At 40.6% G+C, this 214,304-nt stretch overlaps 3 protein-coding genes across 14 annotated transcripts; 1 reads left to right on the forward strand and 2 right to left on the reverse strand.

Moving 5' to 3' along the window:
- Positions 1–3,675: 3,675 nt before the first annotated feature.
- MRPL48 (mitochondrial ribosomal protein L48) lies at positions 3,676–58,182 on the reverse strand. The gene is made up of 8 exons (XM_026518069.4): positions 58,042–58,182; positions 48,090–48,142; positions 44,406–44,443; positions 32,029–32,117; positions 17,256–17,425; positions 7,616–7,718; positions 4,968–5,057; positions 3,676–3,985 (listed from the first exon to the last, which is right to left on the reverse strand). Exons 1-8 carry the CDS (start codon positions 58,060–58,062, stop codon positions 3,911–3,913), a joined length of 639 nt encoding a protein of 212 aa, XP_026373854.2. The 5' UTR covers positions 58,063–58,182; the 3' UTR covers positions 3,676–3,910.
- A 12,473-nt stretch (positions 58,183–70,655) lies between these two features.
- Positions 70,656–166,918, forward strand: RAB6A (RAB6A, member RAS oncogene family). 6 transcript variants are annotated; one of them, XM_048217297.2, is made up of 9 exons: positions 70,656–70,832; positions 88,507–88,553; positions 132,051–132,109; positions 141,291–141,344; positions 142,753–142,858; positions 144,867–144,978; positions 150,842–150,935; positions 163,785–163,851; positions 164,855–166,918. In XM_048217297.2, exons 1-9 carry the CDS (start codon positions 70,786–70,788, stop codon positions 164,917–164,919), a joined length of 651 nt encoding a protein of 216 aa, XP_048073254.1. In that variant the 5' UTR covers positions 70,656–70,785; the 3' UTR covers positions 164,920–166,918. The 6 variants fall into 6 exon arrangements, with proteins under 6 accessions (XP_048073254.1, XP_048073253.1, XP_026373851.1 ...); XM_048217296.2 differs by lacking the exon at positions 142,753–142,858 and adding an exon at positions 142,925–143,030; XM_026518066.4 differs by lacking the exons at positions 70,656–70,832; positions 88,507–88,553 and adding an exon at positions 89,503–91,362.
- Positions 166,919–179,085: 12,167 nt separating this feature from the next.
- PLEKHB1 (pleckstrin homology domain containing B1) lies at positions 179,086–193,920 on the reverse strand. Of its 7 annotated transcripts, none has more exons than XM_026518065.4 (8): positions 193,079–193,920; positions 190,589–190,664; positions 189,443–189,595; positions 188,756–188,858; positions 187,648–187,687; positions 184,981–185,085; positions 180,996–181,095; positions 179,086–180,425 (listed from the first exon to the last, which is right to left on the reverse strand). In XM_026518065.4, the coding sequence occupies exons 1-8, from the start codon at positions 193,094–193,096 to the stop codon at positions 180,289–180,291; spliced, it is 732 nt and encodes a 243-aa protein (XP_026373850.1). In that variant the 5' UTR covers positions 193,097–193,920; the 3' UTR covers positions 179,086–180,288. The 7 variants fall into 7 exon arrangements, with proteins under 7 accessions (XP_026373850.1, XP_057172693.1, XP_057172692.1 ...); XM_057316710.1 differs by lacking the exon at positions 193,079–193,920 and adding an exon at positions 192,243–193,039; XM_057316709.1 differs by lacking the exon at positions 193,079–193,920 and adding an exon at positions 191,860–192,229.
- Positions 193,921–214,304: the final 20,384 nt, after the last annotated feature.

A 214,304-nucleotide genomic window follows, 5' to 3' on the forward strand; every position in this document is an offset into this window, starting at 1 on the left:
CAGACACAAAAGGGCACGTATCGTATGATATTTATATGCAGTACTAGGAGGGCAAAACTAATCTGTGGCACTAGAAATGAGATTAATGGCTGCTTCTAAGGGTGCCTGGGTGGCTCAGTCATTGAGCATCTGCCTTAGGCTCAGGGTGTGATCCCAGAGTCCTGGGATCGAGCCCCACGTCGGGCTCCTCCGCTGGGAGCCTGCTTCTTCCTCTCCCACTCCCCCTGCCTGTGTTCCCTCTCTCACTAGCTGTCTCTCTCTCTGTCAAATAAATAAATAAAATCTTTGGGGGAAAAAAAAAAGGTTGCTTCTGAAGAAGAATGACTGAAAGAATGTAAAGGAACTTTCTGGGGTTATGGAAGTATTATATTGATAGAAGTATAGGTTTCATGGGTGACTGCACTTTTTTTAAGATTTTATTTATTTATTTATTTATTTATTTATTTATTTATTTTAAGGGGTGGGGGTGGGAAGCAGAGGGAGAGGGACAAGCAGACCTGGGCTGAGTGCAGAGCCTGATGCGGGGCTCAATCCCAAGACCTGAGATCATGACCTGAGCAGAAATCAAGAGTTTGGACACTTGGGGTGCCTTGGTGGCTCAGTGGGTTAAGCGTCTGCCTACAGCTCAGGTCATGATCCCAGGGTCGTGGGATCAAGCCCCACATTGAGCCCCATATCGGGCTCCCTGCTTAGCAGGGAGCCTACTTCTCCCTTTCCCTCTGCCTGCAGCTCCCCTGGTTTGTACTCTCTGTCAAATAAATACAATCTAAAAAAAAAAAAAAAAAAGAGTTGGACATTTGACTGAGCCACCCAGGTGCCCTGAGCATTTTTAAAATTGATCAAATATACACTTAAGATCTGTTGTTTCACTATAAATATAAATTATATCTCAATTAAAAAAAACTTTTTAAGAAGTATGCTGAAGAAGTTTAGAAGGGAAGGTAATCCAACATTTACTGAACACCGGCTAGCCCATTTATATACATTATCTCCATCTCAAATTCCTAAAAAGGGATTATTCCCATTTTACAGATCAGAAAACTGAGGTTTATGAGGTTCAAATAACTCACCTGAAGCCTTAAGACCAGTAAGTGTAGAAACTAGGAATAGCCCAGTTTTGTCTGACTCTTTATAGTAAGTTGTCTCAGGGAGGGTGGAAAGTTATTTTCAACTTTGTGCAAGAAGACTTGCACTCCATTTGATTTCACTGCCATATGATTCTAGGAAAGTCCATTTCCTTCTGGATCTCACTCTAGAGAGTCAGATGAAGCTCATAATTGTTTTGTAACTCTGAGGTTCTAGCAATCAGAATATCTCCCATCCTTCTTGCCAGGATACGGCATTAGAGGCAATTTCCATTTATCTCAGGGCAGACTGAGGAGTAACAAAAGCTCCTTGACTCTGGCAAGAGGATAAATCATCAACTAGGTCAGTGACACAAGAGCTCCAAGGTGACAGAACCCAGCTGCCTCCTATTTAAGAGCTAAACCTGACTCATCCCACAGTGATGTAATGGAAAGGGATGGACTGGGAATCAAGAGATCTGAATCCTGCTCCCAGCTGCGCCAATGAGGTGTGCCGTGACCTTGGGTAAAAGCACTCCCTTTCCTGGGCCCTTAACCTATACTTGCTAAAAGAGAGGGTTAGGCTGGCTGGGTCTTAATGTCCTTCAGCTCTAGTGTCTTGTCAATTTATGAAATCCTGTGTCCTACTTCCACAAATCACTAACAAGGAGAAGTGAGAAATGAAAAGAATGTTATTTTCCCGGTTTCTAAATAGAGTCCATATGGTATGGGGGCCATGTATATGTATTTGTAAACATCTGTTTATTCATCTTTATCTGTCTGTCACTATACATGCCCCCAAATCACACACATCCATTAGCAACATCTCTTTTATCTTCCCCAAAGGAGACTCAGCAATGAGTAATTCTACAACCAAAATACCAGTCCTCACCTGAAAAATTCTGCCCACGCTCCCATTGGACTTCACTTGGAAGTAGTGGCCTGCTGAACCTTCCGTGTCAATTGAGAGAAGTATTTTAATTGAAGGTTCCTGCTATCTTGACAGCTCTCCCTTAGTGTTACACCTTAGAAGGAAATCTGATTTCTTGTTGCCTTTAGAGACTGAGGCAAAGAAACCAAAATAACTTCGGGACTGAAACTGCTGAGTTTTAGAAAAGCACATGCAATGCTAAGAATGCTCTGGGCTCCCACAGACCTCTAGGGGTACCCCACAGCAGCAGTGGAGTACAGGAGAGAAAGATCTGCCACTTATTAGTTATGTAACCGTTCGGGAGAAGGAAGTCATTTTATCTCTCCAAACCTCAGTTTTTCCATCATAAAACTGGGATAATACCATCAACCTCAAGGATAATTTTTATAAAGTACATAGCATAATGAGGGCTCAGTAAATGTGACATACATACTCCGATAACACACTCACACATAACCTTTTCACACACACAGATACCCATCCACAGGCACACTCATATATACACCCTAAAAGACTGGTGTAAAGATTAGAGCTCACATAGTACCTTGCACAGGGTCTCGCTCAATAAATGATCGCTATTACGTGCAAAAGTATGAACTCACCAATGCTTGAAATAGGAAAAACATTAGCGGTCACTTAGACTAGTGGTTCTCAAAGAGGTAACCTTGGACCAGTCGCATGAAATCAGCATCACCTGGGAACGTGTAAGAAACGCAAATTCTAGGCCCCCATTCAAGATCTACTAAATCAGAAAAAATGGGGGCAGAGTCCAACAATTTGTGTTTAAAAAGCTCCCCCAGGTGATTCTGATGCACACTTAAGCTGAGAACCAGTGACTTAGATCAGGGGTTTGACAAACTATTTTTATAAAGGATGCATAACGCATGTTTTGGTTTTACAGTCTGTGTCACAACTACTCCGCCAGTGTGAAAACAGCCACAGACCATATGTAAATGAACAACCATGGCTCTATTCCAATAAACAGGCAATGGGGTCTTAGAACTAAATATAGGTGGTAGTTGTATAACACTGTGAATGTATTAAATACCACTGAATTGTCTGCTTTAAAATGGTTACTTTTGTAGTTTGTGAATTTTACCCCAGTACATTACTTTTAAAAAAAACAAGCAGGCAGTCAGTGGGACTTGGCTCACAAGCAGGAGTTTTCTGACCTCTGGCCAAGATCAACCTTAATTCTTTGCTTAAACTCATTCCAGGTAACCCTAATTAGCAGTTATGTAACATCTGCCTCAATATGACGAGTCACTCACTACCCACAAAGCAATATTTTTTCACTATGGACAGACCCTGATTCTATCTGGAGTTTTTTTCATAATCAAAGCCAAAATCTCCATCCCTATGCCTTCTATCCAGAGGGGGTTTACTTATGTTATGATCCTCTGTTTCACTAAAAGACTCAATGCCAGATTGCTTGAAAGGATGGGATCACTCTAATTGGGGAAATACTGAAGGGAAACATGCTTCTGTGCTAAAGAGAAAATATAATCCCTTAAAGATACTCCACAGGGGTGCGTGGCTGACTCAGCTGGTGAAACATGACTCTTGATCTCGGGGTTGTGAGTTCAAGCCACACAATGGATGTAGAGATTACTCAAAAATAAAATCTTAAAATAAAAGACCTCCCACAGGATGGACTGACTTCTCACATACACACACATGCCCACCAGCTGCAGATTTTTATTAGATGGAGGATGTCTTAGGTTGGCTCGAAGGAAAGTGGTGACAATTGGCAAGCACTCCTCCATACAAGAGAGGAGGCATTCCTGGCTAATGGGGATGGGTAGTTATGAAGACCCTAAATAGGATCAGGGTCTTCTGCTTAACTTGACCACCCAAGATCTTCCCCTTGGCACTCAATTATCACCCATCCTGACATGAAAGGGTCTGCAATGAGCTAGTTCAACTTGGCCAACAGTTCTTCCAGTTCTGGCCGAGCTTTGAACCGTCCCTTGAAGTCTTCTTCGGTGTGCTGGGGAGAAGAAAAAGAAAGTAAGGGGGAATCACTGCAGAGCTTTCAGTTACTCAAACATACACAGCATAAAAAATTATTTTAAATAAATAAACAAATAAATAAAATCCAGACAGCTCTGCAGAGAATGATTCAGATTTGACTTCTATTGAGTATCTACTATACACCAGACTTGTAATAGGTACCAAGGATTCTGAATCGGACTTCCTCCCTGCCTTAAGTGAACTTAGAGTCTGGTGAGAGAACATGGACATATAAAGAACGAATGTCAAATGCTATGAGTATCTCATTAGAAGCACTTAAAGAGAGAGAACGCCCAAATTTTCCGTCTGCAATCGGAAATAACAGACCCAGGGTCTGGAATATTTAAGTCAGCATGACGAGCACATTTTCTCCTGTATACAGATCTACGTGAAACCCAAACAACAAGAAGAGGATTAATAAGCGTGGGCTCAGAACAAGGAGAGCCGGATGAAACAAATGGCGTCAGTCTAAAACGACCCGATGGATCTGTCATAACAAGGCTTACCTTAGCAAATGGACCCAAATACTCAGTATTTAGGCTGAGGTTCTTAATGTTTTCCAAGTTTTCTATGCCAAACTTCCTTCTGATTGGCATTCTTTTCTCAGTCAGGCTACAGTCAAGCCTTGAAAATCCGGGAAACTCCTCTTTAAAGTACATTTCCGTATTTGTGTTCTGATGAATTATACTGTATGTAATCTTAAATCATGTTCTTTCTATACACAATTATGAGCTCACCCCTAACATCAGGATACTGTGATGGAGTTCAGCTCCTGTGGTCCATACGGCATCAGCCATGATGCACTGGAAGGGCCAGGAAAATGATCACCGTAATACCGGTCTGCACAGCTTTCCTGTTTATTACCCACATTTCTGTCTTGTTTCTAAAGCCAGATGCTCTTATCCATATTTTGAGCACCGGTGGGCCACCAGAGGGCCTCTTCTCAAACTAGCACCTACCTCCTTCACTGACAATCTGACTCCTTCGGGAAGATTGCTTTGGATTATTTCCAAGAATATCTCTGCAAATGTAGCACTCAAACCGCTGATCTGCAAAAGGAAAGAAGATGCTCTGAGAGAGGGTACTGGAAACCAGGTGACTGGGCAGATTTGGCATGGGCTCAAACGTCAGCTTCCGCAGAGCTACAGGGCCTAACGTACAGAGCTGGCTTCAGGGCCCAGCCTCTACAGGATTCCTCTTGCCATCAGTCAAGGTGTCTGCATGCCGACATAGTCGTGGCCAATATCTGCCCCTGTAGACAATGGATGTCATAACTGGACCAAGAGGTTATCAAGTCCAGGATGACTTTCTGATTCAACTCGGATTTACCCACATAGACCTGACTAGTGTCAGACCCTGTGTGGAGAATCCAGAGGTGAATCAGATGTGTGGTAGAAGGGGGCATGCAGGGGGCTCTGCAGGAACCCACGAGAGAAATCACTACCTGGGGGGGTCAAAGACAGCCTCCAAAAAAGGTAACTTCTAGGTGGAGTCTTGAAGAAAAACAGGAGTAAACTGGGAGAATTCAGCTACTACATACTAAGTAGTATGGAGGGTTTTCAAGGCAGAGGAAACAATACTCAGTAAAATGTGGAAGCATAGCACCACACTAGGGAATTAAAACGAGTTCCATGTGTGGCTGCAATGAATGGGGTGAAAAAAGGAAAAGCAGGAAGAGAATCAGAAAGGTATTTAGGCACTAAAGAGCCCAAACTTTGTCCTATGGGCCTCAGTGGCAAGTTAGATCTTTAAAAGCTGTATCTCAAATAATTAATTTCTTTTTTTCAAGTAATTTATTTCTGATAATATTTTAAAAAAATAGATTGTTCGTTTGTTTGTTTGTATATTTATTTAAAGTAGGCTCCCCGCTCCAGGGTGCCTGAGTGGCTCAGTGGGTTAAGAGCCTGCCTTCAGCTCAGGTCATAATCTCAGGGTCCTGGGATCAAGACCCACCCCGGCGGGCGGGCTCCCTGCTCATTAGGGAGTTTGCTTCTCCCTCTCCCTCTGCCCCTCCCCCTACGTGCATGTGCATACACACTCTCTCTCTCAAATAAATAAATAAAATCTTAAAAAAAAAAAAAAAAGTAGGCTCCACACTCAGCGTAGAGCCAGATGCAGGGCTTAAACTCACAACCGCGAGATCATGACCCAAGCTGAGGTCAAGCGCTTAGCATTTAACCGACTGAGCCACCCAGGCACCCCAGTACTTATTTTTAAAGTTAGCATACATGTAAGGTGTACCACCCTAACATTCCTTTCATATCTTGCTGATACACTTCTTGAGTGGATCTAAAAGGGGTGATGTCCATATGTTAGAGCATTATTTGTCAATGAAAGAGAGTGAAGCACTGACACATGCTACAACATGGATAAACCCTGAAAACGTGCTAAGTGGAGGAAGTGAGACTTAAAAGGCCATATATTGTACAATTCCATTTAAATGTCCCGGAAAGGTAAAACCATGAGGCAGAAAGAGATTAGTGGTTATCAGGAGCTAGGGGAATGGGGAAAGAGGAGTGACTGTAAATGGGTAGTTTCTTTTTGGGGTGATGAAATTGTTCAAAAATTGATTGTGGTGATGGCTGCACAACTGTGAATATATTAAAACCCGTTTAATTGTACAATTTAAAAGGATAAATTGTATTTGAATAAAATTCTCAATAAAGCTGTTATAAAAAGGGGTCATATTAAGTGTGAATTTTTAATAACTCTGGGCACCCTCATGGTAGTGTGGTTGTCACCCATTCATCTCTGCAGTAAAACAACAGAAACCACGGCTAGACTTAAAGGGAAGCCACTGAGGGGTTTTGCTCTCAGCAGGAAAATGACATGATCACATTGGTAAGAGGGTAAAGCAAAGTGGATGGATCTGAAAGATTTTTAGGGGTGAAGCTATAGAATTTGGTGAATGAATGAATGAATGAATGAATACTAGAGGACAAAGAGGGTTCAACATTAGGCTCAAAGGTGGGAAGGATTATAGAAAAAGAAAAATGTCAGATCTACTACAATTAGTTTTTTTTTTTAAGATTTTATTTATTTGACGGAGAGAGAGATAGCCAGAGAGAGAGGGAACACAGGCAGGGGGAGTGGGAGAGGAAGAAGCAGGCTCCCAGCAGAGGAGCCTGATGTGGGGCTCGATCCCAGGACTCTGGGATCACGCCCTGAGCCAAAGGCAGACGCTTAACGACTGAGCCACCCAGGTGCCCCTACAATTAGTTTTGCATATGCTGAGTATAAGACACCTGTGGAATATGCCAGTGGAGAAGTCCAGTAAACAAGTGGATATCAGGTTTGAAGCTCGACGAAAAGGTCAGGACTGGAGATGTATAGCTAGAGGTTATCGGTATATAACCCATCAGGACTGGGAGATATGTGTCAGGGGGTTGTCAGAACATAATGATGGTCACTGAGGCCAGGGGAATGAATGAGACTGCCTAGAGGGAAGGTATTCCATAAGGAGAGATGGAGGGATCAAGAACTAAACCCTAAAGAACATCATCATTCAAGGGGCAGCCAAGAAGAAGAGAAGGACATGGTAGGAGAAAAAAGGGGAAGAAGAACCAGGAGAAGCAAATACGTTTCAAGGTTCTCCCACAGTACCTACCTGAACCACTCGTTCATGGATGGTAAGAACCGAGTCCAGGAGCATTTTGCGGCCTTGGTCCTGCAGCCGCAACACCTCCATGGTTTTGGTGGGCATAGCATAGCTGTGGGAAGGAAGCGTGGGCTGTGAAGAAGGCTCCCTTAGATCGGCAGCACCACTTCCATCAGGGGAGTCCCTGAGGAGCCACTGCTGCAATGCAGTAGTTCCTGGAATCTAGGGCTCTTCGTCTGCAGCTAGAGGGAGGTAACCAGCTCCTCCGAAACCTTCTCCAGAAGCCTCTAAGCTCCCTGAGGGGACAGGCCGTGTCCAATGCCTTTCTGCATCCCTAGTTCTTGCCTGACACAACACTGAATAAAATCTGGTGGTTAATAACTTATTTGCTGCTACTAAAGAAAAGCCAATTCTAAAAGAATCAATGTCATCACTTTGGAGGCTCACCTTGCGTGTTTCACCTCTTCTGGAGAAATGAGGCATGAAACCCAACTGTTCTCAAAGAGCAAGACTTCTCAACCTCAGCACTATTAACATTTTAGACCAAATAATTCTTTGTTGTGGGGGGCTGGCCTATGTATTCCTAATCTCTACCCACAAGATGCCAGTAGTACCCTCTGAAGTGGTAACTATACAAATTACCCCCAGGGGCGCCTGGGTGGCTCAGTCGGTTAAGTGTCTGACTCAGCTCAGGTCATGATCGCAGGGTCCTGGGGTTGGACCTGCCTCGGGTTATGCACTCAGTGGGGAGGCTGCTTCTCCCCCTCCCTCTGCCCCTTCCCCTGCTCTTGCTCTCTCTTGTCTCTCTCTCAAGTAAATAAATAAAATCTTTAAAAAAAATTGTCTCCAGACATTGTTAAATATCCCTAGCTTGAGAAATACTATTGTAGAGACTGTGCTTGCTATGATCAGCTTCCTAGCAGTGAAAAGAACACTGGATTGGAGGTCAAATCTTGGCCCTGTGGCTTATTAGCAATATTTACTAAGGCAAGTTACATGTCTCTCTGGGCCTCAGTTTCTTCCAGAATAAAGAGGACTACAATCTAGGTCTATATCAATAGACGTGTGAAGATCAGGCATGGTGATGAGATAGGACCGACGGCTACACAGAAATGTGGTACTAGTGCTGTGTTCGTCTTATCAAAAAGTTCACCAAAATGAAGATAAATGAAATAACGGCAGTAGAATTCCTGAATTTTCATGTCACACGAAGGTTCATCAATTGATAGCAAGGTGCATGGCCCTCTACAAAATGAATAATGGCAATAATGAAAACAGATCAGAGACACAACAGTCCGTCCTGGATTTAAATATTGTCTCTGCCACTTAACACCTATTTAACCCTGGACGAATTAATTCAACTTCTGAGTCTCAGATTCTTCAGCTACAAAATGGAGATAATAAGGATAATACCTAGTTCATAAGGTTGTTGCAATAAAAATGAGATTACATAAGCAATTTGCCTGGCATAATATGCCTACAGACGCCAGTTCCCTTGCTCTTTTTTTTTTTTTTTAAAGATTTTTATTTATTTATTCGACAGAGATAGAGACAGCCAGCGAGAGAGGGAACACAAGCAGGGGGAGTGGGAGAGGAAGAAGCAGGCTCATAGCGGAGGAGTCTGATGTGGGGCTCGATCCCACAACGCCGGGATCACGCCCTGAGCCGAAGGCAGACGCCCAACCGCTGTGCCACCCAGGCGCCCCAGTTCCCTTGCTCTTACAACCAGTAAATGTTAGGTATTACAAATTCTTCCAGGTAACCTCCCTACATAACATTCCTTCCCACTTTCCAGCACAATCTCTGACCTCCTCTTCCAATTCAAATTTGGTAATAACTTCCCTATATAAACAAGGACACATTCATAGACTTGTTATGGAAGAGCAAATAAAATAACTATGTAAAGCTTTCAGGAAAGGAAGAAGCACTCTAAAACACTATTTTTCCTTCTTGGCCTTCTGCAGATAAGACTGACTGACTAAAGTGGGAGTTGTCCATTCCTGTCACTGAGCATGCATTTTATTCTTCACCACTTACTTCAGCAAGACGTCATTGATTTGTTCGTTCACTCATTCATTCATTCAACAAACATTTACTGAAAGCCTGTTCTGTCCTAGGCAGGCTGGTGGGCAATATGCAGCCTATGCTTTAAAGGAGCTTGCTAAGAATGTTTCAGAGAGGCAAACATCTTCACCACAGTAAGACAAAGGCAGTAATAGGCATGTACTGAATATTACAGTGACAGGAGAGAGAAAAGGGGCTCAGAGAAGAGGGGCTCAGGGAAGACTTCACAGGTGAGATAGGCTTTTATCAAGATGTTAAGAATAAACACATAGGTGTTTGCCTGGAGAGCATTCCAAAAAGTGAAGTTCTCTACAAAGGCACGAGAGGCCCTCAAAGAGAACAGAAAAGCCAGACATAGTTTGATAAAGAAATACTGGGAACTCTGTTCACTTCAAGGTAGAATAGGCCTTTAAGTAGTTAAGAATATAGGTAATTTTTCTTTAGTGTCTACACTTTTCTGTACTTTACAAATTTTCTGCGATAAACATTACTTGGATGATCAGACAGGAAAAACAGAAGGGAAGAAATGAAATAACTTGATGTCAAAAATCAATAATAATAATGCTACCTCCAGGGAGTACTACCTGGGACAGGACACAAGGGTTCCTGCTGGGGTGCTAGGGAACTTAGAATCTGTGGACTTGGGACACCTGAGTGGCTCAGTCGGTTAAGCGTCTGCCTTTGGCTAAGGTCATGATCCCAGGGTCCTCGGATTGAGTCCCATATCTGGCTTCTTGCTCAGTGGGGAGCCTGCCACTCCCCTGCTTGTGTTTTCTCTCTCTCTCTCTGACAAATAAATAAAATCTTAAAAAAAAAAAAAAAGAATCTGTGGACTCTACTAAATATAAATTATAACTCCATTTTACTTTTTTAAAGATTTATTTATTTTTGAGAGAGACAGAGAGTGTGCACATGCATGGGGGGGTGGGGAAGGGCAGAGGGAGAGGGGGAGAGAGAGTGAGAGAGAGTCTCAAGCACACTCCCCCACTGAGTGCTAAGCATGGAGACCCATGCAGGGCTCCATCTCACAACCCCAGACCACAATCTGAGCCAAAATCAAGAGTTGGACGCTTAACCAACTGAGCCACCCAGGCGCCCCTGTACCTCCATTTTAAACAATGTAAGTGGACTTCAAGAAAAAGGAAAAAAAAAAAAAACAGAGAGAGAAAGAGTAGCCTTACAGAAAATGACGCTGAGCGATGCTTTTACTCTCCACAAAGCACAGGAGCCTAGATCAGCTTCAGGCTTGGAAGCTGCTCCCAGATGAGTAAGATTTCCATCTCCAGGCAGCTGCTCAGCAAGGGAGGCAGGCGAATTAAGAGACCTGCAGGCTAGGCTTCCTCCTCTGCCCTCCTGGGTGAGTTACAGCTGCAGCAGCGCAGACCATTTATAGAACAAAAGCCCGCACACCGCTCCCCTGCCCAATTCCATCTCAAGGTCAGAGCCCTACCTGGCACTCCCAGAGGAAAAATGGATCATGATGAAACGAAAATCAGAAGAAAAGGAAATCATTTCATCTCTGAAAAGCTGGGCAGTGAGAATGCCTAACAATACGATGGTCTGAAAACCTCAATCAATACAGGGCCGTGAGCAGCTGAAAACGAACATCTCTCATGCCCGGTGCTATTTGGAGCAGAGAGCAGAAAAGAGGCAAAAAGCAGCACATCATTCATTCCGCTGTTCTAGGAATCATGTCCATGACTACTGGAACTCAATCCAAGTCAGTGAATATTTATTCAGTGCTCACTATGTGTCAGGTACCGGGTAAGCTCTTAGGGTTAGACTGTTAATGAAGACAGAAACAATCCTTGCCTTACAGATCTTCGAGTCTAAGAAGGAAGACCAATAATAGTCAAGTAATTATGAGGGCAAGGAATGAGCGCTACGAAAGGCAAATTATATAATCTTTACTTCTCCTAAATATGTAACATAAAGACCTAATTTAATGAGGTTCTCTGAAGAAGTGACATCCAATATGAAGCCTAAGAAAGAAGTAGGGGTTAGTTACATAAAGGCGAAGAGTATTCTAAGCTTTAGAGAGCAAGCATATGTTTGAGATGGAAAGGGATAAAAACAAAGCCCACGTTAATTGAAGGGAGAGGAAGAGGAAAGGGGAAATATGAGTTAAGGCCAGAGAAGCAATCCCAGGCCATAGGGCACCTAGCAAGCCATGTGAGGAACGTTAATTTTGATCTTAAAGGAATGGGAAGCCATAGAAAGATTTTCAGCATGGTAGTAACATGATCATATCTCCATTCTAGAAAGATCACAGTGAAAGCTGTGTGGAGAACCAATTATGAAGAATTGAGAATTTGAAAAAAAGTGGATTCAAATCCAGACCTTGCCATTTATTAGATGTATGACCACAGGCAAGCTTCTATTATATTAATAATAATTAAAAATAATAATAGCAGCCAATTGTTGCTGGGAACAGTTGTAAGCACTTTAATATATTATCTCCCTTAATTTTTTTTTAAGATTTTATTTATTTATTTGACAGAGAGAGACAGCCAGCGAGAGAGGGAACACAAGCACGGGGAGTGGGAGAGGAAGAAGCAGGCTCCCAGCAGAGCAAGGAGCCCGATGTGGGGCTCGATGTGGGGCTTGATGTGGGGCTCGATCCCAGGACCCTGGGATCACGCCCTGAGCTGAAGGCAGACGCTTAATGACTGAGCCACTCAGGCGCCCCCTCCCTTAATTTTCACTATAGCCTTTGCAGGCAGGAACTTTTAGCAATTTCATTTTACAGATGAGGAAACCAAGATACAGAGTGTAAGTAAATTGCCCAATGCCACGCAAGAAGAATGCTACAGAACGAGAGAAAAACCCAGCAGTCTGGCTACAGAGTCAATGCTTTGATTTGTGAATGTGTGCAAGGTGCTTGTTTGAATTAAGCACATTATACAAAAAAAGCCAGAGTGGTTGGTTGATAGTAGGTGCTCGACAAATGCTACTGCCTTCCTGCCTTTACCTAAATGAAGCCAGAGCTTTCCACAGCCAGGTTTTAAAAACAGCACCTTTTAAGAAGTCCTTCTGAAAATTTACAGCACTATTCCAGGGAGCTGACCTACTGCAGATATGATAATATTCTGTAAATGACATTTAATGCTTCTTTGCCACCATAAAAGCTGCTCCTGATCCCTACCAGCTAAACAAAACAAAACAAAAAACCCCTTCTCATTAATTATTAATAACAATATTATTTACAGGGCATTTGCAATGTTCCAGTCTCTCTGCTACGTGCTATCATATACTGTCTTATTTAATTTTCAGAACTTAAAGGAATAAGAAAATTATCATCACCATTATACAGATGAGGAAACTGAGGTTCAGAATTTACCAAGGTCATGTCTCCACTAGCTGGTAGAACTAGAATTTGAACATAGGCAGTTTGATTCCAGAGCCTGTACTCATAACCATTTGTTACTCAAAGTATGGTCCACAGACACGCTGCTGGTGAACATACTGCTTGTTGTCAGTCCGTGACAAGGTAAGAAGCAGGCAACAGTCACTAAATGTACTATTTAATTCAGCAGACATTTTTTTTCAATAGTGAGATTTTTTTTGATGAAGGAAACAAAGCACTAATGTACATTTTGGCATAAGCTTCTGACATCTTTGCAGAGTGGCACTTTGAGGAAGCACTGCTCTAAATTTTTATGATATTCGGGCTCATTGAACTGACATTGCACTTTATCCTTCGTTTACCACCTTGCACATTATGCTGTATACACACACACACACACACACACACAGTCCCTGAAATCAGGGACATTCTCCTTAGTCTCCTCCAGGCACATGTCTAGCTAGTACATTATTTACCACATGGCGGGAAAAGGCTCCATCAGTAGTTTTTTAACTGATTTTAATTAAAGCACTTTCATTAAACTTTAGGAAATGTATACCATGTATACCACACAACTGGATTGTACAGTCATAGTCAAGAACCTGTCATTCTTTCAACGATGGCTTAATGTCTCCCATGTGGCAGGTCTTGCCTTAGATGTTAAAGAAATAAAAAAGAACACAGTTCCCAGTAGTCAGTGGGGAGGGGAGCTGACACATGAATAGATTATTACAGCCCAGAGCACTAAGTGACATGACAAAAGTGTGTGTCAAGTGCTGAAAGAGCAACCAACTCTCTGGGGCATCAGAAAAAGATAAAGCACATCTTTAGTCCTAAAACAATTGAAGTACTATCAGCTGTGCGAGCTACAGTCACAGCTTTTCATCCAGTCTTCTAGACGGCATGTTTAGCACAGTTACACTAAGTTATAAAGGTTTAAAAGTTCAAATTTAGCTTAAGGACTTAAAACAAGACCCCATATACTTAAAAATACTGGATTCAGGCAGAAATGGGTTAAATCTAGGCCACTTATTGGTTCTGTGACTTTGGGGCTTTCTGAGCCTTGATTTCCTCATCTGTAAAATGGGAATATACTGGTATCTAATGAGTAAGAAAGTGTAACTTTTGCCATATCCACATATTCTGCCATGTATTACCTTGCCACAGTGACAAACCACCCAAATGATTACTTATTAAATATTTTTCTTTAATCAATTCACTTAAAAAGTAAATTTAAAAAACAAACTTTCTGTACAGCAACTGGAATACATGTTGCTGATGTGAAAGAAAACAGTATATATAGCCACTTCAGAAAAACAATTTGGCAGTTTCTCATAAATTTAAAAAATCCACCGCACTTAACCATTCGACCCAGCAATCACACAGAGAAATGAAAACTTACATTCTCACAAAAACCTGTACATGTTTATTGTGGCTTTATTTATAACTGTCAAAAACCGGAAATAACACAAATGTCCTTCAACCATCGAACGGATAAACAAACATATATCCAATCAATGAAACGCTAATCAGCAACAAAACGGAACAAACTACTTGATACAGGCAACAACAGAAGTCAGTCTCAAGTACACTATCCTAAATGAAAGAAGCCAGACTCAAGAGGAAAAATACTGTATAATTCCACTTACATCGAATCCTGGAAAAGTCAAGACTACAGAAAACAGGTCAGTAGTTGTGAGGGGGTAAGGAGAGGGATTAACTACAAAGGCAGGAGGGAACTTCTTGGGATAATGTAAATGTTTTATATCTTGAGTATGATGATATTTACTGTGTGCATTTGTGAAAACTCATAGAAAACTGTTCACTAAAAAGGTGAACTTTACTAAATGTAAATTATATCTCAATAAGCCTGAGTTTATATCACTATTATAAATGGAAGGCCAGTATCAGCTGCCATCAAGATAAATTTTTTTTTTTTAAAGTACAATGGGGGTGGCTGGCTGGCTCAGTCGGTAGAACACACGACTTGATGTCAGGGTCGTGCGTTCAAGCCCCGCACTGGGCCTGGAGCTTACTTTAAAAAAAAGTACAACGAAAAGAAAAGAAAATATTGTAAAATTCTAGCTCGATACTATGCTAGCCAAAGACTCTGAGTCTGAGGTCCCTCCTCTGTTCATGAAGATTAGGAAATGCTAGAGTGGCGTTAAGGACGTACCAGAACCACGCAAAGAATTTCTCCTTGACATAATTAGGTTGAATGAGAGTTAAAAAGGGAAGAAATTTCTCACCATGTGATTCAATGTTATTTAAAGCAAACTACAGGGCATCCCACACTTTCTGAAACACTGAGATAAGATATGTAAAGTGCCTGGATTGGAGTAGGTAGCCAGTAAGTGTTAGTTCTCCTCCCCCACAGTTTTCCAGCAAATTCAAAGAGCAAATGAAAAGCAGAGCAGGCAAAGAAACCCTAAATAAATGGGAAGATATGCCTTTTTAATGGATCAGGGGAATCAAAAGCGATGTCAATTCTCTTCAAACTGACCTACAGATTCAACATAATCCCAATAAAATTCCATCAGGTTCCTTTATGTAGAAATCAAACTAATTCTAAAATTTTTATAGAAAGCCAAAGGACCTAGAATAGCCAAAATAATTTCAAAAAAAAAGAACAAAGTTGTAGTTTCAGTAATCAAGCTACAGTAATCGAGACAGTGTGGTATTGGTATAAGCGTAGATACATAAATCACCATAATAGAATCGAGTCCAGAAACAGACCCACATAAACATGGTTAGTTGACTTTCAAAAAGTGCTAAGACAATTTGATAAAGATAGAAAATCTTTTTAACAAATGGGGCTGGTGGGGCACCTGCATGGCTCAGTTGGTTAGGTGACTGCCTTCGGCTCAGGTCACGATCCTGGAGTCGTGGGATCCGAGTCCCAAATCGGGCTCCCTGCTCAGCAGGGGAGTCAGTCTGCTTCTTCCTCTGACCCTCCCCCCTCTCGTGTTCTCTCTCAAATAAATAAATAAAATCTTAAAAAAAAAATGGTGCTGGAACAACTGGATATTTATATGAAGAAGAAGAAAAAAAAAAGAACTTTGACCCATATCTCATACCATATACAAAAAAAAAAAAAGGGAAAAAACCTAAAAAAACTAAAACTGGATCATGGACCTAAATGTAAAACTTTAAACTATAAAACTTCTAGAGGAATATCTTTGTGATCTTGAGTTAGACAAAGTTGTCTTAGATATAACACCGAAAACATGAATGATAAAACTTAAAAGAAGTCTGCCCTCCAAAGGACTCAGCTAAGAAGATGACAAGATTAAGTCAAAGACAGGGAGAAAATATTTGTAAACACATACTGAAAAAAAACTGGTATCCAAAAATAGATAAAAGAATTTTCATAATTCAATAATAAGAGAACAAACAACGCAATTTTAAAAATGGACAAAAGATTTGGACATGTCATCAAAGCAGATACACAGAAGGCAAATAAGCATATGAAAAGATATTCAAAATCATTATTTACTAGGGATATGGAAATTAAAAACTATTAGATACCACTATATATCTATTAGAATAGCTTTAGAAAAAAAGTTGACAATACCAAGCGCTGACCAGGAAAAGGAATTACTGTTACTTTCATACATTGTCGGTGGGATAACAAAATGGTGCAGCCACTTTGGAAAACAGATGTCAGTTTTTTATAAAGTTAAACATACAGTCACCATACAACCCCCAAATCTCAGGCTTAGGAGGCTATCCAGAAGAAAAGATATATGCCCCACAAGACATACATGAGAATGCTTATGACAGCTTGATTCATAATCACCAATAAACCGGAAGCAATGGAAATGTACTTCAACTGGTGAACAGATAAGCCAATTAAGGTCCACCGCTTAATGGAGTACTACTCAGCAATAAAATAGTTCCAAAAACATGGAAGAATCTTAAACACATTATGCTAAGTGAAAGAGGCCAGACACAAAAAGCTACACACTGTATGATTCCATTTACATGATGTTCTGGAGACTTTAAACAACAGGACAGAAAAACAATTGTTGGTTGCCAGGGATATGACTACACCTGGGCATTGGGGAAATTTGGGGGTTAATGGAACTGTTCTATATTCTGATCATGGTAAACTATATGCCTAATAAGGGCAAATTTTACTAAATGTTAATTATGTCTCAAAACTTCATTTAACAACAATGACAAAGCAGAGCATGCTACTCACACCAAGAACACCCCATGCAAAGGCATCGTTCATACCTTTCCTCAACTTTAAGGGAGAGATGGTTGCAGAGGTTGTGAACATATTGGGCATAACTCTCTGCCAGGGCCATGTCGTATGCAGTCAGGTGAATATTTAAAACCCCATATTCATAATCTGTCCCCAAATTAATGGCTCTCAGTTCCACTTTTCCCTTCTTCTTCTTGGGCTGAACAGAAAACAAAAGGAGAAAGAAAATAAATCAAAGTATTATACAAAAAATTCTAAACATCCCATCTTGATGTCAAAGAAATCAATCTTTCAAATCAGTTTGTTTACCATTTTTCTCTTATGACCTTACTTTCTTTTTTTAATAATTTTTTATTATGTTATGTTAGTCACCATACAGTACATCCTTAGTTTTTGATGTAGTGTTCCATGATTCGTTATTTGCGTGTAACACCCAGTGTTCCATGCAATACGTGCCCTCCTTAATACCCATCACCAGACTATCCCAATCCCCCACCCCCCTCCCCTCTGAAGCCCCCAGTTTGTTTCCCAGAGTCCATAGTCTCTCATGGTTCATTCCCCCTTCTGTTTACCCCCCCTTCATTCTTCCCTTCCTTCTCCTACCGATCTTCCTGTTATTTATGTTTCATAAATGAGTGAAACCATATGATAATTGTCTTTCTCTGCTTGACTTATTTCACTTAGCATAATCTCCTCCAGTCCCATCCATGTTGCTGCCAATGTTGGGTAATCGTTCTTTCTGATGGCTGAGTAATATTCCATTGTATTTATGGACCACATCTTCTTAATCCATTCATCTGTTGAAGGGCATCTCCACTCCTTCCACAATTTAGCTATTGTGGACAATGCTGCTATGAACATCGGGGTGCATATGGCCCTTCTCTTCACTACATCGGTATCTTTGGGATAAATACCCAGTAGTGCAATTGCTAGATCATAGGGTAGCTCTATTTTTAGCTTTTTAAGGGACTTCCACACAGTTTTCCAAAGTGGCTGTACCAACTGGCATCCCCACCAACAGTGTAAGAGGGATTCTCTTTCACCACATCCTCTCCAACATTTGTTGTTTCTTGTCTTGTCATGACCTTACTTTCAAACTGAAGTTCCCCTGGGAAGGAATGGGTAGCTTCCCTTGCCAGTCTGGGCTGCTATCAGCCAACAAAAGGAGAGGGAATATTGCTGGCATTACTTTAATACAAATACAAGTGACTATCTTATGCAATTAACTTGTTAAGAGACTCACACCCTCCCTGGTCCTCAGCTTCCCAATTTTCTCAAATTGGTGGGGTTAGGCTAGATAAGAGATTCTTAATCTAGAGCCCACTGAGGGATTTTAAGTGGTCTATCAACCCCAAAATTTATATGCAAAATTTTACATGTGTGCATATTTTTCTGGAAGAATTCTCAGCTTTTATCAGTATCTTAAAGAAATCAATTGCAAGGAAATTCATCATTAGATCTCTTCCAGCCCTCCTAGCTTTGAAATTCTGCAATCATTTAGTCTTCCTTTTAAGAATTGAGAAGTAGAGGGAATGCACGTGAATATTATGTAGAAGTCAAGCCTAGACCTGGAATGAAAATCTGTATATTGACCAAAAATTATAGTTGTAACCAGTGATCCAGCTTATTCATTTGATGTTTTGAAAGTTCCAGTAATTATCTGCAGTGAATATGGATACTACATAGTACTTTGGTGTTACCTGCTTTTTTAAAAAAGTCTTTGGCTCACTCAGTGAACTATTTATCAAAAAAAAAAAAAAGTAAAAAGAACTGAGAGGTAGATGGGGCGCCTGGGTGGTGCAGTCAGTTGAGCATCCAACTCTTGATTTCGGCTCAGGTCCTGATCTCAGGATCATGAGATCGAGCCCTACTTTGGGCTCCATGGTCAGCGCACTCCGCTTGGTTTCTCTCTCCCTCTCCCTTCACCAACCCCCCACTCCCTCTGAGCACGAGAGCTCTTTCTCTGTCTCTCTCTCTCAAATAAATAAATAAATCTTAAAAAAAAAAAAAAGAATTGAAAGGTAGACAAATGACTTCTACTTTATCCTCTTGTATTACTTCCCTACATATCAACCTGTGCAGGCTGCAGTAAAAAGTTAAAATGAGGCCTGGGAACATAGATATTTAACCCGACATAGATCAGGATCTAGAAAGTTTCTCAACTGGAAATAATCTAACCTAAATCCCATTTAGAGGAGGGACTTGTTAAATACATCATGGAACACCCATACAATAGTACATTATGCAGTTCTAAGAAGGAATAGGCATTTCTTTATGTACTACTATATGGAAAGGTCTTTAAAATAAACGATAAAAGCAACTGTAGAATAACATGTTCAGAATATTGCCATACATTATTTAAAAAGTGTGTGTAATTATATAATATTTATTTGCTTGCATATTCAAAAAATATGTCTGAAAGGATGCACAAAAATACTAATATCATTGGCTGCTTGTGAGGGAACTGAATAGCTTGGGCATACAGGTAGGAAGAAGACTTTTTAACTATTTCCCTTCTTTATTTTTTTATTTTTAATACTGTGACTCTTTTGTCAGTTCAAAAGTAGAATCTTAAAATCTACTATTTTTTTATTTTTTATTTTTTTAAAGATTTTTTTAAATTATTTATTTATTTATTTATTTATTTATTTGAGAGAGAGAAAGAGAGAGCGGGGAGTGAGGGGAGCAGCAGAGGTAAAGGGAGAAGCAGGCTTCCCGATGAGCAGGCGGATCATGACCTGAGCTGAAGGCAGACAGTTAACTAACCGAGCCACCCAGGCACCCCTATTTTTTAAAGATTTATTTATGTATTTGGGGGGGAGGGTGCATGTGAGTGGGGGGAGGGGCAGAAGGAGAGAATCTTCAAGCAGACTCCCCAGTGAGTGTGCAGCCTGATGCGGAACTCGATCCCACAACCCATGAGATCATGACCCCAGCTGAAACCAAGAGTCAGATGCTTAACTGACTGAGTCACCCAGGCGTTCTTCTACTATTCTTTTTTAAAGATTTTATTTTTAAGTAATTTCTACACCCAACGTAGGGCTCAAGCTTACAACCCAGAGATCAAGAGTCACATGCCTACTGACTGAGCCAGCCAGGTGCCCCAAAAATCTACTATGTTCTTAAAAATTTAAAGGGCACCAGGGTGGCTCAGTCGGGAAGGTGGCTGCCTTCGGCTCAGGTCATGATCCCAGGATCTTGGGCTCAAGCCCCGTTTCAGGCTCTCTGCTCTGCAGGGAGTCTGCTTCTCCCTCTTCCTCTGACCCTCCCCCTGCTCGTGCTCTGGCTCTGACTCTCTCAAATGAATAAAAAAAAAATCTAAAAAACAATTAGTAAAAATTAATTGCAATACAATATTCACACTGAAAAAAATGCATAAATAAGTACACAGCTCAATAATTTTTCACAAAGTGAAAATATTTGTATAATCAGTATCCTGAATAAGAAATAGACCACTACCAGCACCCCAAAACTCCTGTCCCCCAAACTGATAACCACTTTTATTACTTCTAAAATCATTTGCCTGTTTTTAGAATTTATGAAAATGGAGTGATACGCTATGTTCTCTTTTATGTCTTGTTTCTTTCATTCATTATATTTGCAGGATTCATCATGTATTAGCTGAAACAACAGTTCTTTCTTTCTCATTGCTCTAGTAGTCTATTGTATGAATATTCCAGAATTTGATCTTTTTTTTACAGTTGATGAAAATTTGGGGTGTTGTTTCTAGTGTGGGGCCATAACAAATAGTACTGCTCCCCATGTTCTTGTCCGTATCTTTCAGTGAACACGTGTATGCATTGCTATTAGGGATATACCTAGAACCTGAACTACTGACTTAGAGAGCATGCATATATTCGTCTTTAATAAATACTCTAAAACAGTTTTACAGAGATGTTTCCAGTTTAGTCTCCCACCAGAATCAATGAGAGTTCTATGTGCTCTACATTCTTGCCAACTCAAAACTTAGTGTAGTCAGGTTTTTTGGTCTGTTTTAGCCCTACTGTTTGGTATGAAGTGATAATAAATTCGGGTTTCAACTTGCAGTTCCTTTAAGTCAGTTGTGCCTGAGCACCTTTCCATTTGGATACTCTCTTTTGTAACCTGCCTATTCAAGTATTTTGCCCATTTTTTAGATTGGGTTTCTGCCTTTCTCTAACTGATTTGTAGAGATTCTTTCTATATTCTAGATATGATCCTTTGTTAAATATATGTGCTGCAAATATCTTCTTCCTCCCTGTAGCTTCCCTCTTCGTTTTTTCATGGTGCATCCTGATAAGCAGAAGTTCTTATTTTTCATGTAGTTCAATTTATTCATTCTTGTACGATTATAGTGATTTTTGTGTCGTTTAAGAAATCTTCGTGATCTTAAGATATTCTCATGTTATCTTCTAGTAATATGACTATTTTAACACATTTAGATCTACAATCCATTTTTAAGTGATGTTGGTGTATGATGTGAAAGAATCATTTTTATTCACATGATCATCCAGTCCAGTTGACTTAGGACCATTAGCACCATTGCATGGCAGTGTCACCTTTGTCATATAAGTGCCCACAGATATGTGGATCAGTTTCTGTACTCTTTATTCTGTTCCTTTGGGCTCTTTGTCTATCCTTGAGCTAATAGCACATGCCCTGCTTACTGGAGATTTATAAGTCTTGTTATTTGGTAGAAATAGTTCTTTTAAGAAAAAGGGCAAAAAACCTATTTTTATTTATTTTTTTTAAGATTTTTTATTTATTAATTTGAAAGAGAGAGAGAGCGCACCAGCAGGGGGAGCACCAGGCAGAGGGAGAAACAGGCTCCCTGCCGAGCAAGAAGCCCAATGTGGGGCTTGATTTCAGGACCCTGGGATCATGACCTGAACTGAAGGCAGACGCTTAACCAACTGAGCCACCCAGGCACCTCTCTATTTACATGTCTTAAGTCACTCCTATCTAACAGCCAACATTCTAGTGGTTGCCACAGAAGAATGTTCCTGGCAGAGCACCTGAAATGGTTCTCTCCCATTGCTGCTCCTTAGGTCAGTCTAAGACAGCAGAGGCCCAGTCTAGGGGAGCAGGAGGAGGACCAAGAAATGGTCCTTTCACAAGACTGGTAATACCAACGACAGACCCGATCTCACAGGGATGTTCTGAGAACTGAACAAAACACTATGTAAAGTGGCTTATACAATCCGTGTCACATAATTACTCTATGTATTAACTTTTATTGCTATTTTCATTTTTTAAAAAGAAACATGTTCTTTTTTTTAAGACTGTATTTATTTATTTGACAGAGAGAAAGAGACAGAGCACAAGCAGGGGAAGTGGCAGGCAGAGGGAGAGGGAGAAGCAGGCTCCCTGCCAAGCAGGGAGCCCAGTGCAGGGCCCAACCCCAGGACCCCGGGATCACCACTTGAGCCAAAGGAAGACACCCAACCAACTGAGCCATCCAGGCACTCCTACTGCTATTTTCATTTTTATGTTCCTATCTAGCACAGGAACTGGCAAACAGAAAACATGCAATGAATCACAATTTTAGAATCTTAGAACTGGACAGCATTTAGAGATTATTTTGTCCCAGTTCTTCATCTTTGCCAGGGAAGAATATGAAACCCAGAAAGATCAAACATGTCCCCCAGAGTGACACAGCCAGACAAGACAGATCCTAGGAACTAAAACCCAGACCTTCCAACCCCCAACTGTAGCCTCTGCATTGCGAAACTGTTTATAGTCTTTATAGTTTCTGGATTTCTTATCTTTATGATGAAGATCTTCCCCACTCCTTTATTATGTTTATGGTCTCTTATAGTTTCTCATTGCTAAAGCTCTTAACAGTGGTGCCCCCCCCCCCCCCAAGGGTCCTAGACTTTGCTATGAGTGAGAAGCCAAACCTCCGGAGACCAACTATCAAAGAACAAGGGCTTGGCTCTCTCTTTTTCAGAGCCTACCATGCTCCGTGGCCAAATGCAGCAATCCAGACTTCTCATCAAGACATTCAGCACTGCAGTCAGAGCTGTGAAGAATGCTAACATTGGAATGCAATGGGGAGCTGCTAAAATTTTCCAGCAGAGAGGGGAGGAGCCTCTCTAAAGCCTTTAGGAGGCTTTTATAACCAGGGAAAATGCCAGGGCTCTTCAAAGGTGTTGCTTTAGAGGAACAAAACAAAGCAAAAAAAGCTGATTCCAGTATCCCTCTTGGCATCTCACTTGCTTTTCTGTGTTGGCCTAGATATGCCTGGACCTCTCCACATTATCAGGAGCCCATTGTGACATTGTATTTCGGTTCTGAGCCAGGGCCAGCATAGCCAGCAAGAGCTTGGCTGCTTATAATACCAGTCACCAGTTCCTATAATTTTACCTGTACAGTCTTTCTCATATCCCTTCCCTCCTTTCTATCCCTACTGCCTGAGTTCATGCCCTTATAACCACCATGGGGAGTTATTAAAGATGTCTGTGCAAAGCATGTATGTGACTAGAGCTGTGTTTGGGGAAGGCCACCCTGACTGCACATGGAGGAGAATTAGGCAGGAAAGGAAGGAAAGCTAGGAGAAAGGTGGCGGGGACTATGGACTACTGTCCACCATCAAACTTTGGCACTCCTGTGACTGACCTGGATTCAGTGTGTGATGGCCCAGAGTGGCCATTCTTAGATCCCTGTGGGACTGCGCTATGATCCTCCAAATAGGCCAGGGGATAAATTAATAAACCATTTTTGTAAAGAAATGTCCATATTATTATCCCTACTTTACAGAGAGAAAACTGAGGTCCTATGGAAGCACATTACTTGCCCAGGGTTACTGGGAAACTGCTGGGAAAGAGCAGAAAAAAGGATTAGACTCACAGCCTGCTACAACTGCAAGGGCTCCCAGAGATAATATAGTCTCTCCTTCTTTCCCTCCCTAATTTTACCCAAGGGGAAAGTTGAAACCCAGGAGGGGGAAGTGACTTGTTTGCGGTCACAATAGTAAAGAAATGGCAAAGGTAACCACTTTATGTCTAGCCATGGCTGGAAGCTGGGTCTGTGGCCCCAAGCCCAGGCTCTCTCCTCTAGATTCTGTAGAAGTGATAGTGTCTGCCTGTCACCATAGGTGGCATTCTCCACGGTGGGAAAATTGGGAAGGAACAGTATCATCCTAATCTTCAAATGAAAAGGCAAATATGCCTGCAGCATATGTAGCTTCCAGAACTTCTGGTGATGAAAATTTAAAAACTGACACCCGGGACCTGAATGATCTGATGATGGTACTCTGAAAAGTCCATAATGAGCTATTAGGTACACAGAAATCAAGTGCCTATGTTTATAACTCAGTGTGGTGCTCTCGGGAGACATCACCAGACAGAAGGCCTGGCCCTGACCGGCATGACCACGAGGCACAGCCTTGTACTGCACAGAGCACCATACTTAGATGGAAGCCAAAGGAAAGCTGGACTTAAAGCCTGTCTGCTTAGTCACTAAATGACATTGAATGACCTCTCTATGTGTCAGTTTCTTCCCCTGTAACACCTAACGTTCTTGTGAAGCTTGAAATAGTAAATTTATATGAAATGGAAAGAGCATAGACATCAGATGGACTCTGACCGCCCTTGGTTCAAATGTTGGCCCTGGAAATTACTAGCCATTTAGACAAGTCATTTAATCTCTCTGAGTCTTAGAGTCCTCAAACAGGGTCTTTAATAGCTAGGATATCTGAGGATTAAATAAAATATACTATTTATAATACTATAAATGGAATGTTTTTATTTTTTACTTTATTTTTTATTAAGTTTTTTTATTTCAATTCCAATATAGTCAACATACAGTGTTATATTAGTTTCAGGTGTACAATATAGTGATTCAACAATTCTAAACATTACCCAGTGCTCATTGTGATAAGTGTACTATAATACTTTAAAATGGAATAATGCTTTTAAAGCCTGGCACATAGTAGTTATGGCATTTGGTACATAGCAGTCACTCAATAAATGGTATCTTTAGAAAAGTCTGAGTAATGTACACAAATAGGACATTAGTATTACTATAAATTGGAGGTAATCATGCTCCTGGTATCCCATTGGCATGCTTTACAGAATGAAACACTTATGCGAAGTGCTGATTCAACCACTCTGGAAAGACACCAAAGAAACAGTCCCAGGCCCCAAGGAATTTACATTACAGTTCAGAGAAAGAGAGAGGAGACTCACATGAAAGAACAAATCTCAATTTAACCATAAAGAGCAGCCCACCTCCCATGGCCAAGTTCAACACAAGCTACCTTGTGGCACCACGCTGCTTAACTCCCCAGCGGGTAGCCAAGAGTGACCGCCTCAGGTGGGTGCAGCTGAAAGGGCAGTAAGCAGAGACACTTAAGGGTATATAGTCATTACTTCATAAATAGTATCTTTTAAAAAGGGTTGATCTAGACCTGCCTACTTCTCAGGTTTGATGGTCCCTCATCCCCTAGTACCAATCTTAAACTTCAGGATTAAAAAACTGCTAAAAGTTTCCCAATTGCATCTCCGGGGTCAGTGTCTCCCTACCTTCACCCAGAAGGTTCCCCCTCCTTGCAGAGCCAACTTTGACTCTTCACCCCACATGCTTAATGTGAGCAAATCCTATTTAGGACTCAGCTCATGCTCATCCAAGAAGCCTTCCCCAATTTCTCAGCCTGAGTTAGGTACCACTCTTCTGTGTTCCCATAGCAAACCCTACTCCAGATACATCACTCTCAATCACCTGAATGCGTTTATGCAACAAATACTGACTGCTAGTGATGCGCAAGTTCAGGGTTAGGATTAGGGATATGATAGGAAAGAAGACAGCCATTGTCTCTGGTACTAATGTTTACAGTCTCTCAGGAAAGGCATATAGAGAACAAGTAATTATAAAGAGATGCATGTTTTGAGGGAGGAAAATAGAATGCTATGGAACTGTGAAAAAAAAGACTATTGGCTATCATCACCATCAACACCACCTATGGGCTCTATGTTTCAGACACTGTGCTAAGTTCTTAAAATTCTCTTAATTTACTTCTCACAACAACACTGGGAAGTATAATTTCTATATAAAGTCAAGGGAAATACAATTTCTATATATGTGGCTTGGAAAAGTTAAGGAAGGTACCCAAGGACACACAGCTAGTAATCATCAGAGCTGAATCTTAAATCAGGTATGCCGAATTCCAAAATGTTTCTCTTAACCTCTGTCTTTCCTTTTAAGGAAAGTGTGCAGAGCCTGCCAATTTCCTCAATATCTATTCCCCTTTTCTCTTTTAATCACATAACTGCTGAAACACAACTGTGGATGGCAAACTTTACTCATGAAAGAATCATTAAAGAAATCAAGTAAAAAAAAAATAACAGAACTGCTGTGTTTTAGCTGGGTGTATGACCATTCATAATAAAACTTACATTTCCCAAACAATCTTGCAGCTAGGTATGGTTATATGACTAAGTTCTGGCCGGTGAGGTAAGAGCTTATGCACACTACCTTCCCTTTCCCCATCCTGCTCGATGGAATGTGGACAAGATGGCTGAAGAGGGAGCAGCCATCTCAAAACTGTGAAAGAGAAGCAAAGCCAAAAACTGGAATATCTACTTATACTTTTATGTGAAAGAGAAATAAGCTTCTATCTTGTTTACGCCCCTTGATTAAGCGGGCCTCTCTGATGGCAGCCAAACTACCATCTCAAGTCCTATAAGAAGGTACCGCAACTCATTCGTTTCTCTATTTCTCCACATTAAATGTTGAGTTGAACTGAACTGAACTCCAGCTCTGGTTCCATCATTCACTAGACACATGTCAGAGAGAAATCATTTATGCCCCTCAATCCATTTCCTTTTCTACCCTGTCTATCTCACAGGATGGTGGTGAATCAAATGGCATCGTTTTCAAATTTGTTGGTTGCAAAGGGTCTAACAAAATCATGTTTCTCTTTGTGAAACACCATAAAATACTCATCAATATACTTTCACTAGCAGAAAACATGGTTATATGATATAAATGGAGTTCTCTACATCTCAAAATATATGAAAACATATCGGAGTCTCTGTTAGTATTTGTTTTCATCAAGTAAAACTGATGGGAGAAAAACCTGAAACTTAGAAAAGTCTATCCATTAACTTAATATCTTTCTAAAATGTGGAAGATTGCCCTTAATAAACTTGAGGAGAGGGGCACCTGGGTGGCACAACGGTTAAGCGTCTGCCTTCGGCTCAGGGCGTGATCCCGGCGTTCTGGGATGGAGCCCCACATCAGGCTCCTTCGCTGGGAGCCTGCTTCTTCCTCTCCCACTCCCCCTGCTTGTGTTCCCTCTCTCACTGGCTGTCTCTCTCTCTGTCAAATAAATAAATAAAATTTTTAAAAAATACAATAAACTTGAGGAGAGGTTCAGCCCTAGGATCACCACTGTTCCAAGGGTATATGGCTTAAGAGGCACCGAGATAATGGATGTGAAAGCACTCTGAAAATGGAAAGGGGCCACTACTATTATTCTTATCAAACATGACTCCCTTTAAAACTCTGACATAGTTGTAACTCAGCAGAATGGGCAGAATGAGACTGGTGGGCTGGAGACGAGGGCGCTCTAATGGTATAGGCCGAATGAGGTCATCACAGGAATCACTGTCTGTGTCTGGAAAGGTTCTGGGGAACTCTTTTATGTTCTTACAGCCCCAGTGTTTCCCAGTGTACCCCAAGCAGCTGGATATTCCAAAGTCAGTTCACTTTACATATTCAGTGAATGCAGGCGACATTTTGGAAATGTTTGTTGAGGTGACCTCCACAATACCTTCCTCAACCCATTCAGGGAGAATGGCTTCCTTCACTTTGTTCTCTTGATATTTAAGTTCACTCCCCTAGTAAAGCACTTACCACATGTAGTTAGCTACATTTTTGAGCACTGTTTATCCTGGCCCACTGTATGCTTTTGGTAGGAAAAGACTGTGTCCCATTCACCTACGCATCATTTGTGCTCACACAGTGCCTGGCATATAGCAGATGCTCGATAACAGTTTTTTCTTTTCAGTGAGTTACAGGAGATAGACTTGAGGAAAAACATGGACGCTAATTTAAAACAACTTCACTAAGTCAGTCCTATAATCCATGTCTAGCCCTACCGTCACTGCAAAAACCCATCTTTCCGTTCCCAGGAAGCTAGGACTGTCACCAGAAAGTGATTTTGATTTGCTGATTTTTCTGGGAACGATGCCACGGTCTCCTCACAGACTTGTGGCTGTGGGAGCTAATCCATCTATGGGTGTTACAACAAACGAAACAGGTGTCATAAATGACAGACACCTCCTCTGTGTCAACAGTGCACACAGTTTCCAAGAGAAAAGACATCTCAACTCCTAGGGGGCCGTTCTATAAAGAGGAAGTAAATTGCCTACATTACAAAAGATACACATTACTCTCTTGCCCCAGGGCCTAGAAAATAGAACACAGAACAATTATAAACTGACAGCAATTTATGTTGCCTCCATTCCATCCTCCCACATCTTCCTCTTAGCAATTCTGTTTCTTGGATTGTTATTACCCCAAGATTGAAGGCAGGACAACAGCTGAGGACAAGAAAGTGGTCTGGGGAGAAATAACCTAGCTAGCACTCCACAAACACAAAGGACTACACATTTATTTCTATGAAATAAAAATCACTCCAAACAATCTGAAGCCTTTTAAATTCAACAGAGTGATTCAGGGCCCTTGAGGAAATAATGAGATCTATACACTGAGACACAGTGCTAGGTCTGGAGATGAGCTCTGAAACGTGATCCCTCACTGCCACAGTCAAGCTGTAAGCATGTAAGATCACACAAGCAGAAATGGGACAAGGTCTGGGCACTTGGTGCATGAGAATTAACTCTTTCCTAGGGATGTGGGGCTTAAGAGAGGAGAGGACCCAATCTGGGACCCAGAGAGGAAAAAAAGGAATATGGCTGCTTATTGTTTTTTCTAGGATCTAAGCTTAGGGAGAGAAAGGGGGCCACAGAATGCCTTCCAGCATTTCTAGTCCGGTTCGCCAGTGGGGAAGAAGAGACAGGGACCTGGGACAGAACCTCTGCAAGCTGGCAGATGAGAACTTTCATGTACTGTCCCATGCAGAAAGCAAGGAGCCTGCAGCAGCTTTCACTACTATCTGGGTAGCCACTCAGGGACAACGAATGACATCACAGAAAAGCCTACAACGCTAACCAAAGACAGCATCACTCCCTTCAAGCAACCAAGGTCATCCGGAGCCAGCTGTCTGCAAACAGTGGGTTGTGTTTGCCAGTTCTGATTTATAAAACCTTGCGGCAGCTCCAATAACCACGTATCAGTTCAGCTCGATCAATATTTACTGTCCTCTACTTGATATCAGGCTCTCTGCTGCAAACTGAGGATACAGAGACGTGGCTTCTACTCTTAGAGAGCTCACCGTCTAGAAGGGGAGACGGTCATCAAACAGACCATTAAAACAGAGCAGTAGTCCTAGCACAGAGGAAGCACAAGGAACTCTAGCAGCTCATGGTAGAACAAGTAATCCAGTGCTGGGAATCCAGGAAGGTTTCTCAGAAGGGGCACTTCATTTTCCCCCTCCTTACCCTGCTTCCTCACTAGAAGTTAAAGGTTGAGGATGTATTAACCAAGTGAAAAGAGGCAGAAGATATTTTAAGTAGACAGAACAGCCTTGAAACAGTATGTGTTTCACAGAGAGATTTGTGAGGCCTTGAAACAATATGATGATTTGGATAAAAAGCAAGAGGCTCAATGCAGTTAGAGCATGGTATCCCTGAGATGGGAGAAGATAATAGGGAGAAAGACAGGGACAGATGGCATTAATATGGCATTAAACTTCCTTTTATACCGCACTACGAGGCAGGTCAGAGCATGGCATACACAGAAAATTATCTTTTAAGAGAAAGGATCCCTGGATGCCTGGGTGGCTCAGTTGGTTGAGCAGCTGCCTTCGGCTCAGGTCATGACCCCAGGGTCCTGGGATCGAGCCCCACATCAGGCTCCCTGCTCAGTGGGAAGCCTGCTTCTCCCTCTGTGCGCTCTCTCTCTCTCTGACAAATAAATAAAATAAAATCTTTGAAAAATAAATAAAAGATGGAGGATCCCAAGAAATTAGCAAAAACCAAAGAACACACACCCAAACAAAATGAATTTATTTCCTACTAATTTATATGGGACTTTTAGAAGAGGGATAAAACAACTCCGACAACTACTCTAAGGTGTCACAACTCAGAAAGGGTGTAAATCACTCCTTTTGAATTTTAATAGCACTTTGTATCTTCCTTTTAGCACCTGTCACTTTCTGCTGAGGAGAATACTTATGTGTGTCTTACCTCTAAGAGTTTCCCAGCTCTCTGAGCATGAACCAGGTCTTGTTCATTCATCCTCCGAAATTTTATTACAACCCAGTCTGAACAGACGAGGCCTACCACATAATAGATGCTCAGTAAATGTTCCAGACCATCACAGAGTTACAGGATATCAGAGCTGAAAGACTCTTAAAGATATTCTAATCCAGTTTCTCAGCCTTTATGAAGATTTTAGTAAAGCTATGGACTCTCTCCCCAGAAAAAAAAAAAATCACACATAGAGAACATTTTACATGTAATTTCAGGGCCCACAATGCCCAGAGGGTTAAAGTTAATTATCCAAAGTCGTGAAGGTGTAATAAGTGGCATAACTAAGCCTACAAGTTTCCTGGTTCCCAATTCAGTCCTCCTCCCACCACAAACTACAAATGAACGATTTTAGTTGGGCTGTTTCCTGCTGGGAGGCTGCCTAATATAAGCCTAAGATGGGGCAATGGTCCTCTCATGAAATTCCTTGCTGTAAGGAAGGTGCTCAGGAGAACACGGCAAGTTCAGTGGCTTCTGAGACCCAAATACAATGGTACTGGACTTCTGCCAAGGAGAAAGAGGGGCAGTGGGAAACGTTCGTGGTTACATGGAACAATACAATAAACCAAAGAGCCAAAAGTGATGTTGAAGCCTCCCTAGGTAGAAGAGCAAAATCCTTCTCAACTGTACTGTTTACAGGACGTGATAGAATCATGACTCAAAACCACACTTTCTGACTTTCAGGCCGGTGTTGTGTCCACCTCACCACAAAATCCTCCACACATGCAGAGAAATCTAACCACCCCGGAAGCAATCCTGTAGCTCTGGGAATCCTAAGAAATGGGCTAAATAATCTTATAATGCTTAGAACTAACTCCCAGTTATCTGAGATAATGGATTCAAGGAACATAAACATCTTCGAAATCTGCAAATACTATAAAACTATTTGGCTGAAAATGCCAATCCACCTCCACTTGCCACAAACCATTCATTCAACTTCAGCGAATGTATCATTTATTGTGAGGTCCATGCTGAAGTAAGTACTAAGAAGATTTTTTTTTTTAAGATTTTTTATTTATTTATGTGACAGAGAGACAGCCAGCAAGAGAGGGAACACAGCAGGGGAGTGGGAGAGGAAGAAGCAGGCTCCCAGCGGAGGAGCCCGATGTGGGACTCGATCCCGGAACGCCGGAATCACGCCCTGAGCCGAAGGCAGTCGCTTAACGACTGCGCTACCCAGGCGCCCCTAGAAGATTTTTTTTTTTAAGTACCGCAAGTAATGAAACCAAATCATTGGCTTTTCGCTGCGATAACCTGGTGTAGGGACAAGATTGAGAGCTGGCAGAAACAGCTCACTGTAGATACCCCCAAACTAAATAACTGGAGAGGACTAAAGGGTGATCCCAGTATTATCTACTCCCAATGTCATCCGCCCTATGCAAATCTCATCTTCAGTCTTTGCAAAGCTGCACACTACCCTCTTCTAAAGGACCCTTGCTCCCTTTACCTCCTGTGCTTTCACTAGGTGCTTGTATCTTCCAATGCCATGGGTAGGCTTTGTCTTGTAGTGTCGACCGGGACTCAGCAGAATGCCACCTAAAAGACAGAAAATAAAACAAACCTGTTTCAACACTCCTGCAGGGCAGAGAGATCACACATGAGGAGATAAATCTCTACCACAACACTGGGAATATTTGGAATAGCAGGCCTCTTGCTGGTTTAAAGAACCAGAGCTATTTCTTGATCCTGGGCTGACTCTCAGTTTACCCCCTTTTTTCTCCTTTGACCCCCGGACTATACCCACTCCCCACTACCTATCTTTCTTTGAGAAATTCTCTCCTGCTATAGCCACTGGTGATAAGAGGACAAAATACATTCTCACAGTGTTCTTGTTTTCACTTCTTCCTCCAATGCCAATAATCCTTTTGAAGTTTTTTTTTTTTTTTTTTAAAGATTTTATTTATTTATTCGACAGAGATAGAGACAGCCAGCGAGAGAGGGAACACAAGCAGGGGGAGTAGGAGAGGAAGAAGCAGGCTCACAGCAGAGGAGCCTGATGTGGGGCTCGATCCCATAATGCCGGGATCACGCCCTGAGCCGAAGGCAGACGCTTTAACCGCTGTGCCACCCAGGCGCCCCCCTTTTGAAGTTTTCTAATGTGGATCACACAGAGAAAGAGATGAGTGGCAAATACAACCAGGTAAGAGGACAATCACAGATTTCCACAAAGTTTTACAAACCATCTATTTGATTTATTTGTGCTAATATGGAACAACCTCCAACATACATTGCTAAGTAAATAACAATAGAAACAAAAACCTAAGGTACGGAACAGTGCGTATGTATACTACCACCAAGTATAAACTAGGATCTCCATACACATAGTTATTGTAGTAAGCCCAGAGATGCACCACTGGGATCCACCTTCAAGGAAGGACTTTAATCTTCATTATTTTTATCCTTGTTTACAAATAAAGAAACTGTAGGTCGACACATGAAAAGATGCTCAACATCACTCATCGTCAGGGAAATGCAAATCAAAAACACAATAAGATATCACCTCACAGCTGTCAGAATGGCTAAAACAAAAAACACAAGAAACAGCAAGTGTTGGTGCGGATGTGGAGAGAAAGGAACTCTTGTGCACTGTTGGTGGGAATGCAAACTGGTGCAGCCCCTGTGGAAAACAGTATGGAGGTTCCTCTAAAAGTTAAAAATAGAACTACCTTATGACCCAGTAATTGCAGTGCTGGGTATCTATCCAAAAAATACAAAAACAGTAACTCAAAGAGATACATGCACCGCTATGCTTACAGTAGCATTATTTACAATAGCCAAATTATGGAAACAGCCCAAGCATCCATCGAATGATGAATAGATAAAGGACACGTGGAGTGTGTGTGTGTACACATATATGTGTATATACATATGTATATTATTACATATTAATATTAATCAGCAATAACGAAGAATGAAATCTTGCCATTTGCAGTAACATCACGAATCTAGAGAGTATTATGCTAAGTCAGAGAAAAATAAATACCACATGATTTCACTCCTATAGGGAATTTAAGAAACAAAACAAATGAGCAAAGATAAAAGAGAGAGAGAGAGAAACCGAGAAACAGACTCTTAACTATAGAGAACAAACTGCTGGTTATCAGAGGGGAGGTGAGTGGGGGCGTGGGTTAAAGAGGTGATGGGGATTAAAGGGTACACTTATCACGATGATCATCACCCAGTGATGATGTGTGGCACTGCTGAATCACAACACTGTACACCGGAAACTAATATAACACTGTATGTTAGCTATACTGGAATTAAAATTAAAAACTTAATTAAAAAAAAAAAAGAAACTGTAGCTCCAAAAATATGGTGAAATGGCCAAGGTCATCCAGCAAGTTAAAGGCAGAACTGCAATTTAAACCCAGGTCTATCTGGCTGAATGTGCTCAGGTGGAGTCTCATGTCATGTGAATTTCTGGAATATAAAATCTAGCTAGATATGATCTTTCCTAGCTCAGATCTCAGTTCCTTATCTCTACCCTTTCACTGGAACCAGCTCCACACAGTTCTTCTGTGTCTGTCTCTCTTGCTCACTCTCTACCTTCTGGAGAAGTAGTTGTCCTAGGTTCTGCTCCCTTTCCTCCCAGCTCCTATGGTCCTACCCTCATCTTCCCAGGGCCACCATTCTATGGGGAGGCTAAAGAGAAAATGGTGTGGAGAAGTGAAATGTTTCTTAGGCTTCTCTTTTCTAAAATGGGCTTTCAAGCAGGTCTGCTCTATGCCAGGCCAATCAGAGATTGGCTTCAGAGCCAATCCTGCATTTACAACCCACACTGTTTCATCAAGAACAATCCTGGCATCAGAGCCAATCCTACTATAATCCACACTATTTCATCAAGACAAACCCTGGATATCATGGCTCCCTTCCATGATATGCATTAGTCCACATTTACTACTATATGCCAACAACTGTAGAGACACTGGGACAAAGATGACTAGAATACGCCACTTTCCCTGGAGACACAAAATGTGTACTAGGGAAGGATGACAGGTGAGCACATAATTACCTTACGGTGCACAAATTCCTTTAACAGAGATGAGAGCAAAGTAGTGAGTGCCTGGAGGAAGGAACAATGAACCTGCCTTGGGGAGGGGAGGTGGTGGGAGTAAGGGAGGGTAAGGGGAATAGGTTCAGAAGAGGTAACAGATGCATTCTTGCAAGAGGAGTAAGAGTTTACCATGCAAGGAAGAAGGAGGTATTTTTGGCAGAGGTTCCAAAAGAGCACTGAACACAACTGAGGTGTCTCCTTGGCTGCTCTCCCAATTCTGTCTCTCTGAATCTAAGACCTGGGACCCCTTGAGCATTCAGGTTCCAGCTCTGCAGCATGGAGCTGACAGTCTAGTGGGAGGAGGGAATCATTAACAGAACAGTCACGAAATAAATATAAAATTACAAACTGTGATAAAGAAAAAGAAAAAGCACAGAAGGCTATGGCAATACAATTGGTGGATCTATTTTCGACTGGAGTATCGGAGAAGGCCTCTCCAAAAAAAAAAAAAAAAAAAAAAAGACGACATGTGAACCGAGACCAGAATTCAGAGGAAAACAGTGGTAATTCCCAGGGAGGGGAAGTGGCTAGAAGGCAGGAGGAGAGGGAAACTTACTGCTTATTTTATACTCTTTTGTATCATTAAAACTTGTTCCAAGTACATGTATTATTTATTCAAAAAAATAAATAAAACAAACCGAAACCTGAAAGGCAAACAGAAATTTATTAGGCAAAAAGATAGAGGATGAATGTTCCAGGCAGAGAGAACAGCAGTGCAAAGGCCACCACGTGGCATGTTCAAGGAAAAGAAAGGCTGTCAGTGTGGCTGAAGCAAAGTGAGAAGGGCACAGAGTACACCAGAGACCAGAGCAGTGAGTGGGAACACACCACCTAGGCCTTTTCAAGGGTTTGCATTTCAAGCTAAGCAGCCATAAGCAGGGAAAGTATATGCCTGATATGTTTTTAAAAGATCACTTTGGCTGGTGTATGGAAACAGGGTGAGGGGCGCCTGGGTGGCTCAGTCGTTAAGTGTCTGCCTTCGGCTCAGGCCGTGATCCCGGCGTTCTGGGATCGAGCCCCGCATCAGGCTCCTTGGCTGGGAGCCTGCTTCTTCCTCTCCCACTCCCCCTGCTTGTGTTCCCTCTTTCACTGGTTGTCTCTCTCTCTGTCAAATAAATAAATAAAACCTTTTAAAAAAATAACTAAAATAATATAAAGTGCTTCGTATGTGCCAGGCACTGTACCAGGCACTACAGAGACACCAATGAATGAGGCAGGCAAGGTCTTTGCCGTATTTCAACATGTTCACACTCCTTAGGTAAGCATTTAAGAAACCGGATTCTATAATCTAGTTCCAACGACTTCATCTCATTCCCCCACTCCTCCAGGCCTTTAAAACCTTGCTCCTCGGCCACAGAGCTACACTTGCCATTCTGTAAGAACCATGGAGTCGTCATGCCCCTGGGCCATGCTGGGTGGTACCCCCTGCGGTGACTGCACCTCTCTGACCAGGGAAATCCTAGCCAGCCTCCAGGGCCAGCTCAAATGTCACCGTCTCCGGGAAACTCTTCTCCTGCCCTCAACAGTCAAAGATCATTGAGTTTACTTCATGGTTATAGCTCTCCCATTCCTCCACTATTTAGCAGAACATTTTATATAAATAAAGAAAACTCAGATGCCAACCACCAACTTTAAGAACACAGAAACTCAATCACCCCCCAGTGGTCTCAAACAGCAGACCCAAAGGTGATCTTTGAGACGGTGACACATGTTAGGTGAAAGCACCAGACTACAAGCCTCAGCCTCTCCTCTCCCAGAACCCCTTGGCAAGGAAGCATTTTCAAGTTCAGTTTAGGGCAATTCCTATCATTAGAGCAGCTGGTTAATTAAGAAGCTGGTTCAAATTCCTGTTAAATTAACCATTTCCCCCCTTAAATGAAAGGTTTTGGTCAAATTACCAGTGTTTAAACTGCTTAATTAGCCAGCTGTTTACGTTATAAAATTTACCGGTTTGAAAGCCTCCGATTTCTACTAAATTCAACAGAATTCTTCCCCTGCTCCTTGTCATCAAACTGGGTTTCCTGCTGTCACATTAACATTGCAGCCTCCTTAGAGGAAAGGCAGCTCTTTTCACTGAAGACACAGAACCTCAGGGTTTCAAAAGGAGGCTCTGAAGATCTTTCGATTAGCACAATTATAGGATGTAATCACATATCGACTTCTCCCACATTACATCCCTTTACTTAATATATGCCAGAGCCAACGGTTCTTCAGTGTCCCTGTTTACTAAGCCAGGAACAAAACCCATCAATCCAGGCTGGGGGTAAACAACGTCACTTTAATTATTTCTCCTTCAAAATTAGACCAAGGATTTTTTAGCAGCGCTATGCTGGAGAAATAGGGGAAAACACTGGGGTAGCCCCAGTCAGAATTAATTACAGGATATCCTCTCCATTCAACAGACCGGAAATCCCTTACACAGCACAAGGGTAGGTACACCCCAGCACCTGGCAAATAGTATGTACTCAGAAATTGCCTTTATGGGCGCCTGGGTGGCTCAGTCAGTTGGGCATCTGGCTCTTGATCTCAGCCTGGGTCTTAAGCTCAGGGTTGTGAGTTCAGGCCCCACATTAGGCTCCACACTGAAAGATTCTTAAGACATTTTACCAAGACAACCTGCAAGGATTTGGCACTGGCAGCTACCCACTTTTTTCAAAATCTCTTTTCCAACTTCTTCCAGTTTTTCTTATAGTACACTGAACTACCTGGATTCGAATGTGCCATGTTTCTCTGATTCCACCTTTCTGCTCACGCTGTAATGAGAGGACTCTGAGTTCTCTTCATTTAACCTCTTCAGACCTCTTTATATATATTTACTTCTACCTTTCTATGTATGTTTAAAACAGTAAGAAAAGGCAGTCACTACAACCATACCCATCTTTTAGAGAGAGCAGGTAGGATGGTACCCATGCCCACAGAGAGTATGATGGGTGAAGGTTGGAACAGGGTACCGTTCTCCACTCTTCTTTTCTGAAAAGCAATACAATTCAATCTTGGAATTTCTTACTTTAAGGATATCTCAAAGAACCCAAAAAAATGCCAACAAAACTATGTCCTTTCAAGTAGAATTATCTTGGCATGCCAACACTGGTGAATCACCTTGGGCCTTCCAGGCACTGAGATTTCCTGACGACAAATGAAAAATGGGCAAAGGAGAAGATAAATGGCCAGTAAATGTATGAAAATATGGTCAACCAACTAGTAATCAAAAACATGCCAATTACAAATAAAAGGGATGGCATTTTTTAACTTATAACATTAACAAATATTAGAAAAATAATAACACTTAATGTTGATGAGTATATAAAAAGGTATTCTCAAATACCAAGGAGGAATAAAATAGTGCAATCTTTCTGGAGACCAATTTGGTAATACACATTAATAGCTTTAAAAATGTCCATTTCCTTTGACCCAACAGTTCGACTTTTTGAAATGTATGCTGAGTAAATAATCAGACAAGGGTACAAATACTGATATATAAGGATGTTTATCATAGTGCTGTTTACACTGAAAAATCTTGGCGACAGCTTAAATTTCTCCAAAGAGAAAACTGTTTGAGGGGCACCTGGGTGGCTCAGTTGGTTGAACATCCAACTCTTGGTTTCAGCTCAGGTCATTATTTCAGGGTCATGGATCGAGCCCCATGTTGGGCCCTGCACTCAGTGTGGAGCCTGCTTGAGATTCTTTCCCCCTTTCTTTCCCTACCTCTCCGCCCCCCCCCCAACCTGCTTGTTCTCTAAAATCTTTTTAAAAATTATAATAAAGCAGGGCGCCTGGGTAGCACAGTGGTTAAGCAACCGCCTTCAGCTCAGGGCATGATCCCAGCGTTCTGGGATCGAGCCCCACATCAGGCTCCTCCACTAAGAGTCTGCTTCCTCCTCTCCCACTCCCCCTGCTTGTGTTCCCTCTCTCGCTGGCCGTCTCTCTCTGTCACATAAATAAATAAAATCTTTAAAAAAAACAAAAAGAATTATAATAAAGAAAAAGAAAACTGTTTGGGTAAATTATATTATGATCCCCCCACCTCTCTTTTCAAAAGGACCCCTACTGGATTTCCTTCAACAGGTTTTAACATGCCCTATTTGATCTCAGCTTAAAAAAAAACAAAACCAAAACAACCCTCAGATTTAAGTAACTCTCAAATACTAAAATATACTACAAAATTATAGTAACCAATGGTATTAAAAAAGGTTAGTAATGGCATCAAATATACAGACAAACCAATGGAACAAAACAAAGCTAAAATAATCCCAGATCTATATGGAAACTTAGTATATTAGATAAAGGTGACTTTCTCAAACCTATGGGGAAAAGATGGATGTTTCAATAAATGCTAAAACACTTAACTACCCATTTAGGGGGAAAAACTGCATCCCTACTCACTTCTCATTCCAGATGCATCACATATATAAAGGAGAAAAAAATACCAGAAGGTAACATGAAGAGTTGTTTTTTTTTTTTTAAGATTTTATGTATTTATTTGACAGAGAGAGACACAGCAAGAGAGGGAACACAAGCAGGGGGAACAACAGGGAGAGGGACAGGGAGAGGGAGAAGCAGCCTTCCCGCTCAGCAGGGAGCCGAAAGCAGGGCTCAATCCCAGGACCTTGGGACCATGATCCTAGGCGAAGGCAGATGCTTAACAACAGAGCTACCCAGGCGCCCCAACATGAAGAATTTTTTAAACTAATCTTGGAATTAAGATCTTTCTAAGCAAGGAACAAAATCTAGAAATCAAAGACTAATAAACTTAGCTATATAAAAACGCAAAATTTTTTTCAACAAAATACACAGAAAGTCAAGAGACAGATGACTAGAAGCCATGTAAAGCAGAGATGACAGAAAAATGCTAATTTCCCTAATATATAAAAACTATATAATAATCCTGTAAATTAAAAATGAAGAAGCCAGCAACCCAATAGAAAAATGGGCAGAAAGTATAGACAGACAGTTCACAAGTAAAAAAATGAAAATAGCCAATAAAAATGTGAAAAGATGATAAATTCTCTCAAGAAATGCAAATTATGAGACATAATTTTCTTTTACTACTAAAAAAAAAAAAAAGATGTTTTATAAAACCCAGTTTTCACCAGAAAATAGAAATGTAAATTAATATAACTTTTCTGAAGGGCAATCAGAAAATACTTACCAAAATTTTGAATCATAATCCATTGACTCAGCAATTTCAATTCCAGGAATTTATCTTTTTTTTTTTTAAAGATTTTATTTATTTATCCGACAGAGATAGAGACAGCCAGCGAGACAGGGAACACAAGCAGGGGAAGTGGGAGAGGAAGAAGCAGGCTCATAGCAGAAGAGCCTGATGTGGGGCTCGATCCCATAACGCCGGGATCACGCCCTGAGCCGAAGGCAGATGCTTAACCGCTGTGCCACCCAGACGCCCCCCCAGGAATTTATCTTATAAATGTACAGGAACAAGTTCACAAAGATGTATAAAGATGGTTGCTGCAGCATTTTTTGAAATAGCAAAAACTCAGAACAACCTAAATGTCTAGCATTAAGAATAGTCGTACACACACAGAATATATATATGTTCACATATGCATAAAACTTTTATCTATCTATCTACCTATTTATTTATTTGTCAGAGAGAGACCACGCACAAAGAGGGGGAGCAGCAGGCAGAGGGAGAAGCAGGCTCCCAGCTGAGCAAGGAACGCAATGCGAAGCTCAATCCCAGGACCCCGGGACCATGACCTGAGCCAAAGGCAGATGCTTAACTGACTGAGCCACCCAGGTGTCCCTGCATAAAACTTCTTGAAAAATATACAAGAAATTGCTATCAGTGGATATCACTAGGGAGTAAGACTGGGAAATAGAAAATTCAACTTTCATCATATACCTTTTTGTACAGTTTATATTTATTTTTATCCTATGCATCCATATAAATACATTTACAATTCTTACAGTTGATAATTTTAATAATAATTAAAAAAAAAACTTTCCTCAGAATACATACCAGTTCAAAATGAACTTTGCCTCTGGTTGAGGGTAAAGGATGAGACCAAAGCTACAGAATAAGAGCACTTGAACATAATCTCTTTTTAAAACAAAACAGGGACACCTGGGTCGCTCAGGCAGTTAAGTGTCTGCCTTCGGCTCAGGTCATGATCCCGGGGTCCTGGGATTGAGTCCTACATTGGTCTCCCTGCTCAGCGGGGAGCCTGCTTCTCCCTCTGTCCCTCCTCCCCACTTGTGCTCTCTCTCGCTCCCCCCCCCCCCACAAAAATAAATAAATAAAATCTTAAAAAAAAAAAAAGAAGGTCTAGCAAAATGTTAGTAGTGGCCAAATCTGGGTTTATTTGACATATTATCTTTTTTCAGGCTTAGGTATCTTTTTATCTTTCAAAATAAAAGGTGTAATTAAGAGAAAAAAACTGTAAAAGAAAACCTTTCCTAGACCCCACAGTCCTCTCCACCTCCTGCCAATTCTCTTCTCTCCCACTCAAACTTCATAAAAACATTGTAACAGCTTTCCCTAGCTCCCAACTCCCATTCACTTGTCAATGCAAGATGACTTCCACAACTGACCCCACCCCACCTACACAAGACACAGCTTTCGTAAGGTCACCAGTGACCTCCACGTTGCTGAAACCAAAGAATGTTAGGTTCTCGTCTTTGGGAATCTCTCAGCAGCACACAGTTGTAGCTCCAACAGGGTTGACCACTCCTTCCTTCTTGAAACACTCTCCTTTTGACTGACATGAAATTGTACCATACTGGTTTTCTCCTACCATTTTGGCCTTCTTTTTTTCAACCTCATGAGCAATCTCTTTTACCCTCTACTCAGTTTTTTTTTTTAAACAAAGATTTATTTATTTATAAGAGAGCATGTGTGCGCTCTAGCAGGGGGAGGGGCAGAGGGAGAGGGAGAGAGAGAGAATCCAAGCAGACTCCCCACTGAGCACGGAGACCCACTTGGGGCTCAATCCCAGGACCGTGACATCATGACCTGAGCTGAAATCAAGAGTTGGGCACTTAACCCACGGAGCCACCAAGGTACCCCACCCTCCCCACCCTCTACCCAGTTTTTAAATGTCAGAGTTCCTAAGGGCCTGATCCTTGGACCTCTTCTCTACTGGTTCTTCTCACATGACCTCATTCACTGCCATGACTTCAATGAAAATCGACAATATAATGGCTTCCAAATTTACAGTTTCACCCCCGACTTATGTTTGAATTCAAGATCAGTACATCCAGTGGGCCACTTACTATATCCTCCCCACAGGCACTCCAATTCAATATATTCAAAGCCAGAATCAAAATCTTCTGCTTCAAACTGCTCCATTTAAGGCAGTACACTCAAAATAATTCTACAGATATTTATCTCTTCATTGTAGTAGAAACATATTCACCATGGATTAAGTAAAAAGAAAAAAAAAGATTATAAAACATTATATATCAGGGTGCCTGGGTGGCATAGTCAGTTAAGTGTCTGACTCTTGGTTTTGGCTCGGGTCGTGATCTCAGGGTCATGGGATCAAGCCCGCATTGGGCTCTGAGCTCAGAGAGGAGTCTGCCTGGGATTCTCTCTCTCCCTCTACCTCTGCCCCACCCACTTGAGCTCTCTCTCTCTCTCTCTCTAAAAAAGCTTAAAAAAAACACATTATGTATCATTTGTTCCCATTACCGCAAAACAAAAAGATCCACCTATGTATCTACCTACTTATCTATCTATCTATCTATCTATCTATCGATGGAGAAATATAAATGCCTAAAAAAAGACCTGTTAGGATACACAACAAAATGGTTTGTTTTTGGTTTTGTTTTTTTTTTTTTTAAAGATTTTATTTATTTATTTGACAGAGATAGAGACAGCCAGCGAGAGAGGGAACACAAGCAGGGGGAGTGGGAGAGGAAGAAGCAGGCTCACAGCAGAGGAGCCTGATGTGGGGCTCGATCCCGAAATGCTGAGATCACACCCTGAGCTGAAGGCAGACGCCTAACCGCTGTGCCACCCAGACGCCCCACACAACAAAATGTTAAACAATAATCTCTGGATGTTATGATTACAGGTGATTTTTATTTCCTGTCTTCTTCAGCTTCTTCTTCTGCGTGTGTATTTCCCATATTCTTAAAAATGAATGTTTTTCACTTTTATAATCAGATATTCATAGTTATTTTTTTTAATCTCCTGATAGGATGCCATATGAAGTTCAGGCCACCAGTTACAAAACTTTCTTGCTTAAATGGTTTAACGTAAGTCTACTCAAGCTTTTAGCTCTAACTTTCAGGTTCTACAACACCACTAGGAAATAATCAGACAATCAACAAGGAAGGACATTCTATAAGACAAATGGTCTGACCCAATCAAAAAGTCACTGTTAGAGGAAAAAACAAGTGGAACTGCTCTAGATTCAAGGCGACATAATAGCGAAATACAAAGGGTGAAACTTCATTGCATTTGGGTTATAAACAACACCCACAAAAGACATTTTGGGGGAAATTACAGAAATGGATAGAGTATTAGATGATATGGGAGCATTACTATTCATTTTCTTGAGTGAGATAATGGTATTGTGCTGCTTTAACAGAACATAGAGAAAGTCCTTATTTCTAGAAATGCATGCTGACGTATTTAAAGGTGAGTGTCATGATGCCCAATAGAGAAAGCAAATGTCAACAACAGCTGAATCTAAATGGTGGCTGTTCACGGTAGTGTTCTTGGGGAGAAAATTATTTTAAGACTATAAGCTTCCAAAAGGCATGGACTGAATCCTCTCAATTTTGTATCCCCAGCACCTAAAACACATTCTGGTATAATAAATGTTTGTTGGGAAAATGAATAAATAAAAAGAAGCTCATATTTTGAGATGCTGGGCTTTGGGGCTGGTAGAAATGGTGATGCTTTACATACTGCTGCCATCTTCTAAAAGAATTAACAGATGTGAAACCTCTTCTATACAGCCTGGCATATACGAGGCACTCAGTAAATGTTAAGTCCCTTCTTGTTTCCCATTCCTTTCCTCTGATACACTTTTTTTTTTTTTAAGATTTTATTTTTTATTTTAGAGAGAGAAAGAAAGCAAAAGTACAAATGGGGAGGAGGGGCAGAGGCAGAGGGAGAAGCAGAGCAAGAAGCCTGATGAGGGACTCAATCCCAGGACCCCAGAATCATGACCTGAGCGGAAGGCAGATGCTTAACCAACTGAGCCATCCAGGCGCCCCTCCTCTGATACTCTTTAGGCAAATGACAGGTGTCATTAAAATCAAACAACTATTTTGAAATTTCTCACATAATAGACAAAGCAGAAAGGGCAAGTAACTGGGCTGAAACAGACTGAAATTCATGGAGTTAATCAGATTGAATGGATATTCATTTTGGACAAAATACTACATGAAAAGCCCTTGCCTGGTAGATGATGGACATAAAAGAGAGGTCTGAAATAGTAGCAATTATAACTATAATAACTGACTTAATGTGTTTTACCTCACTGAATCTTTAAATTCACTGTAGTTTGTACTATAATTATCCTCATTGTTTTAAGTGAGGAAAGGAAGGTATGGAGAGGCAGCCAAAGGTCACAGAGTTAAGTATGTGGTAGAGCTGGGAACCAAACTTACTAAAGAGCTCTTGCTCTTAACCACCACTTTCTACTTTTGCCCTTGTCCTATTCCATGTGAGGGGTGGAATGTGGTCCCAGCCACTCTTCTCAAAGATATGTTAGGAATCTTTCTAGACAAAATTATTACAGAGTATTAGAGGGTCACTTAAAGCAAGCAGACCGTATCAGGAAATAACCACATACCTGCAGAACAGATGGGATTTTCTCCTGAAGTTCTGACCCTAAAAAGAGGGAAAGAGTATGTTGAATAAAATTAGAAACCCATATTTAATCTACATAGTTACCAAAACTTGTATGCTTCTGATTAAGGATAAGTCCATGCTAGATGTTTCCTTATTTCTTCCTACCCTTCTTTCCATAAACATTATTCAGTGCCTATTATGTGCCAGACATCCTGAGGATGCAAAAATAAGTAAAATGTCTCTACCTATGGTCTAGTTGGGAGGGAGATATGTAAACAAAGGTGATCCACAATGTAGTGCTGATCCAGAACAAAAACTTGTACGAGTTTGGTGGAACACAAAGTAAAGTGTGGTTATTTCCACTATGGGAGTAGAACCATTTGACCTGACTTTTAAAAATGCAGAACTGTTCTCGATTATTGAGCCTTAAGGAAGAGCATTCTAGGCAGAGGTATGAAAGTGGTACGGTCGGGGAACAGCAACCAGTTGGATGTGAGCGGGAGGTTGGTGAAAGAGGTAATCAAGGGCCAGGTTATGAAGAACTTCATACGCTGTGCTAAGGAGTTTGGTGTTTACTCTGTATAGGCAGTGGGAAGCGCCTAGCAGATTTTAAGCACAGGACTGCGATGATCAAGTTTAAGTTTTAGAAAGTTAACCCTGGCAGCAGGTGAGCAATGAATGGGAAGAGGTGAGACTGAGGCAAGAGAACCAGTGAGGTGGATCTTGCCAGGAGGGTAGAGAGGAAAGAAGAGCAATGACAGCAATGAGAGCAATGAGAGCCAGACTGAATACAGAAGTCGAAGAATATGGAGGAGAGTAATATGGCTCTGTTTGGCTCACTAGGTTATCGGAGTATTTTAGTTCAGCATCCTGTGAAGTTTTGAAACTAAACTGTGGCACAAGTTGGAGACAAGCAGATCTGTGATTAAATGCTGACTGTACCGTTTCCAAACTGTGACCTTCGGCAAGCTCTTTCATATCTCTGTAACTCAGTTATCTCATCTTTAAAATGCAGATAATAATAGTACGATCTCATGGGACCGAAAATCTATCTTGAACTCTCTGAGCCAGTTTCCTCTTTTGTAAAATGACGATATCTATATTTGCCCTGTAATATTTTTGTAAAAATCAGAGAGGACATGTAAAATGGTTCTATAGTAAGTAGGCAGGGTGCTATAGTAAGTACTTATTGAATAGCTGACTGATCAATGATGGGAAAATAGATTAAGACAGAAAGGAATAATAGGAGAGAGGCTTCAATAAATGTAAAGGATTAAAGAAATGCAGACTCACGAGTGCCATGCAGTCCAGGGAGATATACAATTCACTGTTTTATATCATATGGCTGCCACATGTAAGACACTGATTATCTGCTGAATCGAGAAATAAACTACCAAATGCCATTCATTACCATTGAGAGAAAAACAGTGGGGAGTAGCAACCTGTATATGCAAGGCAGTGGAAAAAAACTTGGGTTTGAATTCTAACTCCAACTCATATTAGTTATGTCATCTTAGAGCAATTGATTTACCTCTCTGGACCTCAGTTATTTATGTATAAAATTATACATGTATATTTATATATATATACATATACAATATATATGTATATTTGTGTATAAAATTAAGATGATATGCTCTGTTTCACCAGGTCACTTTAAGGATCTATTCACTCATTGAAAAAATAGTTATTAAATGCCTACTTTGTGCCAGGAACCATTCTAGGCTCTACGGATACAGCAATAAACTTGACTAACTAAAATCCTTAGCTGCATAACGCTTATATTCTAGGGGGCAGGTAGGGAAGACAATTTAAATAACTTTACATATACGTATGTCTATATAAAATGTGTGAGGTGGTGATACCTGCAGCAAAGAAAATAAAGGAAGGTAAAGTAATAAAGACTGATGGGGGGAGGCGGTACTATTTTACATAGAGTAGTCAGAGAAGACCTTTTTAATGAGGTGACATCTGGGCACAAACTTAAATGAAGTAAGGGGGGGTCAAGCCATATGGATATCTTTTTAAAATTTTTTTTTAAATTTATTTATTTATTTATTTTAGAGAGAGACAGTGCACATGCACAAACAAGCATGTGGGGGCAGGAGCAGAGGGAGAGAGACAAGCAGACTCCTTGCTAAGCATGGAACCCTGAGTGTGGAACCAGATTTGGGGCTCAATATCATGACCCTGAGATCATGACCTGAGCCGAAATCAAGAGTCTGATGTTCAACTGACTAAGCCACCCAGGCACCCCTAAATTTTTTTTAAGTAGGCTCCACCCCCAGTGTGGGCCTTGAACTCATGACCCTGAAATTAAGAGTTGCACACTCTACTGACTGAGCCAGCCAGGCAACCCAAGCCATATAGGTATCTGAGGGACGAATGGGCAAAGATCCTGGTATAGGAGAGTGCTTAGATCCTCAAGGACTAGAAAGGGAGCCAGTGTGCTAAAGCTGAGTAAGTAGGGAACAGATTGTGTAAAGCCTTGTAGGATATGGTGAGGAGTGTAGATTTTATTTATTTTTTTTAATTCGTTTCACAGGTAGAGTTCAGCGATTCATCAGTTGCATATAACACCCAGTGCTCATTACATCAAGTGCCCATCACCCAATTCCCCACGCCCCCCACCTCCCCTCCAGTAACCCTTAGTTTGTTTCCAAGAGTTCAGCATCTCTTATGGTTTGCCTCCCTCTCAATTTTCATCTTACTTTATTTCTCTTTCTGTAGATTTTATTTTATTTTTTTTAAGATTTTATTTATTTATTTGACAGAGAGAGAGACAGCGAGAAAGGGAACACAAGCAGGGGGACTGGGAAAGGGAGAAGCAGGCTTCCCGCTCAGCAGGAAGCCCGACAATACGGGACTTGATTCCAGGATCCTGGGATCATGGCCTGAGCTGAAGGCAGACACTTAACAACTGAGCCACAGAGGCGCCCTATAGATTTTATTCTGAGTAGGATGGGACACCATTGGAGAGTTCTGAGAGGGAAATGACATAAACTAACTTGGTTTTAAAAATAAACATTCCAGGGGTGCTTGGGTGGCTCAGTCAGTTAAGTGCTTGCTTTTGGCTCAAGTTGTGACCCAGGGTCCTGGGATTGAGCCCTGCATTGGGCTCCCTGCTCAGCGAGGAGTCTGCTTCTCCCTCTCCCTCTGCCCCTCCCCTGCTCGTGCTCTTGCTCTCTCTCCCTCTCTCTTTCTCTCTCTGTCTCAAATGAATAAGTAAAATCTTTTTTAAAAAATTTTTTTTAAATAAGGTTTTAGTGTGAAGGACAGAAGAGAAAAGTAAAAGCAGGGGCATCGGTTAGGAGGCAGAATGATTAGAAGGAGCTAGTCCCTAGTAGTTTAGCAAAACAGAAAACATGAGAGCTGAAACTAGAGCTGAGAAATGGTTTGATTCTGTATGTATTTCAAAAGTAGAGCTGAGAGGATTTGTTGAAGAATTGGATGTAGACAGAGAAATAACAGTGTTAAGGATGACTCCAGGGACTTTGGCCTGGGCAACTAGATGAATGGAGTTGTCATTTACTGAGAATGGAGAAAGAGCAAGATGGCCGGGGAGTTAATGCTTGAGATGCTTAGTAGACATGCAAGTGGAGATGATGAAAGAAAAATGCTGGGTGAACTACCTAGCAGAATGCAAATATTAGCTATATTTAACCATCGCTATTAATATGCTTACCTTAAGAGAGAAAAGGCTTGCTTAAAAATGATATCATTCCTCAGACACAGCACCTACAGCAAAATAGCCATGTTAGGACAATTTTAATTATTCATAGCCTTCCAACCACCTCTTCGAAAAGAGGCTAGAAACCCAAAGTACAAAAACCAAAAAAGACCCAAAGGCTCTTGCCCAGCAAAGAAGCCGTCCTTCAGTTAATACTGGACATGCAGGCAAACCAAGGTCATCTTTGTTCTTATTCCACCCACTACAGAAAATGCTAAAAAACAGAAGTCCCTCTTCCATGCTGCTTTTTTTGTTGTTTTTTTACCTTATCTTCCCTTTTGCACGTGATCTATTTGTTTCCTAATATCAACCAACAATTATGCATCTGCCAAGCACAGGCACCATGCAAGGGACTTTAACTCTTCCCTAATTCTCAAAACACTGCAAGACAATTTTACAGGTGAGACAACTGAGGCCCACAGAGTTTATATTCTGAGAAATTATAGCTAATTAGAGGCTAAGAGGACTGTTTTACTCCAAAGGCTCTCCCTCTGTTACAGAGCACTGTGTCTCAATAATAATAATGACACCAATATCAACAAAACAATAATGAGAGGAGGCAGTAGCAGTGGCACCTTCCCTTCCTAAGTTTCCCCCCTCCCGTTCTTTCAAACTCACTCTGCCTTTCTGGCACCCACTCGAAACATCAGTGGTGTAGCTTTACTAAGGGAGTGTTCAACATAGAGGTCTTTTTATAAAGCAACTAGATAATATATACTAAATGTCCTAAGGCCCCATAACATGATGAGAAAATCCTGTCCTCTCAGGGTAACAATTTAAATCCCTCAACACGTATCTGTTAAAATCCTATTACACGAAAACAAAAGAAAGTCTGAGGAACTGTCACAGACAACAGAAGCCTAAGGAGACATGATGACTAAATGTAATAGAATATCCTGGATGGAATCCTGGAACAGAAAAATGACATTAGATTTAAGAAAATGAAAGAAATATGAATAAAGTATGGGCTTTAATTAATAATAATATATCAATATCAGTTCATTAATTATGAAAAGTATACCATACTAATGTAAGATAATAATAGGGAAAACTAGATGTGAGGTATATGGGAATTCTCTGTACTATCTTTGCAACTTACCTGTAATTCTAAAACTATTCTAAAATAAATTTTATTTTTAAAAAGGCTATTATATGCCAACCGCTGTGCTGAATATTAAAGGGAGTATAAAAACAAAATGTTCAAGCAGAGAAAGACAACTATCATATGATTTCTCTCATCTATGGAACATAAGAACTAGGAAGATCGGTAGGGGAAGAAAGGGACAAAGAAAGGGGGGTAATCAGAAGGGGGAATGAAACATGAGAGACTATGGACTATGAGAAACAAACTGAGGGCCTCAGAGGGGAGGGGGGTGGGGGAATGGGATAGACCGGTGATGGGTAGTAAGGAGCGCACGTATTGCATGGTGCACTGGGTGTTATACACAACTAATGAATCATCGAGCCTTACATCGGAAACCACGGATGTACTGTATGGTGACTAACATAATAGAATAAAAAATCATTAAAAAAAAATAAGAAGAAGAAAAAAAAAAAACAAAAAAAAAAACCCAAAATGTAACAACATAGACAAACTTTGAAAATATTATGCTAAGTGAAAGAAGCCAGTTACAAAGAGCCAAATATTGTATGACTCCATTTATATGAAATACCCAGAACAGGCAAATCTATAGAGAAAGTAGATTAGTGGTTGCCTAGAGCTGGAGGGTGTGAGCTGGTGGGGATGACAACTAAGGGATATGGAGTTTCTTTTGGGGTGATGAAAATGTTCTAAAATTGACTGTAGTGATGGATGTACACTGAGTGTGTGTACATATATATATTATATACATATATTATATGTATATATGTATATATTATATGTATTATATATGTATATATAATATGTATATATGTATATATACATATATTATATGTATATAATATATATATATATGATATATATTATATATTTTTTAAGTAATCTCTAAGCCCAACGTGGGGCTCAAACACATGACCCTGAGATCTAGAGTCACATGCTCTCCCATACTTTATTGACTGAGCCAGCCAGGCACCCCATACTCTGACTATATTAAAAGTCATTGAATTGTATGCTTTAAATGGGTGAATTGTACGGTATATGAATTGTATCTCAATAAAGCTGTTAAAAAATACAAGCACAATCCCTGTCCTGCAGGAGTTTGAACGGCTGGAGAAACAGACACACATCTGTATTAAACAGCTAAGCAATTACCACAAGCATTATATGATTTAAGTCAAAATAGGTGGCATGAGTAACAAGCACCTCAGGAAATTCAGGTGGAGATGGCCAGAAGTTCTTAGCTTTTGGGGTGTTACAGAGAATCTGTTCAAAGCATGAACATTCTCCCCAGACAAAAACATATAAGCACAAATACACAAAAGTTTGCACTTAGGGAGATTCACTGAAACTCTTCACATCTCCCATACACCACTATGCTAAACTCCTCAGGGGCAAGGGTCGTGTTGTATTCCTCTCAGGCACATTGTAGACATTCAACTAACGTTTGTTTTTGTAAATAAATAAATGATTAGAAAGTGAATGAATGCTAACCATGGCTACCATTTATTAAGCACCCACACCTATTTTGTTGAGTACATACCATGTATCTAAATCATAATTCCCTTACAGAATAAGTATTATTATCCCATTTTACAGTTGAAGAAATGGAGATTAAAAATTTACCCAAAGTCAAACAGCCACTATCAAAACTAGCATAGGATCTTAGGATTCTCTGACTCCAGACTCCATAATTTTCCTACTATTCTACACCCTTTCTCAAATGTATTAGTGCTTAAGAAACCTGGGCAGGAGGCACCTGTGTGGCTCAAGTCAGTTAAGCAACCAATGCTTGGTTTTGGCTCAGGTCACAATCTCAGTGTCGTGAGATCAAGCGCTTCATCTGGCTCCGCACTCAGCACAGAATCTGCTTAAGATTCTTTCTTTCCCTCTCCCTCTGCCCCTCCCCCCACCACACACTCGCTTGCGCTCTCTCTCTAAAATAGATAAATAAATCTTTTAAAATATATATATACTCCGGGGCGCCTGGGTAGCGCAGTCGTTGGGTGTCTGCCTTCGGCTCAGGGCGTGATCCCGGCATTCCGGGATCGAGTCCCACATCGGGCTCCTCTGCTGGGAGCCTGCTTCTTCCTCTCCCTCTCCCCTGCTGTGTTCCCTCTCTCGCTGGCTGTCTCTCTGTCACATAAATAAATAAAATCTAGGGGCGCCTGGGTAGCGCAGTCGTTAAAGCGTCTGCCTTCGGCTCAGGGCGTGATCCCGGCGTTCCGGAATCGAGTCCCACATCGGGCTCCTCTGCTGGGAGCCTGCTTCTTCCTCTCTCACTCGCCTGCTCTGTTCCCTCTCTCGCTGGCTGTCTCTCTTTCACATAAATAAATAAAATCTTTAAAATAAATAAATAAATAAATAAATAAATAAATAAATAAATAAAATCTTTAAAAAAAAATATATATATATATATATACACTCCGTTCACTCATCTCTATTCTCTTTGTCATGTTTGATAGATCTTGATCCTGGAAGAACCTTAGACTCATCCCTCTAACTCCAGAGAAGGGAAGTACTGGCCAAGGTATGATAGCCAGTGGCTAGAATCCCGTCTCCCGGGGCTCCTTGTTGCCTTCACTGCCTTTTATGCTGGCATAGGTTAAGCATATCGCATACATAATTATAATGTCTTTTAGTATTTGATTTAATTGCAGTTTTTAGGATCGTCTATGCAGGTTGCCCTTCCTTCCATCTATTCATATCCTTTCCAATCTTCATGACCTCACATTCTCTGGGAGACTTTTCCTAAATTTGCTCAAACTGTTCCCTTCCCTTGCCCCGATTTTTAAAAAAAGATTTATTTATTTATCTGAGATAGAGTGTGCATGTGAGTGGGGGGCAGGGCAGAGGGAGAGGGTCTGAGCCAAAACCAACTCTGCCATCCAGGCACCCCCAGAATATATTCTTAAGTGGGTCACTTCATAAAGAAGAACTGAATAGGAAGAAAGATCTAGATGACACTAATTTTTTCCTCACTTTAATCACTCAGATTTCTGAGTCTCTACAAAAGCAAAGGATTTAATTATCTAAAAGCATGCTTAATGGTTGACAACTTTCTGGAAGACATTCAAATTGTGGTGCGAACTCTCCCTTTCAGCTCTGGGAAATGTGCTTCCTCTGCCCTGCAATGCTTGGCATTATTTATCAGAACAAAAGTAATCTATTTCGGGACTATATCCACAAATACCCGCTCCTCCCAGTCAGCAAATGAAGAGCAGCTACAGCTCTGCAGCAAATAGAAGAGGAGGGCGGGGATGCTAGTGAATGAATGAATGGATGAATGGGGACACAGCTGCTGCAGTGGGTTACAAAAATACTTGTGCCATGAGCTCGGGAGTCAAGAACAGGGGGACTGCACAGCTACCAAAGACTGAAGTCATGGGGCCAAATCTCTACTGTATGACTAGCTTCACACACCTGAGCCCCAGGTGAGTGGAGACAGTAGTGAGTCAGGGGCCCATGAGGCAGGCAACTGAAAGCTGTTTTGTAAGTATTGAGTACATTTGTGTGTTAACAAATATTTAAAATAGCAGTTACTATCACTGATTGAGGGCATCCTTTGTGCTAATCACTTTACACATACTATTTCAGTTCATCTTTACACCAATCCTCTGATAGAGGCAAAATTGAGATAATTGCCTCTATTTTATAGAGGAAAAAACAGAGGCTTAGGAAAACTGCCCAAAGTTATAGGTTTGATAAGAGGTGTCAAAAATTCAAACCCAAGGCTGACTGAACCCAAAGCCCATGTCTTCCATTCTAGCACACTACCTCTCAAAAGAGTAATACCAATTAGTGAAATTCATATGCTAATAATAATAGCATCAATAATCCTATCATTTGTTGAGTACCTGCTATCTGCCAAACATCATTTCCTTTAATCCTCACAACCATCCTGAGGTAGGTTTTTCTACCCCCATTTTACTGTGAGGAAACCAAAGCTCGGAAAGGTGAATTAATATGCCTAAGCACACAGTTGGCCAGTGGTGTTCTAGCTGACCTTTTCCTAAGTTCTTTCAAAACTGCTTTTGTTAATAGTTTTCCCTTTGGCCAAATCTCTTCTCAATATGTCTAATATGTTGACTGTCAAAGTGTGTCTTTGGACTGAGTCTTCATGGCACTTAGGAGCACAGGTTACAGACTCATACAAACCTGGGTTTGGATGTCAAAACTTCCATTTTAATAGTTGTATGATCTTTGGCAAGTCACTTAAGAAATACCTGCCCTCACAAACGTATCATTTAATTTACATACATGAAATGCAGAACAAACAGATCCATACAGACAAAAAGCAGATTAATGGTTACTGGGGATGGGCAGAGGGGTGAATGAGGAATGACTGCTTATGGGTACAGGGTTTCTTTTTGGAGTAAAGAAAATGTTCTGGAATTAGATAGTGAGGATAGCTGCACAACTTTGTGAATATACCAAAACCCACCAAACTGTCCATCTTCAAAGGGTAAATATGGTATGCAAATTATATCTCAAATTTTTAAAAAAGAAAGAAAAGAAAGAAATATCTGGCCTTCTAGCATAACTCCTGGATTACATTTCTGGACAACAGCTGAGCTTTGTTAAGCCCTATATCCTACCTTCCTCCAGGGCTAAATTGTTTCAAAATATCTGTGGTTACCTAAAATGTTAAGTCCAATAACCTACCATCTCCCCAAGTCTCATCCCCGTATTTCTCTGCACACTCTCCCTTGATCCAAGCCCCACCACTTCGTCTCCCTCCCAATTTCTTCTGGAACCTCTGGAACTTCAAATAAGTTCTCATTTCAGGGCCTTTGCACAAATTTTCCCTGTTTAAATTCTATCATTCTTTAAGTCTTAGTCATTTGTGTAACATCTTCAAGAAAACTTTCCTTACTGGGGCACGTGGGTGGCTCAGTCATTAAGGGTCTGCCTTCAGCTCAGGGCGTGATCCCAGGGTTCTGGGATCGAGCCCCACTTCAGGCTCTTCCACTGGGAGCCTGCTTCTTCCTCTCCCACTCCCCCTGCTCGTGTTCCCTCTCTCGCTGGCTGTCTCTCTCTCTGTCAAATAAATAAATAAAATCTTTAAAAAAAAAAAAAAGAAAAGAAAGAAAACTTTCCTTACGGCTCAGACTTACTTGGATCCTGCTGTTATATACTCACAAAGCACTCAGAATATTTCTTTTGTAGCATTCATCGCAATCAGTTAAGTAGTTATATATTTAATTAGCCTGTCTCTTTGGCTAAAAATACAAGCTCCATAAAGACAGGAAACTGCTACATCCCAACATCTACCATACTCTCTGGCACACTGTGGGTAGTCAGTAAGTATCTGCTGATTGAATTATCCCACCAAACCTCACTTCCTTATCTCTCTTTTCTTTTTTTTTTTTTTAAGATTTATTCATTTACTCTGGGTGGGGGCAGAGAGAGAGGGAGAGAATCCCAAGCTGACTCCCATGCCGAGTGTAGAGCCTGACGTGGGGCTCGATCCCACAACCCCGAGATCATGACCAGAGCCAAAACCAAGAGTCGGACACTCAACCAACTGAGCCAGCCAGGTGCCCCCCCTTATCTTTAAAGAGGTTATAAAAATATTTACCTCATAGAGTTGTTGATACAATTATATTAGTTAATATATGAAAAGGACTTAGCAAGTGCAAGGCACATCATTAATGATCAAATTGGTGGCAGTGATGATAATGGTGGTGATCATTCAGCTCCACATTTATTACACAATATATATCCTTGTGTGACAGGCGAAGATAAAACCATGAGCAAAATAGTAAACTATCCCTGTCCTGCAGAACCTACATCTAACAGTATCCAGGAACTAGCCAAGTTCTTGGACATTTTCCTAGGCTTTTGGACTCTCTGCCCTTTTAGGCACCCTCAAATTTGTGTCCTATTTCGCATCTTACATCTTCCTAATCCATGTCTGTTGGTCTGTCATTTGCTTCAGTCCTCACCGCTATTTGTTCATATGAACTCTGCTCTGTGTTAGCTTTCAATGTTTTCACTTGAAAACATCTTTCTGAGATCAGTGTCCAAGGTTGCTCCTTCTGGCATACCTTTTGTGATCTGCTCTAACTCCAGAGAGGGGAAGTACTGGCCAAGGTATGAAGGCTAGTGGCTGGAGCGCCTATCTCCTGGGGCTCCTTGTTGCCTTCCCTGCCTTTTATGCTGGCCAATATTAGGTTAAGTATATTGCACACACAATTACAAAGTCTTTTCGTATCTGATTTTATTGCAGATTAAATTGTATTTCTAAACCACAGTTGAGCTCCCCTCCCCTTAACTATATCCTGTGGTTCAGAGGTATGGTAATCCCCGAGGGAAGAACAGTAATCTCAGGGTGAGTGACATCCAGACCTAAGCTGGATACTCCAGGACCATCTATTTTCTGCGTTAAGTAACTCAGCAGGTGAGTCATTACTCATTCCCTGGTGCATTCTGACTTCCATAGACATCATCCTGCCATCGTGATTGATCGGTATGTTTTCTGGCGTGTGATGAATATCAGCGTTATGGTCTTAACACTGCTTCTACTTACTACTTCCACTGAGCCAAAGAAGTATGTGATTCCACCCAGTTTTATTCCAGTAAAGCTGGGCTTTTCACTCATCTGAAATGTGAGAGGACTGTAAGTAAAAACTTCTTGGGCTCCCAAGGAAAGAGTACTGAGCTAAGAGTTTGCAGTTCTAGTCCCAGCTCCAGTATGTACTTACATGTAATGTCAACTTTTGTTCAGTCACTTATTCACTCAATATTTATCAGGTACCTACTTTAGGCCAAGTACATTGCAGGCTGGGTACATATGCACATAAAGAAAATATAGTTGCCTACCCTCAAATCTTTATAGAGAAGACAGTCCATGTGGGAATTATTTATTACACTGCAATGTGAGATCAGTGTAATGGGCTGTACAGGGAAAGGAAGGATTGGCAACTTGGAAGGTCAACAAGGAAGGTTTTCATTCTTCATTTCACAGATGAGGAAAACCAAGATTACCAAATTAGGGAGATGTGAAATACTCAAAAAAGGAAAGGCAGTGGGGTCTTGGGAGAGGTAGAAACAATGGGCTCCAGTCTCAGCTCTATGGCTCATTTAAATGGCTGTTGACCTATTAAAAAAAGCATTCATTAATCCAGGCATTCAGTAGGACATCTGAGAACCTGTTATATACCAGGCACTGTGCCAGTGGCTTCCATTTCCTCATTTGTTGTGCCTGTGAAAATCAAATAAATTCTGAAAATGAAAGCAGTATATAAACTGTAGAATACTACCAATATTCCTGCATATATAGTCCTTCACACCTTACAAGTACTCTGATTTACATCATCTTCTATAATCTTTACAACGATTCTGTATGGTGGGCATTATTATCTGCATCTTACAGGTAAGAAATTGAAGCACAGAGAGGTCAAATAACCCACATAAAGTCATATACATAGCAAGATATAGAACCCAGACCTGATGCAAATCCCCTGGGTTTTTCTTATAAATGTTAAGTATTAACACTTCCAGACAGGCCGAGACAAAGAGGGTCACAAGACTACATATGATTAGATGCCAAGAGATAATACCAGCTAGGTCAGAAAATAAACAGTCATTTTAGCCAGAGTAGTCTTTCACGGAAAAGATGAGAACTGAGCGGGGTGTTAAAGGATGGAGCCTTTGGATAGGTGGTGAGAAGGGTGAGGGCATTCCAAGTGAGGCTCTGGCCAAAGCAGTAGGGCACAGTGGAAGAATAAAATCTGTAACAAAGGCATGTGGAAGGTAGCAGGGGCATCAGACTTGGAGATGCCCTATCTGCCCTTTTATATTTAGGTGATGCCCTAATGACAGGTTTACTCTCCTGTAGTACAGAATGGTAGGAAACAGTATTCCTTGAAAACTTATGCCTCCCTTTCAGCAGTCCTCAGAATCAAAGCAAATAGAGCAGGAGCATGGAGTCACCAGTCTGACCATCTTTAACAGTGGACTTTTGAAACTTTCTGATTTTTTTCTATTATCCTTTCACCAGATCTGGCCAAATTCTCACAATTAGCCTAAGGCGAGTATCAGTGAGTTATTTCATAAAGAAGTAAGGCTTGAGCCATTAAGGAAACAAGCCTAAAGACATTCAAGGACCACCCCAAGATAACTACTGGTGGATCCATGAGCAGCCAAGATCATGCTCATAAAATGGACATAAAATTTCTCCAAATAATGCCTAAAATAAAATGTTAACGTAAATTGCTAAAAGTCATCATTCTAAGCAGCATTATACAACTAAAAGAACACAACTGAAACCTGTTAAGAGGGCAAGGGAAGACTAAGGAATGCATTTATCGTGATTCAGACGGTTTTACTGTAGTCATTCAAATAAGGTTTTATAAGTAAAAATTTAGTTTATTACCCTTTTCCTATCGCTACGTAGCCTCACATCGCAGTCAGGTCACCAAGTCAAACGGTATACTTAGAAACACTATGGAAGTGCAAAAATAAAATGACCTGCTCAAGGTCACACAGATTATCGGAACTGATCCTGGTTCCGAAATTCCCACTGTGGGGCTCCTCTCTTTCCGGGCCAATGGGCGGCAAGGGTGGCTGGCCGGTAGAGGGGGCGTGGCCCACGGGTAAGCGCCTCCGAGCGCGCCGGGAAAGGAGTGGAGGGAACACAACCCTTTGACTACAAGGCGCCGCGTGTGCTGCCGGGAGAACCTTGTTCTCGCCGGTGTCTCATACCCGGATGTCTGCAGAGGCGGTGATGGCCCGGCCGCCACCTCCCAGCTCTACTCTCCCCACCACCTCCGCCGCGCCCAGCGTGCGTGAAACCTACGTTACCTTTCCCAGAGCTCCGTTCATCCTTTGCGGCTGTGGCCGGTAACTGCGTAAGCTGAAGACCCGCCCAAGCTGCAGCGATCCCCGGGCGTCTGAAAACACTGACGGAACGCCTCGACGTGTCCAGTAACAATATGCGACCGAGACTCACTCAGTCCCCGCAGCACCTTGGTTCCGGTAGCTTCTGAGACCCAGTAGCTCGAAAACTCTCCAGACTCCGCCCTCGCTACAGGTTAAATGTCACCTTCACTGCAGTTCTTCCAGGCAGAATTAATTGCCACCTCTGTGTTGTCCCAGTGCTTTGCACACGATTCTGCTTTGTCATCCACCATACTGTGTATTATTTGCTACTGTCTCTTTCACGTATTTGATTGTGAGTTGCTTAAAGACTGAGATCCTGATTAATTCATTCCAGTGGCTAACACAGGACATGGAGATCTGACTTCTAACCTTGATTTAAAAGCGGATTGGCCCTAAGTGAGCTTTTCTGACATTCAATTGCCTCATGATAATTGATAATAACTACTTTCTATTGACTGACCATTATGGGCAATGCATTATGCTCAGAGCATCACTTAATTTCTTCCTCACAAGTCTGTTAGTGAAATATGATCACTTGATTTTACATATAAAGATATTCGGAGAGGTTAAGAGACTGGTCTGGGGCCAACCAAAGCTGAGTTTCAAACTCAGTCTAGTTTACGCAAAGTGTTTTCCCTCTGACACACCCCTTCTCACATGAGATAATAATGTCACTGCACATTCATTTACTTACTTTACACACATTAACCATTTACTTAGCATGACTTTGTACCAGTCCTTTGATTGAATCTTGGGAATACAGAGATGAATAATACATGTCCCTGCCCTTAAGCAACTCATAGAGAATTTCATCAAACTAAAAAGGTTTTGTGCAGAAAAGGAAACAATCCACAGAAGAGACAACCTACAGAAAGGGAGAAAACAGTTGCAAACCATACATCTGTTAAGGGGTTAATATCCAAAGTATATAAGGAATTCAACTCGGTAGCAAGAAAACAAGTAACTCGATTTTAAAATGGGCAAAGGCATTTGCCACGATGTGGATGGACCTAGAGGATATTATGCTAAGTGAAATTAGTCAGAAAGAGAAACACAAATACCATATGATTTCACTTATATGTGGAATCTAAAAAACAAAACAGACTCTTAAATACGGAGAACAAATTGGTGGTCCAGAGGGGAGGTGGGTGGGGATGGGCAAAATAGGTGAAGGGAATTAAGAGGTAAAAATTTAAGTTATAAAATAAGTCACAGAAGGACACCTGGGTGGCTCAGTCGGTTAGGTGTCTGCCTTCCACTCAGGTCATGATCCCAGGGTCCTGGGACCTAGTCCTGTATCTGGTTCCTTGCTCAGCAGGGAGCCTGCTTCTCCCTCTGCCTGCCACCTCTCTCTTTCCCTCTGAAGAATAAAATCTTTAAAAAATAAATAAAATAAGGATCAGAGATGAAATGTACAGCATAGGGAACATAGTAATATTGTGATAACCTTGTGTGGTGACCGATGGTGATTACACTTACCATAATGAGCACTGAGTAATGTATAGAAGTGCCAAATCAATATGTTGTACACCTGAAACTAGTATATCATGGTATGTCAATTATAAGTCAGTAGCTTTTTAAAATGGGCAAAGTACCTGAATAGTCATTTCTCAAAAGAAGACACACAAATGGCCAGCAATGTATAAAAAGATGCTCAATATTACTAGTCATCAGGGAAATGGAAAACAAAACCACAATGAGATATCACCTCACACCTGTTAGAATGGCTATTATCAAAAAGACAAAAGCTAAGTTTTGGCAAGGATGCGGAGAAAAGGAAACCCTTGAACACTGTTGGTGGGAATATAAATTGGTATCACTGCAATGGAAAACAGCATAAATAGTAAATGTATAATAGAATATTATACCAGCCTTTTTTTTTTAAGTTTTTTTTTTTTTATTTATTTGATAGGGTTGGAGGAGCGCAGCAGGCAGAGGGAGAGGGAGAAGCAGGCTTCCCGCTGAGCAGGGAGCCCATCTCGGTGCTCGATCCCAGAAAGATCACGACCAGAGCCGAAGGTAGACGCTTAACCAACTGAGCCACCCAGGCACCCCTATACCAGCCTTTAAAAACAAGGAAATCCTGTCATTTGTGACACCATAGATGAAACTGGAGGACATTATGCGAAATGAAATAAGACAGGCACAGAGAAATAGATATTATATAGAGAGAGAGAGAAAGAGAAAGAATGAGGGCATGAGTTGGGGGGGAAGGGCAGAGGGAGAGGGAGAGAGATAATTTTAAGCAGGCTCCACGAGGGGCTCCATCTCACAACCCTGAGATCATGACCTGAGCCAAAATCAGACGCTTAACCAACTGAGCCACCCAGACACCTCACTTATACATGAAATTTAAAGTGGCTGGACTTAGGAGTACCTGGGTGGCTCGGTCCATTAAGTATCTACCTTCAGTTCAGGTCATGGTCTCAGGGTTCTGGGATCAAGTTCCGCATCGGGCTCCTTGCTCAGCAGGGAGGCTGCTTCTCCCTCTGCCTGCTGCTCCCCCTGCTTGCGCTCTCTCTTTCTGTCAAATAAATAAATAAAATCTTTAAAAATTTTTTTAATTTTTTAAATAAAATAAAATAGTTGGACTCATAGAAGCAGCGTATAGATTGGTGGTTACCAGGCATTTGAGTGGGAGTTGGGAGCAGAATGGGGAAGTGTTGGTCAAAGGGTAAAAAGTTCCAGTTATGCAGGATAAATTAAGCTTAGAGATCTATTGTACAGCATGATGACTACAGCTAATAATACTGTATTGAATATTGGAAATATGCTAAGAGAGTAAATTTAGGTGCTCTCATCACAAAAGATAACTGTATGAGGACATGATATGTTAACTAGCTTAACCATAATTAATCATTTCACTATGTATATGTATATCAAATCATCATATTGTACACCTTAAATATATAGAATTTTTAAATGGCTGATAGAGATCAGTAGGGAAGCCAAGTCATAAACACTTATAAAGCAATAATGAATTATAATTACAGAGATATACACATAAACTCTGTGTATGAAGGGAGTACCTGGTCACATAAAGTCAACATCAAATGAAATAACAAATATGCAGTTATTGTTATTGTTGCTGTTATTATTATTGCTGCTACTGTTTTGATGTTATTGTTGTTCTTAGCAAGGCAAAGATGTAAAACCTGGTAAATATAAATGGGGCTTCAGTGATAGGGAGTTTGCTTTGTTGTCAGAAACGCTGTCAAGATCCCTCATCCTATTGGGGCACCTGGGTGGCTCAGTAAGTTGAGCGTCTGACTCTTGATTTCAGCTCAGGTCATGATCTTGGGGTTGTAGGATCAGCACACATCAGGCTCCTTGCTCAGTGAGGGGTCTGCTGGAGATTCTCCCCCTCCCTCCCCTTCTGTCCCTCTCTCTCTCTCTCCCCCCTCCCCATGCTCTCACTCTCCCATACATCAATCAATCAATCAATCATTTTTTTAAAAATCCCTTATCCTATTGTTTTATCAATTTTTTTCCCATGACGAAATTCCAAGGAGCTACAAAGGACTATGTAGGTAAATCTATGTCCCCCAAAGGTAGCCCTTAACCTTTTGGGGCAGAGTCGTTAAGAGATCATCTAAACAGACAAATTCACATTTAAGTGATGCTCTGAGCATAATGCATTGCACATACTGGTGGGTCAATAGAAAGTAGTTATTATTAATTATTATGAGGCAGTTGAATGTCAGAAAGGCTCACTTAGAGTCAATCAGCTTTTTTTTTTTTAAGTTTACTTATTTCTTTTAGTAACCTCTACACCCAACGTGGGGCTCAAACTCACAACCCCAAGATCAAGAGTCGCATGCTCTATCGATTGAGCCAGCCGGGTGCCCCTCAATCAGCTTTTATATCAAGGTTAGAAGACAGATCTCCATGTCCTGTGCTAGCCACTGAAATAAATTAATCAGATAGGATCTCAGTCCTTGAGGAACTCACAATAAAATATGTGAAAGAGATACTAATAAATAATTAATACATAGTATTAGTAAATGAAATAGCAGAATTGTGTGCAAAGTATTGGGACAACAAAGAGATGGCAATTACTTCTGCCTGGACAAATAGCAGACAAGCCGTACCTCCTCCACCACAGTGACTTGTTTTTGCCTGCGTGGGTATCTAAGAGCTGTTGAGATTTTAGAAGTGAATTTTTAAATAGAAAAAAAAAAATCTGTCGAGTTCCTAGTTTGTGTCGGGTCAGGTCTTTTCAGGTATATAGGTTCATTCAACCCTCCCAATAACTGTGTGAAGCTGAGAATCACTCATTCATTTCATAGGTGAGGAACAGAGGCACGAAGAAGTTACCTAGTTAACGTAAGTAACCCTGCAAGTGATGACCTATCTGATTTCAGTGCCTGTGTTCCTTCTGTTACACGGGACTGCAACTGTAGGTTTCCCAAAGGGCAGACTGCCTAGGCCAGAGAGTTTCTTTCCTTGTCTAGTCCGGGTAAATGCAACCTGATACAAACCCATCTTTGTGTTGTTCATATACTCTGAAGATGGAGAAAGCTGAGGGGAAGAGGAATAAGAAGGAAGAAAAGGACAATTAATTCTGTTACAAAGCACAGGGATTCTCAAGACAACCAGAATACTTTCAAAGGTCAGGAATCTAGGACCCAGAAGAGAGGTGAAATCAGCATACATGGATGTAAAAACACCATAGCAATATCCTTTAATGTTTCAGAATGGATATTATTGTTGCCAAGCTCTGCTGATGATGTCATGTGTTACAAGGGAATATGAGCTTACTGAACTTCCCAGAAAGACACTTTTTTCAGATGTGGCCAGCAATCCTTGCATATCCATTATTCTATACTTTCTCTGGCTTATTTTGTCTCCAGCCTTTAAAAATTAAGCCTCCCATGGAGAAATCAAGACAGCTCAATACAGGGCACTTTCCAGGTACCAAGGCTCCTGCTTTCTTGCTTTATCTTTCTATATGAGCTGCCCAAGAGAAAGGATGTACCTTATTCATCTTTGTATCTCCAACATCTACTCCAGAGCCTGGCCCGTGGTAATACGCATCTGGTGAACTGAATTGAAAACTTCCTATTCTTCTTTCCCTTTTGTCTCCTACCTCTGTGATGGCATTCTTGTCTGCACATCCACTAGTGGCATAGTAGACACATAAGGATGGGAGAATGCGTATAGAATATGGGCTCGGATCCAGCCCTGCTTCCACCATTTACTCGCTGTGTGATTTCGAATGTTTGAGGAACTTCAAGTTTGACTGAAATGTATATATAGAGGGAAAAAAAGTGGTGAGAAAAGAGACTAGAGAGGCAGAATAGAGTCAAAGTGTTAAATTCCAGGCCATAGGGTTGGGGAGGCTTTGGCCAGTCAAGAATCAGTAAGGAGTAGAATAGTGGAGGAGAGAATGGAGCCAGGGAGTCTGCCAGAAGACCAGGGGAGCCATTTAAGTGAGAAAGAGGAGGGCCCAAGTTAAGGGCCTACCAGAGCTGAAGAATCAATGTTAAGGAGGTAGAATGGGCAGGATTTGGTTAAATGGTTAGGATTGATTAGACATGTATAGTAAAGAACATTTTGAGTTATAATCTGAGACAGGTCCTATAAATAGGTACATAGGCCAGTTTCCCATTCCCCCAGGCATGTGACCTGCTGCTGCCCCTCTCTTTATCTTCCTGGAAGCCCCTTGGGCCATCATCCTAGAGTGGGAAATAGATTGAGGCTCACCAACCCTCCTGACCTCCCCAGTGGAAGAAATAGAAGAAAAGGGGTAGAACATTTGAATGCCATCTGTAAACGGTGCCTGAAGCAAATCCTTTGTTATTTACGTTCTTCAGTTTTGCCGTGATGATGAGTGGATATTAGAAGAGAGGCAGCTAAGATAGTAGGGCTAAGGAAGAGAGAACTCAATAGTAAATTGTGATCACTTCACTTTGACAATGGTTGACAAATCCCTCTCTCCCTCTCCTCCAAAACATTCTTAATGTTGCCATGAGAGTAATGTTTCTAAATACACATATAACCATGTCACTTCCCTGCCCAAGAACATTTAATGCTCCCCGCACCCTGACTATTGCAGTGGTGTCCAACAAAACTTTCTACAAATTTGTAAATGTTCGATATCTGCTCTGTGCAATATGGTAGCTACTAACCACATGTGGCGTTTGAGCACTTGAACTTGAAATGTGACTAGCACAACGTACGAACTGGATTTTAATTTAATTTTTATTTAAATTGTATCTTAAATAGCCATTCATGGATAAGTGGCTCCCTACAGGATCAAGTCCAAACTCTTGAATAAGACCTACTGAGGGGCACCTGGCTGGCTCAGTCAAAGGAGCATGCAACTCTTGATCTCAGGGTCGTGGGCTTAAGCCCCACGTTGGGTGCTGAGATTACTTAAAATAAATAAATAAGATTAAAAAAAAAAAGACTAACAATGAGAAAAATCTTAAAAAAAAACAAAACAAAAACAAACCCATACTAGGATCTTTACTCCCTACTGCTACCTACCTATCCAGCTTCATTTCCCACTCTTTTCAACAGAAATATTAGTCCCAGTCAAAACAAATTTCTATAATTCTTTAATCCTGACATACTCTATCATATCTTCATATCTCCCTGCCTTTGTACCTCAATTCTTTCTGCTGAAATGACCTTTCTTTCCTTACTCGCCTGGCAAATCCCAGCTCTTCTTTCAAGATACAAGTCAAGTGTTACCTTTTTTATTTAGCCTCTTGCATCCACTTCACAGAAATGGTGTGGTCCCTGTGGTCCCTCCACTGTGCTTACACAGCCCCCTTTGCATGCCCTCAACACAGTGTGTTATAACTATTTGCTCACTTGTGTATCTTGCCCACTGGATTGTGAGCATTTTTAAAGGAGTGATTTTTTTTCACTTCAAAGACTGACCACAGATACTATTGTGTTTTGTTGTTTTGTGCCTTTCAAACAACTTACATGAACATTACGCAATTTTTTTAAAAAGATTTTATTTATTTATTTGACAGAGAGAGAGACAGCCAGCAAGAGAGGAAACACAAGCAGGGGGAGTGGGAGAGGAAGAAGCAGGCTTCCCAGTGGAGCAGGGAGCCCGATGTGGGGCTCCATCCCAGGACTCTGCGATCACACCCTGAGCCGAAGGCAGACGCTTAATGACGGAGCCACCCAGGCGTCCCGAACATTACCCAATTTTAGCAAAGTTACCATAGGTAAGTTTTCTCACTTTGTAGATAAAAAAACCAAAGGGAAGAAGATAGGTGGCTTGCCTAAGCTTAAACAATTTGTACATGGCAAAAAACAGAGTAATGTATCTTTCTAGCTCTGGATGTTCCTTCTTTTTTTTTTTTTTTTTTTTTTTTTTTTTAGGATTTTATTTATTTATTTGACAGAGAGAGAGAGAGACAGCCAGCGTGAGGGAACACAGGCAGGGGGAGTGGGAGAGGAAGAAGCAGGCTCCCAGTGGAGGAGTCTGATGTGGGGCTCGATCCCAGGGATCTGGAATCACGCCCTGAGCTGAAGGCAGACCCTTAACGACTGAGCCACCCAGGCACCCCCTGAACGTTCCTTCTGATGGTCAACAACACCAAATGCAAATTAGAAGTTCTGAGATCCTCCTACTGCCAACCCTAAGTCTCAAACCAACAGTCGGTGAACTGGCATTTACACAGTACACATGAATTTGGGCCATAAGCAACTTTCCTGAGAAACTAACAATGAAGTCAGTCTTTTCCCAGATAAGAATGGAAGCTAAATACAATGAAACACCAACGTTTTTCACCTTGTAAATTTCCCCTCCCCCTCCAGACAGATGTTTCTCAATATTATTCATCTTTTTTTTTTAAGGTTTAAAATTTTTTTTATTTTTTTAAAGACTTATTTATTTGACAGAGAGAGAGCACAAGCAGGCAGAGCAGCAGGCAGAGGGAGAGGGAGAAGCAGGCTCCCCACGGAGCCCAGAGTCTAATGTGGGACTCATCCCATCATGACCTGAGCCGAAGGCAGACACTTAACTGACTGAGCTACCCAGGCACCCCAAGATTTTTTTTTATTTTTAAGTAGTTTCTACACCCAATGTGGGGCTGGAACTCACAACCCTGAGATCAAGAGTCACAATGTTCTACCAACTGAGCCAGCCAGGTGCCCCAACTTCATCTTATACTTAGTCCTGAGCGACGTATTCTTGAAGGAGTATTCTTCATTTTTCTTTGTATCCCAATAATTTGGCACAGGTCATAGAACATAATGAGGCTACAATAAATATTGGATGAAGTAATGAATGAAAGAATATTTAAACGTTCTTAGAGGTAATTATGGAGTTTAGATTTCTCCAAGATCTTGCACCATCAAAAAAGCCTGGAGGAACTTTGCCTTTCTGGCTTTATTTTTACAAGTCAACCTTCTATAAAAGCTTTAAAAAAAAAAAAAACCTGATCCAGTCCACAGCACAACCACATCAGAGAAAGCCTTAGGGAAGAAGAGAGAATAAAGGGAGGCCCTTTTGAAGAACATGTTTGATCTCAGATTAAACTTCCTTTAAAGTAATAATTCTATGGTCCCCTGTCATAAAAAGTTACCCAAAGGTGCCAAATAGTTCTAGTTTATGACTAAAGTAAAAATATACGCAGTAAGCTGCCTTCAATTGAGAACTATTTTAGCTTCAGTAGAACTTTTCTGCTTCTATTTTTTGGTATGGTTTTGGTACAAAGAAAATCATACTTACAAGGAAAAAAAAAAGATAAAGGGCCAAAGGTGAAAGAGCAGGCTACCAAAGAAAAGCCAGAAAGGAATGATGCTGACGCCCCAGCCTATACTTTACAAGGAGTTCTCTGCTTGTGCAGGGTTGGGCCCAGAGAGCAGGGCTTGCCTAACCCTGGAGAAAGGGCGAATGGATGATGAAAGAGGCTGCAAGAGGGAAGCTCAAGTGGTTAGTGAGATCACAGAAGCTGTAAGAAGGGAGGTTACAAAGAACCACCTACCAGGCAGCTAGGTATGCAACTCAGTCAGTCTTTCCAGAAGCCCAGAACCTGTGTTCAGGTTGGTTCAACCCAGCCTCTAGCACAGGGATACTGGGAAAGCACCTGCCGCACAAAGCTCCTCCAGCACAGGGAGGATACTTGGACACTGGGAGGCTATCCTCCTCCCCTTCCTTCTATAGCTGGCACTATTACTTGCCATTAGAAAAACTTTTCTTAGGGTGTAGGAAGAATCTTTTGTGTTGCTGCTATCTGAGCCCCAGATACCGAATGTATACTGGGGAAAAAAAAAAACCAACAACAGAAAAAACATTATTTCACTCTAGTAAACTACTCAGAGCCTCTAGTATAATTCTCCTGCTTGACATCTTGGGATTAGGAGACACAGGTGCAGATTTTACAAGATCATGATGTTGGGGGGGGGATCGTGATGTGGAGGCAAATTTTGAAATAAATTCTTCAGAAGAGAGTACTACCTCCTTGACCTACTGGGATAGGAATTTCTAACTTTCATCTTCTCCAACTATCTTCTCTATGTCTTTTTTTCTTTTTAAGACTTTATTTATTTGAGAGCACGAGAGCAAGCGCGTGCACATGAGTGGGGGGCAGGTGGGCAGGCAGAGGGACAAGCAAACTCCCTGCTGAGCAGGGGGGTTCCATCCCAGGATACAGGGATCATGACCTGACACTTAACAGACTGAGCCACCCAGGCGCCCCTCTCCTCTATGTCTTTATTTGAATGCCTTATCCTTTTTACCTCTACTTTCACAGTCTTCTACCTGAACTACTGTGCTGGCTTTCTAATCTACAAACTTTCAGTCTCATCCCCATTCCAGTTCATTTCCAAAAGCACATAAGGATTATGATTTAACAAACAAAATAAATCAAATCAAACAACACCTTCCATAACTACTTACAGCCCTCTAATTTGACAACACATTCCTTACCTTGGCATTCATTGCTCTCACGATCCATCTCCAATTTACCATTCTAACCACTTTTATCACATACCCATTGCTCCTACTACACTGATAACTCTGTTCAACATATTTTCCTATACTGCAGATTATACTAAATGTTCATATTTAGGATTACTTTCCTATGGTAGCTATCATGAAAAGCAAAATTCATTCTTTATTTCAGAGGCACCAAATCCTGTTTTTGTCACCTCTTCACAAGCATTGAATATTGATATATTTGAAGAATTTCCAGATTTGGTAAGTAAAAAATTGTATATAAAAAATCTTTGTGAATGGATAAAGAAAATGTGAGAGAGATATATAATTATATTATATAAATATAATATTCAGCCATAAAAAAAAGAAGGAAATCCTGCCATTTGTGGTAACAGATTAACTGCTCAGTGAAATAAGTCAGACAGAGAAAGACAAATACTGTATGATCTCACTTATACAGAGAATCTTAAAAAAAAAAAACAAAACCTAAAAAATAAGCTCGTAAATACGGAGAACAGATTGGTGGTTTCCAGAGGCAGGGGTGGGTAGGGGGATGGACGAAATGGGTAAAAGTGGTGAAAAGGTACAAACTTCCAGTTACAAAGTAAGTCCTGGGGATGTAATGTATAACCCGGTGACTATAGTTAATATTACTGTCTGTATATTTGAAAGTTGCTAAGAGAGTGTATCTTAAAAGTTTTAATCATAAGGAAAAACATTTATAATTATGTGTGGTGATGGATGTTAACTAAACTTATTGTGGTGATCATTTCACAATATATACATATATTGAATCATTGTTATATACCTGAAACTAATGTTTTATATCAATTTTATCTCAAAAAAAATCTTTGAGACTTGGTAGTTCATAAATTCTGTTTTCTGTTTTGGTTTGTAGTATGGTTGAACCTTTCCCCCATGCTTTGTTATCCAATTGTATTTCCTTTGTGAATTGCCTGTTCATGTCTGTTACCTATTTATCCTTTGTGGTCTTAATACTTTTATTCCTGCAATCTCAGCCTTTTACACACACTCTTATATTTTAGGAAGCAGCTTATGTTCAGGGAAAGAGCACCATACTAGAGATCATGAAAAACTACCATTATTTGACACAGAGCAAGTCATTTCTATTTTATACACCTCAAATCTGTACCCAAATCTGTGTACCCAAATCTACAAAATGAGGATGATGCAACAGAAGCTCCAAGATCAAGGAAAAGTGTCAGTGAATGGGGCTACCCTCCAAAAATCCTGATTTCTGCTTTATCTAGAAGAGCTTCCTTTTTATCCGTTGTCATATATGTGTGTGTGTGTATATATATAAAATATAAATATATAATTATAAACAATATAATAAATATGTTAATTATATAAATGTATAACTATATATAGTATAATATATGTATAAATTACATATATATAATTTATATATGTATATATATATAAATTCCTAAAGCCCTTCCATCTCTAATGGCCATGGATTCCTTTATTCTGCCATAGATAGACTGTAACCAGTTAAAGATCAATTCCTGTGGTTGTTATTTCCGTCTTATAGATACAAAAACTAAGGTTCAGTCCAAGTGAATAAAGTATTCAAATCTGGCTAAAAGAACTTCCAACTCTGGATACTTTTACCTTTGGTGAAAGTTTGGATTTGTTTCTTCAGCATTCTTACCACTCCAAGATATAATGATTCTGAGTTTCTCAAGACTGTAGAACCTTAAGACTGTAAAGTCTCTGAAGGCTCTAAAATCTTCTAATTCTTGTGGAGTAACTAACAGAGGGAGGATGAAGTTGTGGAATAGTCAGCTCTTAGCTAGCTCCCCTCCACCTGCCCCACCTCCAACTGGCTATTCACTTAAATTCCAAATGTTTAAATGACCATGGGGGAAATATGAAAATTATAGCTCATTCATTCACCCATGGAATAGTTTATGCTATGCATATAATTAAAATGATAAAGAAAAATATTTAGTATGTAACAAACAATAGATAACTTTATGCAGCATTGTCCCAATTGTGTTAAAATAGATACACAGTGAAAAAAATAAAAGGGAAGAATGACAAACGATAATCTTGATTGATTCTGGTTGGTGGGATAAGTCATTTTTTAAAAATTTTATCCCAATCTTTTATATTATTTTTTATTTTTATAATCAGGAAAAAAATGTTTTAAGTTCAAACGTGTGAGGCCACACCTGGAGCCGTCAATTTGTCTCAGAGTTGGGATGTGGAGATGAGTCATCTTGAAAGGAGAGGGAGGGGACAGCTGGGCTTTGAATAGGGCTGCCTTTGAAGGGGAGGGACAAGCACTGGATAGGGTGAGGACTGATCAACCCAGCTGGAGTTCAAACCGGAAGCGCTGACGGTGGCACCCTACGGGGCAAAATCCTGCCGCAAGAGCCGGGAATAACGTGGCAGCTGCAACTCGCCCTCAAAGCCTGCCAGACCCAAGTCACCCCCACGGCCCTCCAGCCGACGCCCTGGCTACTTCCCGCCCCTTGCCTCTCCCCATTGGTCCGCTGAAGCTCTTTGGTTTCCGGGGCCCGCCCCTCTGGGGCCTGCGAGAGGCGGGACGCTCCCTCCCCCACTTCCACCGCTTCCGCGGGGGCAGCCATGCTGAGAGTGGCGGGCGGAAGAGGGTGGAGCCGTTGGTTCTTTGCACCACCGCTGCGGCCTCTCCCAGTGTTTCTCCGCCGCGCGCTATGGGAACCCAATGGAAAGAGTGATTTACCACTTGGGAGCTGGGCGTTTGTATGAAGTGCCGATGTTTCCTGCACTGTCTCCAGTTCCCTGGAGGCCGGTGGGTTTTAGTTTTCTAGAGGTGATGTCATCACAAAACCTTTCCAAGGTCCTAATGCCCGTGGTTAGGATCTCAGAGCCATTGAAAATCAGAGATCCTTAGAGATAGGATGACCATATAACTTATTGTCCAAACTAAATAGCTTTGAGACCCTAAGAGGATGCTATTAATAATTACGATTGGCACAACAGTCATAATTGTGGGCTATTCTGGAACTTAAATAGCCACCCTAGAGATCACCTGGTCCCAGGCCCAGCTCTTTTATTTTGTTAATTTGTGGTAAAAGGTATATAACATAAAATTTTCCATCTTAACCATTTTTAGGTGTACAATTCAGTGGCATTAATTTCATTCACAGTGTTGTGCAACCTTTTACCTATATCCAAAATTTTTCATCACCCTAAATGGAAACTAGTAAGTGATAACTACCCATTACCCACTCTTATTAGCCCCTGATACTCTTTATTCTGTTTTGTGTCTTCAATTCACCTATTCTTGATATTTCACATGTCCTAAGTGGAATTATGCACTTTCGTCCTTTTCTGTTTACCTTCTTTTAGCATGGTGTTTTCAAGGTTCATGCATATTGTAGCTTATATCAGTACTCCATTCTGAATTATGGTTGAGTAATACTACATTGTATGGATATTACACGTTTGTTTATTCATTCATTAGTTGATGGACACGAGTTGTTTCTACCTTTTGACTGTTATGAATGCAACTATAAATACCTTCATTCAAGTACTTGACTCTGCTTTCAATTCTTTTGAGTATACACTTAGGAGTGGAATTGTTGGATCATATGGTAATTCTGTGTTGTAACCTTTTGAGGAACTGCTTTACTGTTTTTCACTGTACCTGGACCATTTTATATTACCACCAGCGATGTATGAGGGTTCCAATTTCTCCACATCTTCACCAACACTTGTTACTTTCCATTTTTTTGTCTTTAGTTTTTATGGCTATCCTGGTAGGTGTAAAATATTACCTCATTGTAGTTTTGGTTTGCATTTACCTTATGACTAGTGATGTTGAGCACCTTTTCTTGTGCTTATTGGTCATTTTTATATCTTTTCTGGAGAAATTTTCATTCAAGTCTTTTGCGCGTTTTTGAACTGTTGAGTTGTAGGAGTTTTTTATTTTTTGATTTTTTAAAAATTTATTTGTTATTGTTATTAAAGTGTATGTAAGACTTCTTTATAAATTCTGGAGATTAAACCCTTCCTGGTTATATAGTTAGCAAATATTTTCTCTCATTTTGTGGCTTGTCTGTTCACTCATTTTATAGTGTCCTTTGATGCACAAAAGTTTTTAATTTTAGTCAAGTCCAATTTACCTATAATTTCTTTTGTTGTCTGTGCTTTTGGTGTCATATTTAAGAAACTATTGCCAAATGCAAAGTCATGTGGCCCATCTCATTTTACAGATGGAGAAAGTGAAGTGTACAGGGGGAAAAGCCTGAGCACTCAAGGTCACTGTAAGTTAATAACAGCTGGGACTAAAATCTGAGTTCTGTTCACAACCAGTGATAAATATAAGAAAACACACACTTAAAAAAAATCTTTGAGTAGAGTTTTACCTTCAATAATAAAATAATAGAATAGAATCTTTAGAACAACTTTGCTCCTAGACTAAATAGAAAAGGCTGTATATAGTTCAAATTATTATGATAGTAGATAACTCTGACTGGATAATTTGGGGGTCAGTATTAAACAAACAAACTAATGAAAATTGATGTCTTCGATAAAGAAACAAACAGGATCGTGGCTTACTTCAGGACATAACGTCTAGAGAATGGCACTTTAATTCATAGCCTAGGAAACTAGGATTTAGAAATCTAAATCTGGGGCACCTGGGTGGCTCAGTGGGTTAAGCATCTGCATTTAGTTCAGGTCATGATCCCAGGGTCCTGGGATTGAACCCCACATCGGGCTCCCTGCTCAGCGGGGAGTCTGCTTCTCCCTCTCACTCTGCCCCCTTACCCCTCTCATGCTTGCTCTTTCTCTCTCTCTCTCAAATAAATAAATAAAATCTTTTTTAAAAATCTAAGAAAGGAAGAAAGAAAGAAAGAGAAAGGAAGGAAGGAAGGAAGGAAGGAAGGAAGGAAGGAAGGAAGAAAGAAAAGAAAAGAAAAGAAAAGAAAAGAAATCAAATCTAAATCTTTCCTGGCTGAGTTACCTAAGGAACTTCCTACTGAAGCCAAGGGTCAAAATGTCAATTTCACTTTAATTTTTTTAACCAGTGTATATTAATAGAAATTCCTTTCCAAAAGTTGGCTTTTTTTTTTTTTTAAAGATTTTATTTATTTATTTGACAGAGATAGAGACAGCCAGCGAGAGAGGGAACACAAGCAGGGGGAGTGGGAGAGGAAGAAGCAGGCTCATAGTGAAGGATCCTGATGTGGGGCTCCATCCCATAACGCCGGGATCACGCCCTGAGCCGAAGGCAGACGCTTAACTGCTGTGCCACCCAGGCGCCCCCAAAAGCTGGCTTTTTAAAAATATTGGGCACACATGTCTGAAGTTTAAAATCCTCTTATTCAGCAAATTTCTATAGAGAACTTTAAGTCTTTTAGGGTCTTCTTGTATTTCCACTGATTTGTAAATACTGGGAATTTCTCTTTCTCTGACATTTACATGGTATACTCTGTTAGGACTTAAATAAGGCTAGTCCTCCTATCATGTATCCAACTCAGCACAAATGTGTTGTATATGTAATGACAATTCTTCCCCATCACATTCATTTCTGGACATTTAAAAAGAAATGTATTTATTTAATCTCTACACCTAATGTGGGACTCAAACTCATGACCTGGAGATCAAAAGTCGCATGCTCTTCTGACAGCCAGCCAGCTGCCACCATTTCTGGACATTTTTAAATAACATCATTTTTTCCCCTTCAAGACTATAAGGTTTGTGAGAGAGAACAATTAATTAGAAATCACAAGGTAGGAGAGAGGAATTCCCAGACTTTGTCCTAATCAAAGTAAGTGGTAATGGTGGTGGGGTCATTGATATATTATGTTGTGCTTTTAAAAAGAATATGGAAGCTTATACTTTTGGAAATTTAAAAAATATTTCTGTCCAAAACAGAAGCTGCATTCACTCAGCATTTAATTTTATAAGTAGAGAAATTGCCAATAATATCTTCCTCTTTTAAATCTTTCCACCAACTTTCCCACCCCTTGAGCCAATCTTCTATCAGAATCAGCTTTAAAAATAAACAAATCTGAAAGAAAAGTGGGTATAAATATGATTTTCGTACCTGCAGAGAATATCTCTTCTCAGGAACATAAAAAAGCATAATAATTATCTCCTTTGCTCCTTCCCAAAATTTCTGCAAAGAATTATAGTTAGTATTTTACTTTATTCTCCCCAAAAATGAGACCTTTATAGTACAACATGTTTTCTAGTTCAATCTCTCTGATGAGCATATGAAATCCCTTGGTTTTCGGACTAGAATAGTTTCACTCCAGTCGGTGGGGCTACAAGATCTGATATCTTACCAAAGGTTTGTTAAAAACAGGATAACAGGCCCCAGTGGAGTCACTTATCCTAAGCCCCATGCGACCAAACTTAAGTGTTGGCTCTCCCAGAAATCGAATCTTAAATCAGTCAGTCAGACATAGCTTAATCAGCAATAGTCGAGTCATCTACTTTGATAGACCCTTGCCATCCCCTAAGGGAAAATGATCTTGCCATAACCAGTCCTCTTTTTTGTCTAGTATAACTTCCTTGTTACCACTCCTATAAAAGTCTTTCACTTTGTACAGCTCCTCAGAGCTGCTCTCTGTCTGCTAGATTGGATGCTGCCTGATTAATGAATATTGAATAAAGTCAATAAGATCTTTACAATTTACTCAGTGGAATTTTGTTCCTTAACAAGTTACTCATACTTAGAGTTGCCAGAATTAGCAAAATAAAAATAAGGATACCCCGTTAAATCTGAATATAAAATTTTAAGTGAAATTTAATTTGGCATCCTAAATATTTTTTAAGGATTTTATTTACCTATTTATTTGAGAGAGAGAGAGAGAGAGAACGTGTGTGTGTGTGTGTGTGTGTGTGTGTGTATGTGTGTGTGTGTGAGTGGGGGGGGGGGTTGGGGCGGGAGCAGAGGGAGAGAGGAAAAAGGACAAGCAGATTCTGCACTGAGCATGGAGCCCAACATAGGGCTCAACCGGGAGCCCAGTCCCATGACCCTGAGATCATGACCTGAGCCCAAATCAAGAGTTGGAGGCCCAACTCACTGAGCCGCCCCGGCATCCTATATTTTATCTGGCAACCCAATCCGTTATACAACAATATTTTACATTTATTATTTCAATGTCTTTAGTGAGTGCCACTAGACTAAAACATTGGGCTAGGCTTTGTAGGTCAAATGAAGGTAAAATTTGTGTCCTCAAAAATTTATAATTATTGGCAGATACAAGGCAGGACACTGAAATCATATATGAGCAAATAAAAACTACACATATAATAATATTTCTACAAAGTGTTGTCATTCTGTGTGTAGTTTGTTTCTTTGAATTTTGAATATTGATCCCTTCCAGTATATTTGTATTCCTAAGAACAAGAGAGTACTTCCTGTATGGTAAAGCTCTGTCTTGAAATCAGCCATGGCTTTTGCCTGTTCCTTGCCACCAAAGCATAAATACATGGTATTGAACAGGACTGTCCATTATTTTAACTCCCTATATAGTAAAATGAAAAATTAGAGAACTAGACATTCAAATGCTCTTTTTTCATTAAATTTGCGAATGTGCTTTATCTTAATTTGTAATTGCTATTTAATTAATAGTAGTTTGTCGTACTTGAGCTTTTGGTAGGAATTTAATGTAATTTTATGGTCCCTAAACAATTACTTAAGAAGATGGTGCTTAAAGAAATCTTGTTAAAACATCTTTTAAAAAGGTGGAAGGGCATCTGGCTGGTTTAGCCCTTGGATCATGTGACTTAATCTCAGGGTTGTGAGTCTGAGCCCCATTTTGGGTGTAGAGATTACTTAAAAATAAAATCTTTAGGGGCACCTGGGTGGCTCAGTTAGTTAACTGTCTGCCTTCAGCTCAGGTCATGATCCCAGGGTGCTGGGATCAAGTCCCACACAGGCTGTCCGCTCAGCGGGGAGTCTGCTTCTTCCTTTCCTTCTGCCTGCTGCTCTCCCTGCTTGTGCTTTCTCTCTGTCAAATAAATAAATAAAATCTTTTAAAAAAATAAAATTAAAAAAAAAAGAAAGAAATCTTGTAACCCTTTTGCAACTGATAAACTGTTTTGCAGTGTAATTTCATTCCATATGAGTTTATAAGGAAAATGGCTTAGTAGTTCAGATACTAATGTTAAGTTTTTCATAAAATACTATATAAAAGGGGTGGTATTCAAGGGGGGGGAGAGAGTGACACCTCTAAAAATGATTTTCATTATTTTTTCATCTCTTTCCTTCCAAATGATAGTAACTATTGAGTTTTTTCTCTGTCTAGGCAATGTGCAAAATCCTCTACAGGCATTACTTAATTTAATTCTTATGGAGAAACCAAGGGTAAAGAAATTAGAGATGTGATTCAATATTTTTGGAGGATTGCTGGTGACCTTGTAAACACTGACAACAGAAAGCACAACAACATACTTTTTTTTTTCTTAGATGAACAGTTTTAAACCACTCAATTATGAAAGCAGAGATTTGGGTTAAATATTAGGAAAAACTTCCTGATACTGAGGAACTGAAATTTTCTTCACTATATATACTGAAGAATCAGTTGATATTTATATGCCCGCAAGCTGATAGAGATTAAAGAACCCTATAGATAGTCTCTCAGGTCAGTAATTCTGAGAAAAGGAGTTTGCCTAGAGACCAAGGAGGGGAACTTTACCTGCTTTGTGTGTTGCTTTCTCTATGGCTTCAGCCCCACCTCCACTTACCGTGGAACTTTGTACTAAGCCATCTGCTTCAATGCCTACTTCTAAGATAAACTGGTAATTATTTATCTCTAGCTATTTGCATTCTTACTTCAAATGGAATATGTCTACAGCTAAACTCACTGTCTTCCTCTTTTTCTTGACCTTGTATGCCTCTAGTTGCTACCTTTTTATTTTCTTTCCTTCTCTTAAAAAGCTTAAAATTCCTTAAATGAGTCTTCACTTCTTTCTTCTGTTACTTAATCTCCCAGTTCCTCCTAAATTCAAATCTCGCTTTTGTCTTCCTCACTCCATTGAAACTTTTCTGACTCAGGCCACTGGTGACCCTTAAAAAAAACCCCTTTTATTAAGGGATGGCTGGGTGGTTCAATTGGTTAAACGTCTACCTTCAGCTTGGGTCTTGATCCCAGAGTGCTGGGATCTAACCACCAACACCCACCCCTCTCCCCCCCCCCCCCCCCCCCCCCCGCCCCGCCAGGGCTCCATGCTCAACGGGGAGCCTGCTTCCCCCTCTGCCTGTTGCTCCCCTGCTTGTGTGCGTGCTGTCTGACAAATAAATATAACTTAAAAAAAATAAATTAAAAAACCCTTTAATTGAGATATGATTTACGTATGATAAAATCACTCATGTTAAGTGTACAGTAATTCACTGATTTTTAGTGAAATTTACAGAGTTGTACGGTCATCACCACAACCCAATTTTAGAACACTTCTCTCATCCCAAAAAGATCCCTGTGCCCATTTGCAGCCACTCACCTTTTGAGAACAGATTTAAAGAATGATTTATGATCATAACATATGTTTTTGCTCTGATGTTTTTGGTACTGCTGACCATACCGTTCCTTTTGAAACATTCTCTTCCCTTCTTTCTGACCACCACTCTCTCCTGGTTTTCCTCCTAACTTTCTGGTATTTCTTCACAGATTACTTTCTCTAACTTTTTATTTTATTTTATTTTATTTTATTTTATTTTATTTTATTTCTCTAACTTTAAATATTTCTATTTCATAGGATTCTGTCCTGACCTCTCAGCCTACATTCTAATTAGGTGATCACATCCGTCCTCATGACTACAATTGCCATTTGAACGTGAAGATTCCAAAATCTGTTTCTAGCTCAGACTTGGGTTCTAAACTCCCAACTAGTGGAGTATAGTAGTAAAAGACTTATCACCAACAGTGGGTCTTCTCTCGAGCTCTGGTTATAATAAAATGTAAATAGAAAACTCATCGGGGTGCCTGGGTGGTACAGTCAGTTGAGTGCCTGACTCGGTTTTGGCTCAGGTCGTGATCTCAGGGTCATGAGATTGAGCCCCAAGTCAGGCTCACGCTCAGCTTGGGGTCAGCTTGAGTTTCTCTCTCCCTCTCCTTCTGTCCCCTCCCCCCTCCAAACAAATGAGTAAATCTTAAAAAAGAAAAGAAAAGAAAACTCATTAAAATAGGACATAAATCCTGGGGCACCTGAGTGGCACAGCGGTTAAGCTGCTGCCTTCGGCTCAGGGCATGATCCCGGCATTGTGGGATCGAGCCCCACATCAGGCTCCTCCGCTATGAGCCTGCTTCTTCCTCTCCCACTCCCCCTGCTTGTGTTCCCTCTCTCTCTGGCTGTCTCTGTCTCTGTCGAATAAATAAATAAAATCTTTAAAAAAAAAATAGGACATAAATCCTGTTCTTCTTGGAGGAGGAAATTATGATTCACCCATATCTAATTAAATTTCAAAGTAGTGGAAGAAATAAGAAATATATATACGATCTCTAAAGTCTATATACCATAATATACTCTTCTTAGCAGATCTTGTAAGTTAGAGTTTTAATGTACCTGCATCTCTATTACTTACTTTATTCTAACTTATTTTTCTTTTTCTTTTTCTTACATAGCTGTGTCACCAGGAGATTGATGTAAACCCGAAAGCCAGGACCAAATCTTTTTTTGCTTTGTCCTTTCATTAGGAAAGCACAGTTCTTGGTACCAGTAGGCAAAAGTGTTTGTAGAATGAATAAATCAACAAATGAATGCATCAGGCAGAGCGTGCTTGAAACTGAACTGATGTGTTAATGTAGTGAACGTTGGTGGTGGGCTGCCAAATGTCGTTTTCAGTCTTTTCCTCCTTATAACAAAATTACAGTTTTATTACAATGATCCATCTCCCTCCACAGAGCCATATGCTTTTGTATTTGTCATAGGAATCCCATTTCTCTTTCCGGCGACAGACTTAGGGTAGGGATACGAAGAAATTCTGGCCAGTGAGCTGTAATAGGGAATCTGCTGGGGGAATTCCAGGGAAAGTTTTTCACTTATAAATAGAGATACATAGAACCATCTTCTCTCTTTGGACATCATAGTGTCTAGATGTGTCAACCTGAACTATGACAGCCATCTGGTCATTATCTGGTATCTAAAGAAAAAGTCAGTATGCTGAGGAAAGCAGAGTAAAAGGCAGAAGAACCTGGTCCTTGCAGACATTGCGAAGGGGAAATTAACCAACTCTGAAAGTGCCATAGCTTGGAACCTCTTCATGTGATTTGCCCTATTGTTGAAGCTTTTTAGAGTTGGGTTTTCTGTTTCAGGCGAAGGATTCCTACCAGATAATGTTAGTAAATGAATAACATAGCAAACAACCTATGTCTTTTTTTCTCTCTTTCTCATCTGACTCCAGAGGAGTGTGGACAAAGGGCACATGTCAGCCCTGTTTGTATTGGAATACAGCTACAATGTAGATGTTCTTGTGAGCCTTCTCTGGAAAGACTGTTTACTAAAGTTGGTAGTCTCAGATCTGGGCAACAAAAACAACAATGTAGGATCTTGCTTTTGCTGGTGAAAATAATGAGACTTTTCAGCCTGGCTCTACTACACAATGCTGGCATTTTCAGCACAAGGGGACAGTCCTAATAGTAATATTTTTCAGGAGACTTGAAGATATATATTGACACTGGTTCTTTGTAGTTATTATGTTTATACAAATTTCAGAACTTTTACCTTTTTCTCCTCTTCCATCTACTTAAATTCTACTAATATGCCAAGATGCAACTGAGATTTCATCCTTGTCATAAATATAATGCATCATGAGGTAACCTCTCCTCTAATCTGTTAATTGCCTTAGTAGTTTATTTGGCAGTTGGTCATGCAATGCTTGGTGAGATCTCAATTTATTGTTTTAAAATGTTGTTCAAACCTTTATTAAACTTTTATTTAAAAACACTTTTTATTTAAAAATTATTTTATTTTATTTTATTTTTATTCCAGTATAGTTAACATTTAAACTTTTCCTATGTCTTTCCTTTTCAACTACATTGTAAGCTCCCCTATGGCTGAATACATGTCAAGATATCCTCACACAAGCACCTCATCTACCGGATAATAAACTGTCAATTTACTAAATTATCAAATAAACAAATGATTATTGGGGCACCTGGATGGCTCAGTTGGTTAAGCATCTGCCTTCCACTCAGGTCATGATCCTGGAGTCCCAGGAGCGAGCCCCATGTCAGGGGCCTGCTTCTCCCTCTGCCCTCCCCACTCATGCTGTCGCGCTTACTCTCTCTCTCAAATAAATAAATAAAATCTTAAAACAATAAATAAACAAATGATTATTTATGTTTTATTGTAAATTTTTAATTTAAAATGTTAAGAATGTGTAGAGGGAAGAGATTTAGCAAAGGAGTTAGAAATCTCATTAGAAATTTTCTTTGTATTTTGTTGCTGAGAGCTGAACAGATTTTTTGGATTACAAAAATATCTTTCCTTTACCTCTTAAGTATATAATAATTCAGTGGTAATAGGTATGGAGAATCAAATAAGATAGGATTTGTTTTAGTGTTTATATGAAGTTGACCCTCATGCTTTGTTTTCTCTCCCATCTCCTCAGCACAAAGCATATTACACATTAAACAATGTGTAGAGACTTGGGACTAGGCTCATGAGTATTTATCATACTGTTATATTTTTAATAGACTTTATCTTTTAGAGGACTTTTATGTTCATAGCAAAATTAAGAGGAAGATACAAAGGTTTCTCAAATATCTCCTGCCCTGACACATGCATAGCTTCCCCCATTATCAGTATCCCCAACTAGAATGGTACATATGTTAGTACTGATGAACCCACATTGAACTATTATTGTCACCCAAAGACCACAGTTTACATTTTGTGGATTTGGGCAAATGTATAATCCACCATTATACAGTGTAGTATCATACTGAGTAGTTTCGCTGCCCTAAAAATCACCTATTCAACCCTCCCTCTCTCTTAACCCCTGACAGCCACTAATTCTTTTATTGTCTCCATCGTTTTGATTTTTCCGGAAACATGAACATTTAACATAAACATGCAGTTAACATGAACATTAAAACTCCATTTTGGGGGCACCTGGGTGGCATAGTCGGCTGAGCATCCAACTCTTGGTTTCAGTTCAGATTGTGATCTCAGGGTCATGGGATTGAGCCCCAGATTGGGCTCTGCACTCAGCGCGGAGTCTGTTTGGGACTCTCCCTGTCCCTGCCCCTCTTCTGTCTCTCTCTCAAATAAATGAATAAATTTAAAAAACAGAACAAAGCACTTTTTTATCCTACCATCAATCAGGATAAAATAGAGGTGCTTGGCTGGCTCAGTCAGTGGAGCATGTGATTCTTGATATTGGGGTTCCCTATGTTTACTTTTTTAAATGAAATATAATTCACATATCATAACATTCACCATTCTAAAGTGCATAGTTCAGTGGTTTGTATTGAATTCACAATGTTGTGCAACCATCACCACTATCTAATTCCAGATCATTTCATTGCCCCAAAAAGGAAGGGGCGTGTTAGCATACGCGGCCTTTTGCATTCAGCTTCTTAGCATAATGTTTTCAAGTTTCATCCATGTTATTCCATGTATCAGCACTTCATTTCTTTTTATGGCTAAATAATACTCCATTGTATGGATATACCTGCTTTTTTTTTTACCCATTCATCAGTGGATAGGAATTTGAGTTGTGGGTGCCTGGGTGGCTCAGTCAGTTAAGCATCTGCCTTCAGCTCAGGTCATGATCCCAGGGTCCTGGGATCAAGTCCTTAGTTGGGCTCGGTGCTCAGTGGGGAGCCTGCTTCTCCCTCTACCCCTCCCCCCTGCTCATGATCTCTCAAATAAATAAAATCTTAAAAAAAAAAAAAAGAAATTTGAGTTGTTTCTACTTTTTGGATATTAGTAATAATGCTCCTATGAACACTCAGGAGCCCCTTGTACACACAGGTTTTTGTGTGGACATATGTTTTCAATTCTCTTGAATGTATACCTAGAAGTAGAATTGCTGAGTCACACGGTAACCATATGTTTAAAATTGTGAGGAAGTACCACACTGATTTCCAAAGTGGTTGCACCCTTTTATATTCCCAACAGCAATGTATGAAGGTTCAAATTCTCTATGTCCATTCTAATACTTGTTATTTTCTGGTTGTTTTTTTTTTTTAATTCTAGTCACTTATGAAGTGGTATCTCGTGTTTTTTATTCATATTTCTCCAATAGTTCATTATATTGAGCATATTTTCATCTGGTTATTGGCCATTTATGTATCATCTTTGACAGTGTTCAATTCTTTGTCCATTTTTAATTGGATTGTCTTTCGATTGTTGAGTATAAAAGTCCTTTATATATTCTGGATACTAGACCTTTATCAGATTTATGATTTGTAAATACTTTCTTCATTCTGAGTGTTGTCTTTTCACTTTCTTGGTAGTATCCTTTGGTGCATAAAAGTTTTTTTTTTTTTTAAAGATTTTATTTATTTATTCGACAGAGATAGAGACAGCCAGCGAGAGAGGGAACACAAGCAGGGGGAGTGGGAGAGGAAGAAGCAGGCTCCCAGTGGACGAGCCCGATGTGGGACTCGATCCCATAACGCCGGGATCACGCCCTGAGCCGAAGGCGGACACCTAACGACTGTGCTACCCAGGCGCCCCTCTCTTCTCTTTTTTTTAGGAGGAGGGGAGGGGCTGAGGAAGAGGGAGAGAGAGACTCTTAAACAGACTCCACACCCACCTTGGAGCCCAACATGGGGCTTGACCTCACAACCCTGAGATCATGACCTGAGCTGAAATCAAGAGTCAGATGCTTAACAGACTGTGCCATCCAGGGGCCCCTGTTCTTTCAGTTTCTTAAGGTGGAAGTTTAGGTTAGTGATTTGTGGTCCTCCTTTTTAATATAGGCATTTATAGTTATGTTTTTCTTTAAGTACTGCATTTGCTGCCTCCCAAAAGGCTTTGTGTGTTGGGGTTTTCTTTAGTTCATTTCAAAGTGTTTTCTTTCTTTCTTTCTTTCTTTCTTTCTTTCTTTCTTTCTTCTTTCTTTCAGTTTTTTTTAAAGATTTCATTTATTTATTTATCGGAGAGAGAGCACAAGCAGAGGGAGGGGCAGAGGGAGAGGGAGAAGTAGGCTCCCTGACGAGTAAGGAGCCCGATGCGAGACTCTATCTTAGGACCCTGGGATCATGACGTGGACCAAAGGCAGATGTTTAATTGACTGAGCCACCCAGGTGTCCCTCATTTCAAAGTATTTTCTGATTTCCCTTGTGCTTTCTTCTTTGACCTATTGATTACTTAGGAGTATGTTGTTTAATTTCTACATATGTGTGGATTTCCCAAATTTCTTTCTGGTATTGATTTTTTTAAGTTTAAGTTAATTTATTTATTTAAGCAATCTCTACGCCCAATGTGGGGCTCAAACTCATGACCAAGAGATCGAGTCACATGCTCTTTGGACTGAGCTAGCCAGGCGCCCCTGTTATTGATTTTTAATTTCATTCCATTGTAGTTAAAGAACATATTTTGTATGATTTTAATATTTTTCAATTTATTGAGACTTGTTTTATGGCCTAAGATATGGTCTATCATCAAGAATATTCTACGTGCACTTGAGTTATTGTACACTTTGCTGTTATTAGATTGAGTGTTGTATATATGTCTGTTAGGTCTAGTTGGTACACAGTATTGTTAAAGTCTTCTATTTCTTTGTTGAACTTCTGTGTATTTGTTGTATCCATGATGACAGCAAGATATTAAAGTCTCCAACTATTATTGTTGAATTGTCTATTTCTCCCTTCAATTCTGTCAGTTTTTGCTTCACGTATTTTTAAGTCTTCATGTATCATTAGGTCCATATATTCATATTAGTGTTGTATCTTCTTGATGGGTTGATGCTTTTACCATTATAAAATATGCTTCTTTGTCTCTAGTAACAATTTTGGTCTTAATTAGTAATAATCTATGTAAATATTTAATATTGGCTCGACTCCTCATTTAAATGTATGCTGTCTTAATATAGGGGTAAATGATGTGGTCAAGTAAAGACTATAAAAGTTCCAGAGATTGTTGATGATATTTACTTAACTTATGTTATGTATATTGCCATGCACATAGATTCAATATTCCATTCTTAGCATATTTTTCTGAGCACCAAATACATATAAGACCCAGGAAGTACATTATATGCATAAGGCACACTCTTACCTTGAATAGCTTATGAAATCTAATTGACAAACAAGGACATAAAGTGTGGAGTAAAAGACTGATTCGCAAACTCAGGTGCATAAAATTCTTGTTAGACCCGTTAAAAATTAGTTTCCGAAGTCATACCTTCAAAGATTTTGACTCAGTAGTTTCAGCTTGGGGCTCTATAATCTTAATTTTTTAAAAAAATTTTTATTATTTATTTATTTATTTTCTAAACATTTTTTAATTCGTTAAAAAAAATTTTTTTAAGATTTTATTTTTATTTATTTGACACAGAGAGCGCACACGCAGGGGGAACAGGCAGAGGGAGAGGGAGAAGCAGGCTCACTGGGCAGGGAGTCCGATGAGGGGCTCGATCCCAGGACCCTGGGATCATGACCTGAGCCAAAGACAGATGCTTAACGACTGAGCCACCCAGGCACCCCTAAACATTTTTTTAAAAGATTTTATTTATTTATTTGACAGAGAGGGAGTGAACAAGCAGCACCTCACCCTAGTACTCCACTATGCCTGGTTATTGAGTCTAGAGCTTCTTGTGTTTATTTCCTCCATAGAGATGGATGGGTTTATAACTACTATTTATACAGTCTTTGATTCAATTCTCCTTGTTTTTGGCCCCTTTCTTTACCTCTGCCTTCTGTAGTACCTGTTACTTCACATTCCAGAGCCTTTCTGGGGTTCTGTTTGGCTTGCTTCTTGTTACTTTCCCCTTCAGTGAACACTTTCTGTGCTCTGTTTCGTCAGTTACCACTACTCTGTCTTTGTCTCCCAACTTAAAATATGATGGCTCTGGGTTAGAGATGTCAAAACCAGAGCTTGCGCTTTTATTTTTTATTTTTGTTTTGCAAAATTTCAGAAAAGGAAGGAAGCAGAAACATCTTTAATCTATCATCCCGTAACTGGAAATTTGTTTAATTTTCGCAAATGATGTGGCTTATTATCTCACTGGATAGTTTTGGCTACACGCTACTGTAATGACTTTAATATCTTTTGATTTTTATATAAAATAAAGTCCTAATCTCTATGTACTATTAAAAAATCTGAAGAAATTTTCACAAAAAGCTGGTTTCTCTTGGCACTTTAGGCAACTTACAATTTGGCTGTACAGTCTGTTGGCATTTCGGTGCAAACAGTATTGGTCCCACTTTTCTGTCCTAAGATGCTCTGTTCTTTACATAAACAGCAGGAGAAGCAGTTGTTCTCTTCTACTCTGAGGGTGATTATCTCTTAGTGGCAAGTGTGATTCATTCTCCTGTACATCTTGGAGGAGACTTTATTACTTGTGGGGGATACAGTGCTGGGGAGAGGAGAGCTCCAGCAATGTGTCAGGTATTACACATTCTGGACTGGAATAAAAAGAAGCAACCTCTTCCCCCACTGCAATTTCAAAGCCTGGAAGTAACATCCCACATCTAAGGCTCTGTGAAATCACATTATTCATAACAAGGACCATGATTCATATGAATGGAACAAAATGGAATTATCAAAAATAGATTCTGTAGATTAATCGGTAGCAAAAATATCTTCTGACTTAGCTTATGAATTGGCTATAATCACAGGAAGGACGATTCCATTGAGGTTTTACCATCTTCTCCTCCACCTTGATTGAATAACCTTTATACTTCTCCCATGATACATCTTTGTAGGTCAGGGTATTTGGAAAACTGGTTTTGACATGATGCCTCCCTCTTTTTTTTTTTTTTTTCTCGTTGTCTTTTAAAAATGAGACTTGCTTAAACATACCTTCTGTTAATTGTGTTCATTTAATTGGTCACCTTGAATTACTGAGCATTTGTCATTTCTATGCTTTCTATATTGACCCACTATTATTTTTAGCAATGATGATTATAATAGCCTGCAGAGTGGATTAGAAGGGCTTCACATCTGATGGAGCTTGAATTCCTGCCAGAGCTATTATTTCCTTCAAATATGAGCAATATGATTCCAGTCCTTTTACCTGGGCAGTTTTCTCCTTCTATTGATTTCCTGCCTCTCTAAGAGTAATAAATCCTTTTTAGGGAGTAGTAAACAGAAAAAGGCAGTTCCAGTTTGATAACTAGCACTGTATTATGTATACACGCACAGTTTTGAGTAACTAACATTCAGGGAATTGTGTGAGATGTTTTAAGAGATCTAAAGATGAGAATGTCAGATGCTTTCAGCTGCAAGTAACAATGACAGAGGCATAGGAAGACATTATTAAATACAAAGACATTTATTATTTTGCTAAAAAAAAGTCCACAGGAAGGCCCGTTCCAGGATTGGTACAGTGGCTCAATAATGCCTTTCAGCTTAGCCATCATCAATGGATTGGCTTTCTCTTAAGGATTATATGTCAATGTTCATATGATGCCTTAGCTCTAGATATCATGTCCTTTTATAATCACATCTAATGGCAGAAGAATGGCAGCTTTCCTTCATTTACCTCTTTTCATCAGGGAAGAAACTTTATCTCAGAAGTCTGTGGCACATTTCCTTCTGGCTCAGATCAAGTTACGTGTCTTTAGCTTAGCTGAAGGGAAGCTAGAAAATTATCTGTCACTTCCAGTATATATTGTGGAGGCGTGTGTGTGTTGTGTGTGTGTATCATTAGATAGGCAACCAACAGTGTCTGACACAAGGAATAAGATGAAATCTCAGTCCTCCCTAAAGAAGTGTGTGTCTCTCTGGGTGGAACAACAAGCTATAACCCTATTACGATTTCTGTGTGGTACTTCCTGGAAACACTCATGGGCTTCAAATTAACAATCCCTTTCAAACTGGTTAAAGAAAACTGTTCTAGAAACTTTTGATTTGGAGTTGCCAAAGCTGTCCTCTTTCAATTGTTAGTCACAAGTCTGTTCTGAGCATCTTTTTCATAAGTGGTGTTAAGAAATGTAGTATCAGTTTACATAATGTGATTATAAGTGATGTTCTCTTTCTCCAAAATGCTCTTGCCCTTCTACCTTCACATGCCCACATCTCATTCATCCTTTGATGAAAGCTAAAAAACCATGCCTCCCATTTATTTCATTTGTTCAGCAAATATCTGTTGCGTGCTTACTATGTCAAGCACCCCACTATTGTTGGGGATACAAAACAGGAGCTCTGACCTCATGGAGCTTACAGTCAGGTGAGGGGAACACTGACAATTAATAATCACAAATGCTGAGGAAGAATAACGTACAAGCAGAGGACAGGCAGGGGTATTTACACTGTTGGTGGGGATAGAAGCAGAGAAGTCTATGTGAAGACTTTTTAAAGATGATACCTTACAGGATGAGTAGGAATTGGAGAGAAAAAGGGAGGGGAAAGTGTTCAAGGTAAAGAGAATAGTGTATAGGAAACCATGGAAGTGAAAGTGTTAATGAAAGGGCTCTTGAAAAAGGCCTCTTTAACTCCTCCTTCCCCTAAGTAATTTCTGCATTTGATGAACCCCATAGCACTTAATGTACAATTTTTAGACCACAAGATCCGTGAAGGCAAAACATCTGACTTACACAGAGTACTGGGTAAGTAGTGCAGCTTCAGAGGAGAGCGAGGCTGTATCTGTATCGATGAAAAATGCTAGCTTAAAACATTAAAATATCGGAGGTAAGAGGTGGATTATACCACACTTCTCTTCAAAATGATAGGAAAAGCATCACCTGTCTAGGTGACTACAGAGACCAAAGCAACAGGGAGGAATTGATTCATAAAGTTCTGGAGGAAGTACAAAGTAATTATAGCTCCAATCCTCAGATGTTACTTTAAAAGCTATTTTAGGAAATATAATGAAAACCTGGTATACAACAGAAAGAAAAAAGAGCCACTCACTTATGTTTACAAGAGGTTTTCTTTTTCTTTTTTTTAAAGAGGTTTTCTTTTTAAATATTCTCTTAGTATGGGCTGCTCTTTGTGTGTGGCAGGGTTTTAGATTACTGGTGGGGAGGGCCTAACCAGACCTGACAAGCTACTTTTAAAATCAAATATTAAGGGACGCCTGGGTGGCTCAGTCAGTTAAGCAACTGCCTTCAGCTTGGGTCACCATCCCAGGGTGCTGGAATCAAGTCCTACCTCGGGCTCCCTGCTCAGCGGGGAGCCTGCTTCTTCCTCTGCCTGCTGCTTCCCCTGCTTGTGCTCTCTTTCTCTGTCAAATAAATAAATAAAATCTTTTAAAAATGTATTTAAAAAAACACACATACACACAAATGTCCATGTCATGACTCAGGTTTTTACCGTTTCATTTCTTATTTTTTCTTTTTTCTTCTTTCATTTTATTTATTTTTTTTCTCTTTTTTTTTCTTCTTTCATTTTAGATTCATATTCCAAAATCCTTTTGCCATTTGGTTGAGAAGAACCAAAAGTGAGTAAATTTTGATAGAGAAGGAGGTTTGGGGATATAGCTATTGTCTCGATAGGCCAGAATACACAGTATTTTAAGCTTTCATGAGAAAGCTCCCTTTAATTTATTCCTCTCCTTAATTCTAGTTTAGCAATTCATCACTGGGTTTGAGAAGGCACTTGTTTGATCCTGCCATTTCTATAGCTAAGTAAATAATAATTCCCAAATAATGAGCAAATGTATATAAATGTGTTGTGTGAACAGTAAGACACTATATACAAATGTAAGGATTTATTTTATCATTAACTTGGGAAGTTTTGTTTTTTGTTTTTTGAGAGAGAGAGATAAAGGGAGCTCGGGATCTGGGGGGGGCGGTGGGGGAGGGCAGAAGGAGAGGGAGAAAGAATCCCAAGCAGGCCCCACGCCCACTGCAGAGCCTGAAGCTGGCTGATCCCACAACCCTAAGATCATGAACGGAACTGAAATCAAGTCAGATGTCTAACCAACTGCCACCCAGGCACCCCAGAAGTATTTTTGACAGTTATTATTATTATTTTTAAGTAATCTCTACTCCCAACATGGGGCTTTAACTCACAACGCCGAGATCAAGAGTCACATGCTCTACTGACTGAGCCAGCCAGGTTGTCACCCCCCACTTTTTTTTGATACTCGTTTTTTGAAGTGACCTCCTCAAGGACAGAGATTACTTTTTTGGATGCTGTCCCATAGTATGGTGAGGTGTGGATGCCAAATTCTCTAATTTGGTCATTCTTACTCTTTTATTAATATACTTTATTTTTTAAAAGTTTTAAATTTACAGAAAAATTGAGCAGACAGTACAGAAAGTCCCCATATAACCTCTCCTTCCCCAGTTACCTTTATTATTGTTAGTATGATACAACATTTGTTACAATTAATGAACTAATATTGATACACTGTAATTACTAAAGTCCATATTCATTTAGTTTTTGGTTTTTTTTTTTAGTTTTTGCCTAAAGTCTTTTTTTCTCTTCCAGGATCCCATTCAGCTTAAAACCTACACTGAGTTGTCATGTTGTATCTATGCGACACTTAGTTGCCATGTCTCCTTAGGTTCCTCTTGGCTCTGACATTAACCTTCATTTCTGGGGTCATAAACTGGGTTGAAATCTGATAAAAGTTATGGATCCTTTCCACAGAAAAGTGCACATGCTTCAGATATCTAATGTAAGGGAGGTCCACCCATAACAGAGTCAGAAGCCCAGCTCTAGGAGGAAAAGGTGATCTTTAAAAATATTCCCTCTCCCACATTTGGGCTCAAGGTCAGGCTCTACCTCCAGTTTGTTGGGTGACCTTTTTGCATAGCTGTCCTACTTGGGCCTCAGTTTCACCATCTGTGAAATGAAGGGTTTGGTTTACACGATGTCCAAATCCTTTTCTATCACAGTAGATGGTGGGCGTCACCTACAGTTGTCTACATCAGCGAAACAAAGGCTAATAACAGACCAAGCCAGGTCAGGTCGGGGAAGTGGATGGGCTTTATCAATAGAGAGGTTGCAGAGGTTCAATGGGGAAAAGGCAAAACCTAGGTTCCACTTTATGGCTTTGTGGATTTTCTAAGTCATTTCCTTCCTCTGAGCTTCAATTTCCTCATCTGCAAAAATGTAGAGGCTCTGCTTCTGGTAGTTATGAAACTCCTGGAAGCAACAGTGGACAATATACCTAGTAAGATATTGTGTGAGGAATTACGATAAGAAAAAAGATGGAGTAGGTGGGTGAGAGCACGGGTGAAGGGCGGATTTAAGGAATGCGAGGCAGGGCTGAGGGCTCTGGAGAAGAGGAACTTAGTACACACCTTAGGGCTATCGGACCACACCCTCAGAGAGCTGGGGTCAATTCAACCTACGTGCCCGCCCCGCCTCCTCTCTCCCCTTCCTTCCCTTCCCCTCCTCTCAGGCTGCAGCGCGCCACACTACTCATGGCAGTCACAGTGCGACGTTTTCCACCGCGCAAGGGCCGCGCGCGCTCTCGCGCCGCCACCTCACTGCCATCCCTGCCTGCCCTTGACTTCCTTCGATTGGTTCTCACGTCAGTGACGTAAGCGCTCCTTATTCCACCCACATCACTTCCCAGGGTTCCGCCCCACCTCCTCCTTGCTTCTCCCGACTCGCGTGGCAACCTAACCTGCCTCGTCTCTGTTGCGCTGGAGGAGCCGGGAAAGCAAGCTAAACCAGGAAGGCGCCGTCTTGTGGCGCGCACGCGCACGCACGCACGCACGCCGGCGGCCGGCGGGGCGGCACGCTCGCGCCCGGGCTCGCCGCGCGCCGCGCCAGAGGCTCGCGCACTCAGCAGGTTGGGCTGCGGCGGCGGCAGCTGTGGGAGCTGAGGCGCTGCGCGTGAGAGGTCCCAGACGCGTCTGCGGCTCCAGTTCCGCCACCCTCCGCTTCTCTCACCCCAGTCTCGGTGCCGGGTGCTGAGAAGGGAACGGCGCTAACCTTGGGAACCTCTAGCACACCCCTGGCTGCTTCCGACACCGCCATCCTTCTTTTCCCAGCCGCGGGCCTCGCTCGGTGCTAGGCGACTCTGCGGGGAGGCGGCGGCTACCGCTGCCTGTCTGTGGGGAGGAGTCCTGCCCTGCAGCCTTGCTCCGCCGCGGGGCCATAAAGGGTCCGAGAGTGCTCGGCGCCGATCCTTCCTCTCGCCTTTTTCGTCAGCCGCTTGGAGCAGCGTCGGTCCGAGAGGTCTCTGGGCTGAGGCGGCGGCAGCTCCTCCGGCTCCATCATGTCCGCGGGCGGAGACTTCGGGAATCCGCTGAGGAAATTCAAGCTGGTGTTCCTGGGGGAGCAGAGCGGTGAGTGCGCGGCTCCCCCACTCCTGGCAGCCGGCCGCGGCTTACCCGCACCGCCCCCAGTGCGGCCCTTCTGTCCGCGAAGGCTCTACCGGCCTCGCGTTCGCGCTCGGTGCTAGCCCACAGCCCTGCCTGGTGTTTGCCGACCCCTCTTAGCCACCAGCTCCTCTTCGTCTTGATTTGTCGGTCAGATTTTGATCCTTCCGTCCCCGGCTCCGACGTCTCTTTCCCCCGCAGCCCGGGCCTTTCCCGTCGATCTGCCACCCCCCGCCCCCGCCAGTCTTCACCCCGCCCAGCCCCAGCCTGCTGTCCATGTCCATCCTTTTCTTCCTCCGGTCTCCGTCGTCTCACCAACCGTGCCCCCCTTCCTTGAGCCCCACCCTTATTCTTGGCTTTTATCCCAGTTCGTCAGCTCTGTGAAGGCCCACCCCGGGAAGCCCCACTCCGGGGAACCGACCCCCTTCAACCTTGGACAAGGAGGGTGGGGGGATTAGGGCGTTGTTTTCCCTGGAGGCTTGGCCCTGGGAAGTGCGGATCTTGTGGGAGGTGGGAAGTGGGGGGGGATCGTAGAAATTTTGGATTGTTTTCACTTGGGTGGGGAATTAGTTTGGGTTATGGAGGATATATGTCTGAATTGGAGGCGACTTGAGGATGAAGTGGTTGGGGAGTAAAAGGGGAGGCGGCGGCAGTGGCGATTTTTGCTTCTTGGCTTAGGCTGTAGCTTATTGGAAAACCTCATTTTCTTCTCATGACTTTGATCCCTGACAATTCTTTTGGCACTGTTGATGCTTTCCCGATCTCTGCCAGATGCTATGTCATGATCGTTTTACTTGGAATTTTTCACATCTCACCTCTCCTTTCTCCTTTCAACATGAAGCAGTGTCTGATTCTCTTTATGGTGGTGCAAACAGGAATTACCGGAGAAATGGTAATTATTCTGAGTGTTTTCCAGTTGTATATTCAGGATTCCTGTGAGAGAAGGCCTGAGAATAACGAACATCTTTGTTTTGTAGGATTTCCTTTGGGGCTAGAGAGTAATGGAGTAGAGTAGAATAGATTTATCATCTAGTTACCTAAATTAGATTTCAATATGTAATACCGTTTTGGCTAAATGACCCTTTTTGCTTAATATTCCATAGTATGTGATGAGTGGAATGATCTTACCTGCTCAGGCTTCTGCTGTTGCTTACTTTGTATTATATCCAAGATCCTAGTTTTATGATGGCTTTCTCTAAAGTTACTTCTAGTGATGATTCCAATTTTATGCTCATTTATGCCAGTTGACACTGGACAATGTAGAGATTATTGTCCTCCTTTGTTTTTCTCACATTTTTCATGACCGTCTTTAAAATTCAGACATTGAGAGGTTAGTTCCTCCCAAGTCATCAGACATTGAGTTAACTGCTAGGTACCTTAGGTTAGGCTGTGGAGAAGACAATTTTTGATTGGAAAGCAGATAACTGTTAGAAATTCAGAGCTTTTACCACTACCTTGAACTGTTTATACTAATGTATATGGCATTAAAATAGATTAGTATTAGTTGCAAAATTGCTTCCACTTGGAGCTGAGAAATCATTTTTCTCTTTTCAGTATATAATCTTTACCTCCTCCCTCCCTACCAAGGAAAAATACAGTCTTCTTTTTGCTTATGAATTTTCCTGAAGCAAGTATAAGCTTGTTTCTTGAAGTAACTTGGTAAGACCTATGAGGGTGATCCAACCCTAGGTATTTTATGGCAATTTCAGGACAATGCCATCCATAAAATATAGTGTATTGGTCATTATTGATAAATACGATCTAAAGTGCTTATTGTGCACTCTAGGGATGTTATTGCTGGCCTTATGTTGTGATGCAGAGCTATTTAGTTTGCATGAAAAAATCCATTAATCTCTGTCCTAGGAAGATTTTAGTATGAGTGGTGATCATAACTTAAGTACTGCAGGTTTCCTTTGAATTTGAGTATTTATATTCTAATTCACATTGCAGAGTTTGGTGGCTTCTCATTTAAGTAGTGACAACAACCCACCCCCCATAGTTCCTGAAGTCATGTTAGATTTTTTTTTTTAAATGGAGTTTATTTTTCAGAATGGTTTTAGGTTTACAGAAAATTGAGAAGATCGTGCAGAGGGTTCCCACATAGCCCCACCCAGTTTTCCTAGTATTCCTCAGTATTCTTAACATCTTACATTAGTATGGTACATTTGTTATCATGAGTGAACCACTATTGATACTAACTAAAGTCTATAGTTTATTCGGATTTCCTTAGTTTTTATCTTTTTTTTTTTTTTATGTTTTAGCATTCAATTCAGGATACCACATTACAGTTAGTGGTTGTGTCTCTTTAGGCTTCTCTTAGATTTTTTTTTAAGGATTGTGTTTACATGCTTTTTAACTCTGTGAAACTGTGAGGTCAGTTATCTTTTAAGGCTACTGTATTGCCAGGTAATGCCATCTGAGCTTTGACAATGAAAGATTGATCTTTGTTTTCATGGGCAGTGTGTGTGTAGTTCTCTTATGCATTAGTAAAGGTCTGTAGAACCCATGTCATCTTGATGTAACTCTTCATGAATTATTTATTTTTAGGTTTTAAAATTCCACAATTCAGCTTTCAAAAATTAATCTGCGGCAAAGCATTTACCACATTTATAATTCTTACTTGTATGTGTGTGTTTGTCTTATCCACAGCAGAATGCAAGTCCCATGAAGATTAAAACTTATTTTTTTGTTCATTGTATCCCCAGTGCCTAGCATACCAGGCTCATAGTAGGTACTCAGAAATATTTGGTAAATGAGTGGTGGTTGAATCTACTAGGGACCAAAGCTGGTAGTCTTTATCAGTCTTTGCTATGGTGGAATCTATGTTCTTACCCTTATGCTATTAATAGTTTAGCAATAACATTTTATACTTACATTATTTGATTGTATACAGGGGTACTCTAAATGCTGGAGGGAGCAGGGAACCCAGTAATTTATAGCTCTCTTCATTTTGCTTAAAAAAATAGAACCAGGATTTTGCACTTTTTTTTTTTGAGTTGAGCAAAATTAGTTTTGTTTAAAGATATTGTTAAATTATTTTCTATTAGTATAGCACCGAAAAGTGTGTCAAATGACATTAAAGACATGTTCAAGGAACTGATTTGGAGTTTAATAGACTTCTGTTTAGCTTATCAAAAATTAAGGGTCTGTTTCTGTTACAAAGATGAGTTGTTTCAGTATGTGAAGCTTCAGATTGAGTTAATGACATTAGTGTTGGTACATTTTACAAACTCTTCGGGTTTCTTTATATTTCAGTAGTATATCTGGTTTAATAAAGGGATGTTGAAGTATACAGTTTAAATATGAAGTTTCCTTGAGAAATCTCTTTTGTTGCTACCTCTGGCTACTGTCTTGAAATGCAGACGCACTTTTAGGAATGCCGTCCATGGTTTATCGTAGAAGATATTACTACAAACAAATGTTACAAAATAGGGTTACAAATTTGGAAATGTAATCTCAGGTAGAAGCACATACCTGGCCTAGTACTGCTTATTTTTTCACTTTATGTTACCCTTTTTATATCAGTTCTTTTGAATTAAAACATGGTAGGTAGGGAAAATGTGTCTTACCATCAGAGATCAGGAGTATTGAACAGTTTACATGGGCTAGATCAGCGATCTTAAGATTTTTCTTCTCAAGATGCCGTTACCTGTTAACTCTTTTACAAATTGTTGAGGCCTTTTACAATTGTTGATCATGGTTTATACCAGTATTTACTGTATTGAAAGTTAACATTTAAAAATAATTTAATTCATTTAAAAATAATAGTATTAAATCCATTACATCAAAGAACCATTTTCCAAACAAAAAATTTAGTGAGAGAGGCATTGTTTTACATATTTGCGAATCTCTCTCTCTTTTTTAATGATTTTATTTATTAGAGAGAGAGTACAAGTAGGGGGAACAGCAGGGAGAGGGAGAAGCAGGCTCCCGCTGAGCAGAGAGCCCAACTCAGGTCTTGACCCTGGGGCCCCGGGACCATTACCCAAACCAAAGGCAGGCGCTTAACTGACTGAGCCACCTAGGCGCCCCTGCAAATCTCTGTAATGTCTTTGACTTACTAGAAGGCATCCAGATTCTCATAGATCCTTCTGCATTCCATCTGTTGTAATATCACCTATCATATAGACTCTGGGAAACTCCACTGTACACTCACGAAAGAATGAGAGTGAAAAAACCCAAATGACATCTTAATATTATGAAAATGGTTTGACTCCCAGAGTGTAGTGGACCCCCTGCTGAAGGGTCCTGGGAATCCTGGCAGTCCATGGGCCACACTTTAAGAACTGTTGTTAGATGGTATTAAGCCGTTTGTACCATGAAGCTTCATATTGCAAGTTAGGGCAATCAAGAAGAATGTTTTCCATACCTGGTTTTGGAGCCTTAAAACTAAACAGTAGAGCTAGTGGTTAAGAGCACCTAGTCTGGGTTTTATATTTTAGCATTGACAGCTGACTTTGGACAAATTATTTGACCTCTTTATGCTTCAGTTTCCTTATTTACAAAATAAAATTGGAACTATCATATAGAGTTATTGTGAAGATTAACCATTTAGAAGAGTGCCTGGCACATGGAAAGTTTTTGGTAACTATTTTAGTTTAACAAAATTTTTTAAAAATAAAATATTTTTTTCCTTTGATTTTATTTATTAATTTGTCAGAGAGAGAGAGAGCGAGCATGCGCACAAGCAGGAGGAGCGGCAGGTAGAAGGAGGCTCCCCACTGAGCAAGGAGCCCGATGTGGGACTCGATTTCTGGGATCCTGGGATCATGACCTGAGCCGAAGGCAGGTGCTTAACCAACTCAACCACCCAGGTGTCCCTGGTTTAACAGATGTTTATAAAAAACTGCTATGCCCTCAAGTGATTTGGTAGAACATAAGCGTAAGACATTTACATTTTATAGGGAACGAAATATATAATACCTAAAACAGTGTAGTGTGATAAATGCAGTTGCTTAGAAAAATAGAGTTAAAAGGTATAAAGAAGTGACGAGAGCATGGAGTTCCAGGGAAGACATATTATAAATCATTATAAATGACTATTCGACTTTTAGCTGAAATTCTTGAAGGAGAGCATTCCAGAGTTGGAGGAGACTTTGAGAAGTCATCTAAACCATTTCTCTTAGGGCTTTAAAACTGGATCACTCCCCCCAGCTTTATTTATTTATTTGAAAGATTTATTTATTTACTTGAGAGAGAGCAAGTGAGCACACAAGGACACAGCGGGAGGGGCAGAGGGAAAGTGAGAGAAGGGGACTCCCAGCTGAGGGGGAGCCTCTCGCAGGGCTTGATTCCATGATCCTGAGATCATGACCCCACCTGAAATCAAGAGTTGGATGCTCAAAACGACTGAGTCACCCAGGTGCCACTCTAATCTTATTTCTAGCATTCATTTTTACCCTTTATTGTTAGGCTTCATTATGCTGTGTTATAAAAAAAGTGTTTTTAATCATCATTAAGGTGTTACATGCTATGGGGAATGCACATCTTCCATTCTGGGAATCATAGAACCTTAAAGATCATTTAACAGATGCTCATTGTGTGTCAGGCATGGAGTTAGGTCCTGGGGGGGACAGAGTTTTTAATAAATCACATATTATCTCTATTCTCTTCTTGCTTACAGTCTAGCAGTAGATTAGGTTTTAAATCTTTTACATTGCTCTGTACCTTCCAACCGCTGTTCTTGGACCTCTCCTCCAGTCCATCCTTTACATTATCAGAATAAACTTTATAAAAATGTAAATCAGAATAACTTCCTTAAAAACATTGTAAATGTACTTATTTCCACTGAATTGTATTATAAATAGCAAATTTTATGACATGTATAGCTTATCACAGTAAAAATTTTAATTTTCAAAAAACTCAAACGCACTTTTGTTAGGCTTATTTATTTGGTCACTTTTAGAATAAACTCAGCCTTGAAAATAAAACAGCCAGTTAGGGGCGCCTGGGTGGCTCAGGTCATGATCCCAGCATTCTGGGATTGAGTCCCGTGTTGGGTTCCCTGCTCAGCGGGAAGCCTGCTTCCCCCTCTCCCACTCCCCGTGCTTGTGTTCCCTCTCTCGCTGCCCCTCTCTCTGTCAAATAAATAAATAAAATCTTAAAAAAAATAAAATAAAACAGCCAGTTATTTCACCAGCCAAAATGGGCTTATTCCGAATAGCAGATCGGGACAGGCAAGCCATCATGAACCAGGCAAGTCTGGAGAACAAATGAAAGAAATGCTCTTTTAGAGAGGAAGGGAAGTTGGGGAGAGGCTGTTTCAAACAAAAAGTCCATTGGAGTAAACTGGGAGTTAGAAGCCTTGTGACTTTTTGTGACAGGTTTTTATTGGCTGGGGTGTTGCTATACAAGGAGGAAATCTTCCTTCTGGGGTAGTAAAGTATGTTTCTCCGTGTTGGAAATGCAAGGTAAGTTTCTTCCTGGTGGGTATGTAAAGGACTACGGTGAATGGTATGGCATGAGAGCACCCCCTTCCGGCCTCCTGACTCCATTTTAAATGAGGTTTCTGTTATTTTTTCCCCTTTACATTAAGATCTTTCTCTGAAAACCAGGAGCCCAAACCTGAAGGTAACCAGCTAAATAGGTCAAAAGACCAGGGGTCATTAGGTGAAACTTGTTGTAACTAATGGGCTTGTTTCCTGATCTTATGTAATTGAATTTCTACCTCTCCAGAGGCATTTATCCATGTGCAGCAGGTGGTATTTGCTATTGCACAGATGCCTCCTTGTTCAGCAAGTAGGTAATCAGGGGCTATGTCGTTAACTCTCCTAAAGTTAGGGAGAGATTTCTGATGATGCATTCCTTGGCTCTTACTCCAACCCGAGGAGAAAGCTCTCCCTATGTAGGCAAAGCTGGAGTCGTATAGTCCTCCTGCAATTTCCTTTTTGAGGCAGCTGTGGAGGTTTTATGGGGTGAATCAATGGCAGGTTTATGATTTATTATGGATGTTAACAGGGACAGTTAAAAGTCCCAATAAGCACTGACGTCCAGTTTGCCAGCTATGTAAACATTTGTATGCCCATGGTAAATGCCATCTACTGGAGGCAAAAATGAAACCAGGTGGAATGCAGAGGACTCCAGCTACAGTATGGTTGTTGGTAGATCCATTAGTTGGAATATCCTGATTGACCTTTTCAAGCCAGGGATCAGAAGAATTGGGATGACATTCTGTGAGCTACCATCCCATACTAAAAGGGTCTTTTCTAAAAGTCTTGGAAAAAGGAATTAGCCCATTTGTATTTCTCTTGAGTGCAGAGGAACGGATCATTGGAGAGATTGCCTACAGATAAGACCAAGGTATCTCTGACATCATGAACAGATTGGAGTTTCTGGTGATGGATCCAGCAGTCAGAAAGTTTTCCCCCTTTTGCAGTAGATTGAGAAATGTTGGTAAGACCATTGTCCTTCCAAAAAAAGAGAGGGAGAAATGAGGTAAGCAGCAGCAGCAAGAAAAAAGTGTATAGGCCTGGTTCAGTCATCTTGGAAAAGCTGTCTCCTTCATCTGTCTTGTGCTTCAACTCCTGGAAGTCTTTCAGGACACCAGTTAGTGTGCAGGTCCAGTCAGGCTTTGGTGCTTTCTTTAAATGTGATACATGAATCCAAGAATCGGTGCTTGGAGTTTGATGGCACAAGGTGGTACAAGGGTTGGTTAACAGTGTCTGATAAGGGCCTTTTCAGTGGAGTTGAAGAGAGTCTCTTTGGAGATGTCTTTACCATTAGATGAGATCTCCAGGCTGTAGATTATGACATCTGATGCTTTCATCATCCAGGACTGCACTGTGGAAAGATTTTCCTACCAAAGTATGATTGTTTTTTATGGATTTGATTAGGTTTTTGCAAAACTGAAGTATATTCCCTTTTATCAGCTGTGGATCAAAGGAAGTAGGGGCTAGGTGCATAGGGCATGCTGCTGCAAGGAGAACAAATTCTCATTGAACTTACATGACAATATATATATTGTCATGAAAATCTAGAATACTAAGAGATTCAGAATTCTGGAGGGATCAAGTAAGGGAAAAAAGATAAATGCTTCAATCTTTGTTGCAAAGATACACATTACGAGATTGCTCTAAGTTATAGATTACTTAAACAAGAGGAGGGGGACAAGGGGGTCCTTTAAATCTGGAAACAAAAACATTAAAGTAATCATTGTTCCATTCGAGTTTTAGAAATTTTCATTCAGTGCAGTGTTAGATCTTGGTTACCAAAAACCTATATTCTAGAGTACTTATCGAATTCCTTTTTCATGAATCTCTTTGAGGATGAACATTTTTTGTAAAACTATCAGAGTAAAACAGTAATTGTAAATGATGAAAAACTAAAATGGCCACAAAGATCTGATAAGAGTTTACATACACATTACCCCCCCAAATTGATGCAATTAACAAGTAAATGTGGTTATTTTTGGGATGTACATTTTATTTTATTTATTTATTTTTTAAGATTTTATTTATTTGTCAGAGAGAGAGAAAGGAGGAGCAGCAGGCAGAGGGAGAAGCAGGCTGAGCAGGGAGCCTGATGTGGGACTCGATCCCTGGACCCTGGGATCATGACCTGAGCTGAAGGCAGCTGCTTAACCGACTGAGGCACCCAGGAGTCCCTGTTTTACTTTTTTGAAGGATTTTATTTATTTGTCAGAGAGAGAGAGAGTGAGAGCACAAGCAGGGGGAGCTGCCAGCAAAGGGAGCCTGATGTGCGACTCATTCTCAGGACCCCGGGATCACGACCTGAGCCAAAGGCAGATGCTTGCTTAACTGAGTGAGCCACTCAGGTGTCCCTGGGATGTACATTTTAAAATGATGAGTGGTAACATTATACTGGAACATATCAGAATTTTAAGAAGTCCATTATTTTTTTTTAAACACTTTCCTTTTTTTTTTTTTTAAAGATTTTATTTATTTATTTGACAGAGATAGAGACAGTCAGCGAGAGAGGGAACACAAGCAGGGGGAGTGGGAGAGGAAGAAGCAGGCTCATAGCGGAGGAGCCTGATGTGGGGCTCGATCCCGTAATGCCAGGATCACACCCTGAGCCGAAGGCAGACGCTTAACCGCTGTGCCACCCAGGAGCCCCAAGAAGTCCATTATTTTTGAAACATGTTAACATATGCCTATACAAATACAGTGAAAGGCTCAGTATTATTTTTTTTGCTTTTTTTATTTTATTTAAATTCAATTAATTAACATATAGTTATTATTAGTTTCAAAGGTGGAGTTCAGCGATTCATTGGTTGTATATAACACCCATTGCTCATTACGTCCTGTGCCCTCCTTAATGTCCATCACCCAATTAACCCATTCTTAAATTCCACATATGAGTGAAATCATGATAATTGTCTTTTCTCTGATTGACTTATTTCACTTACCATAATAATCTCCAGTTCCATCCACATTGCAGATGGCAAGATTTCATTTTTTTGGATGGCTGAGTAATATACCATTGTGTATATATATATACCACATCTTTATCTGTTCATCTGTCGGTGGACATCTGGGCTCTTTGCATAGTTTGGCTATTGTAGACATTGCTGCTATAAACATTGAGGTGAAGGTGCCCCTTTGGATCACTACATTTGTATTTTGGGGGTAAATACTTAGTAGTGCAGTTGCTGGGTTGTAGGGTAGCTCTATTTTTAACTTTTTGAGGAACCTCCATACTGTTTTCCAGAGTGGCTGTACCAGCTTGCATTCCCACCAGCCGTGTTAAGAGGGTTCCCCTTTCTCCACATTCTCGCCAACATCTGTAGTTCCCGACTTGTTAGTTTTAGCCATTCTGACTAGTGTGAAGTGGTATCTCACTGTGGTTTTGATTTTGTATTTCCCTGATGCTGAGTGATGTTGAGCATTTTTTCATGCGTCTCTTGGCCATTTGTGGATGTCTTTGGAGAAATGTCTATTCATGTCTTCTGCCTATTTCTTTACTGTATTTGTTCTTTGGGTGTTGAGTTTGATAAGTTCTTTATAGATTTTGGAGACTATCCCTTTATCTGATATGTCATTTGCAAATATCTTCTCCCATTCTGTTGGTTGTCTTTTGGTTTTGTCAACTGTTTCCTTTGCTGTGCAAAAGCTTTTTATCTTGATGAAGTCCCAATAGTTCATTTTTGCCTTTGTTTCCCTTGCCTTTGGAGACGTGTCTAGCAAGAAGTAGTTGCGGCCAAGTTTACAGAGATTGCTGCCTGTGTTCTTCTCTAGGATTTTGATGGATTCCTGTCTCACATTTAGATCTTCGATCCATTTTGATTTTATTTTTGTGTATGATGTAGGGAAGTGGTCCAGTTTCATTCTTCTGCATGTGGCTGTCCAATTTTCCCAACACCATTTGTGAAAGAGACTCTTTTTTTTTTCCATTGGATAATCTTTCCTGCTTTGTCAAAGATGAGTTGAACATAGAGTTGAGGATCCATCCATTTTTAAAGCTCACATACCATAAAACAGTTATTTTACCTAAAAACTCTTTTTCCATTTTCACTCATCTATCTGAAAAATTTCATAACTAACAATTAGATTTAGGTTACAGAAACTTCATGAGACATTAGAGTCAGCCATCAAATTTCACAGCAGAGATAACATGACCTTATTTGACTAATAAACCCAGGTGGAATAAAAGTTGCATATTTGTATTATATTCAGTGTTGATAACTCTGAGACATGTCTGTCTTAATTAAACCAACAGGCTTGTCAAAAACAACAAAAAGCCCCCAACAAACTTAAACTAGATTTTATTTATCAGAGATTATCCCAGATTATGTGAACTTGAAACACATTTGGGTTAGTTTACTTCATTTTTATAAGCATTTATTTTTTTTAAGCCAGTTAATTTTGGCAATATCATCCAGAGGTAGAAAAGTGTCATGTGTATATATAGATACACATAAACATACAGATACAAAAATCTTATACAGCTTTTATTTTAAAAAAAGATCTTAGCCTTGGGTTGCCTGGGTGATACATTTGGTTGAGTGCCCAACTCATGGTTTCCACTGGGATCATGATCTCTGGGTTGTGGGATAGAGCCCTGCGTAGAGCTCCGCATTCAGCCCTGAGTCTGCTTTTCCTCCTCCCTCCCCCTCTGCTCTTCCTGCTGCCTCCCCATGCTTGGGGTGCGCGTGTTCTCTCTCTCTCTCTCTCTCTCAAATAAATAAATAAATAAATAAAATCTTAAAAAAAAAATCTTATCCTTTCAAGAAACTAAAAAGAATACAGAATACACAACTAAAAAGAATAGCTGGATCTAAATTGTGTTTCTGGCAGATGGACTAATAATCTAAGTTAACCTGTTCAGGTGGGCAAAGTGTTTTTTTTTAATGAAATACTTTTATTTGCATGCTGTAAGGATCCTTTTAGAGCTGGTTTTGAAGTCATTTTGTCTTTTAGATGCTTCTGCATACCAAAGAAAGGATGCAATCCATTGTCTCTGAGAGATTTGGGATCTGCTTTCTTAACATGGATTTATTTAAGTCAGAGCTTCCCCCAAATGGCCATTACAATTCCAAATTACCCAAAAATTTGCCTATTTTTTCAGAAAGGCATAAGGTGCTGGTCCAAGGACCATGTGGAATCTGTCTTGTCTTTGGATATTTTAACTACGAGGAGTGCTGTTTCCCAACAGCTGTTCTAAAACACTGGAATCACGTCTTCCCCCTTTTGAACAGGATGCGTTTCTTACATGAAGCTTCAGCAAACAGAAATGAAACAGAAATAGAAAAGAGTACTCACTAGGGTAATCCCTTCATAAAAACAAAAAGGAAAAAGCTTAAAGGATTTGTAGCCAGAGAGCTTAAATGCGAAGATAGCAGAGCTTGGATCCAGGAGAGACCCGCAGACTTTGGGGTCATTGAGAAAGCAGTGAACTCCTTGGGTTCTGTGGGTACCAACACTTGTTTGCTCACCAGCCTTGGAGTTGTTGGGGGCTTCTCTGGATCGTACTTCTGATCATCAAGTAATGTTGACTCAAAATAAAACAGCCAGTTATTTTATCAGCAAAACCGGTTTATTTGGGAATAGTAGAGGAATTGCAATTCAGGACAAGCTAGTCATGGTAAACGATAGGCAAGTCTGGAGAGCAGAGGGGAGGGGAACATTCTTTTATAGAGGTAAGGAAGGAGTTTGGGACGGCTGCTATAAACAAAAAGTCTGTTGTAATAAATTGTGAGTTGAAAGTGTAGTGGCTTTTCATTGGCTGAGTTGACAGTCTCTTATTGGCTGGGCTGTTGCTCTTGCCATCATCCTGCTGGGGTAGTAAAGTAGGCTTCTTGTTGGGAATGCAATGTTTAAGTCTGTTCCTGTTGGGTCTGCTGCAAAGGCTTGCAATGAATGGTATTGTGTAAGAGCTCCCCCTTCTGGCCTCCTGACTCCATTTTAAGTGAGGTTTCTTTTATTTGGTTTCAAAAAATCTAAAATCTTTCTAAATGATTTACATGGCCCACATTGCATAATATGGCTCCTCTCCATCTGTCCATTCTTACTTTGAGCATATCTCCCACCATCTCTCTCTGTTTCAGTCACACTGGCCTTTTTTCAGTTGTTGTAACTCTTCGCTGATCTCTGTCTTGTTACAGACTCCCCCTTCCCCATTGCCTGGTTAACTCCATTGTATCCTTAAAGTTTTCACTTCAGGTCACTTCTTCAAAGAAGTCTTTGCTGACTTCCTCAGAATAGGTTTCCATTCCTTATACAGGACCGTTAAAATTTCTGTTCTACATTTGTTCTGTAAGTTCTACAAGGGTAGTAATCATGGATTTCTTGTTCCTTACTGTATTCTAAGCACATTGCAATGTTTGACATGTAGCAGAAGCTCACTAAATATATTTAAATAAGTAAATCATTTATGATTTTTTTCCCTACTTAGTTTCAGAAAAGCCTTAAGGTTACTTACAGTAATAAATACACATAAAAGAAGATGATTAAAGATTTATTTATTTGAGAGTAGTGGGGAGGGGCAGAGGGAGAGAGGATATTAACTCTGCACTGAGCATGGAGCCCATTGTGGGGCTCTGTCTCATGCCCCTGAGATCATGACCTGAGCTGAAACCCCCGAGTGGAATGCTTAACCAACTGCACCATCCAGGCGCCCCAAAAGAAGATAATTAAGAGAAAAATGAAACAAAACGAAAGATCTAACTTAGGAGGAGAAAAGTTTGATATGCCAAGTATCTGGTATGAAACTGGAGTCAGTCAGTGGCTTAAGTTGAGGAAAATGATGACTTGGAAAAAGCCATTGGATTTATCAGGAGCTAACTGGTATTTTTAGAAAGTAGTTTCAGGGCACCTGGCTGGTGCAGTAGGTGGTGCGTATGACTCTTGATCTTGGGGTTGTGAGTTTAAGCCCCACATTGGGTATAGAGATTAGTTAACAATAAAACCTTAAAAAAAAGTAACAAAATGAAAAGTAGTTTCAGTAAGGTTTTGAAGGGTCAAGAAGAATTCAGAAGTAAGCAGTAGATATAAATAACATTTGAAAAGTGAATTTGTGATTTAGCCAGATACGTGTCTGGGTTCTTAAAATATTACTTTTAACTTATTATTTTGGAAAATTTAATTTACTTAATTTGTTGTATAGTAAACTGCCCAACATGGGGTGTGAACTCACGCCCCTGAGTCCCAGATTATGTGAACTTGAAACACATTTGGGTTAGTTTACTTCATTTTTATAAGCACTTATTTTTTTTAAGCCAGTTAATTTTGGCAGTATCATGCCATGCTGTACCTGACTGGGCATGCTCTACCGACTGAGCCAGCCAGTTGCCCCTATGGAAAATTTTAAACATACAAAGAAGCAGAGAAAATACGGTCAAGAGCCCATAAACTATTACTCAGCTTCAATAATTATTGACTCATGACTTATTCATTTATAGCACTTATTGCCTCCTCCACACCAAAGTGGGTTGAAGTAAATCCCGTATATCTTGTCATTGTAAATATTTTGGTATGACTGCTTAAGGATGAGAACCTTCTTATTGGTACGTTTTTAACATTAATGGATACAGTTTCCCACAGAAGCCTTTACTTCTAGGATTCTTCTTTCTTTTTTTGAGAGAGAGAATATGCGCATGCAAGCTGGGTGGGGTGGTTGGCAGAGAGGAAGAGAGAATTCTTTTTTTTTTTTTTTTTTTTTTTTTTTAAAGATTTTATTTATTTATTCAACAGAGATAGAGACAGCCAGCGAGAGAGGGAACACAAGCAGGGGGAGTGGGAGAGGAAGAAGCAGGCTAATAGCGGAGGAGCCTGATGTGGGGCTCGATCCCAGATTGCCGGGATCACGCCCTGAGCCAAAGGCAGACGCTTAACCGCTGTGCCACCCAGGCGCCCCAGGAAGAGAGAATTCTAAGCAGCGCTGGGCGTGGAGCCTGACTCGGTGGCTCAGTCTCATGACCCTGAGATCATGACCTGAGCCAAAGGCAGATGCTTAACTGATTGAGCCACCCAGGTGCCCCTGCTTTCCTTTCTGTTACATGTTTTTTGAGACTTAATATTTCAGGATCTCTAGATCATCACTATCCAATTGAACTTTTGCAGTGATGGCACTGTTCTGTATTTGTGCTGTTTAATATGGTTTGGTAGTTCAACTGAGAAACTGATTTCTAAATTTAATTTCATTTTGATTCATTTTATTGTAAGTAGCCTCATGTGACTAATTCATCCTGGATCTAGACTTAACCATTCTCTTAAAACTGAAGCATATTCCTTCAGAAATGTATGCATGTACACTTCAAATTATCTGCATATTTAAGGTTAATTAAATTGATTATAATAGGGAAATAGAGAATGTGATGATGCTTAGATTTAGACAGATTATAGGGCACTTCTGGACTAAAGATATTTTAATCTGTAGTATTTAAGCCTGCATAAAATCTGCTGTTAGGTCTTTTAGATCTCTGTCCTTGGTATTTAGCATAATGTCCTTCATATAGGTGACCATAAAATAATGAATCTCTCCAGTCATTAGGAAGCTGAATACGTGAGTCTTTCTTCTTTTTTTTGTTTTTGTTTTGTTTTGTGTCTGTTTGGTTTTTTGGTGCTCTAGGTAAGGAGGTCTTTCTTTAAGGTGACAGAAGCATCATCACATTGACATTGAGTAAATAGGAAAAAACTAGATGACTACTAAATTCACTACTCATTTGTAAAAACTTTCTTTATCAAGTTGTATAATATGAAACATTTCTTTCTTTAGGCCTGTGAAACTTTTTTTTTTTTTTTTAAAGATTTTATTTATTTATGTGACAGAGAGACAGCCAGCGAGAGAGGGAACAGAGCAGGCGAGTGAGAGAGGAAGAAGCAGGCTCCCAGCAGAGGAGCCCGATGTGGGACTCGATCCGGAACGCCGGGATCACGCCCTGAGCGGAAGGCAGACGCTTTAACGACTGCGCTACCCAGGCGCCCCCGGCCTGTGAAACTTTTATACCTAATATGATATGGGGGAAATGTCTTAGAGCAGGAGTTGGGAGAACTGAACTGTGTGGTCTTTGCTCTGCCACCTTAAAAATTATGTGTTTTTAAAGAGTTCACTTTAACTTCTCTATGCCTCATTCCTTACATGTAAAATGAGAAGAATCTCTCCATCCCCGTATATAGTATGGACTGCATAGATGGTCCTTGACTGTTTCCACCCACCACCTTACTGTTAGCGCTCTCATTTATTTCTACATACTGAATATTCACAAAGCTTCCAGAAATTGAAAGTAGTTAACTTCCCACAAAAAAATTGAGTACATTTAGTTTTAAATGAAGCATTCCTTTTGTACTCTCAAAATTCTTTAGTTGAACTTATTCTCTCCAAAACTTTGTACATTTGTTTTTAAAACCTGTGATAGTGAAATAATTACTCTTCTATGTAAACAGACTAAATAGTTACTTCAGCCTCAATCTGATCGATCAACCTCTCTGTTTTTTTTTTTTTTTTTTAAGAGAAGGGGGGTCAGAGGGAAAGGGAGAGAGAAAATGTCAGGCAGGCGCCATGCCCAGTGCAGAGCCTGATGAGGGGCTCAGTCTCACAATGAGATCATGACCTGAGTCAAAACCAAGAGTTGGATGCTTAACCAGCTGAGCCACTCAGGTGTCCCTGATCAATATTATTTTAAATACTATGATAATTTAGTTTTATTTTTCAGAATTTTTGGGTTTATAGCCTCCAATAAATTTCTGTTGTTTAAGGCATTCAGTTTGTGGTGCTTTGTTACAGCAGCCCTAGCAAAGTAATACGGTGCTCAGTATCCCTTTGCAACCGAATATAGAACTCCATATAACACCTCCTCACAACTGTACTGAAAAATGTATTTCTTGTCAAACCACTAAATTTTTTTGAATAGTCAAGACTACCTTAATTTTGTGAGTAAATCCGTGTTTTATGGTAATATATTTGTTTGCATACAAAATAATGTCAACTGACATTTGATTACTGACTACATACCAGGCCCTGTTTTAAGTACCCTACAATCCTAACTAATTTAATCCCTAAAACCAGCCCTATAAGCTCCTGGAGAAATGGTTGATTTCAGGCCTGGGGCAGGGAAAATACAAAATGAGCCTGGAGTGTCTTCTGGTGCCACAAAGTAGGGAAGTGTTTAAGAAAGAATGGGCGCTTATTGAAAGGGCACAGGAACCAATGTGAAAGAGCACCCAAAAGAGAAAGTTGGGATAATTTGAGCAAAATAAATAATAATGATATTACATTATAACCCACAGAATTAAGCATCCATGAATCCATAGTTAAATAAATAAATAAATAAGAACCACTCTTCCTTATAGAAGAATTCTAGTTAATAAATGTAGATGGAATGAGGGAAATACAAAATCACCGTTAGAATACCACAGTAATAATTGTTGTAAGCAAGATCTTTTTTTTTTTTTAAGTAAGCGGTACATCCAACGTGGTGCTTGAACTCATGTCCCCAAGATCAAGAGTTGTGCGCTCTACCGTTTGAGCCAGCTAGGCGCCCCTGGCAAGATCCATTTTTGAATGCTAAAATTAGTGAGCCAAAGTTTGAGAAAACATAGGACATTTGTATAGTCTCAAAGTATCTCCCCCAAGATACTTATTATTTACAAGAGGAAAAATAGTAACTTTATGGTAGAGAAATTATGTAGAGATCACCATAACCCAGTGATCAAGGTTAACTTCAGAATATGACATCACGTTCCCTTTGTTATGATGCAGTGAGAAAGGCTTATCAGTTCCGTGGTAGTCTTGTCAAAGATTGCATGACCTCAATCTACTGAAAACATTAGACAAATCTAAATTGAGGGACATAAAATAACTGACCAGTATTCTTCAAAAGTGGCAAGGAAAACAAGGAAAGACAGGAAATGTCACAGATGAGAGGAGACTAGGGGTAGATAATATTGCAGCTAAGTGCAGTGTGAGATCCTGGGTTGGATCTTGGAACAGAAGAGGGACATTAGTAGAAAAGCTGGTGGAACTCAAATAAGTTCTGTAGTTTGGTTAATAGCATTGTATCACTGTTAATTTCACAGTTTTGATAATTGTGCTATTTAAGAGTTCTCATTAGGAGAACCCAAGTGAAGGTATACTGGAATTCTCTGTACCATTTTTATAACTTTTCTGTAAGCTTAAAGTTATTTCCAAATAAAAAGTTAAAATAGTCCTATAAAATAGGTGCTACTGTTGTTCCCATTTTACTTTGAGGAAATTGAGGCACAGAGAGGGTTAAGGAATTGACCCGATTGTGTAAGTTTAGTAAATGGCCAAGTTGGGATTTCAACCCAGCAGTTTGGTTCTAGAGCTCCAGCAATAAAGTACTAAACTTTTAAAAAATATTATTACCTTTCCTTGATAATTTTTTAAAAACATTTTACTTATTTATTCATGAGAGACTCAGAGGCAGAGGCAGAGGGAGAAGCAGGCTCCCCACTGAGCAGGGAGCCCGATATGGGAGTTGATCCCGGGACGCTGGGACCATGACCTGAGCCGAAGGCAGACACTTAACTGACTGAGCCACCCAGGCACCCTCCTTGATAAATTTTATATAGGTGAAATATGTGCAGAAAATACAGGATGCTTAGATGTTCCCCAAACCACAGGTGGTGAAAAAACTAATCATCTCTGGAAAGTTGAGCTATATGAACTACATCTGTTAGATAAAGTTAAGTGTTTCTCAGGTATTTTGCAGACCTGGACTTTTGTAATTTATGTGGCAATTTTTTTTCTTGAGATTGATTTATTTACTTTAGAGAGAGTATGTGCCCCAGCATGAAGGGGGGGAGGGGCAGAGGGAAAGAATCCTCAAGCAGACTCCCCTCTGAGCACAGAGCCCAGGACCCTGAGATCATGACCTGACCCGAAATCAAGAGTTGGATGCTCAACCGACTGAGCCACCCAGGTGCCCCTGTATGACAGTTATTTATTTATTTATTTTTAAGATTTATTTATTTATAAGACAGCAAGAGAGCACAAGCAGGGGAAGCAGGAGAGGGAGAAGCAGGCTCTCCACTGAGCAGGGAGCCCGATGCTGGGCTTGAATCCAGGACCCTTGGGGTCATGATCTGAGCCAAAGGCAGACAGTTGTGACCTACTGAGCCACCCAAGCGCCCCCATATGACAATTCTAAATGCATGTAACTTAGAGTTGAGAGTACGATGAGAAACTTTCATTTTTAGTAAAGTTCAGTGGCTTTGATAAAATTTGCTTTGTTAATGATCATATTACTGAGTTATCAGAATCATTTCGAAATGCTGTTTATACAAAAGGAAATCACAAATTTATTTAATCATGGAATCAAAACGTTGTGATATTTAAATGGCAGTTGTTCAGTCTCATCAAGAAGGCAAAAGCACAACAAAAAAAGTTCTGTTTTGGTTTTTTTTTTTTTAAGATTTTAGTTTTTTGAGAGAGAGCCGGAGTGGGGGGGAAGGTGGGGAGAGTGGAGGGAGAGGGACAAGCAAATTCTTCTGAGCATGGACCCTGACTCAGCTTGCTGAGTAAGCTCCCAGGACCTTGAGATCTTGACCTGAGCTGAAATCAAGAGTCAGATGCTTAATTGACTGAGCCACCCAGGCGCCCCTGAAAAGTCTTTAGGTTTGCAGTGATACTACACAAAAAAGATAATAGCTAGCTATTTTGCATTTCTAAGATCCGAACCAGAAGAGAAAAACTGAAAAAGTTGTAGAAATATTGGACTAATTTTGTGTATTTGGTTGCACAGGAGTTTTAGGTACAAATGTTAAAATAATGTTGAACAAAAAAATGAATAGCCACAGTATTCTGGATGAGATTAGTTAGGCTCTGATTGAAATTGTCATATAAAACTGCTTTATATAGAAGGATATAATGAATGCACTATTAGGGATTTTGAAAAGTGTTTTGGAGAAGAACATAAGCTTAGCTTAAAGAGCTTTGAATGAGTATAGAAGAAATGCAAATACAGTAGAAATGCTGTCTTAAAATTAAATATGTCTAATCTTTATATGAAAAGGAGCTATCTTAATTTCTGGAAGTCTTGTGTTCATGAATGGGTAGGAATATATGAAAGGGGGCTAAAATATATCTTTGGACAATGTAAAGGAGCCACCTAAGTGGACTCTACTCCCTTACTCTGGAATTTTGGGGTAACTTCAATATAAAAAGGATGCAACAAGTTGAATGATTGCTGACCCCATGAGAGATTGAGATCCTGATCTATTTGGAGATTCCTTCTTTAAAACAAAACAAAACTAACTTGAACTATAATATAAAAAAAAGTATTTTCTATACCTAAATGTTATATAACCTATGTATATTTTTTTTAAAGATTTTATTTATTTATTTGACAGAGAGAGACAGCTAGCGAGAGAGGGAACACAAGCAGGGGGAGTGGGAGAGGAAGAAGCAGGCTCATAACAGAGGAGCCTGATGTGGGGCTCGATCGCATAAAGCCGGGATCACGCCCTGAGCCGAAGGCAGACACTTAACTGCTGTGCCACCTAGGCACCCCTATATAACCTATATTTTAAGGTGTATTTATTGCTAGTTTAAACTCCATGCGAGCAGGGGCATCTGGGTGGCTCAGTTGTTAAACGTCTGCCTTCTGCTCAGGTCATGATCCCCAGCGTCCTCGGATCAAGCCCCTCATTGGGCTCCCTGCTCAATGGGAGGCCTGCTTCTCCCTCTCCCACTCTGACTGCTTGTGTTCTCTCTTGCTGTATCTCTCTCTGTCAAATAAATAAAATCTTAAAAAAAAACAAACAAGCAAACTCCATGTGAGCAAAGACTTTCATTTCCTTATTTCTTGGGACTTAAAAAAATTGGTGTGCTGTAAAATTTGTTTTATCAGAGTTGAAAGGAGAATGTTTGCAAGCTTTTTCTTTGTTGGGGTTTTAGTTTTGATTATTATCGCAATATCCAGAAATATTTTTCCAAAGTCAAACATTATTGCTTAAATTTTGTCACAGGGAGAAAAGTTAAGATATACGTAAGAGAGGGGCCCCTTGGTGGCGCAGTCGTTAAGCGTCTGCCTCGGCTCAGGGCGTGATCCTAGCGTTATGGGATTGAGCCCCACATCAGGCTCCTCTGCTATGAGCCTGCTTCTTCCTCTCCCACTCCCGCTGTGTGTATTCCCTCTCTCGCTGGCTGTCTCTCTCTCTCTGTCAAATAAATAAATAAAATCTTAAAAAAAAAAAAGATATACGTAAGAGAGATTGTAGTAGTTTAGAGACTTAACCCATGATACAGATACTGTGTGGTAGAATCTTAAACTGTTGTTTCATCCTCCTACAAAGTGTGTGTTGTTTATTGTCCATAAAGCAAAACAAAAGGTATGATTTTTTATCTTTTGAACAGACCATCCTATGCTTACTTTCTTTTTTTACTCAATGACAACTTTTTCTTGGGGAGAAAATAATAGTTTTAGTGTAGGTAGATGTGTCTTACAGAAGTTTTTCCATTGCCTGAGTAATGAAGATAGGCTCTTGTTATTATATGGCATTGTCCAGAAAGGTAAAGAAATCCATGAACTGTAGACTTTTGTGTTTTGAGGTTTTTTTTTTTTATTAAAGACAATACGGCTTTTGTTTTGTTTTTTGTTTTTTTTAGATTTTATTTATTTATTGGACAGAGAGACACAGCGAGAGAGGGAACACCAGGGGGAGTGGGAGAGGAGGAAGCAGGCTTCCCGCTGAGCAGGGAGCCCGATGCAGGGGGGCTCCATCATGACCTGAGCCAAAGGCAGACGCTGAACGACTGAGCCACCCAGGTGCCCCTGTTTTGAGGTTTTTTGTTCTTTGTTTATTTGCTTTGCCTTTCATATTTAGGTTAATAATCTATCCGAAATTGATTTTGATGTGTACCGTGATGTAGATGTCAGGTTTAAATTTTTTCAGCATGGGTACATATTTATCCAAACATAATGTATTAAAAAACAGTGCTTTTCTTCATTGCTTTGCTGTGTCGGTTTTGTAATAATCACCTGTCTATAAATTAATTGGTCTGTTTCTGGAATTTCTGTTTTGTCAGTTGGTTTGTCTATCCTTGTAACATTACCAAACTTATAACTCATATAAAAATGGCTGATTTCCCAGAGAGCAAATCCTCCCTCTTTATTCTTTTTATTTAAGAGTGGCGTGGCTTGCCAATTCTAGAACTTTTGTAACCATGGGGGAGGTTTTTAAAATAGAACTTCAGTATGGTGACTAACATAACATAATAAAAAATTATTATTAAAAAAATAAAATAAAATAGAACTTCAATTTTTTTTTTTAAAGATTTTATGTATTTATTTGGCTGAGAGAGACAGCCAGCAAGAGAGGGAACACAAGCAGGGGGAGTGGGAGAGGAAGAAGCAGGCTTCTAGTGGGGAAGCCTGATGTGGGGCTCGATCCCAGAACGACGGGATCACGCCCTGATCCAAAGGCAGACTCTTAATGACGGCGCCACCCAGGTGCCCCAAGAACTTCAATTTCTTTAGTAGTCATAAAACTATTAACATTTTTTCCTTATTTTCTTGTTTTTGTAGGATTTTGAACATTTCATCTAAGATTTCAAATTTATTAGCACAGATTATTCATATTGCTCTTATGTTTGCAGGATCTGTAATTATGGTTCATTAATTTCTTTTTTTTTTTAATTTCTAATACTCATCTGTATCTTCTCTCTTAATAAGACTTGGTAGTGGTTTATAAATTTAATAATTTTTTTCAGAGAACTACTGATCAGCCTTCTCAGTCCCCTCAGTTGTGTGTTTTCTATTTCATTTCTGCTCTTTAATTCCTGTTTTACGGTTTCTTTGGCTTTATTTTGCTGGTTTTTTCCAACTTTTTGAGCGATATATATACAGCTTACTGATTTTTTTTTAGCTAATGCATGCTGCATGTAAGTGTGCCTATTGTATAAATTTCCCTTATGTCTTTGTTATTCAGTACAAAATACTTCTAATTTCTTTTGGGATTTCTCTTTTGATCTATTGGTTATTTAAAAGTACGTTATTTCCAAAAAGGCGGGGGGGAGAAAAAAAGGGGCACCTGGGTGGCTCAGTTGGTTAAGTGTCCGACTCTTGATTTTGGCTCAGGTCATGATCTCAGGATTGTGAGATTGAGTTCTGCCTTGGGCTCCATGCTGGGTGTGAAGCCTGCTTAAGATCTTTTTCTTCTGGGACACTTGGGTGGCTCGGTCGGTTAAATGCCTGCGTTCAGCTCAGGTCGTGATCCCAGGGTCCTGGGATCGAGTCCTGCATCAGGCTCCTTGCTAAGCTGGGAGCCTGCTTCTCCCTCTGCCTGCCTCTCCCCCTGCTGTGCACTCTCTTCCTCTCTCTCTCTGACAAATAAATAAAATCTTTAAACAAAACAAAAAGATCCTTTTCCCCCTTCAAAAGTTTTATTTATTTGAGAGAGAAAGTGCGAAGTGGGGGAGGAGCAGAGGGAGAGAGACAGGCAGACTCTGTGCTGAATGTGGAGCCACTCATGGGGCTTGATCCCACGACCCTGAGATTGTGACCTAAGCTGAAACCCTGAGTCAGATGCTCAACTGACTGAGCCACCTACTTGTCCTGAGCCTGCTTAAGACCTTAAGATTCTCTTTCTCCCTTTCCCTCAGCCCCTCCTCTCTTTGTGTGTCTCTCTCCCCACTCTAAAAATAAATAGAAATATATTATTTCCAAACACTTACGGTTTTTCTGGATTTTTTAATATTTTTCTTTTTAACCCTAATTGTACTCTAATCAGAATATATTTTCACTATTTTAAATTTTCTTGAGACTTTTCTTTATGGTCCATATGTCATCAATTTTAATAAATATTCCACATTTTCCTGAAAAGAATGTATTTTCTGGTTGTTAGGTGCTGAATTCTGTGTAAGATTACTAAGTCAGTTTTGTTAATCATGTGGTTCAGATATTCTGTGTCCTTATTGAATTTTTGTCTGTTCTTTTAATGAAAGAGGTATGTTGAAATCTCCCACAGTGGTTATGGCTTTGTGTATTTATTCTTCTAGTTCTTTTCATTTTTATGTGTTTTTGAGACTTTAAAATTAGGTATATACAAATTTGGAATTGTTGTATGTTCTTGGTGAATTGAACCTTTTATCATCTTCATTCAGGTGTTTCATTTCTAATAATGCTTTTGGCCCTAAAGTTTACTATGATGTTAATATAGGTATACCATTTTTCTTTTGGCTAATGTTTTTATAGTATTTGTTTTTTCTCTTTTTACTCTTCAACCTTTTTATGTTCTTAGGTTTCAGATGTGTTTTTGTGGTCATCTAGTTAGGTTTTGTGTTTGTCCAGTCTGATAATCTGTTTTTTAAATTGGAGCATTAGTACATTTACATTTAATATAATTACTTACATATTTGGATTTAAAGTAAATCTATCTTAATGTACCTTCTTGTCCTTGGTATTTCTTTTACTCTTGTGTTATTTGAATTTATAGTCTTTTAAAACTATTTCATATTCTTTATGTTATTAATTGTGAAGTTATACATTTTTTGCCCTTTATTGGTTACCGTAGAAATTGTGGCATGTTGCCATAACTTATAAAAGTCTACAGTCATTGATTTCTTTACCTTTCTGGACAATGCAAGGACCTTAGAACTCTAACTCTACTTACCAGTCCTCCTGACTTTACTTACTGTGTGTATTTTAAGTGTGTGTGTGTGTGTGTGTGTGTGTGTGTGTGTGTGTATATATATATGTTATAGACTGAGACATCCTTTTAGCAGACACCAGTCTTTGAAACCTAGGTTTGCTTTTTTTTTTTTTTTTTATTAAAGCATTTATTTATTAGAGTACAAGCAGGGGGAACAGCAGGCAGAGGGAGAAGCAGGCTCCCCACTGAGCAGGGAGCCTGAGGTGGGGCTTGATCCCAGGCCCCTGATATCATGACCTGAGCTGAAGGCAGACACCCAACTGACTGAGCCACTCAGGCACACCTGAAACCTAAGATTCTTGGAGTGTATTATGTTAGGAATTACTTTATCACTTCTAAAATTCTGTCCTAAATTAGTGTACTTTGGTCTTCTAGAGGCCCAGTAATTAGTTTCTTTAACCTTTAATAATAGCCTTTTTTAAAGCATTCTTTTTATCTTTGATGTTCCAATATTAATCTTTTTTTTTTTTTTTTTTTTTGCTGGTGAGAGGGTTTTTTAATGTGGTAAAATATATTCTAGTCCCCTCTTACCCACGGGGTATATGTTCCGGGACTCTCAGTGGATGCCTAAAACCCCAGATAGTACCAAACCCTATATATACTACATGTTTTTTCCTTTACATATGTACCTATGATAAGGTTTAATTTATAAAGTAGACACAGTAAAAGATTAACAACAGGGGCGCCTGGGTGGCACAGCGGTTGAGTGTCTGCCTTCGGCTCAGGGCGTGATCCCGACGTTGTGGGATCGAGCCCCACATCAGGCTCTTCCGCTATGAGCCTGCTTCTTCCTCTCCCACTCCCCCTGCTTGTGTTCCCTCTCTCGCTGGCTGTCTCTATCTCTGTCGAATGAATAAATAAATTAAAAAAAAAAGATTAACAACAATAACTAATAATAAAATAGAACAATTATAACAGTATATTCTAATAAAAGTTACATGAATGTGATCTCTCTTTCAGAATACCTTATTGTACTGTACTAACCCTTCCTGTGATGAAGTGAGATGATAAAATGCATATGTGGTGAAGTGAAGTGAGGTGAATGATGTAGTCATTGTAATGGAGCATTAAGCTACTATTGACCTCCTGATGATATATGTAAGGAGGATCATCTGCTTCCAGAATGCAGTTGACTTCTGGTAACTGAAATGGCAGAAAGTGAAACCATAGATGAAGTGGTACTACTGGACATAACAAAATTTAGCATTTTAACTATTTCTAAATATGTATTTCAGTGGCATTAAGTATATTCACAGAGTTGTGTAACCATCACCACAATTTTAGAACATTTTCATGACCTCCAAAACAAACTCCATATCCCTTAGCCATCACCACCCAATTCCCCTACTCTCCCCTTATCCTTAAGCAACCACTGATCTCTCTGTCTCAATGTAATTGCCTGTTCTAGACACTTCATATAAATGGAATCCTATCTTATGTGGTCTTTTGTGACTGGCTTCTTTGACTTCGTATAGTATTTTGAAGATTTGTCCTTGTTGTGACATGTAACAGTACTTCGTTCCTTTTTATGGCTGAATGATACACCATTGTTTGGATATGCTGTGTTTTGTTTCATTCATCAGATGATGGACATTTGGCTTGCTTCTGCTTTTTGGCTATTGTGAATGTTGTATCCCATATATTATAATATTTTAATTATCATTCAGTCAGATTATTTTAAAATTTCCTTTGTGATTTCTTTTTGAACCCCTAGGTTGTAAGTACATTACTTTATTTCCAAACATTTTGGGACTTTCTAGATATCTTTTAGCTAAAATTTCTTGTTCAGTTTCACTGAGGGCAGAAAACATATATCCTGTATGATTTCACACCTTTAAATTTGTTGGTCTTGTTTTATGACCCAGCACTTGTTTTCAGTTAGGGAATACCTAAATTCTAGGTTCATGGAGAATTAGCTTCACTCGTCAGTGAAATCTTAAGATTGTTACAAAGAAGACTGCCTTCTAAAATGCTTTCTAAGAATTGTTTATGTTCACTAAGCCTATCCAGTCATATTAACCAATTTATATTTATTAACCATTCAGTGATATAGGATTATTATTATACTTCTTTAGATGAAACTGGGGCACAGAAAGATTAATTAAACTACAAGTTACATAGATGGTAAAAGGTGGATTGGAAAACAGGCAAATCCATAGGAGTAGGAAGTAGATTAATGGTTGCCAGGGACTAGGGTTATAGGGATTGACTGCTAATGGATATGGGATTTTTTTGGAGTAATGAAAATGTTTTGGAATTAGGGTAATGGTTGCATAACTTTGTGAATATACTAAAAACCACTACATTTTGCTCTGTAGAGGGGTGAATTTTATGGTATGTGAATGATATCTCAATTTTTTTTTTTAAGATTTTATTTATTTATTCGACAGGATAGAGACAGCCAGCGAGAGAGGGAAGACAAGCAGGGGGAGTGGGATTGGAAGAAGCAGGCTCCCAGTGGAGGAGCCCAATGTGGGGCTGGATCCCACAACGCCAGGATCACGCCCTGAGCCAGAGGCAGACACCCAACAACTGAGCCACCCAGGCGCCCCTCAATTTTTTAAAAAAGGAATAATTGGGATTCCAATCCAGAAATTGCTTTTTCAAATACTGTTTATTCACTCAGTAGTAGACTTTTTTTGGTGGGATAGGTTCAGTATTAGAAGTAAAATCTCATCAGAAAGACTATAATTTAGAGTTAATTCTTTTATGGCTTATTGCAAATGTTCTTTTCTGGTTTGTTCTTAAAGAATTCAGGAACCCCATGTATAAATGGAGTTACACACACACACATATTTATTATTTATTTTTAATTAAAATTTTTTTTTCTTTTTTTAAATTTTATTAGTTATGTTAGTCACCATACAGTACATCATTAGTTTTTGATGTAGTGTTCCATGATTTATTGTTTGCGTGTAACACCCAGTGCTCCATGCAATGCGTGCCCTCCTTAATACCCATTACCGGAGTTATAGATTTACATTTATTTCATTTTAGCTGTATTCTAGATAAGATTTAAAAAATAAATAAAGCTCTGCAAGTAGGCCCTCTCATATAGCATAGCTCATGGTGCTTGTTACAGACTTGTGATACCATCTACTCTCTCTCCTATAGCTAGCTAACCTCAACTTCCAACCTCAGCTTTGAAGTCATTTTTTTCTGGGAAGTTTTCCCTGACCTTCCAGCCATATAGAAGACTGTTCCCACCCACAACATTCTGTGCATACTTCTACTGACTTTTTCTTTTCTTTCTTTTCTTTCTTTCTTTTTTTTTTTTGTAAGTAACCTCCATCCCCAGTGTGGGGCTCAAACTCATGACCTCAAAACTGAGAGCCTCATGCTCTACTGACTGAGCCAGCCAGGTGCCCCAGGTGCCCCACTTCTGTTTGTTTGTTTGTTTGTTTTTATCACACTGCAGTAATTTTTTCTGCCCCCCCCCCCCACTTAAACTGAACAGAGACTATGTTTTTGTTTTTGTTTTTTAATCTCAGCATTTGCATCATCCCTGGCATTTCTGTGTGCTCATTAAAATGAAGAAATAGGAATATGATCTTTTCTTATATTTGCTTTGGGCTACAAATCTTTAAAAGATTGAGCCCTACCATTTGGATTAGATTTCATCCCTAAATTGTTTGCCAGTGGTTGTCAGTAGAGTAAAATGGAATAGGAATCCCACTGAGATCATTATCATCCCTGGTCTTTAGAGAATTAGAGTATATAGTATTTTGCAGATGGTCTCATTTTAGAAATGTTTTTATAAAATGTTGGGAATGGGCTGGAATTTCTGTTTTGTTTCTGGAGGGGCATTAAGGCAGCATTGTAAGTGACATTGTAATTTTTAGAAATTACTTATAAATATATGCATCAGAATGGGATATTTGAACATTTCATTGTAGTCTGCTAATCCAAAGTAAGCTATTTAGAGAGTTATCTTTTGAGTGAATATATACCTTTTTGTATTTAAAACTACTTTTTTTTTTTTTTTTTTTTAAGATTCATTTATTTATTTGATGGGTGCCTGGGTGGCTCAGTTGGTTGTCTGCCTTCAGCTCAGGTCATGATCCCAGGGTCCTGGGATCGAGTTCTGCATTGGGCTCCTTGCTCAGTGGGGAGCCTGCATCTTCTCCCTCTCCCTCTATTGTTCCCCCTGCTTGTGCTCTGTCTCTGTCAAATAAATAAAATCTTAAGATTTATTTGAGAGAGCAAGCATGCATGTGTGTATTCGCGTGCATGTAGGGAGGGACACATGGGGAGGGAGAAGAAGAGGGAAAGAATCCCAAGGAGACTCTGAGCTGGAACCCGACCTGGGGCTTGATCTCAGGACTGTGACCTGAGTGAAATCAAGAGTCTGAAGCTCAGGGCGCCTGGGTGGCACAGCGGTTAAGTGTCTGCCTTCGGCTCAGGGCATGATCCCGGCGTTATGGGATCGAGCCCCACATCAGGCTCCTCCGCTGTGAGCCTGCTTCTTCCTCTCCCACTCCCCCTGCTTGTGTTCCCTCTCTCGCTGGCTGTCTCTATCCTGTCGAATAAATAAATAAAATCTTAAAAAAAAAAAAAAAGTCTGAAGCTCAAACCAACTGAGTCAGCCACCCAGGTACCCCTAAACTGTTTCTTTATAAAGAAATTCAGGAGACATTAGTGTTAGTATGGATTAACCAAAAGTCATATAATATGGAATAATGAAAAATGATACATAGACATTGTAATTTAAAACATTTAAATTGGCATGTATTTGCTATTCTGATATAGGGACAAAATTTTGTTTCTTCTTGGGTCTGTGATTATATTTCAGAGTCTTAGTTGCACAAACCGTATCAGTTTAATTTCTTTTAAGGAGAGTGCATATTTAAGAGTTGAGAAGAGGGGTGCCTAGGTGGCTCAGTCGGCTTAGTGACCAACTCTTGGTTTTGGCTGTGGTCATGATATTGGGGTTCAGCAATCGAGTCTCATATTGGGCTCCTCTCAGTGCAGAGTCTTCTTGTCCCTCTCCCTCTACTACAAATTGGGTGGCTTAACAGAAATTTATTATCACAGTTCTGGAGGCTAGAAGTCCCAAGTCAAGTTGATCTCAGGGTCATGAATTCAAGGCCCACATTGGGCATGGAGCCTACCTAAAAAAAAAAAAAAGTCCCAAATCAAGTTGTTAGGAGGGTCATTCTCTGTCTGAAGGCTCTGTGGAAAAAACCGTCCCATGCTTCTGTCCTGGCTCATGGTTTTCCTTGGGTTGTGGCAGTATAATTCCAATTTCTGCCTCTGATTTTACATGGCCGCCTTCTCTTTGTGTGCTTCCTCTGTGTCCCCATGTCCAGATTTCCCTCTTCTCTCTTTCTTTTTTTTTTTTTTTTTTAAGATTTATATATTTATTTGAGAGAGAGAGAGAGAGAACGTGCATATGCACGGAGGGAGGGGCAGAGGGAGAGGAAGAGATAAAATCCTAAACAGGCTCTCTGCTCTGAGTGTGGAACCCCTCTGGAGGCTTGATTTCAGGACCCTGAGATCATAACCACCAAAATCAAGAGTCAGATGCTTAACTGACTGAGCCACCCAGGCACCTCAAGAGTTATCTTTTCTTATAAGGACACCAGTGATTGGATTAGGACCCACACTAATCCAGCATGACCACATTTTAACTTGATTATATCTGCAAAGACACTATTTCTAATTAAGGTTATATTTCCAAGGTTCTTGGTGGACGTGAATTTGGGGGATATACTATTCAACCCAATACAGTAGTCTTTTGGAGAGGGAAGAGGGCAAAGTTGGGATGTTTATGGATTTGGGGGTCTGATTTAAGGTGGTAGTTTTTGTTTTTAAAGATTGATTTATTTTTCAGAGAGAGAGAGAGTGGGAGGAGGGACAGAGGGAGAAAATCTTCACGTAGACTCCCTGCAGAGCATGGAGCCTGACGGGCTCAATCTCAAGACCCATGAGATCATGACCTGAGTCAAAACCAAGAGTCAGATGCTTAACTGACTGAGCCACCCAGGCACCTCTAAGGTGGCAGTTTTAATATGGGGGCTTGATTAGGATTGGTTAAGTATTGTGATACAGTTTTAAGATTTGTGGGCTTAACAAAGTGAGGGTTTTGTGATAAGGTTCAAAGCATCTGTGAGAATAAACATCATTTGGTGGTATCTGTTGACAAGATGAACAGTTTCATGTTCCTTTGAATAGACTTTGGGGAATTTCCTGAAGGAATAAGAGTTATTTTCCTAGAGAAGAATTTCCTGGAGTAAAGTCAGATTGATAACAGTAGAATGGTAAAGTTCTGTTTATGCGGGCAGTAAGCCTTGTGAGTGCAATTGGTTTCAGTTTTTAATCCCCAAATACTATCATAGAGCTTCAGTTATTAACAATTTGCCAATTCCTGTTTTATTTCTCTTACCCACTTCCCTCCCTACATCCCTTCTTCCCTTCTTTGCTCCCTTTTTCTGCCATACATAATAGACATTTATTAACCATTTATTAGCACACAAGAATAGAATAGTTCATAGGTCTATGTAAGCTCGATAAAGTCTCTGCTTTCTGACCTTTATCTTGATCTTACCCAACTTGAATGAAAGATTTACTCAAATGGATGTGACTATACTTCAGAGCCAGGATACTGTTACCCTTACTGTTGGTACCAGCTAACCAGAATCTTGTGACCCACTGTTTAGGGATGAGACTGTTTAGGTATCAAGCCATAGGTATAAGGACATGCTCTGAGGCTTGTTAGATTTTTTTTTTTTTAATTTAGGCATAATATAGCGAAGTGTACAAATCTTTGAAATTTTTTTTTTTTCAAGATTTTATTTTCTTGGGGCACCTGGGTGGCTCAGTCGTTAAGCATCTGCCTTCGACTCAGGGCGTGATCCCAGCGTTCTGGGATCGAGCCCCACATCAGGCTCCTCCGCTGGGAGCCTGCTTCTTCCTCTCCCACTCCTCCTGCTTGTGTTCCCTCTCTCGCTGGCTGTCTCTCTCTGTCAAATAAATAAAATCTTAAAAAAAATTTTTTAAAAGATTTTATTTTCTTTAAGTAATCTCTGCACCCAGCATGGGGCTTGAACTTCCAGCCTTGAGATCAAGAGTCACATGCTCTACAGAATGAGCCAGTCAGGTGCCCCTGAAACTTTTTATTTAGGGATTGTGTATATATATGCTTTATCTTTGTTGATAAACTTTTTATTTTGGATTAATTTTAAACTTACAGAAAAATTGCGAACAGTGTAGAGAGTTCCCATTTACCCCTTAATCGGTTTACCTCTTTTAGCATCTTATATTACTATGGTACGTTTACCCAAACTAAGAAACTAATATTGGCATATTACTATTTACAGCTGAACTGTAGACATTATTTGGATTTTACTAGTTTTTTTCATTAATCTCCTTTCTCCAGGATGCAGTCCAGGTGCCTCATTGGTTTTTTCTCATTTCCTGGGTTTCCTCTGGTCTGTGATAGTTCTGTCTTTGCTTGATTTTAAGTCTTGAGGCCAGGTTTCCTTAAGAATATTCCCCCAGTTTGGGTTTTTCTGTTGTTTTTCTCATGTTTAGACTGCAACAGAAGTGAAGATGCTTCTGTGACAATATATCAGGGGGTACATAAAATCCACATACATGTATATACTTGTTATTTTTTTAAAAAGTACATATAATGAAGCATTTTACCTTTTTTTTTAATTTTTATTTTTTTTAGGTTTATTTATTTTAGAGAGAGAGTGCATGCAGTGGGACGGGGCAGAGGGGAGAGAGAAAAGCTCAAACAGACTCCCCACTGAGCGGGGAGCCTGATGTGGAGCTTGATCTCAAGACCATGAGATCATAACCTGAGCCAAAACCAAGAGTCAGATGCTGACTGAGCCACCTCAGCGCTTGTTTGTTTTTGAAGACTCTTAAAGTGTAACATCCAGTAAAGGGCAAGAAAAGGACAAATCTTAAGTATATGACTTGTTGGAAAGTTAACATATTCATACATCCTTGTAACTACCACTCAGATCAAGATAATAGGTCATTTCTAGCATTTGGAATTTTCCGTGGCTCCCTTTTCCAGTTAGAAACTTCAGAAATTATGACTATTTTGACTTCTATCTCTGTCGATTAATTTTGTCAGTTTTGAACTTCTTATTAAGTGGAATCATACAGTATATATTCTTTTGTGTCTGGCCCCTTTTACTCTGTAATGTCTGTGAAATTTGTCCATGTTGTTGTACATATGAGTAAGATGTTATTTTTGCCTGTGTAATACTTCATTATGTGACTGTGCCACAACTTATCTATTCTGTTGATAAAATTTGGATTGTTTCTGATCCCTGGCTATTGTAAATAAAACTGTTAGGAACATTTTTGTACATTATGTTTTTGGTTCAAGTACCATGGATTTTTCTTTCTGAGTTTTAGTGTATATCTTCTTGAATAAATGTTTTGTCATTTGCTTTATGCCTTCAGGACTGTTTCCAGAGATTTTAAATTTTGTTTTGTTTTGTTTTGCTTGAATTCTTACCAGTTTCATTGGAGAGTGGGTGTAAGTAGCTCCTTACAATGTCATGCTGGAACTATTTCTGTCACGTATCTCTCAATCTGGGCTTGCCTTTTCACTCTGTCTCTAGATGAACAGAAGTTTCTAATTTTGATGAAGTTCATCTTTTAAATATTTTTCTTTGTATTACTTTCTGAGTCCTGTTTCAGAAATCTCTGCCTCCACTAGCACATAAAGATAGTGTCCTGTACTTTTGAAGCTTTAGGGTTTAAGCTTTTACAATTAGGGCTATGATCCATCTTAAATTAATTTTTTGTGTATGGTGTGAAGCATTGTAGGGGTCAAGGTTCTTTTTTATTTTCCATTCATATATTCAGTTGTCCCTTCCCCGCTGAATTCCGTTGACACCTTTGTCATAAATAAAGTGGCCATATGCATGTGGATCTGTTTCTGGACTCTGTTCTACTGGCCTGTTTGTATGTATATATATATATTAATACCACATTGTCTTATTTCTAACTGTAGCTTTTTTTTTTTTTTAAGATTTTTATTTATTTGAGAGAGAGCACGAGCAGGGGGAGGGACAGAGGGAGAGTGGGAAGCAGACTCCCGCTGAGCAGGGAGCCTGACGCTGGGCTCAAAGGATCTGGGGACCATGACCTGAGCCAAAGGCAGATGCTCAACCAGCTGAACTACCCAGGCCCACCTAGAACTGTAGCTTTATAGTAAATCTTGAAATCTGGTAGTGTAAGTCCCTCAGTTTTATTCTTTGAGATTGTCTTGGCTATTCTGAGTTTCAACTTGCTTTTTTGTTTTTAATTTCTAAAAAAAAATTTTTTTTAAAGATTTTGTTTATTTATTTATTTAAGAGGGAGAGATAGAGCACAGCAGGGGGAGAGGAAGAAGCAGGGTTCCCCCTGAGCAGGGAATCTGATGCTGGGCTGTCCCAGGACCCTGGGATCATGACCTCAGCCGAAGGCAGACACTTAACCCGTTAACCCGCTGAGCCATCCAGGTGCCCTGAAGTTATTTGCTTTTATAAATAGGCTTTTGAATCTGTTTGTCAATTTATACCAAACAAACTAGCCAAATCCTGACTTTGGGGGGGGGGTATTGCATTGAATTTAGCAATATTGAAACAATGAGTCTTCAATCTTTGGACATGGTTTATTTCTCCACTTATTTAGGTCTTTTTAAAATTTCGTTCAGCAGTGTTTTTTAATTTTCAGTGTAGAATTCTTGCACATTTTTGTTAGATACCTAGGTATCTTTTGTTTGTTTGTTTTTAAGATTTTACTTATTTCTTTGAGAGAGAGAGCACAAGGGATGGTGGGGGGAAGGAGCAGAGGGAGAGGGACAAGCAAGACGAGCAGGGAGCCTGACATGGGGCTCTGTCCAGTACCCTGTGATTATGACCTGAGCCGAAGGCAGGTGCTTAACCAACTGAGCCACCCACGTGCCCTGGTATCTTGTTTTTGATACTCTCATAAACAGAATTTTTTAAATTTCTGTTTTCTGTTGTTGCTGGTATGTAAGAAATACAGTTGATTTTTGTATAGTGACTTTGTATTCTGGGCAATTCTAAATTTACTTACTTAAAAATATTGTACATTCTTTTGCATCTTTGGTCATGAGTGGTATTGGCCTATAATTTTCCTTTTTTATAATCTTGTCATTTATTTTTATTTGTGTAAAGATTTATTTATTTGAGAGAGTTGTGGGGGAGGGATAGAGGGAAAGGGAGAGAGGATCTCAAGCAGATGCCCTGCTGAGGGTGCGGGGCTCTATCCCACAACCCTGAGATCATGACCTGAGCTGAAATCACGGGTTGGACGCTCAACCAACCTACTCACCCAGGCACACCTAATCTTGTCATTAAAAAAAAATCCATTATACAAGCAAGATTGATTTAATATTTGAAAGTCATTCTAATGCAGTCCACTAACAAAGGAGTTAAATTTCAGTAGATATAGTAAAAGCATTTCACAAAATTGAAAACCTGTTTGTAATTAGCTACAAACTTTTAATTAAGAACAGAAGTGAACATCCTAAAATCTGATAAAGGATATTTACCCATACCCCTCCCACTCACCCCCCAAAAAACCCCTACAGATAACATTACAACTTAATAAAATACTGCCTCATCATATCCTTTGAGTGTGCGAAGCAGACTGTGATGTCCATAGGAGTATTTTTAAAGATTTCATTCATTCGAGAGAAAGTGGAAGCGCTCATGTGCACGCGTGCACACACGTTTTTGTTAGCTGGGGGAGGGGCAGTGGGAGAGGGAGAGAATCTCAAGCAGCCTCTTGTGCCAAGTGTGGAGCCTGGTGCAGGGCTAGATATAGCAGGACTGGAGATCATGACCTAAGCCAAAACAAAGAGTTGGATGCTTAACTGACTCGTCACCCAGGGGAGCTGTCCATAGTAATATTTTAAAGCCAGTCCCAGAAATCTTACCATACTATCAATAAGTATTTTTTTTAAGATTTTATTTATTTATTTGACAGAGAGGCAGCGAGAGAGGGAACACAAGCAGGGGGAATGGGAGAGGGAGAAGTAGGCTTCCTGCTGAGCAGGGAGCCCGATGCGGGGCTTGATCCCAGAACGCTGGGATTGTGACCTGAGCCGAAGGCAGATGCTTAACGACTGAGCCACCCAGGCCCCCCTATCAATAACTATTTTAGCAGCTAACCTATAAGACAATGGAAAGAAAATAATCAGAATGCATAGTCCATAGCAGTTGTTTCATTTCAGTTATGTAATTGTGTACTGGGTTAAGATTTTAAATGTATTTCTTTGGTATTATAGTCAGAACACCTAGGAGCCTACTGTCCTAGAAGGTTGTCTTTTAGAAGTTTACTGGTCACATGAAACTTCACTTTAATGAAACCTTTGCTGTTTGTTTAATTGAGGTTGTTTTGTGACAGGTTGTTTCTCCTTACCAGTTTTACTGAGGAAGCCTATAGACAATAAACTGTATCTGTTTAAATTACACAATTCAGTGAGTCTTGACAGTGCAAGAATCACCACAAAATATTTTGTCTTTATAATAAAATAATAAATAATACAGTAATAAAAATTGTCTACTAGCCCTAGGAAACTACTGATCTACCTTTTTCGTTTGGTTTATTTTAAAGGTATGTGAATAATGAATAAAACAATTTTTAAATAAGCTTTATTTTTTTAGAAGTTTTAGATTTACAGAAAAACTGAGAAAGATAGTATAGTTCCTGTAAACCCGTACCCAGTTTCTCCTATTATTGACATTTTGTTAATATTGTACATTTTTCATAATTAATGAACCAATAGTATTATTAAGTAAAATCCATAATTTATTTAGATATCCTTAGTTTTTCCCCAGTGTCCTTTGTCTGTTCCAGGATTCTGTCAGATACCCTGTTTGATTAGTTTTATGTCTCAGACTCCTCTTGGCTGGGACAGTCTTAGACTTTTAATGACTTTGACAGTTGGGGGAGTACTGGTCAAGTATTTTTGTAGGATGCTTCTCTACTGGAATTTGTTCTTTTTCCTTATGATTAGACTGGAGTTATGGGTTTTGGGAATCGATCTGCTCTTTATAAAGAAGAATATCCTAAAAAGTAGAGTAGCCTTACTTCTTAAGGCTGCAGTGACTCTTTGAGTAGTTTTGAGAGTAAAAAAATGGTCCTGAAACACTGCAGTATCTGGCATAGAATAAATAATATAATGAAAAAAGATCCCTGGGGACACCTGGCTGGCTCAGTTGGTTTAGCATCCGACTCTTGGTTTTGGCTCAGGTCATGATCTCAGGGTCTTGAGATCTAGCCCCACATTGGGCATTATACTCAGTGGGGAATCTGCTAAAGATTCTGTCCCCTCCCTTTGCCCCTCTCCCTGCTCGTGTGCTCACGTGCTCTCTCTCGCTCTCTCTCTCTCTAATAAATCTTAAAAAAGAGCCCTGGACTAAGCATAAATGCCTTTTTTAGTGTATATTGAGAGCACTTTTTGATTTTTGCTTTCATTAAAGTTTTTTGAATCCCTCTTTAAAAAAAAAATACACTTACCCATACCTTCTTAAGTTAATTCTTAAATATTTTTCTCTCTCTTTTTATTTTTTATAGATTTTGTTTATTTATTTTTTTTTTTTGACAGAGCGCGCACCATGGGAGAAGCAGACTTCCTGCTGAACAAGGAGCCCACCATGGGGCTTGATCCCAGGACTTGGGGATCATGAACTGAGCTGAAGGCAGATGCTTAACTGACTGAGCCACCAGGGCACCATCTTAAGTATTTCTATAAAATAGGGGTGCCTGGGTGGTTCAGTCAGTTAAGTGTCTGCCTTTGGCTCGGGCCCTGGGATTAAGTCCTGTATCGAGCTCCCAGCTTGGTGGGAGTCTGCTTCTCCTTCTCCCCCTTCAGCTCCCCCTGCTTGTGCTTTCTCTCTGTGTCAAATAAATAAATAAAATCTAAAAAAAAAGCTTTAATTATATTTCTATAAAATAAATTTATTTAGGTCTTAGATCTTAGACAGTTTTAGAGAGAAATTCCCAGAATTAGGATTGATTGCAGGTTCTGTTTTTATCAACGAAGACTGTTTTTATGAGGGTTGGCAATAAGGAAATAGAGCTACCTTGAGATTTCTCTGAAATCTTCCTTTCTACCATATTACTTAGAAAATTCCACTTTTTCAGATTAGCTGTGTTGCATTAATTCCATCCCTGTGCTGCTTTTCTCTGTTGCTAGCAGAATTAAAGCTTTTCCTTAAACAAGAATTGGCAGAAAAGAATTAGATCTCTACTTAATTTTTGGAAAGGTTAAGGATTAGGATGAAAGCATTTGTTACTAAAACATCTTGTGATATTTACAGTAGTGTCATTATGTGGAGATGTTTGCTTGGGAATAAAATGTTAATTTCATATTGGAAAGTTGTTTAAGATTTTTAAAAAATTTGTAGTTTTCTTAGAATATCCTTGAGGTACTAGTGTGAGAAAATTAAAATTGTCAGTTTTCAGGCCCTTTTTTGGGGGGATAGAGTAGGAGAAAAAGTTGTGGTCTCACAGAGCTAGAGATGTTTATTCAACAGCCTAGAGATTTTTTTTGTTTATTTCTGGATTCTGTTCTGTTTCACTGATCTGTTTCTCTCTCTCTAAGCCAGTACCATACTATTTGGATTACTGTAGTTTCATGGTAAATTTTGAGATTGTATATGGTAGAATCTTCAAAATTATTCACTGTTTTCAAGATCGTTTTAACTATTCTAGATCCTTTGCATTTTCATATGAACTTCAGAACTGTCTTGTCATTTGCTATTTTTCAAAGGCTGTTGGGATTATGATTGAGATTATGTTGAAGGTGTAAATTGGAGAAAATTGATATCTTAGTAGTGATTTCTCTTAAACTAGTATATGGTATTATATTTATTTAGATTTTCTTGATGTTCTCTCAATAGAGTATTTTGTTTTCAAGGTAGAGTTTTTAACATCTTGTTAAATTTATTCCTAATTGTTTCATATTTTGTGATGTTACCACATGTGGAGTTTAAAATGTTCCGTTTTCTATTTACTTCTAGTATTTAGAAATGCAGTTGATTTTTGTATATCAAACTTCTGTACTGAGACCTTGCCAGATTTACTAGTTCTAGTAGATTTTTTTTTTAAGTAATCTCTACGCCCAGTGTTTAGCCCAATGCGGAGCTTGAACTCAACAACCCTGAGATGAAGACCTGAGCTGAGATCAAGTCTGACACTTAACCAGCTGAGCTACCCAGATGCCCCTAGTTCTAGCAGATTTTTAAAATTAGTTTCATAGGATTATTCTGCGTGACTGACTAGTCATGTCATCAGTGAAAAAGAACAGTGTCACTTTGTGTGGCTTTTATTTCTTTTTCTTGTCATCATTGCACGGGTTAAGACCCGAGTACCCATGCTGAATAGAAGTGGTGGATTGGACATCCTTGCTTTTTTTTCCCGTTCTTTGGAGGAAACCATTGGAGTTTAGCATTACATATGATGTTAACTATAGATTTCTTTGTAAATGCTGTTTATCTGATTGATGCCATTTCCCTCCATTCCTGGTTTGCTAGTTTGCTTAGAGTTTTCATCATGAATCTGGTGAGTTTTGTCATAATACTTCATCTAAATATATTGAGGTGAACTTAAAGATTTTCTTTTTTGTTCTGTTAATATTTTGAATTACATTAGTTGATTTTGTATGATTTACTAACCTTTTATTCCTGGGATAATCCCTACTTTTGAGGTATCTTTTCCTTTATATATATATTTCCTGTATATATATATATATATATGCACTTTATATATATAAACATATATATACACACTTTTATCTTTTCCTTTATATATATATACATATACATATACATATATACACACACACACTTTTATCTTTTCCTTTATATATATATACACACACACACATACATATATATATGTATATATATATATATATACACACACACAGTCTGTACTATTCACATGAACTATAGACACCTTACAGCAGTATAACAGCATTCATCACCCCATCTTTTGTGTTATAGTTGTCCTGTATTACATTCTTTATGTTATAAACTATAATGTTACTATAATTTTTATTTTAAACTTGTATGTCTTTTGTTTTATTTTTTAAAAGATTTTATTTATTTGAGAGAGAGCTTGAGCATGAGTGGGAGTAGGGGGAGAGGGAGAGGGAGAAGTAAACTACTGAGCAGGGAGCCGGACATGGACTCGATCCCAGGACCCTAAGATCATGACCTGAACCAAAACCAAGAGTTGGACACTTAACCCACTATGCCACCCAGGTGTCCCTGGAGCTTATAATCTTTTAGGAAAAGCAACATGTAGCAAATCATTACAAGTTTGCGTACCATTTTACAGGAGCTTTGAGGTAAACAAGAGCAATATATTTACTGGGATTCCATATTGAATCATATTTAAAATGCTTAGGGGCACCTGGCTGGCTCAGTCAGTAGAGCATGCAACTCTTGATCTTGGGGTTGTGAGTTTAAGCCCCACATTGGGTGTAGAGATTACTTAAAAATAAAATCTTTAGGGGCGCCTGGGTAGCGCAGTTGTTAAAGCGTCTGCCTTCGACTCAGGGCGTGATCCCGGCATTCCGGGATCTAGTCCCACATCAGGCTCCTCCGGCTGGGAGCCTGCTTCTTCCCCTCCCACTCCGCTGCCTGTGTTCCCTCTCTCGCTGGCTGTCTCTCTGTCTCTCTGTCTCTCTGTCACATAAATAAATAAAATCTTTAAAAAAAATAAAATAAAATCTTTAAAAAATAAAATAAAGTGCTTAATAATTTTTAATCCTTTGAATAAAAACTATTTTAATAAGCTATTTTATACTTCTTTCTTATATATTTTATATAGTTCCTTGCTTTTATCCACCACTATTTCCCTCTCTGTGAAATGCATATTGCCTTTTATCTCTTCAGATTTTTACATTTACTTTTTACAGAGTCCAGTCAGTGTTGAAAATGGTAGTATGTATATTTTTCCTGGCTTACCTATGAATGGTTCTAGAGTTTCACCTTTAAGTACATATTGTTATATATAAAAATATTTCAGAAAAACAGAACCAACATTAATTATATGTGGGTGGCATGATATACATAATTTTCACTTTGTTCCTGTAATTTTCTGTACCACCAGTAAAATACAATATGCGTTTTACTCTTTTATGTGAAAAAGATAGTGAGCATTTTTTTAAAAAATGAAAACTATATGTACTGTTTACTAATAAAGAAATTCCTAGTTCAACTATTCCTATATAAAGAGGCTTCTTCTCAAGTGTAATCCTAGTTCTTTTTGTTAGGGCCCAAACAATGTCTGCTTGGCCTTTTGTGAAGTAGAGATGTCAACATAATTGATTATTTTCCTCCATCTTTTCATTTTCCTCAACCCTTAACTAAATAAAACTATTTACCTCTGCTCTTAATTTGAGAGTGTTATATGTTATTAGAGAAAGGTGTTTCAACAAGCTAGGGGCTGTATGTTTCTAAATTATTAGTAGTAGAACCATTGCAGATATTTCCCATGGACTTTAGTTGCAATTCTCTGTAGAAGAATCACTTGAGAACCTGGTGTATGTAATGTGTTAACTGAGTGAATCTTTTTTCCTTTTCATTTCAGTTGGAAAGACATCCTTGATCACCAGATTCATGTATGACAGTTTTGACAACACCTATCAGGTATTTTATTTTTGTTGACTTACTAATTGTTTCTATTTTGTGTTATAAGTAATATTTAAGGTCTTTTTAAAAATCCACTTTTTACATAAAAGGACTTTCTGTAATCTGTAAAATGTTATATAAATACAAAGTATAACTGATTTTGCTCATAGTCCTCAGTCTTTTCACTTGATTTCTTTATCTCCTCTTCCAAAGTCCATTAAAAGATACCACTGATTACCATCGGGATAGAAGTAGGAGTGATTGTAGATATTCTCTTATGTGCTTCAAGCCTAGGATTCTGTGACCTTTTGATCTATACTTAAAGTCAAGAATAAATGAATGGTGTAATTAGAAATCATTAACAGGAGATTTGAGAAATTCACAAATACATGGAAATTAAACAGCACATTCCCAAATAACCAATGAGTCAAGGAAAAAAACTCAAAAATAAAATTTAGGAAGTACTTTGAAACAAATGGGGAAAAAAATTCCGTAACATACCAAAATTTATAGGTTACAGCTAAAGCAATGCTATAAGGAAAAGAAGAGATATATTAAATTAATAATTTAACCTTCTACCTTAAGAAACTAGAAGAGTAAACTAAACCTAAAACAAGCAAAAGACACATGGCAAAGAACTTTATCCAACACACGCAGGACTCTTAAAATCACATAGTTAGTAAAGAATTACTAATTCTTTCCATTTTGACAAGTTTTGATAGATGTGTACACCTGTGAAGCTACCACCACTATCAAGATTAAGAACATTTTCATCATCCCAAAGGAATTTGTTTTAATTAAGCCTTATATTAAAAACCATAAAGGTCATGGAACAGAAATGACTGATACATAAATCTGCCATTTTAGGAAAGTTACTTTTTAAAAAAGCTAATTAGTATGTACTGTATATATTTTATTACCATTCTTTTGAATATTTCAGAAATGGTTTAGCCACCTCATAAGACATGAAAAGAGCAAATTTAGAAATGAAAAATAGCTCAGTCAGTAAGAGTGCTTCAGTTTCTTCTGGATTTCTTTAGGTCAGATATCCCCAATTTTCTAGGTCTCTGCAGCTCTATGGCCTATAAGGCTTCACCTAGAGAACCTTCTCTTGTGTATGGTGTCTTGATTCTGAGCAGTGCTCCGTCTCTTATCAGAAGAGCTACAAATGCCAGTTTCAGAGACTAACAAAAGTATTGATGTCATTGAGCCACATGTGGAAAATTCCTGAAAAGTATAAGCACAAATCTTTGGGAGCAGAACTACTACCATAGGCTAAAAAATCTGAACTAGGGTCAGAGTCTTAGGCTAAAAGACTTATTAGCTGGAGCCTATTTAGAGTTCTCTGGTGTTTCTAAAGGATTTTGTTATACCCATGTTCTCAGTGAAATTAGGGAGATCTTTCAGGCATACCTGAAAGTGCCATTGCTGTTTCTTCATGCTGCTGTCCGGTCAGACATCTATAAGGGTAGTGATGTTGACATAAGGGTAGTGATACTGATAGAATTTGACAGATAAGGTAAGATTGTGATTGTGGAAAAGTTGTTGCTAATAAAGCTGAAGTATCATTGTATTTTGGCATTAATAGGAGATGCTAATTAACAATGTGAGTTACAAGTTTTTATGACAATTAGATACAATCCTAGATGTTCTTTTAGTTTAGCTCTAACAAGAAAATTTAGATGATATAGCACCCTACATCCTTATTTAGGGAAATCAGCTTGACAGTATGTTAAGAAGTATCTTTGAATATGAAGAATTGACCTTTATGTGGTTAGCTGCCAACTTAGTTATCAAGTGAAGAGTTCTTCAGTGAATCATTTGACGATTCCCTACTCCCACCCCCACCACACATACTACAACAGAAAAACTTCTGAAATGAATAATTAAAGAGCTAGTCTCCTTGCTAGAAATTTATTATTGGGCTTACATGAGCCATATGTAATGTATATATCAAACTTAACTCATGTTCTGTGTATGATTCCTTTGCACTGAATTAATTTCATTTAAAAAGGAGGAAACTGGCCAGAAGAGTCTTTAATTGACCAAAATTTAGACATTATTTCAGAGTGAAACAAACAAACAAAAAAACTGTTTTAACCAGAGGGTCTAGAGTTGAGTCTCTTAAAGTTCTTGTTTGTCACCACTTATTTTCTTTTCCAGTTATAAACCCACAGATTTTTCTAACAGTTTAAAGTATATCAGCTTGAACCATATTATGTTGCTATATTTATAATTCAAAAATGATAGGATATTGTCAATTTTACATGGTTCAGCTTAATATAAATAAGCTCAAGAAAGAGTCCCACAGAGTAGATTCCTTCTTTTTCCTGTTCCTTGTTTTAGATTCAATCTTTTATTTGAGAAAGATTATATTGCTCAGACTGACCTTTGAGATGACTTCGACTTAGAAGATTTCTTATTCCAGAAGCTGTTACAAATGGACAATAAACATAAATTCACCTTCATGGTACATAGTGAAGCCATCTATGATGTCTGTCGTAGAAACATCAATATTGAACGCCCAACCTACACTAACCTCAGTTGGTTGATAGGTCAGATTGCATCCTTCATCACTGCTTCCTTCAGATTTGATGGAGTCCTGAATGTTGATTTGACAGAATTCCAGACTAATGTGATACTCTCTCCCTGCATCTACTTCTTTCTGGCCACATATGCTCCTGTCATCTCTGCTGAGAAAGCCTATCATGAACAGCTTTCTGTAGCAGAGATCACCACTGCATGCTTTGAACCAGCCAGTCAGATGGTGAAATGTGATCCTCACCATGGTAAATACATGGCTTGCTACCTGTTGTACAGTGGCAACATAGTTCCCAAAGATGTCAGTGCCGCCATTGCCACCATCAAGACCAAGCATACCATCCAGTTTATGGACTGGTGCCCCCACTGGCTTCAGGGTGGGCATTAATTACCAGCCTCCCACTGTGGTACCTGTTGGAGACCTGGCCAGAGTACAGCGAGCTGTGTGCGTGGTATAAGCAACATCACAGACATTTCTGAGGCTTGGGCTTTCCTGGACCACAAGTTTGACTTGATGTATGCCAGGCTTGCCTTTGTTCACTGGTATGTGGGTGAGGGCATGGAGGAAGGAGAGTTTTCTGAGGCCTGTGAGGATATGGCTGCCCTTGAGAAGGATTATGAGGAGGTTGGTATGGATTTGATTGAAGGAGAGGAGTACTAAAGTTAAAAATGTCACAAAGGTGCTACTTTTATTCTGTTTTAAACATTGAAAAGTTGAGGTCTGATCAGTTAATTTATATGTAGCAGTGTATACTCTTCATATACAATTACTGACCTGTGCTTTAAAACACAATGCTTTGTTAGACCCAAGATGTCCCTTTCTCTGATGGATTTGAATAAAGTATTCCCAGGGATGCCAGGGTGACTCATTTGGTTAAGCGTCTACTTTCAGCTCAGGTCATGATCCTAGGGTCCTGGGATAGAGCCCCTCATCGGGCTTCTTGCTCGGCGGGGAGCCTGCTTCTCCCTTTCCCCCTTCTTGTGCTTTCTCTCTTGTTATCTCTCTTTCTCTCAAATAAATAAATTAAAAAAAAAATCTTTGTTGCTGTCTTAAATGGGGGAAAAAAAACCCCAAACAAACATAAATTCAGTGTGGCATAGTTTAAAACATTGAAACGTTTATTTTTTTATTCTTTATTTGTCAGAAAGAGAGAGAGCGTGAGCAGGGGGAAGGGCAGAGGGAGAAGCAGGCTCCCCCTCGGAGCAGGGAGCCTGACGAGGGGCTCAGTCCCAGGACCCTGGGATCATGACCTGAGCTGAAGGCACTTAACCAAGTCTAAGCCACCCAGGTCCCTACTTTGAAACATTTAAAACAATGTAACTGAATTTTTCCAGGAAGATCTTAGTGATGGAATACATCCTTAAGCTCTTTAAGTTAAAGCTTTAAATTGTTCTACACAAAATTCTAGTTTGTTACCAATAGAAATAAAATTCCCCCCGGGTGTACTGTTTTTCTCATCCAATGTTTGATTTCTTAGTTTTTAATTTTCTTTAATTTTTAAGGACTCTTTTTTTTTTTCTCCTACCAGAAGTATTGTCGTTTAATTGGGGGGGGGGCGTGGCAGTTTTTTTTCAAACTGTGCTAAGAACACTTAATATGAAATCTACCTTCTAATCAGACTTCTAGGTGTACACTACAGTATTATGTATATGCACAATGATCTCTAGAACTTGTTCAGCTTACATAAGTAAAATTTTATGCTCTTATAATGACACCTTTCTAAACTCGACAGACTTCACATAGTTTCTTTCCTAAGTAATGTGGTACAAAGATATCTAAGAGAAAAGTATACAAGTTTCACATACATAAATATATATAAACATATTTATTAATGGATGGTTATTTTTCTAAAATGGAACCTGTATCAGCATCCTCCTGGGATCCTTTGACTTTCTTCTTTTTATCTCTGTAGCAGTCAGTGTTAGACTCTTCTTAACTTGCCCACTCTTTTCTTCCTTTATTCTAGTCTTTGCGTTTTTCAGCTCTTATTCTTTCTCTGTTTCCTGCTGGGGAAAGCAGCAGCTAGGCAGCAGAACTCTATGTTTGGACCACAGGAGGAAGCTGATTATCATTGCTTGGTATAGAGAAAAATTTGTTTTCCTTACTTAATTACTTTTATGTAGGAAAACTAATGTCCCTTATGGAAAAATCATGATTTGATGGGTCTCTTGGCTGTGTGTGGCCTCAGGACAGGTGACAAACCAGTATGTGGAAAGTCAGACAGAATAGTTAGTTTACATCTGCAATATTTTATAAAATTGCTGTTGGGGCAAATAAACACTGTTCTGAGTGGAGAGCATCCAAATACAAATATCTAAACTATAGTTACCAACCATTATTATCTTGATGCTGATATATTTGGGTAAGCCATTGTTCAATCTTGAATTGTGTGCTCCCACAGTAAAAGTACTGTCTAATTTTTTTATTTTTTATTTTTTTTACAAAGTAAACTTCCCAACACAATGAATTAACACTTAAAATAATGTGAAGCTATAAATTAAGATATGTGGGAGAATTTTTTCTAACCTTTGGTTTCTTCTACAATTACTGCCTTCTGCATTTCTATAAAGAAGGTCAGCATGAGGTAGCACTAATGTCTCATCTGTCTTTTATGAAGATTTGAATTAGTTCCACATCAGTAACATTCGAGATGCTGGAATAGCTGATGATGTTTAGTTTTCCATCTATTCTTTCTGTTTTTCCTGCTGTTGGCTTAATTCTTGTGGCTGATTGACTTTTTTGCCATAGTAGTTCTGCTTGGAATAAAATTAACTGAAAAGAAGAGCAGAAACAGGCTCTGTTTTTCAGGTTAATTTTAATCTTTATGAGTTTGGTGTATAAATGATGTGCCAAAACTAGGATAGTGCAGTGGAAGGGGGGATTATTATACATTTTATCATAAAGTCTTACTTTGTATTAATTTTAAAAACATTTATATGTCTTGGCTGTGAGATCTGACAAGGCATACTTCTGTTTGTAGCCATTAAAAATTATTTTGGGCTGTTTATAACAAACACAAAATAACATTGGTAAGTGATGTGAGAAACTTTTTTTTCCATATATAAGAAGTCCATAAGTAGAGTAGTTCAGGGCTTGTGTGGCAGCTCCATAGTCATCTGGGACTTGTAACTTTGTTTATCCAGATCTAATATGTGACTTGCATATGGAGGTTGCCTCGTGGTTATTGAATGGTTCCTGGAGTTCTGGCCATGGTATCCCACATCCAGGCAAGAAGAAGGAAAGGAAAAAAACCAACAGTGCACCTTTCAACTGAGTCAGTCCCATTCATTTAAAGCTCAAAGAAGGCTGAAAAATGTAGTCTTTTTAGTGGGAAAGTATGGATTTAAATAAATGTTTGTTTTAACAAGGAAGGGAAAGATGGATATTTGTGTAGACAGTCAGCTGCCTCTGTCTGATTAAATGAGGTTCTCTTGGTGAGATTTGTTAAATGTAGCCCTATACCATTCCTGTACATTCCTCAGGTTTGTCAGTTAGATGCTTCTGTACAATAATTCAAGTTTATGAACTCATTATCCCAGCCTATAGCAGAATGGGATATACATTTTCAGACTGCATACTTCAGTTATATATATTTAAGCCCTAAATTTAGAAATGTAATTGAAATACATAGTCACATAGTTTAGGATAAAGAAGAAAGCTAGCTTTCTTTTTTTTCTTTTTAAATATTTTATTTATTTGACAGAGAGCACAAGCAGGGGAGCAGTAGAGGGAGAGGGAGAAGCAGGCTCCCTGCTAAGCAGGGAGCCTGAAGCAGGTCTTGGTCCCAGGGCCCTGGGATCATGACCTGAGCTGAAGGCAGATGCTTAACCATCTGAGCCACCCAGGCACCCCTTGCTTGCTTTAGTAAAAGTCTGTGTATAGTTGAAATCTACAAAATGCTGCTCAGGAAAATTAAAGAAGACCTAATGGAGAAACATCCTAGGCAAAGGGATTAGAAAACAGTATTGTTAAGATGTCAGTACTAACTACTGAAAGCAGTCTACGGGTTTAATGCAGTCCCTATCAGATTTCTACTGCCATTTGTGTAGAAATAAAGAACCGATTCTAATTTGCAAAAGCTAAAACAGTCTTGAAAAAGGAAAATAGGGCACCTGTGTGGCTCAGTTGGTTTTGCATCTGCCTTCAGTTCAGGTCATGAACCCAGGGTCCTAGGTCGAGCCCCACGTTGAACTCCCTGCTCAGCAGGGAGCTTCTCACCACCACCACCACCACCCCCCGCCCCCACTCATGCTCGCGCACTCTCTCTCTGTCAAATGAATAAATAAAATCTTAAAAAAGAGGACCCAACACTTCTGATTTCAAAATTTATTACAAAGCTACAGTAATCAGGACAATGACAGACATATAGATATAGACCAATGGAATAGAATTGGGAATTCATAAGTAAATCCACATACCTATTGACAATTGATTTCCTTTTTAAAAGATTTATTAAAGATTTATTTATTTATTTTAGAGAGTGTGCGAGCATGAGCTTGTGCACAAAAGTAGTAAAGGGCACAGAGAGAGAGAAACTCAAGCAGACTCCCCACCGAGCGTGAGACCCGATATGGAGCTAGATCCTAAAACCCTGAGATAATGACCCAAGCCTAAATCAAGAGTCGGACATTCAACCGACTGAGCCACCCAGGCACTGGACAGTTGGTTTCCAGTAAGAGCACCAGGCTCAACCTACAGAATGGGAAGAAATACTTGAAAATTACATATCTGAGAAGAGTTTCATATCTAGGATCTGTAAAGAACTCCTGTATATCAGTAATAAAATGACAAACTCAGTTTAAAAATGCGCAAAGGACTGAATAGACATTTCTTCAGAGAGGTTATACAAATGGCCAGTAAGCACAGGAAAAGATGCTTACATTACTAGTCATTAGAGAACTGCAAATCAAAATCACAAAAAGATTCCACTTCCTACCTACTAGGATGAGTATTATATATAAAAAGAGAAAATACAAATGCTGGCAAGAATATGGAAAAATTGGAACCTTCATGCATTGCTATTAGAAATTTGTGGTGTATGGGGGCGCCTGGGTAGCGCAGTCGTTAAAGCGTCTGCCTTCGGCTCAGGGCGTGATCCCGGCGTTCCGGGATCGAGTCCCACATCGGGCTCCTCCACTGGGAGCCTGCTTCTTCCTCTCTCACTCGCCTGCTGTGTTCCCTCTCTCGCTGGCTGTCTCTCTGTCACATAAATAAATAAAATCTTTAAAAAAAAAAAAAAAAAAAAAAGAAATTTGTGGTGTAGCTGCTGTGGAAGCCAGTCTGGCATTTCCTCACCAAGTTTCAATAGAATTATCATAAGGCCTAGCAGTTCCATTGTCCAGGTGTATACTGAAGAACTGAATGTAGGAACTCATAGCAGCCAAAAGGTGGAAACAAACCCCAAATGTCCATTAATAAATGAATGGAAAAAGAAATTGTGGGATATCCATACATTGTGATAAGTTACTGCTTAATGGGTACAGTTTCTGTTTGAGATTATAAAGAAGCTTTAAAAACAGTGTTGACAGTTATAGATCACTGTGGATATAATCAGTGCCATTGAATTGTACACTTAACATGGTTACATTTTATTTTATTTTTAAAGATTTTATTTGAGAGCGAGAGTGAGCGCATGAGCGGGGGAGGGGTAGAAGGGAAGAGAGAAGCAGGGAGCCCAATGCGTGGCTTGATCCCAGGACCCTGGGATCATGACCTGAGCCAAACACAGCCACCTAATCAACTGAGCCACCCAGGTGCCCAAGAATGTCACATTTTATCATCTATGTTTTACCACAATTTAAAAATAAAATCTATCTTTAAAAAAAACCATCAGTGTCCGTGTAGGTTCATCAGCTGTAACAAATGTACCACTTTGGTGGAGGATGTTGACAATAGGGAGTGTTACGCAAATGTGGGGGTAAGGGAGTATATGGGAAATCTCCGTACCTTTCAGTTTTGCTGCGGACCTAAAACTATTCCCAAAAAATAGTATTTTGAAAAATGGTTAAGATATTTAATTTTGTTATGTGTATTTTATCACAACTTTAAATAAATATAATAAATAAATATGTATATATTATAGTTACTATATATTGGAAAGAGCTGGCCTTTTACTCCCAACTCCACAGCAGAAGCTTTGTTTCCCTAGACAACTTTTTTAACTTCTCTGAACCCCAGTATTGTTAAAATTATAAAAATAGGGATGGGCAGTAGCTACTTTGCAAAGGTGTATGAGGATTAGAGATGATTGTATAAAAGGCCTAAAAGAATTCTTTAATACACAGCATGTGCTCAGTAGGTAGAAACCATTATTGCTGAAAATTTTGTTCATTCGTCCTTGGCTATGATGTGTTTATGTGTTTATTCATTATTTCTCCTACAATCATAATTACCATTTGAACCCTAAACTGCCATTAAACTATTATTTTTTTTAAGTTTATTTATTTGAGAGAGAGAGCATGCATGAGTGGGGGGAGGGGCAGAGGGAGAAGCAGACTCCCCACTGAGCAGGGGGCCCCACGTGGGGCTTGATCCCAGGACCCCGGGATCATGACCTGAGCTGAAGGCAGAAGCCTAATTGACTGAGCCACCCAGGCTCCCCCTTAACTGTTATTATTTTTATTTTATTTTTTAACTTCTTTGTTTTCTGTTTTACAGGCAACTATTGGTATTGACTTTTTATCAAAAACAATGTACTTGGAGGATCGAACAGTGAGTAATGTTTTCAGTGTGCAATTATCTGCAATACTCCAGGATAGAAAACTGTGATCAAAGCTATAATCAATGATTGTCACCATAAGAAGCTCTTAGCAAAGTTGAAAAAGTTAGTTTACAGGCTTTGAGAAAAACTGTTATTAACAGAGTGATAGTACTTATAGCATTCTGACTTAATCCCCAAGTAAAATCCAAAGGGGAGAGAAAGCCAAGTTATTTGGAAAATACTGAATGCCCTAGGCTTGCTAAACAAAATTTGTCATCCTGATTAGGAAAGATGATAACAGATAGCATTGAGATAATGAAAAGAGTATTTTCATGAAGAAATTAGAGTTGCTAAAGACTTTTTGAGTGTTACTCTTTAGACATTCAAAAATATTTCATTTGACTTCACATAATTTGTCAGTTTCAAAATTCTATATGTCAGAATGTGATGTATAACAAAGTGACAGTGAATAGATACAAGTAATGTGTATTTATTTGTTGATTTAGACACCTGTATTTTGGAATGCTCCCTTTAAGCATAGTGTAAATTCTGTATTCTAGCCCACTGTCCCTGGAAGAGATTCCTATCAGCTAAACAGTGGCTTAAATGTGGTATTTCAGGACCTATACACAAAAAACATTGTATCTCTAATGCTATTTCCTATAAGTGTGTGAGTTTTTCTTTTGGGTATTCTCTTTTATGTTTTAAAGTACAGCATGTCATTAAATTTTGAAAGCTTAGAAATTGCTTTATAATGGTAAAATAACTTAATGCTTGTTTTCAGGCTTTTCTTCCTCAAATGTAAATATGAAAAGTAAGAAAGTAAAGAAATTTTTATGTAGAGTTGCAAAAAGATATTTCTCCATTTTGTTAGGTTATATACAATGTTCTGGGAAGAAATGTGTAGGAGAAACATAAGCACAGTAGTCAGAGACCCAATTTCAACGTGTTCTGGACCCAATAGAAAAGAGACACAGTTTAGCTTCAGAGAGGCTTTCAGAGAAGCATTCATTCCTTTACTCTGATAGCTGAGGCTGCTCATTGGCATTTGCCTTCGTTTTTCCCTTTTATGCTATTTCAACATCAACACAGTCTACTTTTTGCTATCCGGAAGGCATTAGATTCAAAGAGACGTTATAGGGAGTGAAAAAAAGCTGTATTTCTGATTCTGTGAAATCTTTCACATAGCCATTTTTAAGTCACGTACCTTCAGAGCAAGCAAATTTTTAATATTACTCCCTTTTGAAAAAGGAAAGGAGTTTTGTGTTATTTTCATTCCTCACATCCCTGCAACCTTTTGCATGAATCTACTTTTTACCTTCTTCCCACCTTCCCTCTTTTAAAAACATTATTTCTTTTTTCTTTTTAGTATGAGTTTGGTTTTTTTTTTTTTTTTATTTATTTTTTCCCATCCCACAGATCAGGCTGCAGCTGTGGGATACTGCGGGTCAGGAACGTTTCCGTAGCCTCATTCCCAGTTACATCCGTGATTCTGCTGCAGCCGTAGTAGTTTACGATATCACAAGTAGGTATTTTGCAACGGGTTGACCTTTCTTATTTTTCTTGCTTGTTTGACTGATTTTGTTGTTAGGTACGATTGCAATTATGGGACACAGCAGGTCAAGAGCGGTTCAGGAGCTTGATTCCTAGCTACATTCGTGACTCCACTGTGGCAGTTGTTGTTTATGATATCACAAGTGAGTGGGGGGAATTACGCATTTCTAATCTTCTTTCAACCTTTAGCTTAGCTGCATGCATGTTCTTGTCTTGTGCTTGTTTTCTATACTAGCATGTAAAAATGAGTTTTGTCATAGCAAACCTTATCATATACCAGCTAGGTCAGAAATATTTGCTTTGGTGTCTGTACCAACATGCTTTATTTCCACTGTGCCAGATTTTTTTGCCCTGGAAATTTTCATTCAGATCTAATTATGAATCCTCTCCAAGGCTTTCCTAGTATCCTGTTATCCCTAAGTCACACCATAATTATGGTTGAAAGAATGTCTCCTTTTTCATTTAACTTGATCTCAGATTTCTCTAAAATAAAATAATCTGCATTTAAGCCTCTTGCCAAAATTTTCAAATCCTTCAGGGCTTTCTGTTGAGGCTATTAAAAGCTTCCGCTAGCCAACTTTTCTCTGCTTTCCACTTCCAGTCATCCTCTCTCTATAGAGGAAGGCAGAGAAAACATATAATGTGCAGTTTTCTTTTAATCATTTTCATTTGAATCACATCTGGATTCTGGGACTGACTGACTTTGTTGCTAACAAATTACACTTTCATTTCTCTCCAAGAAGAAATTTTAAATAGGAGATTAAAACAAGTAATGATCTTCCTTTTTCTTTTCCCTAAAGACTGAATAATGTCTTTGGCATTTTAAGTGCCTGTAAATTTTCCAAAGAATATGGTGACTGACAAGGAAATGCTCTGTGATTAACACTGTCTTTGTAAATTGGTTTATTATATATGTATTAGGCAATATTAAGCCATCATTCCATATAGTGGTCCATAATTTGTAGGAAAACCAGAATAATGTTACATCTTAAACTTAGTTTAAAAAGAATCTTAAATAAACTGTTGGTTTGAGCTAGTGATATTCTTACTGTACATTTTTACATATCTGCTCAGCCAGAAGTCATATCTACATAATAATTGCAATGGCAGAATTATAAGTTCGCATTCAGAGACCTTTTTTGGGGGGGTGGGTTAGGTGCTATATGCAATCTTTCTTTTCTTGAAGCTTTACTTTGGGTTGCTACTTGTTTAAAAAAAGTGTATGTTCATTATTGTGCGTTGATAAGTTTTGCAGCTTTAAAATGTTTGTGCTTACTTTAACCAAATCAAGTGAAACCTGGTGTGTTTTTCTTTAAAAATCGTGCACATGTGGTTAAAATATTAGTAAAGTTTTCCCTGGAGCTGCCGTAAAAATTACTGAAGTATTCTACTTAGAATCCAGTGCTAGGAAAGATGGATTTTGTTACAAGTGATTCTGGTGCATTAAACTAATGAACTTCAAGTTAAAGTGATCACAAACTGAATAAGCAATGCAAACAGAGTGGTGTTGAAAGCTGTGTAAAGGCTTTATAAATTTTCTGGATGTTTTGGGTTTTACTGGCTGACCTACTTTTGGAGATGCTTTCTTTGTCATGCTGGGTATGTGTAAGTAATCAAAAAAACATTGTGGCAATGTGACACCATATTATCTGCCATACCTGTCCTTACATTTTAAAAAGGTTCCCCCTCCCCCAATTACATATGGTACGTTGCACTCATTTGGTCATATTCAAAATTTTTAAACTATTATAAAAGAAACCTCGAGGACTTTATTCTTGTGATTTATTTATGTCACTGACAGTTGTACTCAGATAAAATGGAGTTACGTTGCAGGCACATTAAAAGTGGGTCCTAATGTGCCAACCCCCGCCCCCCCAACTTCCAGGATTTGTTTTTTTGTTTTTGTTTTTGTTTTTTGGTTTATCACTTGGGGAGGCTTTGCGGTAACACTAATCTCTCTGTCCACCCTCCTATACCAGATGTTAACTCATTCCAGCAAACTACAAAATGGATTGATGATGTCAGAACAGAAAGAGGAAGTGATGTTATCATCATGCTAGTAGGGAATAAAACAGATCTTGCTGACAAGAGGTACAGAGTGATTTTGTATGTGTATCGAATGGTTGATTTCTTTGTTAAGCAGCCTGTTATTTTTATTACTGAAGAATTGTTTTGAAAGGAAACATGTTTAATTCTTAAGTTTATACCCCCCTTTTCTTTAGTGTGAGAACCTGAAATGTAAACATTAAACTCAGTCTTTAAAGGAAAATGAGGGTTTTTTTGTTTTGTGTAAGCCCACGTATAAATAGCTTTTGTGCAAAATTGTTTACACATGGGGGGAAAAAGGATTGTTTACACATGAAGCTGGTAACTATTTTGCATTTTTTAGGCCTCATAAACATGAGCAGTGTTCTGTTAAAGAACAGAATGTTTTAAGAACAAATCCTATCTTTAAAAATTATTCATAATGATTAAATGCACACTCTTTTGGTAGTCTTCTTATAAATATTCATTATAATTCACTGGTGTAGTTTTTCTTTTCTTTTTTTTAAATTGTATGGTTGAACCAGACTGTGTAGTTGAACTGAATAGCTTGATTGTGATACCTTAGTCAAATGAGCAAAGCCATATTCAAGTCACAGGATACAAAATTATTAACATTCACTGTAGAACCCAAGGCTTGAATATCTGCCTTCAGCATCCTAAGTAATCTACTGGATATTCTTTCTGCTTTAAATAGTCTTGACCATTTTACTTAATAGTAGAAGCTTTTACTATTTGCTGTTTGTTTATTCATGAGATGGGTATTGAAATTCAGGTATTGAACTTGTACTATTAATTAAAATGTTGCAAAGAAATCCAATATGTTCAAAGGCTTGTGGAAATGTTAAGCCCATTTTTTCCCATGGTACCTCATTTGGAATTGGCAGTAGGATGACAAAAAAGTCTTTCTTGGTTAAAAGTAAACTCAGAATATGATCATCTTTCCTTCATGAAAATAATTGTACATCAATTGGCATCATAATTTTTCACTATTTTATCTCTGCTATGAGAATTTGTAGATCATGTAGGTATATATTCTTCTAGTAGAGAGAGTCCCTAGTACTTTCATTTTAAAATAGGAAAATGGTGTATCTGAATTGTTTCTGTTACAATAGCCAGAGTTATCTAAAAGGATGCATATAGCATCTGTTCTTTTATTGTGCAATATTTCAATTGAGTACACAAATGCTAGAAACAATCTAAATTATACTTAAAGTGATTTTTTTCTTCAAGGTAGTATTTGTCCATGGGTTGGAATTACTGTGTTTCTCAGCAATTTTTGCCATACTATTACCCTTTAATTTTAAATTGAGTAGAAGATTTAAATGTTTTTTAAAAAAGCATTAGAAGAAACATTTTTTGGTAGTAGGTGGGTACCCTTTTATAAGTGTGACATGAAATTCTAAAGCCATAAAGAGAAAGAGTCTGAATATATAAATATAAAGATCGTATTCACCTATTAGATCACCCATTATTCAGAAGATTGATTATGCACAGTATTATCAAGAATCTAAATAAACAAGAATTCTCATATACTGAAAATGTAACTAATATAATATTTTAAAAAGATCTTATATATTTATTTCAGAGAGAGAGCACAAGCAGAAGGTGGTGGAGAGGCAGAGGGAGAAGCAGTAGCAGACTCCCCGCTGAGCAGGGAGCCCGATGTGGAGCTCCATCTCAGGACCCTGGGATCATGACCTGAGCCAAAGGCAGACGATTAACTGACTGAGCCACCCAGGCACCCTGTAACTAATATAATTTGGGGATGAAACACTTCAACAGTATCAGAATTAAAAATATTCGTTGACTCAGGGTGCCTGGGTGGCTCAATCGGTTGGGCGTCTGCCTTCAGCTCAGGTCGTGATCCCAGGGTCCTGGGATAGAGCCTCATGTCAGGCTCCCTACTCAGTGGGGAGCCTGCTTCTCCCTCTCCCTTTGCCCTCCCACCTGGTTATGCTCTCTCTCTCTCATGTTCCTCCCCCAAATAAATAAATAAAATCATAAATAAAGAAAATATGCATTGACTCAAACCCACCTCCAGTAATTTATTCCACAGATATACCTGCAGAAATGTGAAAAAATGAACAGATAAGACTGTTTATTGCAACATTATTTGTAATACTGAAAAAAATCAATTTAAATGTCCATCAGTAGGAATAGCATTTTATAAATGAATCCTTGTAGCTACTTTAGAAAAATGAGGGAATTTATTGATGTCTAACACATGAAGCTTAAAAAAATTCACTTGATCAGTATGTATAGCATGATATCCTTTCTGGAAAAAATAAATAAATAAAAAGATGGTAGAGAGATATATATACTCTTTTGCTTGGAACAAATCTTCATAAACATACATGGAACTTAACTGTCACTGTACGTCTTTGGGAAAGGAGTGGAATTATGGAGGACTTTATTGTTAATGATTGGTCTTCTAAAAAATTTTGTAGTCAGGAGAAAGTTTTAATAAAAATGATTCAAAGTCAAATGTCTTTATCACATTGAGAATTGTATTTTTTTTTTTTTTTGGTAAAAACTTGGAGGACAGACCAGAGTATATCTGTTTCAGTATTTCAGTATAAGCACCTCAGTGTGCAGTACTTTTGTCCTTTGTAGCCAGGGATTCCCAAATGTTCCAAACTTGAGAATCAGTTTGTAAATATGGCTTATTAGACCCTCTTTTAAGATTCTTGCTGTGAGGGATCATGGTCAACTTTAAAAATTTTTGGGTTTTAGACCCTGCCTCTAGATGCTGTAATTCAGTTAGTTAAGTGTGGGACTCTAGAATCTATATTTTAATGAGTCTTCCTAGGTGATTCTGACAAAATCAAACCATAGTTGGAACCATTGCTGTAGCTAACCTTCAACCATTTTATTAGGGTGACTCCTAGTTCTAAAACTAGGAAAAATTTCTGTCTGGAATAATTTATGTGTAGGATAATCATTCATAATAATCGTTCATTCAGAAGTATTTATTGAGGGGGCGCCTGGGTAGCTCAGTCGTTAAGTGTCTGCCTTCGGCTCAGGGCGTGATCCCGGCGTTCTGGGATCGAGCCCCGCATCAGGCTTCTCTGCTGGGAGCCTGCTTCTTCCTCTCCCACTCCCCCTGCTTGTCTCTCTCCCACTGGCTGTCTCTGTGTCAAATAAATAAATAAAATCTTTAAAAAAAAAAAAAAAAAGAAGTATTTATTTAGTATCACTTATGTTTCAGAGGGTGCTACTGTAGGATAGAAGAGTGAACAAAAACAAGTCTTCAAGGAACTTTTATTTGAGAGAATGAACCAGGCAGTAAATAAGTTAAAAATATAATAATATAGTATGTTCAATAATGATACATGCTAAGAGTAAAAAATAAAGCAGGAAGAAGAAATTTGAAATGTCAAGTGTGAGTTTGAAATATTAGATGGGATAGCAATGGAAGACTTCATTGAGAAGATGACTGATGACTTTTCAGTACACATGCTAAGGAAGGAAGGGAGTGACCTGTGCAGATATCTAGGGGAGGAAAAGGCTCATGGCCCAGAAAATGCAAAACCCCTGAGTTCGGAATATACTTAGTTTATTTGAAGAACAGCATGGAGCCCTATATAACTGGTAAAGAGAATGACGGAAAGTGTAGGAGGTGATGACGTGCTTTTTTTAAAAAAAAAAAGAAGAAGAAAATCATAAAAGCCACGTCAGGTGGGGCAAAGTAAAGACTGAATGAGATTGAAGAGTTCGAGCGGAAGAGTAACTTTTCATAGATCAATATTCGCTCTGTTGAAAATACGTGAGTAGAAGGAAGGAGGGTAATCCAGACTATAATCCAAGCAAGAAATGATGAGGACTTGGACCAGGATAGTGGCAGCTTGTGTGATATCAGATCATTGGTTAAGTGCAGATACGTTTTGAAGATGGAACTGACAAGATACACTCATGCAGTGGATAGAATACATAGTGATGGACAGAATATGGAGTGTAGGAGAAGGAGGAGTCAAAATGACACGTAGGTTCTTAGCCTGAGTAACTGTCATTAACTGAGACAGGGAGAGACTACATAAAGAGATGGTTTGGGATGGAATATCATCATGCATTACTTCAGTTTTGGTCATTTTAAATTTAGAATTGGTAGGGGTGCCTGGGTGGCTCAGTTGGTTAGGTTTCCCACTCTTGATTTCAGTTCAGGTCATGATCTCAGGGTTGTGAGATGGAGCCCAGCTTTGGGCTCTGAGCTGGGTGTGGAGCCTGCTGAAGATTCTCTCCACCCCCCCCCATATAAATAAATAAATAAGTTTTGACTTGCTATTATATATTCTAATATCTCATGAGATGTCAGGTAGGCAATTGGATATAGGAGTCTGGAATTCAGGGCAGCCTTCCAGGCTAGATATAAGTCTGGGAGTAATCAGCACATAGATGGTATTTAAAGCCATGAGACTGCATGGTCTCACCAAGGGAGTAATTGTTAATAGGGAAGAGGTCCAAGGAGTAATTTTTAGGGCATCTAACAATTATTTTAAAGAAATACTGTTGATATATTTAGGACTAAAGGTCCGCAAATTCTCAACTTATTCTTAAATATGTGTTTTTTAAAATGTATATATACGCATGTAAATACATAGAGAATGATAATAAAACAAGCAGATGTAGCAAAATATTAACAGTTGGATTGTTATATAAGAGAACGTCTATGCTGTTCTCTTTGCTTAGAATACTCGTTTTCTTCTTTCCTGACTTCTAGAGAGTGGAGAATTTCTAGAATAGTATCTTCTGATAGACAAGAAGAGAGTGAAATCTAGTACAAAGGTGTAAGTTTGGGGAGTAAGGACAGTTTCCTCCATAGTAGCAGGACTAGAGGTAGAATATGAGGGCACACATGTAGATCAGTGGATTGATGTAGTGAGAGCTTGTGGAAATTCTCTCGCATTGCTTTCTCTCGCATTGCTTTGGTTTTCTGTGTTGTAGGAAGCAGGGTTTGTCAGCTATTTTAGATCCATTTAATTAGAATATTTGCATATTTATTAAACACCTATGTGCCAGCTAGGCACTAGGAATACCAAGATAAGTGACATGATCTTGCACTTGAAGAGTGTATTACAATTTGAGACACACTACTGCTAATTATAGTGCATCATCAAATGCCCTATAAAACGTATCAAGAGACTTTAACATACATGTCTTTTTTTTTTTTTTTTTTTTAAGATTTTTATTTATTTGACAGAGAGAGGGACAGCCAGCGAGAGAGGGAACACAAGCAGGGGGAGTGGGAGAGAAAGAAGCAGGCTCCCAGCGGAAGAGCCTGACGTGGGGCTTGATTCCAGAACTCCGGGATCACGCCCTGAGCCGAAGGCAGACGCTTAACGACTGAGCCACTCAGGCGCCCCTAACATACATGTCTTTTGACTCACTTGTTCCACTTACAGAAATCCACAAAATCCACCCTAAGGAAATGACCCACAGTGCACAAAGTATTATGCACAAAGATGTTTATGGCAGCATTTTTCACAGCAGTATAAAATTTGAAAAATACTTAGAATTTTAGCAGTTTGGGAGTGGTTATGTGAATTATCGTAGCAAATTGACAAATTGGTCATAAAATTATTTTACATGAAGTTTTTAATCGTAAAGCAAATTCTTATCTAATATGAAGAAAAAATAGTAGGCTATTAAGTTTAAAAAAAAATACAGGACGAGCCCAACCAAGTAAAAGCAAGTCATTAAAAAAAATGCCTTTTAAAAAAATTGTTTAGTTAGGTATAACGTATACACAGAAGTGCACAAATTTTAAGTGCAGCTTGATGAATCTTCAGACTAGTCTCACCTGTATAACTAGCACCCTCTCAAGAAAAGTTCTTTTCAGAATCTTTTGTTTATAGTCTTACAATGTCATCTTGCAGAAAGAAGAATGTATCTTTTAAACTTTTTTTTACAGGCAAGTATCAATTGAGGAAGGAGAAAGGAAAGCCAAAGAGCTGAATGTTATGTTTATTGAAACAAGTGCAAAAGCAGGATACAATGTAAAACAGGTAAGTGATCTTGGAGTATGGGTTGAGGTTATCAAATTGAAAAACAGTATTATGAAATAATTGTGTGAGTATTCTCTGCTGTAAGATTTTCTTCTAGCTAGGGTAACAGCAGGCCTCATGAACAGCAACATATTACACAGTGAAAAAATACAAATGTGGGATAGTTTTTGGTAAAGGAGAAAAGGCTTGACAAACTTCAGATTGTGCATAGGACAGCTATTTCATTAAGACTGCAAGATTGTAAACTTACCTTGCCCTCGCTGCATCCCTACTGCATTGTTTTAAGGTAAAGTTTTGTGTGTGTGTGTGTGTTTTTTTTTTTTTAGAGTTTAAGACAAAAGCAAGCATTTGCTGTCGGGAATGGTATTTTGCTTATAGTTGTGAAAGTATATTCTGGTTACTTTAATAACCTGTTGTTTTAACAGTGTTTATAACAGTGTTTTGGGGGAGCAGGAAAATATGGGGACACCTCACATTATCAAACTGTTTTCTAAAAGATAGAGTAGTGGTCCCAGATTTATAGGATTTTCAAACCAGTAAATTATGTTTTTCATTTCTAGGTGATCAATAGAATGTTAAAATAAAATCGTTTAAACTGAATAAGTTGAGCTTTATGAAAAATTCTTCACATTGTTTTCTCTTTTTTCCCCCATATCTCCTCGCCTTGAAATATATGTAATTTTGAACTGTCACTGATTCCCTCCCTGTAGTATACTGTTCATGGCTCTAAATCCTTGCTTATGCTGTTGTTCTCTTTGCTTAGAATACTCAGTTGCTTCTTTCCTGACTGATACCTACTCATGCTTTCAAGTTTCAGTTTAGGTATCAGTTCTTCAAAGAAATTTTTTTGACATTCTCTACCATACCATACCTTCAGGCTATTTTATTTAGCAATAAATGATACTTTCCTGTGTTTTCTCAGACCCCTTACCCTTGTGAAACCACTGTCCTGGAACTTAACCATGTTATGTTGGAAATATTTCTCCCATCAAAATTATGTATTCCCAGAACCTACCAATGTCTATGGAATTTAGAAAATGATAAGTATATGAACTCATAGGAGCCACAGACAGTTTAAAAACTTGAGTAATAGAAAGCATAGTTATTATTTATCACTGTTTTAGGACAAAGCAGTGGGTAGCTTCAGCTAGCTTTCATTTTACTGACATTTTGATAAGGATATGAATGAGCTCGTTGCTTATAAGTCAAAGTATGGCTTTCTCGGGGACATCTTTTGGTCTGGATTAATGTCTGGAGGGATTGCTATGGCCTCCTAAGCCTGACTCATAGGTTCAGAAGTCCCAGATCATCAGCATACAGTGGTCACTAGTGATAGCTAGTATCTTCATGATAGTTAATTGCTTCTAAGTTAACTCTCAGGATGTTGAGAAAATGAGATTTGTCCTTCACTTGCTGTTTTATAAACACATGCAATTTTTTAAAGTATAATTTCCATACTACAAAATTCACTTGTTTTTAAACGTATAACTCAGTTTTTTAGTGGATTTAAAGCATTGTGTAACCATTACCACAATCTGATTTTAGAACTTTTTCAGCACAGGGCACATAATTTTTTCTAAAAGCCTGACCTATACAGACAGATACAGCTTGCCAGTGATAATGAAGAGAGAATTCTTTTACAAAATAGTCTTACCCTGAAATCAAAACCTATTTGCTATTTTATTATTTTTCTTTATTTAGATGGTATGTCTGAACATGTGATTTTGCTGAAGTTCCTGATTCTATTGGGACTTGATTTTATTATTAAATATAAATATGATCATAATTTACTGTTTTCAAATTTTGGAAGAGAGCTGCCTTTTAATTTTTTTGTAGCTTCTTTCTTAACTCACAAAAACCATTACTTTGTATTTTATGGGGAGTACCATAGTATATTAGAATTTTATTTCAATACTTCTAGACCTTTGCTTTGTCATCTTATATAATTCGGTTAAGACAAAAATCCTGAGGGCGCCTGGGTGGTTCAGTCAGTTAAGCATCTGCCTTCACCTCAGGTCATGATCCCAGGGTCCTGGGTCCCACATTGGGCTCCTTTCTCAGCTGGGAGTCTACTTCTCCCCCTTCTCATGCTTGCTCTCTCAAATAAAATCTTAAAAAAAAAAAAGACAAAAATCCTGGAAACACTCCCTCTTCCCCCTACCAATTGAGAGAGAGAAACCAAAAAAAAGAATTTAAATCTTACATTAATAAGCACATTCAAATAATAGGTTAAAATCTTCCCTTTGTCAGTGATTAATCATGGAATATATTTCTATTGTGTGGGAAAATTACTGTACTGATTTTAAATATTAGCTAAGAGACAAAACCATTCTCTTTGCTATCACTTGATATATTAGGTATATGGAAAAATTCAGATTTTCCTAAATGAAATCTAAATCAAATCTACCAAATAACCACTGTCCAATTCCTGACTCTGGACAATTCACCTTAAGGTGTGTGGTTTGAGTTCAGTGCTTATTTTGCAAATCTAATGTTTATCATGCCATTGGAAACTTTGGCAGTAGGGGGGAAAATTGTTAACAAAAGTTTTCCCTAAAACAGATGCTTCTGAAATTTACACAACTTACTTACTGTTGAGATTAGGAATGTATTTTCCTCCATCCTATCTTTGGTAGAGAATAGAGTACCTAATGCCCAAACAAAGGTAAGAAAGGACAAAGAATTGCTTAATGATTTTAAACTTTAATGTGCATAATAGTTACCTAGAAACTTATATAAAATAATAGGTTCCTGGGGCACTACTTCTGGATACTGGTACAGTAAGTCTAGGGTAGTGCCCTAAAAATTACATTCTTAGCAAGAATCTCAGGGGATTTCTCATGCAAACTATACTTCGTATAAAGACTACTAAGCCATGGAGATGATTGAGGAAGTATGTCAAATCTATTTAGTTTGATAATTGTTCGGACAAATATTAATTCTCTAATCCCTGCTAGATACAAAAGACGGACTTCCTACATTTAAGAGGCTCAGTCTTATGTAGAAGCCAAATTTGTACATGAGGAATTAAATATTATGTATTCCGGTGCCAAAATGTGTCTTCATGGGGGTGCCTGGGTGGTTCAGTCGGTTAGGTATCTGCCTTTGGCTCAGGTCATGATCCTGGGGTTTTGGGATTGAGCCCCAGGTTGGGCTCCCTGCTCAGCAGGGAGTCTGCTTCTTCCTTTCCCTCTGCTGTTCCCCCTGCTTGTGCTCTCTCTCTCTCTGTGTCAAATAAATAAATAAAATTAAAAAAAAAAAAAGATACCTACTCTTATTGGTTCTGCTATATTAAGGCCTTATCTATTGCCTTGACTTCTACCATAGCTTATTAACTGATAATCTGCCTTAAATCTTGCCTCACTTTAGATTACCCTCCATCCTGCTATCAGTGATTGTTTTAAAATGCAGATTTAATTACTTACGAATTTTATCCTGAATTTTAAACAAAGTTCTTAGTATGCTATGCCCTGCTGCTCAAAATCTTGATCTTTGGCCACTATATACCTGTACTACACAGCTTAAAGTCCCCCAGGTTTACTGTGTTCCCATATTTCCATTGTATGTTACTGTCTGTCTTCCAAAATAATGTTCCTGTAATTTGTAATTAAAAACTTGGTTCGGACATAATCAAATGTAGATCAAGTGCCTTTCCTAATTATTGAAGTAACACCCCTTCTTTTAATACAGAAGTTTTTTTGTCACTTCTGCCTCCTACCATACTGAACTCCGTTTATTGAATGGAAGAATAATATGCTATGTTTTTTGAGCAGATACTTAGAGCTGCCATGTTATGCCCTAAGAAAAAAACCTATTTAATGAGGTTGACTCTGTGTTAAGAATTTTCTAAGACAGACTGAACAAGCTTAGAGAATCTAGGTTACATGAGGAATTATACTTCAGTATTTTCACTGCAATTTAGACGTAAATATTCCTACCTCTTGAGTTTCTTTGAATTCAGCTAAACATACATTGAATTTTTTTTCTCCATTAACTATTTTGTTGAGGTAAACATTTATGTACAGTGAAATGTACACATCTTAGATTTACATTTAGATGAATTTTGATAAATGTTAATTCAGATGTATTGACTTACATCAGTGAAGATATAGAAATATGTTATTTAATTTCCAAATAGTTGGGGCATTTCTAGATCTCTTACTGTTACAGCTTCCGATTTAATTCTGTTGTGGTCGGAGACAATACTAGGTAACATTTTAGTCATTCATAATTTATTGAGATTTGTGTTATGGCCTAGCATATGGGCTGTCTTGGTGAATGTTCCACTGGAAAACAATGTTTTTATATAGTTGTCAGGTATAATGTTTTATAAATATCAGTTATATGAAGATCGTTGATAGCATTGTTCATAAGTAGTCTTACTAATTTTTTTTGTCTGTAGTTCTATCAGTTACTGAGAAGGGAGGTATTAAAATCTACAACATTTGTATTTGCCTATTTTGCCGTTTAGTTCTGTCAGCTTTTACATCATGTGTTTGGAAATTCTGTTACTGAGTACATATGTATTTAGGATTGTTATCGTCTTCCTTACGCATTGGTTGTTTTGTTGTTGTTGTTGTTGTTGTTGTTTAGTGTTAAGTTCCTCTTTATCTTTAATAATATTCCTTGTCTCCAAGTCTTTATCTGATCCTAATATAGCCACACCAATTCTCTTATTGCTTATTGTTTGCTTGGTGTATCTTTTTCCTTGTAAAGTAGGTCACTGTTAGATGGCATATAGTTGTATCTCACTGTTTTTTAAAATCCAGTCTGAAAATCTCTGCTTTTTAATTGGAGTATTTGGTTTATTTAGATTAAAGTAATTTTTAGTGTAGTTGGGTTCATGTCTATTATTTGTTCTTTGTTATCTGCTTGTCTGTCATTTTTAGTTTAATCAGATATTTTTGTATTGTATTTTAACTCTTTTAGCTAAACCTTTCATACCTTTTTTAGTGATTGCTCGAGGGATTAAACTAGAGTTAATATACCATTTCATCTTTTGCACCTGTGTACTTTTGCTTTGTGTTATTGTTGTCACGTATTTTACATTTACATATATTATAAACCCTATAATAGATGTTTTAATTTTTGCTTTAAACAGTAATTAAGAGAAGAAAAAGGACAGTTTTTCTGTTTACCCATACATACATTTACCATTTCCAGTGCTCTTCATTTCTTCTACAGATACAAGTTTCATCTGGTATTATTTCCCTTTAGCCTAAATAACTTTATTGTTTCTTATTGACGTCTCCTAGTGATGAATTCACCCAGCTTTCACGTAGTCCAAAAGACCTTTTGAAGAATGTTTTTGTTAGTTATTGAATTTGGGGCTGACAGATACTTCTCTTCCACTGCTGTAAAGATGCCATTTCATTGTCTTCTGGCTTCCATTGTTTCTAATGAGAAGTGAGCTCTAATTTGTAAGTTCTCTGTATGTAAGGTGCTATATTAAAGTATTTTTTTCTCCCTCATTTTCTTCTTTCCTCTTCTGGAATTCCAATGGCACATCTGTCAAATAGCTTGATATTGTCCCACTGGTGCCGCAAGCGTTGCCCATTGATTTTTTTTATCCGTTTTTCACTCTTTTTAAGATTGGATAATATTATTGATGTGTCTTCAGGTTCACCAGTCCTTTTCTCCCATATCCAAAGTGCTTATTAAGTCCATCCAGTGAATTTATCATTTCAGATATTGTACTCAGTCCTAGATTTTTTTCTTTATATCTTTAAGTTTCCATTTCTCTGTTGGAGTACCCCATCTGATCATTGTGGCATTGTTACTTTCAAGACCTTGAACATATTTATAATAGTTGCCTTGAAATTGTTGTCTACTAATCCAACATCTGAGTCATCTCTGAGTCTGTTTCTATTGGCTATTTTTCTCTTGCCTCCAGGTTAAATTTTTCTGTTTCTTCATGTGTCTAGTCATTTTTGGTTGTATGCTCAGCATTGTGTATAATACAATAGAGACTCTGGTCTCTGTTATTTTTCTGTGCAAAATGCTGAGTTTTATTGTGGCAGGTTGTTATATTGCTGGCTGATCACCTTGAACTTGTGGAGTCTTGATATTATGTTTTGTTTGGGTGGATCAGGGTAGGAAGCCTGAGGTACTTATCAAGCTTTTCTGTCTTGTTGGGATTCAAACTCTAAAGTGCTCTAAAGTGTATCGCTGGAGCAGGAAGTAACTAAAATCTCTGCTCATTTCTTCCATCCTTCTAGCTGTTGCTTTCAGATGGGCATCTTGCAGTCTCTCCTACATATGTACCATTGAAGAATCAACTGAGATTTGCAGGAAATTTATGTGTAGAATTTAGGGTTCCTCTTGGCTTCCTCCTTAGTTATTTCCTTCCTCAGTCCAGCCACACTAGCAGTCCACTGACACAGCAAAACTTTAAAACTCTAGTTTTCTGCATGAGTTGTGGCCACCTCATATTGCACAGTCTAGGAATGGCTCTTGGGAAAACCTGTATAAACATGGATCTTACCTAGTGAGTATGGGTTCCCTTCTTCCCAAGGTTGAATTCTCCCTAATGGGTATCTGCTTTGTGTTGCCCTTTAGAGCCTTCAGATAATTGTTTGTCCAGAGTTAATAATTGCCATCTGCAAGAGTGTTAGTCCCATATAAGTTAGTCTGCTGTTACCCAAACTGGAGATGATACTAAACTTATGGGGGGTAGGGGCACCTGGATGGCTCAGTCGGTTAAGGTTACTAACTCTTGATTTCAGCTTGGGTCATGATCTCCGGGTCGTGGGATTGAGCCCTGTATCTGGCTCTTTGCTCAGTGAGGAGTCTGCTGGAGATTCTTTCTCTCCCTCTGCCCCTCCCCTTTGTGTGCACGTGCACTCACTTTCTCTCTCAAATACATAAATCTTAAAAAATTAAACTTATGAGGGGTAAAATAATACCTGATAAATGTAATAACTGAGACTTACATACTTAGCATGTACATACTTAGGTTTTTCTAACATGGAAGGCCAGTCAGTTTATTCCTGAATTCTGTATGTTATTTAGCATCAAAATAAGTGGATTTTTGACTTAAATTATATATTCTGTAAGTAACACATATTAACAGAAATTACTATGAAGAAATAATCTCAGACCCCTTCTGGGATATTTGTTGTAGGTCAGTCACAATTCAGAAATGGTGCTGGTATTCAGAAATTTACCAAGTAAATTTCATAGTCCAGTCACCGTCTTGGAAAACACTGGGAATCACAGTCTTACATGCTTGTTAAATAAGCATTGCGTGTGTTTGCTCAGCTGTATATGTTTGCAGAGTACAGTTACTTTTGGTGATTGTGCATTGTACTCATTTCATTTGAGAAAATCATGTGCTTTCACTGGAAGTTACATGGTAGTCTTTTTGTATAGATGTGTTTATCAGTATTAAAGGTACCATCTAGTTGTATTTTCTACATACAGAGATATTTTCTAGCTTTCTGCTAACCTGCTAATTGGATTCCTCCCTACTCCCTTATATACTGGGTTATAATACACATAATAAAAGCTGAAAATGGACTTTCTCTACTGCTCTGTTTACTTTTTAAACAGTTCTAGGAAAGATTTCATTAGTGATGCATCATTAATGTCTGACTATGTTTCAAGTGATTGGGCCTAAAAATTTCGGCTTAAAATAAATTTATTCCTGACCAGTACTGCTACTTTTTCTTATTTAAAAATGTTCTGTGCTTAACCCCTCTGCACTTTAATCTTGTATAAACACTCAACTCTAAAACTCTGTTTATGTCTTAAAGAATATTGTTACAGTTTTGTTTTTTAATAAAAATACTGTCGGGCCTAGAACTACAATGAATAATAATACCAAGCATGATAATTTATATTACAAAAGATATTTAAGTAATATTTTTCATTCCATTCAGTATTTCATAGAAAAGTAGCCTATGCAGGCATCTTGGTGGCTTGGTTGGTTAAGCATCCAACCTTTGATTTCAGTTCAGGTCATGATCTTAGTGTGATGAGATCAGTCCCCATGTTGGGCTCTGCACTCAGCAGGGAATCTGAGGATTCTCTCCTCCTCTCTCTGCCCCTCCCCCTATTCTCTCTCTCTAAAATAAATATTTTTTAAAAAAGCATGTGGTAAATATTTTAACCCTTATTTTTCTGTTTTTTAAAATGCAATAATATTGCTTTCTTTTGTGAAAGTGGTATGGTGTTTAAATTGCTGGAGGAAATGGTAATGAGAAGGTAATTATTTAAGGCTTCACCTGACTTTTCATCTGAGAGTTAATACATTCTTCTAGTAAAGTATTAAGTGTGTGGGGTGTCACCTTTCTTACTATATTCTTTAATTTTATAGTACTGGCAAATGGGAAAAGAAGAGAAACACTTCTTGATCTTTAACTTCTAAAATCATCAGTGCTTGTCAGAAAAAAAAGATTTGTTTGAAAGAAAACTAGTGGTAGCTGATGTACATCAGTGCTAACAGATCAGTGAAAACTTACATATATACAGTGGGGTTATGCACATGTGCATGTGTGTGTGTAAATTATGTTATACCTGTTGAGAAGCACATGTACTTAAAGCATTGGTGGGGGGGCGCCTGGGTGGCATAGCGGTTGGGCATCTGCCTTCGACTCAGGGCGTGATCCCGGCGTTGTGGGATTGAGCCCCACATCGGGCTCCTCCGCTGTGAGCCTGCTTCTTCCTCTCCCACTCCCCCTGCTCGTGTTCCCTCTCTCGCTGGCTGTCTTTATCTCCGTCGAATAAATAAATAAAATCTTAAAAAAAAAAAAAAAAACATTGGTGGGGATAGTGACTTTTCTACATCATTATGTCCCATTCTGCCATAGTTCTAGACTTATAACAGGTCTTCATCTTATGCTTTTATCATGTACCTTAATTCACAAGTATCAATTACCTGCAATCTGTAAGACCATTGTAGTTTCTTTGGAGAATTTAAAGTTATGTAAAATGTGATCTTGATTTCTAAAAAGCTATTGATAGAATTGAGAAGAGTCACATTCTCATGAAAATTATGTAGTAAAGGGTTAGGTAATACGTGATAAATGCCTAGCCAATACTACAGAGACAGTAAGATCCACAGAAATTATTGAGATGTAAAATCAGGGCTGTCACAAGGAGGCATATTTGTTGAAGAAATGAATAAGATTACATATAGATAGAATGATCAAGGGAGGCCCCATCTCAGTCATCTGTGATTCCTAATAAAGCAGAAGCCTCTGTTAGCGTATCATTGGCATTTAAGAAACGGGTTTTCCTCTAATGATTATTTAAAACAACTTAATCCCCTAGGCACATATTACATATTATTTCTGTAAGGATAAAACTTTGCTTTTTGTAAAGATTTTCCTTGGCTCATTTTAGGGTGTCCTGGGTTGAGTTTAGGTTAGTGGCATTGATTCCTTTAATCTAATTGCAATATTTTGAGGGAACACCAAGTTTTTCAAATACAGTGGTTAAAGCTATAGATAAAATTTTTTAAGTCCTAGAAAATAGATTTTTTATGTCTGTAATATGTGTATGTAATAGTATTTCACGAAGCAGATTCCTCTTACCCAGGGTTGTTAGCTGTTTCCTCACAGAGGCGTTTCCACAATGCTTTTCCATATACAAAAAACTTCCATTTATACTAAGCAGTGTAAGGTAGTAGGAAAAAAATGTGAACTTTGACATCTCAGTTCTGCTATTTATTTGGTGTATGGTAAACGCTCTTTTTAATCTTAGATTTTTATTAAATGAGGATATTAATATCTTCCTCACAAGTTACTGTGAGGATTAAAATGAGAAAACGTGAAGATTCTGACAAAGTAAGCACTCAGTATTAGCTTTTTTGATTACTTCACACTCCTTACAAATTAGTGTTACAGCATAGGTCTTTAACCATGACTGCACATTAGAATCATCCAGAGATCTTTTAATGAAACACTGAGGGCCCCGCCTCACCCCAAATTAATTAAATCTGTCTTTGTGGGTGGGACCCAAGCATCTGGTTTTGCTTGCTTTTAGTTTCCCAGGTAATTCTGATGCATTAGGTATTGAGAACCATTGGTATAGAATGAAGGACTTTACACATAACCTTTCAAGGAAACTTAAATATTTCTGATGACTTTCGAAGGTAGAAATAAGTTGAACTTCACAACTGTAGCCCCCTTTTTATTAGAATGTAAGGGTTAGGGAAATTAATATCCTTGAGGTTACAAAGCTATAATAATGGGGTAGTTAGTACTACAGTTTCTTGATTCGAATTTTATTCTATTTCTAGAAACCCATTAGATACTGTGTTATATTATGGGAATAGGTAGACAGGTAAGAATATAACAGTACCATCTCTGAAAGACCTCTTTAATTATGTACATTTTTTAATGCATCAAAACTTGTAAACGATTTTACTCCATTTTCACAGAAAGTAAACCTTCCCAGTGCCTCTGCCACAAAATTTGTATATATATATATATTTTTTAAGCTAGCCTGTAATAAACTTTGATATCCTTAAGAGTGGGAAAGATTGTGCATTTTGAACATTTAAACAGTTTAATAAATATTTCATGTCAGAAGCAAACTATGAGATCTTGGGAAGGTTTCTAGATATTCTAAGTAAGAACATTTCGGCTCTGCCCTAATACTTTCAGGTCTTTCCCAACCCTCACACCTTTCCCACCAGTTTTAAATAGCTTCTTAAAGCAGAATGTTAACACCTGTTGGCATTTTGTTATAGTCTTAGAATTCCCTCCAAAATTTTATAACATTTGGAAAAATTTTCTGTTCCCCTAGCCCACAGGACCATGAGTTATTATGACCGGTCTGTAGTAGAAATAGAGCTACTGTTTATTACAGACTTTCTGTATCAGTTCTAAGCAGTTTAGCTAATAATCTCCCTTGATTTTCACAATAATCTAGTTAGTTACGTAAACTACTATTTTAAGCCCATTTTACAGATGAGAAAACTGAGAAACAGAAAGATGACCTAAGTAGCCTGCCAAGAATATAAACTTTGCACTTCACCTTTTATTTTTTAGCTTTTTGCCACTCTGCCCTATCTTTAAAGCACTTTCAATATGTGATTTTTAGATCTTTGTAGCCATAGTAAAACAGCCAGAATCACTGATAAAAGTCCTAATGCAACCTGTTGTTTTTAATGTTTTCCTTTGCCCAGAGGCCAATTTTGTATCCTTTCCATGTCTTTTCTTTGTCTGGCCTTAAATATATAGAGCTTCTTTCTAATCCTTTTACATATTTTGTGCTCTAGCCAGTCTGGACTACCTAAACATTCTTGAATATACCTTGTGCTTTTCTCCGAACCTAGTTTGAGCATTTGATTGTCTAGCAGCTGACAAGTGTGGCACTGTATCCCAAATGGGATATAAATGGGCACTGTGCATCCCAGAAATTCATTCTATAATAGTGATACTCAGTCTTGGTCTCAGTAATTTTAACACTTAGCCATCTAGCCTTAATGTATAGTCTGCACATTTCTGATTTCAGTAGTTTCAAGGACAAGGGAAAAGAATATTGAGGCTAATGACTAACTTTGATATATCTCTAAAATGCTACTAAACCTTATAGAACCAAGACAGTTACACTTTTTCTCAAGTCTTCCCTAATCCTACCCCACCAGGCTGTTGCCTACAGATAAAACGTTCATTTTCTATATTCCTTTCCCTAAACAGATTATGTAGTAGAGTTCTAATCTTTCATCTCGTCTTCTGTTGTTTCTGTTCCTTCTCATTTTAACTCAGCGACATTTGTGAAGCACTTAAGTTCTAAGAGCTTTTGCATAATAGTATGTTTTTCAGCCAAGTGAAATACTTAAACTGCCTTTAAATCCCAACTGAAGTGTCACCACCTAAAGAATTTTTCCCAGTGTCCTGAGAAGGCCCTTCTGTTCTCATATCATTTTGTATTTCCTTGGTTTATGGCACTTACCACATAAGATAATGGATTGTTTGTATCTTTCTCTCTTACCAGACTGTGAGCTCCTTGAATTAAAAAGCTACATCTTGTTCATTTCTCTGTCCCTAGAGAACCTGAGACAATGACTCAAACAAGCAGGTATTTAGTACAAGGGAGTTACATCACACATGCATTTAACTTTTAGGAATTTTATACTGCATGCCAAAAAGAGAAATGATTGAGATAATCAGCCAGTTTCACCTGCCATTCTACCCAGTGAGTATATGCCCTAGTATTAGGCACATAATAGGAGGTATGAGTCTGTTGTTCCTTCAGTTTCTGTTCCCACATGCCTCTCAGAGTGACCATCTCGTCATTCTTGAGTGTGATTCTCCTTTTGAGGATAATTTTTCATAAATCATACCTCAGACACAAGTCAGCCACTTCCACTGGTACTTTTTCTAGTGTTGGAGGAAAAGCCATCTGCATTGGATTTGAGAGGTAGTGTGTTGGTTTCTAATATAGTGCTTTTGTAAGAAATTATCCAGGGTAATTTTGAATAGAATGACTTTCACTGTACACTCACTGCCTTTAGATACTAACCGTTTATAAAAGATAGGAATGCCACTTTACAGTTTTCCTAATTGAGCAGTCTTCTATCCTTACTCTGCGTTGTTACAGTATGTTTTTATGACTCAAGTGACATTTTTGCTGCTTACTACTTAGCTGTGTGTTCATGCCTGATCTCACCAGTTGGAAAGTAAGGATCATATCTTTATACCTCTTTGTATATGGCATACAGCATATAGTATTTATAAAATAAGTAGACATTTTAATATGCTTTCATTATGCTAAGGTGTAAGTGAGAAATAACCCAGAAGCTGTATCTTTTAACTTACCTTCCAGTGGTCATCCACTTGCACTTGATACCATTTGCTAAATTTTCCCTTCCAGTTATCACATTTCTTTTTTCCACAGCTCTTCCGACGTGTTGCGGCGGCTTTGCCTGGAATGGAAAGCACACAGGACAGAAGCAGAGAAGACAGTATCCTTTTTGTTTCATCAGAAAATTTTATTGTTAACTAGTCTTTCGAGCTGTACTTGGTTGGCTAAGGAATATTATGCTGTTGCCTTTTACAGCCAGGAATTGATGGCTTAGGAGCGTGGAAGCTCCAGGGTTTTTATGGCAAAGAGATCTGGTGGTTCAAGTGTACCCCTTTGCAGCCTGCGGCTCCCTACAGTTAATCAGTGAGAGGGTTTGTGTTTGTTTCCTTGCTTGATTTTTAATGAACAGGAAACTTAGAATCCCAGCCTTCTGCCTTTTAATTTTGAGTCCTTTTGGCTCTGGGCTTTTCCCCTACAATGTATATCATATTTTCCTCCCTTTGTTTTTCTAACATTCAAGCTTTCTGCTTGGCACAGGCAGGAAATAACTCAGTCTGGAGTTTTATTGTGGCCCCTGCTTTCAGAAACAGGACGTAATAAAGCACACCTAATAATAGTTATTTTAAAGAATTTTAAGTTTAATATTTTAATTGTTTTATATTTACCTTTAGTGCTTTTCCATATGCATTTTTATTACGCCATAGAATTCGTAGCACTTTGTATTCAGCTTTTCCCACTGCTAAATGTTTTATGTTTTCTGAGCCTTTATTACTTTTAATAGGATAATATGTTCTATAGAGTTGAAGTCCCATCGTTCATTAAATTCTCTTCCTTTGCTAGAACTCTTTGTGGGCTATTTTCAGATTTTATTATAGATAATCCCATAAGGAGCATCGTCTTTCACATGGTTTCTTGCTCCTGTAATTTCCTTAGAACAGAGTCCCATGAATAGGGCTTAACCTTATTCTGACCCTTGTTGCATATAGTAGATATAGGTGAGTTTATTTCGTTTGAGCACCTTGTACAATGAAATAGCTGTGTAGGAAATAATGACTGTATCCACTCTGAAGCCAATAGGAATGGAAGGGGCTTGCAAGAGATGTCAGTGTTAGCAGAATTGGAATTTCACTTTCCCATTTATAGCTCCTTAACTTTTGTTTCAGTGATTGATATAAAACTGGAAAAGCCTCAGGAGCAACCAGTCAGTGAAGGAGGCTGCTCCTGCTAATCCCCCCTGGCATCTTTAACTTTTCTCCAGAAGCTCACTGCTTTGGCCCCCTTACACTTTCATTGACTGCAGTGTGAATATTGGCTTGAACCTTTTCCCTTCAGTAATAACGTATTGCAATTCATCATTGCTGCCTGTCTCGTGGAGATGATCTATTAGCTTCACAAGCACAAAAAAGTCAGTGTCTTCATTATTTATATTTTACAAAAAGCCAAATGATTCCAACATATTCCAGTGATAACTTTAAAAATTAGATACATTTTCTCAACTTTTTTTTCCTTTTCGATGTTAGGATAATGTACTTGAAAATGATGGAAATTTCAGCAGTATGTGGTTTGGTTAAGGAGCAGTTGTTCATAGCAGCACTTGCCTACCTACTTGATCTCTCTCTGCTTTTCTCATCTGTCCCTTACTGCATTCCCTGTTCTTACTCTCTCTCCCTCAAAACAAGTGAGGTATGACAGAGCAGCAGTCAGACCAAGCCCATTGGATCCTTCAAATTTAGCGATACCACTTGCTCAAGCCTTGGGCCAAGATGTCCAGACAATTATTATTGAGCAGTGGGTATAAATTACTTTGACTTTATTTGGGGCAAAAACTCAACTATCATGGTAGGCAGCGCTTGAATAAGACAAGGGTTCTGTTGCATCTTCAAAATGAGTCCTAATGAACACACTGAGTACTTAACAAGTTAAGTGAACATAAAATGTGTTTCAGACCAAAACAGTTGACCCTTTCACATGTTAGTCTCTGGGAGAGAAGGATAACAGTGCTTCAGAGCATGTTTTTAATACTGAATTCTTCCAGTGAATTATTTCTCCCAGGATTTTAAAATTGTCAAGATAAAGTTACTCTCTTTCTTTAAAAAAGAAGAAGCAGAAGAAGAAGAAAAAAAAAACTTTTGTAAGCAATAGATTTCTCTTGGGTTTTCTTTCTTTTTTCAAAAAATTCTATGCAGGCAAGGCACTATAGAAGTCAGATTCCTTTTAGAAGAACCAGTGGAAGAAATTAAACTTGACGCCTTGATCAAAACTACAATAACCAGTAGAAACAATGATATCTAAAGTTTACCAACAAAAGAATCCTCAACAGAATAGCAAATACTTTGCTCAGGACATTTGAGGTCAAATTGAAAATAGAAACAGTTTTCTTATAAGCCCTTAGAGGCAGATCTGGAAAAGCATACATAGAAGAGGGAAAGGAGAGAATGGAAATAAAACTCAATATTATGCAGATTTATGCCTTATTTTTTAGCATTTTTTTTAATGTTGGGTCTTTCAGGCTGGTTTTGCTTTTTATTAGATCTGTATAGTTTGGTTAATTAACCAGTGATTTAGTTTTATATTTAAGCTACAATTAATCTTTTTTCTTTGGTGATATTTATTTCTTCGCTTTTCTTTTTTTAACTACTTTCAATTTTTAGATGTTTTGTCCAAATCTATTTAGAGCTTCATCACCATGGCAATATATATTTCCCTTAAAACACTGTAAACAAATATACTAGGAGTGCACCATTTTAATCTTTACTAGTTATTGTGAGATTGCTGTGTAAGTTAATAAACACATTTGTAAATACATTGTTTGCAGGAAGAAAATTTCTGAGTTACAGCTCAGGAAAAGCCTGCTGAATTTACGTTGTAAGCATTACTTAACACAGTATAAAGATGAAAAGACAACAAAAAATAATTCATACTTCTTCATCCCCTCATTGCAGCAAAACCCTTAACTGGGAGAACCTTATTCCCCTCTTTCCTCTTCCTTCTCCAATTCCCACTTATTGTCACTTTGTAATATTCAGAGAGCACTTGGATTATGGGTCTGAATAGAGAAATGCTTTCAGATAATCATTAGCCCACATACCAGTAACTTATACTCAAAGATGGGATGGAGTTGTAAAGTGCTTTTATATAATACAATATTATTGTTAAAGGCAAGGGTTGACTCTTTTGTTTTATTTTGACATGGCATGTCCTGAAATAAATATCAATTCAATATGGCAGATGGATCATATTCTTTATTTGGAAGAAGTTGTGATTTCTGACATGGGGGTGATTGTCTTCCTACACTGTAGTGTTTGACTCTTTTTATGTATCTTTAAAACAGTAACCAGTTATGCTGCTTTTTAATATTGGTCCTTTTATTTGGCTTGGGATTCTTCAACTGAAGCAGTGAAATGTGTTCATAGTCCAGATTTTTTTTTAATAAACAATTTTGCTGCCAAAAAATACATAAATAAAACACAAACAAAAACAATTATTGACTTGGTTTTCTATTCCTGCCAAGGTAGTAAATTAGCATGAGTTTCCTACTTCCTCCTTAGAACCATAAAGGGAACTTGAAATCCAGAAAAATAACAGAATAGCAATAATAAGAAACCCCCGGGGTTTCAACTTTTCAGAGTGAGGGAGAGTGGGTACAACTTGAAAGATAGGGCCACTGATGGAGGCAATAATATAATATAATAAGAAACGTGGTTTATGTTTTGCTTTTGCCTCCTCCTAACCCACCTTGGCCTAGGGACAGGGACAGCAAACTACTGCCCTCCCATGAAATCCAGCCTGCTACATGTTTTTAAATTAAATTTTATTTTAACTCACTACAAAGGTGGAGTTGAGTAGTTGTGACAGACCTTATTGCCCCAAAAGCTAAAAATATTAACTGTCTCGCCCTTTACAGAAAAAGGGCTAACTTTGCCTTGGCACAAATGATAGGTATTTCCCTTACAGAAAGGTAGGCCACAGGCCAGACTACTGGTACAGGTGTCCACAGGGGTAATATCAGGGCAGTGTAAAATCCCTGATAAGTGAGGAGTTGGTGAAAATAGGGGGAGGAGTGACCTGCCTGCCCTTAGGCCTTTCACTCACTCTCTAACCCTTCCCTTTAAAAACGTCAGTTAGTGGTCTGTAATCTAGGTGGCTGCATTCTGCAAGAGCTGCTTCTTCCTAAACTAGTTTAAAGGTAAGGCTCTTAAAAAAATGTGTGGTTTAGTGGGATGTTAGTGGGAGCAATTATATGTGGTCTTGTGGTTCTGCAACTCTGTCGCGGTTTGTCCCCTCCCCTCCTAAAACACTTGACATTCTGGTCTTTGACCCTTGCCCAGTATACCTTCCCAGACTTGTTAACATATACCCCCAGGAAAATTTGGACCTACAAGCCAGAATATTTGGCTGAAACTGCCTCAAAAGAAAAAGTGAATACCATCTGAAGCAGAAATATTTGAAAAGACCAGTAATTTAAAGATGGCATGATAAATATTAGAGAAAATATTAGCAATATGGAACAAGAATCATAAATATAACTGTTAAGTGTGAAAAATACAATAGTTGAAACACGTGAGATAGATGGTAGACTACATTGCACGGATCAGTAAGAACATTAAATTGAGGAGCTCTTTCCCTAGAAAGCAAAGAAATAGAAAAGATTAAGAGGATAACAGTATACATAACATCTGGTAGCAATCCAGAAAGATAAAACTTAAGAAGAACTCAAGTACTGAAAATGAAGATAGTATTTATGATAATCATCTGCATGTTTTGTGAACGCAGCTTCTAAAATTGTTCCTGATTCCTACCTCCTGGATTTCATGCCTTTGTGCAATCCTTTTCCCCTAAGTGTAGGCCGGACCTGATAACTTGCTTCAAAAGAACAGAATACAGCAAAAACAGTAAGATGTCACTTTGAAGATTGTGTTATGAAAAACACTTGTTTTCCGGTCTCTCTGACTCATTTGCCTCTGTGCAGCAATCTGCTGTGTCGTGAGCTGCCTGTGGAGAGGCCCACATAATAAGGAGCTGACAGCAGCCTCCAGCAAGCAGCCAGTGAGGAGCTGAGGTCCCCAGTAAAACAGACTGCAAGGAACTGAATGAAAAGCCACAGACAGAAAATACTTGTAAATTTTATGCTTGACAAAGGACCAGTATTCAGAATATATGAAGAACTCTCTTGACAGGAAAACAATCCAATGGAAAGGTAGAAAATTTGGCCAGACGCTTCACCAGAGAAGATAGACAAATGGCAAAAAAGACGTGAAAAACGTTTGACATCATTAATCACTGGAGAAATGCAAATTAAAACCACAGCAAAATACCACTACACACACATTTAGAAAGACTCACCATATCAAGTGTAGGTGAAGATGAAGAGCAACTGGAACTGTCATACACAGTATGAGATTCTGGAAAAACAGTTTGGCCGTTTCTTAGAAAGTACATACACTTACATAACCTAGCTATTCCCTGCCTAAGTATTTACCCATGAGAAATGAAAGCATGTGTCTATACGAAGACTTGCACACTCATACTCATATCTTGTATTAGCCAAGAACTGGAAACAACCCAAATGTCCATCAGATGGCGAATATATAAACAAACTGTGGATGCATACTATGTAATACAGTATGCAGTGCAGCAGAATACACTGTTGATACATGAACCTCAATATAACCTGAGTGAAAAAAGTTGGACAAAAAAGTACATATTTTATGTTTTTGTTTATGTAAAATTGTAAGAAATGTAAACTCTCCTGAACAACTCAATTTCAGCCCCTAGTAATCTCTGTTCTGCTTTCTGTATCTGAATTTGCCTATTTCAGGTACCACGTGAAAGTGGAATTATACAGTATTTGTCCTTTGTATGGGACTTCTTTCACTTAACATGTTTTCAGTGTTCATCCATGTTGTAGCATGTATCAGAATTTCATTCCTTTTTATGGCAGAATAAAAGTCCAAGTTATGTATGTAATACATTTTGTTTATGCGTTCATCTGTTTGTAGACACATGGGTTGTTTCTACCTTTCCAAATTTTACATCCTAAGGCAGTGGCTTTCCAGCTGTGAACCTGGGGAAGTCAGTGTGCTTCCAAAATACAATGATGGGACAGGCATAAGATGAACACTCCCAATTCAAAAGGGAAAAAGAGGAAAGAATAAAAGGAGTAACAGGTTCCTAGCAAGTCCAAAACCTTAAGGCACACCGAGGCAGGGTTCTGCATTCTGGAATAATGGGTGGCTCTGCCCCAGTTCTCATAGGTTGGAGTCTGGTGCCTGTGGCTCTCTCGAGGTGGAATCTCACCCCAGTGTCTCTTCTGGTTTGGTGTTTTGAACATAGCCTTGCCCCCATGGCTCCACTGGGCATTGCCCTAGTGGGAGTTGTCTCATATGGCCTGACCCCAAAGTAGACCTCAATCTGAGTTGATACCACAGGCTCCTGGATGGTCCATCCTTTGGGAATTAGGTGTAGATAGCCATACCCGACACTATAGATGCTACCAAGGTTTATCATTTGTGCCCTCTGAAGGGGATACCTCTGGGGCCTGCCCTACACCTGAGGCAGCTGAAGTGCCATGTGCCAGAATTTGGGGAGCAGAGCCTGCTATGTGAAGGGGTGCCAGGCGTCGGACATCTCTCGTTTGAAATCCTGCCCCACAGGCCCTTGCTCTCTGAGACTGCAGTGGGAGGGCCAGCTTGAAGATTCCTGAAATGCCTTAGAAGTCATAACTTTCATTGCTTTGGAGAATAGGTCCTGGCTTCTGTTTAGATGGCCAACCAGTTTCCCCATGTCTTGATGAATATTTCTTAGCTTCTGTGAAATGGTAGTCTCACACCAGTCTTTCAAATCAGGCCACACCCTTTGTGTTCTCTCCAGAAATTAGCTTTCTTATTCTTTCAATACGGATAGTCTGAGAATTTTCCAAATTTTACATTTCTGCTTCCCTTTTGCTTAAGAATTCCACCTTTAGGAATTGTTGAATCAGTACTTAGTGCTCATCACAATAAGTGTACTCTGAAACTAATATACCACTATATGTCAATTATACTTAAAATAAAAAACAGAAGTAGATATAAATGTAGAACAAACTTCGTTGGGGGGGGAGAGGCAAAATAGGTGAATGGGATTAAGAAATACAAAATTTAAGTTATAAAATAATTCACAGGGATGAAAAGTACAAGGTAAGAAATGTAGTCAATAATATCGTGGTGACTGTATGATGACAGATGGTAACCACACTTGTGAGCATTTTGCAATGCATATGATTGTTGAATCACTTGTACACCTGAAACTTATAATAGTATATGTCAGTTATTCTGTAGTTTAAAAAAAAAAATCCACCTTTAAATCATTTCTCTCTTACATTTTACTGTAAACATTCAAGAGAAGTCAAGCTACTCCTTCAACATTTTGCTTAGAAATTCCTTCAGCCAAATACCAATTCATCACTCATAAATTGTACCTTCCACAAAAAACTAGGGCATGAACACAATTCAGCCAAGCTCTTGGGCACCTTATATTAAGGATTGCCTTTTCTCTGTCAGAGACCTCATCAGAATGGCCTTTTTCATCCCTATTTCTACCACTACTCTGGTCACAACTGCTTAAGTATTCTCTAAGATTGAAGCTTCCTCTACAGCTCTTATCTTATCCTGAGAAGTCAAGAGAATTAATCCATTCACGGCAATCAATGTAGGATTTTTCTAGCATGCACCTCCAAACTCTTCCAATCTCTGCCCATTACACAGTTCCAAAGCCACTTGTATATTTTTAGCTATTGGTTTTAGGAGCAATCCCACTTCTTGGTACCAATTTTTCTGTCTTAGTCCTTTACGGCTGCTCTAAGAAAATACTACAGACTGGGTAGCTTATAAACATATTTATTGCTCACGGTTCTGGAGCCCAGAATTCCGATGAAATTAGGGTGCCAGCATAGTCATGTGAGGCTACTTTTGGGTCACAGAGTTCTTGTATACTCACATGGCAGAAAGAGCAAGGGATCTCTCTGGAGCCTCTTTTTATGAAGTAACTAATCCCATTCATGAGGGCTCCACCGTCATGATTTAAGGACCTCCCTAAACCCTTCCTAGTAATACCATCACCTTTGAGGGATTCAGATTTCAATGTATGAGTTTTGAGGTGGACAAACATTCAGACCATAACACATGCATCTATTTATATCTTTTATATTCTTTCAGCAGTGTCTTAGTTTTCAGCATACAAGTCTTTCACGTCCTTAGTTGTTAGGTTTATTCCTAAGTATTTTATTCCTTTTGGTGCTATTGTAAGTGGAATCTTTTTCTTAATTTCCTTTTTGGATTGTTCAGTGCTAGTGTATGAAATGCAGCTGATTTTTATGTTGATTTTGTATCCTGCAACTTTGCTAAATTTATTAGCTCTAACAATTTTTTTGTGGACTACTTCGCCTTTTAACATACAGTTGACCCTTGAGCAATGCAGGGGTTGGGGCACTGACTCCTGTGCAGTCCAAAATCTGCATGTAAAAAACAAGTGTTGGCAAGGATGTGGAGAAAAAGGAACCCTTGTGCACTGTTGGTGGGAATGCAAACTGGTGCAGCCACTGTGGAAGACAGTATGGAGGTTCCTCAAAAAGTTAGAACTACCCTATGATCCAGTAATCGCACTACTAGGTATTTACCCAATTTACCCAAAGAATACAAAAACACTAATTCAGATGGGTACAGGTATCCCTATGTTTATTGCAGCATTATTTACAATAGTCAAACTATGGAATCAGCCTAAGTGTCCATCGATAGATGAATGGATAAAGAAGTGATACACACACATACAGACATACATACAATGGAATATTACTCAGCCATTAAAATAATGAAATCTTGCCATTTGCAACAACATGGATGGAGCTAGAGAATAAAATGCTAAGTGAAATTAGAGAAAGATAAATACCGTATGATTTCACTCATATGTGGAATTTAAGAAAAAAGCGAAAAAAACAAAAAAACAGACTCTTAACTATAGAGAACAAACTGATGGTTACCATAGGGGAGGTGGGTGGGGTAATGAAACAGGTGATGGGGACTAAGGAGTGCCTTTGTGATGATGAGCACTGTGGTGTATGGAATTGTTGAATCACTATATTGTACACCTGAAACCAATATAACACTGTATGTTAACTACACTGGAATTAAAACAAGTCTGCATATATCTTTTGAGTCCCCCAAAACTTAAGTACAAATACTACTGACCAGAAGCCATACCAATAACATAAACAGCCAATTAACACATATTTTGCATGTTGTTTGTATTATATGTTGTATCCTTACAATAAAGTAAGCTAGAGAAAAGAAAATGTTAAAATCATAAGGAAGAGCATATATTTGTAATGTACTGTATTTATTGAAAAAATCTGCATAGAAGCAGACCCATGCAGTTCAAACCTGTGTTGTTCGGGGTCAACTGTATGAGATCATGTCATCTGTAAACCGAGGTGATTTTATTTAATCCATTCCAATTTGGATGCCTTTTATTTCTTTTTCTAGTCTAATTCCTCTGGCTGCAATTCCCGGTACTATGTTGAATAGAAGTGACAAAAGTGGGCATTCTGTCTTCTTTCTGATCTTAAGGGAAACCTCACTTTGTTCTCTATAGTTGAGAGTCTGTTTCTGGTTTGTATCTTTTTTTCTTTGTTTTGTTTGTTAAATTCCACATATGAGTGAAATCCTATGGTATTTGTCTTTCTCTGACTCTTTCTTTTAAAGATTTTATTTATCTATTTATTTATTTATGAGAGCGAGTGAGTCGGGGGAGGGGCAGAGGGAGAGATTCCCAAGCAAAAATCTGTGCCCAGCATGGAGCCTGATGCAGGGCCCGGTCCCACGACCCAGAGATCCCAACCTGAGCCGAAACCAAGAGTAGGCTCAACCAACTGAGCCACCCAGGCTCCAGGCTCCCCTCTGATTGACTTATTTCACTTAGCATTCTACTCTCTAGATCCATCCATGTCATTGCATATGGCAACATTTCATTCTTTTTTTATGATTAATATTCCATTGTGTATATATACCACATCTTTATCCATTCAACAATCAATGGACACTTAGGCTGCTTCCGTAGTTTGGCTATTGTAAATAATGCTGCAATAAACATGGGGGTACCTATATCCCTTTGAATTAGTGTTATGTATTCTTTGGGTAAATAGCCAGTGTTGTGATTATTGGATCATAGGGTAGTTCTATTTTTAACTTTTTGAGGAACCTCCATACTGTCTTCCACAGTGGCTGCACCAGTTTATTCCCACCAACAGTGCACAGGGGTTCCTTTTTCTCCACATCCTCACCAACACTTGTTTTTTGTGTTTTTTTATTTTAGCCATTCTGACAGGTATGAGGTGATATCTCATTGTGGTTTTGATTTGCATTTCCCTGATGATGAGTGGTGTTGAGCCTTTTTTCATGTTTCCTTTGGCCATCTGTGTGTCTTCTTTGGGGAAATATCTGTTCCTTTCTTCTGCCCATTGTTAACTGGATTATTTGGGGGTTTTTGGTGTTGAGTTTTGTTAAGTTCTTTATATATTTTGGATACTAACGCTTTATTGGATATGTCATTTGCAAATGTCTTCTTCCATTCAGTAGGCTGTATTTTGGTTTTGCTGATTGTTTCCTTTGCTGTACAGAAGCTTCTTATTTTGATGTAGTCCCTATAGTTTATTTTTGCTTTTGTTTCCCTTGCCTCAGGAAACATCTAGAAAAATGTTGCTGTGGTCAATGTCAGAGAAATTACCGCCTACTGTCTCTTTCAGAATTTTTATGATTTCAGGTCTCCCATTTAGGTCCTTAATCTATTTTGAGTTTAATAATTCTTTGTTTGGTAAAATTCACCACTGAAGCCATCTAGAACTGGGCTTTTCTTCATCAGGAGGTTTTCGATCACTGATTCGATCTACTTACTATAGATCTATTCAAATTTTTTATTTCTTTTGAATCATTTTGATAGGCTGTGTGGAATTTGCCAATTTCCTCTTGGTCATCCAATTTGTTGGTGTACAATTGTTCACAGTATTCTTTTCTAATTGTTTTTATTTCTGTATAATCGATAGTGATGTCCCCAGTTTCATTTCTGAATTTAGTAATTTGAATCTTTCCTCTTTTTTTATGAGTCTTTTTTTTTTTTTCTTAGCTAAAGGTTTGTCAATTTTGTTGACCTCAGAGAGCCAACTTTTGGTTTCATTGAATTTCTGTATTTTATTTTCTTTCTTTTTTTTTTTTTTTTAAAGATTTTATTTATTTATGTGACAGAGAGACAGCCAGCGAGAGAGGGAACACAGCAGGGGAGAGGGAGAAGGAGCAGGCTCCCAGCTGGGGAGCCCAGGAGCCCGATGTGGGACTCGATCCTGGAACGCCAGGATCACGCCCTGAGCCGAAGGCAGACGCTTAACGACTGCGCTACCCAGGCGCCCCTCTGTATTTTATTTTCTGTACTCTATTTCATTTATCTCTGTGCAGTCTGTATTATTTCCTTCCTTCTACCAGCTTTTTTCTTTTTTTAAGTTATATCTGTTTTCTTGAATTCTTTAAAATTTTTAGTGGGAAGACTTTCTTTTTTTCTTTTAAGTAATCTCCATACCCAACATGGGGCTCAAACCCATGACCCCAAGATCAGGAGTTTCATGCTCTACCTGCTGAGCCAGCCAGGCACCCCCATCCCTTCTACCAGCTTTGGGTTTAGTTTGGTCTTTTTTTAATTCCTTAAGGTGTACAGTTAGGTTACTGATGAGAGATCTTTCTTTTTTAATGTATGCATTTACAGCTATAAATCTCTCACGTGACACTGCTATCATCTTCCTGATGTATTCACCCTTTGTCTTTATGAAATGCCTCTCTAGTTCTAATAATTTTTGTCTCGAAGTCTGTTTTGTCTGATATTAAAATAGCTACTCTAGCCTTCTCATGCTTACTCTTTACATGGCCTATCTTTTCTATCGTACTTTCAGCCTATCTCTGTATTTAAAAGTACATCTTTTTTTAAAGATTTTATTTATGAGAGAGAGAGAGAGAGTGCACAAGTGTGGGGAGGGGCAGAGGGAGAGGAAGAAGCTGAACTCGATCCCAGGGCTGACAGGGGGCTCAATCCCAGGACCTCCGGGATCATGATGAAGGCAGATGATTAACCGACTGAGCCATGCGGGTGCCCCTTAAAATATATCTTCTGTACACAGCATATGGGTCTTGCTTGCTAATTCATTCTGACAATCTCTGTCTCTTTGTGTTTTTTTGTCCACTTAACATTTAATGTAATTATTAATATGTTTGGATTTAGGTCTGCCATTTTGGTATTTGTTATCTATTTGCTGCATCTGTTTTTAAATTCCTCTACTGGCATTTTTACTTCACCTCTTTGCATTATATTATCAGTGGTTGCTTAGGGATTCCAATGTGCATCTTTTTTTATTAAGTTTTTAATTTTAATTGCAGTATAGTTAACATACAGTGTTATATTAGCTTCCGGTGTACAATATAGTTATTCAACAATTCATTACTCAGTGCTCATCATGATAAGTGTACTTTTTAGTCCCCATCACTTATTTCAACCATTACCCCACCTACCTTCCCTCTGATAACCATCAGTTTGTTCTCTATAGTTAGGAGTCTCTTTTTTGGTTTGTTTCTTTTTTCCTTTGTTTGGTTTCTTAAATTCCACACATGAGTGAAATCCTGTGGTATTTGTCTTTCTCTGACTGACTGACTTCACTTAGCATTATACTCTCTAGATCCATCCATGTTGCAAATGACAAGATTTCATTCTTTTTTATGGCCGAATAATATTCCATTGTGTATATATGCCACATCTTCTATATCCATTTGTCTGTCAGTGGGCACTTGAGCTGCTTCTGTAGTTTGGCTATTGTAAATAATGCTGCAACAAACATGGGGGTACATGTATCCTTTTGAATTAGTATTTTGTATTCTTTGGGTAAATAGCCAGTGGTGTGATTACTGGATCATAGGGTAGTTCTATTTTTAACTTTTTGTGGAAACTCCATACTGTTTCCACAGTGGCTGCACTAGTTTGCTTTCCCACTAGCAGTGCATGAAGGTTCCTTTTTCTCCACATCCTCAACAACACTTGTTTTTTCCATTGTGCATCGTTGACTTATCAGCGTGCACTTAATATTATACTACTTCACATAAAATACAGAAAACTTGCCACAGTATAACTCTATTTTTCCACCTCCCCTTCACTCCCTTTGTTCTATTTTTTTATTCACTCCCAATTTTGCATATATTTATGCATAATTAGTTCCATTGAATATTCCATTTTGTGAATAGAATATACCATAGATCCACCTATTCTAGAATTTGAGTTTTTCCACTCCTTTTATGATACCTTTGTACCTATTATTTTTTGGTAAACATATGTACACATTTCTGTGTGGTGTACCCAAGGAGTATAACGGATGGATTATAATTTATGCATATACTTGTCTTTACGGATTAGTTTCCAAAGCAATTGTGCCAGTTTATACTCATTTGAGATTTCAATTTGCTCCACATCAGTACTTAATGTTGTCTGTCTTTTTCACATTTAGGTGGGTGTGTAGTGGTATCACGTTTTAACTCAAAACTTTTTAAAAACACTGTGTTGACCAAGGGTGGGGGATTGGGATAGGCCGGTGATGGGCATTAAGGAGGGCACATATCGCATGGTGCACTGGGTGTTATATGCAAATAATGAATCATGGAACATTGCATCAAAAACTGGGGATGTACTGTATGGTGACTAATATAACAAAATAAAAATTATAAAAAAAAACAAAAACAAAAAAGCACTGTGTTGACCAAACAAAAGAAAATGTGAGCCAGATGTCCATCCACCACTAGCTCATACTGTGTTTTCTGAGAATGTTTGTCTTAATGTATGTGTGAATAATTTAATAATTGTTTACTGGACAACTGGAAGACTAAAAAGTCATGCTATGATCCTATTAGTGGAGAGATTTTGAAGCAAACTGCATTGAAGCATCCATTTGTATTTGTCTTGCCCTGTTCAGTGGGGTGAGTGGAAAGAACCAGGGTCTTGTCAGGATTATGATAAATGGTAGCCCTGCGGCTGTAGGGGTACAAAGATCCCTTAACCCAGCTGTGGGAGGGTCTCTATAATATGGCCTCATCTACCATCCCTCCTCACCATGCAATCTGCTGTGACATCAGACTGAACTTCACAGTGTTCTCAAGACCAAAGTCCTCCAAGGCCATTGCTCATGCCATTTCTTCCATGTGTTCTTTCAGTGTAGAAAGCTTTCCCACCCTTCCCTGCTTGGCAAACTCCTACTCATCCTTCAAGGCTCATCCTAAATTTCTACTTCCTGTCCCAGAGCTTTCCCATTTCCTTGGTAGAGTTGGATACCTCTCCTCAGAGCTCCCACTGTACCATGTTCCTCACTTACCTCATTGAGTCATTGGTGTTTATGTCTCCCTCTAAGTTTTTGTCTCTGGGGATACAGCTGGGACAGATCCTATGGTTTTTTAAAACCCTTTGGTTTTACCTCTTAGTTCTCATCTATTCATCCTACTTCTGGCAACGATGCCCCAAACTTACTTTGGGACACCACTCCAGCCCTGTTCTAAACCCTGTTATTTTAGAGTGTCTTTTCCAGATCACCATAGCTTATGGATGACCACAGGACCCACTTTGGGCTAATGGCTTTCAGTCCCAGGACTTTTATTCATACTGTTGGAGGAAGAAGAGCTCTCTTAGCTAGACTTGAACCCAGAAGGGCATTAATTTGGAGCTGCTGAATATTACTGCAATCTCTGAATGAGCCAGCCCTGTGACTGTAAAGATGAAAACAAAGTCTAAGGGACACTGTTTGAATCCCTGCACCAAACAGTTTCCGGACTTCTCAGTTATATAACCCAATGCTTTCCCTTCTTTGGCTTAAATCAGGGGGTTTCTGTTACTTGCAGCCTCAAAAGACCTAAAGCAAAATGGTTGCGTTTCCTTCCCTGGCCATCTGCTTCCTATGAGACTAACTCATTGATTTACCTCTAGAAGGATAGAAACCTACCGGAAAAGACCCCTGCACCACCAGACTCTCAGCAGACAGGGCACAACCTGGATCACCCATCAGATCAGATGACAGAGACCCTGATATAGCCTTTCCCTTTGAGCCCTCAGGGATGGCCACCTTCAACCTACCGCCTTATGGGTGGGAAAAGCAAGATCCAGAAAGGTTAAGTGAGTTGCCCCCAAATTGCTCAGTTAACATGCTGTCACCAGTTCTACTTGCCCTCAGAATCCACACACTCTTCTCACTACACCAAAGAAGGCAGTAGTAGATGCTGAGTCACTGAGATGTCCCAGGGAAACAATGCCCCTGGGGTGGGGGTGGGGGAGTGGACAAAAAAGCCAGAGCCAGGGCTAGAGCCAATCACATCTTTATTAGTCTCTGCAGTGGGACCACTGGAGCCCCTGCCTACAAGGGAACTTTAGCAGGCTACTCTGGCTACTGGGCAGGAATGTTAGCACTTCTATTAGCACAGGATGGGAAAAGAAATTGGGAGGGAGCCAAATGGAGAGACTGCTGGGTCACCCGACAGGGAGGCACATGTGGGGCTTCCCAGTGGGTCAGGCCCGAGAGAGGAACACTGCCATCTCCCCCAGAATGAAGGAAGAGACAAAGCCTGAGACGGTGACAGCCACAGTTATGGACAGAAGTCCAAGTTCCTGGGGACCAGGAATACACTTCCTGATGGAGGCACCATCCTAGGGCTGGAGGTCCCAAACAGAGCTCATCTGCCCCCCAGCAAGGGGACCCCAGGTTCAGCTAAATTGCTGCCCCAGGCACCCTAACATGGGGAACAGATGTTTTCTGAGCACTGAAGGAACAGGAGATCCAGGAAGCTGGTAGTGGAAAGGATGGAGCTAACCTCAGAGAGTGTTTTGGATTTGAGTATGTGTCAGTATTAACAAAACAGGCAATATATTCATTATAGGCACAATCAAGAAACTTCCCTCCAAAAAGCTCACATCTCACCTTTACCCAGCAAGCTCTTTGGCCTGGAGGGCCATCATGATCTGATCCCAGTCCCCACCCCAGCCTAAATGAACTCTTAATTCCTTGGACATGCCATGATATTCACTGCTCTGCACTCTTGCCAACAACCCTACTCCTAGCCTACCTTCTTCTGCTCTTTACCCTCATGTGTCAAAGGACGGATAACTCTGCTTGTCAAGTATTTACTTCTGTTTTTCCCACCAACCCTGGAGCAGTTGGAGGAAAGACCCTGACTCCTGTGTCTCCAGCACCTGGGAACTTGAAGTCACATGAGCTGTGTTTTCTGCATCCTGGTGTATTTGGGGGAAACGTGTCCATATATGTCTATAACAAAATTCTGGGGTGTCTGGCAGTAGGTATAAGGATTTTGAACTATGTTTGTGCCTGGAATGATAGCTTCTTCCAATATAGAGGGTGGGGGAGTGGGATGGATGATCCAAGTCCAGAAGCAGCTAATGGAGAGGAAGGAGCCAAAGTATGGCAGGGCTTAGATAGTGGAGGGTTGGGTCAAGTAAGAACAGGGGTCTGTCGGTCTATGTGCAGGGTCCACACTCCGAGTCCCAGAGCTCAGAACCAGCAGGGCGACCACATGAGCGAGCCGAGTGCTGCACCTGTGGCAGCCCCCGCAAGCATGCCCATGGCCAGTGGGGCGCCAGCACTGTAGCAGGGATCCTCCCGCACGACGACGTGCGTCACGCCGGGGCCTGTGGAGAGAGCCGTGAGGGCTGGGGACTTCAAAGCAGAGAGCTCTTTGTCCCTCTCCTCCCCTAGACTCACGCACCCAGGGCAAGGGGCTGAACCCACTCTCCTGCACCTCAGTTGGAGAAACTGAGGCTTTGATGCGGGAAAGACTTGCGCTCTTTCCCCAGGGCTTACAAGCTTTGAATCTGCTACGGACGTTCTGGGCCTGTGGGTCTAGGGTGCAACAGCGAGGAAACTCCGGGGTCTCCAAGAACCTTCAGGACACACCAGAGGATGGGTGTTCCCAACCGCCAGCCCTAGGGGCCGGAGGAGGCGGCCGTTCCAGCATTTAGCCACCAGGGGTCGCCACCAGCTCAGAAACGGGTATTGCAGGACAGCCAATGAAAAGGGGCCGGCCCTGAGAGGAGAGGTCAGCTGTACAGAGTGTGGAGGGCCACTGGTCCAGGAGGTATTTCGAGTCTCAGGATGGGATGGGCCCAGTGGAGGGTCCCGCCTGGGAAAATCCGTGGTCACTACAAGAGTGGGGCCTGGCGCCGTATCGGGGCTGGGGGCAGACCAGGCAGGAGACTTACCTGCGTAGGGCGGTCCGTAGTAGCTGCGGATATATGTGGCTTCGTGCGCGTTGGGGGGTACCACCTCATAGTAGTCCTGGTACGGGCTGTAGACACGCACCTGGGGAGCTCCACTGGGTTAGCTGCCCGGGAACTCTCTAGCCCAGGTTTGGTCTCCTACCCACCACACCCAGCTTAGGTCCTTCTGTGCCCACAAAACCACTTCCCCAAGTTTAGAAATGGTTCACCAGGAATGAGAAAGCTCCTGGGCAAAGGCCCTGCCTCCCCACATGGTCCATGGTCCTTGGTCCTCCTCCTCTAAAACTTTAGCTCCTACATCCAGCTCCTAGTGATCCCATTTTCCTGCCCTGGCCTCCTAGCTAGCACTCCCCTGATCAAAAATTCTCCACGGCTCCCAACTACCCTACACAGTCTAGTATTTGCTAGCTGCTCTCCATTTGGAGAAATCCAGTGGATCTCTCTACTGTCCTAGTCATAGGGTGGGGCACCTGGCCAAGCCCCAGGCCCAGAAGTAAAAGCAGTATGGGGAGGAAGGAAAAGAAAGGAAGGGTAGGGATGGAAAGTAGAGTATTATCGAGCATCCATCATGTACCAGATCCTGAGGGAGGCATCCATATGTGTTACTTCCTCTAGTCCTTACTGTAGACATTATTATCTTCACATTACCACAGAGCTGGGGACGGGGGCTCAGAGAAGAGTGGTCATTGCTCTCTCTGGGAGGAAGGCATGCAGTCTCTCCATTAGAATTTTATCAACCCCTCAAAGCCTAACTCAAAAGTCTCCCACTTAGGAAGCTCTTCTGGTTTCAGAAAGAATCCATCCTTCCTGAGTTCTCTATGGACTCTGCTTGTGCCTTTTGTTCGTATCTTTCCTCCTAGCGTTTCCTGCCTGCAACCCAAACGTGAGGCAAGGACTCTGAATAATTTCTGTTGCATGCAGGGCCTAACAAACAGCAAGAACCAATAAATACATTCTGAATTAAATGGACGCTCCTAATCCAAGCCCCTCATTTTATCCACAGGGGAGCAGACCTGGGGAGGGGGCAGGATCCCCTTCTCTCCTGGCCCCTTCTTCTTAGCCCCCTTCCACTCTATATCTCCAACTGGGTGTGACACCTGAATGGTCCAACTTCCTTTAGAAGTCCAGGTCTTAAACTCTAATCTCAAAGTGTTATCATCACCCTTCCATCTCCCAAATTAGCTCTTCTAAAAATGCTTTTCTCTAAATGCCACCACCATGCATTCAAACCAAGACATCAGGTTGGCACCCTTGTCTTCACACACTTGTCTTCCACATCACATCAGCTACCAGGCAGGTCTCACGATTTTAACTTCTAAATATGCTCTTCTGTGTATCTTTTTGGCCAGTGCCAAGAGAATAAGCCATTGGTTTTGGCAACTTGGAAGTTGTGGGTGACCTTGAAAAAACATTTTTCAGAGGAGTGGTTGGGGTAAGAACCCAGACTATGGAGAGTTGAAGAATGATTGAGAGGTGAAGGATGAAACCAACATGTCATGACATCTCTTTCAAGAAGTTTGGCTGTAGGGGGCACCTGGGTGGCTCAGTCACTTAAGTGTCTGCCTTTGGCTCAGGTCATGATCCCAGGGTCCTGAGATTGACCCTGCGTGTCGGGCTCTCTGCTCAGCAGGGAATCTGCTTGTCCCTCTCCCTCTGCACCAACCCCTTCCCCACTGCTCATGCTTCTCTCTCTCTCAAATGAATAAAAAAGAAGAAGTTTGGCTGTAAAGGTGAGTTCTCCAAGCACACCTGTGATTTCAAATCTCCATGCCATTTCTCTTTGATGGGGTTGCATTTCTCCCCATTTTTCATTTAACTACCTAACTTATCTTTCAGACCGAACCCAAGTTTCACCCTCCCTGAACCTCATGTTCTTATGGGGTCCCATCTGGGGCCCTCAGACTCCCCTTATCACAGCAACAATCACTCTACAGTGTCACTGTTTGTATCCCTGTATGTCTCTCTCCCATCAGACTTGGAGACCCCCACCCCATGAAGAGGGGTCTAATCAGGCCTCATTGGAACATGATAGGTGCCTAATGGATTGAATTTATCTCAAGTGAGTCAAATACTGTGAGTCACCCAGCTCTAAGTCCAGCCTCAAGTTAGGGACAAGGACCAGTCCCAGAGTAATGCAGAAGGCTGAGACAAGCAATACTCAGTCTCAAGTGACTTCCCTCACTGTGCTCTCCCCTAAAGGTGATCCACTAGGGCTTTCTGACCGAGGGTGGCCAGGATCTGAGCTCCATGCCTAGAAGGGCCTAGAGAGAGCCAAGCACTCAGATCTCCACTTTTATTTGTAGAGGACTTGAGGTCTAGAGCCTGCTCCTGTCCGCCAGCTGCACAGTGAGCCAGCGGCCCTGTCGGGCCCGAGACAGAGTGGAAAACACCACCTCATGCCCCTTGCCGCACCTGTTTCTTCCCTCCAGGTCCGGGAGGCCCAGAGGTAAACTCATGTGGGTCACCTGGCAACGGGGCAGGGAATCCCCCAGAGACCTCATGGATAGAACCTAAGGGCTTGATCCCTGATCCCCTCCCTCTCTGCAAGCCCAACCCCTTTTGCAAGTACAGGGTCACCCAATCAGGAGGTCACATTCAAATCGATCCCTGCCATCAGAAAAGCTGTTGTTATTTGGTTTACGGCTTTTTAAATCCCATTTTTAGGCAACCCCACTTTAAACAAACTTTATCCTCATTTGTGCAAGGGGGATGTCTCAGAATGCTGGGATAGAAGTCCTAGTCCGGCCACCGATGAATCAAGTGACCTGGTCAAGTAATATAGCCCCTCAGAGCCTCAGTTTTCACCTCTGCAAATGGGAACAGTCTTTCCTACAATGCCCATTCTAAGGCACAATGAGAACCCAGCTGAGTCACGTCTGTGCAACTGGACCTAGGTGGGCCTGGCACTTCTGGGCTCAGTGGTTGCACATCAGAATTACCTGAACAAGTTCTTTTAACCACAGATTTCCAAGGCCGCACTCCAGACCTACAGAATTAGAGCATCTAGAGATAGGATCTGAATGTTTGGATTTTTTTTTTAAGTCCAGAAGCAATTCTAAGGCACAACCACATTGAGCACCACTGTGCCAGGGAAGGAGTTCAGAGTTGGCTGTAAGAGGACAGGCACTGTAAGACAAGCCACCCACCCCATGCCCTGCTGAGCACTGGGGACAGAGAGAGGATTCATCCCCCACTTCTGCTTTCCAGAGATTCTGGGGTGGGAAGGGAGACAGATACAGACTAAATCATGATACATGGTAGTGATGCCATTAACAGAGGGTTTTCACTCCTTCCTCCCTTTAGTCATTCGCTCATTCACGCATTTGGTGAACAGTGCCTGAGGCCCACTTGTGCCCTAGCTCCATGCACCAGGAGGGTCAAAATAGACTGTCCCTGTCAGTGAGCACTTGCTGTATACCCAGCACTGTGTTAGGCACCTTAGGAGCAGAGCTGATCAGACCTGGTCTTTACCTTGGAGGAAGTGCCAGGTCTCACGGGAGAATAGAGACCGAAATAAAGGGACTTGAAGCCAGGCCTAACAAGACAATCCTAAGCATTTAGTGCAGCAGGCTGTGAGGAGGTCTGGGAAGTCCTCCCTGAGGAGGCGGCAGCCTTTGAAGTGGCTCCTAGAGGCTAAGCATCAAACTGTCAGGTGAATAAGGAAACGAAGAGTTCACAACAGAGAGAATGGCACACGCAGAGCTTGGGAAGAGGGGCGAGGTCTGGCGCAGCTGGGAATGGAAGAAATAGCTGAACAGCTGGAGCACAGGGAGGAGGGGGATGTGGCAGGCGAGACTGGCCCAGGCCAGATCCTGAGGGCCTTGAAAATGGGGCTGTGGTTGGTGTCCCGTGGGTGACAGGGAGCCATGGAATGTTTGTGAGCAGGGAAGGGATGTGACTGGGGCCAGTTTTGGAGGCACGTCCTCGTGGCCAGAACGGAGGCAGGGAGGGCTGAGCCAGCACTTACCCAGATCCGCCTCTCAACCTTACAGGGGCTCCACGAGCGGGTCACACACCTGACCTTGGGGCAAACTCGGCGGCTCCTGGGAGGGACGGTGGCTCCAGCTGGGGCCTGCTCAAGCCACAGAAACCCAAGAAGGGGGAGGGAGGGAGGGGGGGAAGGAGGTGTCAGAGGCCCGCTACATCTGGAAAAACTCAGAGCTTTTAACAGGCCCCACCAGACCCCTCTGCCAGCTGGGCGTGGGGAAGGGTTGGTAACAGAGGGAGGCTCAGAGGGGGTAGTGACTTGGCCAAAGTTACCCAGAGAAGGATCAGTAGTGTCTCTCCAGAATTAGCCCACCGTCACCTGTTTTAGGCTGCTGAGGCTCCCAGTCTCCAGGGAGGACAGAACAGCTCTGATTTGCCCTCCCACCCACCTGCCCCCTTCCCTGGCCTCCCAGCCTTGCCCTGGCTGTGTCCCTGGCCCCGTGTTCCCTGGAACAGCCTCCATCCAGAAGGGGGTATAAATCTGCAGGACGTGGAGGGACCAAGTGCAGGTCACTCCTACACAGCACAGAGAGGAGCCATGGACAGGCACGAACACTCAGAGCCAGGCAGACCCTGGCACAGAGACAGAGCACAAACACATTCCACTCGAGCAAGCCCTGAGACCAAGGGGTGTGTGTGAAGGGGGGTAGTGGGAGGTGGAGAGAGGGTTGGAGCAGAGAGCTGTGGTGAGCACAGTAGCGGGAAGGTGCACAGGCAGAGAAGGGACAAGGCAGCTTCATAGAGTCACAGAACGCAGAATGGTCAGCCCTCACCTCCTTCCGCCTCTTTTGGGGGGACTGATTGGCCCTGCATAGGGAGAATTTGGAGCTCAGAGCCAAGTTAGCCCACAGAGATACCCCCACCCTGCCAGCTGCTGCCCCAGCCCCCTCACTCCCAGATACTAATGCAACCTCCACCCAGAAGCCTGGGTCTGCTCCCCAAAATCTGGCCACAGTCCTCCCTGCTTAATGCCCTTTATTGCTCCCCACAATGCTCCTCAGAGGTCATTGCTCCCATTTCTTTCCCTCCATGTATTAGCATGCAGCCAGGCCAGACTCCGGGCCCTTACACACATACACGCACACATACACACACACGCACGCGCGCGCGCGCGCTCCTGCAGTTCTTTCTGCAGATAACGCCCTTCCCTCCAAATCTCACTGGCCTAGGGCCCAGTACAGGTTCTTCCACTGACTTAAGGCTAGGAGGCTTTGGATAAGTTACTTCCTCTCTGGACGTCAGCTTCCCTAACGGTAACATGGGACTCAAAGTACCAACCCTACCGAGGTTGTCGGAAGATTAAATGATACAAGCAATGGCAGGTACTGAGCACAGTGCCCAGCCCTCAGCAGATGCATGCCTGACAGGAGTTCTGCATGCAATCCCGTCCTCTCTGCTACCTCCCAGCAGGTTTTCTCTCTAGATGAGGCTGGGCTCCGCCGTGCCACAGACAGAAGGAGCAAGCACAGAACGTGGAGGCAGGCAGATGGGCCAAGCTGGGCCACCCGTGAGCTGCAGGCTTTGGGCGGCTCCTCAAACCCACACCTTCATCAAGCACTAAGCACCACTGACTCTAACTCCTAAATCTGTCTTATCCTTATCAGCTGAGGCCAACAGCAAGGCCTTAGTCCCGGCCTTCTAACTCGTCTCCTGGCTTCTACTCTCACCCTCTGCAGTCTATTCCCTACCTACCAGCCAGACTCTGTCTTTAAAATACAAATCTGGTCTGATCTGTTCATCTCATCCTGCTGCTTAAAAGCTTTTGGTGACCTCCTGGTATTCTTAGCAGAAACCAACATCAGTAACACAGCCCATAATGCCTCGCCTTGCCAACCCTCCTTCTCCCCTGCTCTCCCTCCCTAGGCTCCAGCTGCCGCAGCCTTCAGTCTGTTCTTGAACTTGCTAAAGTCATAACCTTTCTCAGGGCCTTTCCACATGCAGTTCCTCTGCCTGGAAAGCTGTTCCCTTCACCCCACCCCACCCCTTTCACCCAGTTGATTTCTGTGTATCCTTCAGGTCTCATCTTTAGCCTTGTCTGCATTCCCACCAGGATCAGGCCACCAAGGTGGTCACACATTGAATGCACACGGCCTGTCTCTGTGAGAGCAATCACCACGATGGCAACAGAATCATAAATGGTGTGCCTAGCTGCTACTTATCCGGCTGCCCGTGAGGCTGTCCGGGAGGGCAAGGCCTACATCTGACTTAGTTCACCTCTGATCCCTGCCCTTTGGCATGGTGCCCGGCACATAGTAGGAACTCGGTAAATATTTGTTGTGTGGATGAACGAAGCTCAATCTTATCATCTGCAGGGAGGGAACAACAATCCCAACCTCATAGGACTGCTGCGAGGAGCAGCCAGAATGGTACCTGCGTCAGGCCTGGCATAGGATAGGTGCTCGACAAAAGGCAGTTCCTTTCCCCCGGCTCGCATGCCACCTCTTTCTTTCTCTCTTTCCTCCAAGCACCAGCTGTCTGTCTTCTGTCCTTTTTCACTTGGGACTCAGTGCATCTGAGTCCGCACAAACCTATTCGCTCACATGTAGGGGAATTGAGAACTCCTGGCAGGCGGAGGCCGAGTCTGAGTCACCCATGATTCCATGGCAGGAAGGGGTGGGGAGGAGAAAAGGGGAGAGCGGGGGCTCACCGGGGTAGAGTTCGCCTCCAGCAGCGCCGTCTTCCACGCTCTGCAAGGCAAACCCACCAAACCATGAGGAGGGAGGTGGGAGATTAGGCCCCTACATGTAGGCCTCTACTTTCTTCCTCAGCCCAGTGTCTTGTAAAGGGGGGAGAGCTCCTTGACTCCCTTGGGTAGACAAAGGTGCCCCCCCCACCCCAGTCACACGGTCAGAGCCCTCACTTGAACTGGAGCCCCATAATTTACTCTTAGCCCACAGTCTTCCCCTCTTCCAGTTTTCCTGTCTAGATAATCGACAGCTGGGCTTGGGTGGTCTCCTAGGGGCCTTCAGATTCTGGAAAGCTTGGGCTGGTTCTCTCACTGCAGCTCACCTCCACACCCCAAACTGCAAACACAGTTCCCCAACACTCTGACCCCGGAGCCCGTGAAGGCCCAGTGGACACCGGACAATCGGGCCTTTGTTGGTTGCCATGGCACCTGGCTGGGGTGGACAAGGCAGCTCTGTGCTTTGTCTGCTCAGAGCTCAGCCCCCCCCCACTCCCACACACCCCATCTCTTTCACTCTCGTACAATGCAAAGGCCCACTGACCCTTGGCCAGAGGGTGGGAAGGGAAAGAATGTGAGGAAGCAGGCACACCCAGTCTCGCAGTGTGGCTCTGCCTCTGACATCGGGGTGTCCCTGCAACACATGGGCTGCCCCTGTTAGGCGGGTCAGGGTCTGTGCCTCAGATCGAAGGCCACCCGCCAAGGCATCTTCTCAGGAGGGTCCTTTATAGATGTCATAGGGCAGTCTCTTCTTTTGTATCACCCCCCAAGTGAGGACTCATCTCCAAGCCAGCGAAATACACGACTCTGTATGGTCAGGGACCGCACACCTGAGGGGGTATGCACACTCCTCCCTCAACAGTCCCGAGTTCCATCACATTCTGTGTGAGGACTTCCCTGGGTACTGTATCAATCACCATGAGCCATTCAAATGCACTCCACCCAGCCTCCACCCTGCTGACTAATCCTTGTCCCCCTCTTCCTACCCTCTGGGAATCAGAAGGCCCAGCAAAGAGGACGCATCTGGTTACGTTCCCCAAGATTCCTCCCTAGCCTCTCCGGGAAGACTCACACGGCATCGTCCTTGGTCTCTGCACACAGATGCAGGCGGGGGCCTTCCCGTAGGTTCACGGTCAGCAGGCCGTCTCGGCTCCGGCCCTCTGGGGGCTGCACGTCTGGAGGCAGATACACATGTATGGGGTGTCTACGAAGCACAGGCCCCAGGCCCCCCAGTAAACCAGAAACAAGAACAGGAACCTATCTCTGGATCCTGTTTCCAGGCCACTGCCAACCTCCTCTGATCCCACACCCTTTCTTTTGGGATTCTGCTTTACTCTTTGGAGCCTTTAGACCTTTCCATATTGCCTATTGCCCTACTTAGAGACATCTATCAGTTACCCTGTTATAGTTGTGGCCTGAGTCTTGGGAGAGATTTGTTGTGTGACTCTGGGCCAGTTACTGAACTTCTCTGATCCTCCTTATTTCTTTTCATCTTTATCCAGTTCCTGGCTCCTGGAGGGCAGGACCTGTGTTGGGCTCACCTCTGTGATACCAGCATAGAACCCAGGCCCGGCACAGGGTAGGAACTCAATAAGGAACTCATTTCTTAATTCACACCAACATGAGCTGGATAGAGGCCCAGAAGCAATGTCTGTAGAAGCCCCTCTGAGGCCGCAAAGAGCCTGATGCAGGTGTCATCAGACACACAGTGGAGGGCCAAGGCCACAGTCACAACGCCAGAGGGAAAAGGGCTTCTCACCTTGGCACTCTTGGCCAATCTTTATGTCGCGGACGTTGAACTGGATGAGCACGCGGTCCTCCTCGTCCTGCGCTGTCTCGTCGTGGTAGTAGCCCAGGGTCCCATCCAGCCACAGGGCAAACCAGTTCCGCTTCCAGCGGCGGAGGATGGAGCCTGTGCAGTATTCCACCTTTGCTAGGCAGGCTGCTAGCAGAGCCTGCTGGGGGCAGGAGCCCCTTCCCCCCAATCCCCAGTGTTGTGACCACCCCTTTCTTATCTCTCTACCTCCTGAAATGATGGCAGGGCCTCCTTCCGGCTTGCTCACCCACCTCCTCCCATTGGACCTTACCCATAACAGAGACCCCATAAATGTGTTCACTAAATGAATGACCAGAGCCTCCATCTCATCTCTTATCTCTGACTTGTGTGACAGCCTCTTGTGTAGCTACCGGACTGGGGGGTCCACAGCTCCCCATGCTGGACCTGGCACCCAGCAGGACCTAGGCTTGGTGTTCGCTGAACTGAATGAATGGAGTATGGTCACGGGTCGCTGGGAAGCTCCTAACCCAGGATAGCTCTTGTTCAGATCACGATTCTGGCCAGAGGTGGGTCTGGAAGTCTGAGGCCTACCTTCAGACATTTTACAGTTGAAAATCTTAACAGAAAGGGCAAAGACATAAGGCAGCTTCTTAGGGCTTTACAGATTCCAAAGCACAGAGGTGTTTTCCTGTTATTCTAAGCCTTGTTCTGTGGCCAGCCCTGGGCTAGGGTGCTGTGGATACGCAGTCTGGGGTCAGTCTGGGGAGTGGTAAGACCCCCAGGTAAAGGCGGTTCTATTATAGGGGAATCAGTGCTATAACGGAGGTATGTAGGAAGCACTGGGAACAGTGTGGGGAGCCTCCAACCCAGCGTGGTGCTACAGCGAGGCTGGAGTGGGGGTTAGAGGAAAAGTCAGGGGAGGCTCCTCACAGAAGGGGACATTTACCAAGCACTCAGGAATAGGAAAGACACTCCAAGCAGCGGGAAGAGTATGGACAAAGGAGGAAAGGGGAAAGAGGGTCTTGTTTCTTGGGTGCATGGTTCACTGGGGCACACCGACAACCACTTCCCTCCCCCCATCCCTGGACAAGGTACAGACAGACAAGGATTTGGTCCAGGGTCACTCACTCTGTCTCCACAGCCAGCCGCCCCTCACCAGGGCCATTTCTTCAAAAGGACTTTCCAGGGCGGGGTCAGGCGGAACCTGTGAGAGGAGCCCCAGGACACACAGGCCTCATCAGCAGCTCCCCGGCAGCTCCCCAGAGCGAAGCCCCTGCCTGTCCTCCCTGATCCTCCCTGGGGAAGCCACCGAGGAAACGTTTAAGGGAGTGTTCGTAAACAAACAAGGGCAAGCCTGCTTGTCTCCTTCTTCTCTGCTCCAGCGGGATAATGGGAGCAGTGTTCTTGTGGGGTCAGCAGGGCAGCCACCCATTGTGTGGGGTGAGAGTGGGGGTCGGGAGCCTGGATTCCAACCTCAGCTGCATAACCTTGACCATGTCCCTCCTGCTGGCTTCCATTTCTAGATCCGTGAAAGTGTCTATGGGGCGGGTAGAGGCTGCGGTGAGGAACACTTACGGTGTTGGAAACCCTGGAATTTTGGAATGCTGACAGCACAGAATATTAAGATCATGGCAGTGAATGAGGGACTTCCATGATAAGAAAAGCCTCCCTCCCGTTTGCACCTCACCCATAAAATAGCAGTTCAAAAGCAGCTCTGGGCATCACGTGCCAGGTACGCTTCTAGGTGTTGTGTCTATTGTCTCGTGGAAGCCTCACAAAAATCCTTGTTATTACCAGAAAACAGGTATGGAGAAGAAGTTCAATCACTCGTGCAGATCCCCCTGATTAGTAAGCGGTGGCGACGGCATCCACACCCAGCAGTGCCAGTTTCTAACCATTACACCCGCAGGAACTCTCGATACCGGGGTCATACCCCGTAACAGTGAAATCAGAAGGGCTGGGGCTGGGAGGCAGGCACTGAGAGTCTTCAAAGATCCCAGTGATTCTGATGTGCAGCGCGGTTGGGAAATCGCGGCACATCCTGTACTACTTCACCTTGTCCCCGCTGTAACTGCACTAGATGGGTAGAACCCTTCCTCCTGTTTCACAGATGGACAAACTGAGGGACAGCCAATGAGTCGTCCGGGTATGTGAAGGAGCTTGGATTGGAATCCAGGTTCCCTCTGTTCCTGCGGGCGACTTACTCGCGAGCAGGTGCCTCTGCCCCTCCCCCACCTGCTCACACCTGTTGCTGCGTAGTAAGGCTGGCACACCTGAGCTGGAAGGCCTGACTTTTGCCTGCTTCTCCTGGGGCTCCCTCCTTTCTCCAAGCCCAAACACTGGTCAGACAAGAGGGTCAGGTGCAAACTCCCTCTCCAGCCTCCCCTGGATGCACCCACCTGTCCACACCTCTTGCGGATGCTGCTGCCAGAACAGCCGCTACTTGATGTTGCTGCCACCCAACCTGCTGCGCCTGCGCTTTGTGTGCCCCAGAACGCCTGGGGCATTTCAATCCCCAGGCTGCGCCCTGGGCCAGGCTACTCCTGGGCCCCGCCCTTTGGCCCCGCCCCACCCCCAGGGAGGTGGTAATGGGCGGGGAGAGATGCGCGCCCACGAGGCTGCTGGGACTTGTAGTCTGGGCTGTACGAGGCCTCTCCTGGGTGGTAAACCTGTGCTGCGGACCAGGAGCACAGGTGAGAAGCTGCACCTGTAATTTTATTTTGCCAAGACATTTGTGCACTCGTTTATCATGAAATACATTTCCTAAGAATCATTAACTCACCCTCTAAAAACAAGTAAGTTTGCAAGGAGGAGTCAGGCTCCTAGTTTTGTCATGTTTTCTCAATACTCAGTTTGTGCCTGCACTGTACTGGGTGCTAGTGGAGGGCACAGAGGGGCATCCGAACAAGGCCTTTCCTCCTTCCTTCCCCAGCTTCCAGTCTGGTGGGGGAGACTAAATGTAAACACAATTAGAGCACGGGGTATGATTTAACGATAGGAGAAAAGAGTCTCACTTTGCCCAAGAGGTTCAGGACAGCCTCCCGAGGAGGCTAAAAAGGGTTCTTGAGGGATGGGTAGGAGTTTCCTAGGGGAGAGCTAAGAGAATCATATGAGCATTGATCAGGAAGTTCACAAGCATGCCCAGTATTTCAGTGTGTTTGGAAAAGAGAGTGCAGGGGTGGGGAGGGCATGGGGAGTGGCAGGGAACGAAGCTGTAGGGTTTGCAAGGACCTAACATGAAGCCTTGGATGACAGGCTCATGACTTGCTTGGCTCTTATGACATAGTGGCTGGAGCTTGGGAGATGGGGGTTTCAAGAGTTAGGTGGTCTGATTTGTGGGTTGAAAAGATCTCTCTAGGGCATAGTCCAAAATGATTGGAGGAGGCCCAACTAGAAAAAGGAGACCTTTTCTGTATCTACCACCTGGGGCTGCCCCTCCAGGATCACTTCCTTGAATAGCTCAAACCCATAAACCCCCACCTAAGAGCAGCCCCAGGATGTCATTCAGAGAACAGGGACTGCCTGGGGCCTGAAGGGCTCTTGGACCCAAACTGTATTTGAGAGGGGCACCCACCCTGCCCTGGGCCCTTCTTCCTGTCCCAGATACCTGTTCCTTACCGGGGCTGCAGGACTCATGGTTCCTGGCCGGCCAGGGTAGCATTTCCCAGAAGGCTCCTGCAGGGGGGCATTTTCCTGAGCGCCTTAAGAGATAAGGGGATCAGGAAGATGCTACCAAGTGGGAGCCGGAAGGGGGAGGCAAAGAGGAGGCACACAGATCCCAGAAAAACTCGTCCCTCTCTCCAGGCACGCCCCAACCTTCCCGACTTATCTCAGCCGCCCACAGTCATTCAGTTCACTGAATAACAAATCGTCCGTGATTCAGAGGTGGTCTTGGCCTTGTATCTCTAAGATTCGCTGAGCGGAGGGGCAGGGCCAGTCCTCCTCCCTCGGTCGGGGCGGGGCTAAATCGGCCTTCTCCCGCCCGGCTGGACAGTGACATCACCCCAGTCCTGGCTGCGCAGCCTGGCTCTTTAAGCTTCCTTCTCGCTGTGGAGTCTCTGTAATCCCGACCTTGAGTCACCCTGGCCCTTCGCCCCTTCGTGCAGTGCGTGTCTTGCTGGGGGATTCGCCGTGGCCAATCCTATTAGCCGCTGAGCTCACCGTCTCCGTGCAGCCCCAGCAACCAGCCCTCCCAAACCAAGCTGTTTCCGACCCTATGCCTTTCTGTCCCTGAGATGTCCCACCCCTGCCTTCTCCTGGCTAAAATTTGAGCGTCACAGTGCAAGGAAGGAAGGGAGGGAGTAAAGGCGGAAGACAGAAAGACGGTAAGGAGGGGAAGGAAGAGAAGGAAGGAGAGGACGGCAGGAAAGAATGAAGGAAGTAAGGAAGGGACGGAGGGAAGGGGGGTAGAAAGGAGGTAGAGGGGAAGGAGAAGGAGGGAGGGAGGGAGGAAGGAAGGAAGGAAGGAAGGGAGGGAGGGAGGAAGGAAGGAAGGAAGGGAGGGAGGGAGGAAGGAAGGAAGGAAGGGAGGAAGAAAGGAAAGGGTGGAGCTGGCCTCAGGAAATCTGGACCTGGATCCTGCCCCCTCTCCAACTCTCCCTGCTTCCCTCTGAAGGGCTGTTTGCTGTTCACAGACGAGTGAGGGGAACAGTGTAGACAGCTCCTAGATGACATTCTCTGGATTTAGCAACTAGATGAAAAGGGAAGATTCTCCAGCAGCAGTGTGGAATTCAGAGGGAGGTCTCCTCCCCCACCCTCCCAAAGAGGGGGTGGTATGGCAAGAAAAAAGGGAATGGTGCAGGGTACACTAAAACCACAGATCCGTTACTGAATCTAAATGCACCCCCTCTGGCATGTGTTTCTAAAATGTTGGTCAATGACCCCCTTTGAGAAGCTGATAAGAAGTATAGACTCTGCCCCGGGAAAAAAAATGCACACACATCACATTTTGCATATAATTCCTGGGAGTTCATAGACCCCGAGGCCATGACGATTGCTGCTGAGATTGTTTTTTAATTTCCAGAGCTGTGTAGACCGTTGGAAAGAGTGTAGGTTGACAGGTGAGAGACACCGAAAGCATAGCAGGAATCCCAGCTCCCAAAGTCTTGGCTTTGAGAGGTGGTTTGTTTAATCAACCAAAATGTACTGAGACCAACAAGCTAACAAGTAACTTTCAGGTTTCTCTCATAACTAGTGCATAGAACCACTGGCAGAGAAAATCAAGCATTTTGCTGTTTCAAATGTCTCTAGTGGCTGAACAGCTCATACAGTATATTGTTTAGAGAACAGTGGACTGGCTCATCAAATTAAAATTTGGTACTTATATTTTCTAGAGAGTATGCTATAATGAGAATACCATGCTGTCTCTAGTTTAAAATTCTGAAGTTTATATTAAGGTGCAATGTCAGCAAAAGGAGAAACCAGTTGTGTAAAAGGTTTTTAAATAATAGTTTAGTGATATACATATACCATAAAATTCAGTCTTTTGTTTTATTTGTAAATATTTATTTATTCATTTGAGAGAAAGAGAATGAGCGGGAGGAGCAGAGGGAGAAGGAGAGAGAAACTCAAGCAGACTCAGTGCTGAGCGCAAGCCAATGCAAAACTTGATCCCGCGACCCCGAAATCATCACCTGAGCTGAAACCAAGAGTCAGATGCTGAACGGACTGCACCACCCAGGTGCGCCTCCATCTTTTAAAGTGTACAATTAAGGGGCGCCTGGGTGGCTCAGTCATTAAGCGTCTGCCTTCGGCTCAGGGCACGATCCCGGCGTTATGGGATCAAGCCCCGCATCAGGCTCCTCCACTGGGAGCCAGCTTCTTCCTCTTCTACTCCCCCTGCTTGTGTTCCCTCTCTCTCTGTCAAATAAATAAATAAAATCTTTTAAAAAAATAAAAAAAATAAAGTGTACAATTCAGTGTTCTAATATATTCAGTGTTGTGCAACCATCACCACTATCTAATTTCAGGACATTTTCATTACCCCAAAGAGAAACTCTATACCCTTTAGCAGTCACTCTCAAACCCCTTTCCCCCCAATCTCTGGCAACAACCACTATCTACCTGGTCTCTATGGATTTGGACATTTCATATAAATGAAATCATACACTATATGGCCTTTTGTAATGGGCTTCTTTCACTTCACACGATGTTTTCAAGGTTCGTCCATATTATAGCATGAATCAGTACTTCAATCCCTTTCACTGACAAATAATATTCCATTGTAATGGATATACCGTATTTTATTCATCCATCAATTGATGGACATTTGGGTGGTTTCCACTTTTTAGCTATTATAAAAAATGCTGCTAAGAACATCTGTATGAGAATTTTTGTGTGGATATCTGTTTTTATTTCTCTTGGGTGTGATACTGCTGGGTCATATGGTAACTCAGTGTTTAACATTTTGTTGAACTGTCAAACTATTTTCCAAAGTGGCTGCACCATTTTATAATCCCATCAGCAGCCTGGAATTCCAATTTGTCCGCATCCTCACCGACCTTGTTATTGTCCGTCTTTTTGATTATGGCTGTCCTAAGTAGCTGAAAAGTGTTATCTTGTGGTTTTTTTTTTTTAAAGATTTTTTATTTATTTATGTGACAGAGAGACAGCCAGTGAGAGAGGGAACACAAGCAGGGGGAGTGGGAGAGGAAGAAGCAGGCTCCCAGCGGAGGAGCCCGATGTGGGGCTCGATCCCGATCCCGGAAGCCGGGATCACGCCCTGAGCCGAAGGCAGACACTTAACGACTGCGCTACCCAGGCGCCCCTATTTTGTGGTTTTGACGTGCATTTCCTTAATGGCCAATGATAGTGAGCATCTTTTCATGTGCTTATTAGCCATTTGTACATCTTCTTTGAAGACATGCTGATTCTAATCTTTTGTCCATTTTTAATTGGATTCTTTGTTTTTTATTATTGGGTTGTAAAAAGTTTTTTAAACTAAAAAAATGTAGATAATTCAAAAATAATTTCAAAGAAAAATTAAGTGAAATGGTTCAAGTTCCTTTGTATTTCAGGAGTTTGAGTAGAAGGGTTATACAGAGGCTCGATGAGCCCAGAAGGTGACATACTCCCATTTCCTGGATGGGAGTGTCCAGAGAAAAACCCAGGCCCTGAGAGAGGATAAGGGGCACAACAACTTCTTGGTGGAAAGCCCCCTGAGGAGGAGGGGGAGTTCATCCAGGCTTTGTGAAGCAGAAGGGTTAGTTTTGTGTGTCAACCTGGCTAGGCTATTCAGTCAAATGCTAACCCAGGTGTTGCTGTGAGGTAGTTTGTGAATGTGGTTAACCTCTATAATCAATGGACTTTAAGTAAAGGAGATTATCCTAGATGATCATCCAATTAATTGAAGGGCCTTAAGAGCAAAACTTAGATTTTCCTGAGGAAGAAGCCTGTGTGCATAGTCAATCTATGGATTATAGTTTCGGCCCCCGCCTGAGAGCTTTCAGCCTGCGGGCCTGCTGTACAGATTTCAGACTTGCCAGCCCTCACAGTCACATAAGCCAATTCCTTGAGGTAACTCTTTATATCTGCATAGGTAGCCTACTGGTTGTGTTTCTCGGCAGAACTCACTGATACAGGGAGGAAGTACATATCTTCTTGTCCTGAACTTCCCATTTGAATTTACTGGAAACACCAGATTTTTCTGACAGGAAGGGCACTGAGACCCTCCCATCTCAGAAGACACAGCACCCCATGCCCAGAGCAACGGCTCCCTGAAAACTGCTCCATTGGGGTCATCATCTAGAAGCTCAAGTTTGATTACTGCTTCCCTTGTTCTTTGTCTCGTGTTTGCAATCTCTTGTCTTGAGTTAAAAACGTTTCTTTCAGCCTCCTGTGCTCTTGTCCAATGATCATGACCTTTTCGTTCAAGGGAAGTAATTTGGTTTTGAGAAGGATAAATGATGCTTTCTAGTTTTTCTCCAAGGTCTTTGACTTGCACTCTGAAGGTCTTCGGCTCTTCATTTGCATGCTCATCTTGTCATTTGCTTCAGGACTTTCTTCCTCTTGCTCCAAGTAACGATCTTCCTGGACTGATAATTTCTCAAGAGACTCCATTTCTTTCTCTTGACAAGTTCAGTCACTTCATTTCCTCTCCCCTGAAGATTTTGATCTGCCCTTTTGCAATGGAGGTTCGCTCAGCCTGAAGAATTTTTTTTTTAAGATTTATTTATTTGAGGGGCACCTGGGTGGCTCAGTCGTTAAGTGTCTGCCTTTGGCTCAGGGCGTGATCCCGGCGTTCTGGGATCGAGCCCCACGTCAGGCTCCTCCTCTGGAGCCTGCTTCTTCCTCTCCCACTCCCCCTGCTTGTGTTCCCTCTCCCACTGGCTGGCTCCCTCTCTGTCAAATAAATAAATAAATCTTTTAAAAAAAAAGGATTTGAAAAAATTATTTATTTATTTGAGAGAGAGAGAAGGGGAGAGGCAGAGGGAGAGACTCTCAAGCAGACTCTGTGTGGAGCCCGATGACGCTTGATCCCATGACCCTGAGATCATGACCCAAGCCAAGATCAAGAGTTGGACGCCCAACCAACTGAGCCACCCAGGTGCCCCTTAGCCTGAAGACTTTAAAGATAATCAGTCATGTTGGGTTTTCTGTTCCCTTCTTTAGCAATGTTGATGTAGAATTGCTGTTTCTCTCCATCTTGGATGTCTAAATGCATACTCGACTTTTCAACATCAGTCGGTATCCTCCTGGCTCCTCTTGTCTGGTCATAAATACTGTCTCCACCTCCTGATTCCAACCTATTACCCAGGTTTCCATCTCCAAGGTAAGCTATCAGGTCTTTCATCTTTAGCTAACGTTCCTCCAGAGACCTGATCTGACTCTTCACACATGCTGTGGAGTTCCATGTGAGCGTCCTGAGTCTTTCTTTTGTTGCTTGTATGGTGGTAAGTTTGCTTTGGCTTTTTCCACTTGTACTTTTATAGATTTGGTTTCTTTCTTTTTTTTTTTTTTTAGATTTTTAAAATTTATTTAACAGAGAGAGACAGCAGCCAGAGAGGGAACACAAGCAGGGGGAGTGGGAGAGGAAGAAGCAGGCTCCCAGCGGAAGAGCCTGATGTGGGGCTCGATCCCAGAACGCTGGGATCAAGCCCTGAGCCAAAGGCAGAGGCTTAACGACTGCACCACCCAGGCGCCCCAGATTTGGTTTCTTTATATGGATTTGGCTTTTTATGGATTTTGGATCTTTCTCATAATATAAGAGATTGGCTTATCTTGATCCGAATATTGAGATTTTTCTTTTCCTAGCTGGTTTGCTATTAGACAGAAGATGGACCAAATCATGGGGTTAGATGTATCAAGGCATCAGTTACTTTTGGGCTTTTATGTTCTTTCATCTCAGGGTGAAAGTGACAGGAACTTTCATTTTACTAAACTATGCCAAATTGTTAATGGTGTGTTCCTTGACTCTAAGTCCTCCTCCTCTCCTTCTTCTTCTCCTTCTCCTCTTTCTCCTTCTTCTCCTTCTTCCTCTTCTGGAATTGACAAAGTATGAGAAATAAGAACAGGGGAGGAGACTTGCTCTCCAGAAAACAGGATTGCCTAGAAAGCCAGTGTAATCAGAGCAATATGTGGCAGAAACTGCTAGTTTATCCCCCAAAATCATTCTTCTTCTCTCCCTAAATTTACACTGGGACACATAACTGTTTGGAATTAAGACCACCTCTCGCAGCATATCTTCCAGCTTAGCGTGGCCATGAGTAAGTTCTGGCAAATGAGATATAGGCAGAAGTGTCCTGTGCAACTTCAGGAAATGTCCTTTGAGAGAGAGACATATCTTTCTTTTTGTCCCTTTCACCTTCTCTTGGTTGAAAGGCAGCCATATGGCTGAAGCTTGAGCAGCCATCTTGGATCATGAGAGAAAAGCCATGTGTTGAGGATGGTGGAACAAGAGAAAAAGAGCCTGGGTCCCTGAAACTGTGGAAAGTCGAGTCAGCACTAGATTACTTATCTCTGGACTAAATTTATGTGAGAGAGAAATAAATTTTATTTAGTTTAAGCCACTATCACTTTAATTTTCTGCCAGAGGTAAACCTAATTCTAATTGATGTTGTATTTGGTGTCTAGAAATAGGGCACTGCAAGTGACAAAACTGAGGTGCTTAATTAATGAGTGCATTGGGTTGCAGATGGCAAGGACTCAGGCACTGCAGACTAGAAAGCCTGTGACTCTTGTTAAACAGTAGTAAACATTTGATCAAAAAATTGTGTGTTAGTTGCCTATTACTGTGTGGCAGACCATCCCCGAACTTGATGGGTTAAAACAACGACCATTTTACTACCTCTCAGGATTCTGTGGGTTGACCGTGACGGTTCCAATTGGGTGGTTCTTCGGCTGGTCTTGCAGGGGTCTTTGATGAGTCAGAGGGTGGCTGGTGATGGAATATCCAAGATGACTTCATCGCATGTGTGGGTGGGATGGCTGGAAGGGCTGTGACCTCTTTCTCCGTGTGACTTAGCTTGGTAGCTGGATCCCAATTAGACAAACATGAAAGCTGCCAGACCTTCTTAGAGTTCTAAAGTTAGTCACAGGACCAGCCCAGATGTAAAGGGTGTGTACTACACGGTTGTGAATACTGGAAGAGGTGGTTCACTGGGGGTAAGTTTCAGGCAGTAGCTATGTCACCTTGAAAGACAAATCATAGGCTACTTGAGGTAGCAATGCAGCGTAGTAATGTAGAAAGGTAGGGAAATTGAGTATGTGGATGTTTTCTGGCTCTTTCTTGCTACTTTTAACAAAATCCTACTAGAGAGAAAGAAATACAGAGACTCAGACTGGAGCTAGCTACTCTGTACAGCTTTACTGAGGGCGGAATGCTTTGTATTACCTATAATCTGGGTTGACCAAGAATCCTTTAATTTTGAGTTTTGTGGAGTTTTTGCAGAAGCCAATTGCTTCCGCACTGAAGCACTTAGGAGGGTTAACTGCAAAGTGGCAGCCTTAGGAGAAATTAAGACAAGTCCCCTCCTCAGAGAAGCAGTGGGCCTGTTGGTAAGGAAGGAGGTGATTTCCCACGCAAGGGTGTTGTTTCAGATGGTCTGAAGAGAGCCATCATCCAGTTGGGAGAGTGGCCAATAAGGAAAAGATCAGAGTTTTCAGGCTTGAAACCCTGTCCAGATAAGGTCTTTGGCTGTGGTTACTCACATTGGAACTGACTAGAACCAAATACACCAAAGGTCTACTAAAGTTTTAAGGAATTGTGCTATCAAGGAAACCTCAAACCCAGCCTGTAGAAACCTCTGATTGCTCAACCCTCACGACACTCCTTGGGCCCTTGAACCTGCACCGGCAGGAAGGAGACTCGGATGACTGAATTTTTCAAAAAGGGTATGTTCTCTCATGTTCTTTGTGGATGTGGCTATGCAGCCCTGGGCTTGTATGCTGCTTCTCAGAAATATGGCTCATCTAGGAATTAAGTGAGGACTACTGATTTACTTATTAGTTTAACCAAGTTTTACCAAATGCTTCTTTGTATTGGGTATTACGTTAGTGCTGGGAATGCATCTGTGAAGGAAAGGAGAGGCAGTTGAGAGTCCAGAAAGCCTGGTAGGACCCATATTCACTCAGACTCATCATCCACAGCTATGTCTCCTCAGTGAAGCCTTTTCGAAGGATTCCAGAAGTTCCCACACCTGGCCCTTTTGCTGATCTCAGTGATGTGTGTCCCAGCTGCACCAGCTTCCTTGGTCAGTCTTGTTGGATTTTTCCAGGTTATGTCTGTGTCTGGACCTGCCATTGACATTTCCAATACACTGGTTGGATAGGGTGCAGAGGTTAGCACTCATGGTCCTGGTGTTGTCAGACAGAATATCCCTTAGACCTGACTGTGCAAGACAGTGGCTTGCAATCTCTTGTCCCATGGCCCCTTACACACGTGTCCTGCCCCAGCAGCCCATCCCACTTCTGAACGGGAAGAAAGCCTGATGACAACAGTAAGTATTTTTGAGATTACATTCTAGAGTTATGCTTTAGCAGTAGGGCTGTGGGTACTTTAGATACTTGTTTTCTAGTCATAAAAATGGGATAAATCCCAACCCTTTGCAGATTAGTGTGCCCGATCAGGAGGAACTTTCTGAAACAGATTGTATTAGGCAGTTTCTGGTTGTACATGCAGAAAGCTGACTCCAGTTTAAGCAAAAAATACGTTCTCACTCTTTGCCCCAGGCTCTGTGTGTCTATTGTATTCTCTCCTACCTGCCAACTCCAGGAAGAAAAAATCCCAGAGAAGGATTCTGATTGGCCCAGCTGCTGTCATGTGTCCATCTAGGGCAGGTTCTGTTTCCAAAAAAGAAGGGGTCGGAGGGGAGCAAGGGCTGCTGAGAACAATAGCCAATACATTTGGGTTAAGACAGCAAGACTTCTCGGAGCAGAACTTTATTCAGGAAGTCACTCGAATGGTTCCTTTGGTTAAGTAAATGTAGGGTAAATAGATATCAGTGTTATAGGCAAAGGGTGACGCTGGACCCTGGTGTCTTAAAAAAGACATCCCTTCTTTATACCCCTTGATCTGGTCCCCGGGAAGGAAGTGGAAAAATTTGCATTCCAGCCAGGGAACCTCTCAAAAGCAGTGAAGTCACATCATTTCAACATTCTTGGTTGGTGGAAGTGGGTACTAAAGCTTTGCCTGCAAAAAAAAAAAAAAAAAAAAAAAAAAGACACCAAGGCCCCAATTCCCTCACATGCAATATACCAGAATATGGGTCACTCTTCTGCCACAGCTCATAGCTGGAGTTAGAGCTCCGTACTCCATTTCTCCGTATAGAAAAGATTTATGTGTTTTGACAGGGCGCCTGGGTGGCTCAGTTGGCTAAGCATCTGACTCTTGATTTCGGCTCAGGTCATAATCTCAGGGTCATGAGATCAAGCCCCATATCGGGCTCCCCACTTGTTGTGGAGTCTGCTTAAGATTCTCTCTCTCTTGGGGCGCCTGGTTGGCACAGCGGTTAAGCGTCTGCCTTCGGCTCAGGGCGTGATCCCGGCGTTATGGGATCGAGCCCCACATCAGGCTCCTCCGCTGTGAGCCTGCTTCTTCCTCTCCCATTCCCCCTGCTTGTGTTCCCTCTCTCGCTGGCTGTCTCTATCTCTGTCAAATAAATAAATAAATAAAATCTTTAAAAAAAAAAAAAAGATTCTCTCTCTCTTTCCCTCGGCCCAACCCTCCCTCCCCACTCACATGTACTCTCTCTCTCTCTTTAATGTGTGTGTGTGTGTGTGTGTGTGTGTGTATGGTTTTGAGAACAATAACTGAACATGAGAAGGGAATGTGAAGAACTCAGTGTGCCCATCAGATTCAGAGTGACACCAACGGGAGGGCCTGACCTCCTGAAAGGTCCCTGTGGTCTGTGTAAGGATCTGAATCAGCATGAGTATCATGTCAGCAACAGTCAAGGGTACCTTCACAAGCACAAGAAAGAGATGGTGAGAAGTGGATGGATTTTGTGTGCATTTTGGAGTTTTTATTAGCTTGTTGATGGACTGGGTGTAGATCTTGAGGGAAAGGGAGAATTTAGGAAAGGCTCTTAGGTTTCTAACTTGAAGTGGGGGCATTTGCATATATATGAATTTATGTGTACATGTATATATTTGCATATATATGGATTTTATATAAATATTATATATATATATATGTATTGGGGCACCTGGGTGGCACAGTCAGTTAAGCATCTGACTCTTGGTTTTAACTCAGGTCTTGATCTCAGTGTTGTGAGTTCAAACCCTGTGTTGGGCTCCATGCTGGGCGTGGAGCCTCCTTAACAAAAAACCACACACACACACACACACACACACACACACACACACATATATGTAGATATGCATTTGTTTAAATATGTGCAAAATACTTCTAGAGGGCTATATAAAAATTTCCATGGGAGATGTGGTAGATTGCAAAACGATGGCCACAAATTCCTCCCAATCCTTGTGTGCCTGGCCTTTCGCAGTGTGACTTTGCTGTTCCTCCCATCAAGAGGTGGGGCCTGCTTTTCCCCGCTCTCAAATCTGTCTGGCCAGGTAAATTGCTTTAACCAACAGAATGCAACTGAAGTGATGTCAGAGCTCTGGGCCTAGGGGGCCTGCCAGTTTCTCTCCATTCTTACCACCATGCAGAGAAGCCTCCTTGAGGATGAGAGATCACAGGGAAAGGGAGGCCCCCAGACAGCCAGCCTGAACAGCCACACGTGTGAGTGAGGCCATCTCAGACCTTAAGCCCCAGGCCATCAGCTGCAGGATGGAAGCAGCATGATTCGTGCCAGGCCAGACCAGCAGAAGCACCACCCAGCTGTGTCTAGCCCAAATTACTGACCCACCGAGTCACGAGCAAATACAGTGGGTGTTGCTTTAGCCACTGAGTTTTGGGCTAATTTATTGCACAGTAATAGGTCACTGTTATAGGAGGGAACTGAGTGGCCGAAGAACAGGAATAGGAGAGGTTTTCATTTACCCTTTTGTATCATTTGAGTTTTGAAACTCGTGAATATATTCCCTATTAATTCTCAAAAACTTCTGTCTCATTTGATGAATGAATCTCTTATTTTGAACATAAAGAGTATAGTGTTTGACTCATCATTACCATTGATTTTTTTTAAAAGATTTATTTATTTACTTATTTTAGAGAGGGAGAGAGGGAGAGTGCACGCAAGTGGGGTGAGGGGCTGAGGGAAAGGGACAGAATCCTAAGCCCACTCATCACTGAGCATCAAACTGACTTGTGGCTCGATCTCACCACCCATGAGATCACAGCCTGAGCCCAAATCACGAGCTGGTTGCTTAAGGGTGACCCGAGCCACCCATGTGTCCCATCATTGATATTTTTTTTTTAAAGATTTTATTTATTTATGTGACAGAGAGACAGCCAGCGAGAGAGGGAACACAGCAGGGGAGTGAGAGAGGAAGAAGCAGGCTCCCAGCCGAGGAGCCCGATGTGGGGCTCGATCCCAGAACGCCGGATCACGCCCTGAGCCGAAGGCAGACGCTTAATGACTGCGCTACCCAGGCGCCCCTCCCACCATTGATTTTTAAATAAACTTTTCTTGAGGCATAACGTACCTACAGAAAAGTATACAAATCATATAAATATTTACTTATATTTATAAATGTGTTTACATATATTGCTACTCAAAAGGGTAAAAAAAAATATATATATATATATATATTTGCTTACATTGCTACCCACAAGGGTAAACATATATATTTATTTATATTTATAAATATATTTACATATATATTTTTATTGTTTTTTATTTATTTAGAAAAACGGTTTCTTTTCCTCGCCACTAAATATATTTGACCAAGTATTTAAAGAATGTCATTTAAAGGCACATCGCGTTATCCGCCTTCGCAAGAGCACCGGCCGATCTCCAGCTGGCCCTTCTGCTTCAGCCGTTGTGAAAACCCCGGAGTCGGTCCCGGTTGAAACCAAACCCCTGGGCTGGGAAGACGCGCTCCTTCCCTCTTGCGGCCGTATTTGGCTACTGCACCCAAGCTAATCGCCCAGGTCAGCCCAGGATTTTTCCAGCGCTTAGGCCTGGGTGCAGAACCAGATAAACTGGGCTCCGTTCTGGGCGGGCATTTTAGAGCAACCCTTGAGGCCGGAGTGACCTGACCGTCCCCAGCTTGGGTAGCACCGATGAGGCTGCCCCCGGGGTCGGGAGATGATTTCCACCAGCAGCCCGTCCTTCACGGGGAGGAGATGGGCAGGGGCCGCTGAAGTTTCCTCCCAAAGAACAACCGGTTGTTGGACGTGGCGGCCTTGGCCTTCTCAGAACACAGTATTTGGGAGGCCCCTGCGCGTGCCTAGGTGGCTGAAGCCCCGAAGGCCCGCTTCTCTGGAGCTTCTCCCCGCGGTCAGGTGCTGTGGGAAAAGGCACGGTGCGTGGGAAGCTTCGCTGAGAACCGGCGGCCTGCGGTGGAGGCCTGGGCCTCCTAGAGTCCGGGGCCTCCTAGAGTCCGGCGCCCCCGGGTGAGCGGGCAGAGGCCGGAGGACAGGAGCTAACACACCCTGAGCGCCATGGGAAGCTGGCAGACTAATGACATGATGTGGTTTCTGTCTTTAAAAGTTCTCTTTTGGGAGAGAGCTCCCTCTTTGGGGAGGTGGACGGAACTGGTGACTTCTGGAGAGGAGACCTGGGGCTGGTCCAGACGACAGAACCAGTTAATCTGTAAATACCGACGTTGGTCATTTCTGGTTTATGGCTGCTTCACTGTCCCTATCTTTCGGTTTCCCCCTTGAGTCTTATTTTGTCATGTGTGGGACGCACACCACCAGCCCTACTCAGCAGTGCAGCTGTCGAATGGGGGGGGGGGACCATACAGGCAGCGAGTAGTGCACGGGCAGCCCCTGGACCTCAATTCCCACGGCTCCGTCGCCAGAGTCCCAGTAGAAAGGGCCCTGTTCCAGCAATGTTGAAATGGCAGAGGAACGTATTTTGGTGACATGAAGGATTAAAAAAAAAAGGCACTTGTAAATAAAGTGGGTATGGGGAGGAAACAGCTATGTTTCCTTGGAGCTATGCCACCTTGGAGGTACCAATGTCCCGCAAGTAGGCCAGTTAGAAAGGGGAAGGCCTTAGAACCCAGTGGCTGTATCATTGGGCTAATTCAGACACACTGAGCTCGCTGTCTGGGGAGATGACCAAGCCTCTAAGGTCATCAGATATATCTCTCCCTACATCTGAAAAAATATTCTGCATCACTTAGGATGTTTTTGGCTGTAATTGAGTCTTCCTAACCAAAATCCACCTAAGAGGGGCTTGGCTGGTTCAGTCAGAAGAGCGTGTGGCTCTTGATCTCAGGGTCGTGGGTTTGAGCCCCACACTGCATGTAGAGATTACTAAAAAAGTAAATGAATACACTTTATTTTATTTGATTTAAAGATTTATTTATTTATTTTAGAGAGAGAGAGAGAGCACGAGCCAGAGGGGTAGAGGGAGAGGGAGAGAGACTCTCAAGGACACCCCACGCTGAGCACAGAGCCCCACGCAGGGCTCCATCCCATTACCCAGAGATCATGACCTGAGCCCAAGAGTTGGAGGTTTAACTGACTATGCCACCCAGGCGTCCCCCAAATAAATAAACTATAAAACAAAAGCAACTTAAGCTGTAGAATTTTCATAATCTTGCTTAACAAGAAGCCAGCAGAACAGTCCCTAGATTGACTCAGTGGCTTAGCCTGTCCCGCAGGACCTTGCCATCTGTCCCCTCACCCACCCTCCTTGGCAACGTCTTCCCTCAAGGTTGCAAGGTGGCTGCTGCAGATCCAGGTATCACGCTCTCATGCAACAACATCCAAAAGCTTCCCTCCTTTTCTCTCCTCTTTTTTCGTTTTTAATCACAGAAGGAAATCTTTCTTAAAAGCCCACCCCCACCTCTCACCAGAAGACGTCCGCTTCCATTTCCCTGGTCAGAACTGGGGCACACAGGCTCCACTGATCCAGCCACAGGGAAGAGGGACCGTTGGGTGGACCATGATTCCTTCTATCAACAGGGAAGAGGGACTGCCTGCTGGGAAGTGACCCCTTGTATCTGCCATTACATTTGTGTTCTTTTCTCTGGTTACAGAAGTCATATATTTCCAGTGTAGAAAATTTGGGAAATCCAGAGAAGGATGAAGTAGAAAACAAAATCTCATACTCTATCACCCGGATCCAAGTGCTGTCTTATCATTTTTTATGCTTTTATCCCTCCCTGCACTCTGCTCCGCCCAACCCCCTCCATCCTCCTCTCGCACCAGCCCTTCATCTCCGCCCACCGGCTCCCAACCACCTTCGGTTCAGCGCAGAACACTTGCTGTTGGCCTTGGCCCCAAATTCCTCCCTCGCTTTTTTTTTTAAAGCTGTGAAAAAAATCGTAAATAATAGAGTATGTAAAATGGATATGTATAGTTTAAATAATGATGTGATGAATGTTCGTGGAACCACCACTCAGCCTGAATACTTTGAAGCCCTTGATCACATCCCCTCCTGAGTTGGCTGTTGCTTATTGTCTAGTCACTTGTGGCCACAAAAATTGCCTCAAGATTCAGGAAGCAGTCGTCTCGCTCTCAGGGTCTGCAGGTCGCACTAATCTAGATTGGGCTTGGTGGGGTGGCTCTGCTTCAGGTAGACGGTTGTCTGGGTTTGGCTCCAGACTGCAGGCTGGACCCAGGTCTGCACCACATGTCTCTCATCCTAGGAGGATAGAGCCTACCTGGTGCATATTCTCCTCCTGGCAGCTCACTGACGTGGGAGAACCACGTCCAACAGCAGCACAAGCACGTTTAAGGCACTGCTCAAGTCATGTTTGCTAACATTCCTCTGGCCAAAGCAAATCACATGGCCAAGCCCCACCTCAGCAGGGCAGGGAAGCTTGCTCCCTTCACAGCAGAGGGAGGTACCCTGGACGTTTGCTAAACCATAATCCAGCTGCCACAAACATGCCTTTGGTTTTCTTTATGGTTTGCCAGAAAGGGATGTACCTCTGCGTAATGTATTAGTTGTTTTCCTTTGGTTTTGAATTTTATATAAATGGATTCTGAGTGGATATATTTTCTCTGAGTTACATTTCTTTTCCCTTCCTCTTCTTCTTCTTTTTTTTAAGATTTTATTTATTTATTCAACACAGATAGAGACAGCCAGCGAGAGAGGGAACACAAGCAGGAGGAGTGGGAGAGGAAGAAGCAGGCTCATAGCGGAGGAGCCTGATGTGGGGCTCGATCCCATAACGCCAGGATCACGCCCTGAGCCGAAGGCAGACGCTTAACCGCTGTGCCACCCAGGCGCCCCTCTTTTCTCTTCTTACTTTGTTTTCTTCCTGTTTTATCAGTCAGGATTTTTTAAAATTGATTTTTATTATGTTATGTTAGTCACCATACAGTACATCATTAGTTTTTGATGTAGTGTTCCATGATTCATTGTTTGCGTATAACACCCAGTGCTCCATGCAATACGTGCCCTCCTTAATACCCACCACTGGGCTAACCTGTCTCCCCACCCCTCTCCCCTCTGAAACCCTCCGTTTGTTTCCCAGAGTCCGTAGTCTCTCATGGTTTGTCTCCCCCTCTGATCTTCCCCCTTCATTTTTCCCTTCCTTCTCCTAATGTCCTCCCCGCTATTCCTTATGTTCCACAAATAAGTGAAACCATATAATGATCGTCTTTCTCTGCTTGACTTATTTCACTTAGCATAATCCCCTCCACTTCCATCCATGTTGATGCAAATGGTGGGTATTCATCCTTTCTGATGGCTGAGTAATATTCCATCGTATATATGGACCACATCTTCTTTATCCAGATGTCGAAGGGCATCTCAGCTCCTTCCACAGTTTGGCTATTGTGGACATTGCTGCTATGAACATTGGAGTGCATGTACCCCTTCTTTTCACTACATCTGTATCTTTGGGGTAAGTACCCAGTAGTGCCATTGCTGGGTCATAGGGTAGCTCTATTTTTAACTTTTTGAGGAACCTCCATACTGTTTTCCAAAGTGGCTGTACCAACCTGTGGCTTGTACCAACAGTGTAAGAGGGATCCCCTTTCTCCACATCCTCGCCAACACTTGTTGTTTCCTGCCTTGTTAATTTTTGCCATTCTTACTGGTGTAAGGTGGTATCTCAGTGTGGTTTTGATTTGAATTTCCCTGATGGCTAATGATATTGAACGTTTTTTCATGTGTCTGTTAGCCATTTGTATGTCTTCTTTGGAAAAGTGTCTGTTCATGACTTCTGCCCATTTTTTGATTTGATTATTTGTTTCTCGTGTATTGAGTTTGAGAAGTTAACTGCTATAACAATAATCTTCTGTGATGTAAATAGTTATAGATCTTCTTAGAAGTTCAAATGTGAGCTGTCCGAGTGGGAATATAAATTATCTAGTTCTACATAAGAAATTACCAAAACTTAGTAGCTTGAAACAATAGACATTTATTGTCTCACATATTATCTGTGGTCAAGGATTTGGAAATGGCTTAACTAGGTGGTTCTTACTCAAGGTTCTCATGAAGTTGAAGTAAAGACATGAGCCAGAGCTGTGGTCATCCAAAGACTCGACAGGAAGCTTGGTTGTTGGCAGGAGGCCTCAATTCTTCATAATGTGGATCTGTTCTCATGACATGGCAGTCAGCTTCTGCCAGAGCAAGTGATCCAAGAAAGAGTGAGGCAGAAGCCACAATGCTTTTTATTACATAGTCTCAGAAGTCACCCTCTGTCAGGGGTGTGAATACCAGGAGGTAAGAATCATGGGGGCCATCTTGGAGGCTGGATAACATAATCTGCCTTTATTTTATTTTTTTTTTAAAGATTTTTTATTTATTTATTCAACAGAGATAGAGACAGCCAGCGAGAGAGGGAACACAAGCAGGGGGAGTGGGAGAGGAAGAAGCAGGCTCATAGCAGAGGAGCCTGATGTGGGGCTCGATCCCATAATGCCGGGATCACGCCCTGAGCCGAAGGCAGACGCCTAACCGCTGTGCCACCCAGGCGCCCCCATAATCTGCCTTTAAAAAAATATTTTCTTTATTGATTTGAGAGAAAGAGTGAGAGAGAGAGAGAAAGTGAGAGAGAGCATGAGCAGGGAGAGAGGGAGAGGGAGAAGCAGGCTCCCTGCAGAGCAGGGAGCCTGACATGAGGCTTCATCACAGGACCCTGGGATCACGACCTGAGCTGAAGACAGACCCAACTGACTGAGCCACCCAGGAGCCCCCGTAATCTGCCTTTTTGACTCCAATGATTTATGTCTCTCCTACATGCAAAATACTCTTACCTTCCCCTAAGGCACTAAAAGTCTCATCCTGTCACAGATTCAACTTGAAATCCTGAATTTTGTCACTTTAGTCAAGTTCTCATGACAACAGGGCTCCGTGGAAGTAGGTCCTTAAGTATCCTCATCAAGTACAGTTCTGCTTTATCCAAACACCTGCAAATGAGACAAGTTATCTGTTCTCTATTCACCCAACACACAAGCGGGCCCAAGGTAACTGCTATGGACCCTCCTGCTCAAATAGGGAGGAAACAGGCACCCAGGAGTCACCGTCCATAGTAATTCTGAAATCAAGCAGGGCACACATGGATTCTGAAATCAAGCAGTTCTGTGATTCAGATCAAACTCAGAAATACTTCTCTGTGGGTCTTGGTTCTGTCCTCTGAATCATACTTCCTTTCTCATGAAAGGAGGCCAGTGTTTGCAGCTGAGTAGTTGTTTCAGCCCATTTCCTAAACTATTGTACAAGTTAAGAAATCTACAGTTCCCTTTTCATTTTATATTGTCCCTGTCCCTTTCAAATGTAGGCATCTGAGTTTGTGACACATGGTTTAGACAAAGTTCTTGTAGGGAAAAACCAAATCTGTATTCAGGGAACTTCCAGCAGTTCAGTACAACCAAAACATTGGGTGTTCCCTGGGTTTCTCTCTGCTGGAACGTCTAAACACATACCCACAGTTATTGTAGAGTTATGTGTCAGCCCTCAAATTTGACTGTGAGATCCTCTAGGGCAGGGCTTATTTCTCAAGAAGAAATAGACAAATCCATTATGCTGGGATCTTTTAATACAACACTCTCAGTAACTGATAGACTATGCCAATAAAAACGTCAGTAAGGACACAGGAAATTTGCATAACATGCTTCAAGACTTTGGCCTAATTGACATAATAGAACACTGGATCCAATACTGACAGAATATATAATTCTGGGGCGCCTGGGTGGCACAGCGGTTGGGCGTCTGCCTTCGGCTCAGGGCGTGATCCCGGCGTTATGGGATCGAGCCCCACATCAGGCTCCTCCGCTAGGAGCCTGCTTCTTCGTCTCCCACTCCCCCTGCTCGTGTTCCCTCTCTCGCTGGCTGTCTCTATCTCTGTCAAATAAATAAAATCTTTAAAAAAAAAAAAGAATACATAATTCTTTTCAAGTGCACATCGAATATTTATTGATATGCTCAGCCATGACGTAAGTCTAACCAAATTTCAAAGAGCTAAAATTGTATAGCCTATGTTCAATGACCACAGTTGGATTATGCTAATCATCAAAATCAAAAAGAAAACTGGAAAATCCCCAAATATTTGGAAATTGAACAGCACACTAGTAAATAACCCAAAGGTCAAAAAAGAAATCACAATAGAAAGCAGAAAATACTTGATTCAAGTGATAATGAAAATAAAATGTTAAAACTTGTGGAAAATAGCTAATGCCATGTTTAGAGTGAAATTTGTGGCTTTAAATGAATATATTTCAAAAAATGGCTGAAAACCAACTATCTAAATATCAACCTCAAGTAGATTCAGAAAAACATTCGGAAATTAAATCCAAATAAAGTGTAAGGCAGAAAATAATTAAGTTGACAGAATAAGTTAATAAAATAGAAAATGAAGATATGGGTTCATCTGTGTGGCTCAGTTGGTTAAGTGTCTGCCTCTGGCTCAGGTCATGATCCCAGGGTCCTGGGATCAAGCCCCACATTGGGCTCCCTGCTCAGTGGGGAGTCTGCTTCTCCCTCTCTCTCTGTTTCTGCCGCTGCTCATGCTCTCTCTCTTTCAGACAAATAAACTCTTTAAAAAAATGAAAATGAAGATATGAAAGAGAGGATTCAGAGAACAAAAAGTTACTTCTCTGATAAAACTACTAAAATTGATAAACTTTTGGCTAGACAGATGAAGGACAAAAAAAGGAGACACAATGATCACTTTAGAAATGAAAAGAGTGCCATCACTACAGATCCTACATGAATCAAAAAGATGGTGAGAGGATATTGTAAATAACTGTATCCCAACAAATTCGAAAATTCAAATGATGTGAACAGATAACTAGAAAAACACATCCTGCCAAAACTGACACAGGAAGAAATAGGAAAACTGAGTAGTCCTGTTTCTACTAAAGAAATTGAATTTTTTATTAAAAAAAAAATCTTCCTACAAAGAAAATTCCAGGTCCAGATGCTTACAGAGAATAGAAAAAGTAGGAGTACTTCTCAACTTATTTTATGTAATCAGCATTACTTAGATAAAAAACCTACCAAGGCATTATAAGGAAGCAAAATTACAGGCCAAACAAAGATGAAAAATTCTAAACAAAATATCAGCAAACCAAACCCAAAGATCTAAAAGTAGGATAATACTACACAACCAAGTTGTGTTAACTCCAGGGATACAAAGTTGATTTGACATTTGAAAATTAATCATTATAACTTGCCACTTTAACAGAATAAATTTAAGAAAACCAAAGGATCATCTCAAGAGATGTAGAAAAATTTATAAAAGTCACCACCCATTTACGATAAAAAAAAAAAACCCTTTCAAACTAAGAATAGAAGGAAACTTCCTTCATCTGATAAAGGACATGCACAAAAAAATCTACATCCAAAATCATACTTACTGACGAAATATAAAAACATTTCCTCCTGAAATGGGAATGAGAAAAGGGCACCCACTATCACCCCTTCTATTCAACATTGTGCTGTCCCTTATGAAATAACAAGAAAGAGTATAGGATTAGAAAAGAAAATAATTAAAATTATAATTATTTGAGGTCAAGGGCTTGGCTTGATTCTTCTGCTGGGACCTGGCACAGAGTAGGTTTTTGTTTGATGGGTAATTGTTCAGTGGACAGATGGAACAATGGATGGACAAAGAGAATGTTAAGTAGTGGGGCCCCAATGTAGGGACCTATACTACAGGGGCACTGACCACTACATAATCAACAGAAAATAAAACAACAGTGAAATTGCGCACAGCGAAATTTTTTATTGATAAACGATTGATGGAAGAATCAGGGAAATCTTCCCGATAAAATATAGATCAGCAAAGTCTTGGCCACTGTGTCCATTTCTTTTTTCTCTCTAGGAGGTTTAGTAGAGAGGTAAGGATATTTGGCCCCTGCTTTGACCCTAAGGATTTTTAAAAATCCTTAAAAAACTTTTTTTTTAATTTTAAGGATTTTTGTTTTATTTTATTATTATTAAAGAAGATTTATTTACTTATTTAAAAAAAGATTTTATTTCTTTGAGACAGAGAGAAAGTGGGAGAGAGAATATGAACGGGGCAGGGAGGGTGGAGAGAGGGAGAGGGAGAAGCAGGCTTCCCACTGAGCAGGGAGCCCTCCATGTGGGGCTCAGTCCCAGGACCCTGGGATCATGACCCGAGCTGAAGGCAGATGCTTAACCAACTGAGCCACCCAGGCACCCCTAATTTACTTACTTTAGAGAAAAAGAGAGAGAGACAGAACATGTAGGAGGGAGGGGCAGAGGGAGAGGGAGAGAGAGAATCCCAAGGTGACTCCCCCCTGAGTGCAGAGCCAGAAGGGGGCTCGATTCCATGACCCCAAGATCATGACCTGAACTGAAATCAAGAGTCAGCTGCCCAACTGACTGAGCCACCCAGGTGGCTAAAGATTTTTATTTTTAAGTAATCTCTACACCCAACGTGGGGCTCAAACTCACAACCTGGAGATCAAGAGTCACATGCTCTACCAACTGAGCCAGCCAGGTGCCCTGCCCCTATTGGATGTTTGTGACTTGTATTTATGAATACAGATTTTTAAAAAAGATTTTATTTATTTATTTATTTATTTATTTATTTATTTAACAGAGAAAGCACAAGCAGGGGGAGAAGCAAGCAGAGGGAGAGGGAGAAGCAGGCTTCCCGGGGTGCAGGGAGACTGATGTGGGGCTCCATTCCAGCACCCTGGGATCATAACCTGAGCTTAACTGACTAAGCCACCCAGGTGCCCCATGAATACAGATTTTGATGGAATTGTATCATATTGATTACTTTGCACTGAGAAAATATTTCCCAGGACAAATCCCATTAAGTCAGTTCAATACCTTTGATTTTTCTACACAGCTATTAAATCTATTTCTAACTTATTCATTTTCACTTAAATTGA

Source organism: Ursus arctos, unplaced genomic scaffold (assembly GCF_023065955.2).
Source record: "Ursus arctos isolate Adak ecotype North America unplaced genomic scaffold, UrsArc2.0 scaffold_22, whole genome shotgun sequence".
NCBI lineage: Eukaryota > Metazoa > Chordata > Mammalia > Carnivora > Ursidae > Ursus > Ursus arctos.

Coding starts and splice junctions, on each gene's coding strand:
- MRPL48 (XM_026518069.4), bottom strand. CDS start 58,062: ATGAACGGAGCTCTGGGAAAG. Junction 44,444..48,089: donor CAAGCCTTTTCTCTCTTAAG/GTAAGCATATTA, acceptor CCCTCTTTTTAG/GGTCAGAACTTCAGGAGAAA. Junction 17,426..32,028: donor ACCTAGTGAAAGCACAGGAG/GTAAAGGGAGCA, acceptor TTTTCTGTTCAG/CCCAAGAAGAAGAAGGGAAA.
- RAB6A (XM_057316712.1), top strand. CDS start 92,167: ATGCTATGTCATGATCGTTTTACTTGGAATTTTTCACATCTCACCTCT. Junction 132,110..141,290: donor GTTTTGACAACACCTATCAG/GTATTTTATTTT, acceptor TCTGTTTTACAG/GCAACTATTGGTATTGACTT. Junction 163,852..164,854: donor GGACAGAAGCAGAGAAGACA/GTATCCTTTTTG, acceptor CTTTTGTTTCAG/TGATTGATATAAAACTGGAA.
- PLEKHB1 (XM_057316709.1), bottom strand. CDS start 191,967: ATGCCCCAGGCGTTCTGGGGCACACAAAGCGCAGGCGCAGCAGGTTGG. Junction 188,859..189,442: donor GATTGGCCAAGAGTGCCAAG/GTGAGAAGCCCT, acceptor ATCTGCCTCCAG/ACGTGCAGCCCCCAGAGGGC. Junction 187,688..188,755: donor GAGACCAAGGACGATGCCGT/GTGAGTCTTCCC, acceptor TTTGCCTTGCAG/AGCGTGGAAGACGGCGCTGC.